This window comes from Neolamprologus multifasciatus, chromosome 10, assembly GCF_963576455.1.
Source record: "Neolamprologus multifasciatus chromosome 10, fNeoMul1.2, whole genome shotgun sequence".
Classification (NCBI taxonomy): domain Eukaryota; kingdom Metazoa; phylum Chordata; class Actinopteri; order Cichliformes; family Cichlidae; genus Neolamprologus; species Neolamprologus multifasciatus.
The window spans coordinates 24931703-25212999 of NC_140448.1; the positions used below are offsets into that span (position 1 = coordinate 24931703).

General features: G+C 40.0%; 17 protein-coding genes and 26 non-coding genes across 48 annotated transcripts in view; 34 read left to right on the forward strand and 9 right to left on the reverse strand.

The window, feature by feature from the left end:
- Positions 1 to 1560: 1560 nt before the first annotated feature.
- On the forward strand, positions 1561 to 10083 carry LOC146510328 (uncharacterized protein C11orf87 homolog). The gene is made up of 2 exons (XM_085175134.1): positions 1561 to 2166; positions 2647 to 10083. The coding sequence occupies exon 2, from the start codon at positions 2733 to 2735 to the stop codon at positions 3162 to 3164; it is 432 nt and encodes a 143-aa protein (XP_085031260.1). The 5' UTR covers positions 1561 to 2166; positions 2647 to 2732; the 3' UTR covers positions 3165 to 10083.
- Positions 10084 to 14094: 4011 nt separating this feature from the next.
- mybbp1a (MYB binding protein (P160) 1a) lies at positions 14095 to 37758 on the reverse strand. The gene is made up of 27 exons (XM_085175133.1): positions 37527 to 37758; positions 36532 to 36627; positions 35331 to 35414; positions 35180 to 35254; positions 34798 to 34905; positions 34512 to 34702; positions 34164 to 34331; positions 33561 to 33678; positions 32811 to 33100; positions 32591 to 32701; positions 32380 to 32505; positions 32052 to 32258; positions 31856 to 31964; positions 31664 to 31757; positions 30887 to 31044; positions 29880 to 30002; positions 29497 to 29679; positions 28575 to 28748; positions 28299 to 28456; positions 26408 to 26542; positions 26224 to 26293; positions 23360 to 23491; positions 23211 to 23279; positions 21095 to 21208; positions 18670 to 18771; positions 18464 to 18588; positions 14095 to 15670 (listed from the first exon to the last, which is right to left on the reverse strand). The coding sequence occupies exons 1-27, from the start codon at positions 37701 to 37703 to the stop codon at positions 15325 to 15327; spliced, it is 3843 nt and encodes a 1280-aa protein (XP_085031259.1). The 5' UTR covers positions 37704 to 37758; the 3' UTR covers positions 14095 to 15324.
- Positions 37759 to 38108: 350 nt separating this feature from the next.
- tbl2 (transducin beta like 2) lies at positions 38109 to 44544 on the reverse strand. The gene is made up of 7 exons (XM_085175286.1): positions 44339 to 44544; positions 42174 to 42295; positions 41746 to 41930; positions 41302 to 41453; positions 40767 to 40893; positions 40273 to 40425; positions 38109 to 40134 (listed from the first exon to the last, which is right to left on the reverse strand). The coding sequence occupies exons 1-7, from the start codon at positions 44463 to 44465 to the stop codon at positions 39675 to 39677; spliced, it is 1326 nt and encodes a 441-aa protein (XP_085031412.1). The 5' UTR covers positions 44466 to 44544; the 3' UTR covers positions 38109 to 39674.
- Positions 44545 to 45894: 1350 nt separating this feature from the next.
- On the reverse strand, positions 45895 to 55200 carry pom121 (POM121 transmembrane nucleoporin). Its single transcript, XM_085175284.1, has 13 exons — positions 54577 to 55200; positions 53702 to 53908; positions 53407 to 53556; positions 52598 to 52678; positions 52314 to 52485; positions 52135 to 52223; positions 51975 to 52054; positions 51184 to 51302; positions 50996 to 51095; positions 50347 to 50625; positions 48765 to 50255; positions 48129 to 48227; positions 45895 to 47633 (listed from the first exon to the last, which is right to left on the reverse strand). Exons 1-13 carry the CDS (start codon positions 55161 to 55163, stop codon positions 47533 to 47535), a joined length of 3555 nt encoding a protein of 1184 aa, XP_085031410.1. The 5' UTR covers positions 55164 to 55200; the 3' UTR covers positions 45895 to 47532.
- An 817-nt stretch (positions 55201 to 56017) lies between these two features.
- Positions 56018 to 62233, reverse strand: LOC146510332 (G protein-activated inward rectifier potassium channel 3-like). The gene is made up of 3 exons (XM_085175307.1): positions 62158 to 62233; positions 58107 to 59257; positions 56018 to 57623 (listed from the first exon to the last, which is right to left on the reverse strand). The coding sequence occupies exons 2-3, from the start codon at positions 59230 to 59232 to the stop codon at positions 57427 to 57429; spliced, it is 1323 nt and encodes a 440-aa protein (XP_085031433.1). The 5' UTR covers positions 59233 to 59257; positions 62158 to 62233; the 3' UTR covers positions 56018 to 57426.
- zw10 (zw10 kinetochore protein) lies at positions 62108 to 71591 on the reverse strand. Its single transcript, XM_085175306.1, has 16 exons — positions 71383 to 71591; positions 70349 to 70483; positions 70129 to 70227; positions 69394 to 69471; positions 68119 to 68278; positions 67746 to 67898; positions 67277 to 67474; positions 66965 to 67101; positions 66689 to 66871; positions 66174 to 66397; positions 65852 to 65923; positions 65587 to 65756; positions 65217 to 65347; positions 64369 to 64500; positions 63972 to 64174; positions 62108 to 63346 (listed from the first exon to the last, which is right to left on the reverse strand). Exons 1-16 carry the CDS (start codon positions 71485 to 71487, stop codon positions 63226 to 63228), a joined length of 2301 nt encoding a protein of 766 aa, XP_085031432.1. The 5' UTR covers positions 71488 to 71591; the 3' UTR covers positions 62108 to 63225.
- Positions 71592 to 72500: 909 nt separating this feature from the next.
- Positions 72501 to 80389, forward strand: mks1 (MKS transition zone complex subunit 1). Of its 2 annotated transcripts, none has more exons than XM_085175184.1 (18): positions 72501 to 72837; positions 73084 to 73205; positions 74000 to 74052; positions 74175 to 74342; positions 75450 to 75544; positions 75767 to 75895; positions 76228 to 76332; positions 76485 to 76593; positions 76694 to 76750; positions 76820 to 76862; positions 76959 to 77021; positions 77223 to 77293; positions 77382 to 77451; positions 77539 to 77646; positions 78040 to 78173; positions 78744 to 78826; positions 79490 to 79587; positions 79913 to 80389. In XM_085175184.1, exons 1-18 carry the CDS (start codon positions 72761 to 72763, stop codon positions 80014 to 80016), a joined length of 1689 nt encoding a protein of 562 aa, XP_085031310.1. In that variant the 5' UTR covers positions 72501 to 72760; the 3' UTR covers positions 80017 to 80389. The 2 variants fall into 2 exon arrangements, with proteins under 2 accessions (XP_085031310.1, XP_085031309.1); XM_085175183.1 differs by having other exon boundaries at positions 72502 to 72837; positions 75447 to 75544; positions 79913 to 80385.
- A 405-nt stretch (positions 80390 to 80794) lies between these two features.
- Positions 80795 to 80883, reverse strand: trnay-gua (transfer RNA tyrosine (anticodon GUA)). Its single transcript is given in 2 exon segments — positions 80795 to 80830; positions 80847 to 80883. It is a non-coding gene; the product is annotated as a tRNA-Tyr (tRNA).
- Positions 80884 to 81563: 680 nt separating this feature from the next.
- Positions 81564 to 99144, forward strand: ap2b1 (adaptor related protein complex 2 subunit beta 1). 3 transcript variants are annotated; one of them, XM_085175180.1, is made up of 22 exons: positions 81564 to 81706; positions 83900 to 83953; positions 84070 to 84175; positions 85036 to 85171; positions 85469 to 85714; positions 85877 to 86067; positions 86218 to 86439; positions 86875 to 86995; positions 87113 to 87208; positions 87316 to 87431; positions 87601 to 87766; positions 88186 to 88284; positions 88505 to 88764; positions 92307 to 92499; positions 93299 to 93340; positions 94236 to 94388; positions 94474 to 94619; positions 94719 to 94848; positions 95212 to 95296; positions 95654 to 95740; positions 96472 to 96626; positions 97220 to 99144. In XM_085175180.1, exons 2-22 carry the CDS (start codon positions 83917 to 83919, stop codon positions 97292 to 97294), a joined length of 2862 nt encoding a protein of 953 aa, XP_085031306.1. In that variant the 5' UTR covers positions 81564 to 81706; positions 83900 to 83916; the 3' UTR covers positions 97295 to 99144. The 3 variants fall into 3 exon arrangements, with proteins under 3 accessions (XP_085031306.1, XP_085031307.1, XP_085031308.1); XM_085175181.1 differs by lacking the exon at positions 93299 to 93340; XM_085175182.1 differs by lacking the exons at positions 96472 to 96626; positions 97220 to 99144 and adding an exon at positions 96164 to 96459.
- Positions 99145 to 100155: 1011 nt separating this feature from the next.
- trnay-gua (transfer RNA tyrosine (anticodon GUA)) lies at positions 100156 to 100244 on the forward strand. The gene is given in 2 exon segments: positions 100156 to 100192; positions 100209 to 100244. It is a non-coding gene; the product is annotated as a tRNA-Tyr (tRNA).
- A 773-nt stretch (positions 100245 to 101017) lies between these two features.
- On the forward strand, positions 101018 to 101106 carry trnay-gua (transfer RNA tyrosine (anticodon GUA)). Its single transcript is given in 2 exon segments — positions 101018 to 101054; positions 101071 to 101106. It is a non-coding gene; the product is annotated as a tRNA-Tyr (tRNA).
- A 781-nt stretch (positions 101107 to 101887) lies between these two features.
- trnay-gua (transfer RNA tyrosine (anticodon GUA)) lies at positions 101888 to 101976 on the forward strand. The gene is given in 2 exon segments: positions 101888 to 101924; positions 101941 to 101976. It is a non-coding gene; the product is annotated as a tRNA-Tyr (tRNA).
- Positions 101977 to 103595: 1619 nt separating this feature from the next.
- trnay-gua (transfer RNA tyrosine (anticodon GUA)) lies at positions 103596 to 103684 on the forward strand. The gene is given in 2 exon segments: positions 103596 to 103632; positions 103649 to 103684. It is a non-coding gene; the product is annotated as a tRNA-Tyr (tRNA).
- Positions 103685 to 104460: 776 nt separating this feature from the next.
- On the forward strand, positions 104461 to 104549 carry trnay-gua (transfer RNA tyrosine (anticodon GUA)). The gene is given in 2 exon segments: positions 104461 to 104497; positions 104514 to 104549. It is a non-coding gene; the product is annotated as a tRNA-Tyr (tRNA).
- Positions 104550 to 105330: 781 nt separating this feature from the next.
- Positions 105331 to 105419, forward strand: trnay-gua (transfer RNA tyrosine (anticodon GUA)). Its single transcript is given in 2 exon segments — positions 105331 to 105367; positions 105384 to 105419. It is a non-coding gene; the product is annotated as a tRNA-Tyr (tRNA).
- Positions 105420 to 106199: 780 nt separating this feature from the next.
- trnay-gua (transfer RNA tyrosine (anticodon GUA)) lies at positions 106200 to 106288 on the forward strand. Its single transcript is given in 2 exon segments — positions 106200 to 106236; positions 106253 to 106288. It is a non-coding gene; the product is annotated as a tRNA-Tyr (tRNA).
- Positions 106289 to 107030: 742 nt separating this feature from the next.
- On the forward strand, positions 107031 to 107119 carry trnay-gua (transfer RNA tyrosine (anticodon GUA)). The gene is given in 2 exon segments: positions 107031 to 107067; positions 107084 to 107119. It is a non-coding gene; the product is annotated as a tRNA-Tyr (tRNA).
- Positions 107120 to 107856: 737 nt separating this feature from the next.
- trnay-gua (transfer RNA tyrosine (anticodon GUA)) lies at positions 107857 to 107945 on the forward strand. Its single transcript is given in 2 exon segments — positions 107857 to 107893; positions 107910 to 107945. It is a non-coding gene; the product is annotated as a tRNA-Tyr (tRNA).
- Positions 107946 to 108725: 780 nt separating this feature from the next.
- On the forward strand, positions 108726 to 108814 carry trnay-gua (transfer RNA tyrosine (anticodon GUA)). The gene is given in 2 exon segments: positions 108726 to 108762; positions 108779 to 108814. It is a non-coding gene; the product is annotated as a tRNA-Tyr (tRNA).
- A 745-nt stretch (positions 108815 to 109559) lies between these two features.
- On the forward strand, positions 109560 to 109648 carry trnay-gua (transfer RNA tyrosine (anticodon GUA)). Its single transcript is given in 2 exon segments — positions 109560 to 109596; positions 109613 to 109648. It is a non-coding gene; the product is annotated as a tRNA-Tyr (tRNA).
- A 781-nt stretch (positions 109649 to 110429) lies between these two features.
- Positions 110430 to 110518, forward strand: trnay-gua (transfer RNA tyrosine (anticodon GUA)). The gene is given in 2 exon segments: positions 110430 to 110466; positions 110483 to 110518. It is a non-coding gene; the product is annotated as a tRNA-Tyr (tRNA).
- A 784-nt stretch (positions 110519 to 111302) lies between these two features.
- Positions 111303 to 111391, forward strand: trnay-gua (transfer RNA tyrosine (anticodon GUA)). Its single transcript is given in 2 exon segments — positions 111303 to 111339; positions 111356 to 111391. It is a non-coding gene; the product is annotated as a tRNA-Tyr (tRNA).
- Positions 111392 to 112174: 783 nt separating this feature from the next.
- On the forward strand, positions 112175 to 112263 carry trnay-gua (transfer RNA tyrosine (anticodon GUA)). The gene is given in 2 exon segments: positions 112175 to 112211; positions 112228 to 112263. It is a non-coding gene; the product is annotated as a tRNA-Tyr (tRNA).
- Positions 112264 to 113044: 781 nt separating this feature from the next.
- Positions 113045 to 113134, forward strand: trnay-gua (transfer RNA tyrosine (anticodon GUA)). Its single transcript is given in 2 exon segments — positions 113045 to 113081; positions 113099 to 113134. It is a non-coding gene; the product is annotated as a tRNA-Tyr (tRNA).
- Positions 113135 to 113917: 783 nt separating this feature from the next.
- Positions 113918 to 114008, forward strand: trnay-gua (transfer RNA tyrosine (anticodon GUA)). The gene is given in 2 exon segments: positions 113918 to 113954; positions 113973 to 114008. It is a non-coding gene; the product is annotated as a tRNA-Tyr (tRNA).
- Positions 114009 to 114748: 740 nt separating this feature from the next.
- trnay-gua (transfer RNA tyrosine (anticodon GUA)) lies at positions 114749 to 114838 on the forward strand. The gene is given in 2 exon segments: positions 114749 to 114785; positions 114803 to 114838. It is a non-coding gene; the product is annotated as a tRNA-Tyr (tRNA).
- A 780-nt stretch (positions 114839 to 115618) lies between these two features.
- Positions 115619 to 115707, forward strand: trnay-gua (transfer RNA tyrosine (anticodon GUA)). Its single transcript is given in 2 exon segments — positions 115619 to 115655; positions 115672 to 115707. It is a non-coding gene; the product is annotated as a tRNA-Tyr (tRNA).
- A 772-nt stretch (positions 115708 to 116479) lies between these two features.
- On the forward strand, positions 116480 to 116568 carry trnay-gua (transfer RNA tyrosine (anticodon GUA)). The gene is given in 2 exon segments: positions 116480 to 116516; positions 116533 to 116568. It is a non-coding gene; the product is annotated as a tRNA-Tyr (tRNA).
- A 780-nt stretch (positions 116569 to 117348) lies between these two features.
- trnay-gua (transfer RNA tyrosine (anticodon GUA)) lies at positions 117349 to 117437 on the forward strand. The gene is given in 2 exon segments: positions 117349 to 117385; positions 117402 to 117437. It is a non-coding gene; the product is annotated as a tRNA-Tyr (tRNA).
- A 737-nt stretch (positions 117438 to 118174) lies between these two features.
- Positions 118175 to 118263, forward strand: trnay-gua (transfer RNA tyrosine (anticodon GUA)). The gene is given in 2 exon segments: positions 118175 to 118211; positions 118228 to 118263. It is a non-coding gene; the product is annotated as a tRNA-Tyr (tRNA).
- Positions 118264 to 119043: 780 nt separating this feature from the next.
- trnay-gua (transfer RNA tyrosine (anticodon GUA)) lies at positions 119044 to 119132 on the forward strand. Its single transcript is given in 2 exon segments — positions 119044 to 119080; positions 119097 to 119132. It is a non-coding gene; the product is annotated as a tRNA-Tyr (tRNA).
- A 745-nt stretch (positions 119133 to 119877) lies between these two features.
- Positions 119878 to 119966, forward strand: trnay-gua (transfer RNA tyrosine (anticodon GUA)). Its single transcript is given in 2 exon segments — positions 119878 to 119914; positions 119931 to 119966. It is a non-coding gene; the product is annotated as a tRNA-Tyr (tRNA).
- Positions 119967 to 120746: 780 nt separating this feature from the next.
- Positions 120747 to 120835, forward strand: trnay-gua (transfer RNA tyrosine (anticodon GUA)). Its single transcript is given in 2 exon segments — positions 120747 to 120783; positions 120800 to 120835. It is a non-coding gene; the product is annotated as a tRNA-Tyr (tRNA).
- A 782-nt stretch (positions 120836 to 121617) lies between these two features.
- On the forward strand, positions 121618 to 121706 carry trnay-gua (transfer RNA tyrosine (anticodon GUA)). The gene is given in 2 exon segments: positions 121618 to 121654; positions 121671 to 121706. It is a non-coding gene; the product is annotated as a tRNA-Tyr (tRNA).
- A 247-nt stretch (positions 121707 to 121953) lies between these two features.
- Positions 121954 to 134470, reverse strand: LOC146510362 (hepatic and glial cell adhesion molecule-like). The gene is made up of 7 exons (XM_085174981.1): positions 132137 to 134470; positions 127698 to 128039; positions 125140 to 125421; positions 124081 to 124174; positions 123934 to 124007; positions 123743 to 123816; positions 121954 to 123246 (listed from the first exon to the last, which is right to left on the reverse strand). Exons 1-7 carry the CDS (start codon positions 132297 to 132299, stop codon positions 123097 to 123099), a joined length of 1179 nt encoding a protein of 392 aa, XP_085031107.1. The 5' UTR covers positions 132300 to 134470; the 3' UTR covers positions 121954 to 123096.
- Positions 134162 to 137993, forward strand: LOC146510363 (serine/threonine-protein kinase pim-2-like). Its single transcript, XM_085175505.1, has 6 exons — positions 134162 to 134342; positions 134463 to 134632; positions 134815 to 135075; positions 135409 to 135586; positions 135682 to 135852; positions 135956 to 137993. Exons 1-6 carry the CDS (start codon positions 134162 to 134164, stop codon positions 136048 to 136050), a joined length of 1056 nt encoding a protein of 351 aa, XP_085031631.1. The 3' UTR covers positions 136051 to 137993.
- Positions 137994 to 144293: 6300 nt separating this feature from the next.
- On the forward strand, positions 144294 to 149031 carry styxl1 (serine/threonine/tyrosine interacting-like 1). Its single transcript, XM_085174982.1, has 8 exons — positions 144294 to 144524; positions 145234 to 145295; positions 145463 to 145562; positions 145725 to 145858; positions 146414 to 146559; positions 146665 to 146762; positions 147308 to 147420; positions 147594 to 149031. Exons 1-8 carry the CDS (start codon positions 144422 to 144424, stop codon positions 147744 to 147746), a joined length of 909 nt encoding a protein of 302 aa, XP_085031108.1. The 5' UTR covers positions 144294 to 144421; the 3' UTR covers positions 147747 to 149031.
- Positions 149032 to 150406: 1375 nt separating this feature from the next.
- On the forward strand, positions 150407 to 158422 carry tmem120aa (transmembrane protein 120Aa). The gene is made up of 12 exons (XM_085174983.1): positions 150407 to 150598; positions 152118 to 152236; positions 153098 to 153229; positions 153798 to 153857; positions 153970 to 154065; positions 154267 to 154356; positions 154610 to 154675; positions 154823 to 154884; positions 155482 to 155574; positions 157435 to 157499; positions 157638 to 157706; positions 157854 to 158422. Exons 1-12 carry the CDS (start codon positions 150506 to 150508, stop codon positions 157965 to 157967), a joined length of 1059 nt encoding a protein of 352 aa, XP_085031109.1. The 5' UTR covers positions 150407 to 150505; the 3' UTR covers positions 157968 to 158422.
- A 26844-nt stretch (positions 158423 to 185266) lies between these two features.
- mcama (melanoma cell adhesion molecule a) lies at positions 185267 to 240293 on the forward strand. 3 transcript variants are annotated; one of them, XM_085174641.1, is made up of 16 exons: positions 185268 to 185541; positions 217237 to 217367; positions 219215 to 219440; positions 219553 to 219623; positions 219763 to 219850; positions 220434 to 220613; positions 221678 to 221805; positions 223113 to 223257; positions 223801 to 223916; positions 224160 to 224301; positions 227936 to 228066; positions 228260 to 228401; positions 230985 to 231020; positions 233811 to 233937; positions 234933 to 235050; positions 235498 to 240293. In XM_085174641.1, the coding sequence occupies exons 1-16, from the start codon at positions 185478 to 185480 to the stop codon at positions 235504 to 235506; spliced, it is 1854 nt and encodes a 617-aa protein (XP_085030767.1). In that variant the 5' UTR covers positions 185268 to 185477; the 3' UTR covers positions 235507 to 240293. The 3 variants fall into 3 exon arrangements, with proteins under 3 accessions (XP_085030768.1, XP_085030767.1, XP_085030769.1); XM_085174643.1 differs by lacking the exon at positions 185268 to 185541 and adding an exon at positions 185548 to 186555; XM_085174642.1 differs by lacking the exon at positions 230985 to 231020 and having other exon boundaries at positions 185267 to 185541.
- LOC146510367 (E3 ubiquitin-protein ligase CBL-like) lies at positions 237279 to 259548 on the reverse strand. Its single transcript, XM_085174640.1, has 15 exons — positions 258932 to 259548; positions 257053 to 257300; positions 254907 to 255053; positions 253156 to 253312; positions 252352 to 252473; positions 252112 to 252249; positions 251576 to 251663; positions 251291 to 251422; positions 249627 to 249836; positions 249229 to 249345; positions 248137 to 248417; positions 247630 to 247797; positions 245890 to 245993; positions 245528 to 245710; positions 237279 to 244436 (listed from the first exon to the last, which is right to left on the reverse strand). Exons 1-15 carry the CDS (start codon positions 259073 to 259075, stop codon positions 244093 to 244095), a joined length of 2583 nt encoding a protein of 860 aa, XP_085030766.1. The 5' UTR covers positions 259076 to 259548; the 3' UTR covers positions 237279 to 244092.
- Positions 259549 to 260030: 482 nt separating this feature from the next.
- On the reverse strand, positions 260031 to 263783 carry alkbh4 (alkB homolog 4, lysine demthylase). Its single transcript, XM_085174644.1, has 3 exons — positions 263638 to 263783; positions 263153 to 263341; positions 260031 to 262157 (listed from the first exon to the last, which is right to left on the reverse strand). Exons 1-3 carry the CDS (start codon positions 263749 to 263751, stop codon positions 261636 to 261638), a joined length of 825 nt encoding a protein of 274 aa, XP_085030770.1. The 5' UTR covers positions 263752 to 263783; the 3' UTR covers positions 260031 to 261635.
- Positions 263784 to 264591: 808 nt separating this feature from the next.
- On the forward strand, positions 264592 to 275531 carry lrwd1 (leucine-rich repeats and WD repeat domain containing 1). Its single transcript, XM_085173683.1, has 16 exons — positions 264592 to 264666; positions 265539 to 265625; positions 266101 to 266335; positions 267329 to 267448; positions 267639 to 267785; positions 267870 to 267962; positions 268141 to 268518; positions 269034 to 269148; positions 269285 to 269391; positions 269542 to 269752; positions 270307 to 270379; positions 270565 to 270708; positions 271198 to 271301; positions 271656 to 271817; positions 272720 to 272829; positions 273795 to 275531. Exons 2-16 carry the CDS (start codon positions 265546 to 265548, stop codon positions 273945 to 273947), a joined length of 2232 nt encoding a protein of 743 aa, XP_085029809.1. The 5' UTR covers positions 264592 to 264666; positions 265539 to 265545; the 3' UTR covers positions 273948 to 275531.
- Positions 275532 to 276880: 1349 nt separating this feature from the next.
- Positions 276881 to 281297, forward strand: part of bckdk (branched chain ketoacid dehydrogenase kinase) — a 16417-nt gene continuing 12000 nt past the window's right edge. Inside the window, exons 1-3 of the mRNA XM_085173697.1 lie at positions 276881 to 277285; positions 280560 to 280628; positions 280727 to 280837. Coding sequence (XP_085029823.1) covers positions 277040 to 277285; positions 280560 to 280628; positions 280727 to 280837 — 426 coding nt within the window. The 5' untranslated portion in view covers positions 276881 to 277039. The remainder of the gene's footprint in view (positions 277286 to 280559; positions 280629 to 280726; positions 280838 to 281297) is intronic.

The window sequence follows — 281297 nt, forward strand, 5'->3', positions numbered from 1 at the left end:
AAAATTGTATTACTTTATCGTAAACTTACTCTTATAGTCAATGTGAAGGCCACCAGGGGAAACGGTTTTATGTATTTGTGACACTGAGGGGCACTTTTTGTTATTGATTAGGGGGTCTTTAAATGTGCTTATTTATACACTGACTGGAAACTGTATTAGGTACGCCTTGCTAGCCTCAGTCAGGCTCCCTTCTGCCTTTACTTTTCATGCCACAGATTTAACAAGGTGCTGGAAACCTTCCTCTGAGATTTTGCTCCATGCTGACATGATAGCATCACATAGTTGCTACAGATATGTCAGCTGGACAGCCATGATTTGAATCTCTGTCATGTTCCTGGGTTTGTGAGCCAGGGTTTATGTATTTGGACAATTTGATTCTGGATTATCTAATATTCTGAAGTTCCTTTGATGTTCCTGGTTTTGGTCCTCATTGTTGTGTTTCTGCATTGTGTAGTATTTCTATATTGTGGTCTTCGTTTTGTCATCTAGTCTTTAGGTATCTGTTTCCATGTCTCCCCTGTGTTCCACGTTTAGTCAATCTTGTCTTCATGTTTGTTTATCTCTTTTCCCCTGTTTTATGTTCCCTTCTGTCTCCCCGGTCTGTTGTTTCCCCTCGTTGGGTTACTCCCAGTCCTAGTGTCAATTTCAAGTGTCTTAGTCTGTGTCTCGGTGTTCGTTCCAGTTTTACTTTGATAGTCTCTGTCTTGTGTTCAGTTTTGCTTCCTCTGTCTCGTCAATCTGATAATGTCAGTTGTGTTCCCCCTCCTCAGGCCTGTTCCCTTGTTATCCTTCATGTGTATATATTGTCTGCATTCCTCTGTTCTCTGCTGTGTTTGCCTTTATTGTAAGCAGTAGTTCTGTCTGTCTGTTTTTCTTCCCGTCAGTCAGTTTATTTTATATTTTGTGTCTGTTTAGTTGGGGCTTGGGGCTTTTACCTTTTGTCATCCCTTTTTTCAGCATTAAAGCTGTGATTTTTAGTTCAGTTCTGTGTTACTGAGTCCTGCGTTTTGGCAACCACAGCACTGCCTGTCACACACTTACACCTGCAGATATGAAATAAAATGAAACATATCTACACTATATCAAAGAGGATAAAATGTTGGCTTATGCAGATTTTTACAAAACAATTAAATCTCCATTTAGAACTTTCCTTACATTTCTGTGCGTTGACAAGTTTCTCTGTGAAGGACAAAAGCAAAAAAACAGTTCAGTGGAATTTTGGTCCCTCGCCACCAAAACCTGCAATCCATATTTAGAGGGCTAACTGTACCTGGCTGTTTTAGGCTGATATAAAACTTCAGCAGTGTGAAGATCACGTATTTGCCCCCAGAACCCACACACTGAAGCAGATATTGATTTCCAAAGTGTTTACTTAGCAGAGTTACACCTGCGACGGCTTGATTTAATGAAGAGTTAAACTGATTTTCAGCTGTAGATCTGCGATAAATGCACAGAGGTGTTCTCTGAGCACAAATCCCATAAAGTCTCTGGTAACAAGTGTAGGTGTGGAGCTTTCTAGCAACTTTAGAAGCAAATGAAATCCTCACAGCATGCCTACAAATGAATGCAATTTCTGTTATTATAATGAAGCTTAAAATCTTCATAGCATGTAGGTTTGCAGCATTTGACTGACCACACCCTCAGGAATGCCACTGATAGCTAATTTTCCTCCTTGTTAGTCATCAGGATAATTAGTGTTTATTAGTTTGCTGGTTGGAATGAAGCGCACGCACCGGGGTCATGTTAATACATAAATTACATCTCGGGGGGGGACAAACAACCCTGCCAGCTGACTAGTATAGGAGACCTTTAATGCAGCTGCAGCTCTTCATTCAGATGCTGAGTGGAGCAGCGGACGGCTGGAGGAGGAGGGACGCTTTTCCAGGAAAACCAGACACAGCTCTATTCTAATCGCATTTTTGAAAAGCCCACTTTGATGCATAGTGAGGGAGTTTCCCTCTCTACCTGAGATATTTAGCTGGGGGAAAGAGCCGTCCTAGATGCAGACTGAGTGGATTGCGGAAATCAAAGCGTCCTGAATGATCGGAGCTCAGCAGCAGCAACAGCATCACATTGTATGAAATGCGTCACCGCGATCCAGTTTTCCCATTTACACACATCGGCTCGCCACTCACGGACCGCTTCCCGCACTGACTGTTTTATCAGGTAAGACTCCAGCATTTTTCCTCCTGCTGTTTAAATATAGCCTACATGCCTGAGCTGATGCAGATTATTATACTCTGCGTAAAGCTGACATTCTTATCGTAAAACGCTGCTGCGTGGAGCGCAGAAAAGGGCTTCTGTTGGGGCTAAATCTCGAAGGCCTACACATTACAATAGCTGATGTATTGTCCCGACTTCTGCTGTGTCTTATATTCAAAGCAACGTCCGAATTTAATTCATTCGTTTATTTTCAACCTGACCTGGGCGTATTATCTGTTAGGAGCTGGCACATTTCATCTAACACATGTGATTGAGTGCGAATCACAGTACCATCACAGTGCCACTTGCCATCTTAATTGTCTCGGTTTGGTTTTGTTCATGTAGAATGGATCAGCTAATGGGGAAACTGGAGGGCGGGTTTCTAATGTTCTGCCTCCACTGGAGCTGATCAAGCGGGTCTCGTGTGTCTTCTTTTCGGTGCAGGTAACCACATGCGCGGGCCGGTGTCACCGCGCTGAGCCCGGAGAGCACGAAGGGTACAGGGGTCAGTGAGACTTGGAGTGGCCGGGATGACAGCCAGAACCGCCGAGGCCTCGGGGCTGTCGGTGCCGCTGCACCGCTGTCACGGGGGGTTCCAGGCCAGTAACGGCACCTGCGCGGAGCAGCTCAGCCTCTTTCCGCCGTTCTCCTCCACCCTCGCGCTTCTCGTGCTGGTGGCCGTGCTCGTGGGGATCGTCCTCGTTTCCCTGGCAACCTTCCACTTCCACAAGAGGAAGCTTCGGAATAGGAAGATCCAACGCGCGCAGGAGGAGTACGAGCGCGACAGTCGCAACCCCGCGCGCGCCGGGGCGAGCGGGGAGCCCGTGAGGCCGTGCGTCATCGTCCGACCAGTGAGATGTGAGGAGAAGCTCTCGTGTCAGAGCGCGGAGAGCGCGGAGAGCGGGGACGTGGAGGCGGAGGACAAACAGGCGCTGCACGAGACAGTTTCTCTTGACTGTTAACTTAGTGCAACTTCAGGGAACGAGACTGTGGAATAAACAGGAAAAGCAATAAGGCACAAAGAACTCCCACACCCCTCTCTGCTGCTTGTAGATGAATTAGGAAAAAAATGCAGAATACTGAGCAGAATAGGCCTAGAGGTAACATTTCACGGACACACAGATTAGCTGTGATGCCACACTCCTCCCTAAAACACCACTATTTAGCCAACTCCTTTTGGGACTATGTAAAGTATTTGCCTGCTTTGACTTTTGGGCCTCCCTCTTTCCCCCTTTCCCCCCCAGCCCTAAAATGTTGTTTAAACCTCAAATATGTTGAAACTTTAAATCCTCCCAGGGATGTGCACATGGTTGTGCTTAAATTATTGAGAGCTGGTGAGATAACACAGACCATAATGGCTCGCTGATCTTCCTTGGCATGTCCTCTGACACACTACCAGTATGTAGTTAGTCTATAATGGATGTTGTGGTGCTGTTAGGCAGTGCAAAGCTGCACATAGGCTATAGACAACGGCTTATTTGTTTGCTGTAGTATTTTTCCTTCAATCAAGTGACTTAGCATATTTGCATAAAGTACTGTCCTCCAATGTCTGTTAGACATCTGTAGGTAGCTCTAGTTAGCCTGACAGGATGCAAAACCTTTTTGCTGTAGTTATGCACATAAGATAGTTTCTTTTTTCCTTTCAAGTGTCTTTAACGTAACTCTTTGGCGCTAATACAGTATTTTAATTTTTGAGTATTTATAATGTATTCTCTGAGATGTAATAAATTGAGAAATCTTCCAAGAGAGGCTTTCAGTTGAAGCCAGTCTTTTTTCTCTCTCTCTTTGTCTCTCCTGATCCTTAATATTGTATAATAGTGGGCCTACTAGAAATTCTGTGTCATTTATTATATGAATTCACTGTAAATGTATGCCATTATGAGAGCTGGAATGTTTGCAGTAACACCATCTTTCTGGAGTTCATATAACCTGCCTTATCAAAGGAAAATGTGTAATATTCAAAGTTTCTAAATAAATACATGATATATATAAATACTTTATGTTAATCCCTTGAATGTGTCAGGACTACTTTTACTACTGAAGGAAATGTACAACTACACTGGAAACTGAATTGACAGGTATAATTTATCCTCATGATTGCAGTACTGTATAGGTGACATCATGAAAATGTTTACATTTACATTCTTACCATTGCCCAATCCTCTTGGAGTGAACAAATGACCTTCCCAAGGGTCTCTAAGAACCCATGAGCCGTGAACTACTGGTGCTGAAAGCTGTGTCTACTGAATACAAAATTACATTCACTGCATATAGGGCAATATTGTCCATAAAGACCCTATCAGTCTTGTCCACAGACACACCATCGTTGAGCTCAACTTCTTTCTGCAAGCCCCATCACGTCTTATTGGACATCGGTGGCCGTGAGTCGGCATCAGACGGCATGTTGGCTGGGTACCAGGACACCATGTTCCTAATTGTCCCCAGCAAAAATGCTTGGAAATAAGAAGCAATCTTTGGCAAGATGCCCCCTCTGGAACATGCACTGACAGCCCGCCCATCTATCTTATCTCATTGGCATAAGTGCAACAAAATGAAGCCATTTATCCTCACAGGAAAATTGGAAAAAGTTAGTAAATGATGACTGATGCATCCTACATTTAAACATATGTTTACTTCACAGCAATTTATAGATTTGAAACCAGAAGGTCAAATGAATTATTGACATTTAAAATAAATACGTAATAATTAGAAGGATACGGTGCATTAAATGTTGCAATTCTATGTATCTAGATCAGGCCACAACCTGCAGCAATCATACTCATAATTACCATGTGCAATTCTTGCTTCTGTTAAATGTGGATCTAAATTTTATTTATTTGGACGTGCAGGAATCTCTTGCCAACAAGGCAGGATGAGGAAGTACACTGACTTGGTGTCAGTAGCAGTGTAAGAATGAATGTGAGTGGGCATGGGCGGATGGAGATCAATGATAACTAGATTGTTTAAATGATTGAAGGTCAGTGTCTCAGAAGAGGTGGAGGGAAGTGGAACACAGTAGCTGGGGAGGGAAATGGGTTCACCAGCCAGGACTCTATTGTGCCCAATGACTACAAATTAGTGGAGGTCTGTGGCTAAGTCTTTTATGATGATTAGTCCCTAAGAAGGGGAAGTCTGCGGCTGCCAGTTGTGGGCAATTCGTGGGAGTGTGTGTGTTGCAGTTGGTGTAGATTACTTGTGGGGTGCTACTACAAAAAGAATAGGGTGACTAGGCTAAGTACTCAGGTGGAAAGAAGTAGCAAAGGGTGGATAAAGGTGATTGACTAATGGTAGAGTTCAGTATCTAATGGATAGAAGGCTCTGACTATGAATGGACAGAGAAATGGAAGGAGGTCAGCTGCTATAAAGTAAGTATGTAAATAAGAATGAATAGAAATGCATGGCTCAAACTGTATGAAGTACTGGAAGAGCTTATCAGCTAGACTTGGCTAGGGTTGTCAAAGTTCAGTGACTAGAAATGGTTGGAAGCTTTGAATCTTTTAAAAAAAACGGAGTCTAGGAACTGACAGTGGAATGGTAGCTGGGGATGGATGGGAATCAATGGCTAGGAATCATTTGAGTGTCTAGGAATGGACAAATGAATGATGGGAAGCTAGTAACCATAAATGGATGGAGGTTACTAGATAGAAATGGACAGATACATGGAAAGATATCAGTTATAGTGAAAGAATAGTGAAAGTCCATGGATACAAGTTAATAGAAGTGTCTGGCGCAAAATGTACAAGGTAATGGAAGAGCTCAACAGCTAGGTTTGGATAGAGCTGTCACAGTTCTGTGGCTAGAAATAGTTGGAAGTTAAGAATCTATTAAAGGTCAGAGTCTAGGAGTTGACACTGCAATGGTAGGATGGCAGTAGCTAGGAATGGATGGAAGTCAGTGGCTGAGAATCAGTTGAGTATCTAGTAATGGACAAAGGAATGGTGGGAGGTTAGTAGACAGGAATGTGTTGAAGTTACTGGATAGTAATGGACAGACAAATGGTGAGGGATCAGCAGCTAAGAATTGATGGAGGTCAGTGGCTAGGAATTTACAGAGGAGTGGAAGGGGACACTAGGTAAAGATGGAAAACGGTTGGTAGCTAGGATGGAAGTCAACAGCTGTACAAAAGGAAATGGAAAAAGGGCAGTAGCTGTGAATTAAGTAAAGTCATTGTCAGTGCCTCCAAGTCACTGAGGGTTGTCAGTCTGGAAAGATTTAAGGAATTATGAGGTCTGTTTCGAGGAATTATTTAATCAGTGGGTTGAAATGGATAGAGATCAGTTGACAAATGTAAGCTGGAAGTCAATAGCTTTGAAATGGAGGTCAGAAGCCAGTAGCCGGGAATGGATTGTGATCATAGTCAGTAATTGGGAATGGATGGCGATAAGAGGTCAATAATCAGTAATCAATTATGACAGCTGTTATCTATTATCAGACATATAGCTGCATTAGAAAGGCAGAAACAGAGGGCAGACAGAGACTTTTGTGACATAAGTTCACTTTGGGAATAGCCTACTTATCGTGTATAACCTAATTTAAAATTAATGGGGCCAGTTTTCACGGTTTTGTTGTCTCAGGAGGCATGCTCATCACCGCTCCAAATAGACTCTGCAAGGTGCGCTGGTTGGCCAGTAAGTGGAAATAGGGGCTCTAGACATTGTTTAATGTCTCAATGATGGTGCCATTATGGTTGTGAGCACTGTGTATGTCACCTAAGGCAACATGCCTTCATACAGGTCTACACATCAAAGTAAAATTATCTATATTAGCTTGCACCACCTTCTCAAAGGAAATGACTGCATTTTATTTCTTTCTTTTTTGTCTTGTGGGATGATGTCCCAGCATAATTAGTAACTAAACATAATTTAAGGCTAAGTGGATAGAGAGCGACATCATCCAAATGATGATTTATAAATTCAATTCTGTAAAACATACAGTAAAACAGCTGCTAGTTTCACTTCTTTTAAAACATTAAAGTGACTCTACGTAGGTCAGCAAAAGGGGCGTGGCAGTTGGTATAATCGTTGCACAGAGTGTGCGCTTGGGGATGAGTGAACTTTGTGGTGTAGGATGTAGCACTTAATGGCATAACTCAAAGATGCATGGCGGGAGAGGGGAGAGAAAGAAAAAGAGCTCTATTCAGACGAGGGTGTGCGTGTGCAAGGATTTATGGTATAGAAAGATGCAGTCGCTGGTTGGCTTGTTTCTCTGTTCCACACTGAGACATTGTTGCAAACTGTGTAGCTTGATGTTTGAAAAGAAAACCCAGAACATAAGGAATATTACCTCTGAATTATCATGCGAAAAACAGGAATGTTTCTGCAGTGCAGGTGTAACATTACATTGAGACAGTGTGAAGATTTGGACCTTCTCCAAGCGGTGAAAGAACTCAGCTCCGGTTGTTCCTACAAGGCCTGGCAAGTAAACTACTGGGCGTGCCAATTAATGGGCTTCCGGTTGCACTCAATATAAAACCAACGCTTCTGCCAACCTGCCTGCTGTGGAGCATCTGATTTTAAAGGGCTACACATTAACAGAAGCAGCATGAGTGGGGGATTAAAAAAAATAAAAATTGAGTGATAAACACTTCACAGTCCACTGCGTCAGAGATTGGAAGATTTCTCAGTCTTTGATATGCAGCAGGAATTCACTGGAATTAAAACATTTCTCAAGGTGAAGGGATGAATTAGACGCGCGTCCGGTTACAGCTTTCTCATACTGATAAGGCTTTGCCTGCGACTTTACAGCTCGCTCCGATTATTCCACTGAGCTGCATTAGCAGATTGGTTCTGGGCTTCATATCTCGGCTCAGAGTGATGACAAGTGTCAGTTCACTGTCAGGAAGAGAGGGAACCACTGCTCCCGTTCTCACCCCTGCTGTCAGGGTTTGAGGAGGATGATTTGTCACCACCAGTGTCTGTGTATATGCTTCATTACTGCGGGTTCAAGCTGTGACTGTGAGGGTACATTACCAAGAACTCAGGCAAGTACCTTCATGGCTCTGTGGGCAAAAAAGAAGGAATCGAAAATAAGATTTGTTCAAAGTGTGTTTCATTTTTGATGTGCTGTACTGTTCTGCCCTCATTCTCCTGTAATTCATACAGGCCTCAGTTTAACTAGAACATTACTAACAGAGATGCAGTGGTCTCTAAGGAAATGGGTGTTTTAAATGGAAGCCTTAGAGTCATTGAAAGAGTGGAGTAGTCGCATGTATGTGTGTGAACTACAACACAGTGTTTTCTGACCATGTTAGTATGTAAGATGCTTGGTCCATAATTTGATCTAGACTAAAATATATAAACTACTGGCTACAATTGTAGCGACCAGATGATGACTCCAAATGTCTACATTGTCTCATGCAAATTATCTCTGCTGATCACAAAATGACAGGAACGCTCATGTGGTTATCAAAATATCATGCAGGGAAAAGGGCAAAAATAATCCTCATGGTCTGCATCTAGTTAAGTTCCTTAAGAGAGGTCTGGGATTTTTTTAATGATTAAAATATATTTTTTGCTCAAGTAAATTATATCCATCTTATAAAAATAACTTCAAGTTAAAAATCACATTTGGTGGAAAACCAAAGCCTCTTTAGTGGGAAACGAAATTTTTTTATTTTTGAGAAAAACTCAACCAGTCCCGTTAGCTTCTATCAAAAGATTGTAGGGAAAAACAAATAAACAAACCCCAAAACAATGGCCTAAAAGAGACAAAAGTTCTGCAGAGCTGTGGGATTTGTTACTATGACTGATACAGGCAGTCACGTGATCTATAGTTAGTAAATAATTCAATAACAACATGTTATTGATCCATTGTGAGCTTTTTTTTTGTTTCTCCTGATGTTGTGTATGGCTGTGTTCCTCTTACCTTCACCTACATAAAACTCATGATGTGTATTGATTTACTGTGTGTTCACCCTGCTTGGGTATTACAGTTGGTGCATTTTACAGCCACCGAGGCCCCACAGGACACCAGAATGTGAGTATAGGCCCGAACAGCAAATATGTTTCTCGAATAAAACGGCTCCAGTTGATACCCTCCACTGAATTTTCTCGCGGTGGAGAGGGGCTTTAAGATGAGATTACTGATGGATGGGGCTGCTGCCTGTTCACACTTCTGGAGATTAATGGCTGCATGGCTTCATGTCCTGTATAGTAATCCATTTGTGGGACACTGCATCATTTTCTGACAGCTGAATTAGGGTTCTGTGTGATTGCTCACCTTAGTTTACAGCACAAAGGCTTGGAACATCATATCCTGTGAAAAGGACAGTGACATTTTTCCTCATAAGACTGTTATGCAATGGATACACATTTCAGTCTACACACAGTGAAGTGAATTGTCAGAGGTTCGCCATTCCACAGACGAAATTAAACTATCCTAAAAGAAAACACGGATTATCGCTCAAAGCAGGAGTCTTTGATGATTTTCATGACCGGACTACAACCAGTAGTGAACTGGTTCCAACGCTAACGTTATGCTGAACATTTTGATGGTTTTCTTAAGTCAAAATGGATGTGCTGTTTTTTGTTTTGTTTTTTTGATTAGGGCATTAAATAATGTTAAAAATGTTCATTTGTAAATATGTGCACTCTGTGACACAAATACCTCTTCTCCACTGGCACACTGCACATCTGGATCTGGTTTTAGCTTCTGAGAATGAGCTTACAGCTACTTGTTTTTCTCCCAAATATAATTTGGCTCCTAAAAAAAGAGGCTTTGGTCTTCCCCTGAAAGAAAATCCCCAGGGCTGTGATTTATAACTGTAAGGTTGTTTTGTTTGTTTGGTTTTTATAAATGAATATCATTTACTTAAGCTTAAAAATATATTTTGTTCACCCCCCAAAAAATTCACAAATCTCTGTTAAGTCCCAAACTTAACTCTATGCAACCCAATCAAGCTTAAGTGCAAAGCTACTACCACAAAGACCCATTTTTCCAGCTGTACAAGCAGCAGCAGGGAACTACACTACCTGACCGATAAATAAATAAATAAAAATGAATAAATAAATTATCTGGAACTCTGGGTTCATCAACATTATGTGTCCCAAAATGAGGTCAACTAACTGCCTCCTTTTCTTCCTTTCTCCTGGTCTGTCACTTTAACCCTCGACACACTTTCTTCACTACAAAAGCAGTAAATTCTTTAAAGATTTAAACATCTTTTTAAAGTAAGGTCTTATATTTCCATGAATACAAAAACAGCATACTGTCTTATTGAATCACACTGTTGTATTAATCCCCCAGCTACAAACAGTCCCCAACAAATGCACCATTTAGTCCTGCTGGAGTAATGTTTTCCAAAACTCCAGTGCGCAGCTGTTTTAGGAAAATTATTGAACCTAATAAGCCTGGAGTACAGACATAATGGGGAAATCTCAGTGCACCAAGAAAGAAACGAACATATTTTGATGCCAGAAGAAAATCAGAACATTACCATAATGCTGATTCTTTAGCTCTACATTACTCTGTGAAAGGGCTAAGTTGTAGTGATAAGCCTCAAGATTTATAATTCAATTTCAATTCAATTCAATTCAATTTTATTTATATAGCGCCAAATCACAACAAATGTCGCCTCAAGGCGCTTCATAGATACAGAGAAAAGCCCAACAATCATATGACCCCCTATGAGCAAGCACTTTGGCGACAGTGGGAAGGAAAAACTCCCTTTTAACAGGAAGAAACCTCCGGCAGAACCAGGCTCAGGGAGGGGCGGCCATCTGCTGCGACCGGTTGGGGTGAGAGAAGGAAGACAGGATAAAGACATGCTGTGGAAGAGAGACAGAGATTAATAACAGATACGATTCAATACAGAGAGGTCTGTTAATACATAGTGAGTGAGAAAGGTGACTGGAAAGGAAAAACTCAATGCATCATGGGAATCCCCCGGCAGCCTACATCTATTGCAGCATAACTAAGGGAGGATTCAGGGTCACCTGGTCCAGCCCTAACTATATGCTTTAGCAAAAAGGAAAGTTTTAAGCCTAATCTTAAAAGTAGAGATAGTGTCTGTCTCCTGAATCCAAACTGGAAGCTGGTTCCACAGAAGAGGGGCCTGAAAACTGAAGGCTCTCCCTCCCATTCTACTTTTAAATACTCTAGGAACAACAAGTAGGCCTGCAGAGCGAGAGCGAAGTGCTCTAATAGGGTGATATGGTACTACAAGGTCATTAAGATAAGATGGGGCCTGATTATTTAAGACCTTGTATGTGAGGAGCAGGATTTTGAATTCAATTCTGGATTTAACAGGAAGCCAATGAAGGGAAGCCAAAACAGGAGAAATATGCTCTCTCTTTCTAGTCCCTGTCAGTACTCTTGCTGCAGCATTTTGGATTAACTGAAGGCTTTTCAGTGAGTTTTTTGGACATCCTGATAATAATGAATTGCAGTAGTCTAGCCTGGAAGTAATAAATGCATGAACTAGTTTTTCAGCATCACTCTGAGACAGGATATTTCTAATTTTAGAGATGTTGCGCAAATGGAAGAACGCAGTCTTACATATTTGTTTAATATGTGCGTTGAAGAACATATCCTGGTCAAAAATGACTCCAAGGTTCCTCACAGTGTTACTGGAGGCCAAGGTAATGCCATCCAGAGTAAGAATCTGGTTAGATACCATATTTCTAAGCTTTTCAGCGCCGAGTACAATGACCTCAGTTTTATCTGAGTTAAGAAGCAGAAAGTTAGTGGCCATCCAAGTCTTTATGTCTTTAAGACATTCCTGCAGTTTAACTAATTGGTGTGTGTTATCTGGCTTCATGGACAGATAGAGCTGGGTGTCATCTGCATAGCAGTGAAAATGTATGCTGTCTTCTAATGATGCTGCCTAGGGGAAGCATGTATAATGTAAACAGAATTGGTCCTAGCACTGAACCCTGTGGAACTCCATAATTAACCTCAGTGTGTGAAGAGGACTCTCCATTTACATGCACAAATTGGAGTCTATTAGATAGATATGATACAAACCACTGCAGTGCAATACCTGTAATACCTACAGCATGTTCTAATCGCTCTAATAGAATATTATGGTCAACAGTATCGAATGCTGCACTAAGGTCAAGAAGGACAAGCACAGAGATGAGTCCACTGTCAGAGGCCATAAGAAGATCATTTGTAACCTTCAATAAAGCTGTTTCTGTGCTGTGATGAACTCTGAAACCTGACTGAAACTCTTCAAATAAACCATTCCTCTGCAGATGATCTGTTAGCTGTTTGACAACTACTCTTTCAAGGATTTTTGATATGAAAGGAAGGTTGGAGATTGGCCTATAATTAGCTAAGACTGCTGGGTCTAGAGATGGCTTTTTGAGTAAAGGTTTAACTGCAGCCACCTTGAAGACCTGTGGTACATAGCCGATTATTAGAGATAGGTTGATCATATATAAGATCGAAGAATTAATCAATGGCAGGACTTCTTTGAGCAGTTTTGTAGGAATGGGGTCTAAAAGACACGTTGATGGTTTGGAGGAAGTAATTATTGAAGTTAACTCAGAAAGATCGATTGGAAAAAAAGAGTCTAACTTAACATCAATGGAACTAAGAGTAGCTGTAGATAATATTAGATCTGTGGGATGATTATTGGTAATTTTTTCTCTAATGATAAAAATTTTATTTGTGAAGAAGTTCATGAAGTCATCACTAGTTAACGTTAAAGGGATGGTTGGCTCAACAGAGCTCTGACTTTTTGTTAGCCTGGCTACAGTGCTGAAGAGAAACCTGGGGTTGTTCTTATTTTCTTCAATCAGTGATGAGTAGTAAGCTGTTCTGGCTTTGCGGAGGGCGTTCTTATAAAGCAACAAACTATTTCTCCAGGCTAAATGATGATCCTCTAAATTTGTGACACGCCATTTCCTCTCCAGATTACGAGTCATCTGCTTTAGGGTACGTGTTTGAGAATTATACCACGGGGTCAGGTACTTCTGATTAGAGACCTTAGTTTTCACTGGAGCTACAGTATCCAGAGTCGTACGTAGTGAGGAGGTGAAATTATTAACAAGATAATCGACCTCTGTTGGGGTAGCGTTCAGATAGCTGCTCTGCTCTGTGTTGGTACAGGGCATTGACGATGATAACAGTGGCTGGATTATATTCTTAAACTTAGTTACAGCGCTTTCAGAAAGACATCTACTTTGATAAAGTCCACTCTCCACTGCTGCGTAATCAATTATTGTAAATGTAAATGTTATCAAGAAATGATCAGACAGGAGAGGGTTTTCAGGAAACACTGTTAAATGTTCAGTTTCTATGCCATATGTTAAAACAAGATCTAGAGTGTGATTAAAGTGGTGGGTGGGTTCTTTTACATTTTGAGAGAAACCAATTGAGTCTAACAACAGATTAAATGCCATGTTGAGGCTGTCATTTTTAGCATCTACATGGATGTTAAAATCACCCACAATAATTATTTTATCTGAGCTCAGAACTAAATTAGATATAAAGTCTGAGAAATCAGACAGAAACTCTGTGTAAGGCCCAGGTGGACGATAGATGATAACAAGTAAGACTGGTTTCTGAGTTTCACAGCTGGGGTGGACAATGCTAAGCATCAGGCTTTCAAATGAATTAAAAGTCTGTCTTGGTCTTTCATTAATTAATAGACTGGTGTGAAAAATTGCTGCCACACCGCCCCCTCGACCTGTGCTTCGAGATTTCTGGTAGTTAGAATGACTCGGGGGTGTTGATTCATTTAAACTAACATAATCATCCTGCTGCAACCAGGTTTCTGTAAGGCAGAGTAAATCAATTTGTTGATCAATTATTAAGTCATGTACTAACAGAGACTTGGAGGAGAGAGACCTAATATTTAATAATCCACATTTCACTGTTTTACTCTTTGGTTCAGATGTGGATACTGTATTGTTCTTTCTTTGTGATTGTTTAAGTTGTTTGTTGCTGGTTTTTAGTTTGTTTTTTGTCTTTTTGGAAGCAGACACAGTCTCTATGGAGATGGGTTTTTGGGGGGGTAGCAGGAGGAGAGAAGCTGCAGAGAGGCGTGTAAGACTGCAACTCTGCTTCCTGGTCCCAACTCTGGATAGTCATGTTTTGAGGGGTTTAATAAATTTGTCGATATTTCTAGAAATGAGAGCTGCTCCATCCAAAGTGGGATGGATGCCATCTCTCCTAACAAGACCAGGTTTCCTCCAGAAGGTTTGCCAATTATCTATGAAGCCCACATCGTTTCTGGGACACCACTCAGACAGCCAGCAATTTAAGGAGAACATGCGGCTAAACATGTCACTCCTGGTCTGATTGGGGAGGGGACCAGAGAAAACTACAGAGTCCGACATTGTTTTGGCAAAGTTACACACCGATTCAATATTGATTTTAGTGACCTCCGATTGGCGTAACCGGGTGTCATTACTGCCGACGTGAATTATGATTTATAAGTATCCTGCCGTTTAGTTTTTGTTCTCAAAGTCTTTTTTTTTTTGTTTCAGCCTGAAAATCTGCTGCACACTACCTGCTCTGCACCAAACAGAAATGCAGCAAAAGAGCCCAACTTTGTGGAACAGCAAACCCAAAAGAGAGCTAAAAGAGACACAAAAATGTGTCCAAAGTAATGACAGTGGGGGTCCATAAGAGTAGGATGAGTTGCCAACAACCTCATCATATTAATGAAAAAAAGGCAATGAGATGTCAAAAGTGCATTCTCAACATACCTTTATAAAAATTTTACAGGTTTAAGATTATTTCATAAGCCCATGACTTTCCAGTATACAATTGGTTTGTAGATCAGCCAGTAATCAGGAGCTCCACAAACATTACACCAACACCCCAAACCTGAACTTTTGATCCAATGCATGATGGATCCATGCTTTCATGTTTTTCACACAAGTCCTTCCTGTTTCTTTTTAACATTTTACATACCTGAATAACAAAACTATATAACTGTTCTGAAGTGGAGGCCAAGTTGATTAACTTCCAGGAGGAAAATCACATTTATTTTTCTCATAACAGCAGTCATATACTGGGAAAAATATAGTCTTTCTTAATTCACTTCCCAAACATTAAAAGCCTCGTAATTTGACATAGAAAGACGTGAGAACCAGAGAAAGACAAAAACAAAGAGTCTTTAAAGGAAATTACAAAAACGTTTCTGTGTCCATTTAAATAGGAGTCTCCACATTACATCTGCCCTCCTCCCTCTTTCTTCTGTTTGGGCTTCTTCTTCTTCTTCTTGGCTGCTTTGCTCTCAGACTCCGTTTTACTCTTTTTGGCTGGGTTGGGCTGTGATGCTGTTGCGCCACCATTGGGTCGTTTCTGTTTATTTTTCTTGTCTTGCTTCTTTTTGCCTTGTCCTTTCTCCGTCCCTGGTTTATCTGTGGAGGCCGTGTTGCCCGCTGCCGGCTCCAAAACAGGCTTATTGCGCTTCTTACGTTTCTTGGTTTCTGGCAGAAAACCCTTCTTCTTTGCGGGGCCCGACTCTTGTTCTGTCTCCTTCTCAGGCTTCGTTTTTTCAGCTTTAGGTTTCCTGCAACACACACAAGGTCAACATGACAGATTTTATTTTTAAAAAACAACTGCTGTGGTCAAGAAATTATTTGTTTATGTAAAGGGCAAGGGGGGGAAAGGGTACTGCTACTTATATGGTTGTTTTCTACTCTAACTGTGCTCTTCTTCTATGCCTTTAAGCACTTTGTAAAAATTATACACACTAATGGTGGGAGGTATAGTGATGGTGTGTTCAGCACCGTCACCTCACAGCAAAAAACAAAAAAAAAGAAAAAAAAAAGGACCTGGCTGGAGTGTGTGGATTTCGTTCTCCCTGTGCCTGCCTCGGCCTCCCTCGGGTATTCAGGCTTCACCGGCAACCCCCAAAGGCAGTCAGGTTAGGTTAGCTGATGATTCTAAATGTTTGCACAGTACGAGGTAGATAAAGTGCTGTATGAATCTACGGTTAAATGTGACTCGTCTAAACTGTCGTCAGCAGGACTAGAAAAGCACTACATAAACACACATTACGTATGCTAATGAATTTATGGAGTGCTACTTTCGGCATCTTTCTTTAAGACACCTTGAGGTGTGGGCGGGAGTACCCAGGGATCGAACCACTAATCCTCCGATTTGCAGTCAAACTGCTCTACCTCCTGAGCATCGTAATTAAAGCACCGAAAACTGAATCATCAATCAATTTGAAACTCTATTAAAACACAGATTAACTACCCCAAACCTAAAACTTCAGAAGTGTTTGTCCTTTAAATGTCCTTTACTCAGTATGTGAGGATTATGGAACTGAGGCAGGAACTTCTAGCGGACATGGACAAAATTCAGAACAATCGAATCCAAAGAACGAGAAGACACTTAACATTCGTCCTTGATAAAATGCTGCTACTACTAACACTTCAAAATCCTTCCCAGTTATGACTTCCCATTTATTTTTACATTTTATTCTAGCAGAAATTACAGCAAGTCATTTAAACCTGCAGCACACAAAAGAAAGGCTCAACTTCTTTGTCCTAGATTGGATCTTTGGATATTAAATACCATCACAGGCTGGCTGGTTTACATCCAGAATAACCCGAGGAGATATAGAACAGATGGAAGTTTATTTAATCAATACTGGATATTCCCTTTGAGCAAAAAAAAAGAAGAAAAAGTGGATACTTGGCTCAAGGTGTAGAAAAGGAAATAGTGTCTTATCGCTCAGACAGGAAATAGTGTTTCTATTACTCAGTCAAAGGGTTTCATAATAGCAGAGAGAAATGCGTATGCTCATCATCTGAAAGTGGAAAAGTGATTTCTCTCTCCCCATCTCTGTGTAAAAGTGTTTTGTTCTTTCCTTTTTTTCCCAATAATGCTGGTTATTCTCATTTTTTTATGCTATTAAATAAAACGTTTGTATCTTCAAATGCCTTTAAAGACATTTGAAAATAGAGCTTTAAATCACATCAAACGATACTGGGGTATATTAATAAATGAATATGAGTTTTTACTTTACCATCTTTTCCAATCTGGGCATTTGAACTGAATATCAATCTTATACAGACTCAAAAATTTAGATTGTGGATGGGTAGCAATATGATCCATTTATTTCAGTGTTATTTGCTGTGCTTACTATTCAGCAGCAGTACACTGGCTGATAGAAGGAGAGCTAACATAGCTTGGAGCAAGCATACCACACTGCTTTCCTTATCCTGCTGTCTTAAGTGTAAAGCGACTTGTTTCATGTCTGCTCCACTCCACACAATAAGGAAGAGAACTACTGCAACCATGATTAAGAGCAGAATGCAGGAGATCCTCAGAAGTCAAGATACATTTGGTGAATAATAATGCATACATGCATGCATGCATGCATGCATTATTTTTACACTTTCATGCATTTATCTCCCAACAGAGATAGTAGCTGGGGGGGTCACATCAGGAAAAGCATCTGGTGTAAATTCAGTGTCACATCAAACATGCAGAGCTACCCGCTGTGACGACCATTTGTGAATAATGGAGTAGCTGAAAGCCGCTTTAACTTTTGTTTTAAAGCCAGGAAAGCAACTGTTATTTGAGCCTTTATTTGATACCGGATCAGTACTCGGTCATCAGTAGATAAGCTGAGCTATCAATATGAGGATCCAAATTGAAAAAGTTGGATCCCCAAAACTTTAAAGTAATCAGAATATGAAAGGAAACAATGGTGCGCAGAAAGGTTTTGTGAGGTTACAGTCAGCTAGACCTTCAAACACCAAAATGTTATCAGTTCATCTTAAACAAGGGAAGATTTTTGCCATTTATCAACAAAGACGACCCATAAATCAGAACTCCTGCCATCAGTGCAGAAGCAAAATCATCGCAATGATATCAATCATTAAAAAAAATCTCTGCCACTAAATGAATCTGTGCTGTTTAATACGTGTCAGTATTACAGGTTGAGAAAGTCTGCAAACATTAAATAACTCAAGAAATACGACTTAGTGCACCGATCTTTCCCACTGAGTCCTTCTTGGGTGTTGGCAGCTATTAAGTAAAAGCCTGAGGATTACAATATGCACCCAAGCATGGTGTGATTTATACTTGTGAGCTCCTGGCACTCATGCATAGCATTTAACAGAAGAAACGAGGATCGAGAACATACCCTTACGCTGAGCTTCATTAATACGAGTTAAAATAAGCGACCCCTGGCACCAAACTGGTGTGTGTGGGCGAGGAAATCTGATTATTCACTTGCTGCACGGACACAAGGACTTTGCACAAACCTGATTTCTTCCTTTAATCTGATTTCTGCACAAGAATCACCTCTATAGCTCTTCATTTCAGAGATGCTGAAATAACTCACGTTACTCCAAAGTGTTTCATCACAGCCCAGTAGGTGTCTTCCAGCTTGCCGGTCTTCTTGAAAGCAATCACGCTGGTCAGGGACTGCAGGACCTGCTGGAGGGGCTCCAAATCCACAGACAGCTTCTACACATAGCATGCAACAGAGTCAGAAACTGGAAACACGTTACCTGCTTCTTCTCATCTCAACACTCCATGCAAACCTACCTGCTGGCGAACGTGCTTGACTATAAACTGGCAGAGCTCCAGAGTTTTCACCACCTTCTCCTTCACCACCTTGCTCTCAGCATGACCAACTTGTCGGAGACTCTAGAAAGATGATAATGGGATTAGACTCATGTCCATATTGGCCTTAACGCCTGATCCTGCTGTTTTCATTTGCTTCTGATTTGACAGCTTGGCCCATTATGTAACTACTGTTTATGGTCACTGATTTAAACCTCTCGGTAGGTGAAGATGAACCTAATCAGACATCAGTCAGCATTATCTTAACCATGTCTCCTGTGTTTATTTAAAACATGAGCTAATCACATATATACACTATACTCTGGGACCTTTTTCCTTTCAGATAATGATGAATGAAGACAAGAAAAAAAAACGGGGGGCTGCTCACAATCAGAGCGGTGTACCTGAGAGGACCATTTTATATTAGATCCACTCTCTTGGATCCAATAGTGGGGAAAAAACCCAGTCTGAAAGTGAGTATTTGGCTCACTTGCACATGGCTTCAGTATTTGAACTCCAGCCATGATTAATAGGAGCATCTACCATTATATAGGGCAGAAATAGAGGGGAAAACAGAATAGCTCCACTAAGTTCTCTCTTTAGTTTCTCAACTCGAAACTGTCTTTTTATTCTATTTCTGCCACAACAAAACACAGTACAGACTATAGAAACCAACCGCATCTCAAACCTCCCCCCACCTCTCCCTTAGAGTACCAGATGAAGGATATAAACATAATCAGACGTCATCGAGTAATATATAAAAATAAGTGGTCATTTTGTTGCAAACCTCACGTACAATAACGACATTGTGGTTGCGTGTTAATAATAGCCGCTGCAATACCTCCAACAAAGGATATAAATGGTAGGATATAATTTCCCAGCAGATCGTCTAATGGTGAATCTGATCTTTTCTAAATGAATATGACACATAACGTCTCTAACGGCCAAATGTTAGAGACAAAGAGTCCTTTTCATCTAGAAAGAAAACAGAGAAGACATCACATTCATAACACGCTCACAGTAAGAGAGATATCTAATGGGATCTATGTAGCTTTGTACATAGCCAACATATGTAACAGTGCAGCTCTGGCCCATCTGCATTCGTCACATGTAGGATCCAGGTCCATCTGCATTTCTGATAACCTGACCAATAAAGACCGTGTGCAACCTCAAACTCCATTACCGCGTGTCAAAGGCATGCTGAAGACGTACATATCCTCGTACACAGACTTTTTTTTGCCAAATTGGATCTGGGATGTCTCCAGTTTCCTATTTAATTTAAAGATACTACACTGGTGAGCTGTGCATTGAATAAACTATACATTGTTTTTCACCAAAATCCACTTAAATGTTCCAGAATATCCAGGTCATCATTATTCTTTTAACTGAGAATAAAAGCTAAAGACTGTATGCTGTGCCTAGATTAACACCATTTCTCTCCTGCTGTCAGAAAATAGTTTTAAACATGTGAAGGAGGACCAAACCCTGAGCTAAAACTGGATTACTTTATGGTAGTTCAGACATCAGCTAAGCAAATAGTTTAAAACACATTATAATGTAAATGTAAACGGCTAAAAGGACATTTTAATGTTTGCTCCTGTACTTTACTATCTATTAAAATAAAAGCCTCCAAGAACAGATTGCAGAGGGTTTTCATTTAATAGACACTTATATTTGAGTACAACTGCATCATGTTCCATTACGTATTATCATAAATGTTTAAACATTACTTATAAATATTAAAACAGAGGAACAGCTGAGTTGGATAAATGAAAGGCTACACCTGCATTTTTGAAATATTGTTATTATCTGATAAATAATTCTCGATGGAAGAGAAAAGCTGGGATTTATGTGCAATTTCTTTGAAAACACTTTTTTTTCCACGACTAAGTTTCTAAAGTAGTACAGCTGGTCGCGTCGTTTCGTCTGGGAGGAAAAAGACAGGAGGTTGGGTTATTTGCAGAAGACCTGCAGAAGCATGCAATTAGGCATGTCTTCACCCTCCGCTCTCTGGAGGACACACAGAGGACAGCGAGAGGAGCAGCGGCTCTAATCATCATTTATCACAGGACGATGCAATCTCATAAACCTTCTGGAATAATATAATAAAAATGCGAACAAGCCTGAAGCATGCTGGTGTATGAATGCCTCTACTTACAGTGAGGACATGATGTGCAGCTATGGCCTCATGCTGCTATACTCAAGGAAAAATGACTTTCAATCAGTTCCACAAGCAGAGGTTTACAGAATTTAAATGAGGGAAAAGGCCTGCCATCGGGTTCAGTGTCTTGCCTGGGGAGGCTTCGTCATGTGAGGGGCAGAAGATCAAATCGCTATCTGTGCGATTAGTGGATAACTCGCTCTACCACCTGAGCCCCGGCTATAATGCAGGGGTGTGTTGACTCACCGCTGCCAGCTGACCTTTGACCTTCTCGCAGAGTTCGGTCCACTGAGGGCTGCTCAGCTGCTGCTGAACCTCCCTGCTCTGCATCGCCCGCAACACCAACACACACGCTTGACCCTGAACACACACAACCAAACACAAACACACAATGAAGTAAGTAAGACAAAGAATTTAAAAGTTAAATTGAGCACTTTAATCAAAAATTAGCATTTATGATTTTTTATAATGTGTCCATGGAATAAAAGGCAGCTCAGACACAATGCTGCCAGAAAAATCTCACCTCATCTCATTTCGAGATAAGAATAAACATGCTGAAATGTCTTTTAGTTTATTTTAAATGTGTCAGACGCCACAGAAACACATTTCTGAGAAATTTAACGGTAAAACAGGAGTGGACAAAGGTGTGTAAATGGGAAAAAATTGCCAACAAATGAATAACATCAAGTCTGAGGTTGTTGTTTTTTTTAAATCTCTTAGGATGCAGACAGTAAGTTGATGAACAAAAGCAGATTGCTGTTGTGTTTCTCTTTCGGTTACTTTGCTATTGTTGTTGTAAAAAAAATGTGTTAATGGAAAAAACATTTTGACATGACAAATAAGCAAAATGCATAAATTTGGATGATGGCTCAGTTGCTTGAATTTTTTTCTGTTGGAAAATGACTGCAAGTACTTTGCGGCAACCAACCGGTCATCAAAGGTCAAGCGTGCAACACTGTCAACCTCTGGGGGACAAATTTGGATTGCAGGGCGACTGCGCTGGTTGCTTGGTGAAAGATAATCTGTCTCCAAACAATTGCAGTCTGATGCAGACAGACTGGTGAAGTTTAACAAAATAACTTTCAATTCAGTTCAACTGTTTTTAAATAGTGCCAAATCAGATCAACAGTTGCCTCAAGGGGCTTTATATCGCAAGGTAGAGACCCTAAAATCATACTGAGAGACCCCCTTGGAGCAACAACTTGTCGACAGCGGGAAGGAAAAAGTCCCTTTTAACAGGAAGAAACCTCCGTCAGAAGCAGGCTCAGGGACGGGCAGCCATCTGCCGTGATCGGTTGGGGGTAAAAGACAGAACACGGGACAAAAAAAACATGCAGCTAATTTCTCACATAACTGCTGGCGTATCATATAAATGCAGACAGATTGACTGATTGATGGAAGCATGTTGGCAGCCTCTACTGATGAGTGCAACTCGTCTGCAGTGAGTCTGTTTGCAATAGGGGCCTGACTTTGCAATAGGGTTCAAAACTATGGTTGCCAGCTGATTGTATTCTGGATACATTCCTATATAAAAGTAAGGTTACGCTTATGTCATTTTCTAGTTAAATCACTGTTTTACAGCTACTTTGTCACTATACTTCTCTTATCCTTAAAGTAAACTCTTTAAAGGATAACTCTGGTGATACTCTAGGAGCAAAACCAGCAATACATTTATTATAAAGCAAGTAAACCCTATATGGTATGGAGTCTGTCGGTGTATTAAAATGATTTGTGATGTCACATGCTTCTTAATGTGCATGAACATGCTGTCCTGCTGCTGTAAATACTTAGTAGAGCAATAAATGTAAATTAATGCTTGCCAAAAAAGTGCAGTTTGCCCCCAGCTGTTTCAGTCTTTATTTATTATAAATATTTGTGAGCTATTTTTTTAGTTTTATATCTCATTAAAGGAGAAAAGGCAGGGAGCTACTAAAACAGTTGACTTTATTGCTTTTATGGAATCTGTTGACAATATAATAAATACAGAATATCACCAGTGCTATGTTTTAATATTGAAACACCATATGGCACAATAAGTCAAGGATCCAAACTCATGAACAGGTCTACTTTATTCAGAGCGACACACCAACCGAGGACTGGGCATCACAGCTTTATTTGAAACTTTACTCTAGCAGACAGCACCATATGAGCCATATGTGCTCTAATTGTTTAACTTGCTCATGTGGGAGTTTTCCCAAAGTGAAGATGTTCTCAATTAGTAAATTACATCATCTTTCAGTTTTATTCCCATGGCATGATGGGAGAAGAGAACTCTTTCATGTTTGTCATTCAGGATTTGGCTGCTTAACTGTTCCTATAGTAAAAAAAAACAACAAAAACTCAGAGGTTTAAAACTTTTTACCTGCTGATGTTCTCTGACTCCAGATGTGATGTTCTGCACTGCTGTGTCCAACAGTTTCACGCATAAAACCTGCAAATAACACACAAGTGTCCGTTACTGCTTCAAAGGCGAGTGGCTGCACTCAGACTGAGGTGTGCGTTTCTACTCACGGGGAATCTGACGAATAAGTCGATGAACATCTGAGCAGTGAGTGGGCTCTTCCTCCGGCTCATGAAGGAGCACAGAGCATCTCTGAAGATAGTGGAGACCCGATCCACGTCGACATTACCCATGAACTTTAGCTGCACACATCAAATAGCAAACAGCAGACATCTGGGTTCAGATGCTAATTTAAAGCAAAAAGAACAAGCCTAAATAATAAAATTAGTCATGGCTGGATTGCAGTTAGCTATTTGTGTTTTTACTGGTAAAGCATGCGATTATTCAAGTAGACGATCGCTGCTACTCTTGCAACTACAAACACTTTACTAGTATAGGGTTTGAGCTCCTTTTGCTTTGAGCACTGCTTTAATTCTTCATGGCGTAGATTAAACAAGGTGCTGGAAACATTCGATTTTAGCCGTTTTGATATGAGAGCATCACACAGTTGCTCAATATTTGTCAGCTGAGTACAATGAACTCACTGAGTTCAAGAAACAAGTTTGAAATTAATGCTGCATCAGAAATCCAGACTCATCAGACCAGGCAACTTTTTTCTAATCTTCAATTGCCTAATTTAGGTAAGGCAGTGCACATATTAGCCTCAGTTAGCAGCTGAAGAGAGAAGCTCCTGGTGTGGTCTTCTGCTGCAGTATCAGAGATGCTCTTCTGCATATCTAGGTTGTAACGAGTGGTTATTTGAGTTACAGCTGCCTTACTATCAGCTTGAAGTACTCTGGCCATTTTCCCCTGATCTATTGACATAAATAAGGCAATCAATAAGATGGGTATGTGGGAAAATCCCAGCAGATCAGCAGTTTGTGGAATACTCATACCCACAATGATGCCACATTCAAAGTCACTTAAACTGCCTTTCTCCCCTCACTCTGATCCTAGCAGTTGTCCAGGTGCATCTAATGAAAAGCAGTCAACTGTTTTATGTAGCCACTTGCCGCCAGACACCTCTCTCCATGACAGGAATTTGTATGCAAGCAAGACTTAAAATAAGAGATGACAGCACGACTAACTGAAGCAGCTTTGCAGTACTTTGATCTTGATTATGAGCAGCTGTGCGTAGGCTGCCTACTTGAATATGAGTAACTACATTGTGCACAGGTCTGTGGAGGGAAATCTGCAAGAAAAGGAATCTGCCGGTGCTACCGCGGCTAACATTAGCCACTCAGCAAAATAATATTTGTTTAATAAAGAATGTGATTAATGGCTTCAATTAAGACTATTTTCTGAGTGCTTTAGAAAAGGTGATTAGTTAGTAGTTAGTTAGTAGGTAATTAATTTCTTTTCTTAATTAGTTGCCAAGAACATCTATAATTTTCACTTTGGGTATAAATGTGAGGAAAAAGTTGTGAGGTGAAAAATGTGGTGTATAAAATGATGTCAGAAAAAGCAGTATTTCAGTGTACAGGCACAAACAAACAGAAACACACTTTCATTTGTATGTTTTAACAGATATTTGCACATCATTTAGATTGAAACTTGATTACTGTCGTGTCTGCTTGAATATTTGAAGAGAGAAGAGCCATCGTTTAAAATAAAAGGCAAAAAAAAAAAACCCAAACAGATTAACGGTAACACTATTTGTGGAAAAAGAACATCCACTCACTGGTGTGGAGGCGTGAAGAGACAGATATGTCAAAACTGGGACAAACAAATCCCAAACTGTCTGCTAGAACAGAAGCTTATTTAAGGAATCTTTGTCAATACACTTTTAATAACAAGTCTTATGAAAACATCTGACAGCAGCAGCATCACGCAACGCTGGCGACGTGCATGGAACATCTGGTGAATGCCCCCCACCACCACACCACCACCAATCAGCCTGTCATTAAACTGAGAATTCACAGGACTCATTTCATTATTAACAGATCATTTTCTTAATTAAAATCAATATAGACAAGTTGTTTGGATTTAACTTATTATTGTCAAGCAGTCACTGATTTCATGATGTCATCGCTACAGTTAGCACAGACAGCGCTGGCATTAATATTGGCTTTCTGAAGGGCTCATGTTCGTGCTCTTATCCTGCTGGGTATTAGCTCTCTTGGGATAACGAAGGCTTGACTGCACAACCAAAACAGGAAGAGGAAAAGTGCTTTCGTCTTCTCTGTAGCTATCAGTAGGTTGATTAATGATTTCTCCTGTATCCTTTTTTACGGCACGAGCTATTACCCTCAGGGAAACAGTACAAAGCAAGCAGCTATAAAACAAACCGCTATAAGCTCTCGTTGCTCCCAGCATCTATTGCACTTTTAAATAGGACTTAGCCCAATTTAAAAGCTCTGGAGCCAATCATCGTGTAATCGAATGTTTGCTGGCATCGTATTATGGGATTTATTGTGGGAATGCTGCTATGTTTAGCACTGTTTGTCCAAAACAAATTTTCCCACGTGGGAAAATAACATTTATTCTTATCTTCTTATCTTAAAAGTTGAGAAAAACAGAAAATACTCAGAAGGGAGTAAGGACAAAAGTTTGTTCAAGGACGAGAGAATAATCTGGTCAAAAGGGGGCCGAGTTATCCAGGACACTCCTCTAACCCAGTAAAGTCCAGAAACAGGCCTGGAATCTGGTGCACAGCTGAGCACAACATGAGAGAAAACATAAGAACAGTACCTGCCTGTTTTGTAAATGTTTAATTACCATCTGTCTACTGACCAACTGTGTGACCTACAAGCAAAAAAAAAAAAAAAAAAAGCCTGTCCTGTTCTTTATGTGACTTGTTTTGGGTAAAACTGGAAGAAAAAACACAAAAAAACAAAACGCACACATTCTGATCTAGACAGGCAACCCCCTGCGAGCAGGTAAACATGATGGTTGAAATTAGTGTGTGTGTCTGTGTACTTGTGTGTGAACATACGTCGGCCTGCTCCTCTGTGGTCTCAGCAGGAGGGGCTCCTCGCAGCACTTTCACCACATACAGAGAAGCACTGCAGGGAGAAAACAACACATTTAAGGCAAAATAACTCTTCTCACACATTTAGAAATACGGTGGTGTCACATCATCTTCTCTTCAGCTCCGTGAAAAAACATCACTGCTGTACCTGAAGTAGTAAAGGGAGACTGAGGAGTCAGACAGCTTCTGGGATTTGGTGACCAGCTTCTCCAGCAGGTCATGGAGCTCCCCCTGTCTGTCACCGGCAGTCCTGCAGTAAACCTTGGACCTGCACAGGTGGTTCCTATAAAAACAGAGACATCAAACACTCAGGACGACCTCAGGGGAAGCTGTCATTACTCATCCATTCATCCACTTTCTTAACAGCTTATCTGACATACAGTTGTGGTATGAGTTTACACGTACTCATCATGGGCATGAATGTTATGGGAATTTTTTTCCCTTTGAACTGTTTTTATTTTTATTCAGATGATTGTGCAGCCTACATCTTTAAGACTTTGAAAACAACAACAGGGAATTTGAATTTAATATGATTAATTTGGTCAAACATATACATACACCCAGAAATATGTGGTTCAATGTCCCTTTGATGAGAGGTGCGCATCAACCAGATGCACCTTTGTCGGTTTCCTGGCACAGACCTGGCTTTGTGGCTGAGTTGACAAAACCAGTGAAGGCTATTCGAGAAACTTAATGTTAGCCCGCTTTATTTATTCCAAAACCAGTTTTAATGTGTTTTTGGGTGCATTGCCTTGTTGGAACACACAAATGTGTTCGAGTTTCAACCCAGCTGTTCATTTGAGGTGAAACTGAATTTTAAGGTACCGCTAGTCCTTCATTACTCCACCATTCCAGTATCACTGGCAGCAAAACAGCCACAGAGCATGACTCTACCTACACCATGCTTGGTACAGTGGTAGATTTCTAAAGCCTCACCTTTACTCCTCCAAAGATATCTCTTGTCATTATGGCCAAACAGCTCAATCTTTATCTCATCTGACCATAAAACATTTCCTGGGTCGTTCCTGAACATCCTAACCAATTTCCTCTGATCTGAGGATGATGCAGTTTGGATCTTCTTCCATACGTTGGCAAATTGGTGAAACATAAGAATAACTTGTACTTACATACAGTTGTTTGAGCTAATGATCTTGAAATCTACAGTTTTAAAAAAAGGCTCCAAGAGACCTACCCAACTTCTGTAAATCCACATATCTCCTTAGATCACCAAGTTCCTTGAACTTTCCCATCTGAGTGTTGGTCAATCCAATGAGTGCTGTAACTGCAGGTTTGCAGGAGGGCTCGAGCAGCCATGTCAGTTCAGAACAGGGTTCAAAAACAAACACACAGAGGGCTGAAACCCTGACTGACCTGAACTTAGTACTTAGATTTAAAGACATGAGCTTGGGCCATGTTAAAATGTATCACCTTGTCTTTTAGATACAAGCTGGGTACCTGAAACCTTCACCCTACTACTTAGCAGGGTAGGGTAAGAAGTGGATGTATGCACACCCTATTAATTCTGGGTTTGGAAGCCATCTGAAACCCCAGAGCAATAAAGGAAATTTTATTAATTTGAGAAAATCTGTTTTGTCTAATTCAGCAGATTAAATTGAAATTTACCACACTGATGTTCATAAAGTCTGTTATTGTAAAATTGTTCCTCCAAACTGATTTGCTCTGCCCACGTCAGAGATCTAATACAGTTAGAGAAACTAAACATTCAAAAGCAGCAACAGCCACTGTTGAAAGAACATAAGCTATTATCCTCTGAAATTCCTGCCATCTATGGATTTATAAATTGTCTCTCAGTTTCTCCAAATACACTCAAATCACCAGCTTTGAACTTGAAATTTTACAAATTGCAATAAATAAAATGAAGTAATACAAGCAAAAGTGTTTTGTAGTTGATCTCCAGTGGATAAAAACGCTGACGTGAACATTTCAAATTAAACATGAGACATAAATTGCAACACCAAACATTTAAAATTAATTATGACACTAACGGTCAGCTCAGTCCACAGCTCACATGTGTTTACCTGAATATGTCTGCTGTCCGGCGGAGGAAGTCCTGCTCCTGCTGGTCACTGCCGGAGCTCATTCCTCGCTCGATAATGGCGAGCAGAGGCTCAACCAAGCCGAGGACGAGAGGGCTGCCAGCCTGCCGCGCCACAAACACTTCAATCAGGTCCAACACCTACAAGAGCAAAACAATGGGATGAGAAAGGTCTGTATTTTACTTCTCGCCGTCTCTTCTCTTAGTGTCATGCTGTGCTGGGTTAAAGATGTGTTTGACAGGACTGAACTTAAGCTACCTTGATCTTAAACTCTCTGACCAGCGTCTTCTCCTTTTGTAGTTTTGTCTTCTCATCCTTCTTGGCCTGGAGCTTTTTCTTCTGCTCTGAGAACAGCGCTGACAGACTCTTATCCAGCTCCATCATGGCTTCATCATCCAGATCTTCATCACTGCTGGCATCCTCCTCTGTGCCCTGAAGATGAAGTACAACTGTGTTACTTTGACATTGAAGCACTGAATTATAGCTCTAGCCTGAAGTCTCTGAGGTGAAACATCTTCTGTTAGGCTCCACCTAAACTAAAATTATTCTAGCTGAGCTTCAAACACATGTAGTAAAATTAATAAATGGAACTGGGAGGGAGGTGGGTTGCAAAGGGGCTTGCAGTTACGCTGCAACTGAAGTCGGGCTAAAAGAGCTTAAACAGCACACAAAATACAGAATACTTGCTCAGCTTTTATTGCATCTTTCTAAAAATTAGCTGTTAAACAAGTTACTGGTGACGTTCTGTTGCAATTTTATCTTCCTGCTTTAGGCTAAAGGATGACGATCGCATTACAAAATACAGCCCAAAATGTGGTGCTGAGGAATGCAATCTCATCATCCTAATCTCTAATGAAGAGAGAGGTGGACTAATGACAAGATGTATGATGAATATTAATTTGCAGGATTTTGTAGATTTCATGCCGGCACTGTGGACGATGCTGACTTAACGGCTGTGAAATTTTAATTTTGGTCACGTTTTCTATTCACGCACATAAAATTTGCTCCCAGGATGACAAAGATTAATGCACTTAATGACCACGGTGTCTTTACACAGAACACTGGTGAATCCTAATGAACACTGCTGCTGTGATGAGCCTCTGCTCGGCCTTAGTGGGCTCTTTGTATTAACAGTTCATTTGAAATCAGAGCGGACAAGCTGAAAAGCCTGAACACCCACCAGAGCATTCTTCTGCTGGAGGACCTTCATGAGCTCCATGCGGAAGTTCTGGTCCACTGGTTCCTCGTCCATCTTCTCATCTTCCCCTTCCTCCTCCTCCATTGCTTCATCTTCAGAGTCGTCATCATCGTCCTCGTCATCGTCATCATCATCATCATCATCAGATTCATCAGATTTGTCATCCTGAAAAGAAAAAAAACCCCAAAAACTGCACATTTTAGAATAACTAAAATAAACAACGTTTTGTGTCTAAAAGAATAAACTGTAACCGTAAAGACAGAAACAATCGGCATGTGAAAGATAAATAATTTATGTTTGAGTAGAATTCAGTGCATAAGACAGAAAAAGGTTGATAACAGAAAATACGTTTGACAACAACTGACCTCCATCTCCTCATCATCTTCCTCGTCATCCTCCTCGTTTGTTTGCTTCTTTTGTGTTGCGTTTGAGTCATCTTCGACAACCACAGCGGCGTCCTCTTCGTCATCCTTCTCTGGGTCTAAAACCTACACATAGTACAAAATGTTGTTGTTACAAATAACACCGACTTTGTGCGGAAATCACTGCTGCATTCCTTTTTTGGCTGTTTGGCAAAATTAAGCAGGAAACTCATTTTTTTAGGCAGATTTTACAAAAAATAAAAATAAAAAATTGCCATGGCTAACCAACACATTACTCTTCACACAGACTGTCAACAGGTCAATAGCACAGGTGCAAAACAATCGTAAACAAAAAGCGTCCAATACCAGAAATCTGTTGTGTTTATAGATAAAGGTATAAAATAAATTTGCTCCATGGGTTTACTTTTTCAGGTCTGTGTAATCAAAGCCAAAAATAGATATTTGGCCTAAAATTAGAATAAAATTGCTTATCTAGTTCTCTATGTAGCTATTACATAAATAAATAGCTACAGTTAAATAGCCGTTTAAAAATGGTTCCACAGAAAAGGTTTGAAAACACACCAACTTCATCGCAAACACATGTTTTGATTTGGGGGGTTTATGAGCAAACTAATAACAGTAGAAAGCTGCAATCTGGCAGTTTTCCTATTAAGATGTATATCACCACCCTGGGAATTTTTTTTCAGGGGAATTAGAGATGGTCAGATTAGAAGCATTTGCTCAGTTAATGTGGAATGAACCAAAAGTGCCACCAGGAAACCCTGAAAAATGCAGAAACCCCACAGCACTCCTGGTGTATCTTTGTCACATGACAAAAAAGTGGCCATATTTAGGTCATGTGATGAAAGAAGAACAGAAAAAAAAAACTTAACTACTAAAAGACCAAGCAAAGCTCTGATTAAAGTTACATTACACTGATAACCTGACTTATGTTAATTTCACGAGTGTCTACAGGGAATCCCAATAATGACCCCGTATGTGTTACTTACATCTAAGATGGCGGTGAGGGCGGCTGCAGTAACGTGGGGGCAGATGGAGGAGAAGACCGTCTTGCACACCTGTCTGATATGTCTGCTCTGCTGGGAGAGCAGCGACAACAAGATGTCCACCATCACCTCCACCCACTCGGGCTCCTCCTGTTCTGTGGCTGCATTTCAAAACATCCAACACATTCATACACTCAAAAGCAGCACTCGCTTATTCATTCTCTGGCTTCCTAAGAGAAAGCACAATAAGCTAAGAACACAAAATTCTTTTTATTTTAATTGGAATCAGCCGATTATTAAGAAATTCTGCAGAAGGTGAACAAAATTATGCAGAATAATCTGCTTTTAGCTTCGCTTTTGGTCTCCACCAACTGCATGGACATTTCTATAGTGACTATGAATGAATTTAGTTGGTTAATTTGATCAAAAACGGGAGTAATTACTGATACTTAAATACGGAAGTTCAGTCTTAACTCTAGTTAAAAAAAAAAGGTACAGCTTACAGACCGTCAAATATGACGCTAAAATATGTTTGGATTTCTAGGTTGTTCTGCTCACTTTCATTTTCTGTGAGGAATATTTCAAAACTTTGGGCATAGCGAGGTTGTCTGTGTCCTGCTGCTTCGAGTGTAGGAAGCAGTGGGAAGGTAAGCACAGACATGAAAACAATATTGACCTTCTCATAACTCCTGGCATTGCCAAAAATGCTGAAGCATTTCTTTATATATATGAAAAGAGATGTGATAAAAAGCAGCAGCATCACGAAGCACAAGGCCTGACCTTCTTTTTTCTTTTTCTTTTTGGCCTTCTTCTCCTGAGCCTTCTCCATACAGCTCTGCAGGTCTTTCATGATGTCCAGCAGCTCCTCAGGGGCCTTTGGGAAGAAAAGTATTACTACGCTGCTCTTATTCAGCTAATTTAGGTTTAATGGGTACAAATAACCAACTGTAAACAGGCTGATTGATGCTGTACCTTGAAGAGGTGCATGCCGACCAACAGGAAGAGCTGCTGGAACGCGCTGCTCTCTGCTGTTTGGCTTTTCTTTGCCTTCTTCTTCAGGTTTGCCACAGACTCCAGCATGCTGAAAGAAAACAAATCAAAAACGGCACAGGTGAATAAGCAAAACTCCTTTAAATGTAAAGATTACGTCATATTCCAGCTTCCCTACCTGTCCCAGGCTTGTCTCTGCTCAGGGCTGAAGGGCTGGCTGCTCTGGACGTGTTTTGGCTGGTTAAGCAGGGCTTGCGCGTACTGAACCAGGTGGTAGATCCACATGGTGCCGTCAGCCGTCACACCCAGAACCCGCTTTTGGCTGACAGCTGCGCCTTCGGTTGCGTCCTCAGTGAGCGGCATGTGGTGCATGGACAGGAGAAGTCTGGGTGGCGGAAAGACAGAAGACAGCTGAACAATTTTTCTTGAAGAAAAAGATCAGAGAAATAAAGTACAGCCATCAGCGGGTGATATTTAAAAGCTGCAGAGAAAATGTCGTCTCTCACCCGAAGAAAGAATTGACGAGCACGGCTCTGGTTTTATCGTCGATTGGGACAGAAAGCTTCGTCTTTGTCTCCGAGATGTCGGCCGAGGCCTTCTTGGCGCTGAAGAAAGCATGGAAAAAGACAAACCTGGGAAAAAAAAAAAAAAACACCACTAGTGAATAACCTCCTCCTCATTAAACAAAGAACTTCACAGCGCTCAAACAAGTCTTACCTGGCCACATCCATGATGAGATCCTCTTGCTTCTTCACCTGGTGGTTGTCAATGATGGAGGCGAGCCGGGAAACAATCCACTTCCTCAGGCGGAATACAGATTCCTCCTTCCTGAGGAAAGAATCAACAAGTTGCATTCATCCACTTTCCGTGCCTCTTTTGCCCTGTTCGGCACACATTCTCTGCACGATCTACCAAAAACAACAGCAGATGCACTCACTGATCTTGTCCTCCCTTGCTGTCCTTCTTCTTGTGAGTACTGATGTCCAGCAGCTTGTCCAGCTGAGGCTGCAGGAATATGTCCTTAAGCCATTCCACATAGCCCTGCAGAGCTGCAGGCTGAAGGTGCTGCACCACCTTCCACACCGACGGCACCACGGGGTAGCCTCTGTTGGTGAGGGAGGAGAAACCCACCATCACTGCCAGCTGTTTGTCTGAGTCCCGACAGCCTTCCAAGAAATCCGACACGAAGACGTCCATCTCAGGGGCCAGCTTGAAGCGGTCCGGTTTCTAAGAGTGAGAAAAGATGGAAGCGGACCTACATTAGCTTTAATATGTATGAGCACAGCCCTAACATGGTGACTTAGCACTGATTCTACAGAGGAAAAAAACCCTCATCAACAAGCTGGAAGTGCTACAGTGCTTTACCAGTGATACCAGTGATACTGCTGCTTGGTGTCAACTAAAGTAAAATGATCACATGACCTCTGTGTTTGGGGAAAGACTGTAGGTCATTTGCTGGGAAATTTTCACTTTATGAATTATAGGCATGGCACATTTGTATTTGATTAAGATCAGAGATAACATCCGCAATTATTATAAATTACTACAAGTACAGTAACACTAGGATCATTTTAGCAGGTCTTGTAGCAGAAAGCATTGCAAGCAAGATTTTATTAGCTCGTCCCATTAGATGACATTGAAGAGTGGAAGCTGCTCTTTATAGTCAAGTCTAGACGGTGGCACTGACCTGAGCAGACACTACGTGTTCCCCATAGTTTATCATCACCTCTCCAGACAAGACGTCCTTCAGCTGGGCTGCGGACAGCAGAGGGAGGGCGCTGCCCAGCAGACGGAAGCTCATGTAACTGGACACAGATGGGAAAGCAGCAGAAGGGCTGAGCACAATGACATAATAAAAACGACAAATCGAAGAAAAAAGAAGAGTAAATCCTGCAGAAACAGGTGTGCTCTCTCCACCTCTGTCAAGTGTTACTAAAGCAAAGCAGTGAAGTGAGCACTAAACACAGCGACAATATAGTGTCAGATTTGCTGTTGCAGATTAAATCCTACACCCTCCTGCTCCAAGTTTGACTTTAAAATCAACACAAACTGCTGAGTTATTCATTTTCATGCTAAATTCCTGACATGAAGATGTCTGCACTTACGTCTGATACAGGATAACGAAGTCAGTGGTATTAAAAAAGTGCTGTTTCATCTAGTGCAGCACTCAGTTGTCTAAACCAGTTGATAAAACCATTTCCAGTGAGCATAATAATATTTAATTACTTCATTTTTAAAGGACTAACTGTTCAACGGGCTGCAGGCACCCTCTAAAGCTGACAGGACTCACTGAGTTGGCCCCGGCTGTTCCTTTAACATGCCGTCGGTGATGGCTTTATTCCAGAAGAGCTCAAAGCTGTCTTCCTTCAGAGAGAGCTTCAGGAGGTCCAGGACCACTGCTGGGAGGATGCGCTCCTTCTTCACAGCGTGGGCTGCCGTCTTCAACACTTCTGTTATTCTGCCAGACATCACATTAGACAGTTCAGTCAGAAGCTGCTGATTAGCAGACCCAGAAGGGGAAAGTGGTGCATAATTATAGGATGCACTTACAGTAGTGTAGCCAGCACAGAGCAGTGCAAGTTAAAATGAACATTCAGATCAGCAGCAGAAGATGTGCGTGTTTGTGAAAGCTTCTTACTTGGGTATGTTGTCAGCGTTAATGATGGTGGAGGAGCCCAGCAACTTCTTCAGTTTCTTGGGTTTGAGGGTTTGTGGGAAACGCTGCAGAGCTACCAGCAGCAGCTGCAGCTGCTCCGGAGTCCTGAAAGCAGATTCCAGGTCAGTCTGCAGGGCTCCCATGAGGACCTCCTCAAACACCTCCTCAGGGACCTGATGGACAGGATGACATACACTAGAGTCAGAAAACCCCTGAAAATACTTGAAAAACACTATTTTTATAGCAGTAACTAGGCTGCAGCTGTCACCTCAGCGAGGATGTCCATCATGGTCTTGGTGGGTAGGTCCTTCAGGTGTTGTTTGTGCTGACTGAGGCTCTGCAGGAGCTGCACACATCCCAACACCACCTGCGGCTCCTGCACAGAAACAAGACAGAGAGCTCAGAGACCACAACGTATTTGACAGAGCATCAGCTCCTCTGTCACCTGGATCTTAAATCTCTAGTGAAATTTACAACCGTACAAAGACCTAAAAGTGATGCAACCATGATCTTTTCTTTTTCCCTGCTTTCCCTACGATTGGTATCCCTTAAATATTTGCAGGCATCTTCAGTATATTGTCTCAGGCACATTCTCCTCTTTAATGCAGCAAATATTTTTCCAAGTATGCTAAAAATGTGAGAAAACTTACCTTAGAGAGGCGGTTGGACTGATGAAGGGCAAGAACACCAAACAAGTTTCCAAACATAGCATTTCTGGCAAATTTCTGAAAGACAAAAGATGAAACAAAGATTGCATTCATCGATTTTGGTGCTAAAAAAGACCAAACACCCAAAACTCACCTTTTTAGCTCCTTGCAAGTTGTGCTTTTCTTTGATGCTGTTGAGTATACTCTGCAGGGAGACATCTTCAAAGGCACTCAAAACCTAAAAATAAGGGAAACTTTTATGACCAATATATTCAGTTCAATACTCATCTTAAAATAAGGCAAAACTAGCACTTTAAATTGCATGACGCTGTACAGAAGGTGATACACAAATAAAGGGAGACTGTCCATGCTAGACAGAAAGCAAAGGATGATTCATTCAGGACTTTGAAGCATAGGTAGACAGAAGGTATGTCCATGTTTGACAAGGGGGAAAAACAAATTCCAGTGTATGTAATGACACCCTGGAAACTTTTGGCTACCACCCTAATTTAAGATTAATATAAAGCTGGGCTTTACAGCTGACTGGTTAGCTTTTAACATCACATCTACTCCTTAGACTTTTGAATTTGCTCTTTAATGAAGAGTAACGGCAACACATCTTGACCACTTTATTAGGTATATGTGTACATGCTGATGTCATAACCTATTGCTATACAAAGCTTATAGTGACACTTTTGTACGTACAAAAATGTGCCAAAAAAAAAGGTGTGTATAAGTCTTTTACACACAAATCATTGCTTCTCTCTTTGTCTCTATCTTCTTTGTCTTCTTCATCTGCTTCTGTGACTTTGTCATTTGCCTCTTTCTCCTAATCTTCATCTTTGACATCTAAAGGTCGTCACGGCACATCATCTGAACATCCCCCAATCCCCCAGCATCTTCCTCTGTCGTGCCAACGCTCTGCAATGTCTTCCTTATCTACACTCATGAACCTGCTCTCTGGTCTTCCCCTTTTCCTCCTGGCTGGCAGCTCCGTATTAAACATCTGCTATTCTTCCTCTCTACATCTCTAAACCATCTCAGCCTCACCTCTCTAACTCTTTAACATCTTTGGTTCTGCCACCTCCAACTCAGCTTCCTATCGTTTTGTCAATTTCCAAACTATACATCATAGCAGGTCTCACAATCATCTCTTAGCACATAAAAGCCACATCCAGGAATTTTATAACTTATGAAGATAAATAAAGAGGATTTTTGTTATTAAAAGTAGTGTTGAACTCCTGCACTGTGTTTATTAACCCCAACCCTGAAACAAAGAGATGTGGCTGAAGCTGTGGATGTGTGCGCAGAGGCAGGGCTGCAGACAAAGATAGATGGGGATAAACTCCACTCACCTGCCCCAGAGCGAGGCTGAACCCAGGTCTCGCAGTCTCCCGCGTGTGAGCCAGTCCATCCACCAGCCTTTTAAAGGTGTATTCCAACTCATCCTCCTGCAAAACATGAAGAAAGATGATTTAAAACTTTGAAACTACAGACACTTTAACACTGTGTGGAATCATATATATGCTGGAATATACTTATACAAGAAGTACTACATACTAAACTCAGAAATTTTTATAAGTGCACTCTTTAATTTTTTTTTTTTTTTTTTTTAAGTGTTGGGTTTAGTTTAATGAGCAACAGCAATCAGATAAAACTCTGATTCCAAGGATTTCATTACTGGTAATGGAGTTCCACTGTAAACATGCCATTAAACCTTGACCCTTGACAGTAAAATACTTTACTGTGCTTTACAGTATTTCTAATCAAATCAAATCACTTTTCTTGTCACATCACATGTGCAGGTACACTGGTACAGTACATGTGAGTGAAATTCTTGTGTGCAAGCTTCACAAGCAACAGAGTTGTGCAAAAACACAATAACGTAAAACAAGCAAAATATAAGATGGCTAAATCTGAGACTAATAAATATATGTACAATATATAATAGTATATGCATTACTGCTTGCTGTACGGTAAGAAAAGGTTTACTATATTATTAAGTCATTTTATTTAATGTTCTGATTCTTATATTGTATACAAAGTATTTTAACACGTTTTGATAAAGTAGGTAGTTACGGTAATAGTGCCTTATGTTAATAATATAGGCCTGACTCTGTTATATGAGTATTTAAATTCTTGATACTTGAAATACTTCAGTGTGTCAATGATATCCTGTATGATATCCAGTCATATAATCAGTTACATATGAAAACATCTCCCACCGCTCCATACGACACTATGTGTACAACTACTACTTCTAAAACTAGTAGTGGAAAACTTCTGAGGAGTACATGTGCAGCGGGACCACGCTCCGTCTCTCAGTCACACCGATCGCAGTCTGCCTCACCTTGTTGTTGGTTTTTAGGTACTGTATCAGGTTTTCCACCGCCTTCAGTCGGACCTCTTGATCCGGTTTGGCCAGGTCCCAGAAGAAGTCGAGGAAGACCCGGTTCTGCTGCAGGTTACCGGCGGGCCGGAGCGGTTCCGCCGCCTTTACTGAGAGCTCCACCATCTCTACAGACATCTGTTCCAAATGCCACCACCACCTCCACTCATGCTGCTGCAGGGGGAACACGTGCCTCACTCGTGGAAACTACATCCGGGTCAACTCACCAGCCATTTTTTTTTAAGAAGAAAAAAACTTTATTGAGCGATTCACAGAAGGCAATATAATATAATATAATATAATATAATATAATATAATATAATATAATATAATATAATATAATATAATATAATATAATATAATATAATATTGTTAAAAGAGTTGTTAGAAATATTCGAATAATAATAATAATAAATAATAAAAATGTATCAATGCATTTATTTATTGAATTACAGTTAATTAATATCATAAAACATGTTTTTGTTACCATGAGCCTTGTTTTAAGATTCTTTTCATCCAAATGGTTAAAATAAATGGCGACACTTTTTTCATTTGATTTGCCTTTATTTGTCCATCCATTACATTTTCACTAGAATTTGAACATTTTATTTTAATTTAACATTGCACTTTGTGTGCCTTTGTTTGAATATAAAATTTTCACTTTATATTTTCAATCTTTGATATTTATATTTTCAGTGTGAGTAACAAAACAATTTCCCTCTGGGATCAATAAAGTATTCTGAATCTGTTCTCCACCCTATAAACGACTTATAATTTTTTATATAAACTACTCAAGCCACACATTACACTGGATCACCCCGTTTTTCTGATTAATATAACAAGCCCATGTCTTGGTCTGAAAGACTGGAAAATAACTGATTAATGTTGTTTAAGGGAATATTATTTATTTTTTTTGGTGTTGTTTTACAAAATATTCATTCTGACAGTCTTAAAAAAATACTAAAAAGGGCACAGAGATTCAGGATGTCTTCTATTAAAGCTACAAAAATTAATCCAGACTGCACAATTGAATTAAGATACTTAAGGCCTTATTTTATACCCAAATCCTCATACAGAAGCACACTGTAATCAAATATATGCCTTTATTCAAAACAAGTTACAAATTCTGCAAATCCTGAGGATTATTTTGATATGCTTTGACTTTCTGGGGATTATAGGACGCTCCAGACTTCCCCGCTACAACTCTGGAAAAAAAAAAAAAAAAATCTGTTTGTGAGGATCAAATACACCTTCAGTGGGCTGCTAGGATGGACTGAGGAATAAGCTAGTTTTTCTTCCCCAGTTTCAGTGACTTTGAAGGTTATTTTTATCACTCTGACAGATCCGAAGAGGTGGTTTCACCTGTGTTTTCAAGATGCCGGACATCTTGCTCACACTTCTTTCAGTTAGTTGTACTTAAAAGGCACCTCACAATTTACCTTCTGCTCTGAAGTCAAATCCTCTTATGGTATTTGCACTGAATTGTACACCCACGTGAGAGTGCACAGGTGTCAACTGAGGCCTAATTTTTAACTCTCAATAGCAATGCCATTAGATAAAGTTTTAAGGATTTCAAAGAGGAGATTTTCAAAGATTTACTTTGGATGTAATAAGCAGAAAAGGAATTTTACTGCAACGCCACCCTCTGGGAAAATATTACACTTTTAACTTTTTTCACAGCAGAAATTTTCACCTACCACAGTAGGAAAAGCAAAGGTGGACATTAACATTAGTTTGTGTTCAAAGTTTCACAGTGAGTTAGCACAGACAACACCTGGACTTGGAAATGAAGCACCCAAACCGACAGTGGCCATTAGATGTTAAAGGGACTGTTAATCTGTTCCTTTTTCCACATAGTGACTCTGAAGAACTATGAGACCAATTTCACAAACTATGACAAATCAAACACAATCACAGCACATCAAACTCAGAAGTCCAAATGTCTCAAATCAAACGAAGCACTTCCATAAAAAGATACCTTTTATTAAACTGCATGCAAATCTCATCTTCACAGTCCAGATCATTAAGAGGCAGAGGTGACTATGCAAACAAATGATTAGCAGAGTCTGACACTGTCACATTCAGAGTGTGATTTCCTGTTATTTCTGTTTAGTTGGAGGGGGCAGCGAGCACAGCGTCCAGGGCACTCTGAGCCTCTTTGATCTGCTGCTGCAGTCTCTGCTTCATGGCCTCGTTCTGAGCCTTCTTCAGCATGTCCTGCATGTCTTTGATGGCAGCCCGGTAGCCCGGAGCGTTGTGAAACACTCGGATAGCCTTGTCGCCACTGCACACCAAGAAGCGTCCGTTAATGTCAAACCTAAGGTCCGTAATCTCCACGCTGTGGACACCGTGCATCTCCTCCTCCAGCTTTCCGCTGGCAGCATCGTACATGGCCACGTTGCAGCCATCGCTGACGGCCACCACCCGGCCGTCTGGAGACAAGGCCACCCGGCTGCCTTCAGACGAGCTGCAGGGAACGGTTTTCAGGAGGTAGGGATCCTGCTGCTTTTTGTACTCCACGTCCGTGTTCCATAGCTTCCACGTGCCGTCTTTGGAGACGCTCACCATCCTGAAAAATGAAAAGAAAGTATTACTGCTTAACACAGCAGGCTTCTTTACTCTCAGCTTAACGTTTATATGCCATTTTATGTTGTCTCAGCTTATAAACAACCATTTATTTTCCATCTCAAATATTGCAGCGTATTACCTGCGAGAGTCGTTGGAAAAGGCAAATGCGTGGACTCCAGCAGAGTGGCCCTTCAGGTCAAAGGCTCGCACCACCTCTCTGAAGTCTCCTCCTTTGCCGAAGCAAACCTCCCACACCTTCACATCAGGAGTGAAGCCGCAGGACGCGACAAACCTGAGCAAATAGATGAAGCAGGATCAGAGCTCCCAAAGAGTGAAACGCAATTCAAACACTTATTTTTATTTCGATTTTTATTTTACTGAATGGAATTTAAAAGTAAAAAACAATATGAAGAAATCATCTTACATGTGGGAAAATTACTTTTCAGACCTTTACTTTTCTCAACAACAGTTTAAAGCAGAAGAACCTACAGCTCTTACTGTAAAACATCGCTTATAGACACTTTTTCTGTTTTAATGTCATGAAACAGTAAAACAATAAACTTACAGAGTAGATGTATATCATTTCTAAGCTTTCAAGTGTAAGCTGTGCAGTAAATAAGGAGTGGGACTGACCTGCCACACGGGGAGATGGCAGCATAAGAATTGGTTATCTGGTTCGTGTTGATAGAGGCCAGCACCTCTCCTTTCAGGTCCCAGATGTTGACACAGGTGTCGGTGGAAGCACTCATGATAAACTTGCCTGTGGGTGAGAAACACAATATCAGCCCCATAAACTGGTGACAAATACTGAAAAATCAATCAATCAATAAATAAGGTTTTAACAGATGTTTCCCTTTTTTGACAGCTTTCTTTTCATGTGAAACTAGAGTCAACTTTTGTTGCTTGTTGGTGGGTCGATTTTTTTTTTAAAACAGTTAGGTTGTCAAGAGGATGACTAACCCAAAGACTGCACAAATAATCAAAGAGATGGAGCAGATGAATAAAAGAAACATTAAAATAAATTTACTGATTGTTAAATACTAAACCACAAATGATTTCACACACTTTCAAAAACCCAGCTGGTGATAAAAACAAACCCAGCTGTGTTAACTGCGTTACTAGCCGATACTATAAGTAAAAACTTTTAAGTTATTTCGGCATTCTGTACCTGTCTCTGCGATGCCAATGTTGAGGATGGTGGCCTTGTGCTTCTGTGGGAAATCCTCGGGAGCAGCTTTGAAGCTCATGGAGCCGTCATCCTTCTTTGTCATTTTGAAGATTCGTATGCAGTCTCCGTTGGCCAACCAGGTGATAAACGCCCTGTAGAGAAAAGGAGAAAATCAGTAAAGGAGGCGGCGCTTGTTTCTGAAGATTACCTCACCATAACTCTGGCTGTGTACAGTGCTTTGAAAAGATATCGGTCCACTTACTGATTACTTTTCTTCATATTTTACATGCTTACATGTTTCAGATCATCAAACAAGTTACTTCACAAGTCTTTTCTAAACCTCTTTGACCTGGTTTATGTTAAACTTACACTAGCTCTTGTGTACAATTCACTTTCCTTAGGAAAGAGAAGAAATGCTTTATGTCAGTAAGTGTAGTTAAAGACCTGGAGTCAGGGCTAAACCGGACCAGCGTAGCGTGATCCAGCTCCACATTGGCTCTCAGACACTTGTGCTCGCGGTCCAGGAAGTCCTTGGTGCTCCAGATCCGAACAGTGCGGTCGTCAGCACAGGACGCCAGGTACTTCCCGTTACTGCTAAAATCGAGGCACGTTACATTTCCACTGTGGCCCTAAAAGGCACATGGAAACAAATACACACATGCTGAAAAATGGCTATGGAGAGGGTGCAAGTGAAACCTTGTTAAATTATTTCAGAACAACTCACTGAGCTGAGCTGCATCCAGACCAAAACAAAAGCAACTTGCATAACCTACAGTGACTTAAAACAAACCAAACTCCAGTCTCTTATGAAAACTCTTCCTTGTCCTTTGAGGCTTTTACAATGTGTGTGCTTGATGATTGTTTCAGTTTACCTTCAGAGAGGCTGCCAGCAGCGGATGGCTGAAAGTGTGTTGTGTAGGTTTATCCTTGCGGCCACGCTGCTTCTCCTGCTTCTGCTTCTTGGATTGGGAACCCTTCACAGCACTGGCTTCAGCTGGAAGACACACAGGAAAAACATGACCATTGATGCCCACTAAGACTATTTTAAAAGGATATATACAAACTATTACTCAGATGGCTAGATATCAGGAGAATAAGCAGTTCTACTAATTGGAACTTTGCTGCTTTGATCACTGGCTGCCTCAGTCTGCATGCCAAAGTATCCTTGGGGAAGATAGTGAACCCCAAGTTGCTCTCCGATGGGCTCATAGAGCATAAATATTAGGTAGTAAGTAATTAGGTATAGGAAAAAAGTGCTTAATGTTAATAAATCTTGTAGTACAAAGCACTTACAAAACAGAACCAGTCCATTTATAATGCTATATGTTTAGCATTATATAGCATATAACATATCATATAGAATTTGTAATTTTGCACAATTTCTAACATAAATATAAACAAAAAATATATATTTATTTTGTTTTTTAGGTTTCCATTTTATTTCTTTAATTTTTATTATAGGTTTTTCTATTATCATTATTTAATTAAGTTGCGTGGTTTGCGTGGTTGGTCTTCTGTAATTTTACTAACAATATAAGTGTATCTAACTTTTATAAGCAGTCTAACAATAACAATGTACTCTTGTGAGCTGCTATGAATCAGTTATCTCTGGGGAAAAATCATTGATGGATAGTTCTTGTTTATGGATCTTCTTCAACAAGCCTGCACATTAGCATGTATGTCAAAGCCCAGTCATAAGGAAAAGGATAAGAACATTAAAAAAAAAGTTTTATTTCCACACATTTCATTTTAGAATAAACTGTTGGTTATGCTATTTCTGAACATGATGTGGGTGTTATGAAGCATTAACAAACAGCTAAAAGATAATTGATGTGTAATTTTCCAATCCTTGGTATCATGACAATCCACCCCCACCAAAACTCTGGAAATCAGGGAATTAGCTCTGGGAGGTTTCTATTCACTGCATGCAATAATGTTAACAGAATGTGGAAAAACACTCTCAGCATGATTATTATAGTGAACTAAAATTAAATTAAAAGCCAAGAAAATTGTGGAAATAAGCTATACGACTGGAAACTAAGAAAATGAAAAAGTAACCAAATTTTTTTTTTTTTTTTAAACGAATTACTTAACTTCCTCCTTGAGTATAAAGACATACACATTAGGTTAACTGGTGACTCTTAATTGGCCATAGGTGTAAATGTGAGTATGGACAGTTGTCGGTCTCTAAGTTAACACAGCAACAGAGTGGCAACCTGTCTGGGATAAGTGGAAGAAAATGGATGGATGTGATGGATAAAAATCTAAACTAAAACATCCAAAATAACTCAAACTAACCTCAAAAGAAAAACAAAAAACAAAACCCATTTAGACAACACAAAACTATAATAAGTTACTATTAAAGTGATTAACTCCAAGGTTATAAAAATTATGCCGAGGATTATTACTGTATTATTAGTCAATTATAAACTTTGAATCCTATTACCTGGAGAAAAAATAATAGTCGTCTTTACTAGTCCAAATTTTAATTTCATTTAATGTAAATTCTTCTTCAAACATAGTTAAACAGACTCAACATCAGATGAATGTGCTAACCTTCCTCTGTTTTATAACTTTTAAGTACTATCTTTATACAGTGAGCTATTCTACTTTACGCTGTAAAGCGCTTTGGGGTCCTTAGGGACTAAGTAAAGCGCTATACAAATACAAGCCATTTACCATTTCCATGTATAAGAGTCTTAGTGTTGCCGTTAACTACTGTCACGTGCTACAGATACCGATTTGTCATCAATGAAGCGTTAAAAAAACAGGCAGTGACTCGACAGAAAGCAGTGCACCCATTGGTCTGTTAATGTGACAGTGACAGCCAGTCAAAAGTTACCGTAGCTTGTACTTCTAGCTCTGAGTTCGTGTTAATATCGTTGGCACGGAGCTCTTTTGTTGAATGAATCAATTACCGAGTAAGTGAATGAATGAATGAATGAATGAATGAATGCAGTATGACTGACTTGCCGCCTTCTCCACAGTCTCCCCTTCTCCAGCTAGCTAGAGTTACGTTAGCCTGAGTGGCTCTTACCGGCAAACTCTGCTGCCTGCTCCGTTTCCTCTCTTATTTCTTCTTTCCGTCTGCCCACCGCTAACGCAACGAGAATAACTAGTGCACCCAGTAACAAAGTTAACGCGGCCAGAGCAGCTATCTCCATGTCGACACCCTTCTGCCACGTATTTTGCAACGCTAACGTCTCCTAAACTAACCCCGCACGACTGGGGCACCGCGCATGCGTACTAATAGTACGCTTCATCTAAGGCTGCGTTCACGTTTACGACTGCAAATAGTAAATACGAGAACCCCCAGCCCCCAAACATTTCCCATATAGTTTATTTTAAATGTATAAAACATTCTGTTTCCATTCAGTTTGGCTTGCATGATTTTAACAAGTCGTTAAAAGACAACTTAATCTCTAGATTATTCGTTTTCGGTTTTTTCTTAGTTAAAACGGCGTTACCTAGCGTAACTGCCATAATTTTTCACATTTCCTGTTTGGGTGCAGTCATGAATGCAGCACAATCCGGGTATCAAACCGTCTCTAATGCCACCTAGCGGACTGGCGTGTGTGGAATGTTTGAAAACTTTTCAGGAGAAAAGTTGGAGCCATGCTTCCACGATGTTTACACCAAATTTATATCCTACCATCTGAATGTTGCTGCAGAAAATCAGGGCTCACCAGACTTTTTCAGGCAAACTTTTTCACAGTTTTTACTGTCCATTTTCTGCGATCCCGTGTGAAGTGTATCCTCTGTGTCCTTTTCTGAGCTGACAGGAGTGGCACTGATTGTGGGTTGTCTGCTGCTTTAGCCCACCTACTTCAAGGTTTAACATGCTGTGCATTCAGAGATGCTCCTCTGCATTCCTGTGTTTGTAACAAGTAATTAAATGAGTTTTCGGATCAGTTCAAAGTTGTCAGGCATTTTCACCTTTCAAAGTTTCTTAAATTACCCATCCCCATGCTCAGTTGAACTTCATTTTGACCATGTCTACAAGCCTAAATAAATGTGATTTAGATATTTGCATCAAGTATACCTGAAAATTTAAAGTAAAAGCATGTATTCTTCAGAAAAGTAGCCATTTACTGTTCCGTGGCAAGTGGTAATACTTCCAAATATGCTTTAAAATGCATTGTGATTATTTTCTGAAAAGAAATAAAATACAAAGTTTGGACTTGTATCTAGTCTGACGTTATATTGAATCCGATTTCAACTCCAGCTTTCTTGAAATTAAATCACTTAAAATTATTTATACAGTGCCCAGTAAAACACTACTTAGATCTCTCGGAGTATGTTGGATATCAATTCTTGACATTCTTGTTCTGTAAGCAGCGTGTCATTAACAAAGCATTTTTCCAATGTGTTTCATGTTTTTGGCAGGGGAGAAACCAGAATTTAGAAGAGAAACCCACAGAAGCTTGGAGAAAAAATCCAGACTCCATAAAGAATCACTTTCCCTTCTTGCTCTGCTGTGAACATCATACAACTAAAAGTAGAAGAAAAAAAAAAAACTACTATCAGAAACTGTGCATTTGGAGAAGTTTGACGCCTGACGGGGTTTACTTGTTCATAGAGTGAACAAATTACTTGAAACTCTGGCCAAGTTTAATATGAGGACTATTGTAACAGTATATACATGACAGAAAATAAGAACAATCATAACAGGTCCTCTTTAACTTCCTGCAACATTACTAAGCAATACTTGTATATCCACTACAAAAACAGCATACTGCTAATATACAGTATGAAGTATAGCCTCCACGTCTTGAGAAGAAAATTTGGCGATCTTTAAAGGTTTAATGTGGAACATCCACAACTCACATTTTTATTTATTCAAATTTGACCATCCAAAAAAAAAAAAAAAAAGAAGAAACAAAGACAGACCCCCCCCCCCCCCCCCCCAAAAGAAAAGAAAAGAAAAGAAAAAAAAATCCCAACTGGTAACGGCTCACTTTTCACAATAAGAGGTGATTATTACTGAGAACAGAGATCATTTGAATAAAACAGCCGACATCAACTGCTTTACTGTCCATGTTTGCTGCACGCTCAAAAACAAAAATAATAATAATAAAAACAAAAACAAAAATCCCTGTATCGCTGTGAGAGATCCAATAGAACAGACTGTAATTTTTTAGTAAATCTGACATAAGGTAGCAGTGACATTTCTGAAGTGGGGATAATGTGTTGCTGTGCAGATATTTAAAAACTCACCATTTATCACAGTTACATGTGCATTAACAGCAGGTAGGCTGAAGGTAAAATGTAACTGATTCTAGCAGATTTGTTACGTTTCAGTGAATTAACAAGGATTCAGTGCCTGGGCGCAAAGAGAGGTAGTCTGGCACAACAAACACACACACAAGCACACTCTCATCTCAAGATTCTTTTCACAGGGAACAAGCTGAAGAGTTGGCTTTGGTTTGTCAGCGCTAGTCGAGTACTCATCCTACTCACATACTGACCTGCTAATTCAATCAGTTGGCAATCACTATCAAAAAAAGGCCATCCACAGGAGGACTCTGGGAATGCTTGCAATGACAAAGAGTACGAAACAAGAACACAAGGGTCTGCACAAACTACGTTAAGACATTTACTAAGTCACCCTTTTAAGTGCAGAAACACATTATTCATTTACAGGGTCAGAGAGCCAATTAAAAAAATAATTTAAATGCAAACTTTACATTTACACTGCAGTGTTGTGTACCTTATCTGAATTGACTGTGCATTTCATCCCATTCAGACTCAGTCAGAGAATGTACTCAAATATTCAGGTAACATACAAACCAGCGAGCGTTTCACGTAAAAAAATAAATGTCTGAGCCGCAGCTCCACCTTTAGCTCGACTCAACTTTCTCCTTAAGACGAACCAATGGGAGTGTCCGTGTACGGTAAAAGGAAAAAGAACTTTGGATATGCTTATGTTCAGCATCTATCAAATAGTCTTTTCTCTTTCTTCAAGTATAGTACATCATTGTGGTTTCTCTCTCCTTACTGCTGCATTCCCTCACTGGGTCATGGACTCAGTAGGCTAATGTGCTCTTTCTAACTCGTCTGCAAACTTCGGGCCAGCACAACCCACTGGAGGAGGAGAGGGAGGAAGCAGAGGGCATGGTGGTAGCCTGATGGGGTGGGATGTTGGGCTTAGAACAGAGCAATGTTAGCCAGGTTAGCCATAGCAGCAACAGCTGGAGTCCTCCGAATGCGTTGTTGGAACGACGTGGCAGGCTACTTCTTCCTGTTGTGTTGTCGCCTCGCCTGCAGCCTCTGCCGTGCTCCGGGTGTTTTCGATCCCGCTCCGATTGAGAAGGAAGGAGTTGCTGGAGATCCTAAACAAAATAAAAAATATGGATATGTAACAATTTCTGCTACAAAGTATCCAGTTCTTAACAGTGGCATCAAATTTTCAAATTTCAAAACTTCCTCTTAATTTCATCTAAATTAGGATCAATATCAGGTCTGACAAGGAATTCTTATAGTGAGGCAACATGCTTTTAAGTATTTGGCTCCAATAAAATTCCCATAAGCTTGCCTCAAGCCCACCTTTAATAACAGAACCCATGTGTTTCCACTTTGGTCTCACAGCAGTAGATAAACAGGCTAAATCCCACTACATTGCAATGCACAATGCTACAGTATAGCATCCTATTACCAACAGAAGAGGTATAGAGTAATTTAACAAATTTATTAATAAAACTTTGTAATGGTGCTGCTCTCTCACTAAATAAAATCAGAAGACTAATTTGTTTAAATCACTGGGTTACAGCTCCTTGAGAGCAACAACATTTTAAACATCTAGCCACACATCCCTACTGATGCCTCACCAAACTGAACAGCATTGAAGCCTTGGAGTGGAGTTCCAGGACTTCCAAAGGGAATTGGACCTCCAGCAGCACTCTGGCCAAAAGATGGTGTTGACGTTCCTGCAGGGAAAACAGCATGCAACTTCAAACACCCAACACCTAAAATTCTGATAGACCAACATAGTAACCTAACCACAGAGATCTTTCTGTCAGTGTGGCACAGTAGGAAACCAGCAATCACACATAAGTGCAACCATACAGCGATGTAAACAAACAAAAATGCAGCCCACCCTCCCCACCACTGAGACCCATTAATTCAACTACTGGTTATGTTTCACATACCAATCATTTCAACTAATTCATTTACTGGTAATCAAAACTAAAATTATTTTAAGATATTCGCAACAGAGAAAATTAGTGTAGTGGTTAACATCTTTGCCTAACACGAGAAAGATCCCTGGCTTGAGACCAGGAGGAGACACAAAAAGGTCACCCGGAGTAAAATCTGTGCCAAATCAAATGTCTGGTGTGATAAAAACCCTTTCAAGAAAGGGAACAGCCAAAAGAAATAGCTAGCCAACATTACATTCATTGCTTGAACCGATCTACAGGTGGGCTTAAGACATAAGCAAAACAACAACAGTCTTAATTCCTTACCAAAAGCTGGTTTGTCTGTAGCAGCAGCCCCAAAGTTGAAGCTTCCCATCTGTGGTGCAGGATTATTGGAAACTGGTGTTCCAAACTGAGGGCACGGCATTCCAGAGCCAAAGTTAAATCCGCCGGATGCTGGCTGAGCTGGTCCAGAGGGAGCCGGCTGAGGAGCTGCACTGCCAAATCCGAAGGTGGGTGTGGAGGAGCTCTGAGCCTGGGTTGCTGCACCGAAACTTGGTGGAGCTGAGGGTGCAGCTGAGGGAGCGGCAGTGCCACCGAAAGCAAAACCAGCAGTGCTGGCTCCAAATGCTGGTTTAGCTGGGGTCCCAAAAGTGGCTGCTGTGGTGGTAGGAGTTGCCCCAAAGTTGAAAGGAGCTGGGTTAGGGTTAGAAGCAGGTGTGGATGATGCTCCGCTGCCTCCAAAAGTGAATGGCTTTGGCGCTGCTGCTGTGGAGCCAAAAGTTGTCTGAGCTGCTGGGGCTTCAAAAGATGACTTTCCAAAGTTGCAGGTTGACTGTGTGGTAGCAGGAGCAGCAGTGGAAACTGTGTTGCCCATGGCAAAGCCTCCAAATGAAGCAGTGGTTGTGTTCTGATTGGGTGCTGCCTGGCCAAATGTAAATACTTTCTGGCTGGCAGCCTGAGCATCTGGCTGTGTGGCACCAAATGCAAAGGTACCCTGGCTGGAGGTTGTGGTTGAAGCAGTAGCAGGTCCTGGAGCTGGGGCCGTGGCTGCTGCTGTAGTAGTGGTAGCAGTTCCAAACTGAATGGTTCCGACAGCATTCTGAGCCTGATTCAAAGCTGAGTTGGTGGTACTTGTTGTAGATGTTGTGTTCCAGTTTCCAAAGAGGGATTTCATAGCTGGCTGTGGAGCAGGCTGTGAAGTGGGAAGGGAGCCTGTGGATGTGCCAGCTGTGGTGGTTGTGGTGGTTAATCCAGAAAACAGAGATGGGCCAGCTGTGTTGCTGCTTGTTGATCCACCAAATACTGAGGCTGTACTGCTTGTGCTTGAAATTGTAGAGGCTGCCTTTGCACTTGCAAGGGATGGAGGCTGTCCAAAGCCAGTAGCTGCATTGGCATCTCCAAAGATGGGTTTGAAATTCTGGACAGGTGGTTTGCTTTCTGAAGCGGATGTAGCTGAGGTGGTGGTGGTGGCGGCGGTTACAGCAAAGATGGGCTTAAAGCCTGAAGCCATTAGTGGGTTGGTGTTACTGACTGATGCAGAGCTGCTGGCTGGGGCTGCAGTAACAGCAGTTGAGTTAGATGTTGAGGAAGCAGAGGAGGCGCCGACCTGGCTAGCCACCCCAAATAGGCTTACCATAGGTGGGGTGCTGCTGGCAGCCTGGGAGACCTGACCCAGCAGGACCTGAGCAAAGGCTGAGGACTGCTGCACACCCGCAGAGGAGGACTGGGAGACTGCAGGGATTTGTGGGGAAGCCACTGTTGTTGATGCCTTCAGGATTGAAACACTGGGTTGTGCAGGTGTGGTTGATACAGACACTAAGGGCACATTGGGAGGAAAAAAACATGAGTGTACAGAACAAAGAAATTAAAGGTAGTCAAAATTAAATCAAGTGAAGAGCAGTTGTACCTGAACTTGCACTGGTAGCGGATGTGGGAGAAGGAGCGCTAGCTTTCTTCAAAGCCTCCAGCAGTGGGTTGGGGGCTGCAGGCACTGTACCGGCACTGCTCACTGGATTGGGATCCAGGTTAATGACTGGGGTGGCAGAGCTAGATGTGGGCAAGGGAGCTGCCAGAAGGCTGCTCAAGGTTGTGGTGGAAGTCGTAGCAGTAGCAGTAGAGCCAGCAGAGGGGGCAGGCAGGGTGGAAGTGGTGGCTGAGGGGGAGACAGTCTTCTCAGGCTCTGGATCTAAAAGAAAGAAGAGGGTCACAGACATGCTAGGGCTCATGTTTTCCCTCCATTTTGGTTGAAACACATTTATGTAGATTGACTTCTTTCACAATGGCTCTACAGTGATATAGATATATTTTATACATATCTCCATGCGATTTTTCTATACACATTTCTGTACATTGTTAGCTGTATATACAGACTTCAGTTGCTTATGTATATAGGACCACTTTGTGTCTTTGTTTTATATTTTATATTCCCCTCACTATAAGAGCTGTGTAACAACAAAATTTCTCATCCGTGGGATAATAAAGGTTTATTCTTTTCTATTCTATAAATAGATTAATCTATAAATATCTATAAACAGATTGAACTGAATGCAACTTACCAGGTGTCTCCAGGACCTTCTGTATCTTACTTATACCAGCCTTTTTCTCCTCATCTAGATCTTTAACAGTAACTGTATAACCCAGTTCAGGAGGTGGGGGCTGCAAGGAAGCATAAGGAGAGACTAAAAGCACTGTAATGGCTAAGCACGAGAACAGAGGTTTCTAATGAGACTGCAGTAATCCTTACCAGAGAAATGTGATCATCCCGGTTGCTGGACACCAGTTGAATCTTCCTTTTTCTTTTCCCACTACCACCAGAGTCTGACGAGGTATTGAGTTGGACCTTGGGCAATGGAGCCAGTTTGACTGGAACATCATCATATAAGGCACAATAAATAGAAAGCAATTTAATGTCTCTGAAGGTTTTTTTTTCTTTTAAGTCAACTGCATTCATGTTAAATTTTTGGGGCACACAGACTGAACACTGCACAAATCCCAACTTGTTGTTCATTCCTTCAGATCCACTGAATGAATGAACATTTGCCACAAGAGAGAGAAAAAAAAAAAAAAACTTTCTTGGGATGTTTCTGGAAACCATTTTCTTAAACTGAGTAATGAGGGGTCAAACTGGCTAATCAATTTCTCTAAAAGTAAAGAAGCAATCTGAATTAAGCACAATTGAAATGATAATGCTCAAACGCATGGGTTTGAGACCCATTTGAAAACTCTGATAATATTCTTCAACAGTCTTAAGAGTTAACTTAAAAGTAGAGGGCTACTAAGATAAACCCCATGCCTGAAAATGGGTCTTTAGGGTACAAGTGAATGAGTTTCTGGGATAAGAAATGACTTGGGGAAATAAAGTCTAACTAGCATTACCTATGATCACTTCCCAGCAAATTAGCTCTATGGATTTTTAATTAGTAGTAGAACTTTTCAGTCAGTGTTGCATAAATCTAAATAATCTGCTGCACAGAGCTGCATTTCTAGGACAGATGAACCCCTACACAACACAGCCACTCAAGGTATGACACTCACAAGAGACGAGTGTGTTGTCCATAGACGTGTGATCTGACTTTGCAGAGGATGCTGAGCTGGGAGACTGCGTGTCGTCCTCTCTGGAAATGAAACTTAAGGTTACAATCCACAATACTGGATTAAATGTCAACAACTGATCAGAAACCTAGCAGAGACACACCTGGGTCTTTTTGAGATGCCCTCTGGAGTCTGACAGCGAGATGATCCAGGGCTGGACAGAGGGGAGCTGGGTGCTGACGGCTTCTTCCACTGTGAAGGGAAAACAAGATTTAGAGTGTCATAGCTCCACTGTTTCCTCTAGAATCCTGTGCGTCCTTTAATGCAGCAGAGAAGAGTTACCTGGTTGAGACCCAATGAAGAGCTGTAGGAACTCTGGATGGCATTTCTCCTGGTACCCGGGGTTCCTCTTGGAGCATGAGCTCCACTGCCAGAGCTGATTGAGGATGTCCGAGACCTCTTCATAATGGACTCCTCAGTCACTGAGGTCATCCCTCTTTTCAGACTTCCTGGCCTGGGAAAAGGAAAGTATTTCTCTTAATGCACAGGTAGCACCACACTATACTTCACCCTGCACCACAGGCTTTCATAAGACATGATCTAACTGCATGAAAAGTTTAACTTACTTAGGAACCAGCTGTGATGGCGTGCCATTGGGCAAAAGGGGTTCAAAAGCAGAGTGTGCACTTCCACCGCTGTCATTACGTCTTAGGAAGTAAAAAATTTATTAAAAAATAAAATGGAAAAAACCAACAACCATTTATTATTTTGAAATATAACAATAGAGAAAACCTATGTAAAATGTGCTGTGTTAGGTTTTAGTGATATTTCCAATTTTTTTGGCATCCTTCAGTAACTCAAAACTGCATTTGAGCTTCGGTAATGTATTTATAGAAGACTTTAAGGCCACATTTGTATGTGTGATCTGTATCTATTCAAATTATTGGGGAAAAAAGGGAAGCAATGAATACAGCATTATAATGCAGATGTTATATGCATTCATAAGAATGCCTGGCCCCATGTGGGAGTGTATATTTTGTTGAAACATTACATTAGAAGAGTGAGCTTTCCAAGTGCACCACAAATGGACTGGGAAATGGTGTTAATAGGAAAAAGCTATTCATCCATTCTGTTTGCAGCTGTCCGTAAAGCTAAGGGAGCAAGACAACTAAAAGCATCAACAGGCTGTTTTTCTGTAGCCTTGCTAATAACCACACTATGCATTACCTACAGACTTTTTATGTCTTAGGTTCGCTGTGTGAGTACAGTAAGTTCTTTTTTTCCAGTCTATTTTTTTTACAGTTATTTCAGTTTAAATGTTTTTATACCTACTTTTAGTTTACTATAATAACCTTACAGCTATCAGACAAAAAAAAGTGTCGCCAAGCTATATAAAATATATAAAGCTTGTCAGCATTCATGTGCTGCCTCATACCTTCTTTTGCTTTTCTGCTCAGTTGTAAAGCTCCTGTCCTCGTCGTCCACTTCTCTCTTGCGGCTTTCCTTCAGCACCTTGAGGACACTCTCTCTGGAGCACGGATCGGCAGGCGCTCTGGGGAGAACGGCATAACTCAAATGGTCCATGCTGAGAAAAAAAAAGAAAGAAAGGTAAACAGCCATTACATACGTTTTATCAAAAGGGTTTTGACATTAATGTTAGAGTTTAAAGAGATCTGACTCAAGCTGATGATCTAGACTGAAACACTGTAATGCATAGATTGCGCAGAGACCTGGGGGAGCTGTAGTCAGGCCTGGCGATCTTCACTGTGACAGGACTGAGGGCAGCCGGGGAATTGCGAGGGCTGAGGATGTTTTTCTTTCTGAAACCATCCCATTTGACAGGAGGAAGTATTCCCACTGACGAGACACCCGGCTGCTGCAGGGGGTAGTGGCGCTGGGGTGTGATGGTGAACCTGCTTGCTGCTCCCGGTGTCTCCCTGCAGGACAGAACAATTAGAGGCCAAGGCAAAATGAAGGGTCTGAAAGTCTGCTTTTCGTCTGTGTTTTTGTAATCCCACAAATGGCCATAATAGATTTTTCTGGGAAAACCCAAACATATAATACTCACTAATATTACAGAAAACGTGAACTTTTGTTCCTGTCTCTGATATTTCATGTCAGATACCATTTGTCAGTCTCTATAATGGTTGGGGCGATAGCGGAAATAAATCCCACTATCAGGTAAAAGTCTAATGCTTTCTAAATACATTACTACATTGCCAATACAGCAAACCTGCTAAATATGCTTTTCAGCTCTAAAGTAATTTATATGGCCAACAATTCAAGTTTTCTGTCATAACTGTTCACAGATTGGAAATGCGGGTACTATATTAGTAGTAAATTACTGTAATGAGAAACTCTTGCACATGACATAACCTGTACAGATATATACGCATAGGGTTGCAGTAACGTGTAGCACATTTGGATAGCTGTGTGGAGCTACAGAGATCGCTCTGACGACTCGAAGGTTAGTCATTAAAAACCGCCAAGCTGCACCTTTAACCTTTTGAATCTCAACAACTTAACCGCCTCCATTCAAAAAGACCGGGCTGTATTACGCCGGTAAAACCGTGATGTGATTGATTTGATTTTAGCCTGAACATACCCAGCAAATGAAAGCCTTCTGTTTGGAGTATAGACGGCGTGGTTGGGTCTGGCCAGCTTTTCCCGGAGCTGCTCTCGGGGATTTCTCACGGCTCTCCGCCTCCCCGAGTCGGCGGTTGGGCTCTCCGGTTTCCCGATGTAACTCCCCATGAGAAAATCCCGGGGGCTAAAAAGAAAAGACTCGCTTGATAAGGATTCCTTTCGATAAACTCCGCTTTCAGCGAGTCTTTGACTTAAGTGTCCCTCTGATTCCCGGAGCTCGGCTCTGTTGCTGCCGCTGCTCTTCGCTCTCCCCCGTGCGGGTACCGAGACGCCGGTCGCCTCCCAGCTCCACAGCCAGCGCCGCAGTACGGCCGGAACGTTTAGCCCACCCCGAGGATTCGGGCCTAACCTGGCGAGAAGCGGTTCTCCGCTATGATAATAACAGACAATACAACAAACTGCAAGAATTAAGGTCACATAAAGAAAAGTGGGAATATAATAAAAAGCGAGAGTAACTAGGCCTAGAGCAGAGAGAAGCAATAAATGTTTTTCTCTAGGAGACATGGCGGCAACGCGCCGCCGGAGGACCAACTCTCCATCCATCATGCTGTTCTTCCGACATTACTTCTTGATTTTATATTTGTATTTACGCGCATTAGCGCCATCTACCGAGGTGGGGCTGTTAAACGCCGCCAGTGTTACTGCTCATAAAATTAATCTTCCTTTTGCTGAACCTTGGACAAATGTAATGTGAACGCTTGTGAAAAATATGTATTTTTTATTTTTTGCATATTGGTCAACACCTTAAATGTTCAGATCATCAATTCAATTTAATTTTAATTTAATTTAATTTAATTTATTTAGAACAGTGCATGTTAATGAACATAAATGTAAAAAAATTACATGAATGTAAAACATACCAGATTATAGCCAAGGGCTAATTTCCATCTGGTTGTCCATAAACATTAAAGACAAAGATAACTGGAGTAAACATAGCATAGCAGTTTGTGAAGGGGATCCTGATAATAGTTTGGGAATGGTCAGGGATGAGTCTTTCCAGGGTCTGATGTGGGAAGTCAGTGCCACAGGTCTGTAATCCCGGGGGCCGCTTGTGACGTCTTCCACACTGGGACCCTCTGCGGGCTCAGATTCACCATGAACAGTTTAATGAAAGATTCCACAAAGCTTGGGGGCACAGGCCTTGAGGACCAAGGGGACTCCCCCTGTCTGGTCGAGCAGACTTCCCTGAGTGGAGTCTTCTCTGTTCTCTTTGAACCTGGTCACGAGCGAAAACGGATAGTGTGGGAGGGGTGTCAGGATTTTCTCAAGATTTTATGGTGCAATGTGGAGAGAGAAAGAGAGTGAGTGGCTTGGCTGTGGATTGCAGGCTAACTACAGGCAGGTCAGTGGGGGGGGGGGGGGGGGGGGGGGGTGGCATTTTACTGCAAGTGCCAAATCTGTTGAAAACAAATTCAACTCATGGGATCTGCTCTCACTCAGGTGCTGAGTCTGTAACTGGGCTATGACAGAGTGCTAATGTCAAATGCAGCAGTGGGGTTAGCAGAGGGAGGAACATAACAGCCACCAAGATTACATGGTGTAAGTCCCTGGGCAAATAATCTGGCCTGAGTCCACAGCGCACAGTTCAAAATCACCAAACAACGGTGGACCTTTAAATTTAGATTTGCCCATGCTACTCTTCTATTCCCCTAGACAAAGACCACAGACCAAGTGTTTTTAGCAGAATGTTAATGATATTATTTAAACATGTTTTTTTTTTTGGAAGGAGTACTGTGGGGACTTCTGGGTGGAGAAAATGAGAGTGAGAGCAGGACATATGAAGCAATGTTGGTGAATCATTAGTAAAGAGGAACTGAGGGCAGCTATGAAGAGGATGAAAGTGGAAAGGCGGATGGTCCAGATGACAACCTGTAGAGGTATGGAGATGTCTAGTAGAGCGAGCAATGGACAATTTTGAGCAGACTGTTTAACAGAGAATGCCTGGATGAGGTCAGATACCCGGGGTCAACCATCCAAACCAATGGAGAGGGGACAAGAAAGGTGAAAAAAGAGTGCATGCAAGGTAGAATAGGTGGAGGCCGGTGTTAGGGGTGATTTGTGACAGAAGGATAGCAGCGGGAGTAAAGGGTAAGATTTACAAGATGGTAGTGAGACCTGCTATGATATATGGCTTGGAGCTGGTGTCACTGAGAAAAGATAGGAGGCTGAACTGGAAGTGAGACAGCTGAAGATGTTAAAAATTTTCTTTGGGAGTGAGCAGAATGACAGGATTAGAAATGAGAATATCAGGGGGGCTGAGCAGTTTGGAGACAAAGTTAGAGGCAAGTCTGAGATGGTTTGGACAAATGCAGAAGAAGGGACAGTGGGTATATTGGACAAAGGATGCTGAAAATGAGGTAGCGCACAGAGAAAGTGCATGCATAGGGAATGGTGTGACAGAAAAGGATGCTATGGATAGGGTGAGATGGAGCATCCACTATGGTGCCCCCGAAAAGGAACAACTAAAAGATGAAGAACAAAAAAGAGGATAAATTTTATTTTACTTGATTTGAAATAAATCAGACACCATGTTATGTCAAAACATACAACAAGGAAAACAACAGAAATTATGGCCTCCCTGAGATTTATATTCATGAATATGATTGTCATTACTTCAGAGAACGTCACAGCTGGTGTACAAAAAGAAATATGAAAGCCACGTTTGTCTTTAAAATTTAATAGATCATTGAAAATTACTCGGTTCACCTACTTACATAGCAAAATAATTAACTTTCCACATCAAGAAAGTAGATAAAATTACTACAACTACAGATTCTTAGTTTCCACAAATAAGACCTGTTTTCAGTTTCTAAAATGTAGATTCCTCATCCTTTGCATGGCTTCTGTTTCTTGCACTGAGTGGAGACATTTCGACTTCAAAGGTTTTGTCAAATGCACTGCAGTCCACGAGGAATGCTCCTTTTTCCAGGGAAATGCACGAAGCAAATCGGTGACCCCACAGAATCTCATCCTGTGTGTAGGATGTCCTTGCCTGGCATGTCATACCTGCAGAAAAGCATCAGCGGGTTAGGAACCAGTCACTTTATTGGAAAAAGATCCAACAGATTTTATCAGGACATAACTTTATTGTGTGCAAGTTTTCATGAAAGCACATCTTTTCTCTGCATTTATGTGCTTGCAGCACTTTAGCCAGCACTGAGCCATAAGAATAAAGTTTTTTTATGAACACAAATTTGTTAATATTTTAGATAGTGAACAGTAACAGTAACCTTTTTCTTAGTTGGTTTCAGTTTGCCAACCACTCAAACAATGCCAAAAAACTACCACAAAGCAGCTTTATGAAGATCTATGCTACCGTACGTGTTACTGTAACATTACAAAACAACCAGTAAACATCACAACAAGCAATAAAATCCCAGTTTAATAATAACACACATACTTAGCTCTTTTCAAAAATGACAAAGATGCAAAGTTTGTAAACGTAGCTGTATCCGTATTAAACAGCACAAGCACAACATTTCTACAAACCTGATGCCTCCACAATGCCTTCCAGGATAACGATAATCTCCAGTGTCTCCCTCTTCAAGCGCTTGGCCCCCACCTCCCAGAAGGGACTACTGTCATTGATGATATGGGCAATGGTTTGGGGCTCTACCAGGAGAAGCCTGTCTCCTCCAGTGTCATAGCCCAGATTGATCTCTGTCTGCTCCAGTGGGATGAACTCTCCCTCCTTGGTCTGCCTGGATTTGATCAGCTTGGCTCGGATCTTGGCGTCCACCATGTGGCTCTCTCGAAGGTCACCTATGCGGAAGAGCAAGCAGAGCTTCTCGTCACGCTCGCAGATGACACAGTGTTTGCTGAAGATCAGTGTCTGGGCCCTCTGCTGTGGTCGGGAGATTTTAACGAACATACAGCCCACCATCACGGCATCGATAATGGAGCCGGTGATGGACTGGACCATCAGGAGCACCACACCCTCAGGACAATTAGCTGTTACCCTCCTGGTGCCGTACCCAATAGTCCTCTGGGTCTCCAGAGATAGCAGCAGGGCTGAGAGGTAGCTGTCCACATTTTCAAAGCATGCCTGCCACTGGGAGTCGTGGACGTGTGCAATGTCATCACGTAGCCAAGCATCTAAGAAGTAGATTGCACCAAAGGACATCCATGTGAGGATGTAACAGGCAGTGAAGACGAGAAGGAACCAGAGATATTTAAGATCTACTAATGTGGTGAAAATATCTGAAATGAAGCGACTCTTGTCTTTAATGTGCCCCAGATTAACCCTGCACTTGCCGTCCTTGGTGACGTAACGCTGGCGCTGATTGTTGGTAGTAACACATAGAGGCTGCTCGTCTCCCAGCAGCTTGCAGCGCCTCCTGAAGCTCTTTGCACTGTGCCGCTTCTCTGTTGGAGAGAGAGCAATGTTGCCCCTGAAGGTTGATTGCCATTGAGAGCTCAAACGTTTAAAGTGTTTGTTACGATGCATGTGCAGAGATTTCGATGTGTCTTCTACTGATTCTAGAGGAGTTTCTTGGATGACGTCCTGTTGATGAACCTCATGCTCAGCTGGAGTGAACACCTGAAAGGAACTCTCAGGTGGACACTGAGGGCCCTCTTGGGATGGTGGGGGTGATGAGCAGTTAGTGATCATCATGGATCAAAGTGAATTTATCTGCAACCTGAAATTGCAGAAAATATTACATAATCACAATATTCCAAAAGTATTGCAGAAAAATGTGGATATGGATGATGTGATGTGGCCAACAATGATTCAACATTGCACACAGTTCATGTTTTATTGTCGGGGAGAGTTTGTGTACACAGAACAGAATGGTTGAGTAAACCAATGGCTCTAGTCGTGTAGACGTTCAGAAACCAAACCAAGCATCATAGTGAAAAAGAAAGGTAATATATGTGACTTCAGACATGACATGGTTGTTGGCTGAAACCACGGGAACGAGTGTCACAGACAGAGCGCTGAGGTCAGAAAGCATTTAGTCAAAGTTTACACAGGATTTGTTACAACAATCTTTTAATACTTACAAACAGATAAGTAGGTTACTGAAAATGTTCATGTAGGTATTTTTTTAAACCAACAAAAAAGTAACTATTATTCTTTACTGGCACGATAGATAAATAAAACATGACTCAGTGTCGGTGCTACATTTTAAATAGGGCACAAACAGGTTGTTTGGAAAAAAGAAAGGAATCGGTTTTCAGTAGCAGCAACATTTCTTCTAGTACTTCCTCAACAGCATTTTCCACAGGAGACACTTTGGCATGTCACAGTAAGAAAAGGTAATGAGTAAATGGTTAAGTAAAAGGGGTATTGAACTTAATGGATCCCTGTCACACTGTCAAGTCATAGTATGAGACTGGGACACAAAATTAATAAAACCATTGTTAACATTAAGTGTTTGAACTGCATTATTAAGTGTGCAGTGATGCAAATGTCTACATTGGTGAGGTTACATATCCACCTCTGACTGGCTGACAAATGTATTCAGTGCAACACGTGCAGTATATTAACTTGTCACTTTGTGTATGTCGTGAAAAGTTCTCACCCCTGAACTTGTGCATTTGTTAGAAGTCTAACTTCCATTCTAAAGTAATTTAAATTAATTTAAAACACCAATCAAAATAATAAATCTGGTTCTTGTCATTCTTTTACTGAATAGAGAGAACACGACTTAGTCAAACTATTTCTAATTATTTTATTTAATCATCTTCCGGAAGAGAGAGACATGCACAGCCCAAAGCCATTTTGCAGATCTCTAGCGTTAGAAACCAAAAATGGTTTGTGTTATTTTGGTCCTTTACACGTCACACATAGTTTCGAAAAAACAACTCCTTCCGTGTTACTTAGTTCCTACTTAGTTCTGTCTGGTTTCCTGTATATGCATCTGCAGCTCTGCACTAAACTTCCTGTTTTTCAGTCTGGCTGAGCACTTAGTTTATGAGTCAAAGCTGCCTTGCTTTACAGGCCTTTATTATTAAAATACATAAAACAATATAATCTAAAAAAAAAAGGACTAAGAACATATATTTATTCTTTAACTATATTTACTTATTCATGCTGCCAGGTCATCCTCTATTTATATTAAGGTGATTCACGAGGTGACCTCACATGCAGATCAGCATAACAGCAGGTTTCATCTGTCTGAAGTGGGCTGATCAGTCACCGCTGCAACTTGTTGCAAATGCAGGGATTGTCCTAATTCTTAAAATTAATCTGAACTACACCAAAGAATACAAAGGATTTGAAAAGATTACCAACTGTATTTGCCTGAAGGCTTAAATCTAGAAAGTAGTGTCCAGATGTGGCCAAAATTCATCTTGACTACACGTGTGCCCCATCTGTGTAATACATTTAGAGCTATCAAGCAACATGAGTCAGGGAGACAAGATTTTACTACAAGGAAACATTCCAAAACAAATAACTTACAATCTTAAATCTTTTTAGCCCATTTATATTTTAGAGTTGCTTAAGGATTTTGAGCAACTAGTAGCTGTTTGTAGATGAGGGTGTCGCATATCTCACATGTTGTATTGATAATATAAACACACTTAGCAAGATTTTTGTTTTAAAAATAAGCATCAGCCATATGTGATAATTGTCAAATAAGATGTAGTCTATAAATAAAAAGTAAACTATTATAAAATATAGTTTATATAGTTTAACAATGATAAAAAATTACTGTGTTACAATAGCCAGTTGCATAGAAAATGCAAAAAGTGCCAACCTCAATAAATCAATATAATTTAATATGAAGCTTAATTATGAACTCAGTCCAGCCATTTGTAAGGTGCAACAGTATAAACAAATATGGTGGTAATACAGATTGATATTCAATTAATATTATCTTCTACAACTTTGTAACTTTAGAGGTTTTATATAAACAATAGTCATTTCCATACATGTTGAACTGTTGTGGATGAGTTTTATTATTATTTTTCTTCCTTTTTTGTTTCATTTTCAATGTAACCAGTCCTTGTGATGTTTTTTGTAACTACATTTACAATACGTTAATACTTAGTCAAAAAATATTTTGAGTAAAAAAAAAATTACATTGCCAAATATTCCATGTTATGCTAAGCTGACCTCATGGTGCACTCAGACTGACAGCTACTCCAGGCAACGTAAACCTGAAGTAAGTCGACAAGTACAGTATGCATGTATTATAAAATTTTTAATGAGTTATGTATATGTAGTGTAGTTTAATCAATAAGGGTACTGACAGAAAATAATTCACCCACATTAGACTGTGTTTTTGTTGTTGGTTTTGACAGGTAATCTTTGATGTTTCCCTCAATTTTTACTTTTCCATATCCAATCAATCAGTTAACCAAATTAATCCAAATGTATCATTATGAATAAAAATTAATTTAATTTAGATTCCTGTGAAAACAAGCATTACATAAATACCACACAACAGTGTATCGGTGTTTTCTATTGCTTAAAATACAGGACAAGTAACTGAGTAAGTTTAGATAAAGAAAGCAAAGACAGTAGTAATGTCTTATAGATAGAGTTCACATGTTCAGATTTATTTACTGAAAACGTGAAAACCCCACATACCTCTGCAAAGCATGTCTTAAGATGAACGCTGCTGCTGGTATAGTGTAACTTCCTTCAGCTCATCGGGGTAATCAAATGGAGGAGGAGAGAGTTTAGAGTGAAGAGCTGCTGCTGTGGAGCTATGCAGCTGTTTGTCTCCTCCCCCTCAATCGTTCAGACCACAAACACTGACAACAAAATGTTTTTTCATTCTTACAGTCTGCTTTCACAAACCTAATATGATTCACGGTGCATTCAAAAGCCTGCAACAGTTTTTGGAACATTTCAGCCCAGATACTCTCACCCTAGTCACATAATTTAATCAGCCTTGAACATAATAAAACCTGGGTGTATTCTTTAACTTTTGTAAAGCGATTTGTTGAATTGAAGCTGGAAAAAGTTCCACAAAAGCATGGACACTTAAGGCTGTTTTATAGGTCATCTGTACACCTGTACAATACAGGGATCAAATTAACAAATATAACTTACAAAAATAAGCTGCTACTATATTCTCTGCATACTGAGCATTATGAAGTTGTATGATGGCAAGACCTATCACCAAGAACACTCATCATTTCTATTCATCAAGAACAGCCTGGACAAGGTCTCGAAAAAATTGAGTGTTTTGGTTTATTTGGATAAGTTATATCAGAACACACAGACACACATGGAAAAATTCAGTTTCACTGCTCGAACAAGAAAATTTGCAATACTAAGTCCAAGATCCAGAGCAGGTCTTTCACAACATAATGGTCCTTTAGAGGCGCTTAGGTTCAAACAAATAAACTCCTGAAATCACATCAGTAAGTTTGATTAATGAAGTGCAGCAAAGTTACCCTGAATACGGCATCATGTGTCAACGGAGGGCAAGTTTCTGGTTACACAACCTCAGGGGGCTGGGGAGTAATAAATCCCCAGTGACAACACCTCAACCATTTCTGTGATGAGCTGTTCAGCCTGTATACATGTAAATGTTTATATTTTATGCAAATAACAGAAAATAGAAATGAATAAAGGCAAAGAGTCCTTATTTTCCACAGTGGAAAAGTGCTCAGGTATCTTGTTGGGATTTTTTTTCTTTCCAAGAATCTATTTGATTTTGGCCAAAGCTGCAGCTCTCCTCTCCGTATTCTGAAACAAAGCTCGGATCAGATTCTTCACTTCCGAACTGGAGAACTCCAAAGCCAGCGGACCTTTACTGTCAGCCCACCTATGGAGACGAATCAGAGACAAGTCAGACAGCCACACACAAAAGAAAAATATAGTAAGATAGTTAGATCTTCCAGTCAAAGACTATTAATGGTCCCACAAAGTCATTTTAAGACCGGGGGGATAAATCCTTTAGAACTGTGGCCCCCTCCAGCTTTAAGAAGCAGCTGAAGAGTCATTTATTCAGACTGGTTTAACTAGTTTTAGGCAGTATGATGTTTTATGTATGCTGTTATACATATTATGTTTTTATCTTCTGTGCTTTTTTTTTTTTTAATATGCCCGTTTTTACTGTAAAGCACTGTGGATCCCCCCCATGAAAACTACTGGATAGATAAATAAATAAATAAATATGCATGCATGCATGCATGCATGTATGTAAAAGCAGACTTTTACATACATGCATGCATGCATGTATGTAAAAGCAGACTTTTACATTTATTGATGGAGAAATATCACTGTAAATTCCTACATACTAACTTTTCTTTTATAGCTATAAAAATATGACACCGTCACACTTACAAACAAGCCATTAATTTAAAGGCTGAATGAATTAAAAGTAATGACAAGCCACTGTTACACCACACCTTTCTGTTATTTTCTGTGTTGTGAAGTTTCTTTCTTACCTGTCAACGATCTCCTGCAGATTGGCCTGCAGCACGATGACGAGCTCCTTGAAGGTGCCCCACTTCTTCACATAGAGGGGCACTTCCTCCTGATATTTCTTATTCTTCTTTTCCTCAGCCAGAGGGATAAAGACCAGCGGGCCTTCATCAATTATAGTTTGGCACAACGTCTGGAGATGGTTCCCATCCTCAGAGGAAATGTCCTATAGTGACAAATACAATCCTTATTAAAGATTAAATATGTGGACTCTGAGCATGTAACACGGCATCCTAGTATTAGAACCTGAATAACACTGAATTTCATATTTTATCAACGAAAGACAGCATCTTATTAGGGCTTTATTATGACAAATGTTTATTTGCTTGATTCGTCAACTTTAATTTCAGTAACACAAACCTCTAGCATCATGACTTTGGCAGTAACTTCTGTGATGGCTGTGTTGAGGAGGTTGCCCATGGCTTTACAATAGATGCTGACCGGAAGGACATCCTGCCAGACTGTACCCAACTGCTTCAACTGATGAATAACCTGCAATCAAGGATATCAATTAAGAAAGCATTTCAGCTGCCCCTCGTGTGGCTCTGATGGAATTGATCCCCCCATTTTAATTGATCTAGCTCTCTACTCAGTGAAATGGCCTAAGTATTACCTGTGCTACAAGCCTTTTTCCATGCACTTTACATATATCATTTCATTGTTTGTGCAAAATGGTGGGGGCCCCACCTCAGTGTTGTGCCTGAACACTTCCTGTAGACACGTCTTTGAAAAGCCTTGTTGGAAGGTGTAACTTAACCCTTATACGCCTCTTTTCCACTAGCACCTATCTGGCTCATCTCGACTCTTAGTGTTTTCTATCAGCTGGTACTACCTGGCACCGGGTACTTTTTAGTACCACTCGGCCGGGGTTCCAAGCACCCAAGAGTCGAGCCGAATGGCTCTCTTCTTTTTCCTTAAGCCAAAGACCCAGCAGCAGACATTCCTCAGTGTCCTCCATTGTTGTGTTGCATTTGTGTCACATACAAATGTCATGGGCCTCCTTGCTCTAATGACCCCAGCTACACTGAGGTTATACTCAATTATAGTTCTTAAACTACAAAACCAAGTTTAGTAGAGTAAGAACAAGTGGAAAAGAGGCCTGATCATGATATACTTCTATTCAAACCTTCTTCTAACAACAGTGCTAACCACCACACCAGCTTGGTGCCCAAACTCTTTTTCTATAATGAGCATTTCCCCCCACTCACCTGCCGTACTGCTTTGCTAGCTGCAGTGTAGTTATCTTCATCATCCAGGTTGCAGAAATTGTGAGCAGTGGAAAGTCGCTCCAGCAGTTCAGCTCTCTGAACATTCAGCTGGGCTAAGAAGCATTGGGCACCTGCAAGAAAAAGAACAAAAAGGGATAAATGTTTTTGGAGAGTTAAGTGTGCTCATATTTCAAAGCAAACTGTAGATTGAATGCTGGTCCTTGGTAGGAAACTTTTGCCCCAATTTTGCCATAAAACCCCTTTCTCTCTTTGGTCCAGCGTGACAGAAACTTGAAATCAAATCTTGAGTATCTGAATCATTAATAATTTGCATCTGGCAACAACACAGGGCAGATGACAGAATGCTTACCCAGTTTCCTGAATCCTGGCACCATGTCAACAAAAGTTGCGACGCCCTCGCTGAGAGGCTGCGGCAGGTGGTTTCTGAAATGGTGACCCAGGGTGAGTAGATGATGGGCCAGGTACATGCAGTTGTTGTGCTGGATGGCAGCTAGGTGAGGAAATTTGAGCAGGTTTTCCCTGAGTAACAGAGAAACAACAGTTACTCATTTACATTTTCGCAGTACATCTACTGCTTTTGTCCGTCACATGTTACGTGATGGAAACAGCCTTACTTGTGGTACGTTGGCACAACATCGTAGAACAGCTGGAAAATGTTTCTCACAGTGAAGAAGAGCTGCAAAGCACTGCAAAGAAGAACGGTTTTCAAATTGAGTGCGTAAAGAATCAACCTTCCCTGTGCAGTGTATAGTCTATATATAAATAAAAGGATATTTTGACCTATTTTGGACAGAGGTATTGAAATCACACTGAAACAGCTACAGCTAAGGGACAGTCTTAGATTTCTCATTGTAGAAAAGCACAGAAGGATTATTATCAGGACTCAAGCATACATCAACACAAAACACAGTGAGCTCTCTCAGAACTGTAACAGACCTTTGTGTTGAGCTCCCAACAGCTTCACACAGAGTGTCGAGTGCCAGCTCCATCAGCTGCTGCACTGACTCACTGATGCGACAGGCTGGCAGCCTCAGACTCCACGCAGACAGCTGCTTTGAGTTCTCCATTGTCACCTCCTCCTTTAAGCTCTCTGGCTTGACCTTGCCCTCTGAACTTGGAGCTGGCAGCTTGGGGAGGCGAAGTTTTGAGTCTGGTGTGATCTATTAGATAAAGTTTGTAAGAAGGAAATAATTTGCAGCAGGGGTAATTACAAGGGTAATCACACATGCATGTACTCAAGTGGAATAGTTATTTAAATGCATCTTCACACAACAGTTTTTTAGGAGGTGGCCTGATAAAAACCATTTAATCATTTTTACACAAAGATCTTAAAAGGATAAGGAAAACTTCACAATATTAGCTAAAAATACAACATAATTCCTTTTTTGACGTTCTGTGGAATGTTTTTCACATTATGATAAGAGAACATTCAGACACTCAGCCTCACATACTTTGACTGTGTTATGCATCTTTGAGGTCATGAGTTTACGGGCTGCTACAATGACGTCCTTGCACTTCTTGCTGGCAAAGTGACAGTTAACATCTCTGGCATATTTGAGCAGGTCTGTGGAATCACCCTGCAGATACTCCATCTCCTTTAGAGACTTCTCAAACTCCTCTGTTTCCTTTATCACCTTCAACACAAAAAGAGAACAAATACATAGTAAAAATGTAGTTGCGTGTATTATAATATTATTATACTAGATAAAGAGCTGTTAGGTCCATACAGTGTTGTATTTCTCCAGCTGGCTGCTGTTGGTGGGGATGGAGTGGACCAGGCACTCATGTATGATGGTGTGGGACATTTCCTCCCAAATCAGCTCCCCCAAGATAGCGGACAACTTTTTATCACCAATCGACACGTCTGGAAAATAATAAACAAGTGACTTGCCTCTTCAACAAGACTCAGATGCAAGATTTCAGGTTAGCATGGATAATTTCTCCTCATATTCAGTCTGTCATTGCTTTCTATGTAACGACCCCAAAAGATGTAAAACCCAGTATGTATTTTACAACCAGTACGTGCAGCCATACTGTACCTAGGAGGTGTAAATGAAGCGTCTTGAGCACCAGCAGCAGCTTGTTGTAGACCTTTGAAGGTGCGCATCGCTCCTCGTCGCTCTCCTCCAAACACTGCAGGGCCAACGTGGTTCCCTCACCCTGCTGCTCAGTCACTCTCACAGACAGAGACGCGTACATCACCAACGGCTTCAACATGTTCTTCAAAAGCACCTGACCTGAATATCAACAGAAAGCATAAGTGAGCGGGGTTCTGACCTCAGGTACATTGTGCTTCAGAGCTAAATAGATTAACCTGGCTGACTCACTTGAGAAACATCTTTAACAAGGAAAATTATGTTATAAAAATTGCAGCGCTGTACCACAAATATGGTATAGAACAGTCACACATTCATCATAAATACTTATACATACTTATACAAGGTATTATACACATTTTAAAAGGACACAAAAGCACTGCTGCTTTATGGCGGTGCTGCTTCTTCTTACTGAAGAGTTTGATCTTGTGCTGAAGGTCTCCCTGGATGGCCAGAGCTTGCAGGACAGAGCTCAGTAGTGTAGGTGGTTTCAGTTCGCCATCCTTACTGCAAGCACTGCTCAGTTTCAGCTCCACCTTCAAGAAAGACATCTCCCCTGCAGGCTCTGGGAACACACACCCAAAAGCTACAGCTCAAGTATACTTTAAGATTAGCTTATAAAATCTAACTAATGTGTTCAAGCCTTTTAGGCACAATCGTGGATAACTTTCTCACCTGGAAAAAGGTGCTAGTTAGCAGTAGAGCTTGGCTTATTTATTTAGCACATGAAATGTGGAAAAGAGCTCACACAAAGAGTGGTACCCTGTTCTTTCAGGATGTCTTACCCTTTGTGGATGGTAACTTCCAGATGACGAGGCGTTTCCATTCATCTCCCAGGTGGTAAATGAGGTTCTCTCTCTGCACTGTCAACTCAGAGCTGAGAGCACTGAGGAGCGGCAGCTCAGAAGTCTTCCAGCGCTTCAGTGACCCCACACTTTTCCTCGCCTTCAATAAAAATATGACCCATGAATTAGTCTGTTTATGTCCACTCAGCTACCGAGAGAAAGCATCTTACACAGGCAACAAGACAACAACTGTGGAACAGTAACCAGGTCACTTTAGGGCAACATTTTCCCTCTTCTTCATTTAAAAGAGTCACATGTACGCAGGAGGCATTCCAGCCATCTCTTTCAGTCTATTTAACACAGTTGTTTGGGGTTCTCTTTTTGTATAACTGAACAGCATTGCTAGTGCAGTGTATCCGGTCACAGCAACTGACACACACAAAGACCCCAAAGGAACTAAAAAAATCTTTTAACAATGGCCCATTTTATCATGGTATTTGTGTGATTGTATTTGTTCTGCCTCATCTTTACTGACACAGTCATGCCTTTTCTTTTCTTTTTTTACTTTAGTTTTCCAGCTGTACTTCACTTAGCTTAAAACCACTGTATAGGCTCACTGGGGTGAATTGCACATTGGATTAGTTATGTCATAAAAATGCCATTGAGTGAAAAGGCCAAACATAGCTACCTCTGTTTGAATTAACTACAAACAGCATACAACACTGACTGGCAGTGCTTTGTTCTTTTTGGAACAGCTTTTATTATATTATTTTATTTCAGTCACCCTCTGCTTTTTTCACCTCCACATTCTGTATCACTAAATATTTTAACTTGTTTTTTAAACATTAAAACAAATTTCTGTTTATCAAAATGAAAGGAAATGAAAGAACTTGTTAAGTAAGGTAACACAGACTTATTACCTTAACAGTAAGTAGAATAAATTAAATAGTACTGGACTGATGGTTAATGATTGCCTTTCTAGTAAGTTGAGCACTCAAAAAGTCTCAGAAGCTCACATTTATCTATGCCTAAGCACCAAACTCCAATGGATGCTATTCACAACTCAAGGTTTGGGATCTTGCTCAAGGACACTTTGGCATGCGAACTGGAGGAGTCCGCGACTGAACCTCTAACCTGCTTTACCAACTAACCTGGGGCTCATGTGTGCAGTCACCTTAAAAAGACCAATTTTTGAGGCAGATAAATGCTGGTTTAGCGCTGAGTATTGTTTAAAGTAACCTAAGGCTGTGTGGACATGAATGAAGCAGCTCTTACCCTTTCCAGCCGGTTGGCAGCATCCACATACTTCTTCTCCAGTAAAGCCTTGTTGAATTCTTCCATTGCACTGTGAAACTGAGTCACACGGCAGATGCGTCAGACAGAAAAGCTGGCCAGTTCACCCTATTTTTCAGGATAATTTACAATCATAACTCATTGTTATTATTATTATTATTATTATTGTTGTTGTTATATGAAAATACATTTATGAAATCCAGGAACTGTTAAACACTACATAGAAAAACAGAACACACAAATTCTCAAAAAATATAAACTCAAAACATACAAGAGAATTAAAAACGAACATACAAGCAATTAAAAACTGATAAGAGATGATTAAAGGATCACGAAAAGAACACAAACGAGAGAAGAATAGACGCTATCACATCAAAGCAAATAATTAAAAATGTGTTTTCTGAAGTTTCATGAGGAGAAATTGATTTTGCAAGTCTCAGCTCATCATGCAGGATTGTTCCATGCCAAGGGGTCCTATTACATTTAAGTGATGCTAAAACTAGTAAGAAGATGATCTTCTCCTTTTTGAAACAGTTGGTGTGCTTTTCTCTTTATATTAAAAAAAAAAAAAAAAAAAAAAACCAAAAAAACAAGAACAGTAGTAAAGTATCCTAGAGCAATAGAGACCTTTATTATGGGAGCTGTTTGGCGAAAGGACTGGTTGGAAGCATCCATGCAATTATTTGACTTTAATATAAAAACTCAAGAATAGTGTACCTCTTTTAGGTGTCCAAGCATTGTTATGATGACGGTATTTTTCTCCAGCTGTTGCTTCAGCTTTGTATATTCAGCCACGGCTACATGGACGTTCTGCACCTACGTCCACATCAACAAATACTTTAAAAGCATGCTAATAAGTTATACCACAAGAAAAACCTACTTCATGAAACAGAATGAGACCTGGTTCAATTTTCACTTTAAACAATTTCATACATACTTCATTCTCAATGCAGTTTTTTAGAGTGTCCATTTCTTTGGAGACTGCATCAACCTGTAACATCAGCTCCTCTGATGACTGGAGACTGGGCAGGAAATCGTTGTATCGCTTATTTATCATGTCGCACACTTCTTCCTGGAGAAAACACATAAAGACAACCGAGTCATTTATTTCATAATAATAACCATGAGACAACCATTTAACTTTTACTCATCTATAACCTGCTGAATAAGCTCAGATAGCACATTTTTGAAGTTTATTAACGATTACAATTATTTGTGTGTTGTTGAAAATAAGGCTGAGGCTTAGTGTGTAGTGTAACTCTTAATAAACTATCAAAACACACAACAGTTGATATGAATACACTATGGTGGAAATCATGCAAAACCCAAATAAGAGCAGTTAAATTAATTTAATGCGGCAGACAAACGTGGAAGAAGGCTGTCAGAGCTGGCTAAAACTCAGCAGCAGGTGTCCTGAAATCCTGTTAACTACAGCCTATTTATTACTATAAGCAAAGATATTAGACCTAAAAAAAAAAAAAAAAGATCAGCTGGCGATAATAAACAAACACCTGGTGTTTGTATCACCTACGATGCCCAGCCAGAAACATTAAGCCTGTTTAACCACGGCACGGCAACTCACATCATTCATTATAAGATCTGCATCAGACCAAGAGTCGTCTCTAAATCTAGAGAAAGCATAACTTATTTCTTAAGCTTACACACCTCCTCCCGTTGTACAGTAATATTTACAAGCCACGTAACCTAGGTGTCAGTACTGAGTCTGTACCACAGATAGCTTAGTCCAAATCTTGCTAAACAAACGAAGTTAACTCGCTTTGAGCTTTACTGACAGTCTGCATGTATTATCCGATTTTCTGGTTAATTTTTACATGCAGCTGAGTGTAACTTCAGGTAGTAAAGTTAAAGCAATGACGGGGAACTAACAGTAAACCCGCTAACAGCTAAGAGTTGGTTCAAACTTTGCGTAGCGCGACGTTAGCTGATGCTATGACGCTAGTCGGTGGTTACCTTTGTGTCCTCCACTTTTCGCGACATCTTGCTTATTTTGCCAGACAGATCCTCCTTCTCCAGTTTGCCAGAGCTGGCTAGAACTTCAGTCACAAACGACGCCATGCTTTTTAGTAACGTTATATTGTCCTAGCAAAACTGTGACAGGTCAGCACAACAGCAGCAGCTCAGGACCCGCCGACCGCTCCGATTGGTCCTCACTTTGATTACGCCTGCAAACTGCCGCGAGATCAAACCACTACCGCCCCCAGGTGTTCCCGCGGGGTAGATGTAAATATTTTTGAAAAAAAGAAGAAGCTGACGCAAAAAGACAGTCATAAAAAAATCTTGTTAGTCTTTCATCATTTTTGAATTAATCTTTAATCTTTTCTCGGTTTGATTTTATTAAACTTTTTTAAAACTGTTTTAAACTATTTTAATTGTTTAAAACACATATAAAGTACACACAAAAATACTGTCTGAAGCTCAAATTGTCTGGTTTATATGTGGAAATTTTGACTCGATTTTAACTTTATTTTATCCATGTCTTGTTTTCTTTTTCATTTACCTTTGGTCAATGAGCTGGTTTCAGTTTTTGTGCAAATGTACTGTTTATAAAGTTGGGGGATCCTGCAGTCAGGTGAGACTGAAAAAGTCACTTGGATGAGTGACGAAACGTTTCTCCTATTGAAAACGCTACGTCCAGATCAACAATTGTTTTGTTTCTTTAATTACCCTGCGGGCAGGGCAAACAAATTTTATTTGATTAACTTACTTATCTTAATGGTTAAATTTCATATACATAAATCCAAATTTTCTAACGCAAAACCATACTTTCAATGCTTTTTAAATGAAACCAAACTATATGTTAAAACTATACAACTTTCCCAAAATATAAAAGCTTTTAAAACCATAAACGAATGCTTCTTGTTAAATATTATGTGATTTTTTTTCTTGACTGTATCTATTTGTTTTTACATTTACATTCACATTTATATTTACTTTGTGTTTTGTCAATAAAGTCTATTAAAAACAACAACAACAACAAAAAAAAACGTCCAGATGAACAGACTCAACGCTTTGGAGCTTTGGTCAATAGGTGGCGATAATGCTGCTGTAATCTGGTGTTCAAACCGCAAAAAACTAGAAGAAGAAGAACATCGTTATTTCTATGGCAACGACAACTACCAATTTGTCTCTCTTTGTCCACAAGTGTTTCGATTTATATTTTTATACACATATATATACATTTTTTTACTGCTTACATTTACACCTTTGACTAATGGCTTTCTTTACGAAATGAAAGTATCTGCACAAAGGCGTGTGTGTGTGTGTGTGTGCTAACTGCAGCTAATAAAAAGTGCTACGGGAGTAGCTAACATCTCACCGCTAAATAGTCATGACAGATTGCTGGAACACAGACACCGGAGAAGCTGTCTATCGGTCCCGGGATGCTATCAAAAACTTGAAAATAAAGTAAGTAGCCTATGGTTGTATTAGATCTTATTTTATACGAGTACTGAAGGGTAACTCATAAAGAAAATGAGTATTACTGAGACCGAGATGAGAAATTTTTGAGCTGTTTTTTCACCAAACTATTCCACTACTTTCACTGTTTTAAGAAAAGAATGTGAAGATTAGAAATCTACGTCTACAAACATATGTGTTAACGTCAAGACACGTTGTTTCCACGCTTTATTTCCATTTGTTCACGTCCTTTAGGGTGCGCATAGAGAGAGTGACCTCCACATCAGCTCTCACACAGCATCTCCAGCAGCAGTTTCTGTCCCGGCAAGACAGAGGAGCAATTGAACTGGAAACACTGTCATCACAAGGCCAGACAGGTAAAATTACAGTGAGGAACTACTTATTTTTTGCTTGGTTAGTGTTAAGTCAACGTATGATTTCCGGCTTTCCAGCTTGGTTTTAAAATTTATGTTCAAGCTGTGATCATTTGCAGGCCTTGAAGTTTACTGAGGATGTTGCATGAGTTATTATGGCTACATAGCTCAAACCTCTAGCCAGTTTAAAGCTGGTATAAAGGTGGACTTTGCATGAAATAAAAAAGAGTGCTACATTTAAATTGGCAGTTAGTCGCCCTGAGTAAACTTTAATACTACAGCCTGTTCTGCACCAGTCCAAGCTGTTCTACAATACTTCCAACTACCCCGTTAAGCCTTCAAGCTTAGCCCATAAATAACAACACAACATTATTATCATTCTTTCTGTGTTTCAATGTCACTTGCTGAACAGTCCTTGGTGTTGAAAATGATCAGTCATCTTTCCTCATTTTCTCTTTCCTGTCCTCTTGTTCTTAAATTCTGAGAACAAAGTTCTCTCATTTTTCCTCAGAAACTGGCTGTACCTGCAAAAAAGTATAACTGAATAGTATTCCAACCATAACTTAATTCACATTCTGCATGTATTATTAGCATAAGTTGTCTGGAAGCAACCTCAGGCTGCAGCTGAAAAATTGACATAATTGATACAATTTCTTCATTAAAGCCTCTATTATAATTAATTATTTATTAATGGTGTTCTGAACTGGGGCGTGGCACTTGTATTTGCCCATATTAGGATGGCTCTTTCCTTTGAGGCTTTTTTTAATATCTTGACATTTATGCTACTCTGACATCAGGTGATAATGAAGAGGAGCTAGTGGTTGGCTGGCAGGAGAAATTCTTCAGTCAGGTAGAATTTTGAATATTTAACATCCTACTCTCACTGCAAATTATATTGAAAACAATTGAAATGTTTACTATTTAAAACTGGACATTACTACTTTACATTTCTGTGACTGTTTGTAATTCCAGTATGAAATGGAGCTGTTCCAGAACGAAGCAGCATGTCAGACCCCTCTGGATCGTCAGTACCACACAGAAGTCAAAGCCCTCAACAGGGGCAAGGGTCAACGCAATCGCAGAATTTTCACATACACCGATCATGACCGCTACACCAGCTGCCTTCCAGTACATCAGCTGGTAGGTTGCAATGTATTCTCACTGTATTTGTCCAACACGACAAGCATATTTGCAGAGGTATTCCAAAAGTAATGTTTTTTTTTTAATAAATATATTTAAATGGGACACACTAAAGGCTAGATTTGGACCAAAAACATGTTGTAGGTTTAGAAGCAGTTACAGTATTTATCACCTATGAGTTTATCCCTTTATCATGTGACCAAATGGATGTTTACTGTAAAGGCTTTTTGCAGTCCTCTGTGTGTTGTGCTTGGTATTTGTGGCATAGTGCAGTCTAGCTATCCTTAAAAACCTTACAAAGATCTATCAAGTAAAGTTTTGTGGATCATCACGTCTCATAAGACATGCCTTCCAGCAAAGTTCAAAAGCAATCCTTTTAACCACTCATTTAGTGGCCACATTAGGCCCTATCATGATTGTTTTTGAACTTTTTGTGCCCAATAATGGCCATAATTTCAAATTTGCAGGGAACATGCAACACATTAAATATAAAAATGTAGTGCAGTGTATCCAAAGTGCAGGTGTACCTATCTTTAAGGTGTATTTTTAGTACAAGGACGTATAGAGTACATCATACAGTTCATAATGCAGTTCATAGTGCAAATGAATGATACATCCATATAGTTTCAGTGCATAATGGTGCATAATTGCTCATACTTACTGAACAGGTGATGTTGAGGGTGGGAGAGGCTAGTGATGATGATGCTGGCAGCTTTCCTCATGATTCTGGTGGCATATTGTGATGATATGGAGGGCAGACTGCAACCAGTGTTCTTGAAGGCTCTCCATAATACTTTTCAAGCTGCTGTTTGTCCTGACTGTTTTACCGTACCTGTCAGGATGGAGAAAGTAAGCATGCTGTCTGTGATGGCTCTGCTCACAGTACTTTCCCTGACAGTTTTTTTTTTTTTTTTTTTGATAACTCTGATAGTTTGACACCTTATTTGCTACACATGGTCTAGACTTTTCTCTCCAAAAGCAACCAGCTTTGCAGATTTCTAATTTTTATTTATTTGTGCAAAATAAATCTAAGACCCCAAACTGTGCAGTTCCAGCTTCTCTAACTGTGTTTGTGTGTTTCTTGTAACCTTGTGGCCCTCGCAGCAGCATGCTACTGACATATTTACCACCAAATCCAACCCAACCTTCCTGGCTGAGAGGATGGCCAGTGTGAGACACAGACGTCAAGAAAGACGCACCATGTGGGTGAAACTATGTTTTCAGATTGATTAAAAGCCTACATTGTCTTTCCTCATTACATTCTGTGTATTATTTTCTATTTATCTTCCTGTCTAAATCCATTATAATCCACCTAATGATTCTTTTCCTAATAAAAGTCAAGACATAAAAATAGGATATAATCCTAACTCTAGGTATAAACATGTAAAAAGTAATGCTATATTATTGGCTGGCATGCTTTGCAGGGATTCCAGTGTCCCAAAGTCAAAAATCATCAACTGGGAGCCAACAGAGGAGTTTGTGAGGAACAGGCATGTGGTCAATAATGTCATGCAGACCATGCACATCATGGGGGACCTGGGTGCCAGTGGAAGGTAAGGGAGTTGGCTTCGTTCACACTTTTGATCTCTCATAGAAAATGCAGAAAAAGTTAGTATTCATTTATTAGGCTTCACTTTCTTAGAACATGTAGTCTGTACTCTGTGTTGGTGACTTTGCTGTCTCTCAGATCAGAGAAATCCATTATGCAGTGTAGGCCCTGCTTGTTTTAGCTTTTCGAGGGGCAGCTTGTCTTGCAGCACAAAGTGAATGAGTTAGGAAAACTTTCAGTCTGTCAGGCATTTTTCTCCTTGTTCTCCTATTACTAGGGTTGATTTACTCAGTATTTCTTATGTGATTTTTCTGTTTGTGTTTTTTGTTTTCTCAGGCTGGGCCAGAAAGAAAATGAATGTTTGCTGGCAACTATAAAAACCGATGGCTGTGGAACAGTGATTGTAAAACCTGATTTTAACAAAGGCAAAGAGCCCTACAGGCAAGTCTTCAGCATCAGTGGAGATGCGTAGCTCAAGTTCTCACTGATAAATTATTATTATGTTTGATACTAACTGAAAAGACAGCAAAAGATCATGTCAGAAGGTGATGAATTAAATGCAAAGCTGGTGTGATGTTTGTGTTGTTGTGCAGGATTGTAACAGAGGGGGAGAGGAGAGAAGTTTGGCGTCTCACTGTTGAGAATGTATCGGCATGTATGAAACCCGAGGACAAGGTCAGGGAGCAGAACATGTACAAAGATGTGAGTTCATCTTCATGCTTATTTTTTTCAGGCTTCAGAAAAAGTATAGTCAAATAACAGGTCTAATCACACAAATACATCAACTTTTCTCTCTTTGTAGCTGTACATAAGGCACAAGGAGTACTTAAATAGCCTCGTGGGACAGGACTTTGAAATGGTAAGACACCTAAGGTCAAAGGATATAGTCACAAATTGTCTTTGTTCTTACTAGAATTTATTCCTGTAGCCTCCTCTAGGTATTCTGCGTTACATGACGAATGGAGAGATAGGTGAGTAGAAATACCGTGCCCATTTTTACAGATACTTTAGGAAACTAACAGACTTCATCATTCAAATGTCCTTTTTTTGTTCTTCTCTCTGCCCAGTCTCAGCTCAAGGCTTTGAATATGATAACTTGTACATCCACTTCTTTATGGAACTGCCCAACAGTGAGTCACATGTGATACTTCCAGTATGCAGATGCACTGTGCACTTTATAATGAATTCATTGCATTTAATTTGCCAATTCAGCCTAAATTATTATTATTATTATTATTATTATTATTATTATTATTATTATTAATAATAATAATAATAATAATAATAATAATAATAATAATAATAATAATAATTTTATTTTTTTATTTAAGATTGGTCCAGTCGGCCATTCCAGTCTATGTCAGGGGTTACCCAGACCTGTCGGACTAAAACATTAGGGAAGGTGTGTATTGAAAAGATTTGTTCAATATATTGACAGCATGGCTGTTTGATGGGATATGTATAACTCTGTATGTTCTTTTGGCTAACAGGAAAACGTAGCTTTCTTTAGCTACCCCTTCAACTTCGAGGCTTTCTACATGACCGAAAAAGAGAGTGACCGTTAGTATCAGTAACAGATAATTGTCTTTAGGTGATTCACTGTTTTAAAAGGTTAAACTGACACAAGTTTCTTGTTTCTAATTTCAGACTCAGTCCCTCAGTGGCCAGTGCTCTACTTCAAAGTTCTTTCACTGGACTCCTGGCAGCGTTATCGAACTGAAGGCTATGGCCATCTGCTGTTTCCTGCCATGCCTGGTATGCTATATGTACTGGAAAACTGATGGATTGAAATTAGGGAAGAAAATATACTGATAATTTCTCATATCCTAAGATTACACATTCAGAATAAACGGCAGTCCCAAAACCAGTTCAGTTAATTTACCCTATATTATAAATATGCATGCCCTTTGTATGTAGCATTTTTGCTTAGAAATGACTAAAATGAATAATCTGTCCTGTTCATCAACTTTAATCAGCCAAATGTTGGAGCTTAAGTTAACATTTAGAAAATATATTTTTCCAATTATTAAAATTTTACATTTTAAAATTTTTATTTCAGATAAAAATGTTTTGATTAGTTATAAAAATCACAACTTTTTATTGTCCTGCATTATATGTTTTGTCTGCATTTACGTGTGTGCACGCCAGGTAAACACACGGTGACGTGCCACACATGGAGACCCCTTCAGATGGGGACGGTTTCTGCGCTCAGGCGCTTCTTTATTGGAGGTTCTCCAGAGCTTGAGGACCACAGCTACGTCAGAATACCAGGGACATTCAAGGTAGGGTCAAAACTCTCTATGGATCTGACAAATGTTTACACATAATTTAAATAATTTAAGTGTATGATTTTTCTGTTTTGCTTAAAGAGGATTAGATTTAAAGATTTTTATTTTTTTTATGAATAAAAGAGTGCAGAACTTAACAGCTGCTTAAAATGCCACACTGGATTATAAAGAAAATACTTAAACATTGATTAGAATGTTTGCCTATTCAAAACATATTCTAATTCTTGATTTAATAATTAAATTATTTACATAATACAATTAATAAACCCAGTAGGCTTACTGCATTACTTCATTAAACAGGTAATGACTTATTTGTTAAACTACAATCTATTAAACATTTAAATGTTTAATAGAGCTTAACATAAGTTCTGGTTACATTTATTCTTTATCAAAAGCAATGTGTGCATACATGAGACCTTACAAATGCAGTGGATAAATTTAACTCCTGGTACAATTATGAAGGCATTCTTTAACCTTCTAGTTTTATATACATGTTTTATGTTATGTTAAATATGATCATTTTTATTTTATTTTATTTTTTAATATGTCTGTGTGTGGCTGCAGGGGGAGAGGCTGAGTCGCTTTGGCTTCTGCACTGAAACCACAGGAAGTGTCACTTTTAATCTCAACTGTATTCAGCAAGCCAGGTAAGTAAAGCCTGGCTTCAGAAAAGTAGCCATGCATAGAGTGCCTAACAAATTTATTACACCACCACCCAAGGTAAGGTTTATGCCACAGCTGCCCTAAATTAACAGTATTGTAACAGTAATGTTTTGTAATGGTTAACCACCAATTTACGTGAGCTATTTAATTGAAATTATATTTTGAAAATAGTAAAGCACACTATTATTATTATTATTATTATTATTATTATTATTATTATTATTATTATGAATGAAATGAAAACACGAATTCCAGTCTAATAAAGAGGAATTGGATTTTTAGTTTTAAACAAGTGTTTGACTGATTTCTAAAATATTTGTTTTCGTGTTTTTTATGACAAGTAGTCTAATAAACTTGTTAAGTATTGTACCTAACATTTAATAGAAATATATGTACTACTTATATGGTTGGTATGCTCTACATTATCTGCATTGTTATAGATGATCACATTTCTTCACTGGCTAGACTTTATTAGTTTCAACACAGCAGCAAATCTACAACTTCACAACTGTCTCCTATTTCACAGTCCCACAGTACACTGTAATTTTATTTTTATGTTAGTGCAGGTGTTGAAAATATAAACCTCTGATTGTTTGCATTCAGATGATCATCAGTGATAACATGAAATATTTTAATTTCATGTGCAGGGCCTTTGTTGATACTGCCATGTTGAAGAAGAGGAGACAGAGAGTTTTTGACCAGCTGGGAGGATTTAGTCAGCAAGGAGCTGTTTGCACCATCCTGGGTAAGAAGTCTGGATTTTCAGGACCCACTGGGCTTAGGCTATTAGTTTGAAATCTAAACCCTGTGGGAGATTAACTCGCTGAGATACAAGTTTCTTTCAGCACTTCAGTCTGACATATGTGAGATATGGATGGATTGGTTATAGCTTGGTTTGTTTTCTGAGCTATAAAATGTAGCGTATTATTTCAGACCAGTTATATGTAAAATCAAGAAAACAGTTAACCTTTTTTTTTCTTTGTTATTTCTGTTTGTATTCGTTATAAATTGCTATGTAAGCCTTCTCTGTATGTGTGTAGTATTCGACTGGTACTTTTTTCCTTTTGCAGAGGCCTTTCAGAGGGCCAGGAAAAAGATGCAAGAAGCCCGAAAAAGTCTTCCACAAGACCTGATCAGCAGCGCTTCCCAGCTACAAATTGAATCCTCTGCTTAAGTCTGAAAAATGGAGTAGGGCTGTTACTGTTATTTTTTTGAAGTTTAGATTATAGATTATCACTGGCTGTAATATAAGTGAGTTTTTCCTCACAAAGAGGAAAACCATGTCTGAATGTTTTAATCTTTGTATTTATGGCTAACATAGTGGATGGTGTAACTAATGAAGTTACAATATGAGTGAAGCTGGTAGTTAATAGAGAGCAGAGCCATTATACCTGCTATGTATGGTTGTACCTGGCAATGCATTTTTTTATAGTCACTGTTTATATTTGATTTCAATAAACGGTCTGATTGTTGGCGTTAACTGAGGCTTTTAAAAACTTGTGAATATAAAGTAACGTTTTGAAAGTTTTATATTTTCAGTTGGTTACTTCAAATATCAATGTAGTTGTCATATTTGTTGTAATATAAACATTTTATATCAACTATTACAATTATCTTTAAATACTTAAAAAAAACATTAAATCTTTTTTTCTTCATGCACTATATTTTATATTTGGTATATGATATTTAGGGGGATTCATACAGTAGTTTAAAGCTGTTCACACAGTCTAGGTTGTATGCAAAAGTAGGTTTGTTTTTTTTCCACTGAAGCACAGGTTTTGCTTAGTGCAGTTCAGTTAAGATCAGCATCTTAACTGATGCTGAATATAGGATTTCATGCTTTCATTACTCAACCTTAGTTATCTGTAAGGTTTAGATCAGGGGTTGGAAATAAGCAGGACAGCAGCCCTCGAGTTCGCCACCTGCGCTTGAGATAGTGGAATTGTAAAATCTCCTTCGAGCCGGAGTTGAACCAGCGACCTAAGGATTTCTGTTTCCATACACCTACAGTCCTCCGCTCTACCAACTGAGCTATCGAAGGGATCACATGTGCACTAGCTGGTTTGTTGAACCATCGGATACATGGTACCTCATAGAGTGTGTTTTGCAAGAATTCCATGTTGCAAGGACTTGAACATAACAAAACTGTATCTGTCTGATTCTACATGTTCATGCCTGAGGCACTGAACGTATTCACATCAACATGAGTATCCTTCTTTTTTCCAACTCTTGGGCTGCGTCCAGACCCAGGGGAGTACTTTGCAGCCCCTGATTTGAAACTGCTTTGAAAAAGTCAGGACTGTACAGTGAAGGTGAAACGCTGATGTTATGGAATTCTTTTCCTGGCTGTGAGGACACGACGAGATCCCTACCAAGAGTTCCCTCCAGTGTTGCATTCATGATCATAGGAAACCGTGGCGTCATATAGAGTCATTTATTATGTAATGTAAATTTCCCCTTTAAATACAAAAGTTTGCACTTATTTATATTTGCCTGTAAATCCAATTACAAAAAAATATAAACCCTACAGACCGATTTGTACACATGACCTCGAAACCGTGTGGTGTCATTGCCGTTGGTGGTTTCCTGGATTTGCATATACATTTTATATAATACATCATTTATATTCGCATATCTTAACTATACAAACATCTACAAACAGCCGTTATAAAATCAACCAAATGTGTTCGCTGCAACAACGCATCCTGGTATTCTTTACCTCAGGAGGGAAGTTGTCCAGTTTCCGATGAGAGGGAATGCACCATCGTTATCCTGGTTCTCCATCTTCCTCCAAACAGACGAAGGAGCACCCTGCGTCTGACACCCAGTGGAATATTTTTCTCTTCTCACGTATACTCAGCAAGGTATGGGCGATATTATACAATACGGGACCTTCTTTTAACCTTGCTGTCATTGTGGTGTGATTTTGTATCGACTGTATTTTTGCAGGGCTGCTCATCGTTTAGCTACCGTAAAGGCAGCTCCTGGAAACTGGGCCGCTGCTCACGTTTCTATTTTGACTCCAGATTTAACATAACGAAATCTTGTCATATCGGACTGTAAACCCAGGTTGATGTTAGAAGTTGTCTGCGTTTGGAGTTTGTTGTTAATATTTGTGGTATCGTAGGAGGGAGCGGATGTATTTAGCATTTAGCTAACGCTAGCTAAGTGGAAGTGCTGTGCCTCCCGGTTAATTAAAGCTAACCTGATGTTTGTTGAGAGGTCAAACGTCGTCACACCCAGAAACACAAAGCAGTTAATGTCACAGTTAGATTAGAGTAGGTAGGTTCTTCTTCACCATACAGATGAAGAAAATGGCTAATGCCGGCTAAAGTAAAGGTTTAATTGTTTAAGATGTAACGCTAAGTGCGTTTTCTTCAATGTAATAGCATGTTTTGGCTAGGGCTGTACAGATACACAAATGTGTGGTCACAGGTTTACATACAGTCATTATGGACATCGATATCATATGTTTGTGCTTTTAATGATTGCTCCGAACTTCGAATTCTTTTCCAGGTTTGCATGATTGTAGAGCTTACATCATTAATAACTCTGCAAAAGTTTGAAATTATGTTGGATTTTCTCTCATCCACACAGATTCAAATATATACATAAACCCCCATTCATATTTGGTTAAGTGTCCCTTAGTAGGTTGCATCTTCCCCAGATGCTTTTGGTAGCGATCAACAAGCTTCTTGACCACTCTTCTCGTCAGAATTGGTAAATAAATCTACCACCACCGTGCTTTACAGCTGGCACTCTGTTTTTAGATTTGATAGCCCTGCCATTATTCCTCCAAACATATCTCTTGTCACTGTGGTCAAATAGCTCAATCTTTATCTCATCTGACCATAAAACCTTTCTCCAAAAGGCATTTTGCTTGACTATGTTTCAAATTGCAGTTGAGCTTGAAGCAAGGGAGCAGGTGAAAGAGAGCCTGGAGAGGCGGAGATATGCTCTAGTGGCACTGACAAAAAAGATGGAAGGCCGAGCTGGAGCTGTCAAAGCACAATATGCTCGGACCACACTGGACAGGATTAGAAATAAGTACAGAGGGACAGCACAGGTTGAGTAGTTTGGAGACAAAGTTACAGAGGCATGGCTGAGATTGTTTGGACATGTGCAGAGGAGGGATGGTGGAAATGCCAGACAAACAATGTTGAATAAGAAACTGCCAGACAGGAGGAAAAGAGGAAGACTGCAAAGAAAATAAAATAAAAAAATAAAATCCATGCATTTAACGAAGGAGGGCATGCAGAGGGTTGGTGTAACAGAGGAGGATGCAAGGGATAGGATGGCAGATGATCCTTTGTGGTGACCCCTAAAGGAATCATCTGAAAGAAGAAGAAAAAGGAATGAATAATAACAAAAACAAATTAAACATAATAAAATTCCATTCTGTGCTTCCCTAGTGTGGTGCATTATGATAAAATTAAGTTGCCTATTTCAGAGTTTACTAGAGCTTCATATAGTCTGTAGAACAGTTGGGAGTGTATAATTCAGACATAAATGGTTCTCCTAACCTGTGCCAAACCCAGGATCCTCCATTACAATTCCTGAAAATAAAGCCATATTAATGAATCCAGACTATGCGATTACAGTGCTCTGTAGTCCATTGGTTGTGTTTAACACTACACCAGCTAATATTTGGTGTTTTGCTTGGGGCTCATAGGCTTTCATTTCCACATCACCATGCAAACCAGTGTCATGAAGCCACTCTATTAGCATTTGCTATACTGCTGTACGGATTTTGCTCAGTTATTTATTGAAACGGGTGTTCTCCATACTTGTAGTGTAACCTTGTATATTTGTAAGGCAGTTATTCATACATTCGTTTAGAAACTAAACACATCAGGTTGGTCTGTCATAGAAGAAACCTGTAACATTTTTAGATTGGTTACTGGCTGTTGCAGTGTACTATGTTGGAGGCAAACCTGATGACTGAATTTCATTGAACTACTTTGTGGCTTGTCACCACGCCACTTAGTCATATGGCAGCCTCACTGAATGATTATGTAAAATTTTTTTAAATGTATTTATCTATTTATTTTTTACAGAACTAAGGACCACAGTCATGACGGACTCCAAATATTTTACAACAAACAAAAAAGGTGAGTATGATAGAGAAATTGTTTTTGTTCATGTAGGCATGTTAGAGATTGGAAATTTATGGCAGTGTATATATAAACAGTACTGCTGTCAACTCTTCATCTGATTCATCTTTCAGGGGAGATCTTTGAACTGAAGGCAGAGCTGAACAATGAGAAGAAGGAGAAGAGGAAAGAGGCAGTGAAGAAGGTCATTGCTGCCATGACTGTTGGCAAAGATGTCAGGTACACTATATTTATGACATGCGCCACACAGGTCTATAATTATAACAGTGTGATAAGATAAGCAAATCAAAGTGACGTGGCTTCTGTGATTTCTCAGTTGCATTATGTGTTGGCACCAAATATCTTAAACAAGAAGAAAATTGTGTTGTGCTCACTGACCAACAGACAATTGGATTAAAGTCCTTCACTCTCCTAAGTAATTCAGCTGCTGATATTTAACTCTGAGTTTTGCTTTTGGAAAGCTGATTAGTCTCATCCTCAGTAGACTGATGTGTGGTCATTGTTTCCGGCTCTGCTTTTGTTTCCGCTGCTCTCTGCCAACTCCCAGGATATGTTCCTGGAACTGTCAGTGCTGCTAAGAGAGTAATAGTAAATAAAAGTCTCAGTATTGTTCAGGGGGCTCACGGCTTTGCTATTGATTGCCATCGGTCAAGGAAATCAGTCATTGCAAATGAAGAGAACACAGTAGCAGAGATTAAAAAATAGGAGAGAGCAGTTGCTAAGGTACTTGGAGCTCTGGCCATTTTCACTCTTTTTATATATCTGACTAGTAGCCTCAGAAATCAGGGGGTAAAAGTGTGAATGAAAGGATGTTTTTACTACTTTCAGGCTATTCAGACATCATTATTGGACTTTTGGGATGATCACTTTGCACACAGTGTTTTTTCACAGTGTGCTAAAGCTTTACAGACATTAAGTAGTCTACTACAGTTGTATGATATGTCCGTTAAGCCGATTTGTACTGATGTGAGTTCAGCACAGTTACTCATGCAGTAAATTCACACCTAGTGTGAGAGAACATGACAGTGTCGCAGCATTGTCTAGCACTCATTTTTGAAGTCAATTTGCTTTGCTCTCAGTTCTTTGTTCCCAGATGTAGTCAACTGCATGCAGACTGACAACCTGGAGCTGAAGAAGTTGGTGTACCTCTACTTGATGAACTACGCCAAGAGTCAGCCTGATATGGCTATAATGGCCGTTAACAGCTTCGTCAAGGCAAGACAGAGAATGAACTGTTGATTAACGGCATCCTACACTAATCTGCACTAAGGGAGTTAAATCTAAAAATACTTTTTGTTTTCTTGCTACCATAGTTTGTCCATGCTGTTTCACAGGATCAATCCATGGGTTTCTCACATGCCAATAGGGATTAAGATTTTTGTACAGTTTTCAGATGTGTCTTGCACACAAGCTCATGATTTGCTCCAAATTACAAAGTGAGTTAGTTTTTTAACTTTGACGCCCATTGTATCTATGTAAAATCTTTCTTCGCCTATTCCTCCTATTCCTTAGGACTGTGAGGACCCCAATCCTCTGATCAGGGCTCTTGCCGTCCGCACCATGGGTTGCATTCGGGTGGACAAGATCACAGAGTACTTGTGTGAGCCACTGAGAAAATGCTTGAAGGATGAGGACCCATATGTGAGGAAGACTGCAGCTGTTTGTGTAGCTAAACTTCATGACATCAATGCCCAGATGGTGGAGGACCAGGGCTTCCTGGACTCCCTGAGAGATCTTATTGCTGACTCCAATCCCATGGTAGGTCTCAGTACTTTACACCTCTATCTGTATCTTTCCCAAAGTTGTGTTAGTGCTTTAAAAATGCTGTTAGTTTCCTTTGGATTACTATTAAAGAATAATTAAGTTAATATAGAGTTAATTATTATTGAAATCATTATTGTTTCATATCTTGCGTTTTAGGTTGTGGCCAATGCAGTTGCTGCGTTATCAGAGATCAGTGAGTCTCACCCCAACAGCAACCTGCTGGACCTCAATCCACAGAATATCAACAAGCTGCTGACAGCCCTCAACGAGTGCACAGAGTGGGGACAGACTTTCATCCTGGACTGCCTGTCCAACTACAACCCCAAGGATGAGCGTGAGGCTCAAAGGTAGCAGTCCTGTCCACTTTTACTTAAAACTACACCATTTGTGATATTAAGTAGAGTTACAAAAATCCTTTTAAGACCAGAGATAAGCCCAACATTATCACTACATGACACCACTGAAAATGATGGGATTTCTGCTTCTTCTCCTCAAAGCATCTGTGAGCGTGTCACCCCCCGGCTGTCTCATGCCAACTCAGCGGTGGTGCTGTCAGCTGTGAAGGTACTGATGAAGTTCTTGGAGCTGCTGCCCAAGGATTCTGACTACTACAACACATTGCTGAAAAAGTTATCTCCCCCACTGGTCACCTTGCTCTCCGGGGAGCCAGAGGTCCAGTATGTGGCTCTGAGGAACATCAACCTCATCGTCCAGAAGAGGTATATTGTCAGAAAGGACAGAGAAAGGTTCAAGTTGAGCTGCTGGGTTTAATATTAACTCTAAAAACATTTTTAATCTATAGATTTAGAAATTTGATTATTTCCTTATTGTAATTTCTTCATATTTTACTGTGTTTGTTTGTTTACACATTCTTATGACAAGCAATGGGAAACTGGGAAAGACAGATTTCTATTTTTTGTTCTCACCACCTTCTAATGTATATTTTTTGTGTACACACTGGACTGAACCTTAGCACACACACGGGATAAACCTTCTTGTCTAGCAGCTTAAGGGCTATAGCAGCCTATATTACTCTATGACTGACACTTACATGCTTAGTTACCTGCTACTTAAAAAGCATTAAATCCCTTTGTGGGATTTTTCTTTTGGACTAGGTGCCACACTATAATGTGTCACGTATTGATTTTGTGCAGGCCTGAGATCCTGAAGCAGGAGATCAAGGTGTTCTTTGTCAAATACAATGACCCCATCTATGTGAAACTGGAGAAACTGGACATCATGATCCGTTTGGCTTCTCAGGCCAACATTGCCCAGGTACTTCACAGAAAACAAGACTAAAAGTATATTGTAGCAATTAATTGTTCGAAAATCTTTAACATTATTTATAGAAAGTAGTTTTAAAATGATTCACTTCTGTTCTGTGATTTGCAGGTTTTGGCTGAATTGAAGGAGTATGCCACAGAGGTAGATGTGGACTTTGTGCGTAAAGCTGTACGAGCCATCGGACGCTGTGCCATCAAAGTTGAGGTGAGAATTATGGGCCCACTGTGCTAAAATAATGATGTGTCATTTGAAATTTAAAACTCTTTTCTGGTAGTAAAGGTGACAGATGTTTCTGTCCTGTTTCCCTTCAGCAATCGGCAGAGCGCTGTGTCAGCACTCTGCTGGACCTGATCCAGACTAAGGTCAACTATGTGGTTCAGGAGGCTATTGTGGTCATCAGGGACATCTTCCGCAAGTACCCCAACAAGTAGGTTTCTCATTGAATGCGTAAAAAGTGTTTATCAAGTAACTATGTAGTGCTCTATATAAACCTTTTAAAAAAAATTGATGGACTGTAGCTCACATGTGTACATGTCATTTCATGTGATGTGTAGTGTGTAGTCCGATTCTGACCTTAGAGATATGGTGTTCTTTAGGTATGAAAGCATCATTGCCACACTCTGTGAGAACCTGGATTCCCTGGATGAGCCTGACGCTCGAGCTGCCATGATCTGGATTGTTGGCGAGTATGCTGAGCGGATTGACAACGCTGATGAGTTGCTGGAGAGCTTCCTTGAGGGCTTCCATGATGAGAGCACTCAGGTAAGTTTATTTAAAAAACACACATGTAAGATAAAATACACAGATTACGATACAATATACGAGAGCAGCATTACATATTTCAGAAAGGCTAGTCTTACTTACAAAAAAACATTGAGTTGAATTTTAACAGTTTATCTAGAATAATAAAATGTTTTCATGTATTTTTTCATTTTGACTTTTTTAACAATGTCAACAATGTTCCTATGATTTGTAATTACATTGTGTATTGTCATGAATTAAATAAGAAAGGTTTCAATAATCTTATGTTTCTGTAAATATCATTAAGTGTTGTATTCGGGGATCGACTGTTTCAAATATTTTTTGACCTACCATAGCTTTGATGAGGGGTTAGACTTTTAAAGGCATTGCATATAAAACACAGCCATATTGCAATGGTGTGTGTGTGCTCGGACTTGCAGGTCCAGCTTACTCTGTTGACCGCCATTGTCAAGCTGTTCCTTAAGAAGCCATCAGAGACTCAGGAGCTGGTGCAGCAAGTCCTCAGCTTGGCCACTCAAGTGAGTCGTATATTTCATTCTGAAGAAACTTTGCATGATTTTGATGACTTGTTCAGTGTTTCTTTCTCTAACATATATGAAAGTATTATTCTCAGATATGTAGCTTTCTTAGCTGCCACTTTTGTAACGACTTGTGAAACTGTGGTCCTCACAATCTTCTAGTATGTGATTTCTGCCTATGTTGAGTATAACTTACACAACATGTTAACCTCCTATGCAGGACTCTGACAACCCTGACCTGCGTGACAGAGGCTACATTTATTGGCGCCTGTTGTCCACTGACCCCGTAACTGCTAAAGAGGTGGTGTTGTCAGAGAAACCCCTAATCTCAGAGGAGACCGACCTAATAGAGCCCACCCTACTGGATGAGCTTATATGCCACATTGGTTCTCTGGCCTCTGTGTATCACAAGCCCCCCAGCGCCTTTGTGGAGGGAAGCCATGGAATCCACCGGAAGCACCTTCCTGTTCAGCACAGCAGGTCAGACACTGTTTTCAGTGCCATACCAGTTCTACACAAATTCACGTCAGCTGTTTTTACCAGCTGTTGTTCTGGGTGCAGGACGGCATCATGCAAAACTTTTATTGCTTTCACTACTAGTCCATTGTACTAATACATAGAGCTCATACTTTAATATATGGCTTTTTGGACATGATGGCCTGAAAGATCAGTGTAATAAAACGGTTGAATTTTTGAAATTCTTGAAAGGAGCTTAACTTTAATAATCACACTGGCATAAACTGATTATATTCAGATTGGTCGCGCTTTGCTTTGCTTCCATTTTCCATGTATAAGAGGAAGTATTTATCCCTTCAGGGCTCGCAAAATCGCTAGCCCGACGTCCCGGGGCTAGCCATTTTTCCAGTCGGGCTACCAAAATATATCTCTGCCCTGCCCGTCGGGCTATCATAGGAAGGAAAAATATATGTCAATGCTTTTGCATTCTTTCTGAAATGTAGCTGTGTAATTATGTAATTGGCATCGGTGAGCCAATGTCAATATGTGACATATTGAAATCGCGTTTGAATTTGCGCTTGTTTTTTGCTTTCACTTTGCAATCCCACGAACTGTGTATAGAGAGCGACAGTACTGATTGGTGAGTGATGATAATTTGCGCACCAATTCCTCTGACATCGTCTTATCAGTCGTTAGCTTACTATGCAAACATGACAAGTGAAATCTCCCGCAGCTTAAACATGTGAGAGGTTGATCGCGCAGAGAATTGCTGAGCGTTATGTGAGTGCGTGTGTAAAAGCAGCAGGATATATATTTTAGTTCTGCTGAGCCAAATAAGACAGGTCAGGGTGAAGAAGTGACAACCAAAGAAAAGCTTACCACAAAACGGAAAAGTTATGACAAATCAGACTATAAGGCAAAAAGAAAGTGCAGCTTTATGGTTTTATGGACAAAAGAATTTCTGTGGCTGCAATATGACGAGCTAAATAACCAGGGCTGCACAGAAGTCGTCCGCAGGTGCGCATTCGCTGTCAAAATAAAAAGAGCGCACAAGATAAGAAGTTGCAACGCGTGTTTGCGTACATAAGATTTTCTGGAGGAGGACAGACATTTGTTCAGAACTCTTAAAGATGTCGAAGAAGCTCCTTTAAGCAATTACTTTGGTGTTCCTCCACCTCCAACGAAATGTCAGAAGGAGTCCGAACCACAAAAGAAGAGCGTATTCTCGGAAAAGTGGTTGCAGGAGGTGAGCTGGCTTCAAACAAACACACAGAGATGTGGTGCAGAATGTGCCGTGAAAATCCCACTCTAGCGGACAAAAACACTGCCTTTTACATGGACGCAAACGCGCGCTGCAACTTCTTATCTGGTGCGCGTCTTTTGTTTTGACAGCGAATGCGCACATGCGGACCACTTATGTGCACCCATGTAAATAACATAATGTTCTGCCGGGTGTGTTGTTGGTTTTCCCTCGATTTCTGAGTCGACAAGCGCCTTTGTTACTGGGACCAGTCATTTTAAGAAAGGCCCCCATTAGAACCCATGAGAAATGCAAGAAATGCATTATTGCTCAGTCTGCAATATCTTTCCCAGAACAAACACCAATTGCAAATAACATACTAAAAATAAACCTGAAAATCAGTTTAAAACAGCGTACTATGTTGCAAAGAGTGAACTATCACTGGCACAATTTAGCAGTCTTTGCAAACTTCAAAAAGCAAATGGCCTCGATCTTGGTTCCACTTGCCTCTTACCCGTGACTTCAGTGGAAATTTCAAATTCAGGATCTGACACAGACTGATTCATGTCCTACACAGTTCTTACAAGTTCATAGAAATTTCTGTTCAATTAGAACCAAGTATTTGAGTTGATGATTGTAATTTTTAGACAATGTTGTAATTTGTTTTTCAACAATTTTTTGATAAATGTTTTGTTTCCATTACAATATTATACTTTAATGTATAATATTGTAACGGAAACAAAACAGGAAACAAAACATCAATCAAAAAATTGCTCTCTTTTTTATCCGGGCTACTTAAATTTATTTTGGGCTACCAAAAACTGAGGAGTCCCTGCCCGAAGGGCTACCAGGGATTTTGAAATTTTGCGAGCCCTGCCCTTCAGTAGTTCAGTTCTGTTGCATGGCAAATTTGCAAATTGGCCAGGAAGGTCAGTTCATGAAAATGTGTCTATGTCAAAATTGTGAGATAAAATCACACAACCTGTAATTGTTGAGGAGTAGATTTTGCTTGATCCCTGGTGTTTATAAGCAGAAACACTATAGTGGCTATCGTTGTACTTGTACCACTTCATAATTTCCAGGAATGTGCCCATGTTGATCTGTTTGACAACAAGCAGCTGAGTCTAAAGTCTAAACTGTTAAAATTAGTGCTACTTAAAAAAAAAAAGTAATTGGTTTGAGTGGTTTGATGTTTTTTTGCACATAAAAAATTAAGATAAAGACAGAGTTTCTTTATTCATCCAGCAGTTTAAAATGCAGTCTTCTGGTCTCAAAGCATTTGGTTTGGTATCAAGAAAATGTTGGATAATACTTATTAATGTGATATTGTGTATTGTATATGTGAGCTGAGAACTCTTCAATTTGTTAATCATAGCTCAGTTTATGCTTTACACTAGTTTCAAAAACAGGACATTGCCCAACTCTTAAGATATTGCCTCATGCCCCAATGATGTTGAAGAGTCAGGCAAAATCTTGTGTGAAAGAAGAATCTACAACAGGAAGTTGTGGACTTGAGGACTTTTAGATGAATTTCCGTTGAAGTGGATGTACTGTATTTATCCCAGTTTAATAAGGAAATGTATTTACATAATGGAAACAAGTTTTATGATATAAAAAAATTTACATTTCTGTTTATTCCTCTTTTAAACTCACTACTTCCAACACAGTGCTGTAGCACAAGGCCCTGTCTAGCAGTGTGCTTGTTTGCTGCCAGTTTAGCTCACAAGGTGAGATGGAAATCTCGTGCAACAGTCTGGACCCAATGGCCCTTTACTGCTCATCTTTGCCCACCTGCCTTCTTGTCTACTCTCCAGTAAATCTACTAAATGCAATAAAAACCTCCCCCAAATATAATGTTTAACCTCCTAGGACCTGGCGTCCACATATGTGGACATCACATTTTGGGTTATTTCGACCAAAATACTTAATTTTGCTCTACAAGGGACTGACATCCACCTACGAGGACATTATACTGCCACTGTTCTATCAAAAATATAAACGAATATCCTCGTATGTGGCTCTCATTTTTCTTAAAAACAAAAATCCGATAAAAAACCCAAAAACAACAATAACTGGTAATTCTTTGTTTTTACATTCATTGGGTCCCAATATGCCCAAATATCAAAGTTAAATTAAAAATGTATGCCATGGAAGAGCTCAGGTCTTAGGAGGTTCAAGAAAGTTGTTGCCGTGCTCCATAACTAAAGATTCTACTATTTTGCATTCTTTCATAATTTTCCAGTGATCTGTGATACTTTTGGAGCTCTTAGGATTTGAGTTTCCAAGTACATTTCATTTACCAGTCTACTGTTTTGCCTTATGACAGCATCGACACAGGTGAGAGCCCAGTGAGCGGTGGGCCAGCAGCAGCCATGGACCAGCCACATGTCATTCCCAGTCAGGGTGACCTGTTGGGTGATCTGCTGAACCTGGACCTGGGTCCTCCAGTCAATGTGCCCCAGGTCTCCTCCATGCAGATGGGTGCGGTGGACCTTCTGGGAGGAGGCCTTGACAGTTTGGTGAGCATGAGCATATTTATGCACACTTACTTTACTAAATTTGGGTAAAGATCCACTGAGCGATTGCACTTTATTGTCATTGCAGCAATGGGTCTTACGTGTTTGGCACATTGTATGGAATAATAATAGACGTTTATAGTGTATTCAAGCTTTGACTCCCATTAGATCCTTCTATAGTTTACCAGTGGTGGTTACGTGATGCTACCTAGTGGTTATTACCATTCATTTGAATGACTCTGCCATCACATTAAGGAGGAAAGAGGCTGTGCAGGCAGTTATAAAACATCTGGAAAGCTGAAATTTTCCCAAAAGAAATGGGTATATGATGAAAAGTTAGTTTTTCTTTGTTCCTCCTTGAGATTGTTATAGTTGAAGAAGACCTGTTCAGATCTTGTACCCGCTGACACCATTTTCTTTTCTACTGGGTTTTATGTGTTCATGCAAGTGTGCTTGTGACAAAAAGTAACTGTTATGCTCATATGCTGTATCTTGCTGTAACACAAATTTAAAATGTTTTAATACCGTAACATTGGCTCATAAACATGTTACTAGGTATTTGTCTTCTATTACCACTTCTCCGAGCTGCTGGAATATCTGGATTCCTTCATAATCTCCTTGCAGAGTGATTTTTTTTTTTTTAATGTCTAACCTACAATGCAGAGATTAATATTTCCCAGAAAGTGAGGGCTCCTCTTGATGGGTTATGGTTGCTAAGAAAGTCTCTGTCTCTGTCTTTGTGTCTTTGGTCTGTCGATAATGTTTGGATGCTGTCTTTGGTGGCCTCTCCTCTCTCCTGTAGCTGGGGGGAGACCTGGGCGGAGGTGTTGGGGGAAGTCCAGCAGTAAGTCAAGCCCTTCTGTTTGGCCGTCTGCATGCTGCATGCTTCCTGAAATTAACCCACCACACTCGTCTTACTCACGCATTTTTCAACAAGATGACCACATGGATGTTTTGAATGTTTTTGCCCATTTAAGTCTTTGATGGGACACACAGAGGCATACAGGGGCAAACTGAAAGCCCTCTCCTTCCCTCAGACATCAGGATGAATACATCACTTAGTTCTCTTTCTCACTTCCTATTAAGACCTTTCTTAAATATTCATAGTGTGGGAATGCAGTAGACATTATATTTATGGTCATTTTTGGGGGTGGGGGTAGTGGTGACATGGCCACTGACACCATTTATAGGCTTTAAAGAAAGGAAGAGGTCATAATTCTGTAGTAATGAGGACACAACAGATTATGAAAATAGTCGATTTTCATATTTTCCATCAATTTCAATATATCATAATTTTTTCCATCAATTTGAACATATAAAAATATACACAGAACTGATATATTTGTTTATGCCCTTTTTTCCATACTCTTGTATGATTTTATACATTGTAAGAGGCTTAGTTAATATGATGTTAATTTGGACTTTTTTATATATATATAACAAATGGGCTCAAACAGGCAAAACAAAATGTTTACTCTTTTAAATTAATCTCACATTTGATTTTTTTGATTTGGCTAATCGTGATTTTGATGTGATTGAAATCTTGTTTTTGTTTTTTTCTTCATAATCACAAAGACCTAAATCAGTTGCTTCTTCCGTTGTTCTGGTCTAAAATTTTATTTTCTGTGTGACCGTTTAGTAGATTTTAGTAAATTTCTCAAGTCTTCTGTGATACTTCATAAAATTATACTTTATTAGATTGTGCTTTGTGTGTGTTTTTGTTGTGATTTTTGTTGCAGGTGGGACAAAATTTTATCCCGTCATCAGTCCCCAACACTTTTGCTCCTTCACCTACACCTGCACCTCCTGCCACCAGCAGTGGCCTCAACGACTTATTTGAGCTTTCCACAGGCATGGCCATCACCACAGGAGGCTATGCAGTCCCCAAAGCAGTGAGTTCACGCAACTTTTTCCTGGAAGGTGTAATGTAAGTAAAACACTGTCTGTGTTATTGACCGCAGTTGTACTTTTTACCAGGTATGGCTTCCTGCAGTGAAAGCTAAAGGGCTCGAGATCTCTGGAACATTCTCTCGCCGCCAGGGTCACATGTACATGGACATGACTTTCACCAACAAAGCCCTACAACACATGACCGACTTTGCTATCCAGTTTAACAAGAACAGGTCAGTGATCTGACTCAACAGGAATGTCGTGTCATTGCTTATTGCACTCTTTCAGAAACGTTTTAAAACTAACTTTAATATTAATATATGTTTCTGCAGTTTTGGGGTGATCCCCACCAGTCCTCTGCCCGTTCATACTCCACTGATGCCCAATCAGAGTATTGAGATCTCTTTGCCTCTTAACACCATTGGGCCAGTTATGAAGATGGACCCTCTCAATAATCTTCAGGTACAGCAGCACACAGTGGCCACACATTTTATCAGCAGTGGAACACATTTAAAGACCTGGCCAGGGACAGGTGTCTTGCTCTTTCTGTCTCTCTGAAATGTGTGTTTTGTTTTGTTTGTTTGTTTTTAATTATTATTTAGTGTGACATGGCCATTAGTTCAGAAATAATTTCTTAGCGTCTTGCAAAAAATGAAAATTCCAGTACAAGAATTGGAAACTGAGAAAAACAGCTAGCCCTCATAAAATATATTTTGGAAACTGATGTTTAGTTTACAGTTTTATCCTGATTGAATGCAAATGTTGGTATATTGCTTGTTATACTCAAGATGTCAAACTCACCATGTTCTCTTGTCTTTCCTATAGGTGGCTGTAAAGAACAGCATTGATGTGTTCTACTTCAGCGTACTCATCCCTCTCAATGTATTCTTTGTTGAGGATGGAAAAATGGGTAAAATTCTTAGAACCTTTTAAAACAGCAACACCAGTGTGGTACGATTCCTTAAATGGCTAATTATATTCCTCACAGCTATTGAAGCTTGACAAACATTGCTGTTACTTGGGAAATGTATATTCAGTCTGCTTTTGGGCTGTAAAAGTATGTTATAGGCAACTGAAACCTACCTTATTGTGAAGTGTAATTTCTATAGAAGAAAAGAATTCCTTCATCCCTAATAATAGATCTGAATAGAATCAAACAAAAAACAGTAAATCGTTTAAAGGGCTTTGAATTATCAATGTCAGTGGTTTGAAACATCCAACACTTTCTACATCACCGCTGTCGGATATTTTGTTTTTTCTTCTTCAGAGCGACAGGTGTTCCTGGCTACTTGGAAAGACATCCCCAATGAGAATGAGCTACAGTATCAGATAAAGGACTGCCACCTTAATGCAGGTAGACAAATTTGTCAAAAATCTCATGAGCAATTTAAATTATTTTTACCTGCTTGTTTATTGTTTTCTTTGGCTCTATACTTCTTTATTTGGTAGTTTCTCTAACATATCAAAATATTAGACAATGCTTTTACTCGTGCAAAATATGGCGCATGGCACAATGATGCATTTTTGAAGTAGTTGTTCTTTGTTTCAATGATTGAATACAATTTAAGCTAACCATATCATCAGCGTGGTTGCATTAAATATATAGATGACTGATTAACACATTCTCAGCTCAGTGTTTAAAAACCTCTGTTATTTTTAAGACATCAAAAATCCAAAAAGCCTTATTTCTCTCTGTTTTCTTTCTCCACCCGCATGCTTATCTTTGGATACTCTTTCTTTGTAACCAATGCTGAACATCTCCTTTCCTTTAAAAAAGTTCACAATATTTTTGCCACTATAATCCTAGCATTCTGATAGCTAAAAGTTGACCAAAGCAGCACTACTTTCAGAATATCTGTCCAGCTTTACTGACATCTGAAGGTTTAAGTTGATTAAAATCCTCACAAACCTAGTTTCCCCTTTGCCAGTAGTGGACTTTGTATTAGCTCATGCATACATTAGTGTGAGTTCCTTTAAGTGATTATGGTTCCAGTAGTGATAGCACCCTCTTGTGTGTGTTTTGATGTGGCTTCTGAAATGTGAGTGAGGTGTAATCATAATCTGAGAAACCTTCCGGTCTTGCAGACACAGTTTCAGGGAAGCTGCAGAATAACAATATCTACACCATTGCCAAGAGAAATGTAGAAGGCCAAGACATGCTCTACCAGTCACTGAAGCTAACCAATGGCATCTGGATCCTGGCTGAGCTCCGCATTCAACCTGGCAACCCCAACTACACGGTATAGCATCACAAGATTTACATTTTGACGCGCTGTTCTGGGTTTTTAAAAGTAATGAGGAAAGTTTCACCTTTGCTTACAAAGATTTTCTTGTTTTAGCTGACCACCAGTTAAAAGTTTAAAGTAACTATAAATACAGTGAAAATCAGTAAGTCATGGTATAGAAGATAGTGAATCCAGAAAATAACCAGTATTTATTTATTTTTTTAACTTGTACTACTAAAGCAGCCAATGATTTTCAAATAATTACCGGTTATTTGTGTTAATGAGCTGATCAAAAAGTTGTGGACAAAAAGTGAGAATGCTGTAATAAAATGGTAAGGTAATACAAGTATACAGCACTACCCTACTTCAGTAGGGGAAGCACGCTACAATATTCGTACAAGATCCTGACCCACATGTTAGCCTTCCTTGTACACAGCACAAATCCTCAAAGTAAAATGGGAAAAGCACTGTCAGTAACATCCCTCATTCCAGTTTTACTCCTTTATTCCTCAGTTGGTCAGTATAAGCAGTGTAAACAGAGCTGTAATTGAGCATCTTTATAAATGTGTGAGTGAGTACATTTATAACTGCTCTCCTTTTGTCCACAGCTCTCTCTGAAGTGTCGGGCTCCAGAAGTGTCTCAGTACGTCTACCAGATGTACGATTCTGTGCTGAAGAATTGACGCACTTCACCACTTGCCAACTCTGCTTCACCCTGACAACAAACCGCAGTGTTTTTTTGTTTTTGTTTTGTTTTTTTGTATGTGCAGCTGACTGCCAAAACAAGAGAATCCAAACAGTAAAAGATGGATAGTAAGCAATTTTGGAGGTTGTGTTTTTCCTCGAAGTGATCAACAGGGTAAATGTGAGATGAGACAAAGGGTATTGGGAGTGATTATCAAGCGTGCTGTTGACATTTCCTTTATTTTGGCAGTTGAAAGCATCATTAAAATCCTCTTAATTCTACCCCCTATTTTTACGTCTCAGTGAAAACCATTCCATCCTTAACATTACGTCTTATTGTTGTGAAGATGTGATTAATGATGAAATTGTCCTGAGTGGGGACTTGCTTTGTTCAGCTCACACTTCTTTTAATTTAGATCCACTTTTGACGCTTTCTTTGCTTCAGTTGTACCTCCAGAGTCACAGCAGTATTCTGTTGTTTTGAGACCAGAAACGTCTGTCTGACTGCTTCTGCCACATCTGGTGTGATCACTTGCAATTTGTGCAATTTGTTTAGAAACAAATGTCAACTTTTCTCCCCTTACTGTGAAGCATTGTACACTTAATGAGAAACTTAGCGATAAGTTAGCAACCCTATAATTGAAAAATCCAGGCATTTCATTGTTTCCTTATGCCGTTTATGGTCTTTCTGGCAGAGGCGTTTCAGCCATCCGGTCTTCACAAAGCTCTAAATCCTTTTAATGACAGTCCACCTTCTCCTTTTCTTGTTAAATCGTTCGTAAGCAGTTTGCTGTGCTGGTTCTGATATTAAACGACTTCAATATAACATTTTATGAAGTGCTCTTCAAAAATTAAATCCATAAGCAAAGGAAAAGTTACGCTGTTTAGAGTCTTCTGATGAGCAGGTGGCATAAAGGACATTGATGGGTTTAAATTCTTAAAGTTTTACAACCACTACACAAGCCACAGCAGCCAATTTTGTGTTCACACTCCAGTGCCACTCTGTTTCCGGTTATTTGCTTGACATGATTTTTTTTTCTTCTCCTCCTCCTCCTTTCTGAAACGGTCCCATTTACTGCAGCCACACTTTTCACAACTATATTTTCATTCCTATTTATTGTGCATCTACCTCTGTGTGTTTTCTTTTCACAGGTGTTATTGTTGCATTAGTTTCATTTCCTTGATGTGCTTTACATGTCATTTGAATGCCAGTGTTTTTATTTTTTATTTTCTTGGGGGGATTTTCATGTAATGCTAAACTGTGGGAAATCCGCCAAATCAGACTCACAGGACCACACATTTACAAAATGAATTGCCAAGTTTATTTTTATTACTCTCAAAAGAATCCTTATAAAGTTGGCATAGTGTGAGCTATATGAACATTAGAGTACATATACCCAAACCCCCAGAGTTGTACTGTAGGCCAGTAATGGTGTAGTAAGAAAATGTTTAGTAACTATGTATAAAAATGAAGCGAAAATGCTTTCTCCCTATCCCAGTGTGTCAGTTGTGTTGGTGACGTACATGAGATGAGAACATTAATGTGCCTGCATGAGCTCGCTGTCATTTTACCCTTTCTTAATTTCAGCTGTCTGAAATTCTGCTCCTAACCTACGTTTCATTGTAGATCCCATTAGTTTTTTGTTTATTTGTTTGTTTTTTCTAAACACAGCATCGTCTTAAACACACTCCTTCAAATAGAAATGTTTCCAGCAGCACAGAATGTGTGCCGAGGTCGGTCACGGCATCTTATGAAATGGAAAAGTTTGTGTCATTGCTGTAAGCTTGTTGTAAATGATTTGTTACTGTCACAGTACCACATCTTGTGTCAATAAATCGTCAAACCCTTGGTGGTGGTGCATGGTTGTTTTTTTTATTTTTATTTGTGTGTTTTGTAAGTCATGTGCAGCAGAGCAGACCTGAGACAGGGGGTGAGTGGTACAGAGGACTGCAGGTGGAAGATAAAGGGTATCCTTTCGTTACCTTTCATCTCCATGGGGAGGGAGTTGCCTTGGCTTTCTGTTTGTCAGAAAAATGAGAGCAAAGAGGGCTGCAGCTCTACCGTGCTGTGGATTCTTGCTCAATGCTAAGAGACTTAATCACACTCAAAAGTCTCCCAGAATTAAATAGTTGCCCCAAAAGTACACTATTATTAACCTTTACCTACATGACCGGTTGCAGCAGATAGCCACCCCTCCGTCAGCCTTCCTGTTAAAAGGAAGTTTTTCCTTCCCACTGTCGCCAAAGGGCTTTCTCATATGGGGTCATATGATTGTTGGCTTTTTCTCTACCTATTATTCTTTGATTGGCTGTACAATATAAAATGCCTTCAGGCAACTGTTGTTGGGATATGGGGCTATTTAAATAAAGTTGAATTTAATTAAATTCACCTTGGAAATATCAAAACAGCTTCCTGTACTCCCTTTGACTTAGGGTTCTAATTCAGTAGCTATAGGTGCCCATACAGTGTAACACACAGCGAACATAAGACATGTTCCAGACAGGTTAGGACAATTTTCACAGAAAAAGTTGGGTGCAAACCCATGGTCCAACAGCGTTGGATCTACCAACAGTAAGGTAAGTGACATTCAAAAAAAGTCCTATGCTCTAGTATCAATTTCTCAAAATTGCTCCCTGTACTCCCCTGCGTCTAAACGCAGCCCAAGAGTTGGAAAAAGGAAGGATACTCATGTTGATGTGAAATATGTTTTGTGCCTCAGGCATGAAGGAGCATGTAGAGTCAGACAGATACAGTTTTGTTATGTTCAAGTCCTTGCAACATGGAATTCTTGCAAACCACTGACTCTGTTAGGTACCATGTATCCGATAGTCCAAAAAACCAGACACTGCACATGTGATCCCTTCGATATCTCAGTTGGTAGAGCGGAGGACTGTAGGTGTATGGGAACAGGAATCCTTAGGTCGCTGGTTCAACTCCGGCTCGGAGGACATTTTACAATACCTTCTGTCTGTACTGATTGAACGCAGCTAAAAACAAAACTTAATTGCAATGGCGTTTACTACCATTTCATAATATCGCTGTACTCCTTTGAGTGATCAGTTGGAAAAGCAAAGACTTCTCTGTGTGTTGGAAGAAGACATGTTTCCTCCCACTTTATTCTAGTTTTCAGTCAGAAAGTAGGGCCAAGTCCTTTGGTCAAAAAAGACTCATCTACATTAAAAGTCGCTGACATTAAACCCCCACCGTCCTACAATCAAGTATACATTTGAGGGACACTGTAGGTGTATGGGAAATATCAAAACAGCTTCCTATACTCCCTTTGACTTGATAAGGTGAAGGGTTCTAAGTCAGTAGCTATAGGTGCCCATACAGTGTAACACACAGCGAACATAAGACATGTTCCAGACAGGTTAGGACAATTTTCACAGAAAACGTTGGGTGCAATCCCATGGTCCAACAGCGTTGGATCTACCAACAGTAAGGTAAGTGACATTCAAAAAAAGTCCTATGCTCTAGTATCAATTTCTCAAAATTGCTCCCTGTACTCCCCTGCGTCTGAACGCAGCCCAAGAGTTGGAAAAAGGAAGGATACTCATGTTGATGTGAAATATGTTCAGTGCCTCAGGCATGAAGGAACATGTAGAGTTAGACAGATACAGTTTTGTTATGTTCAAGTCCTTGCAACATGGAACTCTTGCACTGACTCTGTTAGGTACCATGTATCCGATGGTCCAACAAACCAGACACTGCACATGTGATCCCTTCAATAGCTCAGTTGGTAGAGCGGAGGACTGTAGGTGTATGGGAACAGGAATCCTTAGGTCGCTGGTTCAACTCCGGCTCTGAGGACATTTTACAATACCTTCTGTCTGTACTGATTGAACGCAGCTAAAAACAAAACTTAATTGCAATGGCGTTTACTACCATTTCATAGTATCGCTGTACTCCTTTGAGTGATCAGTTGGAAAAGCAAAGACTTCTCTGTGTGTTGGAAGAAGACATGTTTCCTCCCACTTTATTCTAGTTTTCAGTCAGAAAGTAGGGCCAAGTCCTTGGGTCAAAAAAAGACTCATCTACATTAAAAGTTGCTAACATTAAACCCCCACCGTCCAACGATCAAGTATACATTTGAGGGACACTGTAGGTGTATGGGAAATATCAAAACAGCTTCCTGTACTCCCTTTGACTTGATAAGGTGAAGGCTTCTAAGTCAGTAGCTATAGGTGCCCATACAGTGTAACACACAGCGAACATAAGACATGTTCCAGAAAGGTTAGGACAATTTTGAGAGAAAAAGTTGGGTGCAAACCCATGGTCCAACAGCGTTGGATCTACCAACAGTAAGGTAAGTGACATTCAAAAAAACAGTCCTATGCTCTAGTATCAATTTCTCAAAATTGCTCCCTGTACTCCCCTGCGTCTGAACGCAGCCCAAGAGTTGGAAAAAGGAAGGATACTCATGTTGATGTGAAATATGTTCAGTGCCTCAGGCATGAAGGAACATGTAGAGTCAGACAGATACAGTTTTGTTATGTTCAAGTCCTTGCAACATGGAATTCTTGCAAAACACTGACTCTGTTAGGTACCATTTATCCGATGGTCCAACAAACCAGACACTGCACATGTGATCCCTTCGATAGCTCAGTTGGTAGAGCGGAGGACTGTAGATGTATGGGAACAGGAATCCTTAGGTCGCTGGTTCAACTCTGGCTCGGAGGAGATTTTACAATACAATGAGTTTTGTACTCTGTACTCATTGAACGCAGCTAAAAACAAAACTTAATTGCAATGGCGTTTACTACCCTTTCATAGTATCGCTGTACTCCTTTGAGTGATCTGTTGGAAGAAGACATCTTTACTCTAGTTTTCAGTCAGAAAGTAGGGCCAAGTCCTTAGGTCAAAAAAGACTCATCTACATTAAAAGTCGCTAACATTAAACCCCCACCGTCCTACAATCAAGTATACATTTGAGGGACACTGTAGGTGTATGGGAAATATCAAAACAGCTTCCTGTACTCCCTTTGACTTGATAAGGTGAAGGGTTCTAAGTCAGTAGCTATAGGTGCCCATACAGTGTAACACACAGCGAACATAAGACATGTTCCAGAAAGGTTAGGACAATTTTGAGAGAAAAAGTTGGGTGCAATCCCATGGTCCAACAGCGTTGGATCTACCAACAGTAAGGTAAGTGACATTCAAAAAAACAGTCCTATGCTCTAGTATCAATTTCTCAAAATTGCTCCCTGTACTCCCCTGCATCTGAACGCAGCCCAAGAGTTGGAAAAAGGAAGGAAACTCATGTTGATGTGAAATATGTTCAGTGCCTCAGGCATGAAGGAACATGTAGAGTCAGACAGATACAGTTTTGTTATGTTCAAGTCCTTGCAACATGGAACTCTTGCAAAACACTGACTCTGTTAGGTGCCATTTATCCAATGGTCCAACAAACCAGACACTGCACATGTGATCCCTTCGATAGCTCAGTTGGTAGAGCGGAGGACTGTAGGTGTATGGGAACGGGAATCCTTAGGTTGCTGGTTCAACTCCGTCTCTGAGGACATTTTACAATACCTTCTGTCTGTACTGATTGAACGCAGCTAAAAACAAAACTTAATTGCAATGGCGTTTACTACCATTTCATAATATCGCTGTACTCCTTTGAGTGATCAGTTGGAAAAGCAAAGACTTCTCTGTGTCTTGGAAGAAGACATGTTTCCTCCCACTTTTTCCAGGTTTTCAGTCAGAAAGTAGGGCCAAGTCCTTGGGTCAAAAAAGACTCATCTACATTAAAGGTCGCTGACATTAAACCCCCACCGTCCTACAATCAAGTATACATTTGAGGGACACTGTAGGTGTATGGGAAATATCAAAACAGCTTCCTGTACTCCCTTTGACTTGATAAGGTGAAGGCTTCTAAGTCAGTAGCTATGGGTGCCCATACACTGTAACACACAGCGAACATAAGACATGTTCCAGAAAGGTTAGGACAATTTTGAGAGAAAAAGTTGGGTGCAATCCCATGGTCCAACAGTGTTGGATCTACCAACAGTAAGGTAAGTGACATTCAAAAAAACAGTCCTATGCTCTAGTATCAATTTCTCAAAATTGCTCCCTGTACTCCCCTGCGTCTGAACGCAGCCCAAGAGTTGGAAAAAGGAAGGAAACTCATGTTGATGTGAAATACGTTTTGTGCCTCAGGCATGAAGGAACATGTAGAGTCAGACAGATACAGTTTTGTTATGTTCAAGTCCTTGCAACATGGAATTCTTGCAAAACACAGACTCTGTTAGGTACCATGTATCCGATAGTCCAACAAACCAGACACTGCACATGTGATCCCTTCGATAGCTCAGTTGGTAGAGCGGAGGACTGTAGGTGTAGGAGAACAGGAATCCTTAGGTCGCTGGTTCAACTCCGGCTCGGAGGACATTTTACAATACCTTCTGTCTGTACTGATTGAACGCAGCTAAAAACAAAACTTAATTGCAATGGCGTTTACTACCATTTCATAATATCGCTGTACTCCTTTGAGTGATCAGTTGGAAAAGCAAAGACTTCTCTGTGTGTTGGAAGAAGACATGTTTCCTCCCACTTTATTCTAGTTTTCAGTCAGAAAGTAGGGCCAAGTCCTTTGGTCAAAAAAGACTCATCTACATTAAAAGTCGCTGACATTAAACCCCCACCGTCCTACAATCAAGTATACATTTGAGGGACACTGTAGGTGTATGGGAAATATCAAAACAGCTTCCTATACTCCCTTTGACTTGATAAGGTGAAGGGTTCTAAGTCAGTAGCTATAGGTGCCCATACAGTGTAACACACAGCGAACATAAGACATGTTCCAGACAGGTTAGGACAATATTCACAGAAAACGTTGGGTGCAATCCCATGGTCCAACAGCGTTGGATCTACCAACAGTAAGGTAAGTGACATTCAAAAAAAGTCCTATGCTCTAGTATCAATTTCTCAAAATTGCTCCCTGTAGTCCCCTGCGTCTGAACGCAGTCCAAGAGTTGGAAAAAGGAAGGAAACTCATGTTGATGTGAAATATGTTTTGTGCCTCAGGCATGAAGGAACATGTAGAGTCAGACATACAGTTTTGTTATGTTCAAGTCCTTGCAACATGGAACTCTTGCAAAACACTGACTCTGTTAGGTACCATGTATCCGATGGTCCAACAAACCAGACACTGCACATGTGATCCCTTTGATAGCTCAGTTGGTAGAGCGGAGGACTGTAGGTGTATGGGAACAGGAATCCTTAGGTCGCTGGTTCAACTCCGGCTCGGAGGAGATTTTACAATACCTTCTGTCTGTACTGATTGAACGCAGCTAAAAACAAAACTTAATTGCAATGGCGTTTACTACCATTTCATAGTATCGCTGTACTCCTTTGAGTGATCAGTTGGAAAAGCAAAGACTTCTCTGTGTGTTGGAAGAAGACATGTTTCCTCCCACTTTATTCTAGTTTTCAGTCAGAAAGTAGGGCCAAGTCCTTGGGTCAAAAAAAGACTCATCTACATTAAAAGTTGCTAACATTAAACCCCCACCGTCCAACGATCAAGTATACATTTGAGGGACACTGTAGGTGTATGGGAAATATCAAAACAGCTTCCTGTACTCCCTTTGACTTGATAAGGTGAAGGCTTCTAAGTCAGTAGCTATAGGTGCCCATACAGTGTAACACACAGCGAACATAAGACAAGTTCCAGAAAGGTTAGGACAATTTTGAGAGAAAAAGTTGGGTGCAAACCCATGGTCCAACAGCGTTGGATCTACCAACAGTAAGGTAAGTGACATTCAAAAAAACAGTCCTATGCTCTAGTATCAATTTCTCAAAATTGCTCCCTGTACTCCCCTGCGTCTGAACGCAGCCCAAGAGTTGGAAAAAGGAAGGATACTCATGTTGATGTGAAATATGTTCAGTGCCTCAGGCATGAAGGAACATGTAGAGTCAGACAGATACAGTTTTGTTATGTTCAAGTCCTTGCAACATGGAATTCTTGCAAAACACTGACTCTGTTAGGTACCATTTATCCGATGGTCCAACAAACCAGACACTGCACATGTGATCCCTTCGATAGCTCAGTTGGTAGAGCGGAGGACTGTAGATGTATGGGAACAGGAATCCTTAGGTCGCTGGTTCAACTCTGGCTCGGAGGAGATTTTACAATACCTTCTGTCTGTACTGATTGAACGCAGCTAAAAACAAAACTTAATTGCAATGGCGTTTACTACCATTTCATAATATCGCTGTACTCCTTTGAGTGATCAGTTGGAAAAGCAAAGACTTCTCTGTGTGTTGGAAGAAGACATGTTTCCTCCCACTTTATTCTAGTTTTCAGTCAGAAAGTAGGGCCAAGTCCTTTGGTCAAAAAAGACTCATCTACATTAAAAGTCGCTGACATTAAACCCCCACCGTCCTACAATCAAGTATACATTTGAGGGACACTGTAGGTGTATGGGAAATATCAAAACAGCTTCCTATACTCCCTTTGACTTGATAAGGTGAAGGGTTCTAAGTCAGTAGCTATAGGTGCCCATACAGTGTAACACACAGCGAACATAAGACATGTTCCAGACAGGTTAGGACAATTTTCACAGGAAACGTTGGGTGCAATCCCATGGTCCAACAGCGTTGGATCTACCAACAGTAAGGTAAGTGACATTCAAAAAAACAGTCCTATGCTCTAGTATCAATTTCTCAAAATTGCTCCCTGTAGTCCCCTGCGTCTGAACGCAGCCCAAGAGTTGGAAAAAGGAAGGAAACTCATGTTGATGTGAAATACGTTTTGTGCCTCAGGCATGAAGGAACATGTAGAGTCAGACAGATACAGTTTTGTTATGTTCAAGTCCTTGCAACATGGAATTCTTGCAAAACACAGACTCTGTTAGGTACCATGTATCCGATAGTCCAACAAACCAGACACTGCACATGTGATCCCTTCGATAGCTCAGTTGGTAGAGCGGAGGACTGTAGGTGTAGGAGAACAGGAATCCTTAGGTCGCTGGTTCAACTCCGGCTCGGAGGACATTTTACAATACCTTCTGTCTGTACTGATTGAACGCAGCTAAAAACAAAACTTAATTGCAATGGCGTTTACTACCATTTCATAGTATCGCTGTACTCCTTTGAGTGATCTGTTGGAAGAAGACATCTTTACTCTAGTTTTCAGTCAGAAAGTAGGGCCAAGTCCTTAGGTCAAAAAAGACTCATCTACATTAAAGGTCGCTGACATTAAACCCCCACCGTCCTACAATCAAGTATACATTTGAGGGACACTGTAGGTGTATGGGAAATATCAAAACAGCTTCCTGTACTCCCTTTGACTTGATAAGGTGAAGGCTTCTAAGTCAGTAGCTATGGGTGCCCATACACTGTAACACACAGCGAACATAAGACATGTTCCAGACAGGTTAGGACAATTTTCACAGAAAACGTTGGGTGCAATCCCATGGTCCAACAGCGTTGGATCTACCAACAGTAAGGTAAGTGACATTCAAAAAAACAGTCCTATGCTCTAGTATCAATTTCTCAAAATTGCTCCCTGTACTCCCCTGCGTCTGAACGCAGCCCAAGAGTTGGAAAAAGGAAGGAAACTCATGTTGATGTGAAATACGTTTTGTGCCTCAGGCATGAAGGAACATGTAGAGTCAGACAGATACAGTTTTGTTATGTTCAAGTCCTTGCAACATGGAATTCTTGCAAAACACAGACTCTGTTAGGTACCATGTATCCGATAGTCCAACAAACCAGACACTGCACATGTGATCCCTTCGATAGCTCAGTTGGTAGAGCGGAGGACTGTAGGTGTAGGAGAACAGGAATCCTTAGGTCGCTGGTTCAACTCCGGCTCGGAGGAGATTTTACAATACCTTCTGTCTGTACTGATTGAACGCAGCTAAAAACAAAACTTAATTGCAATGGCGTTTACTACCATTTCATAGTATCGCTGTACTCCTTTGAGTGATCTGTTGGAAGAAGACATCTTTACTCTAGTTTTCAGTCAGAAAGTAGGGCCAAGTCCTTAGGTCAAAAAAGACTCATCTACATTAAAGGTCGCTGACATTAAACCCCCACCGTCCTACAATCAAGTATACATTTGAGGGACACTGTAGGTGTATGGGAAATATCAAAACAGCTTCCTGTACTCCCTTTGACTTGATAAGGTGAAGGCTTCTAAGTCAGTAGCTATGGGTGCCCATACACTGTAACACACAGCGAACATAAGACATGTTCCAGAAAGGTTAGGACAATTTTGAGAGAAAAAGTTGGGTGCAATCCCATGGTCCAACAGCGTTGGATCTACCAACAGTAAGGTAAGTGACATTCAAAAAAACAGTCCTATGCTCTAGTATCAATTTCTCAAAATTGTTCCCTGTACTCCCCTGCGTCTGAACGCAGCCCAAGAGTTGGAAAAAGGAAGGATACTCATGTTGATGTGAAATATGTTCAGTGCCTCAGGCATGAAGGAACATGTAGAGTCAGACAGATACAGTTTTGTTATGTTCAAGTCCTTGCAACATGGAACTCTTGCACTGACTCTGTTAGGTACCATGTATCCGATGGTCCAACAAACCAGACACTGCACATGTGATCCCTTCGATAGCTCAATTGGTAGAGCGGAGGACTGTAGGTGTATGGGAACAGGAATCCTTAGGTCGCTGGTTCAACTCCGGCTCGGAGGAGATTTTACAATACCTTCTGTCTGTACTGATTGAACGCAGCTTAAAACAAAACTTAATTGCAATGGCGTTTACTACCATTTCATAGTATCGCTGTACTCCTTTGAGTGATCAGTTGGAAAAGCAAAGACTTCTCTGTGTGTTGGAAGAAGACATGTTTCCTCCCACTTTATTCTAGTTTTCAGTCAGAAAGTAGGGCCAAGTCCTTGGGTCAAAAAAGACTCATCTACATTAAAAGTCGCTAACATTAAACCCCCACCGTCCTACAATCAAGTATACATTTGAGGGACACTGTAGGTGTATGGGAAATATCAAAACAGCTTCCTGTACTCCCTTTGACTTGATAAGGTGAAGGGTTCTAAGTCAGTAGCTATAGGTGCCCATACAGTGTAACACACAGCGAACATAAGACATGTTCCAGAAAGGTTAGGACAATTTTGAGAGAAAATGTTGGGTGCAATCCCATGGTCCAACAGCGTTGGATCTACCAACAGTAAGGTAAGTGACATTCAAAAAAACAGTCCTATGCTCTAGTATCAATTTCTCAAAATTGTTCCCTGTACTCCCCTGCGTCTGAACGCAGCCCAAGAGTTGGAAAAAGGAAGGATACTCATGTTGATGTGAAATATGTTCAGTGCCTCAGGCATGAAGGAACATGTAGAGTCAGACAGATACAGTTTTGTTATGTTCAAGTCCTTGCAACATGGAATTCTTGCAAAACACTGACTCTGTTAGGTACCATGTATCCGATGGTCCAACAAACCAGACACTGCACATGTGATCCCTTCGATAGCTCAGTTGGTAGAGCGGAGGACTGTAGATGTATGGGAACAGGAATCCTTAGGTCGCTGGTTCAACTCCGGCTCGGAGGAGATTTTACAATACAATGAGTTTTGTACTCTGTACTGATTGAACGAAGCTAAAAACAAAACTTAATTGCAATGGCGTTTACTACCCTTTCATAGTATCGCTGTACTCCTTTGAGTGATCTGTTGGAAGAAGACATCTTTACTCTAGTTTTCAGTCAGAAAGTAGGGCCAAGTCCTTAGGTCAAAAAAGACTCATCTACATTAAAGGTCGCTGACATTAAACCCCCACCGTCCTACAATCAAGTATACATTTGAGGGACACTGTAGGTGTATGGGAAATATCAAAACAGCTTCCTGTACTCCCTTTGACTTGATAAGGTGAAGGCTTCTAAGTCAGTAGCTATGGGTGCCCATACACTGTAACACACAGCGAACATAAGACATGTTCCAGAAAGGTTAGGACAATTTTGAGAGAAAAAGTTGGGTGCAATCCCATGGTCCAACAGCGTTGGATCTACCAACAGTAAGGTAAGTGACATTCAAAAAAACAGTCCTATGCTCTAGTATCAATTTCTCAAAATTGTTCCCTGTACTCCCCTGCGTCTGAACGCAGCCCAAGAGTTGGAAAAAGGAAGGATACTCATGTTGATGTGAAATATGTTCAGTGCCTCAGGCATGAAGGAACATGTAGAGTCAGACAGATACAGTTTTGTTATGTTCAAGTCCTTGCAACATGGAACTCTTGCACTGACTCTGTTAGGTACCATGTATCCGATGGTCCAACAAACCAGACACTGCACATGTGATCCCTTCGATAGCTCAGTTGGTAGAGCGGAGGACTGTAGGTGTAGGAGAACAGGAATCCTTAGGTCGCTGGTTCAACTCCGGCTCGGAGGAGATTTTACAATACCTTCTGTCTGTACTGATTGAACGCAGCTAAAAACAAAACTTAATTGCAATGGCGTTTACTACCATTTCATAGTATCGCTGTACTCCTTTGAGTGATCAGTTGGAAAAGCAAAGACTTCTCTGTGTGTTGGAAGAAGACATGTTTCCTCCCACTTTATTCTAGTTTTCAGTCAGAAAGTAGGGCCAAGTCCTTGGGTCAAAAAAGACTCATCTACATTAAAAGTCGCTAACATTAAACCCCCACCGTCCTACAATCAAGTATACATTTGAGGGACACTGTAGGTGTATGGGAAATATCAAAACAGCTTCCTGTACTCCCTTTGACTTGATAAGGTGAAGGCTTCTAAGTCAGTAGCTATAGGTGCCCATACAGTGTAACACACAGCGAACATAAGACATGTTCCAGAAAGGTTAGGACAATTTTGAGAGAAAAAGTTGGGTGCAATCCCATGGTCCAACAGCGTTGGATCTACCAACAGTAAGGTAAGTGACATTCAAAAAAACAGTCCTATGCTCTAGTATCAATTTCTCAAAATTGCTCCCTGTACTCCCCTGCATCTGAACGCAGCCCAAGAGTTGGAAAAAGGAAGGAAACTCATGTTGATGTGAAATATGTTCAGTGCCTCAGGCATGAAGGAACATGTAGAGTCAGACAGATACAGTTTTGTTATGTTCAAGTCCTTGCAACATGGAACTCTTGCAAAACACTGACTCTGTTAGGTAGCCATTTATCCGATGGTCCAACAAACCAGACACTGCACATGTGATCCCTTCGATAGCTCAGTTGGTAGAGCGGAGGACTGTAGGTGTATGGGAACAGGAATCCTTAGGTCGCTGGTTCAACTCCGGCTCTGAGGACGATTTTACAATACCTTCTGTCTGTACTGATTGAACGCAGCTAAAAACAAAACTTAATTGCAATGGCGTTTACTACCATTTCATAATATCGCTGTACTCCTTTGAGTGATCAGTTGGAAAAGCAAAGACTTCTCTGTGTCTTGGAAGAAGACATGTTTCCTCCCACTTTATTCTAGGTTTTCAGTCAGAAAGTAGGGCCAAGTCCTTGGGTCAAAAAAGACTCATCTACATTAAAGGTCGCTGACATTAAACCCCCACCGTCCTACAATCAAGTATACATTTGAGGGACACTGTAGGTGTATGGGAAATATCAAAACAGCTTCCTGTACTCCCTTTGACTTGATAAGGTGAAGGCTTCTAAGTCAGTAGCTATAGGTGCCCATACACTGTAACACACAGCGAACATAAGACATGTTCCAGAAAGGTTAGGACAATTTTGAGAGAAAAAGTTGGGTGCAATCCCATGGTCCAACAGCGTTGGATCTACCAACAGTAAGGTAAGTGACATTCAAAAAACAGTCCTATGCTCTAGTATCAATTTCTCAAAATTGCTCCCTGTACTCCCCTGCGTCTGAACGCAGCCCAAGAGTTGGAAAAAGGAAGGAAACTCATGTTGATGTGAAATACTGTTTCAGTGCCTCAGGCATGAAGGAACATGTAGAGTCAGACAGATACAGTTTTGTTATGTTCAAGTCCTTGCAACATGGAATTCTTGCAAAACACAGACTCTGTTAGGTACCATGTATCCGATAGGTCCAACAAACCAGACACTGCACATGTGATCCCTTCGATAGCTCAGTTGGTAGAGCGGAGGACTGTAGGTGTAGGAGAACAGGAATCCTTAGGTCGCTGGTTCAACTCCGGCTCGGAGGACATTTTACAATACCTTCTGTCTGTACTGATTGAACGCAGCTAAAAACAAAACTTAATTGCAATGGCGTTTACTACCATTTCATAATATCGCTGTACTCCTTTGAGTGATCAGTTGGAAAAGCAAAGACTTCTCTGTGTGTTGGAAGAAGACATGTTTCCTCCCACTTTATTCTAGTTTTCAGTCAGAAAGTAGGGCCAAGTCCTTTGGTCAAAAAAGACTCATCTACATTAAAAGTCGCTGACATTAAACCCCCACCGTCCTACAATCAAGTATACATTTGAGGGACACTGTAGGTGTATGGGAAATATCAAAACAGCTTCCTATACTCCCTTTGACTTGATAAGGTGAAGGGTTCTAAGTCAGTAGCTATAGGTGCCCATACAGTGTAACACACAGCGAACATAAGACATGTTCCAGACAGGTTAGGACAATTTTGCAGAGAAAACGTTGGGTGCAATCCCATGGTCCAACAGCGTTGGATCTACCAACAGTAAGGTAAGTGACATTCAAAAAAACAGTCCTATGCTCTAGTATCAATTTCTCAAAATTGCTCCCTGTAGCTCCCCTGCGTCTGAACGCAGCCCAAGAGTTGGAAAAAGGAAGGAAACTCATGTTGATGTGAAATATGTTTCAGTGCCTCAGGCATGAAGGAACATGTAGAGTCAGACAGATACAGTTTTGTTATGTTCAAGTCCTTGCAACATGGAACTCTTGCAAAACACTGACTCTGTTAGGTACCATGTATCCGATGGTCCAACAAACCAGACACTGCACATGTGATCCCTTCGATAGCTCAGTTGGTAGAGCGGAGGACTGTAGGTGTATGGGAACAGGAATCCTTAGGTCGCTGGTTCAACTCCGGCTCGGAGGAGATTTTACAATACCTTCTGTCTGTACTGATTGAACGCAGCTAAAAACAAAACTTAATTGCAATGGCGTTTACTACCATTTCATAGTATCGCTGTACTCCTTTGAGTGATCAGTTGGAAAAGCAAAGACTTCTCTGTGTCTTGGAAGAAGACATGTTTCCTCCCACTTTTTCCTAGGTTTTCAGTCAGAAAGTAGGGCCAAGTCCTTGGGTCAAAAAAGACTCATCTACATTAAAGGTCGCTGACATTAAACCCCCACCGTCCTACAATCAAGTATACATTTGAGGGACACTGTAGGTGTATGGGAAATATCAAAACAGCTTCCTGTACTCCCTTTGACTTGATAAGGTGAAGGCTTCTAAGTCAGTAGCTATGGGTGCCCATACACTGTAACACACAGCGAACATAAGACATGTTCCAGAAAGGTTAGGACAATTTTGAGAGAAAAAGTTGGGTGCAATCCCATGGTCCAACAGCGTTGGATCTACCAACAGTAAGGTAAGTGACATTCAAAAAAAGCAGTCCTATGCTCTAGTATCAATTTCTCAAAATTGCTCCCTGTACTCCCCTGCGTCTGAACGCAGCCCAAGAGTTGGAAAAAGGAAGGATAACTCATGTTGATGTGAAATATGTTCAGTGCCTCAGGCATGAAGGAACATGTAGAGTCAGACAGATACAGTTTTGTTATGTTCAAGTCCTTGCAACATGGAACTCTTGCAAACATGACTCTGTTAGGTACCATGTATCCGATGGTCCAACAAACCAGACACTGCACATGTGATCCCTTCGATAGCTCAGTTGGTAGAGCGGAGGACTGTAGGTGTATGGAGAACAGGAATCCTTAGGTCGCTGGTTCAACTCCGGCTCGGAGGACATTTTACAATACCTTCTGTCTGTACTGATTGAACGCAGCTAAAAACAAAACTTAATTGCAATGGCGTTTACTACCATTTCATAATATCGCTGTACTCCTTTGAGTGATCAGTTGGAAAAGCAAAGACTTCTCTGTGTGTTGGAAGAAGACATGTTTCCTCCCACTTTATTCTAGTTTTCAGTCAGAAAGTAGGGCCAAGTCCTTGGGTCAAAAAAGACTCATCTACATTAAAAGTCGCTGAACATTAAACCCCCACCGTCCTACAATCAAGTATACATTTGAGGGACACTGTAGGTGTATGGGAAATATCAAAACAGCTTCCTGTACTCCCTTTGACTTGATAAGGTGAAGGCTTCTAAGTCAGTAGCTATAGGTGCCCATACAGTGTAACACACAGCGAACATAAGACATGTTCCAGAAAGGTTAGGACAATTTTGAGAGAAAAAGTTGGGTGCAATCCCATGGTCCAACAGCGTTGGATCTACCAACAGTAAGGTAAGTGACATTCAAAAAAACAGTCCTATGCTCTAGTATCAATTTCTCAAAATTGCTTCCCTGTACTCCCCTGCGTCTGAACGCAGCCCAAGAGTTGGAAAAAGGAAGGATAACTCATGTTGATGTGAAATATGTTCAGTGCCTCAGGCATGAAGGAACATGTAGAGTCAGACAGATACAGTTTTGTTATGTTCAAGTCCTTGCAACATGGAATTCTTGCAAAACACTGACTCTGTTAGGTACCATTTATCCGATAGTCCAACAAACCAGACACTGCACATGTGATCCCTTCGATAGCTCAGTTGGTAGAGCGGAGGACTGTAGGATGTATGGAGAACAGGAATCCTTAGGTCGCTGGTTCAACTCCGGCTCGGAGGACATTTTACAATACCTTCTGTACTCTGTACTGATTGAACGCAGCTAAAAACAAAACTTAATTGCAATGGCGTTTACTACCATTTCATAGTATCGCTGTACTCCTTTGAGTGATCTGTTGGAAGAAGACATCTTTACTCTAGTTTTCAGTCAGAAAGTAGGGCCAAGTCCTTAGGTCAAAAAAGACTCATCTACATTAAAGGTCGCTGACATTAAACCCCCACCGTCCTACAATCAAGTATACATTTGAGGGACACTGTAGGTGTATGGGAAATATCAAAACAGCTTCCTGTACTCCCTTTGACTTGATAAGGTGAAGGCTTCTAAGTCAGTAGCTATGGGTGCCCATACACTGTAACACACAGCGAACATAAGACATGTTCCAGAAAGGTTAGGACAATTTTGAGAGAAAAAGTTGGGTGCAATCCCATGGTCCAACAGCGTTGGATCTACCAACAGTAAGGTAAGTGACATTCAAAAAAACAGTCCTATGCTCTAGTATCAATTTCTCAAAATTGTTCCCTGTACTCCCCTGCGTCTGAACGCAGCCCAAGAGTTGGAAAAAGGAAGGATACTCATGTTGATGTGAAATATGTTCAGTGCCTCAGGCATGAAGGAACATGTAGAGTCAGACAGATACAGTTTTGTTATGTTCAAGTCCTTGCAACATGGAACTCTTGCACTGACTCTGTTAGGTACCATGTATCCGATGGTCCAACAAACCAGACACTGCACATGTGATCCCTTCGATAGCTCAGTTGGTAGAGCGGAGGACTGTAGGTGTATGGAGAACAGGAATCCTTAGGTCGCTGGTTCAACTCCGGCTCGGAGGAGATTTTACAATACCTTCTGTCTGTACTGATTGAACGCAGCTAAAAACAAAACTTAATTGCAATGGCGTTTACTACCATTTCATAGTATCGCTGTACTCCTTTGAGTGATCAGTTGGAAAAGCAAAGACTTCTCTGTGTGTTGGAAGAAGACATGTTTCCTCCCACTTTATTCTAGTTTTCAGTCAGAAAGTAGGGCCAAGTCCTTGGGTCAAAAAAGACTCATCTACATTAAAAGTCGCTAACATTAAACCCCCACCGTCCTACAATCAAGTATACATTTGAGGGACACTGTAGGTGTATGGGAAATATCAAAACAGCTTCCTGTACTCCCTTTGACTTGATAAGGTGAAGGGTTCTAAGTCAGTAGCTATAGGTGCCCATACAGTGTAACACACAGCGAACATAAGACATGTTCCAGAAAGGTTAGGACAATTTTGAGAGAAAAAGTTGGGTGCAATCCCATGGTCCAACAGCGTTGGATCTACCAACAGTAAGGTAAGTGACATTCAAAAAAACAGTCCTATGCTCTAGTATCAATTTCTCAAAATTGCTCCCTGTACTCCCCTGCATCTGAACGCAGCCCAAGAGTTGGAAAAAGGAAGGAAACTCATGTTGATGTGAAATATGTTCAGTGCCTCAGGCATGAAGGAACATGTAGAGTCAGACAGATACAGTTTTGTTATGTTCAAGTCCTTGCAACATGGAACTCTTGCAAAACACTGACTCTGTTAGGTGCCATTTATCCGATGGTCCAACAAACCAGACACTGCACATGTGATCCCTTCGATAGCTCAGTTGGTAGAGCGGAGGACTGTAGGTGTATGGGAACAGGAATCCTTAGGTTGCTGGTTCAACTCCGGCTCTGAGGACATTTTACAATACCTTCTGTCTGTACTGATTGAACGCAGCTAAAAACAAAACTTAATTGCAATGGCGTTTACTACCATTTCATAATATCGCTGTACTCCTTTGAGTGATCAGTTGGAAAAGCAAAGACTTCTCTGTGTCTTGGAAGAAGACATGTTTCCTCCCACTTTTCAGTTTTCAGTCAGAAAGTAGGGCCAAGTCCTTGGGTCAAAAAAGACTCATCTACATTAAAGGTCGCTGACATTAAACCCCCACCGTCCTACAATCAAGTATACATTTGAGGGACACTGTAGGTGTATGGGAAATATCAAAACAGCTTCCTGTACTCCCTTTGACTTGATAAGGTGAAGGCTTCTAAGTCAGTAGCTATGGGTGCCCATACACTGTAACACACAGCGAACATAAGACATGTTCCAGAAAGGTTAGGACAATTTTGAGAGAAAAAGTTGGGTGCAATCCCATGGTCCAACAGCGTTGGATCTACCAACAGTAAGGTAAGTGACATTCAAAAAAACAGTCCTATGCTCTAGTATCAATTTCTCAAAATTGTTCCCTGTACTCCCCTGCGTCTGAACGCAGCCCAAGAGTTGGAAAAAGGAAGGATACTCATGTTGATGTGAAATATGTTCAGTGCCTCAGGCATGAAGGAACATGTAGAGTCAGACAGATACAGTTTTGTTATGTTCAAGTCCTTGCAACATGGAACTCTTGCACTGACTCTGTTAGGTACCATGTATCCGATGGTCCAACAAACCAGACACTGCACATGTGATCCCTTCGATAGCTCAGTTGGTAGAGCGGAGGACTGTAGGTGTAGGAGAACAGGAATCCTTAGGTCGCTGGTTCAACTCCGGCTCGGAGGAGATTTTACAATACCTTCTGTCTGTACTGATTGAACACAGCTAAAAACAAAACTTAATTGCAATGGCGTTTACTACCATTTCATAGTATCGCTGTACTCCTTTGAGTGATCAGTTGGAAAAGCAAAGACTTCTCTGTGTGTTGGAAGAAGACATGTTTCCTCCCACTTTATTCTAGTTTTCAGTCAGAAAGTAGGGCCAAGTCCTTGGGTCAAAAAAGACTCATCTACATTAAAAGTCGCTAACATTAAACCCCCACCGTCCTACAATCAAGTATACATTTGAGGGACACTGTAGGTGTATGGGAAATATCAAAACAGCTTCCTATACTCCCTTTGACTTGATAAGGTGAAGGGTTCTAAGTCAGTAGCTATAGGTGCCCATACAGTGTAACACACAGCGAACATAAGACATGTTCCAGACAGGTTAGGACAATTTTCACAGAAAACGTTGGGTGCAATCCCATGGTCCAACAGCGTTGGATCTACCAACAGTAAGGTAAGTGACATTCAAAAAAACAGTCCTATGCTCTAGTATCAATTTCTCAAAATTGCTCCCTGTAGTCCCCTGCGTCTGAACGCAGCCCAAGAGTTGGAAAAAGGAAGGAAACTCATGTTGATGTGAAATACGTTTTGTGCCTCAGGCATGAAGGAACATGTAGAGTCAGACAGATACAGTTTTGTTATGTTCAAGTCCTTGCAACATGGAATTCTTGCAAAACACAGACTCTGTTAGGTACCATGTATCCGATAGTCCAACAAACCAGACACTGCACATGTGATCCCTTCGATAGCTCAGTTGGTAGAGCGGAGGACTGTAGGTGTAGGAGAACAGGAATCCTTAGGTCGCTGGTTCAACTCCGGCTCGGAGGAGATTTTACAATACCTTCTGTCTGTACTGATTGAACGCAGCTAAAAACAAAACTTAATTGCAATGGCGTTTACTACCATTTCATAGTATCGCTGTACTCCTTTGAGTGATCTGTTGGAAGAAGACATCTTTACTCTAGTTTTCAGTCAGAAAGTAGGGCCAAGTCCTTAGGTCAAAAAAGACTCATCTACATTAAAGGTCGCTGACATTAAACCCCCACCGTCCTACAATCAAGTATACATTTGAGGGACACTGTAGGTGTATGGGAAATATCAAAACAGCTTCCTGTACTCCCTTTGACTTGATAAGGTGAAGGCTTCTAAGTCAGTAGCTATGGGTGCCCATACACTGTAACACACAGCGAACATAAGACATGTTCCAGAAAGGTTAGGACAATTTTGAGAGAAAAAGTTGGGTGCAATCCCATGGTCCAACAGCGTTGGATCTACCAACAGTAAGGTAAGTGACATTCAAAAAAACAGTCCTATGCTCTAGTATCAATTTCTCAAAATTGTTCCCTGTACTCCCCTGCGTCTGAACGCAGCCCAAGAGTTGGAAAAAGGAAGGATACTCATGTTGATGTGAAATATGTTCAGTGCCTCAGGCATGAAGGAACATGTAGAGTCAGACAGATACAGTTTTGTTATGTTCAAGTCCTTGCAACATGGAACTCTTGCACTGACTCTGTTAGGTACCATGTATCCGATGGTCCAACAAACCAGACACTGCCCATGTGATCCCTTCGATAGCTCAGTTGGTAGAGCGGAGGACTGTAGGTGTATGGGAACAGGAATCCTTAGGTCGCTGGTTCAACTCCGGCTCGGAGGAGATTTTACAATACCTTCTGTCTGTACTGATTGAACGCAGCTAAAAACAAAACTTAATTGCAATGGCGTTTACTACCATTTCATAGTATCGCTGTACTCCTTTGAGTGATCAGTTGGAAAAGCAAAGACTTCTCTGTGTGTTGGAAGAAGACATGTTTCCTCCCACTTTATTCTAGTTTTCAGTCAGAAAGTAGGGCCAAGTCCTTGGGTCAAAAAAGACTCATCTACATTAAAAGTCGCTAACATTAAACCCCCACCGTCCTACAATCAAGTATACATTTGAGGGACACTGTAGGTGTATGGGAAATATCAAAACAGCTTCCTGTACTCCCTTTGACTTGATAAGGTGAAGGGTTCTAAGTCAGTAGCTATAGGTGCCCATACAGTGTAACACACAGCGAACATAAGACATGTTCCAGAAAGGTTAGGACAATTTTGAGAGAAAAAGTTGGGTGCAATCCCATGGTCCAACAGCGTTGGATCTACCAACAGTAAGGTAAGTGACATTCAAAAAAACAGTCCTATGCTCTAGTATCAATTTCTCAAAATTGTTCCCTGTACTCCCCTGCGTCTGAACGCAGCCCAAGAGTTGGAAAAAGGAAGGATACTCATGTTGATGTGAAATATGTTCAGTGCCTCAGGCATGAAGGAACATGTAGAGTCAGACAGATACAGTTTTGTTATGTTCAAGTCCTTGCAACATGGAATTCTTGCAAAACACTGACTCTGTTAGGTACCATTTATCCGATGGTCCAACAAACCAGACACTGCACATGTGATCCCTTCGATAGCTCAGTTGGTAGAGCGGAGGACTGTAGATGTATGGGAACAGGAATCCTTAGGTCGCTGGTTCAACTCCGGCTCGGAGGAGATTTTACAATACAATGAGTTTTGTACTCTGTACTCATTGAACGCAGCTAAAAACAAAACTTAATTGCAATGGCGTTTACTACCCTTTCATAGTATCGCTGTACTCCTTTGAGTGATCTGTTGGAAGAAGACATCTTTACTCTAGTTTTCAGTCAGAAAGTAGGGCCAAGTCCTTAGGTCAAAAAAGACTCATCTACATTAAAGGTCGCTGACATTAAACCCCCACCGTCCTACAATCAAGTATACATTTGAGGGACACTGTAGGTGTATGGGAAATATCAAAACAGCTTCCTGTACTCCCTTTGACTTGATAAGGTGAAGGCTTCTAAGTCAGTAGCTATGGGTGCCCATACACTGTAACACACAGCGAACATAAGACATGTTCCAGAAAGGTTAGGACAATTTTGAGAGAAAAAGTTGGGTGCAATCCCATGGTCCAACAGCGTTGGATCTACCAACAGTAAGGTAAGTGACATTCAAAAAAACAGTCCTATGCTCTAGTATCAATTTCTCAAAATTGTTCCCTGTACTCCCCTGCGTCTGAACGCAGCCCAAGAGTTGGAAAAAGGAAGGATACTCATGTTGATGTGAAATATGTTCAGTGCCTCAGGCATGAAGGAACATGTAGAGTCAGACAGATACAGTTTTGTTATGTTCAAGTCCTTGCAACATGGAACTCTTGCACTGACTCTGTTAGGTACCATGTATCCGATGGTCCAACAAACCAGACACTGCACATGTGATCCCTTCGATAGCTCAGTTGGTAGAGCGGAGGACTGTAGGTGTATGGGAACAGGAATCCTTAGGTCGCTGGTTCAACTCCGGCTCGGAGGAGATTTTACAATACCTTCTGTCTGTACTGATTGAACGCAGCTAAAAACAAAACTTAATTGCAATGGCGTTTACTACCATTTCATAGTATCGCTGTACTCCTTTGAGTGATCAGTTGGAAAAGCAAAGACTTCTCTGTGTGTTGGAAGAAGACATGTTTCCTCCCACTTTATTCTAGTTTTCAGTCAGAAAGTAGGGCCAAGTCCTTGGGTCAAAAAAGACTCATCTACATTAAAAGTCGCTAACATTAAACCCCCACCGTCCTACAATCAAGTATACATTTGAGGGACACTGTAGGTGTATGGGAAATATCAAAACAGCTTCCTGTACTCCCTTTGACTTGATAAGGTGAAGGGTTCTAAGTCAGTAGCTATAGGTGCCCATACAGTGTAACACACAGCGAACATAAGACATGTTCCAGAAAGGTTAGGACAATTTTGAGAGAAAAAGTTGGGTGCAATCCCATGGTCCAACAGCGTTGGATCTACCAACAGTAAGGTAAGTGACATTCAAAAAAACAGTCCTATGCTCTAGTATCAATTTCTCAAAATTGCTCCCTGTACTCCCCTGCATCTGAACGCAGCCCAAGAGTTGGAAAAAGGAAGGATACTCATGTTGATGTGAAATATGTTCAGTGCCTCAGGCATGAAGGAACATGTAGAGTCAGACAGATACAGTTTTGTTATGTTCAAGTCCTTGCAACATGGAACTCTTGCAAAACACTGACTCTGTTAGGTACCATGTATCCGATGGTCCAACAAACCAGACACTGCACATGTGGTCCCTTCAATAGCTCAGTTGGTAGAGTGGAGGACTGTAGGTGTATGGGAACAGGAATCCTTAGGTCGCTGGTTCAACTCCGGCTCGGAGGAGATTTTACAATACCTTCTGTCTGTACTGATTGAACGCAGCTAAAAACAAAACTTAATTGCAATGGCGTTTACTACCATTTCATAGTATCACTGTACTCCTTTGAGTGATCAGTTGGAAAAGCAAAGACTTCTCTGTGTCTTGGAAGAAGACATGTTTCCTCCCACTTTATTCTAGTTTTCAGTCAGAAAGTAGGGCCAAGTCCTTGGGTCAAAAAAGACTCATCTACATTAAAAGTCGCTAACATTAAACCCCCACCGTCCTACAATCAAGTATACATTTGAGGGACACTGTAGGTGTATGGGAAATATCAAAACAGCTTCCTGCACTCCCTTTGACTTGATAAGGTGAAGGCTTCTAAGTCAGTAGCTATAGGTGCCCATACAGTGTAACACACAGCGAACATAAGACATGTTCCAGAAAGGTTAGGACAATTTTGAGAGAAAAAGTTGGGTGCAATCCCATGGTCCAACAGCGTTGGATCTACCAACAGTAAGGTAAGTGACATTCAAAAAAAAACAGTCCTATGCTCTAGTATCAATTTCTCAAAATTGCTCCCTGTACTCCCCTGCGTCTGAACGCAGCCCAAGAGTTGGAAAAAGGAAGGATACTCATGTTGATGTGAAATATGTTCAGTGCCTCAGGCATGAAGGAACATGTAGAGTTAGACAGATACAGTTTTGTTATGTTCAAGTCCTTGCAACATGGAACTCTTGCAAAACACTGACTCTGTTAGGTGCCATGTATCCGATGGTCCAACAAACCAGACACTGCACATGTGATCCCTTCGATAGCTCAGTTGGTAGAGCGGAGGATTGTAGGTGTATGGGAACAGGAATCCTTAGGTGGCTGGTTCAACTCCGGCTCGGAGTAGATTTTACAATACCTTCTTCCTGTACTGATTGAACGCAGCTAAAAACAAAACTTAATTGCAATGGCGTTTACTACCATTTCATAGTATCGCTGTACTCCTTTGAGTGATCAGTTGGAAAAGCAAAGACTTCTCTGTGTGTTGGAAGAAGACAGTCTTATGCTCTATTATCAATTTCTCAAAATTGCTCCCTGTACTCCCCTGGGTCTAAAGGGCTATTGGTATAGTTCCACCAGTATTAAGGTAAGTGACATAAAAAAAACAAAAAAACAAAAATCACAGTACTATATTCTAGTATCAATTTCTGAACAATAGAGAATTCAAAATTTTTAGCTTTACTCCCCTGGGTCTGAATGCAGCCCAAGAGTTGAAAAACAGAAGGATACTCATGTTGATATGTAATATGTTCAGTGCCTTAGGCATGAAGGAACATGGCATAAATTACACCATTTCTTTATGTATAAAGAAAGCAAAACTGTTAAAAATACCACATTTTTCCTCATCCTGCCCATGCTGAACATTTGAATTTTACCTCTGTAACAAGGCCTCGGTTCTTCAAGACCGATTAGTATAGACTGGTAAGTAAAAATTAGACACCCATGTCCTAAAATGGGAAGATGGTTATGATGAAAACTTCTTTTTGATCAGCGGTAGTGGACATCAATGACAGTTGTGTCACTGTCATCTGATGGGATCTTCCCTGTTTTCTCTGTATTATTGTAGAGGGTTTACCTTACAATATAAAGCAGCTTGAGGCAAATGTTGTTGTTAAAAATTAAATCTACTAATCTATCTATGATAAATGACAAGCAAACAAGGGCGCTACTTGTTCACGTCAACTGGCACAGGTCAGTCTTTCCAAAATACCACAAAGACAAATTTCTGATAATTCTACATTTTTATTAAAGTATGTATAAAATTCAAATACCATGGCCCCCTATCCTACCCCAACATGGTTTCGTCACTGTATACACATAAATTAAGCAATCTAGTAGAACTAAAATACTAATTTACATTATTTCACAAAGTAATCTGTATTTTTATGTATACAGAAAATTTCACATAGCAGAGAGATAACAAGTCAGTTATATGTCTGGAATTGACATGTAACAAACTGCAATGGTGTCGAGTAACAAACCAAATAAAAATTTTAAATCATAAAAACTGAAACATTTTGACTCTAATGTCAAACTGTCCTCATATTTCATTCCAGGCTGTGCTACTAAACTTTAAAACAACTGTTATTTAAGTTACAGTGTTTAATTCACAGCATTTTCTTCACTTTACGACACTCTCCAGGATGTCTAGAGTACTTTGCATTTTGGAGCAGTAGAATGTAGAGCATGTAACCTTCTGTTTGTTGTACTGTGGACTGTTTAAACCGATGACCCATCAGGTATGCTTACGGGAGATGCGAGCAGGGGAGCCAGCAGTAAGAGTAATAGGATCAGTATATGTGGGGGAAGTGGTGTAGCATGGTGGGTTGTCAAGTTCAGATGGAGATCCAATACTGTTGCTGGAGGAGTCATCTGTGGAAGGGTCCTGCAAAACACAGTGGCATGAGCCCAACTTCACTCTCCAAAAGTAATATTTTACTTTTATTAAATTTCATTGTGGCTATTTGTGTAGATGGCTCTCAGATTACCTAATAGCGAAACTCACTGGTTTCGGTATACTGAGCTTAGCCTGTGAGACTGATAAGCTGCTATTAAATGACCAAAAAGATTTGGATAGCTTGGTTTTGAAGTATCTGCAGCTAATGAGACAGTTTATAATGAGCACCTTATAGCTGGTCTGTCTGTCCATGCAGCTATTAAACTGGCTAGCCTTGAGTTTTATAAACGTTCCTTAGTACTTTTTTGCCAGAACATAATGTTGCATGTATTCCTTGTAGTGACTTGTGGGTTTTATGCCTAAAGATTATGCAATAGAAGACAAAATTTGTTAGATGATAGTTTCAGATTGCTTTAGATTTGTTGTGGTGTTATTCACGACTCACAGAATGTAATAAAATAAGACTGTTAATGAAAAGTGTTACCTTTTGCTGGAGGATGTAAAGTGAAGTTACTGCATTTGTCCCATTGTGCTGTGGCATTTTTGGAAGCACACAATCTGTGATGAAGTAAAAAAAAAAAAAAAAAAAAAATTGTATTCAAATTTATTATTATTTGAATACAAATTCACACTTTGTTTTCACATTTCATGACTGTCATCACAGCTATACTTTACCTGTGCGATTGATTGGTGTTTGGTGAGAGCGGTTATAAAACCTGGAGAGGTGCTTTCTAGGGGGCTGTCTTGGTCTGTGTAGACAAAATATTTGATCAGTTTTGTGATACTTGGCATTGAATTCAATTATTTAATAGCCAGTCTTACTTTTTAGAAGGTGTCCAGCAGGCACATATAGTCACCAAGGTGATCAAAAGAAAGATGCCTCCAGTAGAAAGGATGATATAAAGGGAACTTCTTTCTGGTTAGAATGTACAAGATTACAATTAATGAACAACACAGGCACTAACAAAACAAAATGTGCAACTGGAGCTAATGGTATTACACACAGTATTCCTTCTCTTTATGCCCATGTGACACACATATACCTTCTGGGTCTGTTTTTCACTATTTTTGTACTAGTTTGTACCAGCCTTTCACATCACTATCACATTATCATTGATGAGCAATGTATATGTTGTCAACCCTGCTTAAACTTGATCTTTTAAAAAAAAACAGTCAACTGTGGCCTAGCACCGTTCATGTAGTGTTTTTTTCTTTTTATATTACTTTCCTGCTCCTCCAGAGATCTGAGTCATGAGATGTTATTTATTTACTGAGCTGTGTCTTTGACGACCTGCTCCATGCCTCATGTGTCTGCTGCGAATGGCAGATACGCAATGCATTATGCAGGTCTTTCAAAGACACCTTTCTTTGGCTTTCAAAAACCTCAGACTTTTCCTCCATCCCTACCAGAAGACAGACATTTGTAATTTCTGAGAGAAATCTGTCAAAAGATTTAGGGAAAATTTAGCAATGTAGAAAAGCATCCTCTCTGATCAACTGAAGGAACTATTTTCTTTACTTTATGTAGACCTACCGTGTTCTCAGCTGCATAGTTATATAAGTTATGTCACCCTCAGGACAGCCTGAACCAGTCTTTCAAATGAGCTATTAAACTGTTAACGGAACAAAAACTAAACACCTGAAATTATACTACTGAATTTAATATTTTAGGCAGTGCACTGCAATACTTTGTAGTCAAAATCACCACCTTTATTAAATTATGCAATTATTTACAGGCCTTGAGATGAAACTTGTTTTGAACTGAGGCTATAAAAATAAAACTGAATTCAACTGAAATCTGCTGCCCATGTCTCTGTGTCTACCATGATGTTTTTAACCCTTGTTGACATTGCAATAACTAACTAAGGCAGTGTTACTTACTGTACACAGTCAGTCTAATTGGCAGACTTGTCATATTTCCCACCGGATTCTCCACTGTGCAGCTGTAGACATCATCATCTGCCATCAACACCCGCTTGATGGTCAAAAGCTTCTGATCAGGAGAAAACACGAACCTTGTCTCATTGGTCAGGAGTTTTCCGCCTTTGAACCACCTGTATGTAGTCCTGGTTCCATTGTCATGAGAGCAGTTGAGGACAACATTTTCGCTAAGCTCCAGTAATGATGAAGACTCCATGTTGATATAAGGCCTGGATATAGGTTCTGGATACAAGAGACAGTAGATACAATAGTTCTGGATATGTTAGCAGATAAAAACAATAAACATGCTGCTGTCCTTTTTTGAAGTCGTGTCTTTCTTGTAGTCTTTACACATGCAAGAAACACTGAAGGAACTTTTGAAATAAATTATGCCAAGAATATTAGTTTTTTTCTACAGGGTGGGCCATTTATATGGATACACCGTAATAAAATCGGAATGGTTGGTGATATTAAAGTCCTGTTTGTGGCACATTAGTATATGAGAGGGGGCAAACTCCTTAAGATGGGTGGTGACCAGGGGGTCATTTAGAAGTCGGCCATCTTGGATACAACTTTTGTTTTTTCAATAGGAAGAGGGCCATGTGACACATCAAACTTATTGGTAATGTCACAATAAAAACAATGGTGTGCTTGGTTTCAAGAAGTAAGTCTATTACTTATAATTTCTCAGGGAATAACTTCTATCATAACATCAGACAATATATTAATCTTCTCCTTTTGCATGGTCCCTTTAGGGGTCGCCACAGCCTCACACTATCCCTTTTCCACTAAAGGCACAAATCTTCTTTGTGGTCTAAAGTTGCCTCCTGCCTGGCAACTTTAATATCCTTTGTGCAATATATCCACTATATGGAGGAGCAGCGGCTCTACTCTGAGCCCCTCCTGGATGGCCGAACTTCTCACCCTATCTCTAAGGGAGAGGCCAGCCACCCTTTGGAGGAAGCTAATTTCCGCCGCTTGTATCCGCGATCTCGTCTTTTCGGTCACTACCCACAGCTCGTGGCCATAGGTGAGCGTAGGGACGTAGATCAACCGGTAAATTGAGAGCTTCGCTCTTACACTCAGCTCCCTCTTCACCACGACGGACCGGTGCAGCATCCGCATCGGTGCAGCCGCGGCACCAATCTATCTGTCGATCTCCGGCTCCCTTCTCCCATCACTCGCGAACAAAACCCCGAGATACTTGAACCCCTCCACTTGGGGCAGGAACTCATCCCCGAAAAGGGTGGGCACTCCACCCTTTTCCGGCTGAGAACTATGGCCTCAGATTTGGAGGTGCTAATCCTCATTCCTGCTGAACTCTCCTTTCCAGCACCCTGGCATAGACTTTCCCAGGGAGGCTGAGGAGTGTGATCCCCCTGTAGTTGGAACACACTCCTCCGGTCCCCCTTCTTAAAGATGGGGACCACCACCCCGGTCTGCCAATCCAGGGGCACTGCCCCTGATCTCCACGCAACATTGTAGAGGCGTGTCAACCAGGACAGCCCTACAACGTCCAGAGCCTTCAGGAACTCGGGGCGGACCTCATCAACACCAGGGGCTCTGCCACCAAGAAGTTGTTTAACTGCCTCAGTGACCTCGCCTCCGGAACTATTTATTTATTTTGTTTATGCCAGTGGGTTGCACTCTATTTAAATTCAACAAGCAAAACAGCACTTCAAACTAGTCAATAGTCAAACTATTGTGGAAAAAGTTTGAGCTGGCATGACCATGTGCATTTGCATGCTCATCTTAAATAATATAGATGAAAAAGTCTCAACAAAATGTCTCAACAGAGCCTAAAAAGTAAAGAAAAAATAAAGTTAAAGTTAATTATTGTTCCATAAAATTATGCTAATAAAAATTAGATGATTTACATCTGTGTGCCTGTCTGCTAACACCCGACATATCAGTACAGCCAAATAATTCATGGAGTGACTTCATGAGATTCCCGGCATTCTTTCAGCCACCTACAACTTGAACAGTAGCCCAATCAGGCAAAGAGAAAAACATGTGGATGTGTAAGGACTTTAAAACTGTCCGGAAAGAAAGCTGATTACAAAGCGTGAACGGTGCAGTACAGTTTAATAAAATCCTTTTGCATTGTGGGATAAAATGTTTGCAGAAGCACCTGAGTGTTTGAGTACGTCTGAAACACACAATGATTCAGAAACCTGAACTCAGAGCAAGACTAATGGTGTGCAAGATGAACAAAGAGCCACAAAGACTCATAGGCAGCTTAGCAGGAGGAAAGAAAGATAAATATGAGTGTTAAATTATAGTTCAGCAGGTTTAGCTCCAAATTTTCATGCTGAACAGATCACTAATGGCTTTTTTATAGTCTAGGTAAGTGTTTTGAATCATCGTGGTTTAAACTTATAGTTCAGACAATAAACACATCTCTCTCTATATATTAAAACTGATAGTGTTGCATCCTGCAACAGCAGACAAGGGTTAATAAAATGTGCTTTTACACCTGAAAACATTACAGAATTGTACAAATGGACATGTCCTCCTACCATCCACAGTGAGTGTGATGCTGCCCTCTCCTGGAAAGGTATCATCTGTGATGGAGATCTCTACGTCATATGTTCCATCATCAGCAAATCTGAGGTTGTGGAGAAGCAGAGTCCCATTCCCAAATACCAGGATACGATCCCGGTACTCGGGCCTCAGCGTCCCAATGATGTCCGTTCCAATCGATTGGACAACCGTGACAGATTTTTCCCTTTTAAGTAGCCACTTGATAACTGGCAGGTCTAAGCTGAAACTATCATAGCGGACTGACAGAAGGGCCTCCCCTCCTAATTTACCTCTAATGAGAGTATTTGGGATAGTCATATTCACTGCCAACACTCCACCTGCACAGAAACAAAGAAGAAAGGTCCCTGAGAAGTTTCTTTTCCATTTTAAACAAATTGTAAAAGTTAACTGATACTACAGAGTTTTAAGATGACTGGTTTTTTGGGGTGCCAGATTTTGGGGAACAATGTTTTTCCATCAAATATTTCTAATGCACTTTACAACAACTACACTGGCATGAAAAATAGCATCATGCAGCTCTACACCAATGACTGTAGAAAACAGTCATTGCTCTACACCAACACTCTCCACCATTAATTACAGGCACCTACACCCAGATGATCAGAACTCAATCAGCAACTCTGAAAAAAGGTAAAACTTTTTCATCTTGTTTGAAAATCTTTATCTTTATCTTAATAATAATACTTTAATAATATATAAGTATACTTAATAAACTGGTAACTGAATACAGAAATGTTGTGTAGGCTACTTTAAAATCATCCCACTCCACTATTTCATAGCCATGAATTTCAACAGTGAATACTTTAAATACTCTAAACACTTCAAAGACTACAAGAGTTTCTTGTTAGTTTTAGGTCATCTGCTTAAGAGAACAAATTTCGAATGATTAGGTTTATCTGGGCAGCATTATCAGCAGTTTAAGTTAGTTGAACAACAACTAATCATGTAAAGCATCACAAAACATATTATGTGACTGCGCTTGTTGCCACACCTCCGTAACTGGTCCTGTAGTTTCCTCTGTTGTAACTGCAAGCAGTGCAACCTGTAAATGGGCTCCCCCCCAAATAAAGACTGGAGGTTGCATAACTGGTATGATATTCCAGTCACAACTAGATGTTTGATGCTTTTCAAATATTTCAGTGAAGGTTTTTGCTTCAACATGTAATTTTTAGACTTCTTTCTTTATGCTATTCTTTTGTCTGCTTACTTCCCTTGGCTGCCCTTCTTTAGCTTGGTGGTTGAGATACTGTTGCCTCCTAACTTTTCCCAGAGAGTTATTTATATGACCCTGAATTCATATCTACAACAATGTAAGGTTGACCTTACAACATAAAATGCTACAAGACTGTTTTGTGATTTGGTCGTATAAGATTAAAATTCTATTTAAAGTTTAAGATTTTTTTTGTGGCTACTTTACATTTGTACCATAAAAAGAAAAAAAAATGTTTTTAGTGTTTGTTTTTTTTTACTTAAAATGTCTTTTTAAAATAGTTGAAGTTATTTTTCTGCTGCCGTGAGTTTCCTGAATTTTACTGATTAAAATAAAGATAATGAAGCTTTAAGTTGAAAATCTTAGAAATATGGTACCAGATTCTTGCTCTGGATGGCATTACCTTGGCCCCCAGTAACACTGTGAGGAACCTTCATAATTCATTTGACCAGGATATGTCCTTCAATGCACATATTAAACAAATATGTAGGACTGCTTTCTTCCATTTGCACAACATCTCTAAAATTAGAAATATCCTGTCTCAGAGTGACGCTGAAAAACTAGTTCATGCATTTATTACTTCTAGGCTGGACTGCTGCAATTCTCGATTATCAGGATTTCCTAAAAAACTCCCTGAAAAGCCTTCAGCTAATCCAAAATGCTGCAGCAAGAGTACTGACAGGGACTGGAAAGAGAGAGCATATTTCTCCTGTATTGGCTTCCCTTCAATGGCTCCCTTTTAAATCCAGAATTGAATTTAAAATCCTGCTCCTCACATACAAGGTCTTAAATAATCAGGCCCCATCTTATCTTAATGACCTTGTAGTACCATATCACCCCATTAGAGCACTTCGCTCTCGCACTGCAGGCTTACTTGTTGTTCCTAGAGTATTTAAAAGTAGAATGGGAGGGAGAGCCTTCAGTTTTCAGGCCACTCTTCTATGAAAGCAGCTTCCAGGTTGGATCCAGGAGACAGACACTATCTCTACTTTTAAGATTAGGCTTAAAACTTTCCTTTTTGCTAAAGCATATAGTTTGGGCTGGATCAGGCGACCCTGAATCCTCCCTTAGTTATGCTGCAATAGGCGTAGGCTGCTGGGGGATTCCCATGATGCATTGGGTGGCTGTAGCTCAGGTGGTAGAGCAGGTCATCTACTGATCGGAAGGTTGGTGGTTCGATTCCTGGCTTCCCCTAGTCTGCATGCCAAATATCCTTGGGCAAGATACTAACCCCAAATTGCTCGCCGATGCATCCATCTGAGTATGAATGTGTGTGAATGTTATCTAGAAAGCACCTAGAGAAATGTGCGAATGGGTGAATGCACAAGTTGTATAAAGCGCTTTGAGTGCTCAGAAGAGTAGAAAAGCACTATACAAGAACCAGTCCATTTACCATTGAGTTTTTCCTTTTCAGTCACCTTTTTCACTCACTATGTGTTAATAGACCTCTCTGCTGATATTAATCTCTGTCTCTCTTCCACAGCATGTCTTTATCCTGTCTTCCTTCTTTCACCCCAACCGGTCGCAGCAGATGGCTGCCCCTGCCTGAGCCTGGTTCTGCCGGAGGTTTCTTCCTATTAAAAGGGAATTTTTCCTTCCCACTGTCGTCAAAGTGCTTGCTCATAGGGGGTCATATGATTGTTGGGTTTTTCTCTGTATGTATTATTGTAGGGTCTACCTCACAATATAAAGCGCCTTGAGGCGACTGTTGTTGTGATTTGGCGCTATATAAATAACATTGAATTGACCCTAATTTAATTAAAAATATTATACTCTTGAGATAAGAAATGTTCTGAAGCAAATGCATGAACCTAGAAAAAGTAAGTAGAAAATTAACACAAAAGAATAGCGGGGCTATGCATAATCTTAAAATATAGGTTTATATTATATCTATGAATCAGACAGAGTTATCTTAACTTTTTACACTCCAGGTTACTGAAAAATGTAAATTCTGCAAACTATAAATATGTAATATTTATATAACCAGCAGTATTCAAAGAGGAAGTGCTGCCACTGGACAGTCCTGAAAGCCTAGTGACTTTTTTTAAGACATAAAAAACCTTAATACACGTTCCAGCTTGACAAAGTTGACAATGAATGTATTGTTTACAGTTGGAAAGCTTCAATGATTTAAAAGTAACTACACACCCATGCCTTTTTGAATATTCTACGTATCTGAATAGAATAAGGGCCCAACTAATCTACTGCCAATGAAGAATTTGTGCACAATTAAATAATTTACATAAATATATTATAATTTATCAGTATTTTAACTTTGGGAAGTGATACAGTGGTTAGATGAAGACCAAATACTTTATCATTGTGGGAAAGCGGGCACTGCACCCCGTCACTGTTGTATACTGGAAGCCTTTGCATGACAGATCTATATTACCATGGTGATGGCTTTTAGACTTTGGGATGGGCCAGCATGAACCAACAAAAGTGAGGATTGTTTGTTGAAATTTCCTTCTTGGCAGTTCATGAAAAGAGCAATGGGAGCAATCCAGACACCACGCTAGCTCTGCAGAAACAGAGCAGCTCAGTAACTCTGTTGCTAACCACAACAATGGCAGGACAGTGATGACACCCAGCCACAGCTGAAAACAGCTGAAAACACTGGCTCTAGTCTGTGAGCCCTTATTACTTGGAAGAATGGGCACAAAACACCTCCAGAACCTCATGTAATCAAATTTAAATCTATATTCTCTGAAGCCGTACTTTTTGTAACACCATTGAAACATTAAAATAGGCAAAATGTTGCAAAAATGATCAGAAACTAGTGATCATACCATATTTCTCAATACTATTTCTAATTAGATCAAAGTACGCAACCGTATCTGGAGCTGTTGTTGCCATTTCCATCCACGCCACAGCTAGCAATTATAAAAACTCCACCTGCTCCTATAATTCAGTTATTCTGAAATGTTTCTGTTAATTTGCAAAATCTACTAGAAGCATCTGTTCATTTAATGACTTGGTGATGCAATAACATGAAAAATTACATTAAAAAAGAAGCAAATTTCAGTTTTCTAAAGATTTGCAAATGTCAGCAGTACACGTAGACAAATGTATCTGCTACACACTGTTTTATGCACAAATCCTAATAATCCAGTACATTAAGAATATATAGACTTGTACTAGGCAAGTATTTGCTCTTCTGGAGAATAAGATTCAAGCACCCATATAAAAGAACAAGTAACATACCTGAATTGCAGAAACCAAAACACACAAGCAAAAAAATCTGGTAAATTATTTTGTTTTTCAATGGAGCACCCTTCTCTTCCTTCATCTTGGGTCTCAAGCTTTGTTTTCCTCCCAGACGAGCAGCATGATTTGTGCTTCTGGGCTGGACAGAGGACACAGTCATTCATTCAGGCTCTGCTGGAACTGAGTACATGTTGTTCACAAAAGCCACTGTAGAAAGAGGACAAAAGCGTGTGTGTGTGTGTGTGTGTCTATAGATGGGTCTACATTTTTATTGGGAAAAACAAATTTCATATCAACAATGCTTTACTGTGGTGAGATTTCAGAGTTCATAAATTAACAAAATACAAACATTGAGATTAGGCATCCTGGACCAAACATTTATCATTGACAAAGCGCCCAATGTGTAGCCTAGACAATTTTATCCATTGTAATCTGCTTCCATCTAAACTTTTAAGGACAATGCACATATAATCTACAATCATACTAACATACACTATTTTTAGACATAAAGATACCAGTGGTTTAAAAGAGAAGTAAATAAATAAACACAGGTGCTTTCTGTTTTATGAGAAAATGCTGCATTGTGTAAAATCCTGAAACTCCTTTTTCAGTCATAGTCACATTAGTCATGTGTTACAACCTGTGTGGGGGCCAGGAATTGACCACAAGAAGGCAACCACTTCTTGACCATGTCAACCACTGAGAAAAACCATAGTTGCGTTTATTACTCAAAAAAAAAAAAAAAAAAAAAAAAAAATCCTGAACAAATAAACTGGTTTTTCGGTTCAGTTCAGTGCAGCACCGTCTGCTGGCTTGTGTGTTTAAGTTTTAGATAAAGGGTGACCCAGTGTCCGTGTGTGTGTATGATTGATATTCCTTGGTTTTGTATCAGTTGGTTGTTGTGTTTATGTTACTGTTCCGTCCCTATTTGACTGTGTTTTGGGGTTTAAAGAATATTTAGTTTAGGTTCTCTGAGTGGTTTTTGTTAGGTTGTTTAGTTCCTTGCTGTTAGTGATCATGTTTTACCTCCCCAAGTGTCTAGTCGGGTCTTGTATTTTGTGAGTCTTGTCTCTGTTTCATTCCTCCAGTCACGAGTGTTAAGCTTACATGTCTTGAGTTCAGCCTGTGTGTTTCCTGTCTTACTTTGATAATCCCTGTCCTTTGTCAGCATGTTCTGCTTTGCTTCCTTGGTCTCGTTATGTGTAATTAGTTGTTTCTGTTTCCCACTCCCTCGTTACCACCTGTGTATTTAAGCCCTCCCCCCCGCTTGTTGCAGGTCCACCTGTGTATAATTCTTTGCGTCATCGTGTTCTAGCTGCAGGTTTTTTTAGCTAGCTTTCCCAGTTTAGGTTTTTCTAAGTTTCTGTCCTTGCCATTTCCACTTGTTCGAATTGAAAATAAAAAGGTTCACTCGCAGTAAAGCCAGTGCCAGCACTTGGATCCTTCTCTTGTGACTCCACACATCTGTTGCTGCAGCTGTGACAAAGGGTGGGTAATTGTATGATCATTATTAGTTTCATTGCATTGTCTTTTCTTTCATTATCTTGTATTCTGTTTTTCCCCCTCATTGTGCTTTAACAGTTGCAATATAGCATACTGATTACATTGGTGGGCCCAAGGAAAAATATCTTTACTTTTGCAGTGGCTTAAACCACTTAAAGTCACTCTTTAATATATTGTAATCTATTTGGAATAAAATTATGTAATACATAGTGGAAACTAAAATCAACCATTGGAATTTAAAAATTACCAATAGATAATTAAAAAACGTTATGAACAGAAACTAACCTGAAACTTTTAAATTCAATCATGATCAAAAGGCATTGCACAAAAGCCGCACCCTGCTCCAATTCCCTGAAAAGGATTACGGTAAGTGTGAACAGAACCCTGTAATCACTCATGCTAATGAGCCACCTGATTAATCAGGTAGCCTGAGCAGTCGCTAGCAATGCAGACAATGGCTACAGGTCACTATAAATTCAGGGTCATCTGTAGTCTGCCTTTATTTCAACAAACAGCACAATGGCACCACAGAACACATCAGTCAAGCTCTGCAAGGCAACCAAAAGGAAGGCCAGTTCTGAACAGGCCTTCAGCAAAAAGACAAGGCTGTCAGAGTCTGTGACAAGCAGGGGAGCTGGCGAGGGACCTTTGGACTACAAGGAGAATGATCCAACTTCATCCTCTGTGAACACTGGCAGAGGTATGCTTGAAATTCTGAATCCCTCAAACCACATTGTGCTTAATTTAACACTCATTAAATACTTAATCTTAGACATTCCCTTATGTTAGAGTTCAGGTAACACTGGTACCATATAACCATTGTCCTTTCTCACACGTTATGAAACCAAATTGGTTCTTGATTGTGTCCGTTCAGCTGAATTTGAAGCCAGATACGTCCAGGAACATCAACTTGGTGAAGGAGGATTTGGATCAGTGTTTGCTGGCTATCGTAAAGCAGACAATTTACCGGTAAGGATCGTTACATGTTTTTCATGAAAAGAATGCAAACTATATCATCCTGAAGCGCTAACCAAAATCCTATTTGTTTCTTGTAGGTGGCCATAAAACTAATTCCAAAAAACAAGATTTTTTGGGAAAACAAGGTAAGTGAGCAACACCAGTTACTACTATGATTCATCACTGAAATAACTGATGTTTATTCATGAGTTTGAGTTTCTGTAACGCTCCAATCTTTTGACTTGGTGGTGATACAGGCTGAGGATGGAAAGTGCCTTTCAGTGGAGGTGGCCATTATGTTGGAACTCCAGGATGGAAAAACTGGACAGCTGCTGAACTCGACATCTGTGTCCTTGCTGGATTGGTACAATCTACAGGAGGAGCAAATTCTGGTGCTTGAGCGACCAATCCCTGCACAGGACCTCTTTCAGTTCATTGAGGTCAATGGAGGTTGTGTAAAGGAGGGCGTGGCCAAGGTAAGATGATTGGGGGTCTTTATAAGTGTGTATTAAACATTTCTATTGCCAATACTAAATTGCCTGTATCCTTTCACCATTTCTACCTTTGAAGGCCTCAAACAAAATTTACCTATAATTCAGCTATGCTGAGGAGGAGAATTAAAAATTTATTCACCTCCTGAGCACCTAAACAAAGTGTGGAATTGGCAACATGTCCTGCAGTTTTCATTTTAGTCCTGTTAATGCCATCTTTATACAAGTAATTACAGTAATAGGACTGCCTTGTGGGGATGGCAGTATGGTACTTTGAACTAGCAATCCTTACACAGCATGTTTATTTGCCTCTTTCAGATCATACTGAAACAGCTGGTCGCTGGAGCATCTGCGTTTGAGGACAAGAACATCTTTCATCGTGATATTAAGGTGGAAAATGTTCTAATAGAGACTGGCTCAGCTGTTCCACGTGTTTGGCTGATTGACTTTGGCCTTAGCTGTTTTGTGCAGGAAGACTCCTTCAAAGTGTTCCGTGGTACGTTGTCCTGCTTCAGCCTACCTATTTGTTTACCAGTTTACCCATTTGCTTTAATCCTTTTCTTAATGAGGTCTAATTCCTGTGTTTTGCAGGCACAGTTGCTCACGCTCCTCCTGAGTGGTACAGCTGTTGCAGCTACAGTGCTGGTCCTACAACAGTGTGGCAGCTGGGAGTGCTACTTTATGAAAGCCTCCACAGAAAACAGTTTGAGACCCAGGAGTTTATCAGGCACAAACTAAAGATCAGCAACAGGCTCTCAAAAAGTAAGACGCACTCTTGCATGATGAACTGTCAGCACAGGTCTGGTGTAGTTCACCTTCTTAAATCACTGTAGATCTCACCACATTTCCTTTGGTTGCTCCTCAGATTGCTGTTATTTCTTGAGAACTTGTCTAAATCAAGTTCCTGAGCAACGTCCCACTCTGAAGCAACTCTATCAGCACCCGTGGCTCTCAAACTGAAATGGTAACACACACACTATAATATTGAACAGAGTTATTAATTTTTAGCTTTCTGTTAAGGTGACGTAATATAAGCTGGACAGTTTCTTATGATCTTTCCCCATGTTTCTGTGACCATCAGGTAAAATGGGTACAGAGTAGTACATTCCATTCACCTGCGGCACTGGTTCTGCTACGGTGTGGAGAGGACTGAATACAATCACCAGATGGAGTACAGCGAGCAGAGAAGGCCCAGAGTCTGGAGACCAGGTTTGGGCCAATAGATTAAACCAGTTCTTTAACAGGTTTGACTCAGAAGCCCTTCCCTCCCCCATCCAAAGCTTTTCACAACTCTCCGCAACCTCAGTCTGGAGAGGGTCCTCAGTCTATGGAAAACCTCCTGCATGGTGCCAGTTCCAAAGACAACGTACACAAAGGAACCGAATCACTTCAGAACTGTTGCCCTGACTTCACACCTAATAAAGACACCTGATATAAGAGTCATGTTTGTAATTTCTCCAGTGCCTTCAAAACAATCCAGCCCGCAGTGCTTAGGGGGAAGCTGCAGGGAGTGCAAGTGGACCATCTGTTGTCCACATGGATTGTTAACTACCTTACTAGTAGACCCCAGTATGCGAGGCTGTGGGACTGCGTGTCTGAGGTGGTAGTCTGTTACATAGGGGTCCCACAAGGAACAGTACTTGCCCCTTTTCTCTTCACTGTGGACTTCAGTTATAACACAGACACTTGCCATCTCCAGAAGTTTTCAGACGACACCGCCATTGTGGGTCGGGTGTCAAAGGGAAACTAACTGGAATACAGGGAGTCATTAATGACGTTCTCAGCTGGTGTGAACAGAACCATCTTTGCATTAAGCCAGCAAGACAAAAAGAGCAGATGATTGACTCCAGCAAGAAGTCATCCCCTATTACACCAGTGAACATCCAGGGTTTGGACATTGAAATGGTGGGGGAGTACAAATACCTGGGTGTTCACCTCAATAACAAACTAGATTGCTCCATGAATACAAATGCTCTTTACAAAAAGGGTTTAAGTCGTCTTCACCTGCTACGGCGTCTGACATCCTTTGAGGTGAACAAGACTTCTAGGGACGTTTTACGACACTGTTGTGGCATCTGCCTTTTTTTATTATTATTAAATGCTGTTGTCTGGAATGGCAGAGAGGGACTGGGGAAACTAAGCTAATATCCATCATGGACAACACCCATCTCCTGCATGAGACTGTATGAGCAGCTCGTTCAGCAGTAAACCCACAGTGAAGGAAGGAGCGCTACCGCAGGTCATTCTTGCCAGCAGCTGTTAGACTACCAGTTTAACATGGTTACTCATCATCGGTTTAATTGTTGCCACTCATTGCATCTTGTTTGTACACTGTATATTTCACACACCCCACACTGGTGTACATATCTGAACACTTATGCATATGACTTTCAGTTGCTTATGTCTATATTCCTCTTGCTATAAAAGCTATGTAACACCCAAATTTCTCATTCGTGGGATAATAAAGGTTTATTCTAACTGAAGGTGGCCCTGTTTGAAAATCTCTACAAAATTGATGGTTTGACAAAAACCACTCATCTCAATCTGAAGAGGTACTGCATGAATTGTATACAACTGATAAGGCTGTAGTGATTAAAGATATCTGTACAAACTGCCTTTCTTCCCTTTCAGGAGCAGCAGGACTTCTTGATATTTAACGGTCTCCTGATGGAGCAGCTCCAGTATCATAGCCCAACCTAGACACAAAAATAAGAAATCATCCAACTTAGTCGTGTAAACTTAAGTAGATTTCTATTGATACCTCCACCCCAATTAGACTCTGCTTTCTGATGTGAAGATGGGGTTTTTGTTTGCCTTCCACAGGTTTCATACTGGCCTATTTGTCTTAATTGCTTGTGTAAGGAGAAACTACTGAAGGGAAAAAAAAAAACAAAAAAAAACAACTGCTTTTTACACCCATGTTCCACATGTCTTGGTGATTGACTTTGTCTGAGCAGTTTTGTGCAGCTTCCATAGCATGATGCATTAACTGGTATTTTACCAATTTATTCCCCTCTCTGCTGCCCTTATGGGTAGAGCCATTGTGGAACTGAGTGCAGCAGGTACTTTGATAGAACAGATCTTCTAGTTCCAAATTACTTTATATTCTTTGAGAGATACGATAGACCAATTTGTCAGATTTTAGGTCAAGTCATTTGTAACAGTTTAAAGTCTCAACTTTTTGACACAATACCATCACTTACGGCTATGAATGGACACAAGTGTCATGGTCCTGAGTAGGGATGGGTACCGGTATCCGGTGCCATCATGGCACCGGTTCTGACATAAACGGTAGTAACCAGACCGAAAAGCAGCGCGCATTTCGGTGCTTTATTTCGGTGCTTTTTTTTCCTGAGCTGTGATACACTTTCTTCTTCCTTACATTTCTATTGGCGGTTGGCAAACAACTGAAAGGTGCATTACCGCCACCAACTGGTATGGAATGATACACTTTAGATTCTAGCCAATCATTTTACGTTTCGAGGATAGTAGGCGGGTCCAGGTACGTACGTTCTTTTAGAGCAGAGCTACAGATTAAAAATGCCCAAGGCAAAGCGGTCAAAAGTCTGGCTGTACTTCACAGCAAAAGATGCAAACTCAGCAGCCTGCAACAAGTGCTTTAAGCTGATACTGTCAAAGGAGGTCACACTTTAAATCCGATGAACCTAGCCCTGCCAGTGTAGCAGAAATGATGATGCAGCAGCAGCCGTTCTTCTCTGCGTGAGTAGCTTAATGTTGTTCGTGTGTAATTTACGTTGAGTAAGCTAACCGCGTTATTAAATTAATGCATGTAACGTGAACTAGCAAACACCATCATAGCTACATGCGGCTGTCTTCTTGTTTGATGGCAGATACTCCCTTCACCCTGGCCAAAAAGGCTAAAATGACCGAAGAAAAAGTGGAAAACAGTTAAACATGAGAGGTTTTTGGACAAAGTTTGTGTTTTTTCCATTGTTTAAGCACTGCTTCCAGCCCAGAGTGATACCATATATGCCCTATACCTGCAGAAAAGACTAACATTGTTATCTTTTTACAAAAAAACAGCTGAACATGAGAGGTTTTTGGACCAATTTTGTGTTTTCCATTCTTTAAGCACCGGTTTGGGCACCGTTTAAGCACCGGCACCGTTTCAAAAGTACCGGTTTGGCACCGGTATCGGATAAAACCTAAACGATACCCATCCCTAGTCCTGAGTCTGAGGACTCAGTGTTTTGTGTTTCTTTATATTCTTGTTTATTCTGCCTTGTCTTTTGTTTAGGTTTGCTATGTGCCAGTGTGTGTGTTGCATGCCTGCCTGTGTTCCCTCTGTCTGTCCATGCTTGTGTCTGTTAGTTTCCTGTTTTATTCTGAAAGTTCATGTCTTATGTCAATGTGTTCAGTTTTACCTTTCTCCTGTCTCGTTAACCTAATTTCTCCCAGCTGTGTCTCCCTCCTGTTGTCCATTTCCAAATTACTCCCCTGTGTATTTAAGCCCTGTTTTTTCCTGTGCTCCCTGTCGCGTCGTACCCTCAACTTGCTGTGTGTTCATGATTTCCAGTCCTCCTGCACCTCAGTTTAGAGTTTTGTTTGCTTTTGTGAGTTTAATTTTATGTTGAAGTTTTGTTCCAGCAATAAAGCTGCATTTTCAGTTGAAACCTCGTTTCCTAAGAGTCCTGCATTTTGGGTCCACCACTCCTGCCTGCCATACAGCCAACCATGACAACAAGCACTCCTGATACAACTGGTCAAATCAGATTCAGAATTTATAAGAGTGCCATCTGTCAGAAAGTGACATTGCAGGTAACTGTCAGTATGGGACATGTAAGGTAGAGTAAAGGGACAAACCTATTTTGCTCATTATACAGGATGTCCTGATAAATCAGAAGAGTTCACAACCTTCAAAACAGCCCAGCATGCCTCTCTTGCACCACCATTTCAGCATGAATAAATTGTCCAGATTTCTAGAAATGAGAGCTACTCCATCCAAAGTAGGATGAATGCCATCTCTCCTAACAAGACTGGGGAACATTCTGGGGAACCTAATCTATAAAGGCCATGTCTTTTTAGACACCACTCAGACTGCAATACGAGAACATTCAACTAAACATGTCACTCCTGGTCTGATTTGGGAGGGGACCAAAAAAAATTAATTAAAAAAAAAAAAAACACCACGAAAGTCCAGCGTTTGGCAATGTCACACTTAGATTCAATATTAAATTTGGTGAATTCCAAATGACATAACCAGGTGTCATTACTGCAGCTACATGCAGTTTCTGCAATGCAGACAATGGCTACAGGTCACTATAAATTCAGGGTCATCTGTAGTCTGCCTTTATTTCAACAAACAGCACAATGGCACCACAGAACACATCAGTCAAGCTCTGCAAGGCAACCAAAAGGAAGGCCAGTTCTGAACAGGCCTTCAGCAAAAAGACAAGGCTGTCAGAGTCTGTGACAAGCAGGGGAGTTGGCAAGGGGCCTTTGGACTACGAGAATGATCCAACTTCATCCTCGGTGAACACTGGCAGAGGTATGCTTGAAATTCTGAATCCCTCAAACCACATTGTGCTTAATTTAACACTCATTAAATACTTAATCTTAGACATTCCCTTATGTTAGAGTTCAGGTAACACTGGTGCCATATTACCATTGTCCTTTCTCACACGTTATGAAACCAAATTGGTTCATGATTGTGTCTGTTCAGCTGAATTTGAAGCCAGATACATCCAGGAGCATCAACTTGGTGATGGAGGATTTGGATCAGTGTTTGCTGGCTATCGTAACGCAGACAATTTACCAGTAAGGATCGTCACATGCTTTTCATGAACAGAATGCAAACTAGATCATCCTGAAGCGCTAACAAAATCCTGTTTCTTGTAGGTGGCCATAAAACACATTCCAAAAAACAAGATTTTTTTTGGGAAAACAAGGCAAGTGAGCAACACCAGTTACTACTCTGATTCATCACTGAAGTTTATTTATGAGTTTGAGTAAAGCTCATCCTATCTTGATTTGGTGGTGATACAGGCTGAGGATGGAAAGTGCCTTTCAGTGGAGGTGGCCATTATGTTGGAAACTATCAAAAAAAAAAAAATTACAAAAACAAAACCCCCAAAAAAGTTTTATATACATCACCCTGGGTCAACAAAACTGAATCAGTAAACATGGTCATCCCAGCTGGACATTTGTCAAATCTGGGAAGGCGCTTAAAGCACCAGGCAATCAGGGAGAGAAGGACAACTGGTGCCCAAGCGAAAACCCCTTGTGATCCGTTGTGTCAGGAGTATCAGAACAGTTGAGACATTTTTTCTAAACACAATGTCTTTGTGCCTTTTAAACTCCAAAACACACTGCACCAAAAATTGGTCCACCCCAAGGATCAGGTCCCCCAGTACAAACAGTAATGTAGTGTACGCTGTTAAGTGCCAGGAGGATTGCCATGATCGGGGAAGCCAAACAACCTCTGGCAAAGCAGATGGCACAAGACAGAAAAACTAACTCGTCAGGCCAAGACTCTGCAGTCTATTTAGACAGCGGCCACTGGACAATTCTTTCGATGAGGATGTACACATCCTGGACAGAGGAATGTTAGTTTGAGCAGGGAGTCAATGAGGCCACTTATGTGAAAAGGGAAAGACCATCTCTGAATAGAGGATGGTGCCTAAGGGTACATCTGTCAACATCTTACAATGCTGTGATTGCAGCCATTTTAACTCTGAATGGTACTCATGGCCACTGATGAATGGTATTTGATCAATGTCATGACAGTTTGCATGTTAATGATCAAGGATCAGCCCATTGTTCATTTAGTGGGCTAGTTATGCAAATGTACTGTTTATAAGGTTGGGAAAGCATTCAGTCAGCAAGACTAAAGTAGTCACTTAGATGAGTGAAGAAACATTTCTCTCACTGAGAACACCCGTCCAGATGAACAGAATCAACCTTTTGAGAGTCATAAGTGAACAAGTGGACTTTTATTGAATGCAAGCCTTTCCCTTCACCTATCCCTGCCAGCCGAGCTAGAGGCTCTTGTTTGACTTCCATAGGTTTCACACATTTTCAAACTTAACAATAAATAAATAAATAAATAATAACAACAACCTTAGTGGGCAAGTCTTTGGATCAGTGTTTTGATTTGCATGCATGCTTATAATTTGATTCTTTAGTTTAAAAACAATAAAAATTGTAGGGATTATTAAAATGTTCTAAAAGAAGCAGTAGCTCCATGTTCAATTCTGCAATAGTGTGTCAATTTGAATGTAATAACAATGGCCAATATGTCAACCAATTTATGAAATTTCTATTTCTACCTTGCAAGCATGTTTTGCTAGTTTTTGGTTTTAAATAGGCACTTAAGATTTTGATGAATTTGTTTATCAGGGTAACAAAAAAAAAAAAAAAATCCACAAAGGATAAGCAAGCATGATCCACATTAACCTGATGAAATTTGATCTCAAACCTGTGTTCTGCATTCTCTTGAACACTGAGAATAGAACATCCATAATGGCACCTATCAAGGTTTGCAAGGACACCAAACCAAAAGGCTGAACTGAATTATAGAATTTAACATTTTAAATTTTACGAGCTAGAAAGGAACAGGAAAAATGCACGAGTCAACCAGCATGCAGCCCATTTCAGTTGTCCCCGTTGGCCCTCCACACTTTAACTTCTTATTTTTCCTTTGTTACTTTATTTTAATAGCCTTCTCTCAAACAGGTGGGTTGACAGAGTTTGTTCTTAGTGCAGTGGCACTGTCATCTAGGAACGGGACCATGGCACAATAATTTTTTTTTAAAAAAGTATTTTTTTTTATATTTTATATTTATATTTATTTTTATATATTTAATATCATTAATTTAGTTCAGTCTGTTACTGTTCTTATTGTAACTATTACCACAAGATTAATAAAGTATTCTGTTCAAATGCAGGTTAAACAAAGCTAGCCTTAGAGAACAGCAGTGATCCATGATGTGCAATTTAATTAGAGCTCTCCCACTGACTGCTTACCAAGAAACTTACTAATCTCAACCCTAGTCTTCATGCAGTTACTTGCAGTGGGTATTTATGCACTGAAAACCACAAGAGTGAGAAAGGCAACTGTATAAACAGCAACCCCCTCGAGTCTAGGGATGTGCCCCCGAGACAACTGCTCTGACCACTTTCACTGCAACACTACCAAGAGTTTATGAATGAATCCCAAAGGAGAAACATTCCTTCATCCTACCAGGGAAAGCTCCAATTCCTGCCTGTGCACACCAGACAATCCATGTCATCATTGTGGTATTAAAATCACCAAGTCTTAAGTTAAGGGAAGAGGCAGAGATAAGGTAGGGTTGCTTTTTTGCCTTCTAAGATCAGCATTGTTTTTAGGAAATATAGAAGGACGGTGAGGAACATAGGAGTTGCTTTGAATCACGTTAATATCTCAAAGAATAAAAATCCCTCTCAATTTCTTATTAATTGCCCCTCATAATTTTAACAGCAATGTGTTAGCTGAAATGGCACCAATATTTGCCACTTAGCAAGCTTAGAGGGTAAATGAACGTTTACCCTCAATTTTAATAGTCCAGAAATGTTTTAGAAAGATTTCCAAACGTCACTCCAAACAAGTATATTGCAGAAGGATTCGTAAGACTTCTCAACACACTGATGTTAAGTGAAAGCAAGAAATAGACATTTTAAGATTAGCTAACAGATTAGCTAACACTTAACTTCAGATTAAAGGGAGAAACTCTTCTTTCTAAATGCCTTTGTATGGACTGTTTGCATTTGTACTTTGGGAAATCATTAAAAAAGCTAGTCGGTGAAGCCAAGATACTGTTAAGCTACTATTACAATAGATGTTTAAGTCCTTCATTTTTTCTAGAAATAACATATAGAGACAGATAACTAAGAGTCATTAAAAACACTTAACTCTTCCTGGGTTCAGTATTTCCCCAAGGGTCAGAGGTTCAACGGACTCCCAAAACAGTGGAATCAGGATGCAACTAGAACACTTCTCCCACAATTAAAAGTAAAATAGGCTGCAGCATGCTTGGCTGAGTCACGAGCTACACTCACCAGCTTCCTCACTCCAGAACAATACAGGCCTGTTCACTGAGCTCCTTTAAATACTTTCAGGCTCTCCCTCCCACAGGTGCAGTCACTTACCGTTCTACAATGCAGAATCTACATCATCGCCAACGCCCAATGAGCGATAACGCTGAGTTGCTTAGCAACAGAACCCATACAAAAAAAAGCGGAAGCGGACGTGCTACTTGTATCTGCGTTTACCTGGCAGGTCAAGCTTTTCGGATCTCTTGCTGACATTAGTTTTCCAGTTCAGTGTTTTCTTGTTATAGCTGTCCGTGTGATGGCTAAAATCGTGATGTGTGAGACGCTTGAGCTCTACAATATCCTCAATCAGTGCCGACGTGTGCCCAGACTCGCAGAGATCAACTACCTGTGTTTGATTGGTAAGAGAAAATCGGCCAGTACCAACATTTGTCTGGTTAGATAAGTCCTATCCTTAATTACTCTATGTGCTTGTCTATGGGTATGAGTGCTATAGCACATGCTTTTTGTTTCTTTAGGAGACTCATTCTCACAACTTTCTGTGCAGATCTGAAAATAGTAACAAAGTCTCAGAGAGCAAAAGATATTATACCCAATTTTGTTCTGGATGATTTTATACTTTTATCAAAACCTTGCCCATTAGCGCAAAAAACAAAACAAACCCGCAGGCTTGATTTAGAGTAAAACGTAAAAAGTGTTCAAACACAAACATGACACTTAATGGATTTACTTGTAACTTTATACAATATTATATTTTGCAATATCATTTTTTTTTTTCTTATTTCGCCTGCTCCCTTTAGCAGGGGCGCCTCCAGTCTTTTTATAGTGGTGGCCATATGGGGGCCAACAAAAATATTGGGGTGGCACATTAAAAAACGGAATTTCCAGTTTTATTATGCTGTTGTCAAATATAGGCAAAATTACATATATCTCAAAAAAAAGAGAGAGAAAGAAAAGAATTGATAATGATTGACAAATACAAAAGTTGATATCACTAAAAATATGGAAACCAAATAAGATTGTGAGATTGATAATAATCTGTTTTAATTGATTGATAAACTTGATTCCGTTAGTTGTAACTTTGTTGAGTGTTGTATGTCTCTGTTCCAGATGCTAATGAAGCCAAAGATTACTACAGGAGTCACATCATAACTGCTAAAAATGCTAAAATGGTATGGCTATCATTTGGTCCACAGTTGACATGTGTCTGTGTGTGTGTGTGTGCAAAAACCCAGAGCTCAAACTACAAATTTCTCCTGTACATTTAGTCAGGCTTTAACCTTTCCTCTAAACCTTTTGCACATGACTGTACCAAAACCTTCAAATTGACTTTTTCAAGGACCCAGAGGGGACATTCCTTCTTCCAGAGTTGGTGGAGGTTGAAAGTATGCGGCATGTGGTGGTCTACGACAACAACACAAGCTCTTTACAGGAGCAAGGTTAGAGTGGTATATAAGAGAGATTTCTTCAGAGCAAGTCGTTGTTTTCTTTTGGCACAACAATGCAAATAGCTTCCTGCAAACAAACAAAAATAAATAAATAAAAGCTGTATTTCAGCCTTAAAAGCAATGCTTATTGTTGCTCTCTCCCTGTGATTACAGGCAGAGCAACTTCATGTGCCCAAGTGTTCGCTAAGGCTAGCCTCAATCCAGTCAAGATATTGAGAGGAGGCTTTCAGAGATTCTCAGCTCAATACCCTTTTTTGAGGACTGAGAAAATCCTGAACACCATCATGGTAGAACATTCCTAAAACACAAACATTCCTGCCATCATTTTTTTTTCTCACTTTTTTTCATCAATTTAAGATTATGTGGGGGGGGGCTGTCTTATCTGGAGCCAGGTATACAAATCTTCCATCAACATTCCATTAATTGCCAAATTACATATGTTGCAATATAAGGTAACATAAGGCCAGTGTTTAGCGGCTACAGGGCAGTTTCTTACTAATATGTGTTCCCACATATCCAGCTAAAGTGAACTGATTCCAGTTGCTGCCTAATAAATATAAAATGTGTCAGGTAATTATTGCACTGCCACCTTGCATGCAATAAGTTTCCTGTTTGACACCTACTGGTTAACCTGGATGTTTACCCTTTTCCCAAAGTACTCCAGTTTCCTGTCATGGTCCAAAGACATGCATGTTATGTTAACCGGTGATTATAAATTGGCCTTCAGTGTGGATGGTACCATTGAGTATTTCTGTTAGCCCCATAACAGCTGAGATAGGCTCCAGTCTAAGCAGTTTGGAGAATTGTTGTAATTGATTGTATATATCTGTGGGCTACCTCAGGAGCTGGAAAGCCTTAAGATTTACCCAGTGGAGATCTTAGCAGGACTGCTGTACATGGGTGATGAGAAGCAATCCATGGACTCCACTCTTCTCAAAGACCTGAAAATCGGTGCTATCGTCAGCATCTCAGAGAGTAACACTCTTGAGTAAGGCTGGGCTGGATATTGAGTATTAGAGAGAATAATTAACATATTGCTTTATAGATCTTATTTGTTGTTGTTTTTTACTCTTTTAAATTCCTTCAAATCAAGGTTCATGAAGGAGATCCATACCTTGCTTATCACCCCTGTGGCTGACTCAGTACGGTCTGATTTATATTCAAGCTTTGAAAGGATCTGCAATTTTGTTAGTAAGTTGTTCCTTTGCTTTCATTAACGAGACGTTTAAAAATCTGAATTTTATAATTTAATTCATAGAAGTCAGAAACCAGTGAATTATAGGTGTCTGAATTTCTTCAGTTGGGCAAACTCTAGAAGGAGAACAGAAATAATTATATAAAATGCAGTTGGCTGTCTTAGTTCAGGTAAAAATTTCAAGATCTCAAACTAAAAAACTGATTGCATATTACTCAAATTCTGAATTATTTTGTTATTAATATGTAAAAATGCAACAGCTTCAAGACTGTCCATCTGAAAGACATGCATCATGTATCATGAATCCAGAAGTCATAGCTTTAACTTAAAATCACAGAGTGTAACGTTAACTTACTGAATGTATTTTAAAAAGAAAATTATTATTTGAGGCAATGTGTATTATGCAATGCAATCCATCCACCACAAATTGTAATGAATGATTTCAGATTTTTCTAATTTCTGTCTTTTGTTGCTATAAATGTAGTAAGTGTTGCACAGAACAGGTGTTGCAGAGGACTTTCTTATTATCTCCTGCTTTCAGGTTCCCACATCAACATGGGCTCTCATGTCCTGATAGTTTCCAGGCAAGGCAGAAGCCGCGCCAGCGCAGTGGCCATTGCATTTCTCATCCATAACCTCAAATACACACTAAAGGCAAGTTTGTTTCGTTCAGTTTAGTGGCAGTGTGAGCACAAAGTGTGGCTCTTGTGTCTTCAAATGGCAAGAAAATTTATATATTTTCCAAAATGGCACCAAGAAAGAACTGATCCTAGTTATAGAAAGTACAGTAAATACAGTGCATAATGATGTTGGTTTAACTTTTTCAGGAGGCCTGGACGCATATGCTCAAATGTAAACCCATCATGAGGCCAAACACAGGTTTTCTGCAGCAGTTGTCCAACTGGGAGCTTCACACTTTGGGAACAACAACGACTGATTTTGTCTCGATCACATTTTTAACAAAAGAAGAATTTTTTTAGTCATCTGAACTCTGGATTCTGTATATGTGCCCCCTGTAACATTTAAAATATCTGATATACCTACATTGACTGCATGTAAGTCTGTAACTTCACAGGACCTTGGTTTTTAATCCATCCATCCCTTCTCTTCCGCTTATCTGCGGGGAGGTCGTGGGTGCAGCAGACTAAGCAGAGAGGCCCAGACCTCCCTCTCCCTGGCCAGCTTGTCTAGGGGAACACAAAAGCGTTCCTAGGGCAACCAAGAGGTATAATCTCTCCCGCATGTCATGGGTCTGCCCCAGGGCCTCCTCCTGGTGGGACAATCCCAGAACACCTTACCCAGGAGGCGCTCAGAAGGAATCCTTGTCAGATGCCCAAACCACCTCAACTGCAATGCACAGGCAGCAAGCGGAGGGGATACTAAGATACCCATCCCAGTCCACCACCTCTCATCAAAGCAAACTCCAGACTGGAACAGAGTCAAGACCCTCTCCAGGAGACTGGTTCCAGAGCCCAAGCTGTGCGTTGAGGTCAGCCTGACTATATCTAGCCAGTACCTCTCAACTTCACGCACTAGCCCAGCCTCCTTCACCACCAGAGAGGTGACATTCCATATCCCAATTGCTCGGTAGCCCGGTGATTGTTCTGTCAGGGTCTCCGCCCCTGCACACACTGCACCCTACCCCATAGCGCCTCCTGTGGGTGGTGTCCCCTCTTTGGGCTGTGCCCCCACCACTACCACCACTACCATTACCATCGGGGCTGGCTCCAGGGCAGGGCCCCAGTAACCCTGTAACTCTATCCTGGGCAGAGTGAACTGTTCCCTAGATTTCACACTCACAGGGGTTTTTCAATCGCTCTTTGTCTGGTCACTCACCCAGGACCAATTTGCCATGGTAAACCCTACCAGGGGGCAAAAGCCCCCTGACAACATAGCCCCTGGGATCCCTTGGACACAAAAACCCCTCTACCAAAATAAGGCAGCAATTCAAGGAGGGGACAGGGGAATTGTATTTTAATTAAGATACAAATTAGGTTCATTCAGTATTAGTTCATTTAATATTGGATTGAACTGTTTAAATAAATACACTGAGATTTATTGGAAATGTTGAAAGTATTGAAATGTCCAGTGACTTTAAGTGGAAATTTTATCCAAAGCAATGAAATCTCCAAACATTCCCTTTCATCACAAAATTTAGGGTGTAATTTAAAGGATCAATTTCAAGTAAATTACTTTCTTTCTTTTTAAAACTGCTCATTTAAACAGTTCAGAAATGGTTAATAAAACTGTGTTTAAATAAACTTTTCTAAATAATGAATTTCTCCATTCATTATTCATTATCGCCTTAAATGCAAACATAACCTTTTCACCATTTTTATGGATTTTTTAAGGTTAAGAAGCAAAGATTTCAATTTCAGGTGTTGATATAGTTTTACAATACACAAGGATTTAAAAAAACATCTTCTTTTTTTTGTTTTTTGCTTCTTCTTTTTTTTTGTATTTTGCAGAATTTAAAGGACCTGGTTTGTATTGACAAAGGTTTTGTTGATTTAGGTTCTTAAATGGCCCTGCCAGAGGCGCTTACATTATTGACGGTAACACTTTCCCCTATTTGCACAGTTGCACAACGTCACCTCTAAAAATACAGGCCACAGGCCAAGTGGTGTGCAATTTATAACCCTGGATTTTACCTTTCTGGTGAGAGAGTGCCTTCTCTGTAAAATCCCAACTGAGTAGTAACATATAATATAATTATCTGTGTTTCTATAGTTTCTAGCATGGCTAGGATTAGATGACAGTTTAGGGTAATGTGGCAAACCCGGCTTATTAGCTTGGTTAGTTTGGATGGATAAAAAGCTGTTGTATTGCCTGAAAGATATAACTCAGGGCACTATTTCCTGATGTGACAAAGCGGCTCTAAAGATGCTAGAGCTGATTGGCTGAAAGGGGAAACCGAAATGCCAGCCTGACATCTGATTGGGGTAACTAGTTACAAGCCTATGATTAACCGGATGGGACATAAAAAAAAAATTAAAAGCATACATTTTTAATCCTTGAAATTAAATAGTACTGTTGTTAGTGTAAAGTGGTTTTGGAGTGAACACAGTAATATATTTGGACTTTATAGGATTACTGCTATCTATACTATTTGAAAAAAAGATATATATGAAATTATTCTGTAAGCCACCATTCGAATACATTATGTTCATAACAGAGCAGCAATGAAATAAGTAAATGAAATTACAAATGAAGTTAAATTAAATTAAAACAAATTCATGTTAAAATAATAGACTTACAAATAATGGTGGTTTAAGCCAAAATCAGACAAACACACAGACACACACACACACACTATAATTACTGTGTTTACATAATGTGTGTCCTTCTACCTTCTGTTTTTATTTATTTATTTCTTATTTTTTATTTATTTATTGGGGGGGTTGTTTTTTGGGGGGTTTTGGACCATCGGTGTCAGTAACAAAAACTCACTGAAAGTACCCCATAAATCACTTATTCATTGGAAACTAAAACATAAATTAATAAAATATTAAACCGCAATTAGTTACATCACATTTGTAATTATGTTTAACTAATGCCAATTTACGTATTTTATTAATCATCCGTTTTGAACTGGGAACGTTAAAATACCTCGAGACCTTTATTTTGAAGGTGCTTGCAGGAAGTAGCGCTTGTTTATCTGTTAAACTTTAATTCTGTTTGGTGGTACAACTGTTGCTCACTCGAGTGTGATTATTGACCAACTCCGCGAGGCTTCCTGATGCCAGAGGGAAAAATGTTGTTCAGTCCAGGTGGTTTATCTGAGTGCTTACACGAATGGGAGGATTTAGAGAAGGACTACCAACAGATTCAGGTATTTTAAGTAAATGGTGTGTCCACCCCTGGTTACCCCTGCCCGGGTAAGCTAACAGTCGGGGGTAGGTGGGGGAAACGCACAGGCTACAGAATGAGGGGCTCGCCTTCAGCAGCTCAAGATAACTGTCTTGTGACAGCCAAGAGATGTAGAAAATGTCATTGAAACTTAAGCTTAATTCCTGCGAGGACAACAGCCTCTTTTTTTCCTCCACCGTGACAGCTGTCACACTGTTAAAGGAAGAACCTCGGGCTATGGGTGTTGGTTTGTTGTTATCGTTGAGAGCTTAGATCCGTTACAGTGCGCATATATTGATATAGGTGTGGTGTTAATATATAACTAAATGGCAGGCACTGAAATACGTATGTCACTTGTCAAAGGAAGTGTTCAGGTCCTAAACCAGCATCAAGGAAAGAAAAACTACATTTAAAAACACAATTGTTGGAGCAATATACTGAATGTGAATTTTGGAGTAACTGGAAATTTTACATTTTAAAAAGGCGAGCATTTTAACTGCAAGACAATGATGCAAACACATAAAATAGATTTTATATATTCAGTGTGTCTTTGCTAAGATTAATACATTGAGACAGAGTTTTTTGAGTAGGTTTGTTTATGCTAGTAAATGTAGCACAATGCACAAATATTTTTCTAGGTAACTTGTCTTACCATGTCAATTTACACATCATATTAGAGCAGCTGTGGCTTGGGTGGTACAGTGGGGTGTCTACTAACTGGAAGGTTGTTGGATCAATTCCTTTCAAAGTATCCTTGAGTGGGATACTGAATGCCAGATTGCCCTCTAGCAATATGTGTGTGTGAATAGTAAAATGCAAAGTAGTAACTGCTGTCTGCAGTTGTAAATTCTGCGTAAAATTGCATCACTTTCCGTCATATACAAGAGGGCACAACCATTTCTCTGTCTCTTGTGCAATTCTGATTGCTCAGTTCTGGGAATTTGCCACAATATGAAGCCAAGGGGGTAAAAATTTATTCTTGTGCCCAACTTTTACAGAATCAGTTTACAGAAAAAATTGGCAGTTAAAAGTGTCTCAAACTTGTACAAACTGTGATAACCAGTCACATGTTTTCTGGAAAGCAACATACTTATGTCTGATTATACATACCTCAGATATATAGTTAAATAATTAAGGTACAATAACTTATTTAAATGCTTTGGAAGACAGATTTTCTCATGTAATCATTTAAAATATCTATGAAATGCCAAGAATCCATTAACAATAAATCCATGATTATTACATGATAACCCATTTAGCAGCCTGTATTACCATTAAAGAAAAAAATGCAACAGCATCAGAGTCTTTGGTTAATTGTTAATTGCCCCTTGGGGATAAATAAAGTCTTTCTGATTCTGATTCTGATTGGTTAAAGCTTTGGTTGGTTTTTATCTTTTTGTGCCCTTCCTACCTTGCAGATTTCATCATAATTAAAACTTTTGCATTACACCATACATATTTATATTATCCTCTGGATTTTTTTTTTTTCTTTTTAACCCCAGGACACCCATCGTCTATATAAACAGAAACTTGAGGACGTGACCAAACTGCAAGACAGCTGCTCAAACGCTATCGCACGTCAGAGGAAGAAACTGAAAGAGCTCACTGTGTCCCTAGAAGAGTAAGTATTGATCAGAAATGAGACAAGATAACTTGTGTGTGTGATGTTTTTGTAAAAGCATTTGTGTCATCAGCTCATTCAGGATACAGAAGCCCAGATTGTTGCTGGGACAAAAAATGAATTGGGTAGGAATTTATTCTGGCTTTTTAGTAGATGGTTGTTTTCAGGGACTTTTTTCCACTTTCTCCAATATTACCAGACATGCTTTTTAAAGAGTAACTGCAGCTTTTTATGTTTAGTTTTGCAGTTCAGTATTAATTGGCATTTAAAGAAGCTTTGTTTCTTTTTAAAAAAAACTTCAGCTGGGTGTTGGAAGACTTTGTGCTCTACAAAAAAACATGAACTTAGTATGACAGATATGGTCAGTGGGAGTATAAATGCAAAAAAATGTGAGGACTTTAAAAGTCAAGTAAGAGTTATATTTGAATGTACTTCACGTAATACTTTCTTCAGATACTAAGGGTTCATAATTCAGACTTTTTAAGTTCATGGATATATCATTGTTTGATTTGACACGCTCATAACATGGAGAGTGTTACTATTAAAGCTGGGATAGGTAGTCATTTTTGGCATCACTGAGCAAAAAATTAATAATCTTTCAGCATATTATAATCATGAGTGCTAAGGAGGAAATTAGACTCCTGCACCTCCACTGAGTTCTCAATCTAGCCTGCAATAGGAGGATCTGACCAATTGCAGGCATTTTCCGAAGGAGGGCATTATTATGGATTATAATTGCCACAACAGAATCACAACCTACCTCGTCCACAAACTGGATCTAAAATCAAAAGTGACTCTGTGAACATCTCCTTACATGCATGAAACCTAACAATTGGCCTAACATTTTTTTTTTTCCATTAGATGCAAATCAAATTCTTCAACAGCCAAATTAAGTCCAGAGGAGAAGGATGCCATCGCAGAAATCGAGGACTCCATCAAAGACAGAGCACATACTTTTTTTGAGATGGAAGCATTTCTCCCCAAGAGGAATGGGTATGATTCTAAATGAGAATGATAAATAGCTACAATTTTTTTGTCCAAATGGAAGTAAACAAGGAAAATGTTTAAAGTAGAGATGGCACGATACCACTTTTTTATGACCGATACCGATATCATAAATTTGGATATCTGCCGATACCGATATGAATCCGATATAGTGTATTATTTAATCAATAAAACAATAAAAAAAAAAGAGACGGACTCGCGACAGAAAAGCCAATCAGCTGATCATTAAGCAGTTTCATGATTGAAGTAGCAACAGGAGAGGGAGAGAGAGGCAGTCGCTCCTTATATCGGTTGTTAAGCTTAGCATGGGAATGCTCCGACGTGCTACGGTTATGGGCCGAGTTACGCCGTGTCGTAAGTTTTGTGAGGTGCTTTTTTGATATTTAATGGATCGGATTACATTTTTTATTTCTCCGATATCCGATCCAGTAATTTCCGTCAGTATCGGATCGGTCCATCTCTAGTTTAAAGTGGATGAGTTTTGCGTTTTAAAAACAAAACATATTTATATAAGATTTGAGGACATTTTGGATAACTAATGCCTTTTCCTGTTTAGGTTATATCTCAATCTTGTTTTAGGAAATGTCAATGTAACACTCCTCAACAAACAGTCAAAGTAAGTCCCGTATAAGGGTCTTTTTCTTCTTCTTTCAAACCTAAAATTGCCTCTTAAAGTGCGGCCACATGAGCACCACAATAATAATCATTTCTATTCTTTCATGAAACAGATTTGCCTACAAAGACGAATATGAGAAGTTCAAACTGGTCCTCACTGTCATCCTCTTTGTATTCTCTTTTACGTGTCGCTTTTTGTTAAGCTACAGGTATGATTTCCCACACCTTATTATTGTTTTGTTTCTTTTGAGTTGGCTTTTATGAAACTTGTAGATGATGTTGTCAGCTCGCTCATTATTGGCAAATGTTTGTAGCAGCAAGTAGTAAATGTTGAATTATCTGCAAATCCACTACAGGTCCCATGTTAATGTATAAAGGAAGATAATCATCATCATGTTTGTTGTTTTTAGAGTCCTAGACGCCCTGTTCAACTTCCTGTTGGTGTGGTACTACTGCACTCTCACCATCCGGGAGAGTATCCTCATCAGCAACGGCTCTAGGTCTGTGACCATTTTATTTCCTTTGTCTCCACTGTTTTTGTTTTAATGATAATAGGAGATTATATGCAAAGGCTTTGTAATAAAGCAGGGCACTGTGAACTACAGAAAGCCTTATTCTTAAGCCTTCCTGTAACTACTGTATGTGACCAGTTATAATGACTATTATATATTTTTTTGGTTTATCTTATTTATGAGATGTTATTTTCTTGTTGGTATCCCGTCTGTAATCCTTCAATCTTCCAAATTGTTTCAGGATCAAAGGCTGGTGGGTTTTCCATCACTATGTGTCAACCTTCTTGTCTGGAGTCATGCTCACTTGGTGAGTGCTGTTTTTGCACTTTTATCACAGTTTTAAAATTATTCAATAATACAATAACTGTTTGCATCCCTGCTATCGAAATCATTTCCGTTTTAAATGACATACATATTATGTGGGTGTGCTTTGTTTTTATGTCCTTGTTGACAGGCCTGAAGGTGCACTCTACCAGATGTTTAGGAACCAGTTTCTAAGTTACTGCTTATACCAAAGTAAGAGACTGCCCCTGTTTCATTGACATGCTTGCAGTATGAGTTGTCAGGTGATGATTTTGTCTTGCAAACTCTTAAAATGAAGCTGAGCCTTCCTAGCAGAACTGCATATTTCAATTTAAGGATTCATTCAGGCCTAAATTATCCAATAATTTACAACTAATGCAAACAAAAACTGAAAAAAAAGAGAAAAGCATAGAAAGCATATTTTTTCCATAGTCATTTAAATATCTTGTGGGGACTCGATTCTCATCATGGGAAGCATCATAAACGTGCATAAAAGCTGTATCTGTCTCTGTGTTAGTATAGAGACCGAAACATTAGATCAGGCACCTGGAATGTGGAAATGAATGCACTTTAATAAAGAATTTTGTATAGTTAGGGTTCTATATGCACAAGCCTCAATCAGGAAAGCTATATGAATGTACTCATTCTGATGTGTTTCCTGCATGCATGTCATTCTTACACGGTTAAAATGTGTAAACTGTTGATAATATTCAAAGTAAGCAAGTCTGTTTGTGGTTTGTCCTCGTCTCACTTTTGTCACTGATATCTTGCCCAACAATGAAGTCATACATGCACTTCTCTTTCTTTTAGGTTTCATTCAGTTCCTCCAGTACTACTACCAAAGTGGCTGTTTGTACAGACTCAGAGCACTGGGAGAGAGACATAATATGGACCTTACAGTGGGTGAGTACACCAGCTTGTTATGTATATTCATAAATAGGGATGGGTATCGTTTGGGTTTTATCCGATACCGGTGCCAAACTGGTACTTTTGAAACGGTGCCGGTGCTTAAACGGTGCTCAAACCGGTGCTTAAAGAATGGAGAACACAAAATTGGTCCAAAAACCTCTCATGTTCAGCTGTTTTTTTGTAAAAAGATAACAATGTTAGCCTTTTCTGCAGCTATAGGGCATATATGGCATCACTCTTGGCTGGAAGCAGTGCTTAAACAAAAACAAACTTTGTCCAAAAACCTCATGTTTAACTGTTTTCCACTTTTTCTTTAGTCATTTTAGCCTTTTTGGCCAGGGTGAAGGGAGTATCTGCCATCAAACAAGAAGACAGCCGCATGTAGCTATGATGATGTTTGCTAGTTCACCTTACATGCATTAATGTAATAACGTGGTTAGCCTACTCAACGTAAATTACACACGAACAACATTAAGCTACTCACGCAGAGAAGAACGGCTGCTGCTGCCATCATCATCCGTCACCACCACACCCGCAGGAGATGCGCTCGGTGTGAGGTCTCGCAGCAAGCTATCAAATACGGCGCATTTTTCTGCTTTAAAAAAAAAACGCTATGCGTCGCCAGGTGTTTCATCGGATTTGAGGTGTTACCTCCTTTGACAGTATCACAGTATCACCTTAAAGCACTTGTTGCAGGCTGCTGAGTTTGCATATTTTGCTGTGAAGTACAGCCAGACTTTTGACTGCTTCGCCTTGGGCATTTTTAATCTGTAGCTCTGCTCTAAAAGTACGTACGTACCTGGGCCCGCCTACTATCCTCGGAAACGTAAAATGATTGGCTAGAATTCAAAGTGTGTCACAGCTCAGGAAAAAAGAGCACCGAAATGAAGCACCGAAATGTGCGCTGCTTTTCGGTCTGGTTACTACCGTTTATGTCAGAACCGGTGCCATCATGGCACCGGACACCGGTACCCATCCCTATTCATAAATGACTTCGAAATAACGCAAGCCGAAGAGGAAGGTGGTACAGAACAAGATAAAGCATGATATATTTGTCTGGCTGATCTTGGCATCTGACTTCAGGGTGTTACAGGTGGTACATTTGGTAATTTACTAATAAATTTACTGAATGATAAAGGTATGTCTGAGGCAATGGAAACAGTTGAGATTACATTTTAGCATCACCACCAGGTTGGTTATGCTGCCTGACTAAAATGTTTAAGCCAGAAACTGAAGTTCCTGGACTGGCCACTTGAGGCAGGCTTCAAAAGCAAGTTTTCACAAAAAAAGACCCTTTGTTCTTTATGGATTAGTGCCTTTTATCTGATAAATAAGGAGTTTTGCTTCAGTTTAGGCGAGTGAAATTCTCTATGTTTACATTTATTTTTGCATTGTAGTGTTTAACTTTTATCAATGCAGTTTACTTGCTTTAACAGATAACTTATCAGGGTACCCTCACATAAAAAGACAGTCATCTCTTGATCCTAAAAAAGCTAGCTTTAAGACTTCACAGTGTAGAGTCCAGAAACCAAGGGGTGATTTGATTGGCATGTTGGGAACTTCCATCGTTGATATACAGTCTGTGATCTAGATGTGTATTTTCTGCACCAGCAGCTGGTTTATAGTTAGACTTGTTCAAATGTAAAATGTTTAACTTGGCACAAACAATATTCTGATCCCTGTACTATCATGTTTGTACATGATAAGTATTTTTAAATCCCAGTGTCTCATTTACATATTAACATCTTATTTTATGTCAGCTGTGTACTATGTCTATATTCCTCCTACACACATGCATCGTCTCAGCGTCTCTCTTAAACGAGTGCCTCTCTTCTCTCCCCTCTTTGTGTTCAGAAGGTTTCCAGTCCTGGATGTGGAGAGGCTTGACCTTCCTCCTGCCCTTTTTGTTCTTTTATCATGTAAGTGGCTCTTTTCTGTAATGCTGTGAACTCTTTACTAGATTTTTCTTTTTTTAAACACTAGATACTAAATTAGAAAATTCTTGCAGGAACATGTTTTAGGACATTTTTGACTGTTAACTATTTTTTCTGTTACAGTTTTGGCAGCTTTACAACAGCATAACACTCTTCAGGATGTTTCAGCTCCCAGAATGTAAAGAGTGGCAGGTTTGTTCACCAGAGCTTTCACAAGTTTGTTTTTTATTTATTTATTTATTTATTTTATAAATGAGGTCATTAAGCAAAAATCATAAAAGGCATACATTTTCTGTATTTAGAATTATTTGTGTGTATTATTTTTGTTTATCTTGCTAGGTTTTCATGTGCGGCTGCTCTTACTTGGTCCTCTTCATGGGAAACGTCTTCACCACGCTGGCAGTGGTTTACCAGAAATACATGAACAACCAGGACAAGTCTAAAAACGTGTAAGACAGTAATCCTTAATGAGACGGCTTCTCCAATTCTCCAAAACTCCGTCCTATATATGGAACGGTAAATTCATATAATTACAATCACTTTAATGTTTTCTTAGGAGGAGCACGTGGTCTCTATTATTGTCCATGTGTTTACATATACAGCTTCTTCTATTAATTTGCATCTGATTTGAAGTCCCTTTCATTTCATATTTCTCCAAATGTTGGTCAGACCACCATGTTAAAGTATTGTCACAATGACTTACTTAAAAAGAAGTAATCAGATACTTTATTGGTCTTAATAAGTTACACTGTGAGATCGTTGAGGCAGAATTATCTGTCTCTCTTGGTTAAACAGCTTCTTATTTACATTGTATTTATTTAGGAAGCTCTAAAGTTTCTCAATCCTGAGCTGCTTTGTATCTTAGCCTTAAAGAAAGTGCATTGCTGAATAAAAAACACTCCGCCATCCTCCACGTGTTTTGGGTTTTAGTACTATGCAGGGCTCATAACACAGTGAAATATTAACTCTATTATGCTGCACTATTGTCTCTGTGTACATACGTGCCTCTAACGTGTCTTAGGTACAGTTTCATCCTGTAGTTCTGTTTCTGACATGTACTTTTAAACATTTTAATGTTTTTAATTTAGCATTTTAATTGTAACAAGTTTAAAGGTTTTATCACTTAAGTTAGGTGCATTTTTTTTCCTTGAATGATTTATATGACAGTGTTAAGTCACTTAACAAACAAAGAATGAAAGTGATCAAGTGCAAGGTACAAATAACATTTTCAGAAAGCTTGGAGAACTATTGCTCACAAACACTTAAAGAATAAAACCGTCTGGCTCCTGGAAGCAAAAAACAAAGGATGGTTCAAGACTGTTGCAAATTTCTGTATGCTATAAAGCAAAAGGAAGCTCTCTTACCTGAAAATTGAAACAGATTGCACATTTTAATATGGTGACAGCAATGGTAATGTTAAAGTGTACAGCTGTTGTTTGAGAAGTTTTGTTTGGTACTACAATACTTAAACTGACCACAAGATGGAAGCACTGAATTACACTAACTGATGGTGAACACACTGGACCCAGCTGCAAAAAGACTGCATACTTTATTTTATTTTTGGACAACACACCCACCTTTTGAGGTGTGATCTTTCTGTGCCTTCTGGGGCTGAACTGTTGTTTAGGTGCTGTCAACACAGGCACATTGTTCAGAATCAGTGCTTTAGGTGCAACACTGGACTCAGAGATAAAGAGTAATGTCGACAGTAGACTGAGGACTCTTTTCATCATTAGTCTGGCTTCTTTAATGCTAGTCACATGAAGATCCTCACTGATAATGCTCCTTTTCAGGCAAAGGTCATGCTGTGAGTTCACCTGTGGTGAACTCTGACGATTTGATCTAGATTTGGATCTTATCCTTGATTTTGAAAATGGAAAAATGGAGTGATTTCAATAAAAAAACATGTTTTGTCATTAATATATATATATATATATATATATATATATATATTTAATCCAGAGTATACTGATTATTTTTAATGTAGGGACATTTAGAAAACCCTGAAATCCCAAAAAACGATATTGTAACCAAAAATAAAAAAAATAAAAAAGTAGTAGAGCCACACTTTTCCATTGCTTTATGATTAAAACATGTCCACAGCACAACCAAAGAGCCAGGGCACGAGAAATAAAGGCTGGAAAGAAATTTGCACGTAAGATCAGAGGGAATAATACCTGAAATTTTAAAAGAAACTACCCTTGTTCCTGATTTATCACAGTAAAACTTCCCCCACCCCAGTAAAAAGTCTTAGATGAGTTAATGCTGGAGGGCCAGTGAGAGCGAGGTTGTACTGAACAAATGGGACGAGGAGCAAAGTGAATGGGGTGGTAGAAGGAGATGAGGGGAGGAGGGTTGGGTATTCTCCCAGCCTGCATTTCTTTCATCTTTCTCATTAAAGCTGAAGCAGTAGGGGCCATCAAGAATGAGCCCAGGGACATGGGGATTGGGGACTGAGCCTGAGCCTCACATCAGGAGGTGGAGGAGGTGGGAGGAAACAGCCAGCGCAAGCAGACGGCGGCCATGTCAAACCTTCACCTTAAACTTAACCTGCCTTCCTTTGGGGCCCAGATAAAGACCTCTTATCTGTGCTCACCTTCTCTCCCGGCCTGGGAATGGCTGGCAGCTGCAGAGAGGCCGAGGGGGCGTCTCTGGTTGAGTAGGTCCGAAATGCACAAGCTTTCTCTCAGGGACTGTATATGAAAGAGGAGGGCAGCCTTGATGAGCCTCCATCTGGGAAAGACTGATTAAAAGAGAGGCGAGGAGAGGAAGTAGTTCATGACAGAAGGGTTGATTCTGAAGAAAAAGGCTGATCCACATGGGGTCTTTAACTGGAGCGTTTCCAGTGATACTCCCATGTTTAGGTTTATGGTGTTTGAAGCCTGTTTTTTTGTTGTTGTTGTATTTTCTCCCACAAAGCTTATTTCAGGTTATAGTTTAGTTTAGCTGTATAGAATTTATAGTTGCAGATGTTTGATGCTGCCAAGAAAGTAGTTTAAGTTTAGCTAGCAACAGGCCACCATCACCAAGACTTTAGAGAATAATCACTTCCAGCCAAGCAGAAAGGCTGGTTTTGAAAAATGGAAGTGGCTAAAACCAAAGTTCCTGCAAAGGCCACTGGAGGCTAGTGAAAATGAGCCAGCCCCCACTCACTCACTTTCATGGTAAAATGCCCAACTTTAACCATGCAATATATTTTTATATCCTGGTTCAAGAAACGTTCATGGACTTGTCTATTTTCCCCCTGTGTACTTTACAGAGGTGGATTTTATACCTTATCCATTTGGAAATTGTTAAGGCCAATGCGGTAGATGGTGTTCTGACACATACAAATAATACTCTACAAATACTATGAATGGGGAAACTATCGATAAAACAGAGGTGTTCTGTCAGGGCAAGCAAGGCAAGCAGTGCTTGTCCAGTTAAATCTGAAAGTGAAATAAAAGTGAAAGTGAAAGTGATCTCTCTCTCTTTACGTTTCAAACACTGTTCCATTCCAAAAGATTCTCTCATTACATTCAATCATTTTGTGGCAGCAGTTAGCAGTTATTGTAGCTGGAAGAGAACCTAACTCTGCTTGTCTATGATTCCACTGAAATCTGTAGTCGCTGGAATTCATGGGCATGTCCAAGTCCTACCAAAGGCTTGAGCTGGACAAGCCAAACGTTCGACAGTTTGTTCTGGTTATTTGCACATGCACAGTATAGACAAGCGTCTGATCTTGAAGACTAGTGTGTTACAGCTCTGCTTTTACTGCTCTGAGAACTGTTACAATCTACACATTTTGCAGAAACTGAGCTAGAATTAACAAATAAAATGCCCCCTGTTTTAACATCACAAAATATAAGTTTTCTGTTACTAATCAGTTTTGACCAACATGTGTAATATAAGAAACTTTAATAATTTCTTTAGCATGTTAGGAAGGAAACATAAGGCTCCTGCTTTTACCAGTTAAATAAATAGACAGAAAAATACATGCAAGTTGAACTGGTGCAGGCTCAGCCAGCACCAGAGTGTACATCTGTGAGAAATCACTTGGTTGACTGAATGGTTCAGTTTAATCCCCTTGTAGATTTTATCAGTTAACAATTTCATACACTGTTCAAGATTGTTTATTCAACAGTTATTTTATTTCAATATAATTTTGTTAGTCATAACTTAATCCTGTTATAGCCTATATAGCTCATGTCAGCCACCACAAACATATGATTTTGTAGAATATGATGCATTACTGGAGATTAAATAGAATGTAAAGTATTTAAAATTCTTTCCTTTTTAAACATCTGCACCAGTAATATTGATCCATATAACTCTGAAAATGGGTAACATTTTTAAGTACTTTACTAGTACTTAGCTAGTAGTACAGCTATCAGTGAATATTCTAATGATAAATATAGAACTAATAACATTAAACAATTCTTATTATCCATCCAAGTTATCCATGCCGAGTACAGCATTAATAAAAGCAAGCAAAGGACTGGTAGAGGTTTGGTTTCTGCTTGGCTTTCTGTAACTGCACACCGCTGAAGACCAAAAACATTTATTAGTCTGTTAGTACTAATTGCCAGGTATCTGTGTCTTCACCCTGCACCCCTACATCCTATGGGTGGAGCTTGGTAACCAAGCGTGCTAGCGTTAGCTGATAATAAAACTACAACCTCTCTTCTAAATAATGCCACTAATTATCACTCCAAAATAACAAGTCCATCAAATTCATAACAGGTTAACAAAGACAGGTATCTCACCAATTTCAGTTCATTTACATTTTTAGAGGTTTAATGTGTGTTTATATTGTTTTCCCTAGTTAATTCCACATCTATGGGAATCACCATCAAGACTAAGAACAGCCAGCAGTCTGTCAAAGATTTTCATTATACCTGCATATGGATGGCATTATATAGCCAATCAGAGGAGAAGGTGAAAGACATGTAGATCTTTTAAGTGGATCAACAAATAAATCAGCAAAATAAGGCTTTTGTAGAAACTCCAGCCTTATGTTTTTACACTTGTAAGATTCAGCTCTTTCCCCTCTTCATTAGTAAATTAAGCCCCATGACAGCAACTCCTTCACCTCTTGAAATATGAACTGAGAGACAAATTAAACATGCATATTTAATAGGAGGGGAACAGGATTGCATCCACTTGTTAAATGAGAGCATGAGCACTGAGGAAATCTGACTGAGAGAAAGAGGCTGAGTTTTATGGCCTGCAGAGTTTGAAAGAAAAAAGAGAATTCATCTTTATTTCAGTATGGCTCTTTGGGAGCAACCCTAGCAGGACTCCCCCTGCCTCCTCTCTGTAGCGCTGATTACATACATTCTGCCTTTCTGGGGGTTTGGACTGCATGTTTCCATAGCAACCGCAAAAAGCAGACAGTGAGGAGGAGACTGCCTTGCCATGCGCATTTACTACCTCTTGAACCTTCAAACAGCATTTTGGAACAGGCTCTGCGCTGCCAAGTGTCTACTTCTGCTCAAATCAGACCTTAAAATCCAGCCAATGCATTGCTGATAAAAAAGAATATCTTACTTAAAGTATCATATATTTAGTACAGAGTCAAGATGTAGGCCTGTTTTGATGAGTGTGTGACAGTAAATTATTTTATTCTGCATAAATAAAATCCTTTTCAGCATCCAGGAGTACCCAGTAATCTCAGGAAATTGTATTAAATTTTTTCTCGGTTCCGGGTTCTCGTTTAGTGTTTGCTGAGTTTTGGTTACTGATTGGTTCCACCTGTGTCTGCCTTTAATTGTTTTCACCAGTGCCCTACAATCAGTCCTCTTTGTATATAGGGTATAATGTAATATTTCTTTTTGTGAGTTCATCTATTTGCACGCATGAGTCTTCTTCTCAGGCTTCATGCACCTCTATGTGGGTTCCCTGCAGCCCTACTTTTTATTTATTTTTGCCTGTTTTTCTGTCCAGTGTTTGGGTATTCCCTCTGCCTCCTACCTGCAGGATTACAATATACCATCACTGTAAAACTTTATCAGGTACAACTTGCATTAGCAAGTTGGATCCACTATCAGTTCTGCTTTAATTATTTTTTACTTAATTCAACAAGGAGCTGGAAACAATCCCCAGAGATTTTGGTCCATATTGACATGATAGCATCACATGGTTGCTGTAGATTGTCTGCTACAGGTCCTTGATGGAAATCTCCTGTTTCACCATATCCATATAGAGTTGGCGGTTTACACTTTGCTGTAAATTGCACATTTAAACAACAAAAACAGGTCTGATTTTGCACACCATTGCTGTGTCCCAATTCAGGGTCTGCACGCTTGAAGTACGCATTTTAAGTGCAATTACGTCACCGCCACGCGACGACGGCTGTCCCAATTCGAAGTGTACTTCAAATGCATACTCCAAATGCGCCGCCGATTTCCCCAAATATCAAGCGTGGTCCGGTGCACGCTTCGTGGTCCCATATATCCCACAATTCATAGCGCAGTGGTGGGTGTGGATAATTTTGCCGCAAAATACGGCAGAAGGGAGCGGCTGAACTGTCAAAGGTAAGTACTGAATATGACGTCACTTATTTATGTGCAAATGTTTAATGACGAAGAACATTAAAACACTGCTGTTGGCCACATGTGGCAAAGTTATGTGACATTAGTGATGTTTGTACGTTCAGCCTCACAATCTCGCGTTTCTCGCGGTTAGTATCATGGTTGCTAGGCAACCTGAACAGCGCGACGAAGGCTAGGCCGTCCCATTTCACAAGCCTCTCACTTCCTCACTTCTCGTACTTATAGTACGCACCGTACATAGTACGCGTAGTGCGCGTACTTCAAGCGTGCAGACCCTGAATTGGGACACAGCCCATATGTGTATGATGAGTCCACTCCTGGCTGAAGTACAGCACTACAGGTCTGATGTAGACAGTTTATCACAGTGAATGTCAGGGTTATTGCAAAGAGATTGCATGTAAGTGCCAACTTGACCCCATAAAACTGAAAACCGAATCACTCCCTCTTGCTGCTGTTTTATCCCATTTTGTTGCCGTCTTGACGCACCAATGTCAGATTGATAGCAACTGACTGCAGCTGGTCTTAGACCAGGTCCCCTTTTTGAAGCGGCCATTTCAAAGGCAAGAACATGCAAGTTGATTGCAACCAACCAGCCACTGTTTTCCCCTTGACTTTAGCCTAAGGTGTTCCTTTAGTGCAAAATTATGTTTTCTTTTTCACAGAATTTCAGACACTATTTCTGTGGTGTCATACTGGATTAGGGATACTACAATATTAATTTCATATAAGTTTCTGATCAAACCATTTTTTATATCAGAGAATCGGGCCCAGGCTTTCCAAAGTAGTCTCTGCAGAGTAGAATAGAATAGGTACCGTTCCAAATAAGTCCTAGTTCTTGATTACCCTTGTTACACCTTATTGTGAGAAAGGGAAAACATTGTGGATTTTTTTTACTTCCTCCAACCTAATCATGTGACATTTCTTCAAAATATAACAGCTAACAAATTCATTTAAGTCACAGAACAAAGACAAATCTATATTTCAAACTAAACAGAAACAATTCAAAGCTATCTGCAGTTCTTTACACAGCAACATAAAGATGGGAGTGTTTACATACACCATCATAACCGCATCCCACAGAGTCCTTGACCCACATATTGAAAACAATTGGCCCTGAGGGTCAAAAGAATAAGCAGTGAAGTGGGTCAATAGGTCCACTCCTACACATTCTGTGTTTTCTTGCAAGCCAGATGGCCAATTTGGTTGGAGCCATGAGAAGATTAATCATAACACATTTTGTCCACCATCTGATTGAATTCAATCAGCACACACCCTGCAGAATAAACACCCTGCAGCCTCCCGCAGTGCACGCAGCAGTCGAGTGCCACGTACTCACTGTACAATTACATACACAGCAGTCTATGGTGAACCACGGGTGCAGTCCCCTCCACCCGTGGTTCACCATATATTGTATTATCAGTGGCGCTCATTAGTTTGTAATTTGGTGTTCTAGTGGTTTTGTGTACTATTTGCCTAAACATGGCCCACAAAGCTTTACACGAGCCAGTTATTTACAAAAACGGCTTTTCCTGAAACTTGATGTTGCGATTAAGGTTTCACCCGAGGCTCATTCTGGTCATTATTGCAGCTAATGTTATTGTGTTTTGGTCCTGACACTTTTTCTAACGAATTCACTATAAAATAGAAAAGAAATCCAGTTGTTCTAATATAAACAAACATCGGCGAATTAAAACAATTTGCATGCAGCCTACTAATGTCTGACAAACCATAAAGTGTTTGGTTTGTAAGATGTTGGCATATGATTGTGTCCCCATAATGACTTTGGAGCTCCTTGGAACATCAAAACAGTTTCCACATTTGGCATTTTGATGATGTCTCCCATAGGTGTGCTGCAGTGTTTCTGCGAAATGTTCTCCTTTATATTTATTCACTGAATTGGTTAATTATGTTTTCTTAAAGTTCATTTCTCCCGTGATGGTCTAAAGTCATCATCATCTCCTCACTGCCAGGAATATAATTGTGTTTCAGACTTTATTAAATTTTAATTAAATTTAATAGTCTTTGCCTAAAGACTGTGAAATTTGAAGATAACAAGTCTGAAAGAAAAATTGCTGTCAGCACATTCTTTTTTTGTGTAATGTAATACTGTCCTGAGGTCATTAAAGCCCTCATATTCCCAGAAAAAATAAAGGACTATAATAAAGGACGTGACCTTGCTGTCACTTCCAAAAAATGTGGGATGTTGATTAATTTGTTGCTTTGCAATACACTGAACCCAAGAAGCTGCTTGTACACAGAAATAACTTAGAGCAGGTATTAAGGAGGGGCTGAAATGCTCCCATTACTTACACACAAATCTCAGCCTGACAGCTTTAGAATATCACATCACTGCTTGTTGAAAGGGCTTTCTTCACAACCTCTAGTTTATTCCCTTTACTTCAATCTATTTTCAGTAAAAAGCCATCTAAAGCCCCTATTTCCCTCCGCTGTCATTGTTATGCTCAGTGCGGCCATTGTCAGTGAGTGCTGTTACTGCTATTTTCAGTTTCCCCTGGTTACCATTTCCATTTTAAACCAATAGCACCCTCCCCAAACTGAAGTGAGGTGTAAACAAGCAAATAAAACAAACCTGACAATACACATATTAGCAACAGAGGTCTGAATAAATACAAATGATGCTTCACTTATTTTCTTATACCTGCACTCACTGTGCAGATATAACCAGGAGTGATTGTGTCCTTTTGCAAGATACTAAACCACTAATTTCCCCTAATGCATGTATGTGATTGTTAGAAAGCACTTAAAGGCACAGAATAAAGTGATATTCTTGTAGTAGGAAGCACTTTAAGTGCTCAGTTAGAGAAGAACAGCGTTATATGAGAACCGCAGAGGAATGGATATATTCCACAGGTTTTAGTTGTTATTGACATGATGACATCACACAGTTGCTGCAATTTGTCAGCTGCACATCCATGATCTGAGGCTCTTGTTCCACTACATACCAGAGGCGCTCTATTCAATTGAGATCTGGTGACTGTGGAGATTATTTGAGTAGAGAGAACTAAATGTCATATTCCAGAAACATGGCACAGTAACCTACTAGAAGCAAACATCAGAAGATGGGTCCACTGTGATACAGGGATGGATATGGTCAACAAAAATACTCAGGTAGGCTATGATATTTAAACGATACTCAGCTGGTGAAGTGTGCCAAGAAAATATCCCCCACATCCTTACACCATCATCAGTCTGAACAGTGGATCCATGCTTTCATGTTGTTTATATGAAAGCATGGATCTGACCATACCATCTGAATGTCACAGCAATTATCCAGGCTCATGAGAACAGGCAATGTTTTGATGAGCATGTGTGAATTGTAGCTTCAGTTTTCTGTTCTTAGTTGACAGGAGTGGCACCTGGTCTGATCCTTTGCCGCTGTAGCCCACGTCAAGGTTCAACATGTTCAGCGATTCTCTTCTGCATACTTTGGTAAATGGTAAATGGACTGATTCTTATATAGCGCTTTTCTACTCTCCCGGAGTACTCAAAGCGCTCTATACAACACGCCACATTCACCCAGTCACACCCATTCTCACGAGCACTTTATCTATACTTAGTGCTATCTAACTACATTCACACACATTCATACTCCGATGGACGCATCGGAGAGCAACTTGGGGTTAGTATCTTGCCCAAGGATACTTGGCATGCAGACTTGAGGAGCCTGGGATCGAACCTCCAACCTTCCGATCAGTAGGTGACCTGCTCTACCTCCTGAGCTACAGCCACCCTGTGACTTTGGTTGTAACGAGTTGTTACATAAATTACTGTCGGCTTTCTACCTGCTTTAAGCAGTTTGCCAAGTCACCTTTAACCTTTAAAATCATTAAGGTATTTTCACCCAAGGATATTTTCCCTTTTTTGGACCATTTTTTTTTATCCCTAGAGATGCTTATGTGGGAAAATCCCAGGAGATCACCAGCTTGTCTGGTACCAACAACCATGCAATGTTCAAAGTCAGTTAAATCACCGTTCTTCCTCATTGTGATGCTCAGGTTTGACTTCAGTGAGTAATCTTGACAATGTCTTCATGCTTAAATACACTGAGTAGCTGCCATTACATTTAATGATAATGAGTATTTTTGAAGTGGAAAGTAACAACATCTCACATTCATGGATGGCGGTGCCCAAAATGGAAAGAGTTCAGGACTTAAGAATGCAAATGTCATTCATACGTTTTATGTCTATCTGCCTGTTAGGACTTGAACTTTCTCACAAAAGTGTTTTTCTTGTCCTGAGTACAGGTCAGGGAAAATGTAATCTCTGGCAAAATGTAATTACTGTAGCAAATTTGTGCTGCAAATGTGCTGACTTATCTTGTTCTGGATAAGATTTAAGTACTGGATAGAGAGAACAACCAGTCAAGAACACCAGTATTAGATCATTCTGCAACATACTATGTTCAGAGTTTCCATTGTCAGCACTGCTTTCTACATTGTCTCTGTCTTATTGTATACACTGTTGCTGAGTTAACAGGAAGATTGTGGAGGCAGTAAATAAACTGTGGTTAAGTTTAAGCAAGAAAAACATTTAGTCATAGTTACGGAAGGACGACGTAGGTCAGTAATTGCATTTTCTTTTTAATTGCAAGCTTGCGAGTCTGCTATACCAATTAGACAACCTCCAGCCCATTACTTTCTACTTTGCAATATAAACTGTACAACACTCCCTGTGCTGGTGTTGAATGTTGTGAGACAACTGTTTGATAGACATGCAATACCCACCTATACTGTCTGGCACTGTCTTTAAAATCCAATGCTTGGAATGCAAAATTGAGTAAATTTAAAGAACACAAGCAAACTTAATGATGTTAAATTACACATTGCAATTCAGGCATTACTCACTTTCCACAAATGAAACATCAAGCAAACACTAAATGGCTGGCAGCTGCAAGACACGTCACACTATAAAAAGCCACCCCAGACAATAGAGTTGAATGCTGTGTCACAGCTGCCTGTGGTGCACAGGAGGGGCAAGAAAACAGTGCCACATCACTTAACAACACTGCAATAAACCAGCAAAAAACAATGGGATCGCAACTAAGACACCAGTCAAAAATAACAGGGAGACCTCTTTCAGCTAACCCAGTATTTAAAGGTCAAAAAGAGAATCTAAATGTAACAGGAACCCAAATCAAAAGAACATAAAATAACTACACGTAAGTACTGCTAAGAAAACAAGCCTACTAAAAAGATGATGAGAATAAAACCTGCTAACCCTTTGCACCGAAACAGACCTGCTGCCCTTCTGAGCACTGGGAATAACACCACTGGGAATACTAAACACTTGACTTTTTATGTGATTGGATAATTTAATGTTTTAAGGTTAATGGTGTTAGCAAACACACTTGGGGTTGTCATTCAAGTTAAAGGAGGCCAGTTTCGAGGGGCCCGTCTTGGCCCTCTATATGCCCTTCAGTGCATAAACAAGGAATAGTAGCTCCCATTAGTCCTGTGAAGTGTTAAGAGGTCTGTCGCCAGGTCTCCTCAAGACTTTGCTTACATTTTCTCACTTAGGTTTAGAAGTGCATGCGTCAGTCAGTGAGATACCCGAGAAAAGTGCATTAAAGCGCCCATTTCTTCTGTGTAAAGCTGTAAACAGCTAAAAGGGCAGAGCAAGGAGCGGTTAAAGCTTGTTATCAGAGCTGCCCAAAGGCTCAAACTCATCAATTCAAACCCTGTTTTCTTAGTTGTTTTTTAGTAAATTAAATTCAACAGGATTACTCAACAGGAGCAAATATAATTTGAGCTGCTCCGTGTAATGTTAGGGGGGGGGGAGAAATGCTAAGAAGGATTTGAACTATTGTGTTCAGGATGAGGAGTTTGTTGTGAGTGTGAGTCACTACATATTTATAAATCTGGGAGAAATCCTTTAGGTTTACATGAACTGCAGCACTAAACCCGCTGAAGAAGACAGCTCTGTTCCTCTGATGCAAAAACACAATGTAAACTGTATATCTAGTAAAAGATGGACATCTCTTCTGGATCTGTAAGGTGACACCAATCCAATCCAATCAAGTTTTATTTATAAAGCATTTTAAAATACCCAGGACAGGACCAAAGTGCTGTACAGAAAATAAGTTAAAAACAGTAGAATATCAGAAAAAAAGCAAAAATAACTAAATAAAACACATAATACATAAGAATTTAAACAGCCTTATATTAAGAAAAACAAGATAAAACAGCACAGAGTCAACTAAAAACAATTAAAATAAAACTAAAAATAAAAGCCAACATCTCACGTGGTGTCAAAGGTCAGGGTAAAGATGCGGGTTTTCAGGAGTGATTGAAAAATAGGTAGAGAAGAAGCCCCTAAAATAGGGGAAATGTGCTCAAACTTTCGAGTGCCGGTTAAAAGACAAGCTGCGGCATTTTGCACCCTCTGTAGATGAGTAATGCATGATGCACTGATCCCAGTATAAAATGCATTACAGTAATCCAGCTGAGTGCTAGCTATATGGAAAAGATATATATAAATCTTGTAAAGTTTGTATCTGTCTTGTGTGAAACTTGTATGAAAAGCATACAAGAGTGAAAACAGATATAAGATCCCTTGAAAAATTATATAAATGAAACTTTTTGGATACTTACTAAAACAATATATGAAAGTAATAAGAAAGTGGCCACTTTCATGAGTAAATCATATAAGCCTTATATGATTCACTATATGAAGTTGGCCACATCTTATGCAAGTCTTTTTATGCAAGTTTTTGCTATTTCTTTTCCATATGGGTAAGAAAGGCGTGGATAACTGTCTCAAAGTGCTGCCATGAAAGAACCAATGCAGAAGCATCATAAAATTGCAGTCTTTCTGTTAGCCAGCAGGTGGCGACACCACTGGCTGCAGAAATAAGTCCATTTATATTGAAATCTATGAGATAATCACTTTACTTCTCCCCTAATTTTCGACTTCAGTAAAGACTTTAAAAATGATTTTCTGGTCTCAGTCACTAGTTTCAGATCTTTTTCAAGAAGGCATGAAGCAAATTTCGTAAATTATGGTCATACTTATTTTATATTTAGCAGGAAATACTTTACTGTGTTGCTATTTTTTACTGGAAAGTAGCTACTGTGTGAGTATCATCTGTTTCTCAGTCAGACCATCCCCTCACTCATTATGTCGGGTTAAGAAAAAAAGAATGGCGACAACCAAAATGCTGAATCTTCAAGACTGGAGTTCATATGCCAGTCAGTGACATCATAGTGTCTGCATCTACTGTTTATATACAATCTAAGCTCCCATCAAACCCCATGATTTAAAACCCAAATGACGACGGCATCTGTAGGCAACTTTTCTGAAGTCTTGCTAAGACGGATAACATTACTTATACTTTAAGAAGGTAATCAGAGCCAGAGGAGAGGCTTCCCAACTCGAGCGCTCGGCATGTATCCTTAATCCGCTGCTTTTGATGTGGCTGTATGAGCTCTGCTTACTTCCACGGCAATCTGTGGTTTGGGAGGGATATGTGTGATTTAATTGTGTCCCGACAAACAGTTTATCCACCCACCAAGTAATTCGTTGTAGCGTTTACAGTTGCCATTGGTGCCAAACCTGGCAACCTGACTGCCATAACGGAACTTAAGGATACACAGTGACTGCACCTGCCTGATGTTGCCCTTTTATTCATAGAGACCAGGTGTAAGGTGAGGTAGATTTTCCTACCTCAGATTCAAGTCGTTATCCTGAACTTGACTGATTATCTCCTCATACCACAGTAATGTCATCTTGTACTTAGTAAGTAAAAAACGACTTACTTCCCAAAATGCTAAACTCTTCCTTAATACTGGATTGACATCATGGGATATAACAACTAAACGGTCTTGTTTTTTTACATAATGTAATTCAGTGCAAACAAAAGAGGTTTCAGTCTCTCCATTATGTGAAAAAAAAATAGATGGCATGCTCCTAGACGCCTTGTTAATGTAATCAGAGAAGAATGAATGAGAAGTGTGCTTTCTGCAGATGATTAAGAGCTCCCCCCGACCAAATTCTGATTCAGTAAATTTACGAACAATTGGCCACCTGGGTCCCCAAGTCTGCTTCAAGCAAACCCTCTTATTGAGTCAGTGCGGAGGCCTGACCGCACCCCTCCGCTCCCTCCCACCGTGCTCTCAACGAGACACTGATGCGTCTGAGCTGAGGTGTGCCAGAGTGATTCATTAGTTCATTAAGGCGTCTTGTGGCCATGGCAACAATCTTTCTAACGGGGTCACCGGTAACATGACAGTCTCCTTCAGGGCGAACCCTGTCACACGATCTGAGTAATGGCAGGAGGTACAATCAGTTGCTCCACCCCCAAAACATCATGAGGTCCCCTAACCCATTTATGCCCTCAGCTTTAGAAAAAAAAAAACAACAACTACGTATACACACTCACGCAGATAGCCTCAACACACAATGCTCCGGCTATGATCTAATCAGAAATTCTGGGTAGTGTCTCTGTATAGTTCCAGTGTGCCTGTGGTCGGGCAAAATTCACCGCAGCTAATGGAGGTGAAAGCACATGGATCTCTTTTTGTGTGTGTGTGTGTGTGTGTGTGTGTTATCCAGAATCTGCTCTGACTGTAAGCTCAATTTATTCAGTGTTTCCAGTGCACGAGTGCCGTACAAGATATGTTAAATAATGTTTGTTTTTTAAGAAAGAAAGAAAGAAATGTAAACAATGGGTTATTCATTTATTTGATTTGTATTATGAACATTACATACCAAGAATTCAAGTTAAGAAGTCAATCTCGGGTCAACTTTTTAGTGCAAAATTGTGTTTCCTATTACCAAGAAATGTGCTGTGTATTTAGTTTATTTAGCATGCTTACCAATACGTATTATATAAACAGATAACCTGGTAACCAGAGAAGCTTAACCCTAAACCAAACACGACTTCAGGAAGAAACACTGGAACAAAAAGACCATTATAGCAATAAATATAAACAATCTGTTATATAATTTAATGCCCAGCCTGGCAGTTTCCATCACTCTTTTCTTCTGCCTCCTCCAGCCTAATGTTTTCATTCTGTCTTCCTGGGTGATGCTGCAGGATGAGCTTTGCTTTGAAACTCAAACTGCAATGTGCAGTGCAAGATTTCCAGTCTGAATACTAAGCAGTTAAGTCAATACACACAAGAATCCTCTGTCTAATTATGTCGTTTCTGGCCCAGCAGTCCTCCCGTTCCCATTTGTAAGATTGTTAGTTTGATTGCTGCAATTTTCTTTAAGACATCACAGACATAAATCTTTTCCCCCTGGTCAACACAGGCAAGGTTTTGCAATCCATTGCTTGAACAGGGAAGCGTGCCCTTAAAGCCCCCTGGCATTTTTTTTTTTTTTAGTGAATGGTGTCCTTTCTTTCCCACCCCTTCCTCTGTAAGTGTCTGTCTGCTCAAACCATCGGCCCTTGACTTTGTCTGGCACTCCTGTGGTGAAACACTCTGCTCCCAATCTGTGTGAGCGGAGCAGCCAGTGTGTGGGCTCACTCCAGGCTACGGACATCAAGATGATGATGATGATGATGATGATTAAGTACCATGTCCTTTCTTACTGTAAAGAGTTTTTAAGCCATTAGGTGATTACGTTTTTATGTTAGTGCACGAAAGTGTACAGTTATCATCTCGTGGGAACAGCTCGAGAGACTGGAGGTGTTTAATATTTACTATATATATATATATATATATATATATATATAGCAATTCACTATACATACATATATGTATGTATAGTGAATTGCTTAGTTATTTTGTTTTGAATGCTTGGTTATTTTTGGTAGTTGGTTAGTTTTGGTAAAGGTCTGACATTTATGAAGTGCTTTCCTAGTATTATAGTAAAATCCACATTGACTCTTCATACAAGTGAAGCACAGCTGCAGAAGCTGTTTTTTTTTTCTCTCTTTCTTTTTTTTGATTAATCCAAAACACTGCAGCAGAACAGCTAATAACTCATGTTACAGTGCAGCCAAACAAACTTGCATCTAAACCCCACCCAGAATAATCCACCGTACTTCCTCTACCTGCTCTTACAGCGTCCTGTTTGACCCCTGGATCTGCAGAAAACCAGTTCAGTTGTAGCAAAACCTCCAAATAAAGAAACTCACCAGTCTCATGTGGGTGTGTTGTCCTTCTGTAGTTAATAATTGTAATTTTAATTTTGTAAATCTACTATGTTAGTTTACTAGTTTTAAGTTCGGGAGGCAGTTATTTAATGATTACACTGAAATGAGAAATTCATGCAATCTTAATTGATGATGTTTATCAGCATCCCCTGCTGTATCACACAGTGTTCAACCAGAAAAATCTGCACCATCGATTAAACTAAATCAATATAAGTACCAAATAACAGAAAATACAAAGCTGTTATCACCCTGTTTATACTTGCAGTCGTTTCCAAGGGCTATCTCACCTTTTGCCCTATGACAGTTGGCTCTGAAACCCCACATGACCCATGGATAAGCAGCTAGGAGGATGGATGGATGTCACCATTATCTTTTGCATTACAACCAAAATGCTCTTTTCAAAGTACAACCCCGCATCTTAATCCATTGACTAAGTATCTCTTTAGGACTTCAAATATTTTAAACCTTATATACTCAAAATTAAACCCAATCATTTTTAAAGTACATTCAAATCTCTGAGCGCTTAAAACCCATGGCACATTAGTCTTTAAACCATCTTATAATTTATCTTCCACCGCATCCCTTATCTGCTGTATACAAGCTCAAAACAAGGAATGGCACAGTGATGTGAAATCTGAGTATAACTGGCTTTAATAGTAATGAGAAACCAGGGCCTGTGTTGACATTTCTTTAGTTATTGGAAGACATCAGAGATTTTTTTCAACATGTTGAATTTAATATGTGGCACATGTTTGGCTAGTAAACAAAATGGTTAAATTAGGATTCTTGTTTACACTTATACAGTTAGAGGTCTATAAGTTCTCACCTGAGCCTTGAGTCAGACAGTCCTATCAAGATAAAAAAAATGTGTTTGTTTTAGCAACAATATTTGGGGTTCCAACATCCAAAGATTTCTGTTGGCTCGGTAAAAAAAACACGATGAAACATTTAACTTGACATTTACAGTTTTTTGTTTGTTGTCATTTAAAAGCTCACCTTACCGAGTTAACAGGAATATCAGTTTTATGGCTCATGCCAGGTTATGTGTACACAAACATTAAATCTTCAGTTCCACACACTAACGGGTGACAGCTGACACATGGCTTCTCCCTCCGCCCTCTCCCGTCTTGCTTTCCAGCCACTCCTCGGCGCCACGGATGACTGCAATAAAGATAAGTATGGAAAAAGGTGAGAGGCAGGAATATGACAAAGAGGCCGAGTTGATTTAAAATACAGCAGAGGAAAGATTTGGCAGAGGGGAATCATCTTTCTTTCTGACTCCCCCCAGCTCCATTATGGGAGGGAAATGAAGGATTTTCGATCAGGGTTGGGATTTCTGCCCACTTCAAAGACCTTTTCTCACAAGTCTTTTCATTGTTATATAAAACAGACTTCATTTCTATGGGTGAGGGATGTTTGTGTGGCCCTCCACTTATGTCTGTGAACCAAGAACTAAAGAGACGAATATAGATTTTTTTAGTGTATTATCAACCCACCCCGGTCTCTCTGACTCCAGTCCTTTTCTCTCACTTTAGTGCCGCGCGTGTTGAATCAAAATCCTGTCTCAGGAATGTGCACTTTAGTTACTGACTACAATCTGGCAACGCTGATACTTTGGCAACTCCACTCAGGAGCCTAGTTCAGTCATCACATTAAACTGATATGTTAGCCTGGCTAATGATCTGGCCACAGCAAAACTCTAATTATTTTTACTAAAAGCCTGAGGTCAAGGTGATATGTCTAGCTGTGGTCTTACTTCCCAAACCATTCACTGCTAGTTTTTCAACAGCACCCATACCGGCCAACCCCAAGAAAACTATGAAATCTCTTTGCCTAATGACAAAAATTGTAATAGTTCTTAATTGATGGATAGTTTTATGCTGTAAATGAACTTTTACTGGTGATTGATTGTTACTTTCAGAGTCTAGACAAAGCAACAACAGCTTTCATCTAATGGGCTTGATTTAGGCACACACCTTTACGTCAGTGAAGAGAGGTTACGGGTACCATAAAGAAGCCTTTAACTCAAATACAATAATGCTAATAAACCCTTTAACGTAATTTTACTTTACTTAATGCATGCAGTAATTGGTAGCATTAGCAGCCCACTCAGGCTACTATTCTCTGAAAGCTGAAGACTTCATCCAAAATCAGTTGAAACTCAGTCATTGTTGACCGTGCAACACGGCTGAGAGCTCTGCATAGATTCAGAATCCTGATTTAAAGTGATGCAGAAGCCCAAGGCAGCAGTAAACTTTATAAAGTCCGAATGTTTCTAAACCATTTTTGCCAGTCGTAGCTGAACATCCTGCATAAGCTTACCCCAGTTACCTATCAGGTCAAGTGGGGTAATAGATGGTTTGATGACACACATCATGGGTAAATAATCTAATTAGTTACCATGTCTAATTTCACTGAAATCTTTGTATACATTCTTTTTTCCCAGTCACCAGCAGACACTGACCCTCTCTGGTTGTTTTTCAAAGTCCTTTCACGTTCTGATTTTCCAAGAAGACACTTATAACATCAGCACTTTATTAGGCATGTAATCATCAATAGTTTCTCTGGCTATTCTTCACTATAAGTATAGTAATACAAGTATAAACCATCCATGACACCACTACCTTACTGTTAACTGATCAACCATACATTTCATGGTTGTTTATTGCTTTTTAAGGTGCCTTAGACTGCCTTAAGCTTGTCAGAATTACTTCTCAGTTTAATCTCTCTCTTTCTTTCTGGCTGGTGTTTTCCTCATGGCTCTCCAGTCCTGGTTTGGTTGATAACTCAAGCAGAGATACTGAGAAATCTGATACTGGAGAGGGATGTTTAATCTCTGTGGCAGCCTTCGTGTGTGGCTTTTCTGCACCAAACTGGACTCTGGCTAGACAGAGGCTCTGTTTTCTGCATATTTTTGATTGATTCTACACATCTCCCCTCATACTACTAATAAAAAAATACAAACTATTTCTACTACTACTCCTCACAGTGATTTAAGTTGTAGCTATGTTCAAAAACTAGTGAAGTGTCTCACGAGTAGGCAAAGAAATGATTAAACGAACACTGAAAAGCAGGTCAGATTCATTCGATTATTTCAAAAAGCTTTTACAGAGATGCTTAACTTTCTTTGTTGCCTCCTGGCAAAAAGTTCACGAGCTCCAGTCAAAGTTGAGTTATGAGAGCACATGCTTTGTTGGGCCGCCTGCACAGAGGGGGGGCTGTGAACTAGAGGGGATAGCAAAAACCTCAGGCATGTTATGCTCTTCTGATGGAGCTCCCCTCTCATGGCAGGTGAAAAGAAGTGGGCTGTCCATACCATCTGTCATGCATGTAGCACATGCCTGTACACACCCTTCCCCGGACAACAGAAGTGATAGTAAAATGACTGCAGAGCAAAGGGAATTGGGCTCTAAATTAGAAGGAGAAAAAGGTTCATGAACAGACATTGCAGATATTTAACTGAGGCTCATCTGGATTTAACACTGTTTTTGATAAATGAAAGATATAGCAAGCTTTAATATAAAGCCACATTCTCTGAAAAGGGAAGATACTATATGTTGATATAGTAACATACAGGTAATCATCATTTACTTCCTGTTTTCTGCCAACACTGGTTCCTTTAACCATGTTAAATTATTCCTAGACCTCAAACAAATACTTTCTCTTTTTAAGCAAATAAACAAGATTCCCCAATCTTAACAAAGTAGATCATTTACAAACAGTTTCTCTTTTTTAAAGGCTACATTTAACTAACCGTCAACCACAGCACCAACACATCAAAACACAGTTTTAATTTTGAAAAGCTGACTCTGTTCAAACTTTGGAACTATGTCATTCTATGCATGTCATGGTCATAAATGAGCTAACATTTAACAGAACAGGAGTTATAATAATATTGCATTTGAAATTTCAAGAGAGAGTAATAATAGTTGCTTGAAAGCAAAGATGAGGAAATGCACATGCTTTAAAGCATGAGTCAGGTACATGATGCTTGTTGTGTCTAAACTAAAGTTATCAGATCTTCTAGCTGAAGGTCTCCAAAACATTCATGAGGAAAACCATTACATCCTCCTTCCCACTGGATTTACCCAGATGTGCTGGAAAAAAGTTTATATATAGTTTATATCTGGTACCAAGTGGAGCAGGCACCCCTTTAGCCTCTGCTCTGTTCCCCTTCCAATCACTTTATTTCTGCAAAAGAAAAGCTGCAACTATAGCAATACAAACTATGTAAACATCACAATTTAGTTCTCCAGACATTTTTTTCTGTTGTTGGACAATGCGAAAATTTTAAATAATGACTCTAAGACAACTGAATCAGTGAGCCCAATAATCACAACACCATTTAGTGCTGCATAGAGTCATCAGATGCCAGAAATGTCACAGATAATGGCAACAGCTGTCGCTGATTGTGGCTATTTCTGTATTCAAACTAAGTGATAAAAGACAGGGCTTTTAAGATGACCACTACACAGCACCAGATTGTGTCTGAGAAGGTATGTGTCACCATGTTTGTAAAGGTGTTTTACTCCTTACCAACACTGCAGTGTTGTGCAGTGTTGGTTAATGCACTAACAAGCATTTAAAAGTCCACAAATTTTAAATGTGAAAACTTTTGAATAAGTTTGGATCACAGCTCAAAATGTGAAGCGGTTGAATATGAGCACAATTTGGTGCAAAGCTAAAAATGATGGAAAAACACATGCAGGTTGGGTAAGTGCTGACTAAACATAAAGAGACACAGCCTGCAGGGAAATAAAGGAAAGACATGGCGTGACTGGCTTTTTGAAGACATAAGACATCCCCATGCCATCTGCAGTCAAATTCATGCATATAAAGCAAAACATTTACTTCACTTTCTATCTGAATACAGTGTTTTGAAGCAACTCTCATGCATCTCAAAGTACGATAAATTATTAAATAAATTCTCTTAAAGTTTTCAGCTGAAATCCTGTTGCAAGGCTTCGCCCTCAAAGGGAGGTCTAAGCTTATATTCATCAGTAATGCGGGTAACTAGGTCAGACTGAGGTGGAAGAAGACAAGAGATACCGAGCCTCTGGTATTAACAAAGGAGAAAATGTGTGGGCCGAGATTTGGAAAAAAAACTCCCTTTTTAGAGAAGCCTGGTGAGAATCATTTCAGGAGTAAGGGGTAGGTACATGTGAGAAAGATTTCCTACAGAAAAGCTGGCTTCTATTCAAACCAAATATTTTCTGATGTGAGGCGCAATATACGCTTTTACACTGCGTGCAGCTGCTGCTATCCCCTTTTCAGCATGAAACATTAGGTTTATTTTGAGTTGACAACGCTGACTGAGTAATGACTCATTTAAGTGTATCCCCAGTGCAAAATCAAGAAATAGGTGTTTGTCAGACTAGACTGTTTATTCTTTGAGTTCAAATATACTGACCTTTAATGCAGCCCCCCTGTTCTTGCACTATCCAAAAGTATCCAAAATACTTTCTTCTGATTGGCTGCCCTTTGTGTGGCTTCCAAAAATATGATAATTTTGTGAGCACTGACTGGTGTAAATCTACTAAAAAATCATTTTCTTGTTCTTGAATAATTTTTTTTTAAACCATGTACATTTTTAAACAGCTGTTAAATTCATGATTCAGAATATTAAAGTGGATGGCACCAAAAACCAGCAGGAAATCTTAGAGTGATGAACTGAGTGATAACTTTCCTCTGCACCTGTCCAAACCTTCCCAGTCTTGTCTCTCTAACTTTAACCTGAGCTGTCCTTCTGCACTCTCTTCTTCTCTAGTGCCCTGTCTGTTATTTGGATGGCTGACCCCAGGTATTTAACCTCATCCACCTTCACTACCGCTACCCATTGCAACTTTATCTGTCCATTTCCTGTTTTGCTTCTACTAACTTTCATTCTCCAGGCTCCAGGCTCCCCTCCACCTGTTTACTACAAATCACAGTGTCATCTGCAAACATAGACTCCACAGAGACTCCGGCCTAACTTCATCTGTCAGTCTGACCATTGGTAACAGCCACCACTATAACATATGACAGACAAATTAGGACAAACATAATAACGTCACTATTTTTTACATTCCTAATACTCCAAGTTTCTAATTCTAGCTAATCCAGTTTATTTAAAAAATGCAGTCATAGAATTAAGTGTGTAACATGTAAAATTCATGCTTAAATGAAGCAGAACATCTGTTTGCATTTGTTTTGAATGGTCAGATGATTTATGACTGGATTGGTCAATATAAAGCAACGAAACATTCATTTTTTTGTAATTATTGCTATAACATCACTACAGACAAGTCATAGTGTAACAGTTTCACGATAAAAGTCTCAAATGTGAGCAAAGTAGGTGTAGGTTGAGTCAGTTTGCTGTCTAAACATACAGAGAAGGGGAATAAGAGAAATACATGGTGTGACTGGTGGGTTTTAAAGAGACAAACACCTTCCCACAGCACTCCATACAGCAGCCAAATCCATGTAAATAAAGCAAAACATTGTTTAGTGTTAGGAATCTTGTGTGTAAGTATGGCAAATTATTAAAGAATTCATTCAAAGTTTTCGGCTACAATGCTGCTGCAAGGTTTTATACCTTAAAGGAAGGTCGTATTTATCAGTAACATAGTTAATTAGGTCAGACTGAGGTAGAAAGAGGCAAGAGATAGTGAGCTTCTAACAAAGGAGAAAATCTGTGCACCGATCACTGCCATGCTTGGAAGCTCTTTCTGTTTTACCTATAGGGTTTTTTAAGTGTTTTGTGCAAAGTGGCTTTTGTTTCCAGGCCTAATGCCTGGATCGTGCCCATAGCTGTAATTTCACTTATGATGGGGATCGAACAACTGGGTGACCAACTCCAGGAAACTTTTCTGCTGCAGCTGTTAGCCAAGGTGACCCCACATGCAGTGATTAAAAACACTGGGAGCTGCTGTATTGGAAGCAGTCCAGTGTGTCTAAACTTTGCTCAGTTTGCACACTGAAACTCGCAAAACTAAATATATGTTGGTGAAACTTACAGTGATGATAAATTTGTTAAAAAAAAATTTTAATACAGGATTCATTCAATAATTCAAGGTGAGGAAGACATATGAGCAAAACTGCTTGACATAAAGATAGACAAGTCTTTTTTTTTTTTACCAGGTGTCTTAGTATAAACCCCTTTTGTGGGTTATGTGATTTTTGGACAAAACTCCAAAGTTCTAAGACTTGAGTAAGGTAGACCCACATGTCCCTCAGTCTGAAGACAAAAGACAAACAGGTGAAAAGACTACATACCTAGACAGGTGTCTGACAACCATGCATAGATGCAATAATCAGTAAATTCACTGTGTCTTTGAGTAATTATGAGCATATATTCTACTCAGCAGTGGATAACTGCTATAACCGTGAGAAGCTTTTGATTTAAAGGGACTGTTTTTTAGTAGTAAAGTCGTAAAAGCTGGTTCCAGAATTGCAGTTTTACATTAGCAGCTGCTGCATGAGTAACTCAGAGATTAAAGAAGATAGGGTTTTTCAACTAGCTGCTGCCTCGGACATCAGTAACAAGCAAGCAAACACTAAGTGTCTGTCTCTGAAATCACAGTCTAGTGTTAACACTTTTATCTATCTGAGGTGAAAACAACACATCATTGAATTCAAACTGCACCACAAGGTGGTTTGAACCTTCAAATTTGCTTTACTGGTCGAATGTAAATCAGATGTTTCCATGTACTGTGGAAGAGGTCCCTCCCAGTGTAGGCAAATTTAGTTTAGGTCAAAGATTTCAAACAGAGGAAAAAATAACATAGTTCATTAATGAACCGAGGCCATTCAAAACATGTGAGAGCCCAGAAGAGCTTATGTCTATGTTGGCTTCGTACCTTCCTAAACATAGTTTGCTCCATATCCTTTTTACTGTATCTAAGAGTGACAATTTGTATCTTTCAACCGTGTTATAAATGGTGTATAGTGAGGAAAAGTTAGAGAAAATAAAGTGTCTTTGCAAGGTGCTGAGGTACTATTTGCCAAAACAAATAGTGGTGTGCTGGAAAAATCTGGAAGATTGTTCCTTCAGAATACATTTCCCCATTGGATGTTCTAATGATGGAAGTGGACAATGCCAGGGTTATGGATGGGCCTCGGGAGTCCAGGCCAGCCCAGTGAAGTCATTGTCATCCTCAGATGAATTCTTCCGATACACTTTGACTATAAATTACATTAATTCATGCAGTTTGGCAGTGAAAAAGTTTGAAATTTAAAGGCTAAGTTATTGCAGTTTAGTAGTTTACAGTGCTTCTTCTAAATTTGTGGTGGGCAGCATGACTAAAGACTGGATGGCTTTGTGCAGAAAAACAAATAAAAACTATAAGTGGAAATGTGACCACAGGTAAAAAGCCATTTTAAACAGATGGGCTTTAAAGTTGAAATTCCAAAGGTGGTGGTTAATCAATATATCTGATATTGGAAAATAAAAAGTTCCAGAGCCGGGGAGCTTGGCAACTAAAAGCTCTGAACCCCTTGATTGTGAGACAAGCAGAGGGAACAGTCAGGTGTAGGAAGGAAGAAGATCTTAGAGTACAAGAGGAAGTGACAACATGGAGAAGGTCAGACAGATATGGAGGGGTGATGGCCTTGAATACCAGTAGGAGAATTTTGAAGTTGATGTGGAATTTCAGTGGGAGCCAGTGAAGCCGGAACAGGAGTGATGCGGTGTGTAGAGTGGTAGTGATAATACGGGCAGCTGAATTCTGGACCAGCTGAATCTTATGAAGGGATTTGTGAGTAAGACCAAAGAAGAGGAAACTGTAGTAATCCAGGCGAAAAGTAACAATGATAGAAGTGGTATGGGGAGGGAGGGAGGGTTGAAGGTGGCTGATGTTACATAGATACAAATATGCCGACCAGGTAATATAATTACTATCAACAATGGCACTCAGACTCTTAACCTGTGAGGAGAGGAACACAGAGGAATTCTTAATGACTAAGGAAAAACGGTCAATTTTGGATACTGCTGAAACCAATGTGGAGAACCTCAGTTTTGTCAGTGTTTAATTTGAAAAAATTTGAAGCTGACCGAGATTTTACTTCAGATATGTTGTTGATGAGAGAGTGTGGAGGCAAAGTGGATGTAAGTCTGGTCCTGAGGTAGAGCTGGGTGTCATCTGCACAGGAGCGGAAAATGATGTTGAATTTATGGAAGATATTGCCAAGGGGAAGAAGATAAACGATAAAAAGGAAGGGGCCCAGGACAAAGCCCTGAATTTCCAAAGGTGGTGGTTAATCAATATTTATGACCCAAATAGGTAGGATTTAAACCAGTCACGTAGAGTGTGAGTGATACCAATGGAAGATAATCTTTTGGGAAGGGTGATATGACTGATAGTGTCAAAGGCCGCACTGAAGTCAAGAAGGATGAGAATAGTAAGTAAACTGAAATCAGCTGCCATGTAATTGGTAATTTTTGTAAGTGCAGTCTCTGAATTATGAACAAAGCAAAAACCAGACTGAAATCGTTCACACAACATGTTATGAGATAAGAGTGAATGAAGTTGAATTGCAAAAAGAATTTTGGAAATGAAAAGTTAATTAGAAAGGAAGTTGGTAGGATCAGCACCAGTTTTTTTCAGAATCCGGTTTATTGCAGCAGTTTTGACAGAGATGAGAGGGACCAGAGAGAGGAGGCAACTTCTAAAGAGGACTCGATGAGGGTCCAGGTTACAAGTAGATGGCTTGGAGTTACGAATCAGGTCTGAAATATCTGAGGAGTTGGGGAGCTTGAAAGAAGGGAAAGAGTAAGTGGGTGAAGTAAGTTCAGATGAGATTGTTGAGGAATATAGAACAATATTCTGATGAATCTTCTGAATATTTAAATTAAAGAAAGGCATAATATAATTACACAAAACTTCTGCACTTAAAGAAATTTTCTCTCCTGTTTGTCTTCTTTGCATTCTGTGTTGTATCTTCAATCTAAGACAAATATTTTGACATTTTTTTTAACTGTGAAGGCATTTCTCTGTGAGTGTCCTATGCATATATTATTGTAAATATGCACTTCTTGTGTTGTTGTTTATATTTTGAAAAGCAAGGTGACAAGAGGCAAATGTCCTTGTCAAAGTTGATTGCACATCCAGTTCATAAGGTCTGCTGCCAACCGTGTAGGTGGATAGTGCTGTCTAAACTGTAATCTCCCATAAGTGTGTTGATAATTTGAACTCTGGTGACTGTGAAAATCCTCATCCTTCATGCCCTATGACTGTGGGCACTGTCATCAGTATCTCTAATTACAATAAAAAGATTTCCCCTTGCAGAGTAAAACAGCTTTGTTTTTATTTGGAGTGGCACTTCTTCCTTGAAAAGGCAAAGGGAGCCAAACCATACCAGCCAAATGTCCTCCACATCTTAACAGAACCATCTGGTTCTTCAGATGCACAAGTCATGGGTTGAGGTTTTCCTCTAACCCTGAATAATTTTTAAAATCACTGTCTGGCTTAAAAACAGGCTTTGCTGGCCTCTCAGTAGTCTTAAGTTTGGCACACTCATTTCAGCAGTCTTAACCATCAGAAAACACAACAGAAAAAACCAAACAAACCTCCATCTATGAAGCTTTTTAATTAATACACGTCAGCTTATTTTAATTTTACAATCTGCACATAATGTGATAAGTCAGAGGCTAAGATATAGTGTAATCTAGTTCATATGAGAGCATTTTATTCCCCCTTTACACGTATTTCCTGTATGTAGGTTATTAAACAAGATATATAATCTTAATTGGTAAGCTTCATAAATGCTGGTAGGCATATTTTGTTAAGCTGTCATTCAGAATTTATGCTAAACGAGGCTAACTGCCTGCTGGCTCTAGATATGTGGCATCACTCTCATCTGGACAGCTTATTAGCATATTTTACAAAAATCTACAGCCCGGTAGCTCCTAAATTAAATTTCAGACTCCTGTATAAATAAACTTTTAACCTTGATCTAGCATTAGCGGAAAGTTAAACTGAATACAGCCAACAGGCCATGCGATTTGGCCTCAAAGGTGCGGAGGCGTGATAAGGTGGGCATATTAAACAGTGACCTTGAGGACTTTCCACCAAGAAGGAATCTATGCAGCGTGAATTTGCAGCAGAAGAAAACACCGATAAGCTCTGTGCCTCTGCCACACACGTTAAGGCCCCACAATACGAGATCCCAGCCGCACTGAGACTTTAATTGAACTCCCTCCCCTCTCTTCTCCTCCCCCCTCCCCCCCTCCTCTTCTCTCCTCAGTCTCCAGCGGGCTGCTAACTTCTCGTCGACGCACCACTTGGCTTCAGTTTGTTTTGGAGTGGATACGGACAAGCAGCAAAAGACATGGCTTTCCTCCGTAGAGCGTTTCTGCTGCTGTTTCTTCAGGTCTGCCTGTTGCACGTGACCGGTGAGTTAAAAAAAATCGAGAAGTAAAAGAGCACGATTTATTTTTGTTTTTGCTTTTTTTGCGCGTTTTTATCAAAGAATAAAGTTTCGTGGAGGAGTGCAGAGTTTGAATGAGAATTGGATGCGGCGACAATTTTCGGAGCGTTTGTTTTGTTAGCTCGAGACGTTGACGTGTTTTTGTGTCGCGTGCTTCTGAGGAGTTCATTATCTTATTCCGTTAACAAGCTTTTGGCTTTTGTGTTGAAATTTCATCCTCATTTTAATATAGTAAAATATGAACCTCCTGGTGTTGACTTCTACACGTTTTACATGTTTTGTTTTTTTTAAGTTGCTTGTCGTCTTCGTGAAATGTCGCCTTTAAAGGTGTGTTTAATTACTGCGTAATTGATACTAATTAAGCACCAAATGCGTAGCTGTAGCGCGTAGAGCTGAGCGCGTGCACGCGGGCATGCGTCGAGCGTCTGAGGAGCTCGTGTGTTATAAAACTCTTCTCGGTCTGCGAAGAAAGTTGGTAAAGGTTTAATGCGACTGCTGTGAACATCTAAAGAACCACAACACTTTATGTAGACCACAGCACCCAATTTAGAAGAGGGTTGAGTTTTCAAGGCAGGGGCATTTTGTTTTTCTTTAGTTAAAGGATGGGATAGATAAGCATAGAGCAGTGCAATGTGTGTGTTTGTTTGCCTCTTTGTCTGTATATCCTCAGCTTGTGTCATTTTAAGAGCCAGTCTGAGTTTACCTTTTGTGAATATTTTTGCAAAGGCGTGACTCATTGCCTCAGGGAGCTGTGGAGGTTAGAAGCTGTTTATAGATCTTTTTAGTTGGGGCTCCTATGAACAATTTTCTTTGATTCTCTTGACCAGATTGGCTAAAATTGAGAAAAATACCTATAGTTTCCCGGTAATGAAGGGTATTGTGTTCTCGTGTATTGTTTGTCTGGTCTGTCTGAGTACAAAATAAGACAGAGAAAAGCAGTATGCCTTAAGGACTTGGGGCTCATCAAACCTATTCACAGGTAAGCAAACATTCGTTTAAGGTTTGAGGCTTGTTGAATAATCAATCTGCAAAAAAGTACAATACTGAATGCTTTTGTAATAACTGCAAATTATTCATTTTATGCCCCTTTAAGTTACATGACATTTCAATATTTTGACTTTTTTTTAAAGGTTCAAAACAATCTGAACCTTTTTGGGTTGTTGGGTTTTGTACTGTCTGACAATTTTAGCTATTTTAAGCTTTTCCCTTGAGCTGTGGAAAATTATGATGATTATTTTTTTATGGAATTTTGTATTTTGTAAGTAGTAAGTTAACTGGGAAAATACTTGAAGTTTTTGGATAGCTAACTGCAACTCTACCGTTTATTTAGCCAGTGTAGGGTAATGGCACCATGCCCCTTCTCATTTTGAAGGACGCGATCAACTAGAGTGTGTTGTATATCGACGATACAGCTGTGTGCTTTCAACTTTATATTGGACTGTTAAATGCTGTACTGCTTTCATTACAGTGGCTGATCCTTTTAAATGAACATAAAAAATGAAGAAAGATAAATTATTCACCTGATATGGGTGTCTTTAAATTTTTATAAGAATCATATTTGCAAAACACACTAATCAAAACTCATTAAGTCAGTTTCCCCACCCAAACCATCCTCCCTCTTGCAACTCACTTTGTCCTGACCTTATCCCTCTTTTTTTCCTTAAATCAATGTTTTTTTTACTCCATCAGCCTTGTCTTAATTGGGTTATCTCTATTTAATCCTCATCTCCCCTCTACCTCCTCTGGAGACCAAGTAAAGCTGTCTGTTTTTGGATTAGGTCATTAGCCTTTGGTAGAGACCCCGGACCTCTAAAGAGCTTCTAAACCAGCCCCTGTCAAAACTGACCCACTCCCTAATGGACCTTGAAGGGCACTTACTCGAATACAATTTGTGGCTAAAAGCATTTCTGCTGCATGGAAATGAACCCATCCCGAGCATGAGAAGAAACCCAAACATGAAGCTTTGTTGATGCACTGTATACAACCCACTATTGATTTCAGAGTCCAATGTTCATCAATATGATCATCACGTTCTGTTAAAAGAATGGGCAAGTGGTCCGGGAATGGCGGTGGAGCAGTAAATCTGAGCAGTGGCTGAGCTTTTACGATGACATTTACAGAACAGAGAGTAGGGAAAGCAGACAGGCCTTTTTAGTTAATGCTGTTATGAAATATTTCTAACCAAACAAGGTTTTATCCATTGGTGCATTTGGAGGCTCGGAGGGATCCACTCTGAGTTTGTGTGTGTAAAATGCCTCTTGCATTCAGAAAACTGGCAGATGCTTTTATATAATATATTTTAGTGTAACAACAACATGTGAGTACCGCAGACTTTAGTAAGAAACTGCTGCAACTTACCTGAATAAATATTTCTTTGTGATGTTAAAATGAGTAGCTGTTTCGTAGTGTACCGCTAACTGTGACAGTGTGCTTTGTTGACAAAGTCAGTTATTTAGCGTACCTGCTAAAAGATAGGAGGTGCTGGTTTACTGTTGCATCAACTGGTTAGTTAGTTAGTGTTGTTATTTGACTTGTTAGTTTAGAACTGGATTAACCTGTTAAAAAAAGGTCACACAGTGGTAGACCAGCAACTTTCATGATCTGCAGGGTGAAATGGCGATTTTTGTCAAAGAAGTCTGTTGTGTTTAAGGAGTATTGTTGTCATAATAATACAGATACTGGGAAATTCCTCAATCCTCCTCACGATTTTGGATACCACAAGAGGTAAAAAATGACAGAAAATCAGTTATAAGTGAAGAGTCAGTTAAAAAAAAAGAAAGAACAGCGATGGCACTATCATGCAAAAAAGGTTTTAACATAATGGCAGGGTGTATTTATGACAAATATTTTAAGATTGTCTTGGGGACTGCTAACAAAAAAAAAGTCAGTATTTTTAGGTTTTCTGAGGTAGTGCTGTGCTTCTGGTGAATTGGCTCCATACTTTGTTTGCTGATGAAACACAGTTGTTAAGGTAGTCTGCCACAATTTCTGTTTGGTTGCTGGTAGACTTTTCTTAGCTTCAGTTGGAAGAAACACAATGATTTTTAGACCCAAATAGTTCTGTTATCCTGGTAAATTAACATCGTCTATTATAATGTTACAGACGTGCAGGGCTGATAACGTTCACATCCCACCTGCAAAGTTTAGCCATGACTGTTACCTTAATGATAATTAACAGTCAGCTAATGTGGCTGTTACATAAATGCACCTTCAGGCTTGGGATGGGCACTAGGAGTACACTACCTTGTGACTCCCTGAGTCTGGGTTTGTAGCTATTGGGTAAATTGCTGATGCCTTGATTATACTCTGCTGCAGACAGGGACAGCTGGAGACTCAACAGATGAGTAGACATTCCCGTTACGCCTCTTTGAAGTCTGTTACTTGGATCGCATTGTAATTCAAATTTTCTACAAGTCCATACTGCACAAAAAACAGGTAGGTACACAGATGTCCACACAGACCATCGCAAGCTGAAATTTACCTCACTGGGATCCGAACAGACCCACGGATAGTGTAATTAAGACTCATTGTTAAGCAATTAATGTTGCAACTGGAGCTTTATTGGCTTCTCGAAATTCCTCTTAAAGTGTTGTTAAGTGTTGTGAATGTCAACTACTGCAGATGCTAGTGAGGGGAGGGGCTGTATGAAGTTATGTGTCAACTGGATGAGATAAAAACAGGACTGCTGCTATTAATACTGATGCAAATGAGTACCTAATCCAGTGGTCAGTATCTGAGAATCAGTGTTTTTTGCAGCCCTAATAAGAAAAGCAATTTCTTTCTAAGTACAGTGTTTCCACAAATCACCACCTACTGTGGACACCCATGCAGTTATAACATATGCCTTCAACCTTGGAGATATTATTTATTGTTGGACCATAAGGAAGTCGAACCAAGTGTCAAAAGCAAGCTATATCAATACAATTGGTAATGTCTCAACTTATATCCTGTTTGGAAATATAACAAGAAAGCAAAGAAAAACATTGATATACTGCCCAGCTGTACCGTGAACTCGCATTGTTGTTGAAAATGATTAAGGGCACCTTCTAGAAAATGCTAAAGTCATAAAGTTAGCCCCAAATCCCAGTTTTACTGGCCTTAGACACACTTTTCACTTGGAGGTAAACTTGAAAGTTTTCCTACAGAGCAGCTCACTCCAGCTCTAAAGAAAATTCAGTATCCAAACACGCGCGAGAACAATTCAGCTGCCTGTTAGGGAGTGACTCCTGATAATACCCCTATAGTATGGGTGTATCGGATAGCCGCATACTATAGGGGTAGGTTGATGTTTAAATAGCGGTTGTATTGACATAATTTGATCAGTTTTAACATCACTTGGGGGAAAAAAATCTGTTGAAGTATTAAAAGTATGATGCATAATCAAAAACAATACCATGTTGCTGGTGTTATGTGTGTTGAAGTGTTAAATGACATTAAGGTTTCCCTTTTATTTCCCTTTCATATGCTTACCCACATTCAGACTTTCTTAAATTCTTTTGGCTTTAAGCATTTTTGATAGAATTAATACACATCTGAAGGACTTTGTAATTTGTTATTTATGTGAAATATAATGAATAGATAGCAGTGGCAATTTGTCTAGCACAACTGCTGGACCAGCTCTAGTTTCAAACCCTGAAATGTAAGCGTTTCCTGGTTGTCATCATATATCATATTTTAATATCCGTGGACAGTAAGCCAATCAATCAAGCTTTCTAAAGATGTCGCCTTTAAATATTTCTCGAATTGTTGAGTTATGAAAATAATAATGTCATTTTTAGACAATAAGTGATGACCATGCAGTCCTTTACAATGTTATTTATATTTCATTGTGGTTTATATACATTTATTTATATTCTAAATATATCAGACTGTTGAATTATTAAACAGCCAATCCTGTAATTGAGACATTCAAATTCATGTTGACTCCAAGGTCATATTGAAAAATACTTGAAAATGAAAATAAATTCATAGAGATATAAATATGCTATTTAAAAAAGTTGTGTGCGATGTATTTGCTGTAAATCTGCAGGTCTTTTTTCGACTTCTAAGAAAATATTTTTTGCAGCATGTAGAAAAATAAAAAAACAGTGAGTCAGTCTTCTCTAGTAAATAATGGCTGGTCTCCCTGACCTCCTCTTCATCCGTCTCCGTGGCTGAGTGCCTGGGAATGCCTGCGCTTTGCTGCTGGGCTTGTCTGGATGTGGCAGGAAGTGTGCAGCTGTTGGCTGCAGTTGTCCATGTGGGATTAGTGCATTTGCCTGAGTGATAGCTAGGCATGACTGCCATATAATCTAATGTATTGGCTCATTGTTTTCATTAAAGAGAGTGTGCTGTTTGATCCCTGTAGTATTATAATGGTGACTTGCTGTAGCATTAGGCATATGTAAGCTAATTCGGCTAACATGTAGGTCAGCACAGTGGACAATTAAATAAATACAAGCAATTGCATTAACTTTTTTCATTACTTTAGCTGATCATTCAAACTTAAAAGCTTCTAAATAGATTACAGGATACCTTGTGTGTTATTCCAGACTTTTAAGACGTGGGGTTTGCATGTTTTGATTTAGACTATTGAAATGTTAGTAAATGTTAGGATTTTTTACGACAGTTTGGACAGAAAGACTGGCACTTTCTTTAAACCTGAGTGGTTTAATTTGACTTGATATAGCTTTAGAAGTTATGAGGGGATATTGTATATGACAGTAAACCAAGCATTTTCCTTTGTTGTCGAAGAAAAAGATGATCTAAGTGGCATAGTTTCCCAGAGAACATAACTATTTTTTTCATTTTGAATGTGTGCCAGCACCAAGACAGCAGGCTTGCTACCTTTTGTTTTAAAAGGTGCTCAACCTGGCTGCTTCTCTGCTGCAAATCGACTGGAACAAAAAAAAAAAGCATTTTGCTTGAGCGCTCATTGGTGTTTGCTGTTTCAGTTTGTGGTTTGAAGCCAGTGCATGCTCTGAAGATCCAAGACATGTTTTGGGAAATCAAAGCCCTAGCTGTTTAGCTGGCAGGAACAGAGCTGACATCACCCTTAAGCCTAAATTGAAAGGTTTTTCAAGGGCCTTGTCTTGCATGTGTAGTGGATGGTTGATGTTTGAGTGGGATTTTATTTCCAACAGCTGCCTCTGTAGTTTGATCCCTGTCCTTCTGGGAGGGACTCTCCTGTATCGACTACCTTTCTGGTGCTTCAGAGCTGCCCCAAAACATTCTCGCCTGGTATGTTATTCAAAGCACATCATTCACCACACTGAGAAATCCATAAAGTGAACAATCACCTCAGAAAAGATAGGACCTCTTTTAAGAGCTAGAAACGGTTGTCTAAGCAGACTCAGTCAGGGTGAAGGATGCAGGAAATTACTCATGAGACTTAAGAAGATATGTGTCCATTCAGGAGGTAAAGAATTTGTCATACGGTTGCTTCAGAGCGTTAAACTGTTATCACACTGTGTCAGAAACATGAAAAATCTCCCCAGAAACACATTAAGTTCATTTTTTAATACTTGTTCCCTTAAAAGGCATTGCAGAATTCAGTTTTTTTCAGGAATCTTGCAGGTTCAGGTTTTTTTTGTCTTGTTGGGAGAGTGCTCAGGGGCTTTTTTCATCACACTTCTTCGACTCACAAATATTGGATTTGGCTGCATTGCTCGCACAGGATTGATTATTTCTACCCAGTACTGTAAGAGCAGCGTGAAGTAAAGTAGAGGTATATTTTACCCTGCTGGATTGGCTGTGCGGATGATGTCAGCACAGTCAGAGCATAAGAGTTACACCTTAAGAGTTACAGTGCCCTTGCACTGTAAATCATTTCCTTATATCCTTCATGTCCACTGCAGCGTAGCACCCACAGAACTCACAAAGTAGCATTATAATTTTGCAGCGGCTTGGACTGCATTGCAAGAGTAAAAATAATAACACAGGGCAATGATGTGGTTTATGCTTTGCTAGTTGTTTTGTTAACTTTGGCAAACTGTGCTTTGTTGGTGGTGATATTTGGGAGGAGTAGTCTTCCTTCTTGTGGGATGCTGCCGGCATATTTGGATATTCATCCAGGAGTATTTACCATCTCAGCTTGTGTGCGTGACATCCCTATCACTCACAGCATTGGTTATCATGTTCATTTCACCTCACTGTTGCCAACTTAGAAATTTTTAATAGCTCTTTGGGGACTTTTTTTAAAAGCGCCATTCTCTCTCTTCTTTTCTGTTCAGCAGTGGGGAACTGAAAAAAATACCGACATTTTCTACTGCTCGTAAATTTGTCCGTTAGTAGGCATCTGACTTGTAAATGTAGCAAAAACTATAGCAGAGACCATTTCTTTAACATTTGTGTACCGTGGCAATGTGAGACAGCATCAGAGTAACAAACTTGCCATACCTTGACATGTTCACATTTCTGCTCGTGGCTCTCTGGGGTCCTGCAAATATGGTATTAAGAACAACACTAGTCACAAGTTTAATCAGTCAGGGTCAAGTCCCAGCAAGAAGTCTTTCAGAGACATTCAGAAGCACCTTGCCCTGAAAAGCTGCTTCTTTTATCCCTTGAAAACGGTGCTGAAAGGCATCCTACAGGGGGAAAATTTCTTTGGTTTGAATGAGCACAAAGGAGTCTTAAACTGCCTGAGAATTTCTGCAGTGGAAAATGATGATAAAGAAACAACATGCAGCTTGAAATGTTGACAGTAGCCTAAATATTTGCTTAAAATTTCCATTCACCAAGAAATGTGTAATTATTTGTGACTCTTCTCCCGTGTCTTCTATAATTATGAATGTTATGTAGAATCCTCAGGATTTGATAATCATAGATACTGCATACTGTTAATAGAATTAGTTGTAATTATAAAATAACAACTAAAAGTTTAAAATGTATCTTTTTCATAAGTAAAATATCTAAGTATTATTGAAAAAGCACTACAGGGAGTACCATAACAACTACTGGGTTCTTTGTCTTAAAATAAGACAAATTTGTAGTATTTCAGTCTTCAGCAGATTTGGCCATTTGTCTTTGAGCTGTGCCCAGGCAAAATTGGCCATCTGTACATTATGTCCCTTCATATTTAGAAGGCCCATCTGTGGGACACATGGCACTGTCTTGGGCCACAGTCCAAGTCCTGGCAGCAGTCCCTTGAGTGCCAGGGCGAGAGACAAAAAACCCCTCCAGTATTGCCTTCATTGAGAAGTCTTTCATTTCTCCTTTTCCCTCTTCTCTCCCTTTTTGGTCCACAAACAGAGCTTAAAGAGCAGCTGCACACACCTGACGCCAGTACATCGGACAAGGCACAGTCTGCCGTGGGGCAACAAGCAGGGGCTCATGTTACAGAGAAATTTTACACCACCATGGTCTTTGCCTCCTTCCCGCCTTTTTCTGAGCCATCTCCCCCCCACACCCTGTGCTCTGCACACCTCTCTCATGCCCTCTTCTTTGCTTTGTTTTTTTATATTTGCCAGAGCCTGGGATTATTTGCTTTGCTGTTGTTGAAATCAACAGTTCTCTCAGGAGCACACACAAAGGGATGGAATTTATTCCATACTGTGCTGCATATGTTGGTTATAGAGCTTAGTTTAATTTTCAGTTGACTCTTATCTGAGTTAATCAGTAAAATCTTATGTCGGATTTTTAAAGAAATTATACTTTGGCATTAATTCGTGGCAGTAGAATCTGATGCAAGCTAGTATATTTTATATTTCCTAGAGTTAAGTTGAGAAATTAAGATGCTTAATTTTGGATGTTGATATTAAGATTTTTGTCTTTCTGCAGCCAGCAACTTTAATGCTTACCATCATGTCCAAAGGAAGTTGGATTGTGCAGAAACTGAAGTGATATTTATATATATTTTTTTTTCTACTGTTAGCACCATTAGGTTAGTACTTAATTATTTTATAATAGTACCTCAAGCAGCAGGCACTAAAAAAGGATCGAGTGCCACATTTCTGGGCCAGAATTTACCCATTAATTACGAACATTGTTTCTTACGATTTGTTACAAAAGGGTCCATAAATTATTTCTCTTGGAAAGTGGGAAGCAGAGATTCCCCTTGCCATCCTGCGGGGTTCAGGTGTTTGTGAAATGTGACCACAGCACTATGTCATTGGTTTTTCTGTTTTTTTTTTTGTAATGGATATGAGATATAATTCTTCTTTGAACAATGCAGATGTCGTTAAGCTTCTTAAGTATTTGCTCAAGGCTTCCCCTCAGACCATGCCATTGTCCTAGTGAATGCCATGTCCTCTGATTTCTTTTGTTCTTTGACTTTATGTCAAACTGTCAATGCAGTTGATGTGTCTGTGGGGAAATATATTTAGAGTAACATTTAGCCCATAACCAGGATTAAGTTGCAAAGTGATATTGGCACTATATATGAGGAAAGAAACAAAATAGTAAATACATGTTACTGACAATACCTGCTGTAAGACACAAAGAGGACAAAGGCTTATGGGTTACTGATTATTGTGTCAGATACCAAAAATAAAGTGACAGTTTGACTGCTTCAGGGTGTTCATGGGTTAGTAAAGCAAGGGTAGGGACGGGTCATGGGGTCAACGGGGGTTTTCCTGCTTCCCTCTTTTTTCAGAAGCAAATCAATAAGACAGTCATTCTCCCTTGTTGCTTCACGGCTAAGAAACAAGTTGTCTTCAATTTGATTAACTTTACTTGTCCGTCCTCTGCTTTCGTTTTTTTATGTATTTGCTTTTTTGTATGTCATGACATTTAGCCAATGGGACATCTTGCCATGTCGGGGCAGGTTGTCCTGTTGGCTGTTTTTTCCTCTAATATCATATCTGATATCATTATTTCTGCCTGTAGGAAACAAAGACTTGTCATAGATTTTGACAGTTTCATAACCATCAGGAAGGATGAAAAAAATAACCCGCCAAATGCATTTACCATTACATTATTAGCTGTACTGCCTTTCCTTATTCATCTCCCTCCAGATAAAATGATGAGGCTCATTATGTCTGGCGCTGTGCCAGTCAGTTGCCTGCCACATAAACCTGCATTCACATCTGCTAAATTAAAATGAAACCAGTCTGAATCCAGACTGACTTTGATGGTGAAAAGAAATCTCTGTGTTCAGTGTGTGCATGTGCAGATGAATATTCATTAGGACCCCAGGGCTAACCAGACAGTCTTTCATGGTTTTCGCTTCAATCTAATGGGCTGTGCCATGCCATGGATATAGCATGCATCTGGCAGTGTTGCTGTTTCTTAGGGGCTGGTTTTGACCGCCTTTTGTAACTTGTCAAAATTTCAGGGTTTCTTGTTGAATTGTTAGCGTGAAATTTGCACATTAGTGTAAACTAACATAATAAAACACCCCCAACATTATATGCTTTGCAAAATAAAGTTTGTCTGAAGGAGTGGAGGCATGTCTGCACATGATTCTATGCATAGGGGATGAACAACATTAGAGAGTCCTGTGTCAGTCATGTCTTTTAATGTTATTCTGGCCCCTAAGGCTCAACCATCAGTGCAGAGGTAAAGTGTCTGATTTAACTCACATTTCATGCTTTGAGTGGGTCTCTCCCCTTTAGCTGACTTGTAGTGCAGGCTAATTATTTTGGTCTTTTTTGGTTGTTCAGTAAGTGGTTGCGGGGCATTTGTGGCATTTGTGTGATTGATTCCCCAGAGCGCTGATCTCTTTGTTTAAGTGTCCCTCAGGAAGCGCAAGAGAGGCAGAAAATTAAGCAATTAAGGAAAACCAACAACTACTGTTGATCGGACAGAGGAATTTGTCTAAAATGTTTCTCTACATCATTTTAACATCAGGGTCAAAATATTTATTTGCTTTCACTACCAGTTCTTCAGATTAATACTTGGTGTTTTTTTATTTTTGCATTTAAAATTTTCTTTAAAAGGTCAATTGCCTCACCAAACTAATAGTTTGTATTTCTTAAGCCTTCTGAAAATGACTAACTTTTGCATTTTAAATGGCAAAAAAAAAACGGACTTGCAAATGTTAAATGTTGGCTAAACAAAAGACTCTTTATCTTTCCTTTAATGATTTTCCTGAAATGACTCATTTGTATTACTGGAAATGAGATTCTTGTATCTTTTTACAATCTGTGTGTGCACACTATGTGTACAGCCGACAGAAGTCATGGGGCAAATGTGTGGGAGGATTTGTAGACAGATGCCTTGCAGTGAGTGAGATGAGCTGAATTCGATTTGGAAAGGATCTAAAAATATGTATTCGAACTGAAAAGAATGCCTTCCCACAATATGAAGATGGATTAATATGAGTTTATTCGGATGAGATGTGTAGATATAACAAGAGTATTTAGGCTTTTGTTGGAACATCTTCCTGGTTTTGCTGTGGGCTGTGACAACTGGCTGTATTCACAGATAAGAATCAGATGCTGAAGGGTGATAACTAAATCACAGACAGGATTTATTAAAGAGACATGATGCAGAGTTGACTTTAGGGGCGATTTGGTCGCTGCCAGACACAGGGAATGGCTTTTAAATACGTGTCTGATGAGAGCTGTAATGTGATCTACCTTTGCAGCTCAAGTTCAGCGTTTGGAATCTGCCTTCAGGGGGTCTTCTTCTACAAGTGCAATTTAAGTGTAAAGGCATGTCAAGACTCCAGGTGTACACTGTCCCTTGCAATGTGAAAACTGGACTGAAGACTCTGAAATAGCTTTAGTTCAGGACAATAAAGATAAAACCTGTGGTTAGCTGTTGGCAGGCACCGTCCTGTTCAACCAAAGATGCAGATTTGACACAGTTTTTGCTAGTATTTCTTGTGGTGTATTTATTTTTTAAAAGGTTTTACTTGTTTTCCAAAATGTATTATGACAAACAGACTTTTCTCTTCGTACAAATAAAAATCATGTTAGTGATTTATTTTGTCCCTGGAAAGGACTCAATTTAATAAAGAACTTGAATCGATACCAAATGAAGACATCATGCTTACTGCACTGGATTATCTTGCTTCATAGCAGTCATTAATTTGCTCCAAACATATTAAAGTGAATGTTTGACACAGACAAATGGTAACCACCCAGAGGGGTTTCTGTAAATTATGCGATGGCTGATAATGATTTAGAGATTCCTTTTCCTTTGGCACAATGTCTTGGGGGGGGTGGGGGAACAATTTTGATCTTGATATTGAAAGAACAGTTTTCATTTTAAGATACATTCATTTAACATTATGTAAAGATGCCATATTTGATGTTTCATAAAGCAGTGAAAAAGTAAAAGATGAAGGCAGACCGACTGGTATTGCAGAAAGGTACTTTAATTAATACTGAAAAAAAAAGAAAACATGCTGTAATTTGATGGCAGGAAACCCTGAAGTACTAAGAAGGTCAAAAATATGAAGAATAGAGCAAATTCACCAGAGCCCACTGGGGAGACAGCAATATGGGAACAAAGGGGAGACCATATGGTGATCTGACATAGGTAGAAGATAAAGATTAAATACACAAACCAGAAAAATGGGTAATAAGGCACAAGTGAATTCAATCATGACAGTAACAAGGTCAGAAAAGGAACAAGGGAGGGAGGTAAAAGCACAAAGTCACAGGAGGAACTAACTTTCAAAATAAAATGGGAGACAACTGGAAGCAGGACAAAGAATAAACTCATAAAGCCAAGACAATAAGACACAGAGAACGCAGAACACATTTAGAAAAGGAGCGGACATTCGAAAACACACTGCAAGATAGATTAATGATTACAATAGAAACCACAGATAACAGAAAAACTCAAACAGATGCAGTGGACAAAGTGAGGTCCCTAGGTGACTTCTGGCTCTCAGGCTTTTACAAACCGCTAAACTTCAGAGAAAACTGTAACAATCTTTGTGTGTGGTAAGTGGTTTTGTCTCTCTAAATGCACTTCTCAGCTTTGAGAGGAGATGGAGCAGCAGCAAAACTGCCCATTTTCCCTCGAGGCAAAGCAAAAACATGACTCTCATCTTAGCCAAAGTCTCCCTGTAGTTCCTCTAACATTAGTGGGTGGCAGGAGCAGAATTTAGTGTCCAACTACAGTTTCTCCATTTTGAGAGGAGTCATTCAAGGTGGTTTGGGCATCTGGTGGAGATGCCCTGATGGAGGCAGACAAGCCTGGAAGTCATTGCTGTCCTTGACCTGTTGTTAAAGTGACTGTGAACTTAATATGTGACTCAAAATGGATGCAATAGACAGGTTTTTATGCAGTTATACTTAGTGAACATGCAGTCTATTAACTTTAAGGTTTAATTCAGTGCATTTATATTTTATTTTGTTGCATTTATATGAAAGATAGGTAAGGTAAAGTAACAGACCCACCTTTTTCTCCTCTGCTCAGTCTTCCTGGAAGTACATACACCACATTACCCCACAAAAAATGTCCAGCTTGAAGACCCGGTTGGAGGTGTTTAAGTTGCAACATGTCATACTAATCTAATATGCAGTCAAATTGATATAACAGACCCCATGCAGGCTCCCATTTAATAAATTATGGCTCCTGAAGTGTTACACAGTCATTAGCTGCTTGATTCAGTTTAAGCTCCTTTTCCATATACGCTGTCGCATAGTTACAGACACAAGGAGGGGAAAAAAAGCTTGGTAATGGCGACTAGATTTTTGGAAACCATGCCAGACAGTATCCAAGTATGGTTAACAAGCATAAAACCTGCTGAAGAAGTCTCTGACTAGGCAAAGCCCCCTGCAGGGCCGGAGGAGTCAGAACACCATGGGCTTCCGCCACCTCCAGCCAGCTTGGCATCTGCTGCCCAGCAGAGACCAGGAACACTGATATCGACAGGCCTGAAAAAAACACTGCTGCTTGTTAAAGGGTACAGCACACAGAGCCAATTGTTATGGAGGAGTAAGCAATGCTTTAGAGAGTTCCAAGACAAATGTACATGATGTTTGATTTAATGGTATTTTAACCAGAAATCAGACAGCCAGTTTATTGCCTCATCCTTTATTGAGATTATCTGCAAGATTGGTGGTTCTTTACAACTTGGTCACCACCATGCAGGGCCTATTACCCAGTGACAAAGATGTTATCTGATTATCATCCATCATCTCCACTTCCCCTTCTGCTAGCAGTCTGTGCAAGATCTAATGATGTGTGTTGTAAGGTCATTTTGACACAGAGGCTATAGTCAGCAGTTTTCCAACACTAATTCTTGCTTTGAGAATTTCTGAATTTGCTTTCTTCAGGATTAATAAATGTTTAGTGATCTAATGTGTGTTTTGCTTCAGTGCAGTGAATCGTAATCATTTGCTTTACTGATGCACTTCTTTTAATGGCTTCAGACAGCAGTTGAACTCTTTGGAAGATTGGAATAAGCTGTAAAATTGTTCGGTTTCATCTGTTGACTTCTTTTGGTGACAATAAGAAAAAAAAAAACAGTATTTTTTTAACTAATGAAAAATAAGGCTGTAGTCATATATTCAGTTATTCATGTGATGAGGATCAGTTTAGACCTTATTTTGTTTTCAGTTTCAGAGTTGGGGTTATTTTAATGCGGGATAGTAGACCAATACAATACAATACTTTCTAATAACAGCAGTAGTGTTCATTAGTTCATTAGTTATAATTTTTACCAACTTAACACATTTATCACAAGATTGTGTGTCTTTATAATTGTTCGAGATTCGTTTTTAAAAAGTACCTAGTGAGAAATGTATTGACAGTTTTGTTTAGTGGTGGAGAGTCTTTATCTCCCACAAGAATTTTGTTTTGTAGAGTGAGGCACTACTCTCGGCCCTCAGGGAGGCTGTGCACTGTGCACGAAAAAAATACAAGACATTCTGTTGCTTTTAAAGGTCTTTCTGTGCGAAATGAGTTATTTTTAAAGCCACTATTTACACTTTGAATATTTTCTGTTTGACTAACACCAGAAAATGCCCAGAAATTTGCGCTCAGGACAATCCTGCTATAAAGTTAGAGCACTTGTGATAGGCTGGTAACAAAACTGTGAATGTTAACTTCGAAGCAGCAGAGAGCATTAGTTTCTTTGCATGGATCAAACTCTGGAAATATTTCCCACACGTCCCATGAATTCTTTCTGACTGGTTCTTCCAATGCCTCAGCCTGAGTTTAAATTGTAGAGTTTCTTAAAAAACTGAGTCCTCCAAGCTCAAGCTGAGATGACATTATCTGGGTCTTTTCAGCTACTTCTGAGCCAGAGATGGTGTATAACCATTTCTGCAGGTTTGGTAATTCTCTCCATGGCTAGTGCACAGATTCTCTTGTGTAAAATCAGTGGTTCGCCCCTTTAATAAGAAGCAGTCATGCTTTACACAGTGCTGACATGTTCATAGCGATAGATGTACCTTAACCTTAAAAAACTCTGAGGTGTTGAATACTTTGAAACTGAATTGACTTTAACCTACTTTCAAACTTTTTAAACTTCACTGAATGAACTGAATCTTTAATTTTGCAACTTTATTCATCTCCGATTCAGCCTTTTCAGTGCTATATTACCTTGGTGTTCTAACGTTAATCCCCTTATCTTTTTCATATATGAACAAATTATGGACTCAGTCTGCCAGAAGCATTTGCTCTAATCGTTTGATCACCTTGTCTTTCTAATCTCACCTGTACGTGTCTTAACTGAGCTGAATCATTTTTTAAATGCTTTACATGGCGAGAGCTGAGCTTCAAAGATGGGTCTTGATAACAAAGCAGTCACTATTACACTGATGGAAATGTATGATAAATAAAATATGATCTGTCAAGTTCAAGAAAGGTTTTGTATGCACTCAGTAACTCTCTGCAAAAACTCTGGAAATGGAAGACAAATTCTATAGTTTTTGCATGTTTTAAAGCACCTTGCATTGCTTATAAATGTTCAGACACATGTAAATGTTAAACTTGAAAAAACTATGAGGGTGATGTAAGTGAAAAATGTTATACTGGCACAAACAAAGGCAACTTTGGTGCCGCAAGACCAATGAAACAACAATAAGATGGAGTCAGTTTGTGGCTGAATGGTGTTAAGTTTACATGCAAACAGTGTCACGGTCCTGGGCCTGTGGCCCAGTGTTTTGATTCTATATTATTGTTTATTGGTCTGTTTTCCTTTTGGTTCTTGGCTTATGACTACTGGTGTTTTGGTTTCTGTTCTATATTTCTTAGCTTGTGTATTCCTTTGCCCCTGATGTCACTCTGACCCCTGTACTGTGTTCCTCCTGTTCTTGGTCAGAGTTATCTGTGTTCATCTGTGGATTTTCTGTTTTATTTTGAAGGTTCCTATCTTATGTCAGTGTTTCTAGTTTCGCTTCCTCTGTCTCATTTAGTCTAATTTCTCCCGGCTGTGTTCCCACCTGTTCCTCGTTCCCTCATGTTCCTGCCCGGGTATTTATAGTGTGTGTCCTCCATTGTTCTGTGTCGCGTCGTTAACGTCAGTTCTCTCTCGTGCTGTGTCTCTCCTGATGTTTTCTTGTGTATTTTAGTTCTAGCTTTCCACTTTAGGTTTTCTGTTTGGTTTTCCTTTGGTCAGCATTAAAGCTGCTTTCAAGTTCACGTTTTGCCTCCGTGAGTCCTGCATTTTGGGTCCAATTCCTGCCTGCCACACAGCCAACCATGACAAAGAGTTTGTTTTAATGCAGTGATTAACTGTGAACACTGGTGCAAATAACATCGGCTTCTTCTTGAGTTCAGATTTAAGTTCATGCCAACAACTTGCGGAAATGAATGACAAAGCAATGTGACAGAAATCATGGTTCAACCAATTGGCATCCAGCTGATCTGAGAAATGTCATGTTTGAGTTCCGTTCATTGATGCAGACTAACTCAGATTGATTGCAACATGTTTACAATCTGTCTGTGTCTATAAATTGGACAGCGGCTATTTGCAAACCTTCGCCAGTCTGTCTGGGAGAGATTGCGGTCAGCCCAAGTCGGAACGTGATTGTTTTGGAGGCAGGGTGCCCTCATGAGACAGTCGACTTGCGATTAAAAGTGGTCGCTCAGAAGTTAACTGCAGCTGTTTGCCATCGGTTGCAAGATGCAAAAAAATGAAATGCAAGGCAGGTCCAGATTTTATCTAGTCATAGGGGGGCTGCCTTTCTGTGTTTTTTCTCTCATTAGCCATGAAATCAGGTTCAGTAGTGCATCATGCTTGGTTTGGCTTTGGATGAACTGGCAGTAATTTATTAACTAACACTGGCACCCTGCTTAAAACTAAAGGTCAGCGTATCACTTCTTTTCATTACAGACATCAAAATCTTCTTTTTGTTTGTCTTTAAAAATTCCACTAACTGAAGATACACTGTGGGATTATGAGAGTCTGCCTGGGAAAGTTTCCTAATTGAATCAGTTCTATTTGATTAGAGTAGGCTCAGACATCCAGTGAGCATTTCCTTGCAAAGAAAACACAGCTTTGGTTTGATTTAGACGGTCTGACTGAGCACGAGGCGCAAACATCAAAAGCCTATTTACTGGTTTTAATATAATCAGAGTTAATAACACTCCATGTGTACTGTTTTGCTACTCGCCGTGAAGCCGTTGTGTGATGATGGTTAGGAGTTGCTGGGTAGTTCTCTGGGTCGTCTTAGCTCACAGATCAAGGCTGCTGGTCTGGATCTTTGAACTTGACATTTCAAAAGGAAGAGGATAAAGAGATGCTTAAATATCAAATCCTCCCCCACGCCCTCAGCCCTGATATTGGACGCTGTTAAAAGATCAACCGCCTAATCAAAGAGCAGTGTTCTGAGCAGAGGATTTTCCCGGTGTGCTCATCTGTGGAACTTAATTTATACATGTTTCAGCATAAAATTGGGTTATCTAACTTTTGTCTTACAGGCACTTGTGAGAGTGGATTCTTCTGCTATTGTGAGCCACTGTTCTTTCCACACTTATTAAATAATGGATGTTCAGTTTTTTAGTTTATTAATTAAAAGCACTCTAACAATGAAACCATATAAATACCTGGTGGTCACATCTTGTTATTTTTGAGTTCTCCACTGTGTTGGTCGCATTTATCAGATCCTTTTTCCACTGAAAGTTGCAAACTGCTGCTGCTTTCGAAAGCACTTATGATGAGAGCGGTTAAAGTAAACCAAAATATATACCATAGACAAGAAATAATACACCGATAATAAAATACAACACGTTGACTGTCATAATTTTCTTTCTGTTTGCTAAATGGTTGGAATTAGTTTGAGAGTAAATCTCTGGGAACATTAGAGCCAGGCTGAATGCTTTACATTATATTTACATTGTGTTAAGTCCAGCTGTAAGAATAGGGTAGATAGTGCTCTGACTAGCTTTCTGTTTGTCTCTGAATGGATAAACTGCGCCAGAGTCATCTTTCTTTGGGGACTTTTAAGCTTAGGTGGTACCTGAGTAAAAATGTAGAAACAGCTCAATATTGGACAGGAGTAGGACAAAGTGCAATAAGATCAGAGCATTTTATTGATGCCACTGCCATGGTTCAGGATCTTCAGGATCAGTGCAGCTATTTTATTATCCTTTTAGTCTGAGCCCAGAATGGAAACAGAGCACGAAGACACGCATGTGGCTCAGGTGTGGAAAATTTCTGGTGCTATGACATCAGCGTTTTGTAGTCTGCAGGTGTGAGAAAAACATGCCCTAGTTGATAAAATAAATCAATAAGCTTGCAGGCATGCAGTTTAATTGCTTTCCGGCCAGTTCAGCTGGATTCTGCTGTTTTCCACTCCAAGTGTAGTTTGAGGAAGTGAAGCCTTTTTAAAGTTGCACAGGTGTGTGTAAGAGCGGAAATCAACAGGCATGGCATTGTGTGTGGTCCTGTGATAATACTCTACAAAGTTAACCCACCCATCCTCCATTCACACACACACACACACACACACACACACACACACACACACACACACACACACACACACACACACACACCCCTATTTGCCCTCCGTCCTCTGTTCTCACTCTGCCCCACAAATCACTTGACAAATGGGCTGCCCACAGGTGTTGCTGCCCCCCCCCCCAACTTCCCCGTCCCCTGCAGCATGGGAATGTGGGCGACTTTCCTATTATTCACAGCTGCTTGTGTCAACGTGAACCCCGCCGCCCCCATCCTCCCCAGCCCAGCAGGACACATTGCCACCCGACGACTGGGAATCCAGTCATAACCATGGCCCTGGCTCAAGGTTTTGGCATGCTGCGGCCCACTGAATAAAACAAGTGGTGGATATTGTCTGCTGAGCTCTGAGAACTGGAGTCTCCCAGTCTGGAGATCAAGATAAAGTAGGCGCTGAGCTGCTCACTACTTTCATATCAAACAATGCGGCTGGTTATGAGTTTTGAACACAGATATATCATTGTGTTTGACATTGTGTCTGACCGACTGCACGCATCTGACTCCTGTTAGAGAAAAAGGAGAAAGTGTTTATTACTTCCCGGAGGCAAGGTCTGTGTTTTGATGTGAAATACAGGGCAGGTTTGTTGTGAAAATAGACGACTTTTAGGTCTCGGAAATTTGTCAATGAGGCTGCTGGAAGGTGAAGGTGAAGATGTTTTCAATCACTGAAATAAAGTGTCTTAGGATACCCTGGGGATTGTAAGACATTCTAAAACCGGTTAATTTATGTGAGATGTTGCTGTCTTGGGATTTGTGATTCATCGCCAGCAATTACTTAGAAGTTGTGAAGCATAAACATATTTTCAGCTATAGAAAAAGCATTGTAATTGCTTGTGCAGCATTTCTGAATGCTTGCAGTTATCTAGTAGCAGTAAAACCCACATGTTCTTTGTTTGCTTCTTGCTCTGCCCTCCACCACAAGTTTCCCTCCCCCGTCTCTGAGTGTTTACCGGTATCTCAGCTACCCCCTAACCACCAAGTAATGCAAGTTCACCCAGCCACAGAAGACCTGCAAAGCGCAACAAACAAATGATCTACTGATTAACTAGACAAAACACTAACATTCAAAAAATAAACAAATTATATTTATTTTGGGCTTCTTTTGGAGCTTATGTGATCGCTACTTCAGTCTAGCTGCTGAAGAGTTGGAGCTGGTTGATGTGGTTGATAAAATTCCAGTGCAGGAGTGTAGATGCATGTATTCAGATCCTCTTATAACTTCTTTCTCATCTTTATCTTTTCACTGCAGAACTGAATGTGTGTTTGTTCAAACCTGGCTTCAGATATAAAAAACAAGCATGCTTGATCTCAGCAAAACATAGATGGCCTAAATGGGTGCTTGGCTGAGCCACAGCCAATGTAGCTGCACCTAAATGTTCTCTCTTTATCACTTTTCTGTTCACAAATTTTCATGAAATTCAGCTTGGGAGTTTTGTGTAATCTTGCTGACAAGCAGACAACCGCAGCTCTCTCCTTGGAAGAGTAATAACCAGATTTACTTGAGCAAGCACTGTTTCTGCAAGTCATCTCTTATTCTTTTATATTATTGACTGTGACATAATAGCATAACAGCATAATGGTTGTTACTGCTAACAGATTTTCAGTTTCCATTGTTAAAAAAACAAACAAAAAAGTTTTGGCAACCAGTTCCAAAGTCTTTTTGGATTTACTTGGATTAATTAACAGATGACATGTTTCATTTTGTTACGAAGTGCAATTAAATGGATTTCTTAAGTTAGTCAGATTTCAGATTTAGATGTAATTGTATGCTTAAGGTCTCACACAGGCCTAGATATCAGTCAGTAAACCTGGATAACAAAAAAATTGACATCCAAGTTTTTTTTTTTCTCCTCCCTCTTTTGGGTTTCCTCCGAATCTGGTGTGATCCCTGCCACAGTTCTTCACTTTGTGTGAGTGTGTGATCACAAAGAGCAGTTGGAAGATGTGGTTGATAACATTCTGGTACAACCAGACAAATATACTCAGACCCTCTTATCATTGTATTCTCATCTTCCCCTTTTCTCTTCTTCTGAACTGAATGTATGTTTGCTCAAATGTTGCTTCAAATGTGAAAAGCAGGCGTGACTGATCTCTGTGAAACATATATGGCCTAGATGTGTGCTTGGGGAGTCCTGAGCCACAGCTAATGTCCTGTTTGAAAATTTGTAAAGCAAGAGAACCAACATTTGCTGGTTCCATGAGGTTTGGTTGTTTTTGCATAATCTCGCTGACAATCAGACAACCTCAGCTCTGTCTTTGATGTTGTTCTTTGTATTATTGTCCATGGTGTAAAAGCAAAATGGCAGTTACTGTTAGAAATCTGATTATTTTAAAAGTCTGTTAGTTACAATTTAAAGGGGAAAAAAAAGAGAGAAATGTGGATAAGAAACTACTTGACAAAGCTAGATTTTTGTATTTACTTAACATGTGATATGTATATTCAGATAAAATAAAATATAATCAGTTGAAATTTTTGGTTGAAATCATCTTCAATATATAGTGAGGAGGACAGGAGAGAGGTGTAAACATGAGGGCAAACAACCTTCTGTAAAACACGGTAGAGGCTCTGTCATGGTTTGAGCTACGTTTCAACCAGTGGTGTTGAGGATCTTCAGAATCAGAATACTTTATTAATCTCTAAGGAAATTATGTGGCCGCAGTTGCTCCAAGACAATAAGAGCAGTAACAATGTGAACTAAATTCAATAATACAATGTATTACAAAGTTACAAAATATAAGAAAGAAATAGCTCTAATATATATACAAATAGCTCAATTATAAACATCCTGAATATTACAGAGATTAAATATATAAGATTGATATTTCACTCTAACCACTTGTCAAGATTGAGGGAGTTATGAAAACAGGAAAGCATTGATCTACAATGCAACACCATCTGGAAAGCATCTGATGACAGTGAATTCAAAAATGCAGCCGATACGATAAAGGTGATGTTTTAAACATCAGAACGATGTACTAGCTCAGCCATGGTGGTGGTAGCATCATGCTGTGGGATTGTTTTACTGTCAGTGGTACTGGTACATTGAGCAACGTGAATGGAATGAGGACTACCTCCAAATTCAAATCAACAGCTTTAAGAAAACTAGATATAGTTGGGTTTTCAAAGAGGATAATTATCACAAATACACATCAGAGATGACATTAAGGCTACGTTCACACTGCAGGTCTTAATGCTCAATTCTGATTTTTTTGTCTGCTTGTTCACACTACAAATTAAATGTGACAGCAAACGCGCTCCTGTGTGAACCCTCAAAGTGGCCCAAGTGCGCAAAAGAAGACAACGCGCTCTGTTTAGACCCAGAGCAAACCATATTGTTTGACTGATGGCCCTTAATATAAAGACTTCGGACTTTAAGTTATTTTGTTATTTACCTAATAATGTAAATAACCTAATATTGATCCTTATTGCTGTTTTAGAGAGGAGCGGTGTTTCAAAGGATAGTTGCAGATTTCTGTCAGAATCTGCAGATTATACAGTACAAATAAAATGTTCACGTTTCTCCAACGTTGTCTTCCCAACAGTTTCACTAACATCTACACTGGATGGCCAGGAAGTGTTCGCGATGTCTTCTCCGGTGCTGATAATTGGCGTCTGTCTTGTGTCAGTGACGTAAAAGACGGATTTAATGCGACATGACCGTTCAAACAGCAGTCGCTTTCTAAAACATCAGATATGTATTGGATTTGTCATGGCTGTGTACCGGCAGGCAAGGAGGAAGGACCCAAAATGCAGGATTCAGTGAGGCGAAGTTGAACTCAAAGTAAACAGCTTTATTTGCAGGTTGCAGATGAACAGCGGACTAACTACACTGGGAAAATATAAACTAACAGGCAGATAAACAGGGACCGAAACACAGAGCATAGACTGAGGGTGAGTAGACATTAACGACGCGACAGAGAACAAAGGAAACACAGGGCTAATATGCACACGGCAGTAATCAAGGGATGAGAGACAGGAGGGGAACACACCTGGGAGAAATCACAGCTGACGAGACAGAGGAAACGTAAACCGAACACACTGACACCAGACACGAACCTCCAAAGTAAAACGGGATACAAGAAACAATTTACAAGGAGGCAGACAGACACTGAACTTAATCTAGAATAATAATCAATACTATAGAAATATACCATAATATAAAAAACTGAAAAAGCTGGGTCAAAATGACTCCGAACCGTGACAGGATTCAGTACCCCATACGAAAGTGACCCAGATCAGATTTGAAAATATCCGATTTGTGCTGTTCACACTGTCATACCATGATCGGATATGGGTCGCTTAGGGTCCAAAAAATCGGATTTGATGCGCTTTCGCCTGCAGTGTGAACGTAGCCTGACCCCAAGCCTATATCAACCTAAATTTGACTTTGCCAAGACTGGTCAAATATTCAGCTTGAATTATGCTAGAACCTCTCGATGGCTACCAAACGTATCAAGGTGCAACTTGCTAAGGAACATTTACCCAAGTATTAGTGAGTGTGTATGTATATATTTGAGCTAGTATTTATACACTTGACCCCATATGGGTTAGAGAAAATCCAAAATGATTCAAATGTGTGTATCCAATTTTTGTTTTTAGGCATTAAAGATGTATCCTGTACAGTCATCCCATTTAAAAAAAAGTTACCCATGATGAGTGTATGTAAGCTTCTGACTACAACTGTATTTACTGAGAACTTTAAATGAAAACATGTATTAAACTCCCCACAATCCACCCTTAATTAAGTGTTGGACCACTCATTTCAGTCTTTTTGCAAAAAAATTGGCGTTTTAAATTGGTGTTGAACACCATTCTTCCACAAAATGTTCCTTTGTTGTCTCCCTTTTCAATTTATTTATGTCAAATTATTTGGCTTGTATCTGATTAGCAGTTCTCTGAGTCTTCCCGGAAATGGTTAGTTCAGTGGCAAATATGATGATTTGTGAAAACTGAAACCAGATTTTCTGAAGAGATTGTGGCCAATTCTCAAACTGCCCTGTCGCCAGTGAAATCGGGCGTGGTTGTTGGACTGTTGGCTACAGATATTTTCTTGATGGGAGTGTGCTATGAGAATTAAGATTATTTTTTAATAATACCAAAACTGCATTGGTTTTGGATTATGCTTTTGTGAATGTTGGAGGGTACGACTGGCCTGGGCACAGGGAGTAGCCTTTTCTCCTCATTAACACAGCAGTGCACCTGTGATCACTATGATATTCTCTTTGAGAGCATTAGGATTCTCAGCGTGGGATTTAGGGGGGCTGGGGTTCAGCATTTTGATCCCGGTGAATTGGGTGTGGCACGCCTGCCCGACAGCTCCCCTCATGTCTGGGTGATGGGATAAAAGGAGAGCGAAAGCACAATTAGGCCTTTGTTGTAGCACAGGCCTGCCTGAATACTAATACACACATAAAAACAGCCACACATGCACAAAACAATCCACAAAAGTTCAAACACATGGAAGCTCATAAGCACAGAAATAAGTGTTTATGTGAGCGACTTTGTGTGTCACATCGCATGTAATCACTATTAAAGATAAATGTGTACATTCTTTTTCTGTAAAAACTCGGCTGACAAATAAGTGTGTGGCTGTATCAGAGAACATCCCACTAAATAGATTTGACCTGTTTGCATACATGATTGTATACTTGGAATTAATCATTCCTCTTTTTTTTTACAGTGCTCCAATGAGAGTGTAAGTTGGTTTGATTTGTTTTATACCATCTACTTAACTTTTAAAGAAAAAGGTCGCCAATTTTGAGGTTAGCAGAAAAGAGAGACTTTAGTGATTAGAATCTATTGATGTTGAACATCTTTAAGCCTTTAGTCTGTTTGACGATAAGAGATAGGACCTGTATCCTCAGAGAGATTAAAACCAGCAGCTACATGTTGAGTGTGCAAAATGTGCAAAAAAAACATGATTGTGGTGGCTAACGTAGGTTTACACTAGTGAGTTTGATTTCTGAAGGAATAACATAATTGCATTGGTATTGAAAGAATAACGTATAATCAGCTTGGAAGATCCCGAAGAAGGGATATACATCTTGTAGCAATAAACTTCCTGCAAACACATCACACTCAAAGAAAACAGGACTGCAGAAATCCTGCTAATGTCCTGTTGATTGAAATGTAAAATATAATGAGTTTTATTCAAGGCAGTTACTCTTGTTTCATGTCATAACATACAATATCTGCATGTTTTCTGTTTGTAAATACTCTGCCAATGATGAAGTAAAGCCAAAAGTGCCAAAAAATATAGATTGTATTGCTGCTTTTGTTCTTTAATAACTTTTTGAATTCAAAGTTAGCAGAGCTCTTGGCTCCTGGGGACTCTAATTCATCCCAGGCCTTTCTGCTGTGCGGCTGAGGGAAAGCTGATTTAGTTGGCACCTAGTTTGTAGCTTTCAAGGATATTCAGCACTGTGATGATGACCACAGGGGCTGGGATAAGAAGGCCTTTGTTAGAGTAGAGCAGCAAGTCAGTGTGCTGTCGTCAGAGGTTTGATTGGAAAGAAGGTCTCCTATTTATAGTGTTAGGATAACAGCCAAAGCCTCATATTTGGCCCCTTTTACCTTAATGTCTCGTCTTTCACACACGTTAATATGAGATGAAGAAGGAATCGCTGTCATTTCCAGATTCTGTCTACCTCAGAAATCATTTTTGCCTACCTTTCACAGAGCAGGATCGCATGACCTGCTTTTGAAAACTAAATTAATTAATGGAAATGGTTTTTAAACATGTCGTTATAGGTCAGAACCTTCTTTGAACTTGTGGTTAATATTTTATCCAACCTATCCATTTAGTAGAGGGAAACCATGCCATTTATTCTTGAATTTATATTTATGTTTAAAGAGAAAACCAAATAGCAGTAGCAACATTGTGGTCAGGGGTATTTCTGGATTGCTGAGCTGCATTTGCTCTTGTTCCCAGTCTGACTTCAGCTACTGTTACTAACATTTAGGAACTATAAAATCATATATCCAGTTGTTACACTGGATTAAACCAGTGTTTGGTGAGAGGAATGACTGTGTAATATATTGGTTGTATTTCCATGTTTTTAGCTGGTGGCTTTGTAGTTTCCACCTCTACACAACATATGTCTAATTTTGCTTTTGCTTTTAGCAAAATGACTTACCATAGGCTTATTTTCCAGATGTTTTTGTTCTCTCTCATAGTAAAAGGAACCCCCCCATAATGTTGATACAGTGTTTAGCCTATTGACCTTTAATTATCCATCCTGTGGCTGTGGAGCAGCCTGCGTGCCAGAGCCCAGCAGCTCTGTAGGGGATCTATTGATGGATAGTAGATACCGAGGAACAAGCGGCACTCAGTGCTGAACATCAGATACAAGCATAAATAAAACATTCATGTTGCTTCTTTAATGAAGTTTCACCCACCGGGTGTGATGATTAAAAATGTATGCAGCTGCTGAAGAAGTTACTAACCAGCGGGAATGATTAGTAATTCCTCAAAAGCCAAAAATGGCAGTGTGTTTGTTGGTGATTGGAAGATGTGGTGAAACAGTTGAGAAAAGATGAGAAACATTCCCAGTATGTGTCTGTAAGCCATCTCCAGGTATGTGAGCAGAGGTTTGAGTGGTAAGGTGGATAAGAGTTAAACAAGAGCAGTCATGCATACCTCTACCATGGCTGAAATTGTATCCCATAATCATGCATGAACTAAGCCCCCAAATCCTGCAGGATATCTGGATGTTTGCAAAGACCATCATGAGAATATTAAAACAATGTCTCTCAGATGTTCTTATTGAAAATTTATATATATTTGTGGAAATACACTGTGACATGTACAGTTTTTACCCTTTACCTCAGGGTTAAAGAATCCTTCCGAAAAATTCCAGGATCCAAATGTTGATTTAAATGAACTTGAAAAATGTTTAGTTGGGCTAAGCCCCATTTGCCAGCCAAACAGACGGACAGTCAGACATACTTGAACCGACTCGCAACCTTTTTGGCTGAGGTAGTGATAAAGAAAATAATAAAAGACAAAGAGAGACCTGGTGTGTTATAAGCTTTGCCAAAGTACATTCAAAACCAGTGCAGCAAAGCTGACATTTAAATAGTTTTAATTTCAAATAAGTAATGTTTCTGTGGGCAGCCTGCCACTTTCAACTCACTCATAGACCAAGGAACATGGTCAGGAGATGTAAATGTCTAGTAAGCAAATGACAAAAACAATAACTCGGCACGTTGATGACATGCAGACACATCATTAGTGAGAATGTATCTTTTAACCAGTTTTTTTTCTAATCTGAGGTATAGGTAAGTATTGTTCTGACAGAAAACAATCAGTCACCTTCATTTAGTGCAAAATCTCCATAAGGCTGATCCCATTGGACTTGTAAATGTTTTGGGTTTTTTTTTTTTGCAGTGCTATCATATAAGATTAAAGTTAATATGCAACATTTGAAGTTGAGAATCCTTCACAGTCAAAGAACTGCAAAAGATGTGCAAAGCAAATTGGTCACATAGTTTAAAAATGCTTTGCAACCAAGTTTAAAGGGTGCACTGTCGTGAATCTGAGAGAGTTCACCTCGGCATTGATCATGGAGGACTGTTTGAGGTCTTGACCTGAAGCTGTGATATGCTTTACTGCATGAAAGGAGAGATCACACATGCATAAAGAGGTGGCTTTGAGGAGATTTGCAGCACTTCCTTATCTGTCTTTGTGAAAGAATAGAGCATGGGTGACAGTTGCTGCACCAACGGGAAAGGGGCTGCTGGGAGATTTGTGCCAGATGCTGCTTCTGAAAGAACAGCCACATTGGGAGGACAAGGAGCGCTCTTCTTCACTGTATGCTTTCACTATGTGTGTGTGTGCTCTTTGATGTCAGGCAATACACAGTGTCCCGCAGGTGTTCAGCACCAAACCAGGGTTGCATATTGAGAAATCCTCCACCCTGTCATCCACACTTACATGCTAGCTTTTTACACCCTTCACTCTCCAAGGGGACACTCAGTGCCCGCGTACAGCTTTTATTCTGGGCGTTTCCAGGTCTCTGAAATTTTGAAAGGCTAATCTTTTCATACATTTTCTCTAAAGTAGCTTAAATAAATAACATTAAATGTGCTGATTTAACTATATCTGACTATTCCAAAATATATCTTAACCAATTTGATTTTCATTCAGTAAAATTCCTGTTCTAATAGGCACTCAGTCCTATTTCACGGGTCACCAGGCATGTGCAGGATTACAGATTTGTGATGTCAGAGTTGATTTGGACTCTTATCGGCGGCAGAGCTGCAGATCTGCTAAAGGCCTAAGCTTGCAGCCTTAATGGGATGGAGATTGCAGTAATGGCAGTTCACTTAGTTAGCATGTGAGGATACTGTCTGAGTATTGTCCGACATGCATAATGAGTGACTGTACACAGATGCTATCCTGGAACTATCCCCTTATAATATGTATTATTGTCTTATTAGTATTGTGAGAGCATGTGAGTCTTACCCAGACATCAGACAACGTCTGTGGATTCTCTTACTTTTCCAGTCTTCCCCTTCTTCTCTCATCTCATCTTATCCCGAGCATCCTCCTTTGTCACACCAGCCCTCTGAATGTCTTACTTCACTGCATCTGTGAATCTTTTCTATGTTTTTCCTCTTTTCCTCCTGCCTGGCAGCTTGACAATCAACGTCCTGTGTCCAGTATCCCTCCTCTGCAGATGTCCAAACCATCTCAGCCACCTCAGCCCTTTCTCTCCAGTGCTCTTTCTTTTCCTATATCTTATTAAAAATAGTCACAAGTCTGTATAAATACATTAGGACTGTCAGGGATCATTGTAGCACAAAATGAAAATTGCTATTTATCCCAAAGAGGACATCAGTGTTTGAACCTCACTGTGCTCAGTTTAGTAGGAATGATAAACATCTGTATACAGTTCAATGCTAATTCAGCTTCTGGATGCAAAGATATATAAGAGAATAAGTAAAACAATTTCTTAAATGAAAGTGAAGGAATCACTGTGCTGAACATTGAAAGCAATCCACTGAAACTTTCTAACAAATTCAATTCCAGACTGGATCAACAGAACGGACTAAACATCCCTAGTCTGGGTAATATTGTATCAAGGCAGTTAATAAATTTGTGCATACTTCACACAGCAGCCTTTATCATTTGAGATGTTAATTAAGAATCTTAATTGTCTTCATCTACACACTACATAGACACTTGTATTGAAGGCATTTACATGACACAGTGACGTGTATTCCCAGACCGGTTGGTGAGTGGTTGATGTAAAATTGGTCACAAAAAGGTGCGGCACCAAAGATTGCTACAGTCTCTGGTAGTTTTCATGGAGGACACCAACATGTCTGCTTAGAACAAATGTGATTGTTTTTGGTCTTTGAATCCAAAGACATTGGACAGACAATATTCTTAGTAATATTTAAACAAAAGAGGAAAATTAAGTTTTTATAATGAAGACTTATTGCTAAACAAATAAATATTAGTATTAGAAATGTGAATTTTCTCTGTATTATTGTAGGCTCTTTACCTTAGGCACCTTGAGGTGACTGTTGTTGCTAAATAAGTAAAATTCAATTCATTTGAATAAACTAAATTGTTATTTTAAACATTGGTATCAGAAATAATCCAAAATATCTCAGTCAGCGCTTCCTTAGATGAGCTCTTCTTTCAGTTCAAGCCTGAACTATGATCATTTGAGAAAGTGCCATTTTAGTCACTTGGTTTGTTTGGCTTCATGTTTCAACCACGCCTGGTTCCTTGTTTCTAGCATGGTGGTTTCATTTGCTTTACTGCTGTCATTATGGGAAATTGACTGAATAATGGATTATATTTAATATTTAACATTTTATTTTATAATTTTGCGTTGTAACTGGTCTTTCTTCCAGTCCTCCTATATTGTCCTCTTGACAGGCCACTCAGTTAAGGTCCACTCAGAGCCCTCATGCTGTCAACACATCCAAATATTCTGGAGTAGTGTTTTTTTTCCTGAATTAATTAGCTCTATATCATCCAGACACAGACAGCAGACTGCCACAAATGTATGCGCATTCACACCCACAGGCAGCAGTTTCGGTTGTCAGGCTCCATAGATCATGGGTCATGTGTGCTTGTCCTTTAGTCCATGCTGCATAAAGTCACAACAGGAACAGATAAGACTGGTCCCAGGTTGGCTTGCGAAGCTAAGCCCCCCCCAGTGCTAATCGGATTAGCTGAAAAGTTAGCAGCATGGCCCCAAAGAGACGCAACATTTTTTACACTGACTTCTGTGACATATTTTGCTCTTCGGTGCCCGTAATCTGTTTCTTGTCTCAAAGCCGTTTCACGTCATCTTTGTCACAGTAAACAATGTATTCAGTACATGATGAACTGTTCCTAACCTTTGCTTTGGATGAAAATAACACTTTTTGGCTGACTGGTGTGTGGGATTTTTATTTATGTGTGCAAGGGGGGATTTGGTCCACCCAGGTGGGGGAACAATAGTTCGCCCGTTGTCTTAATGGAATGGTTGGCTGAGCATAGCCCCACGCAGAGGAGGGAGGGACAGAAAGAAAAAATGAGTTGCGAAAATGATTGGTGCCGAGGAAGGGGGGCTTGACAAGATGGTGATGGGGAGCAGCCGGCAGAATGGGGGCAGCAGGGTGGCAACAGGACTCTTAATGCTCCTTTCATGCCTGATCGGTTTCAACCAACGCTGAAAACATACTTGAGGGCACCATGGTGTAGCTCTGACTCATTATTTTTATTTTTGTTTTAGAAACCATTGGTATAAAAAAAAAATTGCGATGCAATTTGTTTCCCCCCATCTCTATGTAGTAATTATTAATAGACTTAAAGGAATATCTATGAATAATTCCCTGGACTAAATAAATCTTATAAGATGTGTTGAAACTGCTCTGGGAATCGGCCCGTAAAACTCTACAAACTAACTTGATTTAAATTTGGCTGACCTCGCATTCAGTGTGTAAAAACAGCAAATCTTTAACTTGATATTCATTTTGTGGAAGTACACAAAGTCAGAGGAGTATCTGGAAGTAGGGCAGATTACGAATCAAGATTGTGTTGCTGTGGCTAAAGAAATTGCGGTGGATGATGGCACACCCAACAGATCGGCTATTTCTGCAGCTAACTGCTCAATACAAAAGTTGACCTAAGCTAAATCAGTGTGAAAGAGAGGTTGGTATTTGCTGTCTGGGTACACAAGTGCAACTGTTCATACACGTTCTATCTGTTCTATCCTGTGATTGCTTGACTTGTGAATGAAAATATACGAGCTGCTGTAATGGTTATCGCATGGTGACGCCTGACAGTGTAAGAAGGTGGGGGTATCTTGTGCCATTTTGCAAAGTAACTCCAAACAAGATTAAGCAGAGAAAATACACGTTATTGTGTTTTTTCATCACTGTGTGAGTGGGCCCCTCTAGAACAGCAGCCAAGTCCAACATGGCTGAAAAAGCTCTTGGCTCTCTGAATCAACAGCACAGTGTCAAACTGGCTAGTCTTTTTCTTGCCTGCATTTTCCCATCGGCGCCTAGGGAACTACATTTCTGGCCAAGATGTTTTTGTGGGTTTTTTTGTTACAGTCAGTCAGGCAGAAGGGAGATTAAAATTATGCCATGCGGACAGGAAGCCTTTTCTTCTTTGTTGTGCTAACAGGGCAGCCTAGCTTCAGTTTGGCTTGAGAAGACAGTCAATCATCTGTCAGGCGCAATGCTTTAAGAAGTAAAACATATTTTAAGAATTAAAGTTTGGTAGGGATGAATATATCCAGTCAATTTCACTGGACAATGCTCTCTGGATTTACACGATTCCTGAATAATGTTTGATAACCATGTAGTGCTTACAGGAAGCATAATGTTGATTTATGCGCATGTGTTTCTGTCTTTTTCAGTGTTGGCCAAGGTAGAGCTGTCTATGAATGAGACTGTGGATGTGTACATCGGTGACATGGCTGAGATCCTTTGCCAGTACACCTCTACGAACAGTGACAGCAAGCCCAGATTTTTGATCCAGTGGTTTGTGGTGAGTGAAAATTGACACTCAGACTATCTGAAACTATCAACTGCTGTTATATGAAGTCTTAAAGTCTAGCAATTACCTCACCATTAGGGAGCCCTGAGCTCCATTTTTTTTGTTGCAACATCAAACTTTTGTGTAATGTCCAGAGATTTCTTAAAGTGCTCTATTTGTGAAGTAACATGCAATCCTAAGTCTTTGAGGCTCTCATTCATTTTAGATTTAGTTTTGATTCATGCAGATCTGTTCACAGAGCAGGGTTTCTTATGTAAATAGGGTTCAAATTAGAGCTGGGCGATATATCGAGTTTTTAAAAAATATCGATATATTTTATACGAGATATAAGATGTGACAATATCCTTTATATCGATATAGTCTATGTTACGTTATAACTATACTTGTGGAGCCGCAAGTTTGCCTCTCTTTCGTCCACTTTTGTCTTTACGCAACATTACTCGGCTTCGCCCCTCCTTCACTGAACACAACTCCCCCTCCTCCCCCATCGCTTCACCTGCAGGAAGCGACAAGATGGACACAGCAAATCTCCGTTAACGAGTTACTGCGCATCGCCCCGTGCGTGGGGCTGGACGCCGAGCTAACCACGCTAACGAGCTAACCACGCTAACCACGCTAACGCCATGCAGCCCAGAGGCGCTGCACAGCCTAAAATCCTTTCATTTTCTCAAAAGTTGACAGCGCGCCTTATGTATGAATTCTGGTTGTGGTACACAGCGCTCAGCAATCTGTCAAAAAATGTTTTAGTACGACTTTGGTAAGCTACGGTGCTGCACCGCTTGATGGATTGTCAGAGCATTACGGCGACCGAGGAGCCTCGCGGAGTGATACGTACTGTGCTTCAACATAATATTACCCTACTGTGTATAAGGACCATAAATGGCACCTGTTAAGAGACGTGGTTATGAAGAGGATTTCAAACTCAATGCTGTCAGTCACACAGTAGAAGTTGGGAACAGAGCAGCTGTGAAATCTGTCTTTGTTACTATGCTCTGCGTCTTTTAGTTTACATTTTGACTGCACAATTGTGAGCTTTTTGTTATGCACAAAAACAACATTCTTTTCTTTTATTTATGCAACATTATTATTTAATAAATACTCATAATTTATTTTTGAGTAAATTTTATGTACATCTATGCTCTATGTTAATAAAAGTGCCTGTGTGACATCTGGGACACAGCTTTGACTAAGAACTCTCTTTTTGTTCTTACTTTATGGCTTAAAATGGCTTAAAAAATATCGAGATATATATCTTATATCGCCGTCCAGGTAAAAAATATCGAGATATGAATTTTGGGTCATATCGCCCAGCCCTAGTTCAAATGTGCAGTTTTTAAAAAAAAACAACAACATCCAAGCTTCTTAAGTGAGTTCTATTCAATTCTGTTTTATTTATACCACCAAATCACAGCAAAGGTTGGTTCAAGGAACTTGAGGTAAGTTAAATTAAGGTAATTAAGAAAACCCGCTGATCAGACTCCATATGAGCAAGAACGTGGTGACAGTGGGAAGGAAAAACTTGCTTTTAAACAGGCAGAACCAGGTTCAGGGAGCTGCAACCATCTGCCACGGATGGTTGGGGGCGAGGATGAACTCCAACTTGGCCATTTTGGACGTTTTGTTTCGGATGCCAGTGCTTGTTATGATTTTCTAGCTCAGAGGGACATGAGCCAGCCAGTAGGAATAGCTGTTTAGCAACAGCTAAACTTTCAAAATAAAAGCCAGGGAATTGCCCATTAGGCAAATTGTTTTTCTGTGTAGGAAAAACTGAGTTGACTGAAAAAGAGTGATTGAACTTTAAATATGCCATGTTCTTACTGTATGTCCTTCTCTACTAGGCTGAACGTGGTGGCTCACGGTCACGGCTCTATTACGCTGATGCCAATCAAGAACTGATTGATAGCGGCACAGATTACACCGACCGCATTAACGTGGTTACAGACGAGAAAGGAACTCGACTCTCAATCCAGGACGTCAGACTGTCTGACGAGAGGGAATTCTACTGCCATGTTAATGGGCTGGCTGCTGGGAGCGGGGTGCGCAAGACACACCTCAGAGTATTTGGTAAGAAAGCACAGAAAACAAGCAAATCAATCTAAAGGAACATTTAGAATGTCACTGAGCTCTATCTTTATTTATTATAAACCACTACAATTGTTTTTTGTTTCTTATTCAGCTCCTCCAGATGTTCCAGAGATTGAGAGTGTCACTACTGGAATATCTGTCACTAAAGACACACCATCTAAGGTGAGCCATTCAATTTTAGACGCTGATAAATAAATATTCTTTGAGATGGCAATGTGAAGGAGGCATCTGAAAGTCACTAAAACAAATAAATTAACAAGTTAAAGACAGCAAAGATTTCTCTATGTGACCTTTAACCCAGGTTGCATCATGTGAGACACGAAACGGCTTCCCTAAACCTAACATCACCTGGTACAGGGACGGCGAGCCACTGATGAACGAATCAGGACGTGAGTACAAACTGCAGATGGATCATATAAGAAATAAATCTCCCTTTGTTTAAAATTCACTTTTCTCCTGTTTTATTATAGTTTTCTCAAACACACCCCACAGGACTAGAACAGAAAATCCTTTTTGCACATACCAGCTAGGAAATGATAAAATGCATACGTGTAGTTATCTAAAATAATGCTGTCATACTGGATCAGTACATCCATCACCTTCAGTAAATATTTCTCTATGTAGGCTGCTTTTGACAATGTCCAGCACTAGAGGAAAAACTGCCTGCAAGCTATACTAAAAGCTAGAATGTAATTGTAACTATGGTAACCACTACATATTAAATGTCTGTGTTTTTACCTTGTGATCATGTTAGCATGGGAACACAATATTAGCCTAGTGTAACTCTGTAACTGTTCCCATGAACAAGGACTCAAACAGGAGCAAAATATGTGCACTTTGTTCAGATCAGCTGATTGCATGATGTTTTATTTAAGATGTGATTTAGAGAGAACTGCATTGTGCATATCGCAATTAAATCGCATAATGGTGTTGGTCGATGCATGTTCACATTTAGTCTTGTCCAATTTCCAGGTGTAAACATAGTGATCCTGAGCTCTCGGATGTCCAGTGACCTCTACAGCGTCCAGAGCACTCTGGAATACAAGGTGGAAAAGGAGGACAAGGATGCCCGTTTCTCCTGTGAAGTCAGCTTCTTTGTCCCGGACGGTATCAGGACAATCGAGTCCCCAAGCGTCAACATCACTGTCCACTGTGAGTTAACACTCAGGGTTTTTATATTGTCATGTAAACTTAAGAAAATAAGTGTACTAAGTAAATATATAACCCAAGATTCAGTAGCTTATAGAAGCATCTTTAGAAGCAATAACGTCAAGCAATTATTTCTTTATGACTTTATTAGTCTTTCATCAAGTTAGGGTAGTTTTGGCCTTTCTTTATAAACTTTTAGTTTATTCAGGTTAACTGGGTTTGTGGGAATTTGTTTACATTTCACAACCTTATTTCTAGTATTCAAACATCACATTAACCTGTGAGTTGTGATGTATCACGAGCTGAACTGTAGCTAACATTCTGGTCTGTTTTATAACATTTGTTGTTAATTTATTATCACTTTTTTATGTGTAGTGTCATAACAGAGCATAATGTAACAGAAATATTAACACCTTGGATATATATGAAATCCTTTTCCTTTGTTTTGTATTTGGGTAACTGGCTTCATCCTCAAAGGAAGCTGCTTGTGTTTCATTTTACTGTAATAGATGCTAATTCGTTTGAACTTGCTCACAGTCGGTGGAATATTCATAAGACACACATCAAAGGAGCGGCAGTGATTACTTGTTAACGTTTATGCTTGTTGTATCGAAAAGTACAAAAAGGTGTTTTTGAAGCTATAGCTATTATGGCTCACCATTTTTTAACCATGCTGGTTTAGCTTATTCTGTAAGAATGAAAAACAAAAGCCATCAAAACAGAGACAATATCACACAAATCCTAAAATAAGTCACTTGTCTTTCACAGCATCTGTCCATACCAGCAACTCATCCTAAGATGGTGTTTACAGTAGTAGCACAGTAGTTTCTTCTTTGGGCCCCAACTTTTTAAAAATGTCCTCAACTAAAAATAAATATCAAAACAAATATCATTTCAGTTTCCGTCACCTATAAGAATTTTAACAGCCTCATTATCTCCTCTTTCCTTCATTGGCAGGCAGAGCCAAATGCAGTCTCTGCTGTCAGCAATATGGAAATGGCGTTATAAAGTGACTTTAACAGCTCGCTGAATAAGCCTGCTTAATTTGATTTTGTGTGTGCGTACAGACCCCACCACCATGGTGGAGCTTTGGAAGGAGTCGCCCCAGGGCTTGGTCAAAGAGGGGGATACTGTGGAGCTGCGTTGCCAGGGTGATGGCAACCCCCCACCGCACTTCATTTTCAACAAAGTAGAAGTAAGAATGGACGGCCTTTTCTCACCCTGCAAGTCCCAGAGTGAGAATGGGTGACACACAAGAGACATGTAGGGAATGTTTTTGATATGCATAGCTCACAGGGACCCATGTAGACATGAGTGTGCAAGGTCTATGAAGACTCTGTCAGCTCTGACCCTGCAGGTCCAGGCTGGGGTCTGAGACCAGAGGCCACAATGACAGGGCTCATGGGTAGGACTCATTCCCATGTCAGACACGCACTCATTGTACGTATAGACAATGCAAAACCTCAGCTCAGCCGAATTAAGAAAAGTTGAAGTGGCAATCAGGGTTTTTTATTCCCGTTGTTGACTTAGGCACATAAGAGTAATTGGAAAAGATTTTTTTCTGAGAAAATAAAGAAAAGTTCTCCATTTTGTTAAGCCATCATCGAGGTTACATGATTTATTCACACAGTAACAGCTAAAAACTCAGACAAGATGGTAAAAACATGATGTCAGTCAAGCCGTTTGAAGTGTGGAACATCCATTGAATGATAAATAGACCACTCTTTTGTTACAAGATCCTTACTGCACTGTCCTGATCATACTAGTATTTAAGAAGATGAAACAAAAATTTGTGTTCTTGACTCTAGCAATTTCTGGAATTTCAGATCAAATGATCTTAAAAAGTTTTAATAACTCACCCCATCACTTTTTAATGTCCACAAGACCTTTCATGATGTATTAACAGTTGTATTATAGCTGTATACAGAACGTTTTTGCACTGTAATGAATAATGCAACAGACATTATGTGCCTTTTAGTTTTGCTTTCTCGTACGTACACTTGGTAATTGTCTGGCCATATGTGCCTATTATTAATGGACTCACACATAAATAGTGGGTGACTTTGTTGTTGTCCCTTCAGAAGAGTTTGGTAAAGTTGGACAAAAAAAATCTAACTCTTTGTTGTAAGTGGCTGTCAGTCTAAGATAGCAGGTTACAAGAAAGGATCTGGTTTTAATTCATCAAATATTTGTGTTTAAAGTTACTAATTTTGAGTCTGTCTTTGGTCGTTCTCTAAGAGGACACAAAAGATTACTTGATTCACTAGAGGATTGAGGAAAATCTTTGCCAACCACAGATTCTGTTTTTGATAGATAAAAGTCAATTACTGCTTTTTTGCTTCTTGCCAATAATATTTTCAATTATGTATTTATCTTTTTTTTTTAAATCAAGCCCAAATATGTTACAGTGAAGTCAAAGGCAAACTATTATTACCTGTTATTGCTTTTACACCAAAGTAAAATGTATTTAGATGAAAATTAAAATGAAAGTATTTGTTGCAGGAGCCTGATGTGAATTTCGAGAGCAGTAGGGATATGTTGATCCTGTCATCAGTGTCACGGAAAGATAGTGGCACCTACCAATGTCACCCTCTGAAAGGCGACGGCGTCATGGAAGTCAAAGGAGAAGTGGAGCTCAAAGTGCATTGTAAGGAGCAACTTGATATGAATGGCATACATACTTACATATGGGAGGAAACAGCTTTGTACAAATGAAAGTTTACTAATAATTCTCAGGTTTCCCTCTAAACGTAAAGACTTTCTTTCTCTAATTTTAAATATTTTTTTCTTATATTATAGTAAGAAGCTCTGATGTTGATTTAAACTTGACATATCCTGTATTTACCACAAAGTAAATCTTTCTGCTTCTGCTAGAAAAAAGGCTTTTAATTTTAATTCTGTGTATTTTGTTCTACATGTTTTCTTCATTGCTGTTTTGGGGTTTTTTGGGGGGATGTTAAGCTGCTGTTACTATTAAACCTTCAAAGCTGCCCAACAGCTCAATGGACGTAATTCCTGCCTGTCAATGCAGCCTTTTGAGTTTTGCATTTCTGTTAATTGGCAAGATTGGCTTGCATATTTTTTGGTTCAAAACCAAGTTTAATTCACAGATTCTTTTACTCTGTTAATTACAGCCTGTTTTAAACTGTGTTTTCAAATATCTTGTTTTGTCTCTTTTTCTTGTGTCCAGATTTGGATACAGCTGTTGTGGTACCAAAAGATGAAGAGTTAATGCACAAAGGAGAAGATCTGACTGCAACCTGCAATGCTCTGTCCTCCCGCTCAACATCTACTGTCTGGTACAAGGTATGAACCTTTAAAACACAACACTGAGTTTACAGCTGCTTCCTTTGATCAGAGTGAAAAAGAAAGAAACAGAAGTAAGTAAACATCACTGCTGTTCTAGTTCTCCTTGAAGGGAAGATACATTTCTGCGACTGTTCCAGTCTATTTAATAGATGAGATGATGTTTCTGTAGTAGCCACAGTGGATTGACCAGCTATCATAGCCTTTTGTATGTTTGTGCACCTTTTCTGTGGATATGTATAGGATGGGAAGGTGGTGGGTCGAGGGAACACGTTCCACCTGCAGAATGCCACCTATGAAAGAAGTGGGGTGTATAAATGTGAGGTGACGGTCCCCTCCCTGCCTAACCTGAAAACCAACGGTTTTGTTAAAATCATCGTCCAAGGTTAGTAATCCACTGCACCGCTTGAACAACTTCCCATCACTTTTACTTGCAAGGAAATCTTTTTTCTTTTTTTTTCCAATTTCATGTATATATATATAATGTATGTATGTATGTATTAGGGGTGCAACGATACTCGTATCGATACTGAACCGTTCGATACAGTGCTTTCGGTTCGGTGCGCATATGTATCGAACAATACAAAATTTTTAATTTATTTTATCAACTTTTCTTCTGACGATGCTGTCTGTGTTGAGCGCTCAGTGGATCTGCGCTCGACAGTGCAGCCTAGGCGGAGTAGTCGAACGCAGATTCACTGAGACAGAAGTTAAGCTCTCCTTGCAAATTGGCAAATTGAACCTCCCCTACCCTCATTCAGATCTGGCGTTTGGAACTATTTTGGTTTTCATGTGACGTATGACCCTGAAGGTAAGCGCATCATGGACAAAAGTAAAACAGTATGTTGGATGTGCCACGCAATGCTCAATTACATTGGTGGGAACTACTGCGTTAGCGCAGTTAGCTCATTAACGTGTTGACACCGTCCAGCCCCACACACGGGGCGATCCACGGTAGCTCGTTAAGGGAGATTTGCTGTGTTGTGGCGTTAACGTCATTTCAACGAGATTAACGCTGACAGCACTAGTGGGAACACGACGAATATGACTGCACATTTACTCCGACATCATCCTAGTGCAAAGACAAGTGGAAGCAGATAAAACAACAAGCATGCATGCTACAAACTTTACCCGAGTCATTTAGACAGCCGTTAGCACACGATTCTCCTTATGGGGACCTGATATGTTTAATATGCTGTTGAGAATATAGCCCAGAAGTAGCGTATAGTATAGCTTTTATTTTGGAAAGAGACATTTCTCTGTAATAAACTCTCTTTTCCAAAGATGAGTGATTTCTCCATCAGATAGATTTATTTTTTTTATTACTTTGTTGTTTCAGCAACATTAAATTTAAAAACTGTACTTTTGAGTTAAAACATATATTTAGAATTTTAATAAATGACAAATTAAAAAGGCATGAACATTTTTTTTGTATCGAAAAAATATTGAACCGTGACACCAAAGATTCCAACCGAACCGAGAATTTTGTACATATATATATATATATATATATATATATGTATATGTGTGTGTGTGTGTATATGTATGTATATGTGTGTGTATATGTATGTATATGTGTATATAGAGGGAGAGAGAGAGAGAGAGAGAGAGAGAGTTATGTAGACACCCTACAATAATACAGAGAAAACAACAACAATCACACAACCTTGGCAGTGACATTGATGACATTGGGAAGGAGTAACCTTTTTAATATTTGGTATAACCAGGCTCACAGAGGGGCTTCCCAGAAGCTTAAGGCTATTGCAGCTTAACTAAGGGTGGGTTCAGTGTCACCTGATCCAGCCTTAACTATACACTAACTAACTATCTATAGGAAAGTTTGAAGCCTAATCTTAAAAGTAGAGAAGGGTGTCTGTCTCCTGATTTCGAACTGGAGGCTGGTCCCACAGAAAGGCCTGAGAGCTGAAGGCTCTGCCTCCCATTCTACTTTTAAATATCCTGGTGACCACAAGTAAGCCTGCAGTCCAAGAGCAAAGTGCTTTATTGGGGTGATATCGTACTATTAGGTCTTCAAGATAACAGTTTGTGTGAAATCTTTGTACACACTGCCCGTCGCTGCTACTGGTTGGATGGTTTAGTGCGGTCCACAGATTGGGTCCCAGTGGAGAGCCAAGAAAATAATGAAACGTGACTAAAAAGAAGAAAATAAATAAATAATAACGACAAACCAATGGGAAATAAATAATATTAGAGTGAAATTAGGTGAGGTTGGAAAATTGTAATAAAGATAAATCAAAGTAACTTAGTTTCTCTGAGAAGACATGTTTGGTTGAGGGCGTCTTTCACACTTGGTTGGCACCATGCTAGTGTTAGAGAACGTCTACTGACAGATGAAGTGCTTGTACTGAGGGCTGTTGACATCCAGCTGAAGTCACAAGACTGGCTTATGCAAGACTTCCTGTGCTTTTTTTCTTCTTTTCTTTAGATGGTGGTTTGGTCCACTCAAAAAAAGTTATAATTTCCCCCCATTTAACCAACTTGCTGCTATTCATGGGCCTTGACTGTGTCACACTCATAATTTCCACCATCCTGCAACTGCATGAATTGACTCAAAGGTTCAGTTTTAAGGTTTTTGAAAAGAGTGTACAAAATACTACTGTAGTTATTTAGCAATTGTTTCTTAGTATTTTGTGCAGTTATATATTGCAGTAATAATGGATGATTACTGTTGGTAACTGGTAACTGTTAGTCAGTCAGCCCGTAGTTGAAAGCAGAACTAAAGCGAGTGAAAATCAACTTAATTAGTAAACTATTCACTTTACAAACTGTGACCTCTTGGGTGACAATTGTGCAACTTCAACTTCACCATCCCTGCAACCTCGTAATGTGGATGTTGTTGGTTTCTAAAACAGGAGTGTTATCTCCGTGCCTGAGAATCAAGACATATGTGGACTTCACAGCACAACAGTGAGCTTTTACACACCATTTGTAAAATACTCGAGAAATGACCCCGAGGAGCTCCATTCTAGATTGCAAATGTGCAAATCACTCAGACAACACATTAAAGTTTTTCCCCATTTGTTTGGGTAGAGCAGATAATTATGCGGAGAATTCACAGCAGTCATGTGTTCTGCCTTTGGCATGCTCTAGTCAGACACCACCCTGCGCTGAAAAGTATTTTCAGCGTGCAGAATGCATCGAGCTTTCTGTGTTCTGTGTCCTGCATCTGTTGGATTTGAGAAAAGAGCGCTTTGGGCAATTTCAGACTTGATTTGCATTCTTCAGAGTTCACATATCAAGTCATGTCAATTTTATTCATATAATGCATTTTATAACTATTAGTTGACCCCAAGTGTTTTCTAGGTCTCCAAAAAAAGAACAATTTCAGAATGAGTCAAAAATAAAAATAAATATATACATAATAATAATAATAATATTAATAATAATAATACATTTTATTTATAGGCGCCTTTAAGACCCTCAAGGTCTCCTTACAATAACACAAGAACAATAGCAGCAATAAAATATAATAAACATGGCAAAATAAAATTTAGACAAAGGGTTAAAAAAAACCCACAAACTCTAATAGTAGTGGAAAAACTGTTGAAATTGAAGAGCGACAAATGTTTGACTTTTAGAGCTGACGTACAAGCGTCATTGATTGCACAGGTTGTTACATGGGCTGGCACACTACTCTAGAGTCTGGGAGCAATAACAGCAAAGCCCTTTAGTTTCTCAGGTGATAATGTACCACTGAGAGAAGTTATTGAGAGGAGGACCTATGTGACCTGGAGGGAAAAAATGAATTGTGAAAACAGCATTAGATATGTGGACATGTTTTTGTTGCACTCTCTTTATTGGTCATGAATTGCTCCCTCTGTTTTTACATCCCTCAAGCTGATTTGCCCTGAAAACTAATTACAGTAAATGTCAGCCAAGTGATGGGATTTGTGGTGATTCTTAGAACTTAAACTAGAAAGACTTCATTAAGGCTGTGAGAGTTTGACCGTGTTGTCACTGACATGTAATGATCTTCATTTCTTTATGTGTGCTTCTAGGTGGTCCTGAACTGGTGGGTTCGGAGGAGGAGGTCCAGCTAGATGAAGTGGAAGGCAGGGTGGTGAACCTGAGCTGTGAGGCTCTGGGCAATCCACTGCCAAGCATCTCCTGGAACATCACTGGCAGCCAGGTACTTAGTCTGCCTCACAGCGCAAACTTACTTCACAGTGGGAGATGATATTTATCCCACAATGTTCATGTTCAGTCGAAGCTAGCTCGATTTGTTGTGATTGTTTACGTGTCACGATGATGCTAGCATTTATTAAAGTATTCTCAAACAGCTTTAGTCCAGCTTTAGTTAGTGTGTTTGTGTCTCTCCACAGAGCTGGCATGAAGTGGATAAAAAAACACATAAGCACATGACTCACAGCGTGGTATCGGTCAAAGTCACCTCGGACATCACCGCTGAGTGCAACGTTTCCAGTGACAGGGGCTCTGGCGTCAAGATTTTCAAAATCAAAGCCAGTAAGAGCCTCTCTCTCACTTACACCAGAACACTATAACTATGACTTCATTTACATATATGTTTTCTCAATGCTAACCTTTGCTTCAACATGCTAGTTTGGAAACTCTCGGTGCTAAAGAGTTTTCTTTCATCTTTTAGCTCGTTTAATTCCAGCTTGCATTCCCATCTGACAGGACTGTTACACACAGTACCACAACTCTTGCACAATATTTGGCTCCTGGCTAATTAAGGGAGTTAAAAAGTACAGCTATGAAGAGGACAGAATTTTCTGACCTCTTCCCGGCAGCATCAGTGCTGAAACTTAAAACTTATTTTGCTTTTCAAGTCTAAATGAATGAACATCATTAGCTTGCCCTGGTTCTAACATTAAATCTTCAAATACATTTTCCATTTACTTACTAGCCGCCTGCTCTGTAATAACTGTGCAAAAGGAAAGATTGGAAACATGGTTTTTCCAGAAAACATTTCTTTTCCTAAATCTAATCAGAAGTCATTTGCTCAGTATTCATAATGCTGATTCCTTTTATCCGTGCAGTTGGAGAAATGAAACGTTTTGTAGAGGCACTGCTGGTGTGTTGATTATGCTTTGTGAATTCACATGTGGAGAAAGCCCTCAAACATCTTCTTCCTACTTTTTCTTAATCATTAGTAACGTCCCAGTGCACAACGTAAGTGTCTGATTTCCTTCGCATTGCTCATTGAAAATACACGACTTTCAAAAACAGGCTGGACTTTCAACATGAATATTATTAATAAAAAACAACAAAATAAGCAATATAGAGAAAATGTGGTACAAATATATGTGGTGATGTTTGCGTGCATACATGTCTGCAAAGAAGAGTCTCAGGGTACCGTGAGATGATATAAAACAAGCAGATGACTTTTCAGTATTAAATAGATTAAATGCATTTTTCAGGGTATGCACTTTGAGGACACACCAAAAAATTGATTGTCACATTTTAACCAAACATCACTACTTTTCATGCACTATAATTGTAACTCAGCGTGGGTCTTTCTTATTTGATGAACTTATTGCAGCCCCCAAATCATTCAAGGTTTGGTGAACTTTCCCTCCTCCTCAGCTCAAGAAGCCCGGGCCTAACATGTCTTCAGTTTGTTTGGGTTTTTTTTCAGAAGACCCGTTAGGCCACAATGCATTCATGAGGTGAAGCTATTAACTCCTCCATCCATAAAAAAATCAAAAAAACACCTGCTTTAAATTTGACCAATCTCATCTTTAAAGTCATTCCTTGGGCAGAGCTTCCCAAATCCCTTCCTTCCCTCTTTAAAATCTCTCTCTGGAAGTTAAGTTTGAAGGACAAAGTTACAGGGACTCGAGTAGGTGATGACTGAAAATGGCTTAGAGTGGTGCACACCACTTGCTCATGTGGTTTCCTCGTATAATCTTACCCTTAGCAATTAATTCATATTGCAAATGAATGTGCTGAGCACGCTCCTGGTCATGCTCCTGACTGAAGGCTTGTACTAATCTGCTCCAGAGCAGGTTAGTTCTAGATTAGGGATAAACAAAGTCAGACTTCTATGTACAGATAGCAAAAGGGTTTAAAATTTTACAGTAGCATCTAAAGTCTCTGTCTGTGTCTCCTTCTGTAAGAAATATAGATGCAGCTCTATTCCTTGACAGAATAAAGCTTTCTTTTGTTTTATTGTCCGGTCCACCTCGACGGTCTCTGTGATAGTAAAATGTGTACTTGCGGATGTTACGTGACATTTGTGACACGGATGTCACACAAAGGCTTTATGATGACACCTCGTATCAGACTTAATTTGAATGAATGTCAGTGGTAATGATTGTTAAGAGGTTTAGACCATAGAAAATACATCACACCTTAATTTATCACATAAATACAGTGATTCTTACCTAATTTGGCCTTTCAGAAAATTACACGTCTCCCTATGTTTACTGATAAAAAGGTTCTCATGGATTCTTGGATATCATGGATATTTTCAAACATATCTTTGAAAAACCAAAGTATTTCTTTCTTTCTTTTTTTAACATCTCTAAGTCTTGTGATTGCTTGAAGGCTGCTGCATTAAACCTCAGATTTAGATCGAAGTAAAAGTAAAAAAAAAGCAGATTCAGTTGAATAAGACGAACGCCTGCAGCTACCAAACTGAACTCAATAATTGGTAGCTATGTTTTAAACAATATCTGAAACTTTCCCTTGTTCCAGCTAATAAACTGACCTTTGTTTAAATGATCAAATATCTAACAAGTGAAAAATCCCTGCTCCTGTCCAAGGAGGAGACGCAAATCCCTCGGGGTTTGTGTCGAGAAGGGCATCTGGCGTAAAAGTCTTCTAAATCAAATATGTGGAGCTACCCGCTGTGGCAACCCCTTGTGAATAAGGGCGCATGTGAAAGTAGCTTTTTGAACATCTTTGAGTGACTTGTTATTGATTCTTTGAAAAGTGCTTTGCATGCTTCAGAAACTTGTGTTACACAGTGCAAGTAGATTTTTATAATAAATGAAAAGAATCCAGTTGAGTGTCTGTGTGCTCTGCGGATGTTGGTAGACATGAACAGCTACCCGCTCTAAGTTTTGTTCTACTTGTTCACAGTTCCCAGGGTCACCACAACTGCTCCCTTCACTCCTGGTAAGATTATTGCCCTTCAGTCTCTTCTTGTTAAAGACGCCTATTTTTCTTTCGTTCAGTTTCTATCAACTTGTCTCAGTTTTCACGCTTTTGACTTAAGTTTTGTGTGTGACAGTGAAGGGTTGGATGAGTCCATACATTATTTATCAATCCTTTTCAGGGACTCGATACGAGTCCTGTCTTTGGTTCGCTGGCAGATCTTTGGAATGGCCTGTGGGCACATTAAATATTCTGTTTGATATAGACTAAAAAATTGTAACACCAGCAAATTCAAGCACAGCAGAAGCTAGAATGGTACGTAGACCAAACACTCTGCCCTGGTACAAATACTATTTATTTATACCAGAATTTTTAAAACAAATAAAATAATTTATTAAACACTAAAAACAGACACTGTCTCACTTTTACTGACTTTTCCAGACACCCCTCTTGTTTTACAGCAGATTTTTACATACCTGGAAAATTTGCACTTATTTGTGGCGAGGGGCATTAAAGTAATTTTCTGACTTTATCTGAGCAGTCACTGTTAAATCTTCATCAGCCCTATGGGCCATACAAAGGAACCAAAACAACAGTAAAAAACCCAGTGTGTGCTCCATTTAGGGTAGAGTGCTCATAGGAAGTAAATTCTTGTTTACTTTTATTTACTGCGTTATCGGGAGCTGTAGTTATCTCACAGGGAGATTGGCTGGACTCAAAATACTGCAGTTATGTGTATTTTTAGAGTGAATTAACACTATGCACCGTGTTTGGTGTGCTTCTCAATTTTTATATGGATTCAGGACACTCGTGGATATTTCAGTGGATGAAATGCAAAAAAATATCATGACCTTTGAATTCTGACTGTGAAGTGTGAAGTGTGTCCACAGGTATAAAAACACCTGAAGAAGCCCTCAAAACTAACTTCTTAGTAGTTCTCCCTTACATTGGATGGCTTTGGATGCATCTTTCTCTAGGAAAGCAGAATAGAAAGATAATAGTATCACTTTATTCTAATCCTTCTGCCCATGTCACCTCTCTGTCCATGTCTTTGCACGCTGAGTGTCTCATTCACATTGTTTGTGTAAAATTATGTTTCAGTGCCAAAGGTTATATAGCCTCTCATCCCACACACCTATGCAAAGGTTAAGAATTCTATTAAAGAGGCTATTAAGCCACTTGGTTAAATTTGTAGTTTTTACGTTGTCGTAGATGTTGTTGTTGTTGTTGTTGTTGTCGTTGTTGTCGTTGTTGTTTGGAGATGAACGTGACACAAAGAGCTGTCATCTTTATTGCATAGAGTATATATTCAGAAGGCTTAGAGCAGTGCAGTCGAGGGAATTTATACAAACTACAAAATTTATTTGAGATTTAAACTGAGAAATTTGGAGTTAGATTTGGGAACACATGACTGTGGAAGCGTTTAATTGCTTTTTATTTAATTAAAAGAACAGAAAATGCAGATCAGTTTATAACCACCTGGCCTTGTTGCTAGTTTTGTAGTCATAGAAGACCCGGACAATACAATGAACTGACACAGAGAGACTACACAGATATACCAGTGGCTGTATGACATGTAGCAAAAGGTTTTTTAAAGACTTTTGATTAAAATGAAAGGATGTAAACTTTTGTATTACATATTTATGCATCAGATAACGATTGTTGCTTTTGTGAGTTACAAATACACTAAAATTAATGAGTAACAGGGCTGTGGGATGCCAGTGATAGCATGGTGCCTCTGTTTCTGATGCCTTCAGTGCCCACTGATTGGACTATGTCTGCCTTCACTTTTATTTCAGCTACTAAACCGGTATAGTTTTATCACTGCATCACTATTCCATTGACAGGATTGGTCACAGACAGACCAGCATATAAACACCCCCAAAAGTACTTAAAACAACATTTGTGATAGTTACCTCTACAGGAGGTGTCTAAGATATTTTTTGATGATGGCATGCAACCAGGCAAGTCTTATGAGGTGGGATGCTATTTCGGACTTGAAATGACATATTGAGTCAAAATACAATATTACCCTGGGAGAATTTGTTTTTCCTTTAAAATATTTGTATTATTTCCCACCAGTCTATTACTTCTTACAAATGCTGTTCCAGCAGACTATGACGTGATAATACAGCTCCTCTACATTCTGGATGGATAATGCAATTCAAAGGAAGTCAATTATTAGGGCTACGGGTCACAGATGCTGAGCAAAATAAATGATGATTATAAATGAATGAATAAAGGATTTTTCATACAGTCCTGCTGCACTGCAGCGTCCACTGCCAGTTAAATGATAGAGACAATATAATAGACATAATTTCACAGTCGGTTAATTATTTCTTACGCGTAAAGAGAAGAACTTTGTTAAATAAACTACTTTGTAGCAGAGCAGCAAGTAATGCAGTATGTAAATACACGCCGTTATACTTCCTTATAGTTACAGGGTTTTGCAAGAGATAAGTTAAAGAGAAGAATAGTCGAAAACGCTGCCATTGCAATAATGTTTACACTTTAAGTCCCTGGTAGAGCTTTAAAATTCACAACACCACACATGTCTTTCTGTTTCATATTCATGTTGTTAAAGTCTAAGCTGAACAAGCTCCTCCGGCGACTGCAGTGATGTTATGAAACAGGCACGAAAGCACTGAGTGATTTAAAGTAAACCATGTATCTTCAGTGAAGTGGGATTGCTATGTGCAGGTTGAACCAGTAAACAGAAACGTTATTGATAAAGTTAACTAGGTTAACCTGATTAACCTTTTAGATTAACCTATGATTGGTGCGTCCTCTGTCTGTGTTTTTGTGACGCAGAGGGCAGTGGGGTGATCATTGTAGTGATCATAGTGTGTCTGCTGCTGCTGGCCTTCCTTGGCAGTGTAATCTACTTCCTGCACAAGAAGGGAAAAATCCCCTGTGGACGCTCTGGCAAGCAGGAGATGTAAGTATTGTCTCTACTCATTCTGCTTAAAGGTGACCGATTGTGCTCATTCTTACACTTAAACTTTCTAACTTGCTGCCCATGGCAAACAAAATGTAAGGTGGAGCTTCTGTGCTCACGGGCATCACATGTCCCTGATATTAGTATATTAGCAACGTCTGCATCATAGAGATAAAAGAGTTGAAAAAACAGGCTGAAACAGGCTATCTAGAGCAGTCTGAAGCCTCCAGCTACTCTGTAAGGGCCAGATTTACTAAATAGGCCCTAAAGAGCGTTGACAGGTGTGGCTAGTTTTCTGGGTGATTTATAAAAGTTGTGCTGCTTTCTAACACCCAGGCGCAGTCAGTTTGTTTCTTTATCAATATAAAGCACAAAACATGCTTTTTCTGTGTTTAATATTAACTCAATTGGGAGTAAATTGCACATCGTAGATGTTTGTAAATGAGTTTGTGCACTTTATTTAAATATTTTTCTCCCTATATTTTGCATCTTGAAAAAGGAACTGACAGAGATACATTTGCGACAGGGTCACGCAATCGCGCTGCCAACAATATTTTTTACGCCTGCACCCAGTTTGCACTGTTGCAACGTGTTAGTAAATCTGGGCCTAAGATGTGTACACTATATATTTTTTATTATATATTTTTGGGTTTACACTCTCGCCATTTATCTAGCCATCCATCCATTTTTTCTTCCAAATGATTAAGTAACACTGTGATTTTGGCTCTCTAAAACACATGCATGCGAGGTTAATCAGCGATTCTGAATTGGCTGTAAAGTGAAGTGCTTCAAGTGTAAAAAAAAGGTCGATTTGTAGTCTAAGTTACTTTGAGTCGTGTGTAAGATTAGTATGGTCTATAAAAGAAGGAAAAACTGAATTACTGAGTCTATGAAACCAGAGGTAAACTGTCTAAATTGGAATTTACCAAGCCCAGCACTGACGCCTGGGCCTTTAGCCATGTCATTCATGTCCCAACATCTCTTTCTGTCGTCAGCACCAAAGAGAAGACCACCAAAGATGAGATTGTTGTGGAGATGAAGACCAACACAAAGAACGAGGAAGCCGTCCTCCTAAAGGCTGTCAACGGAGACAAAAAGGGCCCTAATGACCAGGTAACTATTGTTGTGGATGAACAGTCACAATTTACGCTCAACTTCTATGTATAGCCAGTAAATTTGTGTGAACCATGACTGCAGTTTTCATTTCATCAAACACCAACAACAATTTTTGTAGTGACAGCATTTTTAAAACTGCCATCAAATGCGTTTATTCTGTGAAGATTTAACTCAACTGCCAAGGCTGTGAAAGTTGAAAATTGTCTATATTGTGGTTAGTTTCACATGTTTGGTAGCTGTTCAGTTAAACTTAAATGTTTGATCCAAGTTAGACATTTGTGCCGTCGCATTCTGGGTAACATTCAAGGATGCACTGAATGTGTGATAAATATAGAATAACAGTCATGTAGTGCATGCAGCTGGAAACAGGATTTATTCATTGTGATCACTGGACTGAGAGGAGTATCTGAGAAGCTGACGCTCTCCTCTTTGTCTCCGGTGAAGCCCCTGTGAAGATGTGCAGCAGACAGCAGGATAAATGAAGCCGGCAGTGGGTGTGTGTTGGAACAGCAGAGGCAGGAGACGCTCCCACTGACCTGATACCTGCAGAGTAACACCACCTCACAGTCTGGACGTTCGACCCACCGTGCTTTGTTCACAGCAGTATTCAGATGATCGACACAGAACCGCAACCATACACGCACATTACACTCACACACGCACACACATTAACACACACAGGTATGTACATAGAGATCTGTATTTTCTTTTGAGTGAATGTTTTCTTCCATTCATTAGTTCTTGTACTACTTCCTGAAACTGTGTTCAGCTCTTGGCTGTTGTTCAGTGTGTATGATGGCGTCTTACGTGCATCATGTTATTTTATTTTTTGTTTTTATCAAAGTGTATATATTATATATATTTTGTTATTTAAGGAATTTGGCACTCAGATTTTCATTTCACGGCAGCGTCTGGGTCTTGTGCATGTTGATCCGTGTTCATGGTTCCAGGTGATGTTTAAGGCAGGACGTGTTGTCAGAGACCAAATGATACAGTCATACTGAGAGGTTTGTCAGTGTGTTTGAATTTAAGAAAAAGACGAGTAATTTCAGCTCAAATCGATGATCATTAGCAGGTTTATCCCAACACTAATTTGAGCCTCAAAAGGACGCAACACACTGGCAGCTTCTTTGGAAACTGCTGTCAAGCCCGTGTACTGTTTGTAAATACATGTTTGTACAGACTTGCTAGTGGTGGCCTTGAACTATTACTGAAGGTGAAAAGGTCAAAGGTTAGAGATCTGCTGTGCCTATGTTTTTGAGAATGCATCATACACTGAATTTGTTTGTTTGCTGTTTGCTTTGTGTTTCCACTGAGAGCTAGTTGCCTGAAAAGGCGTCCCAGTGTTTTTGCATGTTTGAGTCCAGACAACACACATGCTGCAGATACTGTTTTCCAGTCTGGCTGCAGGCTTTGAGCTTTTTTCCTCCCTCAGGCAGCCACACTATTTGTTTTTGTAGACTTTGAGAAATTATATGCGAAGACCTGAGATTTGAACATTTAGTTTTCTGGTCAAAGGAACAGCATTGTGCCAGACCGATTAAAACAATCTTGGCTTGGCATTACCATTAAACTATCACGAACCTTCAACAAAAATAAATTACAGACATTAAGATTTCTGTTATGGACTGCCAAACTAAAGCAAGTGCTTTTTTTTAAACCCTGAAATATCAGTCTACAGTCATTTTGGAGGCTTGAACAATCTTCAGCAAACCCAGAAGTCTGAAAACTAAACATTACTGATTTTCTTAACATATTTGGAAGACTCTTCTCACAGTGTTTAAAAAACAATATCCAGAAATGATGAGCTGCTTCTCCTCGACTCATTTGTACAATGTAAACAAGAAATTATGCCTCCATTCTTCTGTATTGGAGGCAGGCTTCTGTACACGTTGATTTGTTTCTTAAAAAATATCTTCAAAGCTTTTTGAAACACCTTCAACGATTTATATTTCAGTAAGTGCTCAACTCTGTTACTCCCATGTAATTATAGTACATGAGGCAGAAACTGTGGCTAACCTTAAACACTGTACAAATGCAGTCTGGCTGCCTGATGAGGGAAAAGAGGCAAAAATATTGGTGTGCTCCTTTTTTTGGCCCAGTGTTGTGAATATTGCTCACTGTGTACATCATTGTGAAAAAGATACACTTTGTTGCTGAGAGCGCTACATTGCCCCGATGACTTGCAACATTAACAAAGTAGTGATGTGTTTTCTGTTATCTGCTTTTGGTTTGTGTCTTTTTTTTGTTCCACTGAGCTGAAGTTGGAAGAAATATCCAGGTACAGGTTGTCCTCAGGCAATAACTGTCATTATGGTTTAGAAAAGCTGCACGAAGCCATAACACCGACAGTGTCCTGTGTGCAGTGAAACATTTCTGATTCTTTGTTTTGTTGCTCTGGATTTTTTTCACTGGTGGGGAAAAAAAAATGTTGTGTTCTTTCTTTTTCTCTACATGTGTGTAAATTGAGTACTGTACATGTGATTCTTTGAGCTTGCATTTTTTTATATTTTTCGCAAGAAAATAAAGCCAAATAAAGTTTCATTTAAAGTTTTCATTTAAAGTGTTATTACTTTTGCAGAGGTATAAGGGAGCTCTGAAGTGAGAGCCCAGAGGCTAAATATGAACCTCAGCAACTGTGAGCTCAGTGTGCTCTGTTAGCTCTGCACAGTCCCACAGTGAGAAGACAGGAAGGAGTGCAGCCTCCAAACCGCTGTCAGCACGAACTGGAAGTGACTCCAACAGTAGCTCAGATTTCCAGCTGGAGTCTGGAAGGAGGCCGGTCAGAAAACAAAGCTCACATCTGCAATGAATTCAGGCAGCGTTAGCTCATGTAGCTGCAAATCAAATCAGCCATTCTCTCTTCATTTAGTGTAAAGCCTCCAAAGGAGACGCCCCCACCATGATTACAACTCAATACTTTGACTTGCATTTACGCTGCTTGGATGGATTGCTGCATGTGACGTTTTTTTTTTTTGTTTTTTTTTGAGGGAAAAGAGCAAAAGTACATCATATTTTCTACACTGAAAGTTTGTGCTTTAAGCGTTTAGTGTTTATTTAACAGTGGGGGAACAACACATAGGAACCCAGTGAGCTGGTTTGTTTCAGAGGTTCTTAATAGGTTTGATGTCTGAGTGTAAATTCAGAACCCAAACCAGATATAAATTATGTGTAATTGGGTGCCTCACGGGAAAAATGCACACTGAACATTTTAAGCACAGTGTTAGTTCAGGCTGTGATGGCTCAGCCAACACCCTTTTACACATCCAGTAGGCATCTCTCACACAGACTGCAGTATTTAACCTGCTCAAAGCAAGCTACTTTGCAACCCACATCCCACGTCAGCTCCTCTGTTTCTCAAATACAGTTGAAAATCTAAAACAAACACCTTTTGTCAATCTTAGCCATACTTACGTGATGGCAGAAGATTCTTCATGCAATTTCCCCCCCCCCCATTTTTCCCAGAGTTATCCCAGCAGTGTACAACGTTAACAGGTCAACAACAGAGAAAGCCATTTGCACATGAGCAATGTAGAATCACTACTTAACCTAACCCACTAAGTGGATATCTTTGGGAAGCTAGAGTACTCAGAACCCCTGCAGACATGAGGAGAACCTGCAAACTCCATGCAGAATGGCCCTGGCCAGATGGTGGATTTAAACCAACCCGTGGAGTACAAAAGAAACTGAATGAATGAAATGTGCAGCCGTTGTCATGCAACTTTATACACATGTAGGCTGCTGGGTATAATGTTACAGGAACGTTTTCTAATGCAAAAAACTGACAAAGCCATATTATAACTTTGTCTAGATAATAAGCAGGAGGCAGGTGTTACTCATGGAAAAAGACTTAAAAATGTTATTTAAGATAAATCTCAGAACCTCGACGAGTAAAACCAAAACTGTCTGCATGCAGAAACAGTGGAACTTGTGTTTAAACATGTGAGAAGCTAACTTTTAAAACATGTATTCACCTCCAGTGTCCCATAACTAACATAATTCATAGCACAGTGGTCGCAGCACACCTTTAGATTAATAAGTTACCTGCAGTGACTCTACAGTCGCCTTCAACTCTGCTGAACCCTTTTTTATCTTATGTCGAGTACACTCTCATTAACCTCACTTCAGGCAGAATTGTTCAGTAATTGAGTCTGATAAAAGCAGACAAACCAAGTTCTCTCGCAGTAAACAAAGAAAAAATAGCAGCTCCTCCTGGAGTTTGTGGAGAACGTTGGCTTTACTTCCAGCATGTAGCCAGAAACACAACCGCTAATGAATGCAGAATAATGCAGCAGTAAATGTTTGGAGACCCACTACGTTTACAAAAATGTGATGCACTGCAGATGACAGTCTTGCAGCGTACTGTGTCGAGTCTTAAAATTGTTATTGCAGGATCGTTTCATTAACATGTCTCATAAAGTTTGATAAATGCAAATAACCTGATGCTCAAACACATTAATAGAGAATCTGTTTGCTTCTGTTTAGTGACAAACCACACAGATCAAAGGTTAAAGAAAATACAGTTTAATTAAAAATCTTAATGGCTTAGGCATGAAAACATTGTAACACAATGAATGCCGAGGATATTAAAAACACAATAAATAAAATATCTACATAGACAATAATAAAGCAATGAAGACAGTTTTTTTTTTAGTAGGCAAGTTCCTGTCGAGAAGGCTAGTTAACATGAATAAAGCGCACGCACACACTCCTTGTTAATCAGCGGATCAGAACCAACACACCGGCCGAGGTTACCGGCGACACTGAGAGAAAGCGTGTGAGACGGAGGAGCCTCTGGCAGTGATTCAGCAGGACAATGAGCCTTGAGTGCGTCATCACACGTCAGGACTACAAGAGTCCTGGAGTTAGTGCCATTTAGTTAGTTGCCTTGGTACAAAACGCCAAGACTGAGTGAAAACAAAGCTGAGGGGACTGAAGACACATTCGTGGTCTCTGTTCTGGGGCGACTCGAGGAAGATGAGGAGGAGGAGGAGGAGCAGCGCACGCACACGTTTTAAGATTCTTTTGGTTTGGGGCGATTAAAGCTGCAACATTTCTGTGGCATCACAGACAGCCAGGAAACAGCAGGACAACTCCAGGGTATTCTGGGTTTTTAACAGGATTTACTGTTTTTTTTTCCTCCCCCTTAGCATCAGATTACATTTAGAAATTTAGTAACATTTCTTTTCATTTAGTTCCGTTTGAAGTATTAGGTTTTTGCACTGTCTCCAAATCCAGCAGCACATTTATTGGGGGAAAAAAGAAAAAAAAGAGGGTGGGGGGCAGATCTTAGTGTCCGATAATTACGAGAAACATTTTTCAGATAAAGTTCATGTTTAATATAAATCAATCACCCTTTGCCCTTTCACCCAAATCAGGGGTAAAGTTTGTTATTTTGACTGTAAAAAGTGGAGCTCTATCTATTCTGAAACACTTTTAAGTCAGTTAATTTTTTTTAAAATCTAAAAAAGGTAAATTTGCATAAACCGTAGTTCTGATATAGTGTTACCATGGCGAAATCAAGAGAGCGCTTGACCTGAAAACAATCTGCAGTAGTTTCCAACACATTTAAATGGTGAATGTGGAGGGGTTATTTTGGCTTGCCTGCTGGCATGTGCAAGTTGTGGTGGACAGAAGGCACGTTTACTGTATATGTCGCTGCGGAGGAATGAAAAGGTGACGAGCTGACAGTGAGCTTCCTTTCACCGTCAGGCTCATTTGATTAAACTGGGTTCTTGTTATCTACCTTTAGGACTTGTAAGAACAACAACAACAAAAATCAGCCTAGGGTTTAAATAATATTCATGCAGAAAAACAAATGTTTCAGATGTTGCAACTCTTTTTGTGTTGTGTTTGGATTCAGATCAGACCACTGTTCTCCTTTAATGTCTTCAATCTGAATCTTTCTTTAATTTCTTAAGTAGACAAACCAACAGCCCTCATGCAGGCATGACGCTGAATACCACCGATGGGCTCATCTCAGACGGTATAGGTGTGGTGCCTGGAAGTGGCAGCTACTGAATTTTTTGGTCCATTGACAAGAAAATATAACCTGAGAGAAATCCAAACCTTTAAAGGGCTTTTTACATGTCAATTTGGATATTTTATTGGCGTGTTAAGGACCTAAGGTCTCTGTGCACTGAAAAGCAGCAGTTCATAAAAGTATGTATGGGAAGAGTGTTGATCTCACCAGATGGTTACTTCTTAGCAGCTTTTAAAGAGGAGAAAAGGGGAGTAAAACTACAGAGCAGCGTACATGAATCAGCGAAGCTGCACATGGTCACAGCAGGAATTTGGAGAAAGTCCCGTATCGTCAACTCAGACATTTTACAGGAAAGCTAGTATTTGTAATGGATTGCAACACTACAAGTATTACAATCTAAGTTCATCCTTAGTGGTGGTACCAGAGTTTTGGTGTGATGAAGAGCACGCATGCTTGAAATTTCACGTGAAGAAGTTAACGTGTTCGTAAAATTGGAGCAAATGTTGATTTCTTTGTTTTTTGTACCAAAGTTAAAATAGAAGTCAGAGTCTATGAGTCCCTGTTCAAAGGTTTTGCGACAATTTCAAGCCAATTTATTCTGGGCATGATTGTAAAATTTATTTGTATAAATTAGATATATTTAGAGCCCGACCCATATAGGATAAAACAAAACTGATATTTAGTGATTTAAAAATCTGATATCAACAGTTTTTGTTTTTCTTTCAGCAGCCGAAATAAACAAATTTGTTATGCATAGTTATTTCTGAGTCTATACACACAAATACAGACAATACATGTCATGGATTACTCGTTTACTCCTGTTGCCAACAGGGAAGTTACAGAGTGCCCTCTGGTGGAAAAACTACGAAACATCACGGATAAATCTTTGAAGGATGTTTCGCTCATCTAGTCTTTTCGTTTTAATTTTCATTTAGTAGCAGTTATATAGTACCAAGAGTGAAATATATCTGCAAATAGCTCAAATTAGCCAATCAGCCCCCCAAAAACTGGCTTTCTAAGTTTGAAACTAGTGATCAGCAGCGTGTTTAGCGTTACCACTTGCGCATCAAGAAGCTGGCTATACAACACGTTTATCAGACCACCATCCAATGTAAGGTTTGTGCCCCAGCTGCTCTAAATGAACAGTGTTAGTATTTACCGAAATCATCTCCATACCAGTTAATCCACCAGTATAAACAAGCTATTTGATTGAAATTTTATTTTTAATGCTTCAATATAATTATTTTTGCTGCCCATGAATTTGGTTTAAATACAAAAATGTTTTTTTAAATGGTAAGGAATTTTTTTTTTTTTAAATTAAGATGCCACATATCATTTTCTTGCATTCTTGCACAGGAAGTTTTTACTGGCTCACTGCTATGCCTGATTAATTTTAATTTTTGACATCTTTGCTGCCTCAAATATCGGGATTAAAAACATGAATTCTGTTCATTATTAACATTATAACTAATAATACAATTTTTTTGTTTTAAACAAGTAAACAAGTTTTTACAAATTTCTAAAACATGTTTTAGAAAAAAAACGCGTTTTAGAAATTTGTTGGCATTTGTGACAGCTGTAATGTGTTGTAAATTGCTTTGACGGATTAATAAAATCCTGAGATTTTTGTTGCCTTTCCCCAACATTCCTCCCATGAAGAGTTTTATGAACTGCAGAGTGACTGAAATCCACAAAATGGTCATGCAGGACTGTGGACAGATGGAATTACCGCAGCTACATTTGAGTCATATCCAGAGTTTAAAGTTAGAGGACGTAAATGAGCTCATCGAAGAATCAGAAAACAGATTTTAATATCTTAACTATGGAAGCTGTATGTAAATATGCTGCAGGAAACCTAAAAATATAAAGAAAATCCACTCTATGGAATGTCTGTGAGGATGGAGGGAGCGTGTCCTTTAGCATCTGCTCGTTACATATAACCTGGCTTATTACTGAGTACCTGAGTCCACGTGACTTCACCCCACTTTCAGTTTTTTGTTTTTTGCTTTAGGCTTTAGAGTTAGATGTGATTTCCCAGTGAACTGAGTGGAGCTCTTCTAAGAGCTTCTTTCGGTTATTAACTAAGAAACTACGAGCGTAGAGAGAAGCTTTCGACTAAATAAACCAGCCTTCAGTGTCGGGCCACCTCTATCGGTGGCAGGAAACGATGGAATTAAAAAGAACTCAAACTCAGCCATTGTTAATACTACGCACACCACAACACATCATGAGAGTACTTAAACATTAAATTTGTTATTTCATCATAGAACTATCACCGAACCTGGAGCTGACAGACGGCAACTGAATTGTGTTCACCTTGTCAGATACCATCGAAAACGGAGCGAGCCACAGCGACGCGTACGACATCGAAGCCCTGCAATACTGCACCGCGACTACACGTTCACATTCATCAGCACGAGCACGACTGCCACACAGTTAATCACCAGTTTCGGACCGTATCGCTACATATTCGTACGCCACAATTTGCAAAGAAGCCAGTAAAAGCACCAGACCGAGCGGCTGCAGGCAGTGGGACGCCCAGTCGGACACGACTATGTGCGGGGTCCCTTTGCTGAACAAAGTCTGCACGGTTTTAACACTTAGCTTAATGAGAGCGTGCACGCAGACTGAGCGGGGACACTGCCGCAGCATGTAACTAACTCAGCGAATCACAGCGGGGTCACAGCTTGGCCACAGCAAGCCCATTTTAAAGGCTCCGATTCTCCATTTCTGCTGTGTTCAGGTCATATCGGACTTACGGTTGACCTCTCACGTTTAAGGCCAAAACCCTCAATCTCCAAATGAATATTACAAGTAAAAGAGATTCTGAGACTGTAATTTCAGCCATGACATCGTCTTTAACAATAGTCCCCCCCACCCCACGTTGCTGTTTTCCCACTACAAATGACTTTGGATGAGATATAACATGAACGCAGCATCATCCCTCAGAGTAAAGCCTTCTGAAAGTACTTGTGGCCCTGCAGGAAAGTGCTTGGTAAATGATAATGGCACAGAGTGGAGAGAGACGAGACAGAGGATGAGCCTGCGCAAAGTGACTATGTGGCGATGTGCGCTGTGGAAGGGATGGAGACAAACTCGCGCAGGATGTTCTTGGCCGTCTCGAGGTTGTTCTGAGCGATCATCAGGGCCTTCTGGATGTCCTGGATGGAGTAGCCTTGGGATATGAGGCATTCAATCTCCCCGTTTAGGGCCAAGCTTCCAGGACCTGAAGGAGGAATAGTCGGAGGTGGAACAGGGGAGGCAGATGAGGAGGGACCAGGGAGGTCTGGCGGCGGCGGAGGTGGCTCGCGATTTAACGGACGAGGCCGTCGGTCAGAGTTGGCTCGCCGCGGGAGAGGTTTTGGGGGACGTTCGGGGTCGCCGCCTGCTACAAACATACCTGAAACAAATGAGAGAAAATGAAAGAAAAATAAGAAACGTGATGAGTCAAATACAAAATAAACACGTCAAATACACATTTACATTCACACAGATGATTTGTGGGAAAAAATCATTTAAAATTTCCCGTTATAACCAGACATTTGCTAACCTGAAACATCTGAGAAACAGAAACATTTAGGAAGTCCTTAAAAACTGTTAAAAGTATCCGCACTCTGAAAAAACTAAAACACTGGATAAATCATCTGTAACAGTCTGTGAAAGGCAAAGAAACGCAGCATGCGCCGCAGAAATAAAACTTGGCAGGAAAAAAGGCCTTTAGGTTATCACTGACATTAAAGTTCTGGCTTCAAAATAACTGTTACCAAGCAAACTGCCAAGCAGTGACACCTGCTCCTAGACTGAATGTGGCTTCCCAACAGAAGGCTGATTGGTCCAAACTACCTGTAGTTCATCTACAAGCACATAGCTTCAAGCCTGGCACGATGGATTCTGTTGTAACTTTGACCTCATGAATCGCCTGAGCAGTTTCACAAGCTGGCCTGACATGCAGCACGTTGTGGTTAGAGTATTTATGAAAGCAATTTCCATCACTGATTTCAGTGTGGTTAAAGCAGTAATTTGCTGAAGCCAAAGTTAAACAAGAAGTTTCAAGTTACATTCATGTAGCCTAATTACTTCTCAGATTAATATTCATTTGTCCACCGCTGCTGAGTCTAACTAAGACTACTTTTCTTTTTGGACTTTTTGATTTTTCTTTAATTGTGATCAGCTTCAATGCCAAAATTGTTTGGCACTTTTTGTTTTATTTCCAGCCTGAGGAAAAATGCGCAACAAAACAACATTAACACCGTGGACAACAGCCTGCACAAGAGAACTGGATGTCACCGGTTTGTTCATGCATCATCTTGAAGCCTCAAGCTGAGCATACTGGTGATCACTATTAAAATATAAATCACGCTGTGTTCAGTACGACGTAACTAATGACCACAACTCCCTTTTTGCAACCAGAAATTTCGCCGCCTGCTGATCATTAGAAATTAAAAAGGGGGGAAAAAAACAAAACAAACACCAAAAAAACCCCACACATACTGGGATCTACTGCAGAGTCTATGTTGAGATTGCTGAAGGCTGCAGAAGGGCCGCCGATATCTGACAGGGCTCTTCTGGCGGGGGCAGGAGGGACCACTGGTCTGGGAAAGTCATACTCGTAAACATCCTCCACACTGGCCTCCTCCTTTTTGTCCTGCGGAACAGCTAAATGCTGAGGATGGTCTTGGAGAGGGGAAAAAAAAAAAAAAAAAGGTAAATAAAAATGAGGTTTTACACTGATATTCTTAATTCTCTGATGTCAGTTTATCCACTACTACTAGAACAAATAGTGTGATTACTGTGAGTGATCCACAAAGATCAAGCACTTCCCATACACTGAAGTGAGAAACTGAGAACGTTACCCAGCTCAGAGTTCTGTGTCGTCTCCGACGAGCCGGCCTGGGCCTGGATGTTACACATGGATTCATAAACCTGGGGGTCCTCAGAGTCACTGTCCCCCACCTCACTGCAGGCACACAGCAAGAGAGAGATAGAGGAATCATTTAAAGGGGAGCAAACTGTGCTCATTTTCATTTAAAGAATCTTATTCTTGGACTCAAATAGTTTTCCATGATTTTAAATAAATAAATAAAGCCATTTATACTTTCAGGCCACCGTCCCCTTAAAGTTTTCTTCTGATTGGATGCCCCTTGCAAACAGCAGGTTTGAACTGTAGGTAGTAGGGGACAGAGCGGTGTGCCTGGAAAGTCTGCATCCTGAGCTGACTTTCAGGGCTTATTTGCAATTACACTTAACTCATAATCTGAAATTTTGTCTAGTTACCATGGTAACACTACATGACCAAAAAACAAAAAGAAAGGAAAAAGTATTAGAAGCAGATTTTAAAAAGGGCCATTGTTGGCGATCATTTATGCCTGACTCTTACACAAACTAATCCTCACAGAGAAGGTAATATTCTCAATGACTGAATCTACACTTTGTAAGCTAAATCACCGAACCTCTGATCAAAAACTCATCATTTCAGTGTGCTAACATCACAAATAGACCGCTAAACATCTAGCTCTGCTTCAAACAAAAATCCACCAATCACACAGAGGTATGAATGCTTCCAAATATTACACATTTTAAGCCTAATTAGTCGTGCACGGACCCAGCGAAGGCATCTTTGTAGGCTCACACCACAACTTTCAGCTCTCAAGCAGATTTCCTATCCATTCGAATTCCCTACATTTTAGACACTGTCATCATTTTAATCAAAGAGACGAGCTGAGATGCAGCTGCCTTCATCTTCAAGCACTGTCCTTTAAATTATTTAAGGAGGTGAAAAAACAGCAAATAAGTGAAAGAGAGTTCTCTCTAAGGAATGGGAACCTCGAGAGCCCCCTGCTGGACAAAATACACAGCTTCAGATTTGAGGGTTGCATTACTGTGTGTCAGACTATCCCTTTAACTTGTTTATAGACCAACTTTCTCACTTTTCACTCTACGAACTGTTTGAAATTCACTCGTAACCTTTCCCAGCGAGATTTTTTTTCTCTGCAATTCACTATACAATTACATAACCACACACATAAGCACATTTTATTACCTGCCGGAAGGTCTGAGCATGTTTGTTGATCTGCTGGTATTTCCAACAACCCAACATCTATATTTTCCCCTTAAAGACAGCGCCATATAGCCCTGTTCCAAAAGACAGCACACCCCGGAGCTTCAAGTCATCTGACCTGATCTGGTGTAAAGTTCTTCCTTTTACACTATACATATGCCATTAATAAGACAACAGTGGGACCAATTGTGTCATTTTTATGCTCCCATTGGGTCTGATTTTCTTTCACTTGTAGTCTAAATCCAGAGACACTGCTGGGCTCAGCACAGGTCAGTGTTGTCTATTTGTTTGACTCACACTGTGATACTTTCAATGCTGTTAAGCTGTGTTCTTCTTCTGGTCATTGATTATGTTTGGCCTTTAAAAACTGAGTCAGAATACTAAAACTAATCCAGAAACCTAAAAATATGGGAAATAAATAGCCAACATGTAAGGTGTCAATACATTCCAGCTGCAGAGAAGCCTTTAGAGGTCATTTTCCTGAAAAACATTCTTCTAATAGAAGCAACTTCATCCCCCTTGCTGTTCCATTTACCTGATGTCATTGTGGTTGTTTCCCTGGGTTGGTGGTGGGGGCACCAAGGAGCCTGTTATTACCCACGGGGCACCGGAAGCTGGAAGGGATGTGGGACTCATGTACTCGTTATCTTCCCCGTCTGACGACAGCTTCTCCCCGCTGGACACCGCTGACCCTGGCAACGACCTGAGCAAAGGTAGACATCACAGAGCGTGTTTTTTCTCAGCGGTCGTAAATGACAAATTTGAGAAATCCTGAAGGAGACAAAACGCAAACACACTGACAGTTTTTTTACTAGTTCTAGAAATATATGAAAGGCATCATTTTGATAGATCAGAACACTGATGTGGCTCTACATTACATCACCAAAACAAATGTTAAGAACGCTGCTGGCAAGGTCGATAGCTGTTTTTTCAGAAAGTTGTCTGGAAGAAAGATGGAAAAATATCCATTCGCTCCTCATCAGTTCTTGTCTCACTACGTTATTTCCTGTCTACTACACCTCAATGCAGCAGAGCTCCGTACCTCGCAGCCAGGCAGTACACAGGATTGATCGCCGTCTGCGGTTTGCTCCCCTCTGCGCCGGCTCCGTTGCTCTGAGGGATGGACGACGGGGCCTTCGTTGCAGGGCGTGGCACCATGTAGTTGGCTGCCCAGGCTGGCTGGTCCGGGGTGGAGGGGAGGGGTCTCCTTTGGAGTCTGGATTCCTGGCCGACCAGGGAGGGGCGCTCCGGTGGGGGAGGAGGGGGCAGCTCTCTCAGTGCTGGAGGCAGAGGTAGAGGCTTGTCCCTGTGCGTGGCTACCATCTGGGTCAGAAGACACAGGACAGGATGTTTTTTGTTAGAGATGTGAAGACTCAAGTACACACATCCAATTTTGGTAATAACAATAATTATGTTAGCAGGGCTGGCAGCACACTGGAGGTTTAATAAAAAGGCGTCACTATTAATCTTTAAGTCACACGCAAACAGTTGAGCAGTTGTGAATACCAACACTTAGCCAATTCACATAATTTCCAGGAACTTGCAGCCACATTAACACATGATTACTTTTGACTATCAAATGGACATCTGACACACACTGTGGTAACTTCAAGGCTTCTAGGAAATATTGACTAAAATATACGGGCTCATTACAGCTTTATCTCACAGGCTCTTTTGATCACAACTAAAACTATAAATGCTCTTTTCTAGAGAAGATATTTATTAGATATTTATATCGTTAGCTACTCATATACATGCATTTATTGATATAAAAAGTGAGTTAAAGCTGGTAATAGGAGGTGGTTAGTTTGTGATATTACTCCGACCTAAATGTACTGCTCTTGTAATGAAGTTTGCATCCCAGCAGCAGGTGTTGGCCTTAACACTTTGCATATGACTTCCATATGATTAAGCAGTTATTACTTCTGGTTCAACTTCTTAGTGTATGTTTGCACAGGGCTCTTCTTAAAGGCACTATTCAGAGGGAGAATATTTCAGTGACCAGTAAGTCTCGAATGCACCTTTGGCCAATGCAAGTGTTTTTCTAAAAACTATTTTTCCACCCTTTGAATTCTTTTCCACAGCTAGTCGGTCTTTAGTCTTTTGTCTTTAGTGCACTCAGGCGTGTACTTACTTTGGCTGTGGCTCCCTGACTCAGTGCACTCTGGGAGGCGGAGGACCTCTGCTGTAAGAGGTCCAGTCGCGGAGGCACCGGAGGCAGCTGAGACACTGGAGACGGAGGGCGCTCCACCTGCACACCCACACATTGATTTACAGATTTTGTAGCGGATGAAGTGCTTGTAATATTCCTCAGAGACATTTACACGATAAGGATCACTCAAATCACCTTTCATTCCTTTTCTGATTCTCGGCTTGAACTTGAGCAGGTCATCTTGACCATATCTATTAGCTAAATTTACTGAGCTGTTGTAGCAATTACCTGATTAATTATGTGCATTAATACGCAATCGAACAGCTGCATCTAATAAAGCACCCAGTGAGCGTCTAAATATATGTACATGCTCGTCTTACTTTGGTGCAGGCCAGCCTGCTCATGACAAGTTGCTGGTCTTCCAGCCGATCATCCTCTTCCTCTTCGTTGCCTGCGGCTTCTGCTCTGCTCGACCCCTGGAAACCAGCAAAGGAAGCCCCACTGGCCTTCGGGTGAAAGGGGTCCACTACAATAGGCTCCGTGCCTTTAATCTCACATCGGCAAAACGGGCAGCCCTGACCCTCCGATTCCTGAAATGCACACACGGAAAGACACAGCAAGGTTAGGAGGTAAAGGTAAAGGAGCAGACTGAAGCTTTCATCATTTGTGAAAGGCTTTGCTTTGATTTAAACCCAAATTACAGCTGCAAGTCTTTTCAAGAATGAAAGCTGAAAGAGGAAACCATGAAAACTACCACAAAAAGAGTCATCTGGACAGGATGAATTATAATGTAAAACTGAAGATGTCAAATAAATGTTGTACATCAAAGATCTGCAGAGGGAGCACTTTAACAAAAACTATGTCTAAAGAACTGTGCAGTCATGCTGCGATTAATTAATCTGTTAAGTTAGCCCGGAGAGCATTTCTGTCCTGAAAGCAGAGTAGTGAGAACAACACGACTGCGCTTGGGAAGACAACGATCATATTGTTCGTCTGATGTGAACCACAATCAAAATAAATTCCATATAAGGAAGTCTAAAGTCCAAAGTCCATCAAGAATAAACAGCACATCAAATTCATTTAATCACTCACTCATGGCAAACAAGTCCTTTGTGTCACTCTTAGCAAGTCTATGTTCCCAGCCAGTAAAGTCTATTTAATCTTTTATGTTTGAAGAGGAAAAATTACAGTTGTTAGTAACAAGAAGGATTTTGTTATAGGAAGTACAAAAAGAAAGTGCTTCCGCTTCACTGACTGTAAGATAACGTTAATAAAACAATAAAGTTACAGCTACGTGTGACCTCGGTGCGTTGGTCCAGTCGTCACCTTGTTGTGTTTTTATCAGCACCCTCGTTAACCTGATCTCACTTTAGATTTATTCTTAGTGCCGATTGGCTGCTGAAGCTTGATGGTCAGTAACTGGAATCTCTGTCCCTCCCCTCTGCCTTTCTGTTGCTACAGGCCTGTTTTCGATTTTGTTTTTGGTTCTTAGTCAGTTAAAAAAGGAAGGAAAAAAAAGTAGTTTAGGGGTGACGCTTGAAGCAGACAGTCTGGTGTGGTTCGTTCATGGACTCCTTCCTCTTTTGTTTGTTTGTTTTAGCCGGAGTTCCCATCTCTTTTGCTTCCCTTTGTTTCACACTTTCATTATTAAAACTCAGCAGCACTGTGAGATCTTATGGCTCAAAGAACCAAACGTATAAGTTTGGGGACTGCAACAGTTACACTGAGGAACATGACACGATTCCTCTACTGCAGGAACTACTACTAATATTTTTTTTTAAAAAGAAAAAAAGACTTTATACTTAAGTTTAAACATGCAGATCAGAGAGTGGAGTAAAACACTTGCAATCTGAGAATGAATCTAAATCAAGGACTTATTATTAATTGACCTATTTAAAAAGGCACAGTTGAACACAAAAAACTGAATTTAAAGAAGATTCTACAGCAGGAAAAAGAAGATCCCTGTCAGGATTTATTGAGCTGCTTCAAATCAGTGTAATAAAAGTTTATAGTTTAAATGGAGAGGTGGCAGATAAGGTCATACCTGCCAGGCGGTCAGACACGAGGTGCACATCAGGTGTCTGCACGGCTCGATCTTCACATCCTTGTCGTTCTCTGCACAGATCTTACAAAGCTGGAAAGTAGAGCCCATCTCACAGTAGAGCTCGTACTGCTCCTACACAGAGAAACGAGGGAAAGAGGGAGACCGTTCAACACCGGCTGCTCATGTTTCTCTCATCCTGTAGAGATTTATTCCTAAAAATCTGTCATTTTATGCATCTGTATTTGTTCTCTGCATTAAAAACATGCACGCACATGAGAAACAAACCTGAGTAACTTTGATGTGGTCCTGTGGAGACGGTTCACACAACCCTGTCAGGTCTGGGTTCTGTGCACGGCCATCTGGGAAAAGATAGCTGGAGAACCACGGCACACAGAAACGCAATCAAGTCACGAAAAAAGGGTCATTTTCAGATTTTAGAAATCAACAGTAAGAAACAACAACCTCGCCATGTTTTTACAATTCATGGAGGCTGCCAAACAATTTCTCATTATAAAATCCTTAAAAAACAAAACAAAAAAACCAGGTTTGTTTCTCTGCAGGATGACACAAACTAGTGAATTATACATCGATTGTGACACCGTTTCATCCACACTCTCCAACCTGTTCCTCATAAGGTTTTTTGTTAAATTTTGAGGAACTACTACAAAGACTCCACCCTCCTCACTATTAATTCAGTAACCTAAAGTAACATGTACTCAGTAGGCTGAAAGACAATACTCTCCCCTGACAGCTTGCAGTTTAACAGTGCTATAAATCTACACTAAATACTAGTTCATTAACCCCGATGATATGCGACTCACAATCCCTCTCTGTATCCATCAATGAGTGCTTGGAAGAGTGGTTTGTTATGCGGGATGGTCTGCAGGATGTTCCCATCAGCTGTCACATAGCCAATTGCCCATTGGCCCAGCCGAGTGCAGCTCAGCCTGAAGATATAGCTGTGAGAGAGAGTTATTTCAACCAACAGCTACAAACTCCTGCAACAAAATATTTAATACAGTAGGGATTTTTCCCCAAAAGTATTACAGGATATATCCTACCTGCCAGGTTTGTGGATGAACCTGTGCAGTCGAGCCTTCACCTCATCGTAGGTTAAGAAGGCCATATAACCAGGGTGTGTAACAGCCAGGCTGTTCCAGTTCCTTAGAAGAGATGACCATGGCTACAAGACACAGATTCACAAATGCAAACATTTTATTTATGTTGTGTACATCGGCTGTTTTGAAGTTGAATTCACAACAAAAACCAGGTATGAGACTATAATGCATATAGGACAGAAGATCTGTTTGCAGCAATAAAATTACAAACTCTGATCGCTGGAAACACTACAGAAAAACATGTGAGTGGGTTCAGACACTGCTGCTGCATTTACACAGGAGAGACTAAGCTTGACTCAAATTTAAACAAATTTAAGCATCCTCGTGTAATTCACCGCCTTTACTAAAATGTTATTAAAGTGCAAACTGTGCAATTTTACAGTGAACTACTCTGAATGGCGATCGTGGCAGTTCGTCTTGTAACCGGAAGGTTGCCGGTTCGAGCCCCGGCTCGGACAGTCTCGGTCGTTGTGTCCTTGGGCAAGACACTTCACCTACCGCCTACTGGTGTTGGCCAGAGGGGCCGATGGCGCAATATGGCAGCCTCGCTTCTGTTAGTCTGCCCCAGGGCAGCTGTGGCTACAACTGTAGCTTGCCTCCACCAGTGTGTGAATGCGAGAGTGAATGAATAGTGGAATTGTAAAGCGCTTTGGGTGCCTTAAAAAGCGCTATACAAATGCAATCCATTACTATTATTATTATTATTATTATTATTATTATTATTATTATTAATGCTTTGTGACGTACCTGAAAGAGCCTTGTAAAGATGTCAAACTCGAAGACAGAGATGTAGTCGTTACAGGTGAGGTCGATAGTGGATTTGAGTGCCATGGCCTCCAGACCTGAGCTAATAGGGTGAAACTCATGAAGAGCCTGCCGAAATGTCCTCCATGGCACTATGGTCCTGGGTAGAAGGGAGGGAAAGGAAACAAACGTTTGTTGTGGGGACATTGCCTTTCACTATTAGTTAAGACTGAATTTGGGGTTAAGCAGAACCTAAAATGTAATAAAATTGCAGATTTGCTAAGCTAACACCTAGCTAACAAGGCAGCAGACCTTTATAAAGACAACTCTAAATATATACACAGGTGTATTTTTAGTTGACTAAAGGGGACCTGGTATGCTTTTCCTCAAATACACACGCTCAACTGTGACTTTATTAGATACGTGTGTTCAACTACTGATTAATACTAATATCTGAGCATGACAGCAACTCAGTGCATTTATCCATGCAATCACTTTAAGCATATTTGCACTGCACAAGACACTAAATAATGTGGATTGCACAACACTGGACATTATATTCCTCATTTCCAGTTAATACTTGTACAGCTGCTGTTATTGTGTGTATATATATATATTTATATTTCTTCATACATTCTTATATATTTCTATACTGTATATTGTGTATTTTGTTGTACAGTTATTTTATTTTCAACTTTAATTTATATATTTTATCTTATTCTTTCCCAGTTAAACTTACCCTTCATTCTAATTTGTGTTGTACAGTTATCTCATTTTTAACTTAATTTTTATATTTTATTTTATCCTTCCTAGTTAAATTTACCCTTTTTAATTTTCATATATATTTCCTATCTTATTCATAGCCTTTTCTTTTTTTCTTTAGGTCACGAGCAGTTGTCTAAGCATTTCACTGCATATCGTACTGTGTATGACTGTGTATGTGACAAATAAAATTGAATTTGGATTTGCAGACATATGTATATGGTTACCACTGCCTGCTTAAGTTCAAACTGAGCAGAATGTGGGAGAAAGAGCTTTGAATGGGACATGCTTGTTGGTGCTGCTCTGAGCATTTCATAAACTGCTGATCTGCTGTGATTTTCCCCCCCACAAACATCTCTAACGTCTTTTGATAGCTGCTTTCAGTAGAATAACGCATCAGGTGATAAAGCTCCAATCAAACTGGTTTTCTAAACATGACAGTAAGTAACATCCAAGCAATAGCATTCAAATGGCCTCCAGAGTCACTGGATCTCAGTCCAATAGGGAAACCTGGGTATGTGGCAGCAACCGTATGATGCTGTCATGTCACTATAGACCAAAATCTGCAAGGAATGTTTCCAGCACCTTGTTGAATCAATGCATCTCTGAAGCAAGGTGCCCCTAATAAAATGGCTGGGATGCTCACAGTCAGTTTCAAATCATGAGGTCATCTTACGTAGCCTTAACTCATGACCCCAAAACCCAGTCCTCCCACTGCTATAAATGCTCAGTTTCAGCGCTTTTGTTGTGTTTTTTTACTTTTCGTATGTATGTTGCCCGTAAATGTGACTATGCTAATATGGTAATCTGACTTCTGTTTAAATCTTTTGTTTGCAAGGGGCAGGAAGCAGTAAGTAAGATAAAACTGCTTGTTTCAGCCAGAGATGAACTGGAATCGATGGCCAGCATGACATTAATAAGGATTACTGTGAAATATGAGTCATTCGAGCATCACCCAAGAATAAGAATACAGAGCTGAAACAAAAACTCACTTGTCCCCGAATGACCTTCTCCAGAATTCAGCAGCATCAGCTTTGGTAATCCTGAAGTTGTCACCCTGAAATAGGCCATTGGGGAAGATGGCTTTTAACTCCGCTAGCATGTGACTGAAGATCAGAGACAGCTTGGTAAGGTTTCGCCTAAGTGAGAGACAAGGAAGAGAGACAATGAAAGGAAACCGTAGCAACAAGTTAGTTACAGGTATCATCAGCCTAATGTCTTTAGTATTCTATAACGCCATGTTCGGTTTTAAATAAAAAGGGGAAGTTACACTTGCATGCACACAGAAATAGAAGCTTTCAGCAGCCAGACACTTTCGAGTACAAAACAATCAGGCGGAATCAAAGATGGTACCACTCGTCTCGTACATTTCCCTCTCCTCTGGCACATTTTATGGATCTACAGTTAATTTTTTTCCTCTTTCTCAACAAACACAACAGTCAACTGGACATTTTCTTCTTCGCTTTTTTCTTTTCCTGCTGTTGAAACAACTGGTGTTACTTTGTTAAATGCATATAAAGCACTTTCTGTGAAATTACTTGTGGCCGGCTGCATTACCTCCCAGACAAACTAACCCCACTCCTGACAACTCAAGTGTCAAATTTATAAAAACATGTCCACTTAGAGCTGAAATGATGAACATAACTGCAGAAGAAGGGAAGCAGTGTTGAACATTGACTTTTACACTTGCGTTTGCTTTACATTTGAAGATAACTGGTTTGAGCAGTCTACACGAAACGCTACTTTTCAGAGGAAGTGAGTCCACCCTGATTGGGGTTGAACATAACCACTGCGAGTGCATAATCTAGTCCAAACTTGTTTTGTTTTCTTTAAACAGTAAATCAGTTTAAAAGAGGCACAAGGTGACACATGACAAAAAACTGAACCAAAAGTCGCAGACGCGTACTGAGCACACAGCCAGTTGGGCAACGACTTTTTTTAAAAATATATATATATTTATGACATCGTCTGAGCATGACCTCAGCTTTGACGGTTCAATTAAAAGGCTTTCCGATGACCTATACATGCATTTGCTAATGCCAACACAGCCGTTTGTGTAGAACATCTTACACTTGATAAAATTTAGTGCGTGAAAGGAAGGATGAACTTTTGCTTAGCAAAGACTTTCTGAGAAGCAGAGGAAGTACACATGATTGCGAAAGTGCAATCACTTCCCTATGAAGTTCACTTTGCTTCATATAGTTTGATTTAATTGCAGCGATGGAAACTTGTAAGAACATTTCAAGAAAAAAGACAAACTTTTTCAATACTTCAAATTAATATTTACAAAAAGATTGAAGTTAATGTTATAGAGCTTAAATGACATCAGCACTTCATTTTAAATGCAGAGTTAGAGATGTTCACAAATGACTCCACAGCAGTGCAAGCATGCCGCTTTTTTATCTTTTTAATCATCTGATGGAAAAAAAAATTAAAAATAGCACACAAAAAAATCTCAGTATGAGTTGTATTTCTTGGGTAGTTTGGAAGGTTTTCATTAAGAACCCATTTTTTATTTTGGTTAAAATAAAAATAAAAGCTTGTGGGGATAGGTTAATTGGATAATCCAAATTGTCACTAGGTGTGAATGTGCGAATGAATGTGCGTGTCCAGGGTGCACCCCGCCTCTTGCTCTATGACAGCTGGGATAGGCTCCAGCGCCCCCCGCGACCCTGAAAAGAATAAGCGGAAGCGAATGGATGGATAAAAATAAAAAATTCAGCCAATGCTGACAGCAGACCTTCAAACAAAGGTGGTCCATTAGTGAAGCTTTTATTCTATTTAGGTAACGATCTTTATTAATTAATCATCAACATCTGTGCTTTCCAACTATTTCATGTCAAAACAGATGCTGTGAAAAAGCTCAGTTCTGTGCTCCATAGGACAGAGACGGTCTCGGTCAGCAGAGATATTTTACTGCTGGAATTATCGTACTATCATGAGCTTAAGGGATTATTTTATTGATAGGAAGCCAAGAAAAACAACAATTAGCTCTTTAACTGTGCCCTGATTCAGATACCCAGTATTCAGATACTCCCTGCTTCACAGCTTTTCCATCCTGGCTTTCTGCTGGTGCAATATTCCGTTTCCCCCCCACAAAGATGAATCGTGTTTTGTCCGGATATAACGTGCACCTACCTGGGCTGGGAGTTCTCCTCGTACATCCTCTCCTTGGCCTCCTTAAAAAGGCTCATGGTCTGCTTCGTCTTGTTCGTCAAGTTGTCGATGACCACACGGAAATACTCGTTCTCGCCGAGGATCTCTATTTTGCCCTCATACCTGGACAGAATGGTGCGTAAATGCTGGTAGGTATCCGGCAAAAGGTCCAGGATGTAGGGCGGGCTGTTCTTCAACGCCACCTTGGGGTTCTGGCACAGACGCACCACCTGGACAGAGAACGCAACGGCTCAGAGTTTTTTTTTTATTTTTAACTCGCAAACAACGAAAAAACAAAAAACAATAAAACAAACAGGATTAAAACCTTTAGCTGTGGCAATGTGAGATGCTGCAATGTGCATGTTTCACAGTCACGGTAAAACATTTTTTTAAGTTTGTCTAAGTATGGTACTGGAGAAAAGCCTGAGGTCATTTAAATACAGGACTAACCAGTTTAATACTCTATCTACGCTATCGCACGCAAGTTTGGATATGGATGTGTCTATAAATTTTAAGCTCATAAAACTGGGTCACGATTTTTGCAATGTGATGTTACCGGACAAAATTGCCATTCTTACAGATGTCAAGGTTTAAAGTTTCAGCCAATATTTCCTAATGTTTATGATGATAATCTTCTTGATAGAGTCTTTTCAGTAATCGGAGAATAATGTGGCACAAGCTGTAGATCAAAGTTTGACCAGGAACAGCTTCTTTAATCTGTGTCGGACATTTACTACCCGTCTAATCACCTGACAACTAAGGTTACTTATCAAATTGCACTCAATTATGCTCCCATACCCACCAAATAACTTTGCAGGCCCAATATATTGTGACCATAAACATGAAATGGCTCATAGTACAATAACACGTTGAATACCTAAAATTTGCATCAACTTCACCAGAAACTTTTACCTGTCACTATTCATTTAAGTGCATCTTTTCCACACATTGCTGTGGACCAACTGTGCATGCAAGCAGGGTTTTGTTTCTTTTTTGCATACATTTGCACACTCACTCTTTATATCAGATCCAGCCCTTACCCCAAACCCTCGGATTCCTCATTTTGCTACTTTGATGGCAATGTATTCCCACAATACAACTTTACAGCAAGGCAGTAAAAATTTTCAGCACCCAGGTATGAAAGCTTTTGACCTCAAACGTGCCATTTACAAGCACAGGTGTAAATGAGTCTGCACAGAACACTGCACATGCATGCCGTGGTTCACTCTCTATTATCTGATGCACTGTTACTTCCTACATCAGCTCACTTGCATTAATATCTTGTGAGCTCTTGTCTCGCCATCTCTCTGCACTTCCCGCTCATCTGTTTTAGTTATAGCCAACTGCAAAAGAAAGTAAATAGGCTGCAATGACTATAGAGAACCTTGCCTTGCCCCTGCAACATGTACACCTCTTCTTATCCAATACTAAATATAGGGTGTCCTCCCAGGGATATGAATGTGACCTAATTCAGGAGAAATGACCCCAATTAAACAATCAGACACCGCTGTACTCCAGTTTTAGGCTTCAGGTTTAGACTGCTTTACAGGTTATTGTTTAAATTTAGGCCAAAGCACCTTCCTGTGTGGATGTCCTGGAGGTTATTCATGTCATGCAAAGGGAATTAGTGATGATTCAATATAACCGCAGTTTCACGCTAAGTGAAGGAGCAGATGGAAAAGTTGAGCTTAATCTTTTTTCAATATGTGAGAAAAGAAAATCAGTTAAAGTGGCCTTACATTTGTCTCTGATGTCGAGTTACAGACAAAAAGAAAAAAAAAGTCAAGTAAGAAGTTTTTCGTTTACTGTTTCAAAACCCTTTCTTGTAAAGGATTGATTACCGGAAAACTACTGTCAGTACCTTATCCATGAGTTTCCAGCATTTTTCCACCATTTTCTTGTCGACCACTGCGGGTTGGTGAGGCTGGAGAGCTTGCTGGTGAGGCTGAAAGGCGTCCTTCATCAAGCCGATGAGACCGGCGCCCCTTCTCGGATTTCCGGCCATTAATTCGGTCGGTGACCGGGGGTTAGCCCGGGGCTGGGCTGGGGGTGGGTGGCTGACAACCGGAGATCAGTTCTTGACACGTTTTCAAACAAAACGATCGCTGTCTTCGTGCCCTGCCTGCACTCAACACTGGTAATAATTTGTCATGCAGAGGCTGTCCATGAGCAGAACAAAAAAGGCAGTGTGTACACTGTACGCGATGCAGCTAGCTAACAAGCTACATTTGAAAAGCCTCTCAGTTTGATTCCGAGCTCAGGACATGCTCACCGTGTTGCTTAATCTGTCCTCAAAAATCGACCTACCGCCTCCCGGCGACGGCAAGTCAAATCCCCCCCTGAGAAATCAGCCCGGCTTATTATAAACTCGGGGCGTTAATAAGCCACACAGCGCGATTAACAAACAGGTTGAGAAGCGGATCCAGCCAACAGCAAGCCAGCAGCTAAAGTAAACAAGGATGTCCGGCCGTACCTTCAAAGTAAAAGCACGGTCAACAAACACGCAGAACCTGGGAAAATTAAAACCGGCTTAACGTAAATTACCTGTAATAGAGCCAAATACCCAAGGTTATAATAATTAACTGAAACTAAACTAAGAACTAAATCTAAATGTAAACAAAAAATTAACAAAAAAAATAGACTATGAGTCAACTGCATTAAAAAAATGTTTTTCTGTAATATTCAGTTCACTATGATATATTAATACATTAATTTTCCTCAATCTTGCACCCCCCCATATGCTTTCCACATAATACTAATTAAAGAGACTAAAACTAAACTAAAGCTAAAAAAAAAAAAAAACTAAACTAAAACTAAACATTTTTAGAAAAATAAAAAGCAAAAACGAAACAAGAAAAAATTTAAAATATAAATCAATTATTACTCTGCTAACAGCTAAAACAGCATTTAAGTTAAGCTGCTGTTTCAAGTAAATTGCCATTTATTCAAAATCTTTAAAAAATACTGAGCTTACAAGTGATTTCAAAGGAGTCATGAGCTGCAAAAGAAATAAATAATAACTTTAACTGCTTTCTTTTAAAAATGTATTATTTAGTAAAGTAATCTCTCCAGTGACAATTCATTTCCCCCAACATGAAAAATGTTATTAGAAATTGTTCCAAACCCCAGCAGAATAACACTCTATTCAGGAAATACAGAAGACAATAATTCATTTGACCCTGGCTTTTTATTGAAAAGTTCTCTCTTTTACAATATAATTTATTTTTTCCTTTAAATATCACAAAGTAAATCACTAAGCAGGAGCGGCACTCCCAATCCCTCTACATCCTGAACACAGTAACAATAAAGGTTTTGTCTTCATGTTTGTAGTCCTTAATCAAATTCATATGTTGCCAGCTGGATGAACCGGAGACGTGACTCTGTTGTGAATACAGACATCTGTGACCACTGAAGCTAAATGTGTGGATAACGGCAGCAACCTCAAAAACACATTTAGAGAAGTGAAAAATAAAAGCTTAGACACCATTGCACATTTCCTGTTTCTTTTAACTAGACAATGACTTCAAGAAGAATGACTTGAACACAAAAACTTCGTAAAGGCAGTTAGTTTTGAGTGTGCGGGCCACATCCTGTTTGTAGTTCTCACTCTGTGTCTGAGAACTCATCAGGAACTGGACAAACTGGGTTTCAGAACAATGACTCGCAGCCACTGCTGATTCAACAAAGCCAGATATTAAAGGGCAGTTGCTGCACATGATTGTTTCAGGTGACAGATCTTTTGATTCACTTTTGATTCAGATTTGTTTTTGTTTTAAGTCATACTTTACTGTTCAATGTTTATTATAACAATTATAACTGCAGTTCTGAAGGAGAAAAAAAAGCTTCAATCCCAACAAGTATATAATTCTCTATTCAGCTTGTCATCAAAGATTTGTTCTTATCATCACAACGTCAAAGATTAGGTTTGTGTCAGTCTCTCTCTACACACACATATATTTATATGTGTCAATAAAAGCTTTCACTTTTAAACATCTGTAATTTGAGACTGTCTATTTCCAAGAATGACAGAGACAGAAATGCAATTCAATGCAACAATTCACTTTAAAGGCCATATTTTAAATGATTTTGACACAATAAAAATAATCAAGCTTACTAAATTATTATTATTACGGTATCTACTCTGGCCATACCATTCACCAGATTTGAACCGTTAAAGAGATGTGTAAGGCTGTGCTCTCCATCATCCAAACACTAAATAAGTGTGTATGTATATTTTGGAAAAATTGCTTTATTCTCTCCATTTGTCATAAAACAAAAAGAAAATTAAAGTTTGTGGTGGAATAAAATAATGACATTGCAGCTGTTTTAACACAATTTCTCCCCAACATTTTTTTCCAAAGCAATTTGACTTCAGCTTGGCTTCGCAGCACAGCAGATGTTCAACTAATTAATGCACACAAGCCTCGTGAGCACTGCTCACTGTTTGGGGAGCTGGCACAGATCCAGCAAACAAGCCCTAGGGTGCCTAAAGGACACATCTTCACAGTTTAAGACAAGTCCAAGTGATTTAGATTGCAGCTCCCTCTGGATCCATTCAAATTAGGTTAAACCGGAGAGCCTTGGAAGTTCAAGGCGATATTCAACAGCTGGGCTCCGAGGTCTGCCTGCTGTCCTCCAGGCAGGAACTCTGCAGATAGCTCTCTGTAGGTGCTGCAGACTCTACGTACATGAATGTCCTTCCTGTGAATGGCGTGTTTCCATATATGCCGTGCCTCGCCGTATAAAACTACTAAACATCTGCGAGGAAGGTGCACAGCTACATGGACCTCCCCTGTTAGTCCCAGCTCTGGCAGGCCCTGCTCCAGAGACATGGTGAGTGTAGTGTCTGACAACATGTTAATGGTGACTAAGCGCTCCCCCCATAGCCAAGAATCGTCTAAGTGTGGATCAATGGCTGCACCTCGCTCAGGATGATAATCCAAGTTGCACTGCTCCACTGGCTGGAAGCCAGCTAGAGTTGATTCCTGATACATCCGAAGCACAAGTTTATGGCTCAAAGCAGGGAGTCCACTGAAGCCACACACACGCACTTTCTTTTTCTTGAAGTTCACCTTCGGGCCAAAGTCCTGCAACAATATTGGAGGAGGTTTTTGGTCACTCCATTACTATATATATATATATATATATATATATACATATATACATATATACACACACATATACATATACACACACTTTCCATACTACATATATCAAATAGAATTGACGACAATGTTATCTATATAGCACATTTTATTATGGGTACACTTAGTATGCTTACCATAAACGATTTTTAAAAAAAGCTATGTACCTCTACAACATTTAAAGGCAATAAAACACATACACTGTAGTAATTCATCTCATGTCCCACCCACAAAATAAGAGTGTTACAGTAATCTAACCTGCTTGATCTGAAAGCATGGCCCAATTTCAGAGTCAGTTTAAGATAAGAATTTTCTAACCTATATATTTTTAAGCAGCAGAAAGCAATTCTGTTTCTTTTATTAATATGATTATCAAAACTGAGACCACAGTCCAAAATGATGCCAAGGTGCCTGACTTGTTCATTGTGTTTCAGAGAAAGGGATAATAAATATGAACAAATTTTCTCTGTCTCTGACTTTTTGGATTTTTCTATCTTGTCTCTATTCGTTTTTAGAAAGATTCTAGACATCCACAAGTTAATGTCATCAACGCAGCTTAATAATTTGTGAACAGGTTAGATCAGTTAGATGATAAGGTTAAAAAGTAACCACTGACAGAATGTTTATTTCTGCAGTTCTAAAAATATTAACTGACACATAGAAACATTTAACCTTTAGTCATGATAAAACCCAATCGAGAAACTGACGAGTTAAACCAACTGAATCAGAAGCCTTTGAATTAAAATATCACAATCAACAATCAACAGTGTTGAAGGCAGCATGGAGAAGTATGACTCAAACTCTCTGTGAATCACGGTTGATCACCTGAGTAAACTCGGACTGGCACTTATATTGATTTTACAGCCCTGATAATCGCTTCTATACATCATAGTCTAAACAAAAATGTTTTGTCTGTTTTTATTTGATCACATGCTAACCTGTTTTCTTCGACCGGACTGCGACTCCTTCCACACATCCTGGTCCATCGCACATATGAGCTCCTTCTCTTCCTCTTCTGATATGAAGTTCTCCCACAAAAAGACCCCAGAAAAGGGGAAGGATGCAGCCTGGGCATCTTTTCCAACAGCGAGCCTCGACTGAGGATCGTAGAGGAAATGATGGACAATCTTCACAGAAAGATAGATAAATAGAAAAACATCGTTATTCATACAGTAACGCAAATGTATTCCTAGAATTATAATTTTTTGCGATGAAATTGACAGTTTGTAGTGAATGCCTTTTTGTTATGTTGACAAACGCTGTTGGCACACATCGATAACCGCAGTAATATCCCTTTAATAAGGATGGAATGTCCTCCGAGGGTACCCGTAGCTTGTTGTGTGCGCGCTGCTGTTAGCAGTATTTGATTATTTTTTTACCTGTAATAAAAACAATATAAAAGTTTTCTGTTGGAAACCAGTACCTTTGATTCACTCGCCTTCGGTTGTACTTTCTCCTTCAACCCTTCGCAGACGAGACACCGGCGGACACCTTTACAAGCGCACGAAGACACGTCGTCACTGGTGTCGGGAGCCATCGTCCTGCATCTTCTTCTTGTGTCAGGAAGTGGCAGCAAACAAAAACATTTAACTATCGCCACCTAGCGGAGAATGAGGGTATTTTCAGGGTTTGAGAATTATCCAACCAAAGCTAAAAGAGGACGCAAATAAGAAAACAGATTTCTGAATTATATATATATATATATATATATATATATATATATATATATATATATATATATATATATATATATATATATATATATATATATATATATATATATATAAAGCTTTGATATATATTTAAAAAACATATTAGTGGAAGTAGTGTTGTATCATAACTAGTTGTGGTTCACGACATTACATAACTACATTACTAGTGAATGTTCACTAGTAACATTCGGGAGTTAAAAATCTGCCCCCCATCTTTTATGTCCTTAAAATACCTGTAAAAACTATTTGCTTGTTTGTCCAAAAGCCTCTTATTTCCTTTCTTTTCTTAGAACAGATAATGATACAATAAATAATTTTAAAGTGTTTTTGTGAATATTTTGTTGACGCCGTTTACATATAGGAGATTTTCATATACTTCAGTGCCACCCTGCCTAGACCTCTTGCCCCTGCTTCATTTTTGGAATGAAATGTCAATAGTATTTCACTTCTTTGTGATCCAAAGAACTTAAAATAACGTAAATTTAAATCAATGTCAATTTAATTTATACAGCACTTTTAATTACACTTAAACTCAATGTGCTTAACGTAAATGAAAAAGAATCATATTAATAAAAACTAAGTTATTGTACAATTGTCATAGGGTTAAGGTTAGTGCCTGGCAGGCAAAACCCAGGCTGTAAAAACAATTCGTATTTGAACCACGCCCACCGGATATACGTAACATTTCCCCGGGAAAGCTCGGTTTCAGCAAGAGTGTTTTGAGTTCGCTCAAGTGTTTGGTAAGTGATATTAATCACAGCACAGATATTGACAAGTTTTAAGCTGTTTAATAATAAAATCAAAACCACTAACGCTTGCTCTAATTAAGTCAATAATTGTTATTTGTGTTTGTAGTCGAGAAATATAAATATATAGAGATATATACGGCTGTCGGCACTGCAACGTGGTTAGCTAGAAGAAACTCAAACTTATTCTCATATAATGGTTTCTCATCTTCTTTAAGTGAAATATCCTTCCCCACCTTAGTATGGATCTCTATATAGACGTTATGACAACGTTACTTAAAGGATAGCGCGTTATGAAATCGCATTTAGCCTGTTATTGTTGAATAGCCGCTAATTTATCGTAAACTGTTGTTGGAGGAAATCTTCCATTTCTTTAACAGATTCATCATGCTGAGGAGCTAGAGGGGATTTTAATTGCTAAATGGAAAAAATGCCAAAAAAGAGTAATTAGATCAGCTAAAACAAGTGGAACAAGCTCAGTTGTAAACAATAGCTGTGTAATAATAATAAACACAAATCTACTTTTCTAAGTCTTTGTCTGTACTACAGCGTTTCTCATCCACAGGAATTTTCATTGTTCTCGAGGCTGATCAGTGGTGCTGATTACTAATCAGGCCTTCTGAAGCAGTTACAGACCATGTTTGTAATTCATGTTTTCTTATCCTATTGTTTGTATCTAATTATATTCTTAAAGAGCTTTTACGGAGTTTCAGTCCTTGATGTAGTCAGTTTGTTTTGGCCATGTGGGCGGTGCTCTGGTTGTGTGATTAGAACAGGATTGACAATATAAATAAACTAGGAGGACACTTATCTCAGCCCATCTTCAGTTTGCCATCTTCACTCCTGAATTGTGCTTCTTCCTGCAGATAAGCGATGGAAAAAATCACTGAGAAACTTTTACTGGAGAAAGCCTCTCCAAAAGCCAACACACTGGAGCAAATCATGACTTTGAAGTAAGGACTTTGTTTCTCCTTATTATGCTCTGTAGGTGTCTTGCTGTTAAAGTTGCACTGAAGTAAACTGGTAATGCTTAGTTACAGTTGTGGTGACAAGTTTACATCCACTCATTATGGGCATGATTGTCATGGTATTTTTATGATAATTCTGTTTTTTTAAGTAATTAAAATGTATCCATTCATTCCACCCTGGAAATTATGAAGCCCTAAATGACCATGACATTTATGCCAATGCTGAGTGCACATAAACAGCTAAGGCCCTAATATTCAAAGACATTTTCCAGTTGGCTATTTAAAAACTGGAATAAAACATTGAATTTATGGAAATATTTTTATACTGTTGTGATATTTGTGTGTATGCAATAAGATTTAAATAAAAGATTATAGATGTAATACTAGAATCACTAAACGGCGTCATATGTAATTTTATTTCCCCATGGAAACACTAACTTTGGTGCTTTTTGTGTTTCAGTCTGTCTAAGTTGAGGTTGAAGCTTCAGGATCTACCTGTCAAGCTGCTGTCCCGTCTCCAGTCTCTGGAGAAGTTGGATCTTTCTGGAAACATGCTGCAGGAGTTTCCCAAGAACCTGGAGCTTCCTGCTCTTCGTTTCCTGGACCTGAGCGACAACCAGATCGAGGACGTTACCACTCTGGACTTGCTAAGCAACGTAGAAGAGCTGAGGATGGATGGCAACCTCTACATTACTGTGAGCACATAGCTTTGTTTTCTCCTTACACTCCTGTTTTAGGGTCACTCTTTGCAGCTACAGCACAAATGGCAAATCCATGAACAGGTTATAACCGACACTTGTCATCAGTATTTCATAAAATCACATACTTCTACACCGACTGCTGTCTGGCTCGGCTCATGGAGAAATATTTGAGTCAGGCCATTGCTGAATGATCATACCAGCTGATTATTAGTGTTAGCATTGCAAGGGAGCACGCTGCATCAGTTGTCATGACAATAAAATATTCATGTATTTGACTCCCTCAGCCAGCTCAAGCCTTTGTCTGCTGAGTTTGTGTATTCTGTCTTAATGGTTTCCTCCTGCAATACAAACACATGCTGATGATGTGAAATGAAGTCCCGTAGGTGTGAATGGCTCTTTTTTGTGTCAACTCTAAGACAGACTGTTGTCCAGCCTTTTTCCCCCACTGTGAAAGAGACACCGTTTCAGCCCCCACTATCCTGCAGACGATAAATGGAAATAAGGAAATCCCTGCTCCTCTGCAGGATCTGGTTGTTTTTCTAGGTGATGCATATGATAAAGCAAAACACATCCCTGCATTCTTATTATCCCAGTGTCCCAATGAAAACTGTATTATTAGCAGAGAAATTCTTTTAAAAATGGTTTCCGCTCATTTTCATCCTTTGCTTCTGATTGGCTGCCACTCATAAACAAGATCGAATAGCTGGCACACAACAAATATATATGATCTTTATCAGCTCAGTGATCAGAATGAGTAATTATATAATAATTCTGAAGTATAAATCATTCACTGAACTTCAAATAATGGAGGAATTAAACTCATTTCCTTTTTGCTGTGATCTCCAGTGTCTTCCACATTTGCACAGTCACATCAAATGTACAGTATGTTTGAAAGGAAAGTGTTCACAGAGAGACTGTTTTTTAGGTCCCTTCATCATAAAATGCCGCCACACTGACTTAATTGTTAACGTTTCTTTTGGTTATCAGGTGAGTGACACTTACAAGCTGATGGTGTTGCTGCCCAATCTGAGGATTTACAACGGTAAAGATGTCAGTACTTCTGCCAACCACTTGCGTTATGTCTACAGTGATAATCTGAGGACCAGGGTATGGAACTAATAGCTTATTTTGCTCTACTTCATGGTGTTGGTGTTAATGTTCCTGCATTTGATACTGTACAAAGTCATAACATGCACCAAAAAATGATTTTTAGCAGCTGTGCCACAGATGTGGCAATGCGTCATCGTTTCATCACGTAGCCTGGAATCACTGTCCTAACTATTGCTGTTTATTTTAGATTGCTGCTCTTTGGGAGAATAGCTTCTGCCTCCCTGATCCCATCACAGCAGAGAAAATAGATGCCTTGGAGAACAAGTTTGTCAGCACTGCTTGTTATCAAGTTAAATTTGGGCCCAATTCAGTCAGTGACTTCACCAGGTGGAGGGTAAGTTTAGAGTGCTTTAGCACTTGTCTTTGGCTGCTTTCTGTTACATTTAATAACTTTTTCTTTGTCTCCTTTGGATCCTAGGTGGGGATATTAGCTAAGGAGTATCTTCTCTCACTGACAGAACCGAAGAAAGAAGTTGATAGCGTGGAGACTACAGGCAGTCAAAATAACTCTGTGAGTCATTGTGTGCACTAAATATTGCTGCATTAATGAAGTTGCACCAGAGATCAGCAGCTTCCTACTTAGTGTCTCTGCTTTAGTCCAGAATATGCTTTTATATCCAAATTTCTGTAGTCAACTGATGATGATGTTAGAAGATTTAAAGTTCATACAGTGGCTTCGTCTTACACAGGATGTCTCAAAGCCCGCGAAGAGGAAACAAACTGAATCCGTTATAGACACCAGCGTAAGACTGAGGCCTCACAAAAAGCCTCGCACAGATCCCGCAGCCTCTGCAGCCGAAGACAGTCCACGCCAGTCGAGATTCCGCCTCAAGCCTCAGACACAAGATCCAATCGACATAATCAGGAATGTCCCCAGCAAGACAAGGCAGCCTCCCATTACCCCAAGCAGGGGAGAGAGGAGGTCAGAGAGACCCAAGAGAAGTTCTCAAGAGCAGCAAACCAGCGAGGATGATGCTCAGAAGAAACGGAAGGAAAGTTTGGGCAAAAAGGATTCACGGAGAGATGCTGACATGCTGCAAACAGTAGAAATTCGCAGCGACACACAGGTAAGGGAACCTTACCACCTTCTTTGCTTGGGAAAATGCAGTCATTTAAATTTTAGTCTGGCCAGTCAGATCCTCAGGAAAGTTGCTGCCAATGCCATTGATCACTGGAAAATTAATCTGCCTGAATTCCCAAGACAAAAGATCTAAAAAAAAAAGAAAAAAAACAGGAAAAAACATACCTGAAGTCAAAATGAGATCTTGAGACAGCCAGTAGGTGGCAGTATTAGTCCGTGTTTCCATGCAGACTTGTACATCTGGTAGCTGGTACAGAACATATGTCCCCTCTTGATGAATTTTAGTAATTTGGCTCTTCTTTAAGATTTCATTTAGCTCCAGCAGGTCTTTTCTTTTGTCTAATAACCTGAAGTGCGAACCCCCAACTTTTTTTTTTTGCTCGAGCCTTGTGTGCATCAGTATTGGTAGCATCGCTATAGGTATCATCAGATTGTGCCTTCATTAAAGTCATCTCCCTTCTCCATCTTCTTTATTGTTCTCATGATTTCTTCTTCCAACAGCCGGTGCGTCTCAAGCCGCTCCATGTTCTTCAGTGCCACAGCAAACAGGACAGCTCAGAGGACTTCTCCACCCAGCTGTGGGCCTGTGCTTTCCAGCCACTGCCTGATTCTGCTGGTATTGTTTGAATACACGTTGAAAAACAGTTGCAGGGCATCTCCAAGTCAAACAAAGCTTTAAGGATTAGAAGAAAGAGATTTGAAAGTTGTTGTTTTTTGTAAATGTGGGATTAAACTTTTATCTTTATTAACAGGCAACGCTGGAGGAAGTCGTTTGGTCGCTACTTGTGGAGGAGACTCTATCTGTTTGATTGACTGTGAAATGGGGATGGTGATGAAGAAGTACAAAGTTCCCGGGGAGGTATGCTCCATTTATTCGGATTAGTCTGCAGTAGTTAGGCTTTAAAAACCTGAATTTTCTCTCTGTCTTTTGCTCAGACTCGTAGGATACTTGGTTCATAATGGCAAGAAAACAATAAAGCTTTCTGTCTGTTGCTTTCCTTTACACCAGGAGTTCTTCTCCCTGGCCTGGACCACAGTGCTGATGTCCAGAGGAGGCAATGCTTCAGCGCAGCACTGCAGCATTCTTGCAGCCGGTGGGAAGAGAGGGATAGTCAAACTGATTCATCCCAGAAACAACGTGGCCTACGGAGAGTTCAGAGCCAGCCGAAAGGCGCTGTCTGTCCTCCGATTTAACCACCAGCAGGGAAACTTCCTCTTCAGTGAGTAATTAATTACACAAACTCTAACCATAATAGCGAGTGTGGATAAAAACGGGGAGTTTAAAGTTCTGACGGAGAATCAGATGGTTTATAAATAAATCTTTTGTCAGGCTTAAACTTATAAAGAGAAAACAAATGAATAGTGAGGTGATTACTCATTTCCCATGTCTGTTGTAATCATTTACCATCGTTCACATATCAACCTCTGCTTCAGCTGTGATGTAGTGTAATTGTCCAGTTAGGAATTATTACTGCCTCTTTGAATGTTTGCTGGACTGTTTTCCACTCATGTTTTTCTCTCTGTCAGATTTTTTTTTAAGGTTTTAGGGATCTGATGCCGTTTGTAAACAGTTGGCTATGGAAAGTGACACTCCTGTCTCTATGTTCAAGTTGTATTCTTAGCTATGCCTGCTCTTAAGTCCTCACATCTCACTGACATTGCTTTAGCAATAATTTGCTCACCTGTTAGAGTAGTGGGCTTTGCATAGTTTGATTTGCTCTTGTTTAAACTGGCTTACTTGTAAAGTAACACCGCCTCAACTTCTGTCTTGTAGCGGGATCGTACGACAACAAGATCTTGATGTGGGATATCGGCGGGGTGGACAGCCAGTACAACTTCAAAGTTGTGTGAGTCTTTCTGCCAGGAAAAGTGTTTGCGATGCAATTTCTTTAGCAGATCACATCTGTTGTACTGAATTTTCTAAAATATATAACCGTTTATCAATAATACATGTTTTTTCAAACTGCTACCATTGACATTAAGATGAAAGGTTCAGACTGTGATGTTGAAAATTTGCTGTTTGACCCTCCAGTCAGCTGCTGATATTGGAAATCGGTACCACCCCTCTGCACATCTGCTTGCCCCCCACTGCTCCCAGTGCACACCTACTGACTGCCTGTGAGGATGGCTTGCACTGCTACAACACGCAGCTTGGTGCCAACAACACCAGTAAGAGGTGAGATTTGAATCTCTCCCAGTCTACCTTTTATTCTGGTGACAGTCAGTGACCTAGACCAGCAGTCCCCAACCTTTTTTGCGCCACGGACCGGTTTATGCCCGACAATATTTTCATGGACCGGCCTTTAAGGTGTCGCGGATAAATACAACAAAATAAAACTGGTACCCAAAAAAAGAAGATTTATTCATAACACACGTGAAAAGACCCAGGAAAACCGAGTAAACGATAAAAACAATAACAAAATAACGCTGAAAACCGATAAAAACCCTGAAAACTATACATTTCACACCTGAGCCTCAACTCTCACGGCCCGGTACCAAACGACTCACGGACCAGTACCGGTCCGAGGCCCGGGGGTTGGGGACCGCTGACCTAGACTATACTGGCTCACTATATCTGTTCACTGATGTTTTAATGAGAAAACTGAATACATATGCGGCCCACCCAGAAACAATTACGGTGTTTTTGTTTTTATTTCCTTGGTAGGTCAAAAGAAATGGAGATAACTTTCCCCATATATAAGAAGGAAGACAAAGACCATGACTACCACACTGTGGACGGCCTGAGTTTCCTTAATAATGACATAGTGGGTAAGTGTACCACAATACCACTGTAGTTTTATTTACAGTGCCTTTAAACACATGTCGCTCTGAGCTGGAAACATTGACTCATGCTGGATATAATTAGACCTTTAAGCGATGCTTGGCGTTAGCAGTCAGTCCAGGTTGGTCCTGACTTCATTTAAGTTTGAGGATCTGACTCTGGCACTCTGTAGCATCATAGTCTCACTGTACAATATCAATCGCCTTGAGGTGACTCCTGTTGTAAATTGGTGCTACATAAATAAAATTGTCTAGCTTAAAATCTCCTGCTTATTCCTATTCCTGATTTCCCTTTTCTCATTTTTTTTCCTAATCTTTTGCGCGCTCGGTCAATTACGATAGCATCCAAGAACTACCTGTATGGTTGCATTTACCTGTGGAGCTGGAGCAGGACCAAGGTTCAGCGACCTGACAAGAAGAGCAAAGCAGTGCGTGCTGTGGTTCTGGCTGAGCTGCAGTGGGCCAACACTCAGATTCCCTACCTGGCTCTCAACACCTGTCCTGGTAAGTTCACCTCATCTCGTCAGTTCTGATGCATTTAACATTCAGTCATCATTTCAGGTCATCATCAGCGTAGACGAGGGCAGTAAGCTTACTAACTGCCATCTTCAGGTCACCACAGATATTTGGGAGCTGGGACACAGAAGGACAGCCCAGACTGGGTCTGAAGCCACTCCATAGTTGCCCTGACTGTAGGCTTTACTGTAGAACTGGATGTTTTCACTTTACAATCTAAATTACGTTCCAGGGTTATGATTTTAACCCTCCAGATTGTAGTGAATCAGATAAATAAAACATTCTAAAGCAGCAGTCCCCAACCTTTTTTGTGCCACGGACCGGTTTATGCCCGACAATATTTTCACGGACCGGCCTTTAAGGTGTCGCGGATAAATACAACAAAATAAAACTAGTACCGGTACTGAAAAAAAGAAGATTTATTCATAACACACGTGAAAAGACCCAGGAAAACAGAATAAACAATAAAAACGACAACAAAATAACGCTGAAAACCGATAAAAACACTGAAAACTATACATTTCACACCTGAGCCTCAACTATCGCGGCCCGGTACCAAACGACTCACGGACCGGTACCAGTCCGAGGCCCGGGGGTTGGGGACCGCTGTTCTAAAGCACAAATAAATGAGTGCACACCTCCACTGAAGCCGCACACTCAGACCTGCAGCTCTGAAACAACAGAGAGGACAGCTGATGTAACTCAATCACTCTATGCCGTGAACTAATTTAGAAGATCTTGAAGTGCAGACAGCTAATGGCCTGAAGGACTTTAAAGTTCATTTAAAGGTTCCTGGTAGTAACTTGTGAAAAACTACTATAGTGCTTAGACCAAGAACATCACAGATACTCACCACGTGTACTTTTCTGTGTTCTCGTTCCTATCATTAGGTCAAGCCTACATGGTGTGCGGTGATGACAAAGGCAAGATATGGACATACCACATCCCCAACCTCCAGAAAACCAGTTTCCACACTGGGAAACCCATACTGCCCACTGAGGTATCTGTATTTTCAGACAGTAGCTTTCTCTTACGATTCTTGTTTAGAGAAATATCGATTGTTTTTTTTGTTCTGTTTTTTTTTTCTAAAAATGAGTCCATTAAATTAGTCTGGGAGGTAGTTGCAGTCAGACAAAACAAACTCCCAGGTTAGTGAACGTTATCCTAATCATCAGTTATACTTTCCTTAGTTGTCCTTGTTTTTGTTCTCTTTTACTTTTATGTCTTATTAAAGTTGTTTCACAATCTGAGCTCTGAAATTGAAAACACATGGAGCTTCATCCGCCCACTTGTTTGTTTTCCAGCTGGATTTCTGGTGATGTCACAACATACCCAGATCTCAGCACTGGGCTGAAACATTGTCCTTCATGTGTGAATCCATTGAAGTCCCGTAAAGAGAGAGTTTCTTTGTCTTGCACTCACAAGACATTTAAATTTGCAGAAGCAGTTAATTGTGTTGTTCCTAGAGAAATACACGTCCACAGGAATGCACACAGGAAGCTTACAATAGATAAACACGGGCCATTCAAGTATTATTTTAGCTTCAGCATAATTTCCTCGGATTTTGTCTGCATCTCTCATAACAGATGTGTGCAACCACCATAAATATGAGAGATCTGAGCTGTGTAGTTGATTTTTGTTTCATTTTGGAAGATTACACAATGACCAGCTCTCACATATAAACACAGGTTTATTGTGCACAGGAGTCCCTGTGCAGGCCATTAAGATAACGTAAAGGATGGAGACATTTTAAACCTACATTTCAATGAAATAAATGTCACTATCCATCTTTACTCTTTAAAAAGAGCTCAGTTTGCTTGCCTCTTTCAGCCCGCGCATGAAATGTAAAGACTAGTGATTTGAGACTTCCGAAGCTTCACGTCGGCCGCGTGTAATGAGACTAAACTTCAGATGCATTTCGCTTTTCTCTCCACTCAGCACTAACATGTTGTTTGTTTTTGGCAGGTGTTGGAGTGGCCGACCCCAGTTAAGAACGACCACGGCAAGGTAGAAGGCCCCTCCATCAACAGCGTAGCCATGGACCCTGAGCTACGCTATCTAGTTGCCCTTAGTGACAAGAATATGGTGATAGTGTGGAAGAGAGAGGAGTCGCCCTGAGCAACCATGGACTGCACAGCCATAAAGAATCTGAGTGTGCCCCATTACTGAAAATGTGCACATTCATAATTTGCGAGTGTTGATGCTACATCAGCATCTAAAAGCATCACAGACTGAAGAACAAAAGAACTCTGTTACTTTTTTTTTTACACAATAGTGTATTATGTGGAGTTTAAACATAAAACTGTAATTTTCAGATGTTTTTGTTTTTACTTAAAGTTGCTGCTGTTATGAGTTATAGGCGATCATAGCTAGGTGACTTTGACTGGGACAGAATTATCTGTTGATTTGTCCAGAATGGACAGAAACGGCTCCATTTAGATCCACATGGTTACAATAATGAACCGTGGACTTCAAAATTCAGCTGATGACTGAATTTGTTTTCTTGTTTCTACTCCCTGGCACAGTTTCACAGTTTGGATGTGCAAAGTTTACATCAGTGTAAAAGTACAAGCGAGCCCAACAAAAAGCCATTTAAAAGCCATTTAGCTGGTTTAAGTTTAACTTGAATTAGTTAAAGCTTTGTTAAACTTGTTTTTAGCAGATCTGTGTGTAATGTCAGAACGGTCACGAGTTCGTGTCAAAGAATTATTCCTAACTTTAATGATGTGTTATGGTAAGGTCTCACCCCTCCCATCACCCTTGTTTCCACCAGTAAGGACCACAATCTAGCACACAGCAGATTGTGACTCCACATAATAAGACTGCTCGGTGTCTGTAGGATGTTTATCCACATTTTCACTGTAACAAACTTCATGTTTCACATTAAATTGGTTCATTCAGATTTAAGCCGTCAGAGTCTGCGGCTTGTTTCTTTTTTGAAATATATGCTTTGATAAGTATAGTTTTTCAATGTGAATGATTGAGGCTTTTATTTTCCCGTGCTACTTTTTAATGATCAGATAACACTGAAGAGTGAAAATGCTGCAACATTTACTTTTCTGAATACTTCTCATGTCAGTGTGCTTATTGTGTTTTTATGCTTTAAAGCTGAAAGTGGACTGTTTTTTCTATTTAATTAAAGGCGTTTTTAGCTTGCTTCTAACTGCTTTTGGCTTTTAAGTGTATTCTGTTGTTCAATCAAATGTCTGAATTCTTAAGAAGTACAGCAAAGATGTAAACAGGTTGTTCCGTTGTACCTGGTATTGACTATTCTCATTTTAACCACTTGGTGGCTGGCATGGTTGTTTTTTCCTTAGCTCTGAAAACACAGACTGCATTCTTTGGAAGGAATTTACTTGAAGGGTGCTTGTGCCCAGTAATGTATATGCTTAAAAAACAAACAATAAAAACAGAAGATTTCATTACAGAATCATATGTTTGGAAAAGGGGTTCAAAAAGTAGATGAAAAGAACCACTCAGCTTATTTTACTGGGAGTACTTTGGTGCTACAGGGAAGAATGGATTCAATTACACAAATGATTTCCAGCCGTAAACATTGAAGTATCTGTAAAAGACAAAGATGAAAAGAAGAATGCTTCAAGAAGAAAATGTTCCAAAACTATGAAAAATCTACAATGGACCAGCTCAGAAAGTGTAAGATGAAGGTTTTGACGTGACTCTCCCGGTCCACAAACCTAAACAATACTAGGAAATCTCCTAAAGGTGTTCTGAGACTCCTGGGAACCCAAGACTTTGGCAGGGATGGCTGTAAATTCTCTACACAAGAATCAAAAGACTTGCTGCTACAAAAAAAACCTTCCCCAAACAAGTTTTACTGAGCAGGTTACCCAACCATACAGGATGTCCAAACCTTTACCTCAGACTTTTGTCCTCTTTTGTCTTCATAGGTCAGCGGAGTCCCTTTGTTAACAGTTTAGAAAGAATGCACTTTTGTATTAATTCAACCACACTTCATGTAAGGCTATATGAGTGAAAAATAAGACAGAGGGAGTGTTTCTCTTCACTTTCAGTGTTTCTGCCCTAGTCATCTTCCTAATATTGAAATATAGCGGCGGGTATTAAGAAGTGCCCTCTCACCAGTGGTTTGAAAAAAATCTCTAAGGAAGAAGCGATCTACCGTTTGGAGGAAGCTATTTTCTGGGATCTATGTATCCTAAGATCCCTGGGTTGTCAGGGGGCTTTTGCCTTTGGTAGGGTCTCCCAAGGCAAATCCTGGATGAGGGCACCATGAAAGATAAAAAAAAAAATTAAGGGACCTGTTTACTCTGGATTAGGGTTAGGGGTTAGGGGGTTAGGGTTACTGGAGTTGCACTCTTGGGCCGGGTCTGGGGAAGGAGCTTAAGGGACAGGGTCTTCTGTGGGCTCACCACATACAGGATCCCCCATGAGGATTGGGTTCAAAGTGTGTTGGGTGGCAGTAAAAGGCAAGAAGCTGGGCGGTTCAATCCGTGGTTCTTGGGGCGGATTATTGGGACATTCTCTATCATTATTTACATTTATTTAACAGGAAGTAAAACTTGTGGGATTTGCATTTTTCACTTCTTAACAGGCACACAGCAAACACTAACTGCAGGGCCCTGAACCACGTTTTGTTTTTTTCAACAAACAGGAAAAATCCTAAGTAGCAAAAGGCATTCTAATTAATGGTCCTGAGCTCGTTTCTACCTGCATAAACGATTCATAAGTAACATAAATTTGGACCAAAAATTGGCATGGCAGTGTAGCTGATTAAGATCAGACATAACCGAACAAGGGAGTAGCAAGAAAAGAGTGGGTGGAGAGATTACTCTATGTTAAAATGTCCCCTTCAGCCTCAAGTCGGCCAATAAAACTTATGACTGGTGCAATTTGACAACCGGCCGTTCCTGCTTTGCCTCCAGTACAGAACAGTACATTGCGGGGGGGGGGGGGGGGGGCTTTGCAGACGCTGGGCTCCGGGGTGTTGTTGATGCTGCTTCGCTCCGCCTCCGGTGGACTGATTGGCTGAGCTGTCATGTCGTTCCCCCAGCTCTCTTCCCCACTGGCCAATGCGCACAAAGCCTTCTCTGCACCCTCAACGCAACTGTATTCAGAGATACGTGCCTTTGTGCTCTGGTACGACGCGACCCTAATGGCCTCGTAGCGACTGTGATATTCCGTGTTTGTATGAGAGCAGGGCAGCCCTGTTCGCACACACAGCTCATCTCCAGATGCGGCTGGTCCTGGCGGGTGTAGCGGCTGAGATGCTGAGCGGCGCAGCCAGCAGGGCTAGGCCGAGGCTCGGCACCTTCTTGCTGGCCCCCGCCACCAAAACAGTACCGCCGCTGGCAGGCACGGGGAGCCAGAGATTTCGGTCAACGTCCTCGATGCAGGGATATTCAGAGATGGCACGAGAGCGGTCGAAGACTGTCACGTCGTTTTATAACCAGTCTGCAATAGATTCTTCTGCAGAAAAGGTAATAAATGTGACGGGTTCCCGGTCTTTTCTCCTGAAAAGGTCTTAGAACTCTTAACTAAGCTAGCAAGCTGTAGCTAGCTGTGGCTAGGTTGTGCTACGTTCAGGGGCAGGTGGAAAAGCAGTGACATGCTGCTACTTAAAAGAGCAGTGATTTAGCCTTCAGAACTAATGTTTTGTCAGTTAGAAGCTTAAAAACGACTTCCTTCTATAAAAGGAATAAAGCTGTCACCTACATTGCAGTGTCTGTAGTTGTAATAATTTGTAATTTTCCTTTAATATTTCGGAGATTCCTCTAGCAAAAGTAAAGAGCGTGCTTTGTTCTGTTATTTTGTTGTTGTTGTTTTAAGTCATATAGTGTATTGAATTATAATGGTCTATTTAATAATAATAATTCAGTAATAATGTAAAGCGGCTGACATGCCCGGTACCGAAGACCTGAACGCAACGCCCGGGTAAATTTATCTACAGCCTGCTGAGCTTCTAGACGTATATAACGTCGGTTCTTTGCTGTCGCTGATGTTTACCGGACCAGACGAGGTGCCAACGCAAAATTGTAATATTAGCTACACTATAGATATAAGAAGATTGTCCAATAACAGGAGACTTGATGGTGTAAAGTTTCAGCGATGGAGCTGAGCTGACGTTGACCCAGTTAATGAGAAGCAAGTGTAACAGTCTGTTCTGCCAATCTCTAAAATACTTTGCCTTCAAGCGAAATAAAAGAAAGAAAACACAACTCATGAATGATTACTGATTCTTTGATTCATAATGGTCGCCATGTTAACTAGTATTATTATTATTGTTATTGTTACCAATAAAAATAGCATAGATGATTTTCTTCCTCTTGGCTCAGTTTTTTTGTTGTTTTGGTCACATTCTTCAGTTTTTTTTCACTTACTTCACTGGAGTGAGTATAAGATGTACTCTTACAGCAAAAAGAGGAAGGAATTGAAATACTGAAACAAAACACTACCCAACAACAACATTATCACTTTACGGAAGACAAATGTTATTGTTTTGTACAGTGATATCGATGCGATGGTTTAATGTTTGCATCAGTATACATAATGTAACACGACCAATCCAGCAGATTGTTGTTTCCAGTGGGTCCTACCTGCGGGTGTAGGACCCACTGGACCTACTGTAAAGATTAGGACTGCACTGACATTACTTAGCATTTAGATCCTGGAGCAATGAGTAGTGTTTTTCCACTTGTACATTCTCCACTTGTGCATGTCGATTTAGCATTGGAGTGTCAGTGTCCTGTTGGGGTAAACACAGCTAGAGCTTATAAAACTGATGCCTGTTTGACTTAGGTGTGCCTGTTAGGCTCCATTTATCCTGGGTTCTAACTTGAGATCTGTTCCCAGATCTGTAGACCATCACCAGGCATACAGCTGTGCATTCTGCGTGTATTTACACAATGCTTTTTACTTTTGCACCTGCAAATTGCATCTTACTGTGGGGTGTGAATGAATGTTATTGACTGGACCTGCAATTTAAGGATGCATTATTCTAACATTTACTACAGTTTTTATGTTTTTTATCACACTGTAGTATGTTTGATTTAATCAGGCTACTGCAGTGATTTAACAGGAAATCCAAACCATGAACCATTTCTTTAGTGTTCTTGTCTTTCTAGCTAGCTCAGATTGTGCTACTGGCATCTCGCAGTGGCACCCTCAGATCCATTTTGGAGCTGATGCCACGACTTGCTCCAGCTGGTGAGCAGAGTTGGAGTGCTATAAAGTACTGAAGCACACCATAACATTGCTTGCATTCATGTGCACTGTTATAGTGCACATGCATGTGGTTGGTGGAGTTGTGGCTCCGTTGTAAGGTTTAATAATGTGGCAAGTTTACATACATTAGTCAGTGATGACTGAGCACAGTATTAAATGTTAGGCTTTACCACAGTGACTTACCTCCATCTTAGCCTCTGTAACTATCACTGTCAGACACTGACTTTATCTGAGAGATATATATCTTCCCTGTCTTTCTATCAATATTTTTTCTTTAAATCTGATTATATTCTAATCGATATAGAGATCGAAAATAATTCTTGAAAACAAACGTACTCTTACAAGAAAGTCTAACAACGATATCTAGGTGATGTTGAAGCTGTAATGAGCTGAACATGGTTCTCTGTTGGCAGTGCGTTAGCAGATAGGATAGCTAATTGTGGGCTGTGTATAGAGAAGAGCGAAGTTCTAACATTTAATTGCATTTAAAACAATGAAGGGTGTCTGCTGCAGCCACTCTTTTCTTTCTAATGCATTTTGTTAAATTAAAGCAATTATCAGAACTGTGATTTAACAGTTTTCAGGCTTTGTTTTAACAAATTGAGTCAACAAAATCTACAAACCTAGTCAGTGACAACAGGTATCACGAAGATGGTTATCAACTTTCTCTGCAGACCGTTTTTTCTGCTTCAGGCTCTGTGTGTGCAGATATGAAGGGGGTGTTTCATGTGTTCTTTCTATTATCTACAGCACCAAAATGGACCAAATGAGAACATAATAATACACTAAGCAAATGATTCATTGTTTCTGCATAGCAGTGCTGTTTTGTACATCCATATCCTGCCTTCGACATTAGTGCATGCTTTTGAAGGCTTGGCCTCACGAGAGGAAATAAAACACACAGTCATGCAGCGAGCGTATAACAAGCTGAGTTTTAGATGTTTCGCTTCTAGCACTTTTGCAGTTTTTTCAAAGTGCCCAGAGCTTTTAGTCTCAGGAACCTTTCTTTCACGACCAGGCAAATAAGTTCACAGACAAAAAAAGTTGCTAATGTTTTTACATGTGTGACTTTTTAGAAATGTAGTGATTGGATAAAGACAGCTGGCTTTTCTGCTTTCACAGCTCCAGGTCTCTGTGTCTGTGTCTGGGTAGACTTAACCGCCATCAAACAATCACAAAGTAATGCTTTAGTTTTCTGAGTTACTGCAGTTTGAAAGGCCAGATTATGGACTTTCTGAATATAAATTATATACCGCAGTGAAAATGTTTCGTTATGTTTTGCAAACACTCAGCTCTGCTCGTCACCTGGACCAGAGTGTACAGCTAAGACAAGTATGGAGTGTCCTTCAGTGTCCCAGCTAAAAATCGGCATGAACTGTCAGGACTTTATCTGTCACAGGCTAAACAGCCAGTCATTTATGTGGATAACAATCATTTGTGTTTTTACGGCTGCACACTTTAAACTAAAACACAATCTCAACCCTGCTGTTATGAATGTGTGTGTAATTTTATGCGCCGCTTTCTCCCTAGGCCTCTGTTCGACTGACTTTAGCAACCCTGTTGTATTCTGGGAAGTCTGCCGATGGACACCACATCTTGGTAAATATTTCAGCTGTGCTGGGATTTCTGTAAAGTGTAACAATAATGAGACTTCTGAGACTCTTCATTGTTATTTCTGTGTGTTTCTACGCTCACAGAGCAGTGGCAAGTACCTCCACAAGGAGCTGCCTGTACGAATCGCTCATCGCATCAAGGGTTTCCGTAGTTTGCCCTTCATTATTGGCTGCAACCCCACGATTCTGCAAGTGGTAAGCGCACAGCTCTCCAGACACACCCAAATACAGTTTACAGATTGCTGAGCTATACAGGAAGTTGGCCCTGTAACTGATTATATAAATAGAAAGTAACAATACTGCGCAGGAAAGTCTTGACTGAAAGCTCTCTTAAGATGCTCCCTGTCCACTCTGATGTGCCAAAGGGGAGGTATGGCTGTGCATTAAGAGGTACAGCAGGTTAATGGTTCAATACCAAGCTGAGGTACGACTGCAAGAACTGAAAGGAGGGGTTTTATTTATACACATAATGGCGACATCAAACAACCTGTAGACTCTTTATGGGATATCCATATCCTGTAAAGATGGGTCATACCAGGAATGTTGTACCGTTCTGTTTTTTTATTAAAATAAAGAGCATCAATGTCACTGCTGACGCAGGAGCTGCAGCTTGTGATTTGAAAGCACATGTTTGTATTTGGGTTTGTGGTAAAAC

Excerpts from the sequence above, each read along its gene's own strand:
- pom121 (XM_085175284.1), bottom strand. The coding sequence starts at position 55,163 with ATGATGGATGGAGAGTTGGTCCTCCGGCGGCGCGTTGCCGCCATGTCT. Across the intron at positions 51,303-51,974 it reads GGACAACACACTCGTCTCTT|TCAAACTGGCTCCATTGCCC; the intron begins GTGAGTGTCATA and ends ATGATGTTCCAG. Across the intron at positions 51,096-51,183 it reads GGGATGATCACATTTCTCTG|CCCCCACCTCCTGAACTGGG; the intron begins GTAAGGATTACT and ends GCTTCCTTGCAG.
- mcama (XM_085174641.1), top strand. The coding sequence starts at position 185,478 with ATGGCTTTCCTCCGTAGAGCGTTTCTGCTGCTGTTTCTTCAGGTCTGC. Across the intron at positions 219,851-220,433 it reads ACTGATGAACGAATCAGGAC|GTGTAAACATAGTGATCCTG; the intron begins GTGAGTACAAAC and ends TCCAATTTCCAG. Across the intron at positions 223,258-223,800 it reads AGTGGAGCTCAAAGTGCATT|ATTTGGATACAGCTGTTGTG; the intron begins GTAAGGAGCAAC and ends TCTTGTGTCCAG.
- alkbh4 (XM_085174644.1), bottom strand. The coding sequence starts at position 263,751 with ATGGCTCCCGACACCAGTGACGACGTGTCTTCGTGCGCTTGTAAAGGT. Across the intron at positions 263,342-263,637 it reads CGAAGGCGAGTGAATCAAAG|ATTGTCCATCATTTCCTCTA; the intron begins GTACTGGTTTCC and ends CTTTCTGTGAAG. Across the intron at positions 262,158-263,152 it reads AGTCCGGTCGAAGAAAACAG|GACTTTGGCCCGAAGGTGAA; the intron begins GTTAGCATGTGA and ends ATATTGTTGCAG.
- mybbp1a (XM_085175133.1), bottom strand. The coding sequence starts at position 37,703 with ATGTCTGTAGAGATGGTGGAGCTCTCAGTAAAGGCGGCGGAACCGCTC. Across the intron at positions 34,906-35,179 it reads AGTCCAACCGCCTCTCTAAG|GAGCCGCAGGTGGTGTTGGG; the intron begins GTAAGTTTTCTC and ends GTTTCTGTGCAG. Across the intron at positions 23,492-26,223 it reads CCACAGAGGAGCAGGCCGAC|CTAAAGTTCATGGGTAATGT; the intron begins GTATGTTCACAC and ends TGATGTGTGCAG.
- LOC146510328 (XM_085175134.1), top strand. The coding sequence starts at position 2,733 with ATGACAGCCAGAACCGCCGAGGCCTCGGGGCTGTCGGTGCCGCTGCAC.
- tbl2 (XM_085175286.1), bottom strand. The coding sequence starts at position 44,465 with ATGGAGATAGCTGCTCTGGCCGCGTTAACTTTGTTACTGGGTGCACTA. Across the intron at positions 42,296-44,338 it reads GCAGGCAGCAGAGTTTGCCG|CTGAAGCCAGTGCTGTGAAG; the intron begins GTAAGAGCCACT and ends TGTGTCTTCCAG. Across the intron at positions 41,931-42,173 it reads TGCTGGCAGCCTCTCTGAAG|GGCCACAGTGGAAATGTAAC; the intron begins GTAAACTGAAAC and ends TGTGCCTTTTAG.
- LOC146510367 (XM_085174640.1), bottom strand. The coding sequence starts at position 259,075 with ATGGCCGGAAATCCGAGAAGGGGCGCCGGTCTCATCGGCTTGATGAAG. Across the intron at positions 251,664-252,111 it reads GATGGATACAGAGAGGGATT|CTATCTTTTCCCAGATGGCC; the intron begins GTGAGTCGCATA and ends GTGGTTCTCCAG. Across the intron at positions 245,994-247,629 it reads AACAACCACAATGACATCAG|TGAGGTGGGGGACAGTGACT; the intron begins GTAAATGGAACA and ends GTGTGCCTGCAG.
- LOC146510332 (XM_085175307.1), bottom strand. The coding sequence starts at position 59,232 with ATGATGATCACTAACTGCTCATCACCCCCACCATCCCAAGAGGGCCCT. Across the intron at positions 57,624-58,106 it reads AGGCATTGTGGAGGCATCAG|GTATGACATGCCAGGCAAGG; the intron begins GTTTGTAGAAAT and ends GCTTTTCTGCAG.
- LOC146510362 (XM_085174981.1), bottom strand. The coding sequence starts at position 132,299 with ATGACTGTGTCCTCTGTCCAGCCCAGAAGCACAAATCATGCTGCTCGT. Across the intron at positions 125,422-127,697 it reads CATCACACTCACTGTGGATG|AACCTATATCCAGGCCTTAT; the intron begins GTAGGAGGACAT and ends TCTTGTATCCAG. Across the intron at positions 123,247-123,742 it reads TTTACATCCTCCAGCAAAAG|GACCCTTCCACAGATGACTC; the intron begins GTAACACTTTTC and ends TGTGTTTTGCAG.
- zw10 (XM_085175306.1), bottom strand. The coding sequence starts at position 71,487 with ATGGCGTCGTTTGTGACTGAAGTTCTAGCCAGCTCTGGCAAACTGGAG. Across the intron at positions 66,398-66,688 it reads AGATGCATAACACAGTCAAA|ATCACACCAGACTCAAAACT; the intron begins GTATGTGAGGCT and ends TTTATCTAATAG. Across the intron at positions 65,924-66,173 it reads GTTGGGAGCTCAACACAAAG|TGCTTTGCAGCTCTTCTTCA; the intron begins GTCTGTTACAGT and ends TCTTCTTTGCAG.
- mks1 (XM_085175183.1), top strand. The coding sequence starts at position 72,761 with ATGACAGATTGCTGGAACACAGACACCGGAGAAGCTGTCTATCGGTCC. Across the intron at positions 76,863-76,958 it reads CATGACGAATGGAGAGATAG|TCTCAGCTCAAGGCTTTGAA; the intron begins GTGAGTAGAAAT and ends CTCTCTGCCCAG. Across the intron at positions 77,647-78,039 it reads GCTGTTTCCTGCCATGCCTG|GTAAACACACGGTGACGTGC; the intron begins GTATGCTATATG and ends TGTGCACGCCAG.
- ap2b1 (XM_085175180.1), top strand. The coding sequence starts at position 83,917 with ATGACGGACTCCAAATATTTTACAACAAACAAAAAAG. Across the intron at positions 85,172-85,468 it reads CCGTTAACAGCTTCGTCAAG|GACTGTGAGGACCCCAATCC; the intron begins GCAAGACAGAGA and ends CCTATTCCTTAG. Across the intron at positions 88,285-88,504 it reads TCCTCAGCTTGGCCACTCAA|GACTCTGACAACCCTGACCT; the intron begins GTGAGTCGTATA and ends CCTCCTATGCAG.
- styxl1 (XM_085174982.1), top strand. The coding sequence starts at position 144,422 with ATGGCTAAAATCGTGATGTGTGAGACGCTTGAGCTCTACAATATCCTC. Across the intron at positions 145,296-145,462 it reads CTGCTAAAAATGCTAAAATG|GACCCAGAGGGGACATTCCT; the intron begins GTATGGCTATCA and ends GACTTTTTCAAG. Across the intron at positions 146,763-147,307 it reads AAGGATCTGCAATTTTGTTA|GTTCCCACATCAACATGGGC; the intron begins GTAAGTTGTTCC and ends TCCTGCTTTCAG.
- lrwd1 (XM_085173683.1), top strand. The coding sequence starts at position 265,546 with ATGGAAAAAATCACTGAGAAACTTTTACTGGAGAAAGCCTCTCCAAAA. Across the intron at positions 267,786-267,869 it reads GTGACTTCACCAGGTGGAGG|GTGGGGATATTAGCTAAGGA; the intron begins GTAAGTTTAGAG and ends TTTGGATCCTAG. Across the intron at positions 269,753-270,306 it reads GCAGGGAAACTTCCTCTTCA|CGGGATCGTACGACAACAAG; the intron begins GTGAGTAATTAA and ends TCTGTCTTGTAG.
- tmem120aa (XM_085174983.1), top strand. The coding sequence starts at position 150,506 with ATGCCAGAGGGAAAAATGTTGTTCAGTCCAGGTGGTTTATCTGAGTGC. Across the intron at positions 150,599-152,117 it reads AGGACTACCAACAGATTCAG|GACACCCATCGTCTATATAA; the intron begins GTATTTTAAGTA and ends TTTTAACCCCAG. Across the intron at positions 157,707-157,853 it reads CAGAATGTAAAGAGTGGCAG|GTTTTCATGTGCGGCTGCTC; the intron begins GTTTGTTCACCA and ends TTATCTTGCTAG.
- LOC146510363 (XM_085175505.1), top strand. The coding sequence starts at position 134,162 with ATGGCACCACAGAACACATCAGTCAAGCTCTGCAAGGCAACCAAAAGG. Across the intron at positions 134,343-134,462 it reads CTCTGTGAACACTGGCAGAG|TGTCCTTTCTCACACGTTAT; the intron begins GTATGCTTGAAA and ends CCATATAACCAT. Across the intron at positions 134,633-134,814 it reads TAAGGATCGTTACATGTTTT|GTTTCTGTAACGCTCCAATC; the intron begins TCATGAAAAGAA and ends TCATGAGTTTGA.